We start from the raw sequence: 274,532 nt of genomic DNA, 5'->3' as shown, positions 1-274,532 counted from the left end.
AGCAAAAGAAAAAAGCTACCTGAAACAAGCAGAAATGTAAACCAAAGTCATCGCAGGTGGCAACACTGAGTCTAACATTAGCAACATCAGATATCAGACAGAAACAAAGAATTCTGAGTTTGTCTTGGTAATAGAAATTGTAACATTTGAGAAGACAACTTTCCAGAGTCATTAGCAATGTGAGGGAGAGGAAAAGAAAAGATGAGCTTTCAAAGGCAAATCTCTGAGAGAGGAACAAAAAATAGGGCTTGTACTTAAAAGAACTTCAAAAAGGCTACAAAGAAAGCCAGGGAGTCTTGGGGATGTTTACCTCAAAAGAGTAAACACTATTAAGAGATTCTTTCATGCAAGAGATCCAAGAGTAAATACTTTAATGAGATCGGGGCCATACCAGAAAAAATAACAGCCAGAAGGAAAACCACAACGTGCTTGTGATATGCTATAAAACACTGAACATCTTATGAAAACTGTTAGTCTTAGGAAAATGATTATGCCACCTCACGTGGAATTAAAACAAGGCATATGCCCTGAACATATTTTTTTTTTTCAGTCCAGACCTATCATTGCATTGATATGGGTAATTCCCAGTGTGGAAACTCTCCTCATCAGTCTAGATCAACAAGTCCTCTTTAATTTACACTCTGAAAGAAATGTCTGGAGCACTTAGGTAGGACATACAGCCATGGACACACAGCCAACATAACCCAGATTGTCCTGACTCCTAAACCAGTCCTCTACACACTTTACTTTACACTTACATTGCTTTGCATACAGAAGGAGCTTAATGTTAGGTGAATCAAACAAAAAGGGAATGTGGGCTAACCTAGCTTATTACATCTCAATTTTAAATTATTTCTTCATTATGGATTTATGTTCCTCTCAAGATAATTAACTATAATTCTAAGCTATCAGTGAAGATAATTCATATCTGAAAAGATGTTGGGATCCAATTTCCTTAAAGTTCTTTATGATGAGTTTACAGGCCATTTAAAGGACAGCCTCCTCTCTGTTTCTATAGTGGGGAGCAAGGCCTGTAGACCACTGACCAGAGTGGTCCCAAGTTAGCAGTCCCTACTTCAGTTACCTCTCTCCTATGGTCTACCTGAAGTGAGGCAATGCAATAGGGCACAGCTAAGCCATAGGTAATGGCTTAACCTCTCTGTTCATCCAAGCCCCTAGTCTTCTAGCCCAAGGATTGTCCAAGGAGGACTGAAGGATTGCACATGATACCCCAAGTCATCTAGTCATGATGAACATTTCTGATAAATCTGATGTGACATTCACTATGACAGCTTCTGTAACTCCTCCACTGCCCCTCTGACCAGCTGAAGAAGGGTCTCCAGGATTCCAGCTGTTGGGGATGATGTGTACTACTGAATACACAAGGATGCTCTGAGAAAGTGCTTTGTAAATTGATAAGGGCTATATAAATGTGTGCTATTGTTTCTATGTAAACAGGATAAGAGTCGAGTAAGAAAGTACTTAGAATGAGCCTGAATGCCTCTCTGGAGAAGGCAGGAAGATTGCCAACACTAGCTATTTTACATTTAAATCCTGTCACCAATACCACCCTTTCTAGTTTAGCTTTTCTTTCCATTCCATTTAGCAGTCTCCCAACGGGGAAAAGAAAAGTTTTCATCCTTTACTCCACAAAGCAAATAAATCCATTGTCATGGAAATTATTGCCATTATTATACAATCCAACTCCATTTCAAGAAGCCCAAGTGCCAACTTTACATCTCTAGAAATGGAGGTGGGAAACAAATATTTCACATAAGCACATCATAAGACAGATCTGAGTTGATCATTTTTCAGCCAGGGTTTAGAAATGACAAATGTCAGGACAGGTATGGCAAGCACCATCTCATTGACCCATTTCAGGCCTTATAACAGAGTCCTGACACAATATTTGTAGAGCTGTAGGAATTCCTTTCCCACACAGGTCTCTGTCTCACAGAAACTGATTGGATGTAGTTATTTTCATTCATATGCTAATTCAAGATATCTATCCGTATTTTAAAATTGTCTCACTAGACATCATTGTCACTAAAATAATTCAGTATCCTGCTGACTATCCATAATACTTTGAGATAAAAGTTTTCAAATATTTTTAAATATACAATTCAAATGGATTTAGAGTAGCTATGCTAATTGAAATGGAAATTTTTTTTTCCCAGAAGAATGTTTACCCATTTTTTTTCAGTTCACACAGAAAGGTTTTCCTAAAAAATCGAAAGGACAGTAAATTAAAATCCTATATATATATTTTTTTTGCTCTAGAAATCAGGTCAGACGAAGTGTTAGTTTTTTTAAAGGCTGACCTTAAAATAGCTTCTTAACCTAAAGTCTGTGAACTTATGTGTGTATGTATATGTGTATATATGTACCTATGTGTACATATATGCATGTATATATACATGTGTGTATGTGTGTATGTATTTATGTATGTATGTTATTTCAATAGAATTGATTTCCTCTGTAACCCTATGTATTTTATTTTATACCTTTAAAAACATTATTGTGAGAAGGCATCCATAGGCTTCACCAGACTGCCAAAGGAGTCCATGACACAAAGAAAGCTTTTTCAAATTTAAATCTTAACTGAAAGGTTTCCCCTCCATTCCAGTTTATTTTTGTATAGTTTTTTTTTTAAATAAAATGTGAAAATCTCATTTTGTTTCTTTAGACTGCATTAAAGCTCAGTTTTAACAACTCAAGGTAGTAGGTGTGTCTTGGCTCCTATATATATGGGTCTAATTTTCAGAAGTACCTTATTATCTTCCCATCTATAATTTGGCATTGACTCTATTAATAGTATTACAACAAAGCTTCCATGTACTTCATTGGGCTTTTTTCTTTTTGCATTCTACACAAAGAGATTCTAAGAACTGTAAGCCTTTATAAAAGGCTAATTTGTTACAAACTGCCCTAATGCCTATCTCCCAGTCAAAGTACTTCCATTAATTCATGAAGCTGCACATATTTCTAACATTTGTCTTTATTAACTTGAATTTTCCCCACAAATCATAAAAAAATTATTTATTCTTCTTTTGTAAAAAATGTGGTTCCAACACCATGCAAAGTTTTTGTAAGTATTCAATTTACAACAAGTAGGATAATTGAGTTAAGCAACATTTTTAAAAGGCTCATCACCTTCCAGGTCAAAGTGGCATTCACATCAGCAGTATGGTGGCACTCATATCAGAGAGAAAGAAAACAAAAACTTCTCTTGAAATGTTCATCTGCACAGGGGACCAGCGTGATTCCGTTTATGCCTTCTCATAGTGACGAACAGCCACCACATCTCCAAAGGTGAGAGTCTAGAATATTAAAATATAAATAAGTCTTTAAATTCAGGAAAAGTCATATCAGTGGTAGCAATTTTTTATATTTTAAATTGTAGCTTAAACTATCTGGAGCCTTAAAACTCATATGCTTGAAAATTTGCCTGAATGTTTAGGGATTGATTCTCCTACTTTTTCTTTTTAAAGATCATATATGGTTCTAAATATTTTATTAATGTACATATTGTGAATCTCTATGGATAAAGTGAACTGATAAATCTTGGCAGGGGAACTAGGTCAAACCAGAAAACTTAATTATACTTTAAATGATCAAAGTAATTATAATAGCTTGTACTAAACATTACCACTAGAAAGTGTCTGAGGCAGGATTTGAAATTAGGTCATCCTGGTGATGACTGTTGTTCTGTCCCTTTTATCATACTGTCTAACTGAGGGAACCTAAATTTTGAGTCTGATATATAGAGATGATTTTTGCAGCTGTCTGCAAGGAAATTTAATGGTAGTTCAGGTGTCATTTTTTCATAAAAGAAAAAAGTCTGAATATAGAACTCTCTTGTACTGGTTTGCAAAGCACAGTTTCCTAAGTTTAGTTATCACTGAATTTTTGGCAGATTTTGAACATAGCCCATCAAAAATTATCTGAACAGATATATAATCTTTAGAATAGCACTAGGTGAATACGTGTTCCTTTGTGTTTGATGGTGGAATCCAGGGGTAGGTCTACAAATATGGTAAAAGTAGTCCAAATAATTGACCTGTATTTTCTAGCATATGGATGTCAAATAAAAAAATGGTATTTATATGCTTTGCCAAACTCAGTTTCCTTTAGAATTTATCATTTCACATACAAATACAAATGTATGTGACATTATCTTCATGAGTTGTGTGCCATTGTCTTCCATCAATTTTTCTTTGATTAGTTTTCTTGAAATTTGGTTTACAATTCATCACTGACCACAGTTGAACCTTTATTTAAAACAGGCATGAGGGAAAAATACATTAGAATTAGAGTCAAAAGAGCCAACATTTACTACTTGAGTCATATTGGAAAAGTTACAGAATCAGTTCAAGAAACCACTTCAATTTCCTCATGGGCCTGATGATATTGCATTGCCTGCCAATTGTATGTAAAAGTGTTTTCCACTTTGCATAAATAGCATCATATAAATTGAGGGTACCATAGTGGAATGTGGGGAGGTGGGATCTCAAATATGTTATCTTTCTATGATTAATGTTTTCTAGGTAAATGCGCTGTTAGGTAAAGAAAGAAAATCTAATTCTAACTTTTTCTTCCTTTTCCCTTTCCCTTACCTTCTACACTCAGCAATTCAATGGGCTTTTGCATTTCATTGCAAAATAATGATTTGAGTGTTCAAAACCTGTTATTCAAAAAGAACAAACCTTTGTGTAATTAACTCTTTTCTGATTCTTTTTTTTTAAATATGCTTGAAAAAACTGCAAAGAATGAATGAGTTCCCATACATGTATCCTCAAAATGTTATTGGCCAATATTATACAATAAGTTGTCCAAAGTACACAGTAGGTCAAATATTGTATCATTTTTTACACTCATAAAGTCACTTCTGTTCAACATAATTAGTTGAGGAAATTAAGATCAAAAATTAGTTTTCATTTATTTTGCTAGCATACACTTTTATCTTTTTTATTACTGAAAATATTGAAAATTGATACTTTAAAATCATACCAATATTTTAAATATATATATTAGTGATAACATTTTTTGCTGCTCTTCAGTTAGATATGTAACTTTAATTTTTTGAAACTTAACTACCTTATTATTCTTCCAATTGTAAAATGATTACTGATTTCTTTTATATTTCCATAGTTCATTATTTATATGCAGAATTTTATTTCATTTGAGTTTTAGACATCACTTTCTGTGAAAGTCCTTTTTCTTACTCACTGTAACAATTACTGAAAGAGTAAATTTGTTATACTTAATATACAACTGGACTGATTTTTCAAATACTACCCTATCTCCTGCATTTCAACCAATGGAGTTATGGGAAAAATTCTTTTTACACACACTAATATGTTTTTGCTACTCATGTTGCACATTGTAAACCAAATAAATTCTAGGTAGAATGCGTTGTTCTTACTCACCATGACCATTTTGCCATCCTTAATTTCTCTTACAAAGTTTGTCTCTTTGCCATCCCATTTCTGAACGTGAACTAGCTTGTCACCATCCAGACTCACAACAGACTGTGGAGAACAAAGCACAATAGAACTAGGGCAACAATAAAATGGTTAAGATTTAAGCCTAGAAAGAAACAACACAGTTCTTAAATTCTCTTTAAAGGAAGTCTATTGTGAAAGCAGCTTCAACAACTGACTGGCATTATGGTAAGAGCCCATTCTGTGGCTGGCATCACCATTGCTACACTGTAATTAACTATAACAATTTTATCATTAAAATATGAATTATACAAACTCTCTATTATTAATCATTTTATTAGAGTGCATATCTTCAAAATCCTATGCCTTCATGTATCTGAAATTAAAATTCTACACCAAAACAAATGATCATTCATCACCATACTATCTGTACTTAAATAAAGTCTTGAAATGAAACAAATTTTATAATATTGCTTACTAATCTTCGCAAAGAGGTTAGGAGGAATGCATGTTCCCTTCTTTTGAGTGTACACTTCAGAGTTTGCACTATTGGAGGAATATAGTTCAAGTAGAAATTAAGGGGAAAGAGCAGAATATAGTTTCAGTGGAATAGGAAAATTTGAACTAGAGACAGAACTCAAAAGAGATTATGGATTAAGGAGGTTGATCTAACACCCCAAGCTCCAGCAGTAGGATGGAAGTTTTCCCAATAGAAGATGATTTCTTTCAGGGCTTCTCATCACTGAATTGAAATCCCCCACGGAAAGAAATAGGTGAGGAGTCTTTAAACAGAAATTCCTAATTTTAAATTAAACACAAATTTAAACACAAATTTTGAAGTTGAGAGTTCAATGGGAATCTATTTCAACACACACCTGGAAAAGAATTTCAGATAAATGGGAGAGAGAGAGAGAGAGAGAAAGAGATAACGTGGATGACCAGTGGTACTCCAACCTCTTCTGGAAGACTTCCATAATGGGGAAACACCCACTTTCAAGGCTGCCCATTCTATTTTGGATAGCTCTCCTTTTGATAAAATTATTTTCCTGGCATCCTAAAGCTTGAATTTTCCTTTTAACAACCTCACTCTCATTCTTCCCTTTCTAGAAAGAAGTTGAATTACTTACTTTGCAGTTCCTGTCGTCTGGAGTTGTTTCATCAAATTCTTCTCCCAAGTGGAAGCTGATTTCTGTATTCTTGAAGGTGCTCTGAGTCCTTATTACCACTTTGTCCCCTTCTTGACTGATTATCACTGTTGGTTTAGTCACATTCCCCACCTGCCTAGTGGCAAAACCCACTCCTACAGCACCAAGGAGAAACAATACTAGTCACTCTCAAACTAAAAACCACTGGACTTGCAATGAGAGCTTGCACCAATAGACAACTTTCAAAACGTTTCCTTGTTTTTCCAATTTCCTCCCACTCCCAGCCCCCACCTCACTCCCTTATCTTGGAAATCGAGGCACCCTAAGGCACAATCAGTTATTTAGTCACCTAACGTGATTTTGTCTGCCAAAATAACTGAAATTGATGAAAAGAAGATCAAATCAAAACATCTGCAAGCTCTTTTTAGTCTCAAGTGGTAAACACAACCCAATCAGAAGAGTCCAGGCTTAGGAGGAGAGAGGACAGATAATAAAGGCTGTATTTGCATCATCTCAATCCTTTAATCTACTGGAAAAAAACATAGTCTCAGAATTGGGGACCTGGGTTCTGCTTTCTTGAAAAAAAAATTTCTGCACATAACAGCTGAAAAGGGGATCAATAAACAATACACATGCATACTATGGTTTTCAGAAAGAGTTAGTCTTGTCTTTTACCTACCTAGCGCCTTCATGTATTCATCAAAGTTATGGCTGTCGGTCAGCTTCCAGGTAGCACAGAAAGCCTCTACCATTCTCTTTTTTTTTATCCTCTCTAGCTTCAGACAACTGAGAAGATCTGCCTGATTTTCCTGGCCCTGTGGTTTAGAAAATCCCCTAGCACTTCAGTTCCAGCTTCTTATTTGAAGAAGAGGCGGGCAAAGAGCAAGGATTAGAGCTGAAATCCCCACCCCTCCTCTGTCCCTCTTTCTAGGAGCCTGGAGATGGGGAGGGGGAATGGAATCGAGGAGCAAGGGGCCCAATCCTCTTTGTGATTGGCTCAGGCCACTAGGTCAGCAGAGTAGGGCAGGCACCACCCACCCAGCACACTGCAGCCCTTATTCCTGATGGGGCTAGGAAGGGGAGGACTCCTTAGAAGTCCTGGGGGGAAGGAGAAGGAAGCAAAAAATGAGAAGGGGTCTTTCAGGTTTAGCTTGAAATTTTGGCAATAGTAACACAAGGCTGTGAAAAGCAAAAAGAAAAACTCACAATAGGATATTCAGATTTATTTCCGTTGAACATGAAAATGGTGACAAATGAAAGCCCCATGAAAGAAATTGCAGTAATGCCAAGTTTTTTTTTAAGCTAAAGGATGTTAGACTCTCTCTCCTTCTCCCTCTCTCTCTCTCCCTCTCCCTCTTCCCCCCCCCCCCTCTCTCTCTCTCTCTCTCTCTCTCTCTCTCTCTCTCGCTCTCGCTCTCGCTCTCCCTCTCCCTCTCCCTCTCCCTCTCCCTCTCCCTTTCTCTCTCTCTCTCCCTCCCTCTATCTCTCTCAACATATTGGGGGAAAAGACCTTTAGCTGTTCCTGGTTTAATTTTATGTCATATTTGACAGGGGAAGAGAGAGGGGAGAGAGAGACAGAGAGAGAGAGAGAGAGAGAGAGAGAGAGAGAGAGAGAGAGAATATGAGATAAAATAAAGTTAAATCAGGAGGGAGTAAAGGCCTTTCCCCCTCTATGATGCATGTTTCCCTGCCTAGGCATCAATAAACTAAAACTATTTTGACGCCTTCCCAACAAAAAACAAGCAGATTTTAGAGCTCTCATTGTCCCTAGCAAGAATAGGAGACCTACATTGCAATAAGAAAGCAGTCAAGAAAGGGTAAGATGAGGATGCATTACCAGGGGAAAAATGAAAAAAGAACTGTCTGGGTAGAGAAAGTGTTCTACTTCTCCTTCTTTCCCCAGATTATATAGTCGAAACTGTCTAGAAATAGCAGGGGAGGATATCTGAATGATTAGCATTTTTAAAGATAGCCCTCACATGCCTGCACTATAGCACCCGGTGGTTTCTCCAGGGCTCCCAATCCAAGCCAGCACAGGGAAGAGAGCAGAAGTTAAAGAAACTAACTAGTGCAGGGGTGTCTGCTTCCAACTGTAGCTTTCCTCATGCCTTTACTCACGTAAAGTGCAGCTGAAATGAATGTATGCTTATAAGTGATGCTGACATGTTAAAAACAAAATATTTCTTAGACTACTTGAGAGTTTTGAGCAGCTATTAATATTCCCTGGGAGGCCCAAAATCACCATGAATGAATAGAAAAGTATTTATTAAGTCCTTACTGTGTTTGAAGCATTACGCTAAGAAGTAGGGGTACAAATACAAAAAAAAGCCGCTGTTCTCTAAGAATTTACTTATTAATAGGAGGAAGCAACACGTAGGAAAGTGATAGATGGCCAGAAAAAGTAAACTCACAGGGAGAGTGGCAAAGGAATGATTCCTTCTTTTCGGAAGCAATGATATTTATTTGGTTTTTGCACTGAAGGAAAGATGGAAAATAAGGACAGGAGAGACAGGGTGCCATAAGAGGAAGATTTTATGTGACTTTCCTTCAGTAACCAAGATGAGCCAAAAGTATGAATTATCCATCAGCAGAGGCCCAAGGAGGATTGTGATACACAGTGAGTCTCACAGATCTTCAGGATTGGTCCAGCGAGAGAGCTGACTCTCTGACTTGTCTGGAGACTAGCACAACCACCTTAGAACAAAACCTAAATGTAGGGTCCTTAACCTTTTGGATCCCTTTGACAGGCTGGTGAAGTCTATGAAGGCTTTCTCACTATTATGTTTTTAGATGCATAAAATAAATAGAATTACAAAGGAAATCAATTATACAGAAAGTGTTGCTAAAATATATTTTTTTAAAAGTTCACAGACCCCAAATTAAGAACCTTGGCTTAGATCTACTGGTTAGTTCCAGAAACCCTGGGGACAGCTAGAGGTGGAGGGTTTGGACCTTCCATGGTTAGGTCTGTCCCTCTTATGATGGACAGTTTTGTCTTAGTGCAGTTACTCTACAAAGAGGTACTTAATAAATGTTTACTGTTGCTGTTAATGTCGATGCTACTTTCTAAATCACTTCATAGAACTGATCCACGTAATCCTTTGTCATTTTAGCGACTGTCCCATTTGCTTAACTTGACCTCTCTTGCTTTCAGCAGCTGAGACTTCACCCTCACATGTCTGTGATGCTTTTTGCTCAGAATTGATCTATGTTGTTCAGCATTCATTCACTCATTCATTATTCATTATTAAGGGCCTACTACGCTGCAAGTTACTTAACTTCCCTGAACTGCAGTTCTCACGTGTAAGATGAGAGGATGAGTTAGGTGCCCTCTAAGGTCCCTTTCCGTTCTAACTCTATGTTCTTTGGCTAATATGTAAATTTGTTTTCCTTGGCTATATAAGTTTGCATATAAAATAAAAGTGAATTCAAAAATAAACATTAAAAAATATATGTTCCTCTATATAAGGAAATGCCAGAAACTATATTGTAACACTTGAAACCATGTTCTGAAGTGAACTGCTTCTTCTGCCATCCTGTCAATAGTTGCCCCACTCAAGTTCTTTATATTAATGGCAGTAAGGCCATCTGGGCAAATCACCAAACTCAGTTTCTTCATCTGTAAAATAGGGATAATAACAGCAGCCACCTCACAGAGTTGCTATCAGGATCAAATAAAATAGCATAGGCCAAACACCTGGCAAACTTTAAAACACCACATAAATAGCGCAATCATCACCATCATACGATCAGACCAAAAAAACACTGTGGATTTAATGGTAGCAAATAACCTGCAATTTTGCACCCTTTTCACAAATAATTGCTGATCACCCACTATGTGCTAAACAGTAAGCTAATACAGTTCAGATATGGGCAGCTGTAGAATGCCAGGCTTCAGTCTGAAATACTCCTCTTCCTGAGCTCAGATCTGGTCCTTAGACACTTACTAGCTGTGTGATCCTGGGCAAGGACTTAACCTTGTTTGCCTCAGCTCCTCATCTGCAAAATGAGCCAGAGAAGGAAATGGCAAACCATGCCAGTATCTTTGCCAAGAAAATCCCAAATGGGGTCACAAAGAGTCAGACAGGACTGAAAGGAGTAAACGACAACAGTACAGTTTAAATATTTCATAAGATTCCTGATATCAGTGTAGGCTCTCCATTAATCATAGAAATTCCTCTGCCTTAATAAGCAGTCATCATGAGGTGGTCTCACACACAAACACAAAATCAGGTCACCAATTTTCTGGTAGTGAACTTCTTTGAACTTCCACAGACCAATTCTCAAGAAACAGTACACAACTGAAAATGATTGAATAACAAAGTAGCCCCATTCTGGGGATTCTACTTGTCACTGGATTTGGGTTCGAGTAGCTCTTGAGTATGTGTTGCATTTGTATTCATTTTGTATTCTCCATAATGCTTGGCATAATGTATCCTCAAATTATCATGTATTTATCTATCTTTAAATGTTGTATTGCATTAAACTTCGATTTATTGAGAGCATAGCCTGCACCTAGCACAAACCTGTAAGTGTTTAATAAATACTTTTCAAATAAATCAATGAATTGCTTAACTCATAGTTCAATAAATTTTTATAGAATGGAATGAAATTGGAGATAGTTTCTTTAAAGTAAGCCAAAATTTACCTCCCTGTAATAACCACCTAATTCTGCCCCATGGAACTATGAAAAATATTTAATTATTCTTTAATATGAAAGTCCTTCAAATATATTAAAATAACCATATCTTCTACCTCTATCACATTTTCTTCTTCAGACTAAACATTCCCAGTTACTTCAATATTTTCAGACCACTTGGTATTCTAGATTTTTCTCAGGACACTGGGGGTGGGGGTGGGGGGAACAATGTCCTTTGTGAAAATGTCCTTCTTCAAATGTAGCATACAAAACTAAACATAACACAACACTCCACGTGTGATCTAACTAGTGCAGAGTATAGTAGGAATTATTGCCTCCCTTTTCCTGAACCCTAGATATCTTTTCATGTCCTACAATTACGTTAACATTTTTTCAGATGCCTCACCACACTGCCATGTTGAGTTATATTCAACTAAACCCCTCACTTTTTTTCAGCCAACCACTGAGTCATATCTTCCATATTCTAGAAGTTTATAATTATTTTTTAATCCTGGTCAAGAGAACTTTGTATTGATCTCTATTAATGGACAATAGATTTAGTCTATTGTTCCAACCTTTTGTGATCTTCAAATTTAGATTCTGATGCCATTCAAATGATTAACTATCTTTCTCAGCTCCATGTAAACAACAATGTGTGAAAAATTTTCTGTGCCTTTAAACATCATATTTAAAAACAGGAATATTGAAAATATAGATCAGGACAGGATTGAGATTGGAGCCCTGTGACACACCGTGAATATACTCGAAATCAATCATAATACTTTCTGGGTGTGGTTATTCAATACATATCAATCCACCAGACTATCTTACTTTCATCCTGACTAGAAGGACATAAAAGCAATATCACAGGCCTTACTGAAATCCAGATATGTTATATCTACTGTAAGATATTGAATACTATCTTAATGGATTACATTTTCCATTCTTTGTCTACGAAGATGTGTGAGGGTGATATCTTTCTGCAGCCTAAGAATATCTTGCTACAGCCTAAGAAAGCACAAATTGTTACAGAACAATTCTTTAGGTAAGCTGTTCTCAAATATCTGACACTAGTAGATTTAAATACTTTTCATGTTCTATTCCACAATAACACAGGACAGAAGTGATAAAATGTGATCTAGGAGGATTATTTTAAAAGGCACTATTTCCTTTTCACACATTAGGATTTAATTGTTATCCCTTTTGTAAGTCTTCTCCTTTAGCACAGGATTTGCCATAGATAAAAGAAATGTGAAAAGATGATTCACTAATAGTAAAATAACGATCAATGAACTCTCAATGAACGTCCTTCCCCCTACCCCTTAGGGGTAGAAGTTTGTCATTGCTTGAATGACTGTCTAAAACTTTAGGGGTAGATGAAGAATATTGATTTGTACATGAAACTTACAGGAGAATTACAAGGAAAAGACAATAGAACATACCCTTTGATGTGTTGTTAAAATTCTTCAACCAAAGAGTTGTATTAACTGAATGAAATTAACTTCTAAAAATGAAAATCATTTCATTTGACAGTTTCAACTAAATGTCTGTCAAATTTACTTAGAAATTTAACAGATGAGAAGGTGGGTGAAACCATGGGGAAGATGGGAATAATGAAGACTAATTATATGAAGATAAATTATTCTAAGGATTTTGGAACAATTTGTTGATTATACTATAATATCGTGCAACTATGCACAGAGTCCTGGGATAGGCGCATCTTTTTATTTAGTGTTCATTGGAAAAGCAGCACAGTATAGTTGAAACAGCCCTGAACTAAGGTTTAGAAGACATGAATTTAGTTGCCAATTCCACCATAAATTAGCAATGTGACCTTAAGCAAGTCATTAAGACTCTTGGGGTCTCAGTTCCTTTATCTATAAAAAGAAGATATTGAATTAGAAAATCTCTGTGGTCCTTTTCAGTTCTAATGTTCTGTAATTCTATTAATAATGATCATAAATTACTTTCATGAATTAGTAGTATACACAAAAATATTTATTTTTAATTGAAAAATGGTAAGCCCCCAGGAAGAAAAGCATTTTTTTTTGTCCCATTAGTGAATATCATATATCAGTTCCATTTAAACACTAAACATCAATTCACTTTTACAAAGGGATATTTACTTCAAGATGTAACAAAAACAAAAGTACAAAGATCTCTTCTCAGGGGGCACACACTTCCTTATCCCATCTCAGTCTCTTGAGAGAGTGGGTTCAACTTTGCTTGGGTTGTTTTTTAACATTTTTCTATACATCTTTTAATTTTTTATTTTATTTTTTCAATTAAAATTTTATTTTCTCACTCTCTTGCCCCACCTCATTCATTAGAAAAAGAAAATTCTTGTAATAAATATGTAGTCAAGCAAAATATATTCCTGAATTGACCATGTCCAAAAAGTTTATGTCTTAATTTGTACCCGGAGTCCAAGAGGTGGGTATTTCATTATGGGTCCTGTAGAGATCAGAGCTCTTAAGTCTTTCAAAGTTATTTGGTTTTACAATGTCATTTTATGACTTCTGATGTTGTTGTTGCTCTTTTCACTCTAGATCGTGTTATACAAGCTTTCCCAGGTTGCTGTGAAACCACTCCCTTCAAAATTCCCTACACCACCGTAGCATTCTATAACATTCATATGCCATAATTTGTCCAGCCATTTCTCAACTGATGAGTAGTTAATAAACATGTATTAACCACTTACTATGTGTCAGGCACTGTACTAAGCTTTGGGCATACAAAAGATAGGCAAAAAATAATCCTCGCCCTCAAAGGGTTTACAATATAATGGGGGGAAACAACACACAAAGAAACACACACACACACACACACAAAACAAGCTATGTAGAAGATAAATAGAAAATAATTAACAGAGAAAAGCCATTAGAATTAAGAGAGTTTGGGAAAGGTTTCTTCTCTAAAAGATGGAATTTTAGTTAGGACTTTAAGGAAGCCAGGAAAGTCAGTAGGTGAAGTTGAGGAGGGAGAGCATTCCAGGCATAAGGACAACCAGAAAAAATGCTTAAAGCCCAAAGATGGAGTATCTTTTTGGTGGAACAATCAAGAGGCCAGTGTCACTGGATAGAAGAGCACATGACTCGGAGTAAGGCATAAGAAGACTGGAAAGGTAGGAGAGCAATAGGTTATAAGGGGCTTTGAAGGCCAGAGTATTTTGTTTGATCCTGAAGGTGATAGGGATCCACTAGAGTGGAATAAGAGTACTGTTTAGGCTAAGCTCTTAATTTTCTATGCAAGTCTTTCCTTCATAACTCATTTCTGTTCTATTTCTTCCCTCTAGTGCTTTCATTTCAGTTATAGATTCATTTTTAAACTCTTGCTTCACTTTATCCAGGAATTATAGCTGAATTTGCATTCAAATTGTGTTTTTCCATGAGTCCTTAGTTATAGATGTTATAGAGTCATTCTCTTCTGAGTCTGTGTCTTTCATCTCCCTGTCAATATAATTGTTCTTAATGACGAGTTTCTTTTTTTCTTTTTTATTCATTTTTTCAGCCTTAATTTCTGACTTTGGAGTTTACATTAGGGGAAAGTTTTGTGCACTTCTGAAGAGAATATCTGGGCTTTGCTTGGTACTATTTTTTTATTCTCTTAGGTTTTACTCCCTTCATTTGGCATTGAGTCCTGTGTTCTTTAAGTATCTTAGGAGCGGCTCCATCTAGAGATATGAAAGTTTTCTGTATACCCTAAGAGGTCTTATTCAGGGAAAATTTTGGATATTGCCCTCTTGATCTGAGTTTCGCAAAATCCTGACCTGGGTTTGGATCTGAACATCACAACTCTAGGTTTGCCCCAGTTAAAGTTCTGGTACACTGCTACTGAATCCAAGTGCCATCACCTAGTTGGAAGATTCTGAAGGTTAAGATTAACAAAACTTCAAACTCCCCCTCAGTAGATGCAACTTGTACTAGTTACTCTGCTTTAGAATTCAGACCAAGCCAGAGGCTGGATCTAAGACTTCTACTTCTGGGGTCAGAGTTACAGTTACTGGTTACTGCTGTTTCTGATCCTTGCCCAGTATACAGCCTTAAGCCTGTGACCTCTTGCTTTGTCTAACATCTTTAAGCCCTGTGATGCAAGCAGCAGAGCTGTCAGTTGACACCTGTTTCTTCAACCTTCACAGTGTCATACTCCTCTGTGCTGGATCCCAGACCTCTTCATGTCCTGGTACATAGCCCCAAGCCCTAGTTCAGATTCTGAGACAGAAGGTTCCTTACCACACTCTTCTCATTTGACCCTGTCCCATGTATGCCAACCTGTGTCTCCATATGCAAACATGAGTTGAAAAATGACTCAAAATTTTTTCTTGGATTTCCTGATCAAGACATAGTCTGGTATATTTTTTAAATCTTTGAATCCTTGCCATCTAGTTCAATGCCTAGCACATAACAAGTGCTTAATAAGTACTTATTAAATTGAATTAATTCATATCCATATTACCTTGATTATAGTACCCAGGCCTCTCCTTCCCTAGATTGTAGGGGAAGTTAGACTTTTCTCAAAAATCATTCTTGATTTTCTATTAAAATAAAAGCAAAGAAGGGACACTTTGATGTCAATTCAAATATGAGGGTTTTATTAAGGAATATGACAGATTCTTACTATACCATCTGGAGGAATGTTTCTACTGCCAGAATGAGTTCATAGAAATTTTCTTCCCAATGAGACTGCTGGTTTGCTTACAGTAGTTAATTAGCATTTACGAATTGGAAAGGACAGATTTGTTTGTTATCCCAGTCTCTGCAGAACTATGCCATTTGTTCTGCAAACTAAAGACAAAAGTCAGCTTTGAATAATGATTATCAACTAAGTAATTATAGGAAGCTAAGAGGCAGTGGGTAGACATATTTGGAAGAGAACATGTAAAATATCTTCATCAGGTTTGGGTAGATTGCATACATAATTTTGGAAACTTTATGAGAAATTTTTTAACCTTTCTTCTGAGTGAAAACTAATTGGTTATAAAACAAAAGACCTAGAATAAAGTCCTACGTATCTAGAATCATTTTAATGTTTTCTCTTAATTGAACAATTGATAAATGCCATATACTTGCCTTCTAGAAGAATTCTTCTCTGTAAGAGCCTATTAAGTCTCAGGAGAGGAAAGTAGACAATTCTATAACCCACTGAGAAAGATGAAGTATTTTACATTACTGTCCATTCCCTAGTTCCTGACTCTGTCAATCAAAAAGATAATTGTATAATAGCACTTCAATATTTCCAATGTGTTTTACCTCAGTTGAAAAGGATTCGATTCTAGTAAAGGAATATGATTTCACAAGCATATATTTTCATATCAAATTACATTGTGTTCATCAACAGGGGATGTATTTGTGGAGCTTGATGATGAAATGTATTACACAGAAGTTAAAGTTTTTGTTTTCTAGGGTGAAGGCGAGATCATTCTAGATCACAATACTGACTCCAGCATTCAAAAACCTGATCGTGTCTCTTATTGACCAAATGAAAACAGATTCTTGCATACCCTACATTCTTCCCCACAAATATTAAAAAGCTTCTGCAGGTTTATTGTCCTCCATTATATTTGTAACAATGTGAGGGGTGAGTGCGTGTTGCAGGGTGAGAGTAGTGCTTCTCAAATTCTCAGGGCTTCACCCCAGGACTGTATTTTATTTTGCCTTCATTCTGCCATCTGTATTTGGATCAAAAATAAATTCAAACCAGCCATCCAATCCAGTTTATGAATTGGAGTTGATGAGTGTTTGGGGAGGGTAGAAGTGTACTGAAGAGGAATAGGGAAAGTGGGAGAAAGAATTTGAAAAACCAGTTAATGTGCACTTACTGTGTACAAAGCACTGTGCTAGGGGTATCAGTACAAAAGTGAGATAGGCCCTGCTCTCAAACAGCTCACATTCTATCTGGATAAGATAATACGAAAAGGAAATTTCAGCTAAGGGCAGATGGAAAGGCCCCACAGTGCCTAGGATACAACAGCAAAGCAGATGGTAATATGCACCAAAGAGACATAAACTGAAAGTCACATTCTAAAAACTCTTACCAAAAGCAACACTTTTATAAATGTCATCTCTACAAGGCGTCCAGCTGCCTTCAAAAAATCCCTCTGAAAGCAGTCTTCACAGGAGAAACCATCTGTAATAAACACATTGGTGACTTTCATCTAAGTAAACACAAACTTCTAAAGTTCTCATTTTGTTGTAAGTTCAATTTTTCTAATTTTATTTAAATTGGATTTAATTAAACAAATTAAATAAAAATTGAAAAGTGTTTTATTTTAGCAAATATCTTCCCTTATTTCCCATTTTATCTGAATGTGGCTGCTTATATTACCAAAAACAAGTGAGGCAATCAAAACAGAAAATACTGGTTTAGGGCCATGTACTTATTGAACTGTTAACATTTAACAAACGTTCATTGAAGTGAAATGACTTACTCCATCATCAAACTAATTTTTTTTCTTCTTGATGCTATTTATTACTTCTTCAAATTGACTGCAGTCATATTAATGCCTCTAGAATAGGAATGGTCTGATCTCACATTGTCAGCTACGATTTAGAGACTATGTTTAACTCTTAAAGCAAAAAACAAACAAATAAACAAACCAGCATGGTTTTGAGTCTGTGAAAGGGTTAGAAAAGAGTGCTTAAAAGAAAGGCTACACAGAGAAGAAAGGGGATGTGATGCTCCTTCTAGTGGCCCAGGGTCGTAACTGAATGGCAGAGGCTCTGAAGAAGGGATTTGGAGCTGACAGGACAATTTGAGCCAGAGATAAGGGTGTTGTGTTGTTTTTTTTTTAATTTTTGCTTTTTTTTTTTTTTTTCAAAAAAAGGGAAAGGGGGGAGGGAGAAGAAGAGGTGAAATGATGAAGCAGGTACTGATTGCTCTGATCAATGATGACCAAGTGCAAACTGAATTATTTTCATTCCCATACTAGAATAGGCTGTCCTTTTTCTCCTTCTGTTTTCCTTTCCTGGTGCCTGGGAAGAGAAAAAACCCATTTTTTATGATGTTCAAATGCTATACCAGCTCTTGCTCCGTAGGGTGTGTGGGCTACTGCCCTCAATCATAGTCTGATCAGTTTCTACCTCTGCTGCTCTTCTGTACCCCTGGGCTACTAGGAGAAGTGCCTCTCCTCTCCTGTCCTCTCCTTTCTTCTCCTCTCCTCTCCTCTCCTCCTGTTATTTTTCCTCCTTTGGAGGATTCTTTCCTGGGGGGGCTCAATTTTAAACAATGCTGTATTTCCTTTCCTTTTCTTCTCTAGTAGAGATACTAAATATAAATCAGACTATAATGGTATGAGAGCATGGTATATAGAATGAAAAGAACATAAAATAATTGAATCAGTGTTGAGAAGGATCCATAGAAGTCATCTAGCTTAGTAGTGTCAAACTCAAATAGAAACAGATTTCAGGAGCCAGAGTTTGATACTTCTGATCTAGCATATTCTCTGCCTAAACCCTGACTTCTCCCTAAGAAACCCTACCATTACTTGGTTTTCGAATTAAATATTTATACTATATTATTCCACTTGATCAATATCAGCAGAATGTGGAATCACTAGATTCTACTCTATCATAATAAGTCTATTAGGAATATTCTATAAAGTTAAGAGTACAAACTAAGGTGAGAAATACTATCTATTTGTCAAAAATTGTTTGTAAACCTGGAAAGCAGTAAGTCAAAGTAAAGGTTTCATATACACCAAAATATTGACTTTTATTGTTCAATCATGTCTGATTCTTTGTGACATGGCAGTCCAGAGGGCACAGAGTGATTAGTTATAACTTTGTGGTGGGAGACTTGAGGAATATGGAAATAAGGGCTGTGGGACAACTATTTTGCCTAGTTATGGAATGCTAATGGCCCCACATTGGTGGGCGCCAAGTTGCTATTGTGACGGCATAGCTTACCGAAAGGAGCAAGTCTTATGCCTGACCAGCAGGCTGCTTGTCCTCCTGTGGAGCTCCCGAGTAAAAGAATGAGGCGGGAGAGCGGGTCATGAAGCAACTCTGATTTATTCAAGCAAGCACTCTAATTATATAGTCTCTGCCAGCTAGCCCAGTGAACCATGGTAACACACACAAACAAACCCGGAGCTATAGTAATGAACACAAGCTGGAACTATAGTGACAAAAACAAACCAGGGGTGGGGCCGTCCCTTCCAGCACCATCTTGTTCACCCTTCCCTGCACTGGACTCAGTTTACCTGATGTCCCTCAGTGTGGCGTCCCAGATGGTGTGGCAGTCAGTGCCCCTTACAACTCCCCCTTTTTGTTTTAGACCTGATGACCTTCACGGGTTTGTACATCTCTCAACTTGAATTGATTTTCAGTAAGCATTCTCATTGTATCTATTACAGTTCGTAGGGCATATTTGAGACATGCTGGTATAAGACATATAACAATCAAGATAACAATACCTCCTGACAACAGTGGACCTAGCCAATTAAACAATGAGGTGGAATGACCAAAAAGTTGCATCATGTCTGAAACAAAATTTTCAGGTATTAACCTTTTTGTCCCTTGAGTATTTATATCCAATGCCAATTTTTCCAACAGTTTCATTTCACTAGAAACGTTGGTGAGTGTTAAACCATGTAACTGAGCTCTTATTTCTTCCCAATTAAATTCAGTATCATTGTACAATTTGTTCATCATGCAAAAATGATGATATCTGTAATCACATCTTAAAGCCAATTGTGTATCTATGGCCTGCAGTTCATCCCCAATTGCTATTACATCATTTCTTAACATTAGAATGGCCTGGTAGAATTCATGATCCATCCTCAATTGTTCCCTAAATCCCACTGATACATTATTTGTACAAACACCAAGGATAGCCCTTCACCAGTCCTGTAAAATTGAAATGTCTACTAATGTCCAAAGGTCAAATACTGGTTCTCGGCCTGGCTCACTGTTAGAAGTAGTGAGATGTAGCTGACTAATTTCATGGCTCAGGCATTGTAGTTTCTTCTTCTTTCTCTGGCAGAATCCCTGTGATTTCTTCCTGGTGCTGTATGACCCGTAGTCTTTTCACTAGTACCCAGATCTCCTTGTCTCCTGTAAAGATACAAGCATAACCCTTGCCCCAAGTTAGTATGGTATGTGTTCTAGCAGTCAGTCTGAGCTGACCATGTATTTCATGGCAGACGTAAGACCGTACTCATTGAACTTTAAAAACTGATTGTGTAAAGTGCCAACTTTAATTGATCATGTGCCATGGACCTGGGTCCCGAAGCTCCCCCTTTTTGTTTTTGGACATATTGTTTTATGGTGCAGTTCGCATGTTCTACTATGGCTTGTCCTGCGGGGTTATAGGGGATCCCAGTCACATGAGAGATTCCGAATTCTGAGAGAAATATTTGGAAGGCCGAAGCAGTGTATGCTGGGCCATAATCAGTCTTTAATAGTCGTGGGACGTCATGGGCGGCAAAACATTGAAGCATATGACTACACACGTCCTTAACTGCCTCTCCGGTGCGTAGAGTAGCCATGATGAAACCGGAGGAAGTGTCTATAGACACATGGACATATTTAAGCCTCCTGAATGAAGCTATGTGAGTCACATCCATTTGGCAGATATCATTAGGATGTGATCCCTTAGGATTGTACACTCTGCATGGCATCGGTGGCTGGAAAGGAATGCATGCTGTGCATGATTTTACAATCTTTTGGGCCTCTTTCTTAGTAAGTTTATATAAATGTCTTAATGATTTTGCTGATATATGAAACTTATTGTGAGCCTGCTGAGTTTCTTCAGTGGTTTCTAGGTATACACCTCCTGACACTACTCGATCCACAACCTCATTTCCTTCTGCTAGAGGCCCTGGTAGATTGGAGTGTGATCTTGCATGTAAAATGTGGAATGGGAACATACATCCTCTTATGGTGTTTTGGACTTCTGCTAGCAACTGTCCAATTTCTAATTGAGTTGATATGCAGAGAGTCTCTAGGTCTGGTATAAGTGTGGCTACATATCTACTGTCAGTAATGACATTGATACGCTCATCAATTTCTAAAGCCTTCCAGACTGCAAATAGTTCATTCTTTTGGGTGGATAAGAACAGAGTATCATATACCTGCAACCAGAAGTATGATTTTGGCTTACCACGAGGTAGAGTTCACACACTTTGTAAAAATATTTTCTGTTTTCCCTGAAAACAATATATAGTTTAAGACACCGAGTTGATTTCCCCAAATTCAATATCCTTCACAGGGATAGTTGGCTGGCAAAGCAGCACATATTATTTTTCAATGAAACTCATTTTTATACTAACACTAATAATAACTTACATTTGCACCTCATTTTATAGTTTGCAAAGCACTTTCATATACATGATCTCATTTGGTGTTGACAATGACACTAGGGGGTAGGCAAGATTAGGTATATTATCCCTATTTTATAGTGGAAAAATTGAGGCTGGAATAGGTTCCATGGATACCTATACAATGCATCAAGACCTGTAATTTAATTAATGTGGCAGTTCCTTCTGCTGATATAGCCATTTATAAGTTACAGTCTTGTAGAGTTGTAATGACTTCCCCATGATTAACTACATAGCTCATCTCAGAGGATAGATTTGAGCTCAGGTTTTTCTGACTCCCAAGTCCAGTATCCTATTCATTCCTTATGGTATCCATTATTGAAGACTTGATTGAGAATCATTTTGTATCACCTGTTTCATTTTGATTTTGAAGCAAGTAGTGCAATGAGAAAGCAACACATCCAATCCTGGTTTGGCTGCTTGCTATTTGTGCCATCTGTAAAATAAAAGGGATTTGAACGCAGATGTTCTTTTCATTGTACCACATTACCCCTTGTATTTTTCAAGAACAAAACCAGATGAATGTTTTGTTTTTCATTTTCTCTGTTTTGTTTTTCATCATGTCTCTGATGAGAACCATACTTTGACATTTTAACAATATTTTAATAAAACACTCACAAAATAAATAGTATGACAAATGAAAAGCATATTTCAATCATGAGAAACATAGAAGCTAGGAAAAGTCCAAGGCAGTTTGGTAGTCAAGGTACTCAATGTTAGGGGGATTAGGAAAGACTTTAAGTAGAAAATGTTTTTTAAGCTACATTTTAGAAGAAAAGAGGGACTCCGTGAAGCAGAATTAGAATAAGTTTTACTACCTTAATAAAATAGTAGGCATAAGGTTGTCAACTTAGTATAAGCAATTCCATTTTGTCTTAAGCCTCCATTTTGTGAGTTGTTTTAAGTAAGGTTTTTTGATAATAAATTACTTTTATGATATGACCTAGTAAATAACATCTGAGTTCTTCAACAACTGATAAGCATATGTGGACCCTCTGTTTGGACAGACCACCAAAGGAAAAATTCTATCAAGAGTCCTATTAATAACATGTTTAAAAAAAACCCTACAAATCAAATTACGTGTTGAGAAGTATAGGTCTAATTGGTGTTTCCAGTGTATGGTTAGTGTATGTAATGGTATGTCAGTTATAAGAGTGGATAGTATGTCATGGAGACAACCAACACATAGGCACAGAGAAAGGAGATAGAGCATCCTGTGGAAGGAACAGAGAGAGATCAGATTGGCTGGATAATGCCTCATTCCACTTTGCATCTACTGCTCCATACAATGAGATGCTTCTCCCAGGATAAGTTCATCCCTTGTAAACTCACCACCATGCTGCAAACTCAAGTCTTGATTGACACCACCTCCCTCAGCTTCTTTTCCCATCTGATTGGAGAGGTAAAAGGAAGAATACCTAACTCCTCCCTATGCCTTCCATTATATTGGGAAAAAACTGGACTCAAGTCGCATTACTGTGTACCATGTACTCTTTCTATTTTCAGCTCCACAGAACAAGACATCCTCATGTCATATATCTTCCCCCCACCCTTTCCTGCTTCCTTTTGTGTGTTGCCTCCCCCTTTAGATTATAAACTCCTTGAGGGCAGGGACTATCTTTTTTTTAAATTGCATCCCCAACATTTAGTTGTTGTTTGCCTTCATTCTCGAAGAGGACCATGACATCAAGAAGGTGATGCCATGACTTCCAAGTGAATTGGATTTAAGGGAAGAAGGGCTGGGCAAAGCCACCAACCTCACTTTCTCCTCTGGTCAGCACTTAGTATAACGCCTGGCACATAGTAGGTACTTAATAAATGCTTATTGGATAAGAGGTGAAAGGGAATTAGCGAGGCTAAAGAGATAGGCTGTAGTTAGGTTTACAAAGATTTAAAAGCTATGCAAAAGAGTTTACATTTGGTCCTAGAAACATTAGGAAGGCACTAGAGTTGGTTTATTCCCTCATTAGTCTAATGCAAGGGTGGGGAACCTGTGACCTCAAGGCTATATGTGGCCTTCTAGGTCCTCAGGTGCTACTTTTTGACTGAGTCCAAGTTTTACAGAACAATCCCTTTATTAAGGCTTAGGGGATAGATTGCTATACTATGAGAGAGGAAATACTGAGTTCAAATTCCATTTCTAATGATTACTAGCTGTACAATCTTGGATTAGTAACTCAGTCTCTCAGATTCTCAGAAAGAGAGAAAGAAGGAAGGAAAGAAAGAGAGAGAAAGAAAGGAAGAAAAAGAAAGAAAGAAGGAAAGAAAGAAAGAAGGAAAGAAGGAAGGAAGGAAGAAGGAAGGAAGGAAGGAAGGAAGGAAGGAAGGAAGGAAGGAAGGAAGGAAGGAAGGAAGGGAGGAAGGAAGGAAGGAAGGAAGGAAGGAAGGAGGGAAGGAAGGAAGGAAAGAAGGAAGGAAGGAAGGAAGGAAGGAAGAAAAAGAAAGGAATCTGGCCCATAAACCCCGATTAACTGGAGGTCCTCTGGTCATCCAACTTTATCTTCCTTTGGAGAGAAGAAGGGGGAGGGACAGAAAGGAGTGGATGAGCTGAGTTACTCAGCTAGCTGGATTCTCATTCAGGCAGCTTGGTCTATGTTCATCCTTCATTTTCAAAGAAGACCATGACATCAGAGAAATGATGACATGACTTGCACTTGACTTGTTTGGAGGAAGGGAGGGCTGTGCAGGTCACCAGCCTCACTTTCCCCTCCTGAGCCATCTGGTTCCAGTGACCAGATGGTAAGGGATATGGATAGAGACTAGATTTGTGATTTTATTGATGTAGGCAACTCCCTGGTCAGAAAACTTCCTCTACCAATGCAGGTTGGTACCTTCTCTGCAACTTATAGCTTTAGAGAGCTATTTAGAGCAGAGAGGATGAGTCATTTGTCCAGGGTCAAGCAGTCAGGATGTGTCAGAAGTGCTACTTGAACCCAAGGTTCTGAGGCCTGAGACCAATTTTCTATTCACCATGGCAAGTAACTGCATCTTTTGATATTTCCAGTGCTTTCCACAGTATCTGGCTTAATAGTAGGTGCTTAATAAATTTATACTGACTGACTAAATGCAAAATATATACAAAATAAGTGCAAGGTGATTGGCAGAAGGGACAATTATAACTGGGGATCACTCTTGTAGGAAGTGGGACTCAACTGAGTCTTAAACAAAGTTCAAGATTCTACGAGATAAAGGTGAGGAGAGAGTACATTCTAAGCATGAGGGATAATCTAAGAAGAACAACACGTAAGTCAGGTTGATGTGAACAAAGACTTCACGTAAGAAAATAATGTATAATATGCTTAGAGAGGTTTGCTGAATCCAGATTGTTAAAAAGCTAAACATAAGAGTTTTTATTCAATCATAGAAGTAATTGGAGCCACTAGAGTGTCTTGAGCCAGGGAGTAACTGACTGATGGTTTAGGAATATTAATTTGTTAGCTGTGTAGAGAATGGATCATAAAAAGGGAAAAGTTGGAAGTGGAAAGGTTATTGCAGAAGTCCAGGTGAGAGGAATGAAATTGAGAGGTGGCCTATGTGAGTGAACGTTGGAGATGCTTATGGAGATTGAATATACAACTGATTGAATATGAGGACTGAGGGAGAGGGAGGAATTAAAGACAATTTTGAGGTTATGAACCTAGCAGATTGGAATGATCATGGTGTCTTTGACAGAAATAAGAAAATTAGGGAGAGATAAAGATTTGGGGCAAAAGATAATATGAATACATGGAAAATATTTGAGATCATAGCTACATTCCCTACAAAACTGAGTTTGGGTGTTGCCAGAAAAGAACAATTATGACATTTATTGCCTATTTGATATTTGTTGAATATATAAAGAATGAAAGAAAAGGAAAGTGCTCTAGGGGACTATGAAAATACACCCAAGTTGGGAAAAATTAGTGCCTCTCCTTCGGCACAATTAAGGTTAATATAAGGCAAGCAGAGAGTGTCATATGATATATAGTCATCAGGATTTGCTTCCCTAGGCAACTTTAGGGATTTGACCTCTCATAACACTTTATTTTGCAATTCTCTAATACATATAAATAATGCTGTACTATATATCCTTTATTCCAACTGACACCTATTAAAAACCTACTGTGTACAAAGCATAATGCTCTATGCTGGAGGAAAATATAGGTAGTTATCTGTGCTTATGTCTCATCTTCGACCTGATGGTTAGATGTGTGGAGTATTAGATTCTGTTTTATCTAAACCCTGTATTTCTCATGGTCCCTAGCACTGTGCTATACACAGAGAAAAATGCTTCATAAATGCTTTGTGAATAAATTAACAAATTTCTAGGGAGGCAGACATAGTGTAAGGGAAGTGACATTGATTCTGAAGTCAGAAGACCTGAGTTCAAACAATGGTTTGTTTTGTAGTATTATATTGACCACAGAGTGATGAGTGGGCACCCTAAAGTAACTTAGAAGAGTCAGAAATGTCATGGTTGGCAACATGTGGATTGATGACAGCCTCCTGACTCCATTGGAGCCAGGAGCCCCTTTTGATAAAGCTGGAGCAAGAGCAAGTTGACACAATTGTGACCTAAAGAAACAGTCACCAAGGCTGTTCTTGTTGCATCCACCATATGTGTTTACTACAAATGGAAACTCAGTCTCTGAAACAAATGCAGCAGAGCTCATGTTACTGGTAGGTTGGAATTAAAGACAATCCCAGGAAATGAATGCTCAGAGTTGAAGGATGTTCAATCATCACCCTTCCACCTTGTCCCAGTACCTAAGAGATTTTAGAGCCTGGCCATGCATGTGACCATTTTCTCATTATTTCCTGGGACAGTATCCTTGAGACTCTGCATTACTAATTACTTATTAGTTACCATTAACTTAATCAAATATGCATTTTCATAACCATGAATTACTACATGATGGAATCATATGATTTAGAACTAAATCTTAGTCTCTAGTCCGCTGTTTGTTCAGTCATTTCAACTGTGTCCAGATCGTTGTTCCCTCATTTGGCAAAGGTACTGATTTGCCATTTCCTTCTCCAGCTCATTTTCCAGATGAAGAAACTGAGGCAAAGAAGGTTAAGCAAGTTGCCCAGGGTCACACAGCTAGTAAATGTCTGTGTAAATGTCCTCAGGAAGAGGAACTTTCCTGAGTCCTGGCCTGGCATTCTACCCACTGTGCCACCTAGCTGCCCATTATCTAACTAAGCCTCTTCTTTTCATACTGGTGAAGTGACTTGTCCATGGCTCTCATCTGAAAGATCCTTCTAATTATATAGGATGCTACTATGTATTTAGTATTAAAAATAAAAATCAGAATTTATACATCATTAACAATAAAAATCTAATTTAATACAGGTGGCTAGGCGGCACAGTAGGGAACTAGATCTGGAGTCAGAAAGTCTTCAGGCAAATCACTTAACCTCTGTTTGCCTCAATTTTGTTATCTTCAAATTGGGGATAATAACTTCCCAGGGTTGTTATGAGGATAAAATGAGATAATATTTGAAAGCATTTTGTAAAAACCTGAAAACATAATATAGGTGTTAGTTATTATTATAGCTTTTATTAATATTGAATTTTCAGGTTTACAAAATACTTTATACTCATTTTCTTATACTATGCATCTTGCAGAGATATTATGAGGGAAGTGATTTGTAAACCTTAAAATGTTATCAAATATGTCAGAAGGTAGGATGGTATAATGGCTAGAAAGCTGACCTTGGAATCAGCAGACTTGGGTTTGTCTTGACTCTAATCCATACTGGGTGTATAATCCCACACAAGTCATTTATCCTCTAAGTTCCCCAGGTAATTTGCTAAAAATGTAAATTATCAAGAAGGTACCCATCTGCATTGGAGGAGGATATTCTTCACAAGGGACTTCTTACAAGTATAAATCCCACATATGGTAAAACTAAGGTGTTATCCTCATTACTGGATTATCTCTATTACTGGATGTTCACAAAACACAGACAATGCCTCTGATTTATATAGCACTTCAAATTTAACAAATTCTTACAACAACCCCTTGAAGTAGATACCACTGTTATTATTAATCTCATTTTATAGATAAGGATATTCAGCCACAGAAGTTAAACGATTTGCTAATGGTCAGACAAACTAGTCTATGGCAGGTCTTCAAAATCCAAATTTCATGTTTTTTCTACTAGCTATGATTGCCATATAGCCAAAAGAGTTTGTAACTCAGAAAACTCTTGCAGGATTATGTTCTTTTTATGGTAATTTTATATTACCTACTAGATCATGGCTCCAACTGAATTTTAAAGACATTTTACGTACATGGAATGGCACTGACAAATCATGAAGACAATTAAACAACTTCAGAGCCAAAGTCCTGGACTAGATTAGGTGCTACTGCTTTTACTTGCTATAAAATAATATTTAATACCTTAGTGCAAGAATCAGGATCTAAAAACCAGGAAGCATGTCACTGGAGGAGAATACCAGGCAAAACAAGGCTCAATAACATGGCACTCCTCTGGTTGGCTGCATCACACAAATTTACATTTGTCTGAGTGCTATTATTTTGCATCCTTGAAGGAAGTTAAGTATTTCATTGGGAGATACCTACTATCGCCTTTCCCCTTTCTCCACTCTACCCCCCTATGTCTATACACACAACCTCCCCCTGTCCCCACACACACCTTCCTCCAAAGGGGGTAAAATCAGTTTGGTAGTTTTGCAGTGCATTGAAAATATTTGCAGTGAACCTAGTCAGATCTTAACTCTCCTGTTGCCTGTTTAATAGTTGTGAATTTGATATCAAGTAAAGACACATTACCTTAGTATACAAAATAGGGAAGACCATGATAAAATCATGAGCAGACATTCTCATTTGTAGAACAGTCTACATTTTAATACTCTGTTCTGACTACATGAAATTGCCAGAAGGGTCTCTGACATCATTGAATAATCTTTAGTAGATAAAGTCCTACATTGTTGGTTCCTACTGTACTACAATATTGAACTGGAGCACAATGACTATAGATCATGCTAATCCAATTAGTTTATTATTAAATTTTTCATTTTGTGAATCAGGAATTTATGACTACAGATAGAAAATTATGTAAACAACCAAAACTAATCAAAACAATATGAAATGAGAAAAAATGAATTGGGGCTTACCACTATTTACATGGATTATATGCTCAGAATGAACCATACAGTGAGTTAAACGTTGCCTGATCTTCAGTCCTACATTGAATTAAACATTGCCTAAAACAAAACCTGATCCTAGTATAGAGTTAAATAAGATAATTATCACTAATGACCTATAGGTCAATCTTATCTAAGCTTTTTTCTATAATGGAAATACTGAGTTTATAGATCCCAATGTTATATACATAGAGGGCCAGCCTCACAGTCAGAAAGAACTGAGTTCAAATCTAGCCTTCAACACATACTGGCTGCATGACCTGGGTAAGTCATATATCTCAGACTCCAGAGAAACTCAGTAAGAACAGACTAAAATTGTAGAACACTTGTCATTCCATATTGGTAAGGGAGCTTCACCAGAAAGGATCTGCACCAATAAAATCACCAATCCTAAAAACCAACAAAATTTAATTACCTTAGGATAACTATACTTCACTTATGACAATATTCACAGATTTTTGAAAGATTTGTGTGGTCAACTGGGTCAAACAATTAAAAATATAAAAAAAGCTTAGGAGGCAGCTAGGTGGTGCAGTGGATAGAGTACCAGTGCAGGAGTCAGGAGGACCTGAGTTCAAATCTCACCTCAGACACTTGACACTCACTAGCTGTGTGACCTTGGGCAAGTCACTTAACCCCAACTGCTTCATCCTGGGTCATCTGCAGTTATCCTAATGAATGTCTGGTCACTGGATTCAGATGGCTCTGGAAGAGAAATGAGGCTGGTGACCTGCACAGCCCTCCCTCACTCAAAACAAAGTCAAGAGCAAGTCATGTCATTATTTCTCTATGGCATGGTCTCCTTCAGCAACAAAGGACAAATACACTATAAAAAAAAAGCTTAAACTTAGTAGGTTTGATGCAATGTTTTATGTGCTGTCAAAATTAAAGTTATGTGATATATCAATGTGTTATATGAGTGTTATTCCTAGCTCTAGGAAGATTTTCTCTAATGTCATGTATTTAATTTGACAGCAAACAATTCATCAAGTCAAAAGTATATTTTTCTCAGTTTTAATGTGATTCATGTGTAGGAGTTCTTCACTTTTTGAAGATTAGGAAGTCTTGTTATATGTTTACACAAAGCTAAAATACGCAACAATTAATTTATAGATATAATGGGCATGATCAAAGAGTAAAGCCTTAGGAATTTTATTTCCCATGATCTCAGAGGCCAAGAATACTACTCACTGGGAGAAATTTCCTGGATTAAATTTCCCAGGAAGTCATATATCTGGTTACAAAATAGTGGTAGCTCAAGACAAGAATTCTGATAGACAGAGAACCTTCTGAAATGTGGGAAATTTTAGAAGTACAAAAAAAATTGGCACAAATATTTTCAAAAGGACCAATACAAATTTTTGATTTTAGTTTTCATCTTTATAACATTGCTACCTTTAAAGTCAAATGGTTATAACTCATAATATATACACACATATGTATATACACGCATATGTATATATAATTATATAGAGGGAAAATAAGAGAAGCCCAGGGCTAATCACACAGTAGTCATAGTGAAGACTCACACACTAAGCAGCATTTCTTTTAGAAAGATAATAGTGAATATTGTGAAATAATGGTATATAATTTTCCCCTCTTCAACTTGATAACCCAGTTCAAGAATGCCATAAGAGAAAACTTTCATTGACTGATTTATATTTTGGACTGTCTAAATGGAAATCTAGTGCTAAATTGGGGTAGATTTACAGTGCTTTTTAAAAAATTATGGGTCTTTGTTTTTCATGAGTAGTTGAGTAAAAGGAAAGCAGTAGGGGATGTATGCTGAATGGTTCCTTGGAGGATAAAGGTCTGCTTTGTGATTTAATGTAAGTCTTTTTCCCCTAACTTTTTTTCCCCATGGCCTCAAGTGTCCTTTCAAGCTCTTTCTTTATGTGAAAAAATGTTTTTTCAACAGAAACTTTGGCAAATATCCACTCCACACTGCCCAAAGTCCCCTGGCTTCTTTTTAATTTTTTTGTTTAATTCTTCAGGGTTTTATTATTTAATGCTACTCATGCTAATGTGGTTCCCCAGATTGCTCTGATTTTTCTTTCTTAGCTCACCCTGTTTCTACAGTGATACTTTACCTCCAGGATTGGTAATTTCTTTCATGTTTATTTCCCAACACTTCTGTCTGACTACTGCTGCTGGTGCCAGAAACAAAATGGCTTGGGGAGGTACATGAGAGACAGTGAGGCTCTTACAACTGATATGCCCCCAAAATAACCTTATTCTTCAGTTGACATTGCCAAGTCCAAGAAAGTTGGAAATACAATGAGTCCTTTAGCAATGACTCAGAGACCCAGTGCTAGGATGCTGTTTCCTTGGAAATGGCACTCATTGGATACTCTGATCGACAGAGGCAAAAAGAAGGGAAAGCCAGCTGCCTTTCTATGGCTTAGTTTCCCCATTTCCGATTTTTCTATTATCATCTTACTACTATGTGCTAAGGAAAGGTCTCTTTTTTCATTTTTTTCCATTCTTTCCCCCCTTTGTGACCTTACTTCATGTTCTTATTTTATCTCTGTTCTCCACTTTCTCTTTACTTGTTCCTTTATTCTCTGCCTCTTCCCTCTGCCTCTGTTATTTCTTCCCTCCCTTCTTTCTTTTAATAAAGGACTAAAACCAAAATTTTATCTTTCAGAATAAATCTTTTCATTCCAATCTCACTATTTTTCTATTTTTTCCCTGGTAAACTAACAGTAGATCTTCATGTTATGTCAGAGCTCTTGTTTCTGGCACTTCTGAATCTTTTTTCTGGACATATTAGATACCAAAGATCTCCATGGTAAAGGAGAAAATGGTGGGAAAATCCAATTTGCACTGTTATCTACTTTCTCAGGAAGGAATTTGAAATTGCGTTCCTTGAACATTCATTAGGAAGAAGTAGACATTAAAAAAACATTCCAATCAAGCAAGAATTTATTAAGTGCCAAATTCTCTGCTAAACTCTGAGGATACAAAACCAAAATAGTTCTTGTTCCCAAGGAGCCTGCAATCTACTGTGTGAGGAAAGAGGATGTTTATATAAAGCTAAAAACAAGATGTATAAAAAGTGAATGTAAAGTTGTTTGGGGGCACAATTAACAACTGGTAACACCAGGAAAGACCACACATATGGGATAGCATTAACCTGAGCCTTGGCAGGAAATAGGGATTGTAAGGCATGAAAAAGGTGAATGAGTAACCCAGGCATGGGAGAGAACCCATACAAAAGGCACAATTTTGAAAGGTGGCATCTCCAGTATTGCGAACAGCAAGTAAGGCAGTTTGTCTGGAATATCTGATAGGAAATAATGTGAAATCATTCTGGGAAGATGTGTGGCAGCTAAATTGTAAAAGCCAATCAGAGGTGTTTGTGTCATATCCTAGAAGAAAAGAAGGTCACAAACTTACTAAGCAAGAAAATGATATGGCCAAATATGCTTAAGAAATATCATCTCAGTAGCTGTGCGATACTACTACTACCGTAGGTAGAAGTTCTATAGTTCTTTAAGGTTTTCAAAGTGCTTTAAAAACATGACCTCATTTGATCCTCACAACAGCTGTGAGGGACAGGTGCTATTATTATCCCCATTTTTATAGATGAAAAAATTGAAAGTGGGAGAGGTTAATGGATTTATGTAAGGTCACATAGCTAATAAATGTTTAAAGTAAGATTTGAACTGAGATCTTCCTGACTCCAAATCCAGAACTTTATTCACTGTACCACCTGCCTGCCACCAGAAGGGTAAACTACAGAAAAGAGAGACTGGAGGCAGGGGAGAACAATTAGGGGTTCCATGTGAATGGAGGGATGAGAATGGATGTGGAGAGCTGTTCTAAGGGGAAACTAGGAAGGATTTGCCAATTGATTAGCTAATGATCAATTAATGAAAAACATTTTTACTCAGCACTGTGGTAAAGAGATGAGGGTTTAATTTCAACAAGTAAAAAGAAAACATATTCCAAAAGGATAGACCTAAAACAGAGTTTTAGTCTAGAGAAGTAGTGATTGCTTATTTGTTTGTCTGTCTTCCAGAAAATGCCAAATGTAATATTTGTTTTAATTGATCACTAAGTAATTATTAAGCAATTATTGTACACCAGACACTGTGTTAAGCCCTAAGGATACAAAGATAGATGAAAAACAATCCCTTTCTTCAAGATTACATTCTAACAGGGAAAACAACAGATGCATATAAAGGTATATAATCCAGTGGAGGGGAACCTGTGACCTCAAGGCCACATGTGGCCCTCTAGGTCCTCAAGTGTGGCCTTTTGACTGAATCCAAACTTCACGAAATCAAAGCACCACACTTGAGATCCTAGAGTGCTACATGTGGCCTGGAGGCTGCAGGTTCCCCACCTCTGATATATAAAAATTATATAACAAAGTTAATACAAGATAACTTTGAGATAAGAAAGATAACCGTGTAAGGGAACGGATAGAATATTTGCATGTGGGGAGTAGCCTCAGGCAGAAGAGAGGACTTCAGCTAAGTCTTGAAGTAGAACAAGAATTCCAAGAACCAGATGAGGGGACAGAACATTCCAGCTGTAGGGGACAGCCAGATGAAAGGCATGGAGGCAGGAGATATGTGAGAAATGGGGGAAAGACTGTGTAGAGAGGAACAACATATAATAAGACAAGAAAGATAAGCAGGAACAATGTTGTTAAGAGAACTACTTGTCAAATAGAGGAGTTTATATTTGCACATAGAGTTATTAATGAGTTACCAGTTTATTGAGAAGGTTGACACGGGTAGGCCTGCATTTTGGGGAAGTCACTGTGGCAGCTGCGTGGAAGATGCATCAGAGCAGGCTGTCAATTAAGAGGCAGCAAACAATGTATTGACACCATGTGAATGCTTAATGATGATTCTTGTTCTGTTTCATAAAATCACAAAATATCAGTGTCAGAAGGGACCTCAGCAGCCATCTAGTTCAACCAATGCATGAAAAAGAATCCCCACTATTATCCATCCAACAAGTGGTCATTAAACCTTCGCTCAAACATTTCCAATGTGAAGGAACACATCATCTCTTGAGGTAGCCTATTCCATTCTATTTCTAATTGTTAGGACATTTTTCCTGACATCAAATCCAAGTCTGCCTCATTATTGCAATGGTCCCAAGAGGCAACGAAGATCTGAATTTAGGAGGCACTCATGTTAATGAAAATGGGAAATAGTATGGTCTTACACTTACTTTCTTTGAACCTTCTGAAATCTATTTTTAGAATATGAGATGTATGGCATACTATGCCTGACTTCGAGCCTACAGTTCCTTCTCTGTATATAGAATATATGGAAGAGTTATATCTCTTGGCAATGTAGCACCTAGCTAAGTTAATTGATGTAGATTGATAATTGATAGAGAAATCATACTGGTGAGAGCTCGGGAACTAAATCACTAGAAAAAAAAAAAACAATACCCTCCAGCTTTTCTTGATTACCCCAGAACCTGAGAGAAAGTTGCAACCATTTATCCTCTGGGGATCTGAAATGCCAGTGCAAATAGGGTTTGGGATGGTAGTCCCAGAGTTTTTGCTATTAAAATCAACCTAGGAAAAGAAGATGCTACCAATTGGGGCAATCAGGAGATGTCTCATACAGGAAGTAACCTTAGAGCTCATTTTTTTCTGGGAACTAGAGATTTTGAGAAACATATTAGGAGGGAAATACATTCTAAGCATGGGGAAAGAGCCTGTGGGAAGGCATTAAGGCAGGAGATAGAATGTTTTATATCAGGAGAAGCAAAGTCCAGTTTGGCTAAACCATAGGGTGTTTAAACAGTAATAATATAAAATTACCCTGGAAATATCAGAGCCAGACTGTAAACTGTTTTAAAAGCTGAACAGAGAAGTTTCTATTTGAATGTAAAGGTAATTAAGAGTCACCACAGCTTACTGAGCAGTGGAATGACATGAGGCCTCACCTTCAGGAAAATAACTTTGATGGTTGAATAGAGGAGAGATTCTAAAGGTGAGATATCTGAGGCCGGGAGATTTATTTGGGAGATTATTGCAATAACCCAAATGTCAGAGGTGATAAAGGCCAGGATGATAGCATTGGAACTGGAAAGAGAAAGATTGATGTGACAAAAAGAGAGGTCAATTGAATAAGACTTGGCTTGGATATATGGGGATAAGGGAGCTCTGTTTTTTTCTTCTTTTTTAAGATCACAAACCTTTCTTCAATTAATATTTTTAAATAATAATGACAATGGTGTATTATTAGCTACACATGTGATTATTTCCCAAAACACCACAAGAAAGATAATTCTGTGTACATTTTTGTGGAGTCCCTTTTTTTCTTATGTTAAAATGGTAACAAATAATGGAATTAAATACTTATGAACACAGAAAAATAATTAAATTGTAGTAAATGTGTTCAAAGATTAAAAGGAACAAAACACTCCCAAATAGTTATAATCTGAAAATTGCAACGAGCGGTACTTTTTGTACTGAATGATCAGCTTTGTGCTTAATGCTGTCATACTCCATGAGCAGAGTCCTTCATTTCTTTCTTGTTTAGACAATAATAATTTTCCAGCCTCTGCTCTATTCTTTTCTAATCCTTTCATTATCCACAATGCTGCCCAGGTAATCTTCCTAACGCACTAATATTATGATGTCCTTTTTTCTACTCAAAACTCTTTGACATCCTTCATTTGAAGCATAAATACCTAACAATAGCATTCATGGTCAGCCAAAATCTGGTTCCAGCCTATCTGTCCATATGTATACCATTATTCCTTACAAACTTTATATGGACATCATGTCCTCTCCTGTCTCAGAACTTTGCTCTCAATAGTCCCCATGAATCTCTGTCCTGTTCTTTAACTCTTGAAGTCTTTTCCATTGGTCAAGGTCTAATTATAATTTCATAAAATCTTTACTGGGACAGCTAGATGTCACAGTGCATAGAGCACTGGGCCTAGAGTCAGAAAAACAAGAAATACCAGTCTCTCTTGAGATACTTATTAGCTGTGTGACTGTGGGCAAGTCACTTAATCCCTGTCTAAAACTGAAGAAGGAAATGACAAACCATTCCAGTATCTTTGTTAAGAAAATCCCATGGACAGTTGGTCCACAAGGTCACAAAGACTTGGACTCAATTGAATGAGTGAACAGCAACAAAGCCTTCACTGGACTGAGCTCCTTTCCCAGGTGGAAATGATCCTTCCATTTTTAGATTCCTCATAATACTTTGCCTGCACATTTCTTTCATATTTATATCATGCTCTTGCATCATATTTGTGCACTTTTCCTTCCATCAATCAATAACCATTTATTAAACATTTTCAAATGTTTTTCAAAGATGAAAAATGAAATTGTCCCTACTTTCAGGAAACTGACATTTTGCTAGGGTGGTACATGTTCACAAATATGTAAATGCAAAACAATTTGAGGAAGGGCTATTGATACCTAGGAAAATCAGTAAAGCTGATTCTTGAAAGAAATTAAATGTTCTATGAAGTAGAGGGGAGGAGCAAGTAGATATTTAAGACATACTGTGGACAGGCATGTAGAAGATGGAATAGTAAATTTGGAAAGCAGTCAGTAGGTCAACTTAATTAGAATCTGGAATTCAGATGGCAAGAAATGTGAGGTAAGTTTGATAAGTAGGTGAAGCCATAGAATAGATGGCTTTAAATGCCAATCTGAGGAATTTGCATTCTTCCTAGAGCAGTAAGGAGTGCCTGAAGCAGGGGAATGGCACAGTTATATTTTTGCTAGGATAGTGGCAGCTATGTGAGGATGTGTTAGAGAGAGGAAAGCCTGGAAGGTGGGTGAACAAAGAGAAGGCTACTGCAATCATTTAGATGAGAGGTGATGAAGGCCTGAACTAGGGTAGAGTGGAGACAAGGGAAGAAGGGGAGATATGTGTGTAGATGGAACTGACAATATTTGTTAATCAGTTAGTTAAGGAAGCACAGGAAAGAGTCAAAGATGATTCTAAGGTTGTGTGCCTGAGTGGATTGAAAGATAGTGCTAACTTCAAGAGATAAAGTAGTTTGGAGGGGGGTAGGTTAAAAAAACAAACAATTCTATTTAAGATATGTTGAGTTTAACATGGTTATTGGGCGTATAGGGGAGAGGGAGCAGGGTAGGTAATATAAATACCATAAATACAACTAAAGCTTAGGATACATATTTGTAAAAAAGAAGGGGGGGAGGAGCTAATGTAATAAAATGCTATATTAAAGCTATTCCCTCAGTCCGTCCCCATTAAGGCTACATCTTCAAGGCTTTTGGACATAAGTCAGCATCAAATGATTGTCTCACAAGTACCAGGGGAGAAAACGGGAGACCTAGTCAGTGTCTGGGTCCATAAACACCTGATGATTGTCTACACAAGCTCATGATTAAACTCGCACTGGGCTTCTTCTTTTGTATTACATGAAGATGACTGCAAGTGATAGAGTGAGAAGATTTTCCATACATGGAATAAGTACTTATCTCCTGTTTGGGCTTGATGATCTTGATGACGTAGCCTGGGGTCTGGGTGTTCAATGTTTAGGGGAAGCTGAGACACTTTTCAAATGCAGTTATAAGTTACATATCCCACATTTACCCCATATTCATGCCAAATTTCATCTTCTACCTGAATCTCTAACTTCTAACTGAATGTTCTAACTTCTGCCAAGACCCTGTAGCAGGTAAGAAGTCTCCAGGTATCTTCATGCATACCTTGTCCACTCCCTGAAGTTTTCTACCTCTTACTCTGAGTTCAGTAATCAAACCAACACTATCATTCCTGGAAAAGACATGCCAATGAATTGCCCTCTGGCTCTATTCACTATCCCTTTGACTTCACAATCTCAAACATCCGCTTTGGCCACCACTGCCCTATATGTTTTGTCTTCTTCTATTAGAACATAACCTCCTTTCTCTGATGTCATGGTCCTCTTTGCAAATGAAGGACGAACACCACCTGTGAGTAGATTGAGCTGTCTAAATGGGAACTCAGCTAGTCACTAGATCCCAGCCCTCTTCCTTTCCTTCTCCTCTCCAAAAGAAAGTAAATTTTGATGGCCAGACCCTTCCCTTCTTCTCCCCTCCCCTCCTCTCCCCTCTCCTCCCTTCCTTTTCTTTCCTTTCCTTTCTCCCCTAAAACCTTAGACCCATTCACTCTTGAACTCCAAGGATTGAACAAGGAAAGATCCCTACCCAAGCTCCTCTTGCTGATTACTTTTGGACCCTCCTGACTTAGAGTGAATGTCAATAGTAACAGTTTCTCTTAGAAACAACATCCTGAGGCTCCTGCCCCTCCCAGCATGATTTATCTATTTTTTTCTTTTCTATTAAAGGGGCCATCTCCTAACTACCTTTTAAAGAGGCCTATTCACTGAATGGGCATTAATTACCTCACTTTAAGTGAGTACCTGAAAAGGTCTTAGCCTAAAAGACCAAAGTCTCCCATTGCACCCTTGGCCATCTCCAGTCATCCTGATGAATATCTGGTCACTGGACCCAGATGGCTCAGGAGGAGAAAGTGAGGCTGGTGACCTGCACAGCCCTCCCTCACTCAAAACAAGGTCAAGTGCAAGTCATGTCTTCATTTCCCCGATGTCATGGTCCTCTTCAAAGACAAAGGATGAACACAACAACAACAAATTCCTTGAGGATGGGTTCTGTTCCTTTTTGTATTTGTATCCCAGTGTTTGGCACTTAATAAATGTTTATTTGTTTTTTATTCGCTCAGTGCCCTGGACTCCCCCATTAAATGGCAAGCTTCTTAAAAGCAAGGTTTGCATTGTGCCTGTTTGTGTCTCCAGTGCTTTGCGCATAGTAGTTGCATTATATATGTTTGTTGAATTGAATCACATCTTCAGCCTGCCTGGGATGGGTTTCAGTGTCTTATCAGAGTGCCAAGATGGGACAAGATAAAGCTCCCTATCCTTTGTGCCTTCCTCTTTGATTTTCTGCCATAAGTGACAAATAGTTCTTGTACTTCCAGATGCAAAACATTATTTACAGGCTGATAAAGTCTTCACTACTCCCTAAACCTACCCTTCCATCTTCTCATATACATTCACCAATATTGTAAATGGAAAATTGTCTTCAGGGAAACCAGAGAATACATGCCAAATACAAAAAAACAAACAAACAAAAAATCATTCTCACTAGCTTATACCCAGATGTGTTCCATTACAGTACCCTATTGGTGGACTTCCTCATGGGCACAGTGGCCATTCCTCACTCCATACTGCCTGCAATATAATGTATGAAAAGGGTCTTTTTTCATTCCCCTCCCTTCCCTTAAAAAATCCAAGGACAGTCCCTAAAGGTAACCCTCTATCTAATTTTCTAAAAACTTTTTTTTTAACATAGGGAATGATTGTTAAATGCATAGAAAATAATGAAGGATGTTTTTGAAATAAAAGCCACACCTACACCACAGGCTTATTCAGAGGAGGGCAAACAGGTGTAAGAAAATTTGAAACAGACCACATCAAAGTACCATTAGAATCTGAGATCTTACAGTAGATCTTAGCTTTCAGAAAATCTTTGATCTGAGTGAATAGATTGTTTGTGAACCTCCTAAAATTTAAAAGTTCACCAGGATCCCTTAAGGTATGAATCTGGAGCCATGACTGTTCTGAATGTACTTGAGATGTGCTCTGGCCCCCTCTGCTGGCTATTAAACAATATAACCTCATCCAAAAAGCTCTAAAGAACATGCAGATTTGACTCTTCCAAAACATAAGATGATAGATTTAGAGCTACATGTTTTCCATTCTACTCTATTTCTGGACAATTCTTTACATTAAAGACTGTTTAGATATTTGTAATAATTTTGAAAGTCCCAGATCTGGACAAATTAAGCAAAGTAGCCACCACATTTCAAGTTTGCAAGCTTTGTAGGAAGTGAGTGGGCAGCACCATCTAGTGTCTTAACTTATGAAGGCAGTTAAAACAACTACTCAATTTGTAATGATGATGTCCAAATATGCTGGGAAAATTAATTAAAACAAATTCTTCCACTACTGGAAAACATCCATGTCATGTGAAGGCTGTGATAAATCAATACATTTTAAAAATTCCTACTAGGTGCAAGGCACTGGAGTGTTTGTTAGTTATGGTCATCAAAATTAAAGACGGATTGATCAGGTGGGAAAAAAGGGCTACTCTACTAGAACTTATGAAGTTTTTAATAGAGGCTGAGTAGGTTGAACTTTTCAGATAGCACATATCCCAACTATCCTTGGCCATTTTTTATCTCATTTAATAATGCCTCTACATAGAATACAAGAAATGGATCAATGAAAAAAGCCAACTTGGATAGCTTTATTTTTAGGTCAGCAAGTACAGTCCACTGATTTAAGTATGCCATTTCTCCTTTGTTTCCATTATGGGAGTGGTGATCATGGAATTTATCAGTCAAGCAGCAACCAAAGCTTAGGAAAAGTGTAATTGGGTATTGTACCTCCAGCTCCCTTTCAGCACTCATTCGTACACCTCTGTCCATAACCCATTAGTTTCATATTTCTGTCCAGGTGTCCCAAAGCCCAGCTGCATAAACCTTTTATTTGTCTACTAGAAGACTGGATAACTAATCTCTGTAAAACTAATCATATGAAGATATGGTAATCCTTTTAGATAACATGTTTGCATTTTAATGAATACTCTGATTCTTTAAAACCAAATGAATACCTAATATAGGAATTTCAGGCACAAGTAAGGGAATTATTTGAGGATAGAGGGAAGGACTTTTTTGATGCTCTCTCTTTTTACAATACATTTATCTATAACTACATCTCTCCTCCTCCCAGCAAACCTTCCCAGAAACAATGATTTTTTTAAAATGATAATATCCCAGAAAAAATAGCTGACACATCAACCACATCTGATAAAATTTATGACACTCCACACCAACAGTACCCTACCTGTTGAACAAAATGAGGGAAGTGCCATCTCTTAACATTTACCCAACTAGATGAAACTGGGGCCAGGCTTGGTTACAGCAATTCAATAGCCTCCATTTTTGTTTTATTGTACATTCTTTTGTATTATTGTCTTAGTCATTGTTAATGTTATCTTCTTGGTTTTGCTTATTTCACCATGTATCAGTTCCTATGTCTTCCCATGCTTCTCTGAATAGTCCACAGTTATAAATTCTTAAAGTGAAATATTTCATTACGTTCTTGTGCTATGGTTTGTTCAGTCATTCCTTAATCCTTAAATACCAGTTCTTTGCCATCATGCAAAATGTTACTATGAATTTTCATTCTACAGAATATGTATGTAGGTAGGTGTAGGAGTCCTTTTTTGGTTCTTGACCCCCATCCCTACTGCCTGACCTCTTTGGAATAATGATAACCTGACTGAACTAATTTCCCAATGATTAGCATATTCCTTCATTGGCATACCCTTTCCAGCTCAGTGATTCTGAACCTGAGCTGTCATTGTACAAACCCTAATCTTTATCCCCCACTCCCTTTATTCCCATCCTCCTCAGTCTTAAAAGTACTTAAATAAAATCTATCTTCAATGGATTTTGTTTTGCAAAAGTATCTGCGAGAGAAATATTGAGACTCAAAGTAAAGTCAAATAGATTACAGCTAAGCTGAAGTATTCATCACTTAAGGTTTCTTAACATGAATTAATTCATGTAGTACAGCTCACCCACCACCTGCCACAACTGCTTTCTCTAGCACAAGTGGTGCTATTGGGGTAGGGAAAGGGAGCAGCCTGGAGGAGCACCTGTCTCCACCGCTTGCCAAAGGCAATGACCCATCCTTTTGAGAGGCTATTATTCTGGGTAAACAGCCAGTGCCTTCTGTTATCACAAGTGTTGGATTCCCTTCCTCCTTTGAAGCATGCTGCTTTATGGCATGGTTTGTCATTATAGCGTTCTGGAAAAAAAGCTGGTCTTGGAGTTCCAAGGTGTGGGTTATAATCCCAGTTCTGTCCCTTACTATTTGATCTTTATCACACCTCTGAACCTCAGTTTTCCCAAATGCAAAATGAGAAAATGGTCTCCAGACAGACTCAACTGTCTCTTCCAACTCTGAATCTGCATCCTACGATGTGTTTAGTTCATGGCTACAACTGCTCTACATGCTTAGAACAGGCTATTCTGTATAAGATTTGCAAAGCACTTGATAGATGTTAACTCATTTGATCCTTCAACCACCCTATGAATAAGGTATCACTCATTTCATTTTAATTTTTTATTTTTATTTTATTTATTTTATTTTACTTATATTGTACTCATTTTACAGATGAAGAAGCTGAGACTGAAATAGTTTACCTGACTTGTCCAGGGTCACACAGCTAGTGTCTGAAGCAGGATTCAAACTCAGGGTTTCTGACCCCAAGTCCAGTGATCTACACACTATGCTACCTCATTGCCACTAACAGAGAGTACCTCATGCATTCAGTAGACACACAGTGCATTTACTGACTGGGAAAAAGTATGGAAATAATGATTGCATTATTTGTGCAAATGAAATAGACTTACAAAAGACATACTTTTTAATGAAATTCAGGGATTTTTCCTTGTTCTAAATTTCTTCCATCAAAATTTTAATACCTTCATAAAAAATATGGGAAAGAGTGCATTTTGTTATTTTTGTAGAAAATCATTCACCAAAAATCTAAGGGCCTAGTACTATGCTATCAACCATATATAGTTTAGGACATAGATAGAAGATCTCATAATTTAGATGGTAAACAAGATAAACAGCAAACTAGGGAACAAGACAAAACTCAAGGTGATAAGAGTATAGTATAAACAGTGGAGATCTAAAGAAACATTATTCTGAGATGGGTATCGGGAAAGAAAGACACTGAGGAGGTGAGTCTTGAACTGAGTCTCCAGGGCCTTGGATCTATGAGTAGAGATTATATTGAAGGAAGATTAAATGGCATGAATAAAAGACTCAAAAGTGGGAGTTAGCATGGTGGGTGGAAATGACAGTGAAGAGATAAAGGATATGCAGAAAGAAGATGAAGGCATCTAGAGTGACTGATTGAACATCAAATATGTAGCCCATAACACCAAAGACACTCTACTGATGGTTTAGATTCATCTAAAGACTTTTAGAATGGAGAGATTTAGCTCCCTTTGTCAACCTCAGTATAAAACCACACACCCTCTCTCATCTGTGGCCTAGGAAGAAGTTGGGCCATTATATTATTGGTGGAACAGAACAAAGACTTTTGGGAGCATTTTTTTTTGTGTAGCTATTTGTATACCCTTTAATGCAGAGTAACCAAAAACGTAATCCTAGGTGAGCAGCGATGAGATAAACCAAAAAATATTTTCTTTTAACTTATCTCTCTGTGCGCATACATGTCTGTCAGATTCTCTGTTGGTGGTTTGAATATTCCAATAAGCCCTGTAGTTACTTTTAGGTGCATGTGGCTATACCTCCAGTATAAATAACACAAATGGACAGATGGCATAAATGTGGAGAAACTACTTATAACTTTTTTTTTAATCTACTTAGAGGTTATGTTCTGGTGTAAACTTGCATTTGTCTTGGAGAAGATGCAGGAATGAAGTTTCTGCAGTACACACACACACACACAGACACACAGACACACACACACACATACACACTTCATGTAGAAAGATAGCATCACACCTCTGTGGAGTTACCTGTGCCCTTTGGACAGTCATGGGACTGGAACGGTAGGAAAAATTATGAGTAGGTCACTAGAGAGGAACTGCTACCTTTCTCTTTAGTTTTGGCAGATTCTCCTTTAAACTAGTTGGGAGAGGAAAAGGAGGGTATAAGAAAGCAAAAACTTACCTCCTAAAGTTGAAAGCAGGCAAATAAATATGTCTTTACTAGAGAAAAAAAACTAAGCCTTATGATGATAAACTGAAGACTGAAAACATCATGGCCATGAATTCAAACTGGAATGGCTTTTTTATTAAAAGCAAGTTTATTTCTAATTAATTATACTTCATTATTTTTAACTTAATAGTATTATAATTTTTTCCAATTAGGTGTAATTTCAATATTCACTTTTATAAGATTTTGATTTCCAAATTTTTCTCTCTTCCTCCCCAACTCCTTCCCCAAGAGAGCAAGCAATCTGATGTAGGTTATACAGGTACAGTCATATTAAATATATTTCCACATTAGTCATGCTGTGAAAGAACAAAAGGGAAAAATCACAAGAAAGAAAAAAAAAACGAAAAAGGGAATATAGTATGTTTCAATCTGCATTTAGACTCCACAGTCCTTTCTCTGCATGTGGATAGCATTTTCCATCATGAATCTTTGGGAATTGTCTTGGATCACCGTATTGTTGAGAAGAGCTAAGTTTATCATAGTTGAGCATCCCATAGTGTTACTTTTACTGTGTACAGTGTTCTCCTAGATCTGCTCACTTCATTCAGCATCAGTTCACGTAAGTCTTTTCAGGTTTTTCTAAAATCTACCTGCTCATCATTTCTTACAGAACAATAGTATTCCATTACATTCATATAACACAACTTGTTTAACCATTCCCCAATTGATGAGCATCCATCAATTTCCAATTCTTTGCCACCACAAAAAGAGCTGCTATAATTATTTTTGTACATGTGGGTTCTTTTCTCTTTTTTTATGATCTCTTTGGGATACAGACCCAGCAATGGTATTGTTGGATCAAAAGGTATGCACAGCTTTATACAGCCCTTTGGGCATAGTTCCAAGCTGCTCTCCAGAATGATTGGATCAGTTCATAACTCCAACAATGCATTGGTGTTCCAGTTTTCCCACATCTTCTCTGACATTTATCATTTTCCTTTTCTGACATATTAGCCAATCTTATAGGCTTAAGATGATGCCTCAGAGTTGTTTTAATTTGCATTTCTCTAATCAATAAAGATTTAGAACATTTTTTCATATGACTATAGATAGCTTTAATTTCTTCATCTGAAAAATGTCTGTTCATATCCTTTGACTTTATCAGTTGGGGAATGAATTGTATTCTTATAAATTTGACTCACCTCCCTATATATTTTAGAAATGAGTCATTTTTCAGAAACACTGGCTATAAAAAATTGTTTCCTCTTTCTGCTTTCCTCTTAATCTTGGTTGCATTGACTTTGTTTATGCAAAAACTTTCAATTTAATGCAACCATTTTGCATTTCATAATATCCATTTTGCATTTCATAATATTCTCTACCTCTTGTTTGGTCATAAATTCTTCCCTTCTCCATGGATATGACAGGTAAACTATTTCTTGCTCTCCAATTTGCTTATGGAATCATCCTTTATGTCTAAATCATGTACGCATTTTGACTTTATTTTGGCATATGATATAAGATGCTGATCTATGCTTAGTTTCTGACATACTGTTTTCCAGTTTTCCCACTTTTTGTCAAATAGAGAGTTCTTATCCCAGAATCTAGAGTCTTTGAGTTTATCAAATAGTAGAGTAATATAGTCATTAATTACTGTCTTGTATACCTAGTCTATTCCACCAATCCACCACTCTGTTTCTTAGCTACTACCAAATAGTTTTGATGGTTACCACTTTATAATATAGTTTTAGATCTGGCATGGCTAGGCCACCTTCCTTAGCATTTTTTTCATTAATCCCCCTGATATTATGGATATTTTATTCTTCCAGATGAATTTTATTTTTGATAGCTCAATAAAATAATTTTGATGGTTTGATTGGTATGGCATTGAATAAGTAAATTAATTTAGATAGAATTATTGTTTTAATATATTAGCTCAGTTTACCCATGAGCAACTGATATTTTTGCAGTTGTTCAAATCTGACTGTGTGTGGAAAGTGTTTTGTAATTCTGTTCATTTAGTTCCTGGGTTTGTCTTGGCAGATAGACTACCAAATATTTTGTATTATCTACAGCTATTTTAAATGGAATTTCTCTTTCTATCTCTTGCTGCTGGGATTTGTTGGAAATATATAAAAATGCTGATGATTCATGTAGGATTATTTCATATCCTGCAATGTTGGCTGAGGTTGTTAACTATTTCAAGTAAGCTTTTTGGTTGATTCTCTAGCATTCTCTAAGTATACCATTATATCATCTGCAGAGAGTGATGGTTTTGTTTTCTCATTGCCTACTGTAATTCTTTTAATTTCTTTTGCTTATCTTATTGCTAAAGCTAATATTTCTACTACAATATTGGATAATAATGGTGATAATGGGCATCCTTGTTTCACTCCTGATCTTACTGGGAAAACTTCTAGCTTATCCCCATTATATAGGAGGCTTGATGATGGTTTTTGATAGACACTGCTTATCATTTTAAGAAAAACTCCATTTATTACTATGCTTCTCAGTGTTTATAATAGGAAAGGGTGCTATATTTTGTCAAAAGCTTTTCCTGTATCTATTGAGACATTCAAATAATTTCTGTTAGTTTTGTTATTGATATGGTCAGTTATGCTGGTATGTTTCCTAATATTGAATCAGCCCTGCATTCCTGGTATAAATCTCACCTAATCATAGTGTATTAGCCTCATGATAAAGTACTATAATTTCTTTGCTAATATTGTATTTAAAAATTTTGCATCAATGTTTATTAGTGAAATTGGTTTATAATTTTCTTTCTCTGTTTATATCTGAAAAATAATATAGTAAGACTCCTTCACCTATTTTTCCAAATAGTTTATATAGTATTGTAATTAATTGTTCTTTAAATGTTTGGTAGAATTCACTTGTAAATACACCTGGCCCTCAAGATTTTATAAGAAGTTCATTGATGACTTGTTTGATTTCTTTTTCTAAAATGAGGTTATTTAAGTATTTTATTTCCTCTTTTGTTAATCTGGGCCATTTATACTTTCATAAATATTCATTTCACTAAGATTGTCAGATTTATTGGCCTACAGTTAAGCAAAATAGTTCCTAATTATTGCTTTAATTTCCTCTTCACTGGTGGTGAATTCTTCCTTTTCATTTTTGATACTCGCAATTTGCTTTTCTTCTTTTTTCTTAATCAAACTAACCAAAGGTTTATTTGTTTTTATTGTCTTTAATAATACCAACTTTTAGCTTTATTTATTAGTTCAACAGTTCTCTTACTTTCAATTTTATCAATTTCTCCTTTGATTTCCAGAATTTCTAATTTGTATTTAATTCGGGATTTTTATTTTGTTATTTTTTCTAGCATTTTAGTTGCATGCTCAATTCATTGATCTCCTCTTTCTCTTTTTATTAATTTAAACATTTAGAGATACAACATTTCCCCTAAGTACTGTTTTTTCTGTAGCCATAAATTTTCATATGCTCTTATTATTGTCATTCTCTTTGATGAAATTATTGTTTGTATAATTTGTTGTTTGACCCACTCATTAATTAGGATTAGATTATTTAGTTTCCAATTAATTTTTAATCTATATTTCCATGGTCCTTTATTACACATAATTTTCATTGCATCATGATCTGAGGAGGATGCATTTGGTGTTTCTGTCCTTCTGCATTTGATTATGAGGTTTTTATGCCCTAGTATATGGTCAGTTTTTGTGTAGGTGCTATGTATTGCTGAGAAAAGGTATGTACCTTTCTATCCCCATTCAATTTTCTTCAAATGTCTACCATATCTAACTTTTCCAACATTCTGTTCACCTCTTTTAATTTCTTTCTTAAGGTTAGATTTCTCTAGTTCTGAGAGGGGAAGTTGAGGTCCCCCCCACTATAGTTTTGCTGTCTATTTTTTTCTGAAACTTACTTAATTTCTCCTCTAAGAATGTAGATGCTATACCACTTAGTACACATATATTTAGTATTGTATTGATACTACTTCATTATCTATAGTACTTTTAGCTTTCTGCCTTAGCTCTTTTAATTAGATCTATTTTTGCTTTTGCTTTGTCTGAGATCACAACCACTACCCTTGCTTTTTTGTTTTTAATTCAGTGGAAGCATAATATACTCTGCTGCAGTCTTTCACCTTTACTCTGTGTGTATTTCTCTGCTTCAAATGTGTTTCTTGTAAAAAATATATGGTAGGATTATGGGTTTTAATCCACTCTGCTAACCACTTCCATTTTATGGGAGAGTTCATCCCACCCACATTCACAGTTATGATTATGATGTATTTCCCTCCATCCTATTACACCCCCCCCACTTATACTTTTCTCTCTCCTTTTATCCTGCCCCTCTGCTCACCAGTGTTTTGCTTCTGCCTACCACATCCCTCAATCTGCCCTCCCATCAGCCCCCTCCCATTTCTTTTGCCTTTCCCTTCCTATTTCTGTCCTCCCTTTTATCCATCCCTCTCCATTTCCTTTCCCTTCCTACTTCCCTATAGGGTAAGATAAAATTTCTACATGCATCTGAGTGTGTGTGCTATTTCTTCTTTGAGCCAAAACTGATGAGAGTAAGCTTCAAACAATGCTCACCTACCCCATTCTTTCCCTATACTGTAATAGATCTTTTGTGCCTCTTCATGTGATATAATTTACCCTGCTCTACCTCCCCTTTTCCTCCTCTCACAGCACAATACTTTTTTCATCCCTTAATTTTTTTATATCATCAAAGTCAACTTGTACCCACACCATGCATATATATGCATATATATATATATATATATGCATATATATCCTTTCTAAGTGTCCCAATAAAGATACAGTTCTCAAGGATTACAAGTATCACCTTCCCATATAGGGATGGGGTTTTTTTTTTTCTTTCCTGTTTATCCTCTTATGCTTCTCTTGAATCTTGTATATGAAGATTGAATTATCTGTTCAACTCTGATCTTTTCATCAGGAAAGTTGGAAAGTTCTCTGTTTCATTGAATGTCCACATTTTCCCCTGAAAAAGTATGCTCAGTTTTGCTGGGTAGTTAATTTTTGGCTGTAATACAAGCTCCTTTGCCTTCTGGAATATCATATTCCAAGCCCTCTGATCCTTTAATGAAGAAGCTGCTATGTCTTATGTAATCCTGACTGTGACTCCTTGAGATTAAATTGTTTCTTTCTGGGTGCTTACAGTATTTTCTCCTTGACCTGATAATTCTGGAATTTAATTACAATATTCCTAGGAATTTTCATTTTGGATCCTCTTTCAGAAGGTGATAGGTAGATTCTTTCAATGACTATTTTACCCTCTGATTCTAGGATATTAGGGCAGTTTTCCTTGATAATTTCTTGCAATATGCTGTCCAGATTCCTTTATTAATCATAGTTTTCAGGTAATCCAATTATTCTTATATTATCTCTCTTAAATCTATTTTTCAGACTAGTTGCTTTTTTAATGAGGTATTTTACATTTTTTTCTATTTTTTTTTCATTCTTTTGATATTGTTGGAAAATTCTTGATGTCCCATAGAGTCATTAGCTTCCACTTGCTCAATTCTAATTTTTAAGGAATTATTTTCTTCAGTTAGCTTGTGTACCTCCTTTTCCATTTGGCCAATTCTAATTTTTAAGGAATTGTTTTTTTCGGTGGATTTTTTTTCCATTTGGTCAATTGCATTTTTTAAGGAATTGTTTTCTTCAGTCAGCTTTTGCCCTTCCTTTTCCAGGTTGTTGATTCTCTCTTGTATACCTCTCATTTATTTTCCCAATTTTTCTTCTACCTCTCTTATTTGATTTTTAAAATCCTTTTTGAGCTCTTTCAAGAAAGCCTTTTGGATTTGAGACCAATTCACATTCTCCTTTAAGGTTTCACATGTAAGCATTTTCACATTGTTGTCCTCTTCTGAGTTTCTGTCTTGATCTTCCCTGTCACCACAGTAGCTTTCTATGGTCAGGGCTCTTTTATGTTATTTGCATTTTTAGACTATCTTGTGACTTTTAAAGTTGAGCTCTGCTCCTCAGGCACAAGGGGGCACTCTCCTAAGCTTCTTGTGCAGGGGGCCAGGGACCTAGTCACTAACTTTCTAGTCCATGGCCTCAGGTGCTGGCAGTTTGGCCACTACCCTGGGGTGACCCAGCTTAATTGTGCCTGTTGTGCCCTGGGTTCTGGGGCACGCAATTTGTTTTTTGTAATAGGGCTGGAGACCTCACAGATGGCATGCTGTGCCACTGGCCTGCTGAGTCAAAACTATGGAGCCTTGATTGCTGATTTGTTCTCTGGCTAAGAATCTCCCACTGGCTTACCCAGATACCATCTGCACTGGGCTGTGGTCCCCTTTTACCTAAATGAGACAGACTTTTCATGACATCCCTCCAAGTTACATTAAGCTGGAAAATTGTTTCACTTCATCTTTTTGTAGGTTCTGTTGCTCCAGATTCCATTTAGAGGCATGATTTAATATTGTTTTCAAGGGAAACTGAGGAGAGCTCGGGCAACTTCTTGGCTTTTCTCTTTTCTCACTTATTATATATTTTTTTATTAAGAGTCAAAAGAAAATTATATATCATATTTGAATCTGGGGATCAAAGAACAGTCAGATCAAAACCAGTATTAGACCAAGCAATGAAGGAAAACAACTATTAGTGAAACAGTGAAAAAGGTTAGGTGTTGGTTTCCATAATAAATTACATTTTAGGATTATGTACTTCAAGCTTTATGTTTATGATTAGTGATTTTAATTAAATTTTAGTTAAATCTCTATCTTCATTTTTGAAAGCATAATTGCATGGAAAAGCATGTTAGTACTTCTCCCATAGTCATATTAATAACTTCAGTGTTATGACTTTCCATTGCTTACCATTCTTAAATATTCCAATGAAATGGCTCCAACCAAAATCCTACTACTGTCATAATGTCAGTTTAGCTTAATTCCAGGCAAAACACTTAGAAAGAAATAAATGGTCCCATGAGTCCCATGAGTACCAGGAGTATCAAATGTGTATGCCCTGGGATATCAAAGAGACATAGAAAATACAGAACTAGACAAAGGAGTTACAATTATTTTAATTTGCATGTTCCAATGAAATGAGTCATTGCTTACAAATTTTGACTTTCAAGGGATACATGAAAAAAAACCTAGAAACAGTGCACAGAATAATATTAAGCAGAAAATGATGTAAAATAGAATTCAGAGATAAGCAAATTGTTGAAATGTTTACAACTTTTCAAAACATTTTCACAGTTAAAGAAGAAAATTTGGTACATTCTTGGGGGAAATTTTTCTGTCTTGTAAATTTATGCTTTCTTCCTCCCATTCTTTTTATATAGCTCTCTCTTTGGGGTGAAAAGAGGGAGGGCAGGCTTTTAACCATTGGTTTCATTGATATAGAGAAACTCCTGGTGTGGAAACTACCTTAACCAGTGCTTTTGGAAAACTCATCTATAATCTGAGAGAGTTGCCTGGTGGTACTGAGAGGTTAAATAATTTTACCAAGGTCTCATAGTCAGTGCATTGCAGAGGCAGAATAGAACCTAAGTCATGCTAACTCCCAGGCTGGTGAGATCTCTAGCCATTATGCCATGCCATCAGAGAGAGGTATAGGGTGTTAAATTGTTGATGTTTGGATAGTGTTTCCAGAGATGGGATTCCATATACAGTGGTCCTAATAACCTGATAACCTGTCTCCCTTTCCACTCCATGCTCATTCACTGTTTTCTTGCTTCAATAAAAAATTAAATAAAAAAGAAATTAGTCATTTTAGCACAATTTTTTCATTATTTTAGAACATCAAAGTCAATTTAATTGGGTACATCTCAGGGATCATACCTAATGACAGATGTTAAAAACTTCATATTCTCCCCCCTGCAAATTGAAGATCACTTGCTTTTTAAATGACCTACAGTAGAAATTGGTGCAGAAAACTAAGTAAGTAAATTCACATCAAAGTTTTCCAAACATAGATATGTTGCACAGACCTGTAGCTGTCACTATAGTTACTACCAGATCATGGGATTTAGGAAAAGCAGAACCATAAGGCCATTAGTATCTCCTTCTGCATACATAAATCTAGCATTTCCTAGTGTTTACGAGCTTCCTTTTGTCATCTCTGGCTTCTTTTCCACATTGTTATTGCCCGGTCGCGTTTCTTCACTGTTTGTTGGATCATCTGAAAGAAAAAATATACATATAACAGATCATTCCCTCATCTCTCTAATTAGTAGCTCTTGATCAGATGCGTTTAACTATTTCCTGTTCAATAGATACAAATATGTAGTCTCTTTAGTTTCCCTCAGTATTTCCCTACTGGTTGTTTTTTTTTTTCTTTTCCTCTTTTCTACTGAACTATAATAAATTGTATTTTCATGAACATGAAGAAACCACATGAAAAAGAGTAAGCCATTAAACTTATGGAATCTACTCCACAAGATAGATTCTGAGTATAAGTGGTCAACAGTGCCTTTGCAGACTAATGTTCTACCGCTATATCAGCATTTAAGTGAGAATATTTTTCTTTTTTCAGTGCAAAAATCTAGAAACCAATGGGTAACAGATTCATAATAGCTAGAATCTGGCAGTGACAACTTAGCAGAGCCATTACTAGGATTTGGAAACTAGGGCTTTGCACCAGGGTGATGAATTTAGAGGGTGTGAATGGCACTTGCAATCTTTACAACGTATAAAAAAACAGTTTAGCATCTAGTCAGCATCTTCCTCCATCTTCTCAAAACCTGCCCCTGCCTAACTCAAGTGAGTTGCTGTCTCCTATCTGCCCCACCTCTACTTCACCACACCGACATGGGGAAGCCTACTGAGTCTCTCAGTCACACAACTTTGCTAATTATAGCTCTGTAGCCTAGCAAAAAAAAAAAACTGCACCTAAAAATCTGAATCTAAATTCTGAGTCTCTTCATACTGTCTTAAGTCAGAATTCATGTTCATAATCTAGGATATTGTTTTAGTCTTCCCTTTGGTGAATTAAAATGGGGCACAATAAAGGTCTATAAACATAAGCTTTACTGGCCTGTCTGACTCCTTTGGAAAAAAACCCTCAAACTACAGAAATGGTCTGGCATACTACAGTGCCACACAATGGCATTGTCACCTGCATGTAGGATGCTATGCCTCTTTTAATGCAGCTTGGTATAGGACGCACATTTTTGGCTTACTACATTGTTGATTGTTTTTCATTGATTTATAAAGGGTCCCAGAGAGATCTTTTGCTGTTGATTAACTAAAGTCAGCATTGCCATGCCAACGTTGAGGTAAAAGGGCGTCTTCTCTGCTACATTATGGCCCTTAAGCTGAAGCTGCTTACTTTGATTACAGTGCATTCTTTATAAATCTCTTGTCAATTATTGCTATTGCTTTCTGTCACTGTACATACTTCTTTGATTCTCAATATTCATTTCTCTACTCTTGCCACATGAAAGTCTTCCTTGACATCGCTCTCTTTCACTTCTGATTTAATTATACTTTCTTGTATGTCTATCTCATTTTTCTCATACTAAATAATAGCTAGTATTTCCGTATTATTTTAAGATTTGCAAAGTTCTTTACATATTGTATCTCATTGCGTCCTCACCACAGCCCTGGGAGGTAGGGGCTATTATTATTACTACCATTTTACAGATGAGGAAACTGAGGCTGAGATAAGTAACTTGTCCAGGGTCACACAGATGGTAAATGTCTGAGGCCAGATTCTAACTTGCTTCTTTAGACCTACTTTTATTGAAATACGGTTAATAGAATAGTTTTAAGTAAAATCACAGATGCCATGTACTGCCCTAGGTACCTGGAGGTTGAGCCCTGAGATGCCTTAGCATCTCTTGAGGAGGAAGTCTTAAACTACTCCGAGTGCTTAGAAATTGAGGCTTTGAGTGGATATGAAATTACTTCAGAGCTACTTTCTCTATGTCCTCTGGCTCCTAAAGAGCAGAAATGTTTGTAATTCTGAGACCCCCCACTGAGAAGGAATGATGAAATGATTAGGTTTGGGGGGTTGGTTTTCAGTTCTGAGAGCCTCACAGGAAAATGTTAGGGCAGAAAGCACACCCAGAAGCTGATTTTTTTTTTTTTTATACAGCTCAATCACTTATGTCTTGATCCCTGATCCTCTGAAAGTGAACACCCCTTTCTACTCCCTTCTGATCCTGTGATATCTTCTACCCACTCCCAGTATCTGTGGAATACTAATAGTTCAGCATCTGTCTACTGAGCAGGCTACCTAGAACTTGGAGGCTTTTCAGGGGAAGTTATATTGTTCCAGATACCTGAAGGCTAAGTCCTGAGATAGGTGAGATAGGTTTTTGGTCACAGTTTTCTGTTTTAACTTCTCTTTATCCAGGAGGCCTTCTGCAGTACTGGGTACCTAGACATTGAAATCTAAAACAGATCTGACATCTCTTGGAATCTGCTCCTCATCAGCTAATACTTGCTAATATCAACCTACCCAGCTCCCTGATCTTCAATACTCAGGCACTAGACCAAAATTTTAGCCTCTTTTTTGAATATCCATTTATAATATCTTCCAGACTGACCCTTTCCCATACCTGGCATGGGGAGTAGTAATCATGAACACCACCACTGGATTTTAGGGATTCTTTGTCCTCTCACTTTACTTTGTTTTGTAGATGAGAACAATGGAAGCCTAGAGAACTGAAGTAATTTTCCCAAGTCCACACAGCTAATGATGGCAGAATTAAAACTATTCCTGAGATACACTCTACTTAATCCTAGCCAGAATTGGTCCATCCTAAGATCTATCCTCTCTCCCCATAGTTGTGATTCTTTGTTTCCCTTCTTTGTCCAATCCCTTAATTTTATTATTAATTATTTTTCAATTAAATTTAAATTAAATTTCAATTTTCCAATTTCCAAGTTGATCATTTCTCTTTCTTTTTTACTTATTTGTCCACTTTTCTCCATCTTGTGAATTTCTGCTTTCTCTACTTAGCTAATTATGTTGTTCAAAATCTTTTCTACCTGCTTCTCCCACCCACCACTTCTGAGTTTAACATTCTTTTGGAACATCCTTTTGCCAGAACTTTTCCTTTACTTTGTCCTCATTATTTCTCTCCCATTCCAGTCTGTTCTAATTTTGTTCCTCCATATTTTCTTGTAATGGGCATCTGGGTAGTACAAAGGATGGAAGAATGCTAGTGTCTAAAGTTAAGAAGACTCATCTTCCTGACATTTTCAAATCAGCCACTAGTTATGTGACACTGAGCAAGTCAGTTAATTGTGTTTGCCTCCATTTCCTCATCTGTAAAATGAGGTGGAGAAGGAAATGGCAAATCACTCTACTATCTTTGCCAAGAAAATTGCAGATGGGGTCATGAAGAGCAAAATACAACTGAAAAATGACTTAAACAAATGAATTTTCTTAGATAAATTGCTCTTATTTATGGACAAGATTTATTAAAAAATCTTTGAAACAATATTCATTAATGATATTGGTATAATGTTTTTATTCTTTGCTTTATCTTTTCTTGGTTTAAATATTGGACTTTTTTGTTCTAATTCATGTCCAGGCATTAATACAATATGGTCTGAGTCCCTAGTCAGTATAGAAGGAGACTCTCCTCCCCAGTCCCAGTGCAATCTTCCTTAATGCAAGCCATTAGGTTTTTTGGTTGCTACATCAAACAGTTTCATTATGCATTATGGACAGAGAGGGTATCTGTCATCAGGGGATCAGATTATCTAAGTCTAAAAAGATGCAAACAAGTTGTATCTTAGCTGATTTCATTTTTAGCTGTAACAACTCTTGAAGGTCTTCTACTAAATCATGCAAGGGAGGAGGGAGTATACTGTTGATATAATCACAGATCATGGAAGTACAAGTCACACTTTTGGCTCATGTTAATTTACAATTTACTCACACACTTAGATCTTTTTCAGACAAACTACTTAGTCATGCCTTCCTCCATCCTACATTTAAGAAGTTGATTTTTTTTAACCCTATGAAATTTTATCTTCCTCTTTTTCTTTCCACTCTTTCTTTGTCTTTTAACTTTCATTCTCTCCCTCTTTTCATCCCTCCCATTCCTTCTTCATTCTTCGCACTTCTCTTTTCTTCCCCCTTTCCTCCTCTCTCATTTTTTCTTCTCTTTTCTGCTTCTTCTCCTTCCCTTCCTTCTTTGCTCTCTCTTTAGTCTCTCTCTGTCTCTTTCTCTCTTTCTATGTGTGTGTGTGCGTGTGTGTGTGTGTGTCTGTCTGTCTGTCTGTCTGTCTGTCTCTCTCTGTCTCTGCCTAGGGGATGCTGTTGGAACATTAGGTAGGGGATGCAATATAAGCCAGGTGTATTTGGCACTTGGGTCAAGAAAAGAAGTGCATGTCCTTTTCTGTGTTCCTTACAAGGAACAGATTGACTCTGATTCACCAGTCTCTATTCTGACTGCTCCCAAAAATCATACTACTGGCTCACTTGAAATAATGTAGAGAGTGATTCCAAGGGGTTCAAGCTAAGGTTCTGTGTGCCAAAAGTAGTTGTTAGCCACACTCCTGAATATCCATTTACTTACAATACCTCCAGTCCTGATTTTGTTCTCCCACCCACCCTACTCATACATAAAAGAATATGAATCTTAGAATCACAGAATTAGGAACTGAAAAAAACCTTAAGGATTATCTAATACAAGGGTTCGTTACTTTTTTATGTGTCATAGACCTCTGGGAAAGCTAATGAAGCCCTTCTCAGAGTAATGTTTGTAAATTTATAAAAGATATGGGATTAAAAATAAACCAATGAAATTTAGGTACGGTTGACATATTTTTTTAAAAAATTAGAGATCTCCAGAAATCTGTAGCCACAGACTCCTTGGCAGCCTTAGACCCCAGGTTAAAAATCCCTTATTTAGTATTTTTAAAAAAGCCTCTAATTTTGAAGAAAGGGAAATGCATCAAGAAATGCCTTAGAATTTGCTCCACTATAACTTTGTTTAAAATGGAAATATCTCTTTTGAAATTTTGTTGAAATTATCAGTATATTTATTTTAGAATAGTGAAATTCTTTTGGAAAAAACCTTACAGTTTCATAAAAATGAAAGAGGGATCAGAAATATCTGCATTTTTCCCTTTGATATTTGACAATCCTTTCTTTTCCTACTTTGAGGTTGTTTACAGGTTGATGATGCTTATGCAATGAAACATTTTATCTTTAGCATCTTCATTGAATAATCAATGTCAATCTCTGCAGGTACAGACACAAAGTCTGTATAAACAGAGTCTTTCTAGAAATCATTGTTAATGGGTGACTGTTTGGAGAATTAATTTCAAAACCTCATGTGATCCTAGATTTAGAGAGCAAAAGTCCCCTGGAGATCATCAAATCTAAACCACTCTCCCACCTCACCTTCATCTTTACAGATGACGAAAAAGAGGCCTGGTGACTTTCCCCAGGTCACAGAGCTCACCAGTCAGAGCCAGGCTTACACTTAGATCCCCTGACTGCTAAGTCAGAGTTCCTTCCAGATTACCATTCCTCTTAAAAATCCAGACCCACAAATGTGCTGCTGTTATTGCTCAGTCATTTTCAAATTGTAGCCAACTGTTCACAACCCCATTTGGGGTTTCCATGGCAAAAATACTGGAATGTTGCCCATAGTCACACCACCAGTAAATATCTGAGACCCATTTTGAACTCAGGTCTTCCTGATTCCAGGCCCAGGACTTTACTTACTGCACCACCTACCTGCCCACAAACATACAATTTATGAACATATGCAAGAAGATACAGCCCATTAAAGTGAAAAAAAATAGTATTTTGTTTTGTTTTGTTTTCTGAAGGGAAAATTTTGAATTAAGTCTAGAATAAAACATTTTACCCAGTTTAGATAGAGCACTGGGCTTGGAATCAGGAAAAATCACCTTCCTGAGTTGAAATCTGGCCTTAGATACTTACTAGCTTTATGACCCAGAGCAAGTCAATTAACCCTGCTTGACTCACTTTCCTCATCTGTAAAATGCGCTAGAGAAGAAAATAGCAAACCATTTCAGTATCTCTGCCAAGAACACCCTAAATGGGGTCATGAAGACTTGGAAAATACTGAAAACAATTGAAAAACAATACAAAATGTAATTGTCACATGGTGTAGAGCTGAAAGATATCTTAAAGGTCATCTAGTCCAAACCCAATATTTAACAAATGAGGAAACTGAAGTCCAGAAAGTTTGTCCAAGGCAGAATAGGCAAGTATAGAACCAGGAAGGTTGTCTATGACTTCAAATCCAGTGTACTCTTTCTACTACATAGAGTATACTACACACCATCAAAAAGATAAACTTCTGAGCTACAGAGGAAAGTACCCCAGGTAAATGAAACTAGGTAATCATGGAGGAAATGAGCATCAAAGACAATAAAGCAGGAGATTAGCTTAAGGTCAACAGTATCTTCAGCCTTACCTTGTGACAAACTAAGGTTTTCTAGCTTTTTAGGCAGTTCTGATGATCCGGGACTACCAGGAGAACCCCGGATGTCCGGTATGGCATTCCGACGGCCTGTCCTTCCTGAAGATGAAAAATCTGTGACCACAGGCTGTACATCAGTCATTTCTGATACCTTTCCTCAGCAACATCTGCAAATAGAATACCCAAGTAAGGTAGAGAATAGCTCAATTAAAAAAAAGTTAAAGGTCTAGCAAATCCTAGTTCAATAAAAGAAATATTGGAAAAACAACCTACCAAGGGCTGCTGAGTTCTAGCATTATGATACTAACACATCCTTCTCATGTGTGCCTAGCATTTGATTCCCTTCGTTTCTATTTGCACACTGGCTGACAATCCTGACAGTGGTGGGGACTCCTCAGTAGTGTTCACTAAAGTTCTCTAAATAGAATCTGCCTCACACCTCCTATGAACCACTTCCATGCTTTGAGGGGAACAGATCCCTTTCGTTTTGTTCTCCTTTTCTGAAGATTGCTCCACTGGAATGAGAATTGAAAGGGAAATGAAAATGAATTTGTTTGGCTATTCAAAGACCCAGTCTGTCTGCTCATATTTAGTGAAATCCGTGGCCAAAACCCTATCATAATTTGAGAATGTTAGATGAAATATTTTGTACCTAAGTTTTAGCAAAGCCAAGTTAAAATTCTAATTTCCGGTTTTGTTTGTTTTTACTCAGTGAGAGTTGAGTGTTTTATTTAAATCTGTTCTACAAACAGTGATGTCAAGATGAAGGCACACAATTTGTGTTTTTCTCTAAATACCTTTAACAACTATTTCCCTTTGTGCTTGCTTCCCTTGGCATTTCTGAATAACCTATCAACTGTCTGTGCCTAAGAAGGAAGTCTAAAGAAATTATCTTTACAATACATGGAGGTCAGCAGAAGATCACTTTTTGCTGATCACTCTCCTTTGCTTTCTGCCAGTTTATTCTTTTAATAAGGCCAGAATCAAAAGCCAGACTATCATCAAAAAATTAAAAATGAAAATGAAAAAAAACCCAAGTATATTCATATCTAAAATTTTGCCAAGCTTTGTCTGATTCCTTCTAGTTCAGCTTTGGACAAAGTCAGCATTGAATATTATATTATCATCATGCTAATTATCAAAATATTAAGAACAAGTCTTTTTAAAATACTTAGGAATAAATGTAATATTATATCCAAGAAAAAGGGTAAGTAAAAAGGTAGTGAAGGTCAAAGGAAAAATGAATTGGGAGGTATACTTTGGAGAGAATCAATAATATGCACATAGCACAAGATGACTTGTTGAAAAGGCTCATCTAGCTCTTGGCATAGTGCCTAGCACAAAGTGGACACTTAATAAAGGCTTGTAGCCTGACTTGACTTATTTAGATAATTGACATCCTTTCCAAAATCTCCTCTCTTCTAGGTTTCTTTGATCCTACTTCTTCTCCCTGTCCTTTCTCCTGGGTCTCCCTATATTGCCTAGCAGGACTTATTGCAAACACCCAGTTGGCATTAGCCCTGCTGAAGTATATAATCTCAGAACTCAAGGGGTCCATGCACCTTAGCTTCCCCCAGTAACGGAACTACAAGTATGCATTACCATACCCAGCTTCTGACTACTCTTGAAGTTCATGATGTTGCCTTTGTTAAATTGATATTTTAAGCATAGTCTTTCTAAAGCAGTTTTATCTTCCTCAATTCATCTTCCTGCTATGTAGGTACTATCTAAGACACTGTCTTCAGCCCTCTTTTCTTCTCTCCATGTAACTGCTTTCTTGGTAATCTGATCTAAAATCATAACCTTAATGATCACTTCTGTGCAAATAGCTCCCAAAACTGTATATATCTCCCCAATCTCTTCCCTGAACTCCATTCAGAAATCTTCAGCTATCTGCTCAACATTTTCACTTAAATAATCCACTGGGACCTCAAAAATTCAACATATTCAAAACAATATATCATCTGCATCCTCGAGGTCACATTTTGTTGATTTCCTGATAAAATGATCTCTCCTTTGACCCAATTTCATTCTACTTTGTATCATGTTTAATTGTATACATATCATCTTGTCTCTGTTAAACTCTGAGCTCCTTAGGGGTACCTTTGTATTTTAGGGGTAGCTTTGTATCTCCAGCATATTACCTTGGACATTGTATGTGATTAAGAAATATTTATCTAATTGCTTAATTTAAATTTTGAAACTTGATATTTGGAAACAAAACTACCATAAAAGTATCTTAGAACTTAATCCTAAAACAAAGGTGTTAATCAGTTAGCACTGAATGAAGGTAGAAAACAAATATTATAGCTTCTTTTGTAGTTAATTCGATATATTACAAACCTAGGACCATTATATTATCACAATCAAGGGCCTTTACTACACATAATGTGTGTGTGTGTATGTGTGTGTGTGTGTGTGTGTGTGTGTGTTTGCAAGAGAAATATTTTTTTTAAAAAAGATTGTTCTCATCCCCAAGGAGTATATAATGAAAAGGTCAGAATGGTGAAAAGACAAAAGTACTTCAGTTAGAAAAATGAAAGACATCTTATTTTAAGATGTGTCTGTTTTTCATTTTACTGTCTTATAAAAGATGATTAAGTCTAATGGTGTCAACCAAAATCGTCACTGATCAGCAGCTTTTCCTCTTTTCTCCTCTGGGGAGCTGACTCATTTCTGCTTTGTCTACTGCCGTGGTTAATTAACTAGTTTGTGTCTTGGACCTTTTAGGCAACTTGATGATGTCAACAGACTCCTTTCTCAAAAAACTGTTTGATGCTTATATTTATAATTAAAGGAAATGCTAATGAAAATAAAGAAAATGCACATGAAAATAAAGATGAACTCCCCCCACCCAAGTTCACGGACTTCCTGAAATCCATCTTTGTGCCACTTGGGTGTCCATGGACCCCAGGTTATAAACTCCTGGTCCATTATGACCTTCTATGACAATTAACAAAGATCCTGCCATTACTACAGGCAAGACAATGTCATTTCACGTCACCTAGGGCACATTTGTGTTTGTGTTTGTTGTAAGTAAATTGATAACAAACTGTTTTACCAAAAAACCCTATATCGTCTTTGCCACCCCAAATACATCCACATATGCTGGTCACTGGAGCAGCAGAAATATTACAAACGCAAAATCATCACAACCAGTTTGGAAAAGCAGAATGGTCCATTGGAAGCATATGACAAATTTCTCTGGTCAGTTCACAGGATAAAAATAGCCAACATCCTATATAAAGTCATCATCTAACTGTACTTTCTTGTTCACTCTCCCTAGTCCCTCCACCTTCTTTGCCTGTTTGTTCACCTTCCCTATCTATCACAGCATTCACCTTTGAAGAATGTCAAGACTCCCAAAGAGTCTTTTGACTTTTAATATTATCTCTTTTGGAAGTCTGGCAACTTACAATTCTTTCCCTACAAAGCCAAGGTAAAAGGAATAACCTTTCTGAAACCACTACCAAGTTTTCATTAAACTGAGAATGAGTTGTACGCCCACTAAGACAACCTTTTGAAGCAATGAGTCAAGAAAATCTGATCATTTATTTAAAGAAACAAAGGGGAAAAATCCAAATATGTTTTTTGGAAAATTGATGTCATGGTTATCACCACCACCCCAGATGAAAAGGTATTTCTTTAATTGGGGTAGGAGGCTAGGAGGAGATGTTGGGGAAGAATTTCAGGCTAATTGCATATTAAATGTCAAGTTTGTCTCTCACAACCACAGTATCAAAAGCTAGATGAATGAATGACTTAGGGCAGAATTCTTAATTATCCCCTCTGCTTTAAATATTATTTTGAGCTGTGAAGGTTCTTGTTTGGAAGGGCACTGTATACCTCCAGATAATAATACTTAATCCACTGCCAATCTTGTTGCCCAGGTTGCCAGACAAAGGAAAGCAAGGCATACTTCAGCATTCTTAGTAGTTGTTTCTTCCCTTCACAAATCTTGAATACCAATAAAAGGTACCATAATGATATTTTCATTTTATTCTTATCATGACAATCCTCTATCCATGTGTTAAGAAGTCTTCTTAGGGTAAATATAGTTGTCAGTAACACATACATACACACATTTAAAAAGCTTTTATTTACTTAACATCAACCCAAAATGTTGTTATATACATCTGTTCACAAGTTTACTTTTTAAAAAAAAAATTAGTCCTATCCTCTTTTTAAAACAATCTAAACCATGGTACTCATTAGATAAAATGTTAAATATAATTAAGAGAGAAAATCACCTTCAGTTTGAGCAAACATGTGCCCTTATCATTTTACTTCTCAAAGTCCGTAAAATCAACATTGCCAGACCATATTCAGCAGACACACTAAAGCTATTTTCAGCCAAGACAATATCTCCAGAAGGTCAAAATGATATTCAAAATGCAAAGTCACAAACTTATCTTGTGCTTGTCATCTTCTTGATAACAGTCATACAGCAATAATGAGTGGCATTACAGCCACCCATGAAAGGTGCTACTTATCAACTGTGTACTCAATTGATTACCATTGACTAATGTGGATGATGTGCAAGATCTACTATGAGAGACTATATAAACTCCTTAAATTCAGAGATGATCTTTGTTTAACAATGCCTCACATAGCATCTCTCTACATCATAAATTCAATAAATATTTGGTTAAGCAATTTTATTTTTTGTTTTCAGGTTATTGACATCTGAGGAAAAGAGTCTTCTGCTATATATAAAGCACTCATCAGAATCACCAAATTTTGATAAGACCTTTTAGTATCTTAGTATTTTGAGGAGCACAGTGGATAGAGTGCTTGGCCTGGAGACAGGAAGACTCATATTCCTGAGTTCAAATCTAGCCTGAGACACTTACTAGCTGTGTGATCCTGGGCAAGTCAATTAACCTTGTTTGCCTTAGTTTCCTCATCTGTAAAATGAGCTGGAGAAGGAAATGGCAAACCATTTCAGTATCTTTGCCAAGAAGACCCCAAATGGAGCCAGGAAGAGTCAGACACAACTGAGATGACTAAGAACTTAATATGTCCCAAACTCCTTGTGAAAATCCCTGGAGCAATAGCAGACGGAACCATACAGATATCACACTGTCTTCTTTTCACCCCCTCCCTCTACACACACACATATATATATATATATATATATATATATCTCACTCCTCTCCCCTCTAGGACCTTGTGTCATGGATATCTTTTCCTCTCTCATGTTCCATCCTCAGTCTTTACTGCTCTCATGGCTCTTTCCCAACTGTCAGCACACATACGCATATCTCCATGAGTAGAAGGACATTTTGTTTTTATTCTGGAAGCTCTTCAAACTCTCATCTTATAACTTTTCCTCTTTATTGAGCAACTTTCTGGTTAAAGAAATCTACCCTCCTAGGCTGCATGTCCTCACTCACTCTTCAGTCCTAGCCTTGTTAAATTGGGCATCCAACTCTAATGTTCTATTCAAAGAGCTCTCCTCAGAGCAACCCATGGTTCTTTAAATATTCAACCTGATAGCCTTTTCTTAGTCCTTGTCCTCCTTGATCTTTCTGCAGAATTCAGTCCTGATGGACACTCTCTTTTATTGTCATCTGTGTCACTTCTTTCAACTGATTGTCTTCCTACCCATATGCCAGCTGTTTTTGGCTTTCCTTCTCCAGATTATCCTCCTCCTGCTTCCTCTAAGGGTGAACCCCCCCCCCCCAAAGTGGGTACTCAGCCTTGTCCTTTTCCCTCCCTTTCTCTCCCTTCTCTTTGTTCCCCTTCTCTCCCCTCCTTTCTCCTCTCCTCTCTTCTCCCCTTCCCTTGCCCTCTCTTCTGCTCTCCTCTCCTTCTCTCTTCTTTCTTTCCTCTGCTATCATTTTAAATATTGATAATCTGATTAAATCCAATGGCATCACCTCCCAGCTGCTAAAACCATTCCTTCCCAAATTATTTTATATCTACTTTGAATATGCTTTGTATTTTATTTCCTTGCACATATTATATCCCCTGATAGAATGTAAGCTCCTTGAGGGAAGTGACTTTTTTTTGTCTTTGAATGCCTGGTATGGAGAAACGAGGCTGGTGACCTTGCCCAGCCTTCCCTCACTCAAAACAAAGTCATAAGTCATGTCATCATTTCTCTGATAGCATGGTCTTCTTCTTCAACGAAGGATGAACACAACAACCTGTGAGCAGATGTAGCTGCCTGAATGGGGACCCAGCTACCTGGGAAGCTCAACTCCTCCTCTCCTGTCTGTCTCCCTCTCCCCTTCCTTCTCCTCTCCAAAGGAAGGTAAATTTGGATGACCAGAAGATGCCCAGTTGACTTGAGTTTTACTCCTCCCCTTCCTTCTGCTCCCCTCTCTTCTCCTCTCCTCTCCTCTCTTCTCTTCTTCCTTCCTTTCCTCTCCTCTCCTCTCCCAAAATCTTCAATCTACTATACTCTGAAGCTCAGACAACACTGGGCCCCTGCCTAAGAGCTCTTTTCTGGACCCTCCTGGCTTAAGAGTGATTATCAATAGTAACTGTTGCTGTTTCCCTCCCAGCCTGTTATCTTTCCTTTTCTTTGCCTCATTAAAGGCCCATGTCCTGGCTACTTCTTAAACAGGCCGATTCAACAAATGGGCTTTACCTCACCCTAAGTATGTACCTGCATAGACCTTGGTGTAAAGGGTCCAAGGTCTTCCAGTGCATCCTGGGCCATTACCAATCATCCTGATGAATATCTCATCACTGGACCCAGATGGTTCTGGAGGAGAAGTGAGGCTGGTGACCTGCACAGCCCTCCCTCACTCAAAACAAAGTCAAGTGCAAGTCATGTCATTATTTCTCTCCTGGCACAGTCCTCTTTAGCAACAAAGGGACACAACCTAGCATAGTGCTTAGCACATAGTAGGTACTTCATCAATGCTTATTACTGTTGTTGTAGCTAGATCTCACTCCAAGGGACCTTAGATATTCCTAGTCTAACCTCTTCATTTTCCCAATGAGGAAGTTGAGATTCAGACAGGAGTGACTTGCTTAAGATTGCACAATAATTTACTAACAAGTTGGGACCAAAACTCCACTTGTCTGACTAATAGTCCGCTGGTTTTTCTATATTACTCTGCCTTTCAATTCTAGTCTTGAAGACAATTCCTATCCAGAGAGTAAGAACAAATTCTCCTCACTAAAAAGATCCAAGACAATTCTGAAGGACTATAATGAAAAATATTATCAAGCTCCAGAGAAAGAACTGATGTAATCTAAATGCAGATCAAAATCTATTTTTAAAATTTAATTTTCTTGAGTTTTTTTGTCTGTGTTTTCATTCACAACATGACTAATATGGAAATATGTTTTACGTGACTGAACATGTAGTACCTTCATCAAATTGCTTGTCTTCTCAAGGAATCTAAGGGGAGGAAGGGTAGAAGATAATTTGGAACTCAAGACAGTAAAAAACAAAGATTAATTTTTTTTTACATATAATTGGGAAAAAATAAAATATTAAAATTCAAAAAAATAAATTGAAAAAACTCAGCCTTAACACATTGCCTATATGACTTTGGGCAAATCACTTAACCTCCTTAGGATTTACTTTCTTCATCTATAAAATGAGAAAGCTGATCTTGGTGACTTCTAAGGTCCCTTATAGCTCAAAAGCTAAGATCCTCAGATTTAATCTAATCAATCTTGACTATTTCTCCCTTTTTTACTCATGATTTCAAAAGAAATTAAGTTTTCCTGTATAGTTAAGGAAAACTTTTTTAGAGGCATTTGAGAAGAACTTTGAATTCAGCTAGCCTGATTCTTACTTTTTGCCTTTTGCCAACTGCTACTATATTCAAAATCTTCAAAGATCTCAAAAAGACCACAAAGAAACCCTGAGCAGAGAACGTCCAGTGATCTGGTTTTAGAAGCACTTGGTTTAGAGCACTATCTGACCTCAGACACTTGTTAGCTGTGTGACACCTTGGGTAAGTCGGTTAAATTCTATTTGCCTCAGTTTCCTCAGCTGTAAAATGAGAATCACAAAAGTACCTACCTTGTAGGGTTGCTATAAGGATCAAATGAGATATTTGCAAAAAAAAAAAAAAAAGGGAAAAAAGTCCTTAGCATACTGCTTGCCCAATAGCAGGTGTTGTATAAATACTTATTTTCTTCCCCTCCTTCCCACCTGATAAGAAAATAACAGTTCTATAAGACACATTGTCTAGGCACCTCTGGTTAATTTACAAAGTGAATTGAAAAATGAATGTAAATTATATAGTAAAAACAGTCTAACAAAGTAGCTGGTTTGCTCTCAGCAAGTCATTTGCCAGTTCCCCTTTTAATAAAAAAGGGGATGTTAGATAGATGTCAAATGACATACGATGATGTAAGCAAGAAGGAGAAGTGGAAGCTTTTTTGCACAATGTGGTTACAACCTGGAATGTAAATCAGGTCTTCATTTCATCACAGTGACAGTAGGTCTATATATACTGAGGTTAGCTGTCCAAAATGTAACTTAAATCAGGAGAGGTTCTATAATGCGCTCTGGGTTAGGAACTAGAAGACATTGGCCCTTGTCTTGGTGCCGCTTCTTTCTAATTGTGCTATGTAATCTTGTGCACATCATAATTTCTGAGAGACTCTGTTTCCCCCCTTATAAATCAGGCTAAAAATACCTGCATATCTCACAGGGTTGGTGTAAGGATCAAATGAAGAAAATATGCATTAAAGCATTGATAAACTGTAAGATGATATACTAACAAAAGCTATCACTGAGATGAAATATGTGGAAAAACTATAGGATGAGGAAATAGGACACCAGGATTCAAATCTCAGCTCTGCCAGGAAGTAGTTATGTGACCTTGGGAACTCTGCGTGACTTCTCAGTGAAGTGAGGAAGTTATACTAGATGTTCTCCAAGGTCTGTTTCATCCTAAAACTCATAATATTGTAAAATATACTGCAGAAAGCCCAATCCATGACTCTTCATATAAATTTAGCTGAATTCACATTAAAAAAAATAATTTGGGGGCTGGCCAGGCTGCAAAATCTAAAGAAATAAAATGTCCTACCAGTGTATACAATACATAGAATGGGTATGTCTTAATGTCTTAAAATGTCTTAATGTCTTAAAACCCCAGTAATTCCACTCTGCTCAATGAATCTGGGAATCCTTACTCTCTAGGCCAACTCCCTCTTTGGAAGACATCCACAAACATTAAACAATGAATAATCACTACCTAGAAAGTTTGTCCTTGGAGGTTTTGTGGTCACCAGCAATGAAGTTTTGTTAAGTTGATTAAAAAGCAGAGAAAAGATGCCACAGAGGGGGGTGAACCAAGGCAGATATGTAGGGGAAAAAAGAGAACTTTTGAGCATGTGTGAGGTGTTTCCTAGCCTTGGCCACATCCTCTTTGGGAACAGATGTGTTGAAGTATATAAATGAAGGGGGAAGGAAAAGGGGAATAAGCATTTTTATAGCACCTACTAAATACCAAGCAAGATACTAAGCACCTTAAAAAAATATTATCTCATTTGATCCTCACTTCAACCCTGAAAGGAAAGTGCTATCACTTTACAGTTGAGGAAACTGAAGCAAATGGAGGTTAATTGATTTGCCCAGAGTCACAGAGCTAATAAATGTGTGTAAAGCTAAATTTGAACTCAGGTCTTCCTGACTCCAGGTATAGTGCTCTATCCACTGAGCCATCAGCTGGCCCCATAGCCAGAACAAGAATCCACATCTAATTCCCAGTCTAGTGGACTAGGTCATTAGAGGTGTTTAAGCAGGGATTAGATTGGCCACATGCTGTGGGGGTGTCTTAAGGAGGATTAAAAATTTTGGACAGGATAGGACTAATGATTTCTCTTGAGACCCTTTGATTCTACCCCACAGTACCTTGGTTTCCTCTTGGTGATTTTCTCTTCTAACCCCTCCTACCTCTACCTGTTTCATCTCTTGTATTCAACCATCCCCACTTGTCCATTCTTGACCTAAACAAGATATCAGGTTTGTTTTTCAAAAGGTATTTCCTTGACTTTTCAATTTTTAGCAAAGTCCAAGTCTAGAACTTTATGTTTACCCTTAAGAAATTTCATCTTATTAGACTTGGTTCATCATCATTTAACCTGCTAAGATTGTTTTGATTGTTTTTTTAAATCCTGCATCCATATATATATATATATATATGTATGTATGTATGTATGTATATAGTGCTTATTTTCAATCTATGCCATTGAAAAAAAGTAGGGTCAAGGACATAGCTCTAGGGCACTCTACTAGGGACCTCTCACAAAATTCATATGCAGTCGGTCAATCTCATCAGTCAACTGGCATTTATTAAGTGCCTAATAGGGCAATCAGGTGGTCCAGTGGATAAAGTGCTGGGCCTGAAGTCAGGAAGACTCATCTTTGTGAGTTCAAATCTAACTTTAGACACTTAATAGCTGCGTGACTCTAACCTTATTTGTGTTAGTTTCTCATCTGTAAAATGAGGTGGAGAAGGAAATGGCAAAGTACTCCAGTACCCTTGCCAAGAAAACCCCAAACAGGTTCACAAAGTCAGACACAGCTAAATAATAATAATAATAAAAAGTGCCTGTGTATCAAGCACTACAGTAAATGTTGGAGATATAAAGAAAGGCCATATAAACAAACAAAAACCAGTGCCAACTCTCAAGGAGCTCATAGTCCTTTTCACCTATGTACTTTTTTGTTGAAATCTCTATATCCCTCTGTAAGTTTCTTGAATGCCACATTTCTTTTATATCTGTCCCTGTATTTCCTCTGTGTGTTAACCTATTGGAAACTGAACCAGTTTATGAAGTCAGAGATGGGTGTCAGAGATATATTGGTTCCTGGTTAGTTAACCTGCTTCTGATGTCTCAAGAGAGGTAGTGTGGGTTTCAGATTGGTTCTCTACCTTTGTCAAAAGTCCCATACTAGAAGGGAGTGCTGAACTGCTCTGCTTGGGAGGGCAATAGAACCCAAATGTTTCACATATTAACTAGGAGAAAGAATGTAGAGCTTGCAGGAACTGATTTTGCCAAGTCTGTGGGAAGCCCCTCAGAAGATCCATTACTGACTCCCATGTCTCCTTCTCCTGGACTAGGCCTAAAGATCTAGCCCAGAAGGCTCCATAGCATTGGGAGCTCTGGTCTCTGACCCTGTTGATGACTGAAAGCTAGTTGTAACCTTCTTCCTTTTTTTTGCTTCTGTTACTTAAATAAGTCTCTTCCATATACTCTCTTCTCCCCACTTATTGACATGTGGTTCGTTGTCCTGCCCGTTGCAAGATTCTGCCCACTGCAGGGTCTGGGCAATCCTGGGAGACCAGGATTCCCTCCTCCACACTGCTATTTTCTGCCTCATTGTTCTTTCCTTGGCAGGTCTCCCATGACCATTGCAACCCATGTTGGTTTTCACTACTTCACTGTTTGTTGTTCTTTCCTCCACTCTAAACAAGTGTCAAATGGGTCTCTTCCCAGTGATTTCACAAAATGCCAAGATACACTGGGGGAACATCTCACTTCTCTGGATTGGTTTCTCCCTCCTAGTGTCTGTCACTGTATAAATACAATTCTTCTATGTTGTACAATATAAAACAAAATAAAAATAGAAATTTCAAAATATGAAATTAAACTATGAAATACTAAATTAATATTTGATATTAGTCAATAGGGAAACATTGGAATTTATTTCTGATTCCCCACAATTAGAAGAGATACCTCCCTCATTAAAATCTCTGTTTGACCTATGTTACTTTTCTCACTTGATTGAGTGGTGAGAAAATGGCAGCATCTAGTTCTTACTACTTTTTCAAGAAGTTTCACCATGAAGTAGAGAAAAGGTGATAGCTTAGCGAAACTGAAAAATGGATGGAGGGGCTTTTTAGTAGTAAAGAAACCTTAGCACTTGTTTATGAGATGAGAAAGAGCCTATGAAAAAAGAAGAGACTAAAGATGTATGAAAGATGCAGGATGGCAGAGCAAGTTCTTGGAGAAGGTGGGTAAAACTGAGAGGTCCAAGACCCAGGTGGAAGCATAAGCCTTAGTAACAATCACAGACCTCCTCTGAAACAGGAGGAAAGAAGAGGAGAATGGGTGATGATGTTGATAAGTTCAGAAATGAGAAGAAGAAAGTTGAGGGATAGTCATGCTCAAAGTCATCCTTGGTTATTTCCTGATTTATGGCTATTCCAAACAACCAAGGCTGACGAACTCAGAGCTTCAGTCAGGTGAGATGGAACAATACATTTGCCAGGGCTTTGTTAGGTTTTGATTTGCCCATTTAATAATTTTAATTAAGAAGTTGTGAGAAATTTCTCCCAACTCTGGATGACTCATATGAAGCTTATTTTCAGATTTAATTATTAGGCTAAGTAACCTTGGAGGTGTTCCTTTATTAGTATTTTTAGACTGAATGATATTAGGAATCTGTGTCTAACAGCTGTACTTTTAAAATATTTCAGGTGAAGAAAAAAGATAGCATATGCTATTGAAATTGAATCTTCAATGAATATTAATCATTTGATTTCAGATAATATGCTGGCTTTCTATCCTGAGGTTGAACGCTTGTATCTTAAGGTAATACTTTTGACGTTTATGGATGGCATTCTATAAGAAGTCCATAGGAAATCTAAATGCTAAAAAGCTTCATTGTGGACACTTTTACCTCTTTCTAATATTTCCCTTAACTGTTTCACATTGGGAAGAATATACTTTTCTTACCTCATCCAAATGTTAACCATTTTCTTTATGTATTTCACTGTTTACAAGAAAATGATTTCTTTCACTTTGTAACAATTGCTCTGTCTTTTAATTAATAAAATGTCAGTGTTGAAAGAACTATGGATGTCCTTTAATGCCCTTGTTTTACATATAACAATACCAGCTTTGATAACCTATAATAAACCCTGTTGCATATAGATAAATACACTGAAACCTGTCCAAGTTCATGCAGAACATTAGTAGCAAAAGCAGACCTAGAACCCCAAATATCTGCCTCCTCTCTGAGGTTCTTTACTCTCATTCTGGTATCTCTCTAAGGTCTTCAATCCTTCATTGGCCATGTAGAAAGTACTCAGGAACTAATAAATGAATGAATGATCACTTGATTCTTCAGTTCATGAAGTTAAGAGCAGTATAATGAAAAAGATATTAGACCTGAAGTCAGGACACCTGAATCCTGGCTCTGGTTCACTACTTTTATGGGCCTTTTAAAAAAATTAAGACAATATAGGTTTTCAACCTATCCCTCTTCTCTATAACTCTTCAAAGATCATTCTCAACCATTCAGTAAGTCAGGAGTTCTTAACCTTTTTGTGTGTGTCATGGACTCATTGGCAATCTGCCAAAGCCCATAGAACCTTTCTCAGAATAATGTTTTTCAGAAAATTGATAATTAAAAGAAATGCCAAATTTCATTTCAGGGTTCATGAAAACAAAATGTTTTTTATTCTTCCATATTAAGTTCACAGACACTCTGAAATCATCTATGGATCCCCCATTAAGAATCTCTGTTGTAAGTGATCACATCTGCAAATTCTTTTAATACTGTCATGTTATTCATCTGATGCTAGGTATTTAAAACAATAAATTGACACCTTTCTCTTATCCTTTGGCTAGGGCAGTGTTTGTTATATCACAGAATCACAAAATTTCTTCATTGAAAGAGACCTTTCAGGGCAGCTAGGTGGTGCAGTGAATAGAGCAGACATCCCTGGAGTCTGGAGGACCTGAGTTCAAATCTACCTCAGACACTTGACATTTACTAGTTGTGGTCAAGTCACTTAAACCCAATTTCAGAAGGAAAGAGAAAGCTTTTTGTCAATTTAAAATTCCCTTTACAACACACAAGAGTTCCTTGGAGGGGGACTCCACTAACTTCCAAGGGAATCAATCTGATTTTTCAGATAGCTCTAATCCTTAGGAAGTTTTTATGCTCTACCACAGGTTGGGTACCTTTTCCAGCAACTTCTTCACACCAGGAGGTAAGCAGGATGGTCTGACCCCCAGGGAGCTGCCAAATCCCACTGCTGCTTCAGTCCACTGAGAAGATGATCCAGTGTCCCAGGCTGCCTGTGTGAAGGGTGGTAGCTACAGTTCCCAAAGTATCCACACCTGTTACTTTGTCACTCACCTGTCTTCTAGATGGGTAAAATAGTGGATAATGGGTAATGTCTTGACTGGTGTGGCAGTTAGATTTAAGTGAGGCAGAGTTGCTCAAAGTCCACTGTTCCCACTCTCTCTTTCAGAGTCATTAGATTCTAGTAGTGGTATCGCTGGGTCAAAACAGCAAGCTTTCCTTAAATCAGTTTCACACCCTCCTCCCCGCCACTACTTGTCTCTGTTTTGTGAAGCAGCGCTGCTCATAATGTTCCAACATATTTCCTCCTAAGGCTTTACAAACAAGTTTATATTTTAAACTGGTGTCGCTATCTCTCAGCTTGGCAAGTAAGTTAAATGTTTGCTAACTAAGGAAATTTTTAGGATCTTTTGGTCTCCTTGTTATGGCAACTGATTTACACCATTTAAACTCATTTGAAATTATTATATTTGGTGTCTGTTCTTTTTCCATCCAAATCCCATTTTTATTATCGATAACTTATTTAAACAGGTTAGGTTATAATTTTAAATATATATCATATCTTTTTCTCATTTTTAAATTTTTTTATGTAATTTTTGTACTAATTTTAATCTTTCCTCTAACAAGTAAATATTATGACTGTAATACAAACAAATGATTTGGTAATAACTCTTAGGTCAATAATGAGTTGCTTCATTACCTGCTAAAATATAATCAACTTCATTTTTGTGATTTTATCAGGTACTAATCATCTCTAGCACCTTCCAATTATTTTTCTCAAAGAAAATGTTCAGGATGTATAGATGTGAAGCTTCTGTCTATAAGTCTTTGATTTCTCTAATTTCTTATTCCAGATCCACATATTTTCCAACACATGTTTTGCCATCCTCACCTATCCCCACCTTTGTGCTAAAGTCACCAAGCAATAAAGGACACCAGTTAAATTGAATTTTTCAAGGTTATTTAGGCTTTTTTTTTTTTAACTAACCCCTTATATATTTTAGGAATCAACTCCATGTTAACCATTTTCATTCTCTGCTTTCCAATGAAAAGGTCATTCACCTATACAGAGAAAATAGCTCTGCCTTCTTTCTCTTGTCATTTATCATCATTTTATCCAGTTCTATGAGTGTTTTCATCCTCTTTTTATTTCTTCTCTTTCCCTCTATATAGCTCAGGTAAAGGGGGAAGGGCTGCCACCTTTGGTTTTCTTTACTGTCTTCAGCTCTTTTTGCCCTTGAGTATTACTGATACTATTCTCAACAAGATCTTGCCACTCTCAAACATCTGGTTACTTGTCTTTGCTTCCATTTACTCTACCTCTAAAAATCTAAGCTGCTTGGGGAGTTCTGTATGCATCCAAATCTGTCTCTTTGGATAGCTTCCATATTTCCTTCTCATCAGAATTGCTTCCTTTAATATATTCAGAATTGTCATTGTTGAGAGTTCCTCTTCCTTCCTGAACTTATAGTACACATAGGTTTGACCTCAGAGTAAAAATGACCAGGAATATAAATTGAACTAAATAACCTCTGGGGTCCCTTTTAACTAAAATTCTGTCAGTTATTTTGGATACTCCCTCCATAATTTGGCATGTTTTACTAATAATCACAAAAATCATATTGAAATTTCCATGAAAAATCCACAAGGAGGCAACTGAGGGTTGAATGCATGTGATTCCACAATTTCAGAACATTAATCCATTAAATAGTTTGAACCAGTCCCATTGTTGTCTGAGGAAGACAGATATACATGACAAGTCAGGACTTTGATATAAAATTCTCAGCTCTGCCTTTGATAAGATCCAATGAGATTCACCAGGTTGAATCAGTTGTATGTACTGGGGATGCCTAGGTTAATGTTTCCTCTTAGCTTAGTAACTGCTGAATGATTGAGACCCATTTTTCTTTCCATCTGTTGCAGCTGTGACCTCTTCCAATTTTTTATGAGCTCTGGGTATTTTCTTTTTTTAGCTTCGTCGGCATAATCATATTACATCCTGACACCAGACAGTGTGAATTAATTCCTTTTCTCTTATGCACAACTCCACACAGATGGACCCAGATTTTTCTTTTTATAAGGTTATTAACTTGGAGAATGAAAAGAAAGAAAAATGCCTCCCCCTTAAGGGACAAAATATGTTTCACTCCTAACTGTCTAAAAACAGATAAGACTAGCTTTAGAGCAGATTATTTCTTTACAAAGATTAGGGTGGTGTTTTTTTAACTGCTTCTCAAAAAAGAAAATGTTTCCTATAAGCCTTTTAGTTAATTTATGATTTATGCTCCACAGATTTCCAAAGAGATTTGCCAGTTCCTTTAGGGTAAAGGATCAGGTTATACGATTCAATAACCCAACCCAATATACAACCAGACAACGTACTGGAATTATTTTTCTCTTGTTTAAACTCCACAGATACAGACCTACTGACATCTCCCAACCTGGGATACAAACCCAATTTCATTAAACAAGCATTTTATTTTTTTAAAAATTAATTTATTTATTTAACTTTTCAACATTCATTTCCACAAAATTTTGGGTTCCAAATTTTCTCCCCATTTCTCCCTCTCCACCCCAAAACGCTGAGAATTCTAATTTGCCCCTATCACCAATCTGCCCTCTCTTCTAACATCCGTCCCTTCCCTTATCCCCATCTTCTCTTTTGTCCTGTAGGGCAAGATAGCTTTCTATACCCCATTATCTGTATTTCTATTTCCTAGTTGCAAGAACAATACTCAACAGTTGCTCCTAAAACTTTGAATTCTGACTTCTCCCCATCCTTCCCTCCCCACCCATTCCCTTTGGGAAGGCAGGTAATCAATATAGGCCATATGTGTGTAGTTTTGCAAATGACTTCCATAATAGTCGTGTTGGTATATGACTAACTACAATTCCCTCCATCCTATCCTGCCCCCCATTGCTTCTATTCTCTATTTTGATCCTGTCCTTCCCCAAGAGTGTTGACTTCAAATTGCTCTCTCCTTCCAGTGCCCTCCCTTCTGTCATCCCCCCAACCCTGCTGATGCCCTTCTCCCCCACTTTCCTGTATTGTAAGATAGGTTTTCATACCAAAATGAGTGTGCATTTTATTCCTTCCTTAGTCGAATGTGATGAGTAAGCGTCATGTTTTTTCTCTCACCTCCCTCTTTTTCCCTCCACTGAAAAGTCTTTTACTTGCCTCTTTTATAAGAGATAACTTGCCCCATTCCATTTTTCCCTTTCTTCTCCCAATATATTTCTCTCTCACCACTTAATTTCATTTTTTTAAGATATGATCCCATCCTATTCAATTCACCCTGTGCTGTCTCTCTGCTTCTGTGTGTGTGTGTGTGTGTGTGTGTGTATGTGTGTAATCCCACCAACTACCCAGATACTGAAAAAAGTTTCAAGAGTTACAAATATTGTCTTTCCATATAGGAATGTAAACAGTTCAACTTTAGTAAGTCCCTTATGATTTCTCTTTGCTGTTTACCCTTTCATGCTTCTCTTGATTCTTGTGTTTGAAGGTCAAATTTTCTTTTCAGCTCTGGTCTTTTCATCAAGAATGCATTGAAAGACCAATTTTTCCCCTGAAGTATTATATTCAGTTTTGCTGGGTAGGTGATTCTTGGTTTTAGTCCTAGTTCCTTTGACTTCTGGAATATCATATTCCACACCCTTCGATCCCTTAATGTAGAAGCTGCTAAATCTTGTGTTATCCTGATTGTATTTCCACAATACTTGAACTGTTTCTTTCTAGATGCTTGCAATATTTTCTCCTTGATCTGGGAACTCTGGAATTTGGCCACAATGTTCCTAGCAGTTTCTCTTTTTGGATCTCTTTCAGGCGGTGATTGGTGGATTCCTTGCATACTTATTTTGCCCTCTGATTCTAGAATATCAGGGCAGTTTTCCTTGATAATTTCATGAAAGATGATGTCTAGGCTCTTTTTTTGATCATGGCTTTCAGGTAGTCCCATAATTTTTAAATTGTCTCTCCTGGATCTATTTTCCAGGTCAGTTGTTTTTCCAATGAGATATTTCACATTATCTTCCATTTTTTCATTCTTTTGGTTTTGTTTTGTGATTTCTTGGTTTCTCATAAAGTCATTAGCCTCCATCTGTTCCATTCTAATTTTTAAAGAACTATTTTCTTCAGTGAGCTTTTGAACTTCTTTTTCCATTTGGCTAATTCTGCTTTTTAAAGCATTCTTCTCCTCATTGGCTTTTTGAACCTCTTTTGTCAATTGAGTTAGCCTATTTTTAAAGGTGTCATTTTCTTCAGCATTTTTTGGGGGTCTCCTTTAGCAAGGTGTTGACCTGCTTTTCATGCTTTTCTTGCATCTCTCTCATTTCTCTTCCCAGTTTTTCCTCCACCTCTCTAACTTGATTTTCAAAATCCATTTTGAGCTCTTCCATGGCCTGAGCCTATTGAATATTTATTTTGGATGTTTGGGATACAGAAACCTTGACTTTTATGTCTTTCCCTGATGATAAGCATTGTTCTTCCTCATCTGAAAGGATGGGAGGAGATATCTATTCACCAAGAAAGTAACCTTCTATAGTCTTATTTTTTTCCCTTTTTTGGGCACTTTCCCAACCAATTACTTGACTTTTGGGTCCTTTGTCAAGAGTAGGGTATACTCTGGGGACCTGTAAGATATCAGTTCCTCCAAGGTGGCAAAATCAAGAATCTTAGCAGTGTTTCTTCTCCACAGGCACCTGACCTCCAGTTCCACCAAGCTACCACTGGGGGGAGGGGGGGAATTCAGTCAAGCTGCAGGGGCAGGGCCTCCATTCAGTGCAAGACAAAGACCAGCTGCCTCAGGGTGTCTACACAGGGCTGAGGTAAGACTCAGCTCTTCAGTGCCCCCAGGGGTTTTTATGATCCAGCTATGGCCTCAGGCTGCTGTAGGAGCTGCCCTGAGAACTCCTGCTGCCTGCCCAATGTGAAGGCCCTTCTCCCTTCCTGGCCAGCTGAATAAACCCTGTCACTGACCTTTGGCGCCTGTGGGTTGAGGGATCTGCAGACCCTCTGCTGCTGCCACTGGGGATTCTGCCCCAGAGGGCAGTTCATGAGCCGTGTGCCACACGGCTAAGGCTGGGCTGGGTTCCTCGCCCCGCTCTGCGTCCAGTGCAACTGATGTTTCCTGTGGGTCTTTTAGGTCACCCTGGGCTTGAAATCTCCTCCACTCTGTTGTTCTCCACTTCTGCTGCTCCAAAATTTGTTGAGAGTCCCTCTCTACAGGTGTTTTATGGGCTGTGTGGGGGCAGCCTCCATATGTGTAAACAAACATTTTATTAAGAACCTGCTACATTTAAGAAAACCCTCAACTCTCTCAACCTTACCTAGTCCTCCAAAACGAATTTTTCAAAACATATTGACTTAGTATTTTACTTTTATTATTCTTCTATAACACATATATTACTGTATTGTTCTCCAAGTGTTTCTTGAGTGTCTTCTTTCTCCCTCTCCCACAAAGATTTTAAGAACTTGCCAGATACTTTTTCTGAATAGCAACTAGTACAGTGTTAGACACGTTATAAAAACACAATCAATTCTCATTTGAATTGTCTGTTTATTAGTGATATGGTTCAGTCCAGATTCCCCATATCTACCTGAATGCGAACTCTAAATCCATAAAGCCAATAACGCAGCTCCATATTCACTCAGCAGAAATTAAACTTACATCAGAGATTAGCATAACATGGTTTGATCCTGCCTTGTAGGTAGTTTCTCCAGTGGTGCAGACTGAAGATGAGAGGCAGAGGAGGGATGATTTAAAAGTTAAGCTCTAAAAGGAAACAGGAATGGACAGGTATAGGGGTTGGCTTTGACAAAGATAAGTCACCTCTATTTCAAAGAATGTTTCACAAAGAAGGGAGTTAAAAGAGAGGGAACAGAGAAGAAGAGGGCATTAGAAATGGATGGCCTCTATTTTCTCGGCTGAACCACATGGAGGTATTGTTAGCCTTTGACCTGATCCAATTTACCAATAAGGACAAGACCTTGGGAAATCCCATGCTTACCTTCATGAGCTTATGCACTGTACACTGCTAAAATTAAGTGGGGTAAGTTAAAAGCTTTCCAGTTTTCAGACAAGATATGATCTTCTAACCTTTACAGCTCTACCTCTCTCTGGGTGACCTCACCCAGAGGTCGTGAGCCTGCATCTACTTAGAAATCTTACCCTCCCCTTGCATCTAGTCAGTCCCAGATATAAAGGTAGACCATGTTTGGTTGTAGAAAGAATTTTTAATCTTTACATAAAACCAATAAAAGGAATATATCAACATATAATAGAATATCTACCATACAGCTGTATGCCCTCCCCAAGGCCATCCAAAAACTCCTATTTCTGTCGTAGAGAGCAACTTCCAATCCTCTCTATAGTTGTTTCCAACTTTACTTTTCATAGTCTAGGCCAGGGGTGGGGAACCTGCAGCCTCAAGGTCATATGTGGCCTGCTAGGTTCTCAAGTGCAGCCCTTTGACTGAATCCAAACTTCACAAAACAAATACCCCTGGTAGATTAACTCTGACCATTCTTCCTGGCTTATTCATTGTCAGTATGGTGAAAGGGTTTGGGCAGGGACAAATTACGTTAGAAAGGAGACTTTCTCCACCCTGTTCACAATCTTGCTTCATCCCTATTGATCTATGTTTTTGAACTTTCCTTCTTTCTCCTTCTACCTGGCCAATATATATTTCACTTCCCTCAAAGTCTCTTCTAATCAGTACCCAAAATTGGTCATTTCCAATTAAATTGAAACAGCCAAAAAGAAAAATCAGTGCATCATTTACATCAGTAAACTAGGAGGTATAGTCCTTGATAAGAAGCACAAACAAGATAGAGAGAAGAGATTCTTTGAAAAAGCTGTTTTGGGGAGTACATAAGTGAATCAACCAGAAAAGATTATAAGGATTTCCATGAAGCAGTCAGGACCAAGGTGAAATCAGATAAAATAAATATATTAGACAACAGTTGTGAGACTTCCTCTAGCAGTGTTCAATAGCACTGAGTACAGGAACAGAAAAGGCAGATGATGGGGGTTAAGGTTATTAAGGTTTTAAGATTTAAGTATTTTTTAAAATACCCTCTTTTAATAGATGAGGAAATGAGTCTCAGAGAGATTATATCACTTGCTCAAGATGAAAGAAGTTATAAGAAGGCAAAAGATTCAAGGATAGAAAATATTATTACGAATGTAAAAGAAGGGATACAAAGCCAGAGCAGTGGCCAAATCCAGACTTAGGGAACAAGGAGGGATGAATCAGAGAAAAGACAAAGAATAGGTTTTAGTGGAATGAGTCAGAGGGAGAGGTCCTGGGAGTACAGGAGGTTGTGATCAGGGAGAAGATTTCAATGATAGTCATGTGACAAGGGTGTAACCATGCTTATCAGGAACTAAGGTGGTGAGACTAACCTAGAAGGTTGAATGTTTGAGGGGAACAGTATTATGCATGTTGAAAATCCCAACTATAAGGGCAAAGATTGGGGCAGAGAATAAGATTATAGAATAGATACTGGCTTGGAGAATGATCCAGGGGTTGCATATGATTAGAACCAATATTCACAAAGGGTGATATAAACAGAGTCAGTTCTAGGAAAGACATAGTTTCATTATTTTAGCCCCGCCATCACCTTTACTCCTGGAAATGGACAAAGAAATAAAGGAATGATACAGTATAGTTCCAAAATGTTCTTCAACTCATATCCTTCTGAGTAGTCAATATCCATATTAGTCAAGGGTAAGAATGAGAATATGGTGAGAAAGGAGTAGAGAGAGGGGAACTTCTCAAAGGTGGAAAGGGTGAGTGATGGATAAAAATGGATGGTCTAGAAGCTGCCTTGTCTTATGTTAAGGAACATGAGAAAAACTACATTCAATACTAGCCAATGTCTGTATTTCTGAGGGAAGCCAGGTTTCGGCATGTGCAAGAATAATCCAGGTTCAAATTAACTCAACTGTGTACTTATCTTTTCATTCTTATTCTTTCTAATAATTTGGGCAAATTTTGGTCTTTTCTCTAAAAAGCTGATAGTCTAAATATAGACTGACTTTGATTCAGAAATGACTTCTCTAACACTAACCAGTCAGGAAGCTAAGTGGTGCAGTGAATAGAGATCAAAGCTTGGGGTCAAAAAGAAGACTTCAGTTCTGGCCTCAGATGCTGAACTAGCTTGGTAATCCTGGGAAAGTCACGTGAAACACTTCTGCCTCAGTAACTTCAACTGCAAAATGAAAATATTAACATCACCTACCTCCCGAGGTTGATCTGATGGTCAAATGAGATACTTGAAAAGTGCTCAGCAAAATTCCTGGCACACAGCAGGCACTTCATAATTGCTCATTTCCTCCTTTTCAATCATTTATTATTAAAATATTATCAGTTTTTATGGGCTTCGTCATTGCTTACCAAATCTATTACCTATTCTCTAATTCCTTGAAAAAAATACAGATGATATACAGGCATGAGACTTTTGCCTTTCTCATTTCCTACTCCTGAGCCAGATTTTAAATTATACACACACACACACACACACACACACACATACATATATATATGTATGTGTGTGTGTATATATATAAATATATATACATACATACATATATATGTACATATATGTGTGTGTATGTGTATGCATACACACACACACACACACACACACACACACACACACACACATATATATATCACTTTTCTCCCCTTTGCCTACTTTGGCATTGAAGTCACTGAGCATTAAAATAAAAGTTTAAACGGAAAGGTCTTATCAAGTTTTTTGCACAGTTTCTCATCTTCAGCAACATCTGTTGGCATATAAGCTGTAACTATCTTCACAGTGGTCTTTTAAAGGAAATGTTTATCTAGAACTGACATATGAGATGACCAAATATCTCATGAAATTATACTTCATGCTGCCTTTGGACAGACAATAAAGTCCAACTCTTTTTTTTTTTTTGTATTCACTAGGCAAGGATGAACATTTTGCATAATAAAAGTTATATACTAGTATTAAAACAGTATGGTTCTTAACACCTTCTAAACATTCTTAACACCTTTAAAAAAATTTTTCCATTTTGCCATCACCATGGAAGAAATGAGTTTTATATCATTATCCTTTGACATTTAGTTAATAACAATGAATTTTTAATTAACAAAACACTATCTGCAATATTCAGACTATAACAGGAGAGCCAAATTTACTTATTAGGTTTGCAATAATCTGAAAATTACTTTAACTACAGTCAGTTCTTAATTATGCGTATAAGCAGAGGGAAATGAGGAAGGCATAGATAATTAAAAATAGCAGATGATAATAGCTGACACTCTATATTACTTTACAAAGTAGTTTACATACACTGGAACTAACCCAGGTATCAAAGTCTAGGACATTTTGCTTGCTGCTGCTTAGATGTGACAGGCAAAGTATCATGACATAATTCTGGATGCCTGAGGGAAGGGCAGAGTTGGTTTGAGAGCTAGGGAAAGGAGAAATATTCTTTCTTTGAGAGAGACCATACAGGCATATCTTGTTTTATTGCACTTTGAAAACACTGTGTTTTGTTTGTTTTTATTTACAAATTGAAGGGCTGTGGCAACTTTCCAACAGCATGTATTAACATCGTGTCTCTGTGTCACATTTTGGTAATTCTCACAAAATTTCAAACTTTTTCATTATTATTATATATATCATGGTGATCTGTGATCACTAATCTTTGATGTTACTAATATAATTGTTTTGGGGCACTACAAATTGTGCCCATATAAGATGATGAACTTAATCAATAGATGTCATATGTCTGACTGCTCCACCAATAAGCCATTTCCCATTTCTCTCCCTCTCTTCAGGCCTCCCTATTCCCTGAGACACAACTGTATTGAAACTAGGCCAGTTAATAACACTAAGATGACCTTTAATTGTCTTCCTTTAAAAAACGGCCAAAGCTGCTCCAGTCTTCAGCAACCACCACTCTGATCGATCAGCAGCCATCAACATGGAGGCAAGACCTTGCACCAGCAAAACTACAACTTCCTGAAGGCTCAGATGGTGAATTTACTTGTTATTTACCAATAATGATGGTCTTTTAAAGCAGGACCATCTTTGAGTAGGAAGGAGTGTTTTGTGGTATAACCCTATCCACCTTAAGAATGATCAGAAAGAGAATTATTTTTAATCACAATCACATTCCTGGTCCAGTAATATTTAGGGGGCAGAAAGATATAATTCTAGTACCCCTCTCAAAAACTGAAGAACAAAGTGGTCAACTTGAGGTCCTTAGGAAGGAATTACAGTGTCCCTTGGGGAAAAGTGGGCAAAAGTTCAGAGATTTCTTTCAGTGCCTCCTGTGAGACTCATTTGAACAATCCATGTGAACATATATCTCTTACCTGGACAACACACATATTCACACAACACATTATTCTCATTGGATGTCACAAAAATCCTTTGAGATAATTACTACTGCTACTATTCTCATCTTAGCAGTTAAGTAATGAGAAACTCAAACTTGGAAGACAATATGTGAGCGACCCAGGATCAGAGAGCAAATAAGTTGCAGAGACAACATTTTAAGCCAAATTTAAACTTGCAGAGTCTTTTGTATATAAAATGGAGCTGGTGAGATAACACTTCCTTCACAGAGTTTTGGGAAGGCTTCAATGTATATGAATATAAATTATTAAGATGGAGGTGCTATTTTGGTGGGAGTAGGGGCCTTCTTGGTCCCCTGTATCCTCTGCCTAAGACTAGCCCTGAATATAACACTACCCAAGTGTTATCCTCAAGTCCTCAAGTCCCAGCAGGCAGCTAATATAATGCTTTGTTATCACAAGTTCAATACAATTTTGTCTGACAGATACTTTCCTTGGTCTTTGTTAAATAACAGTCAAATTTTTCCCTGTTTATTTGCAATTTGCTTTATAAGGTCAATTCTTGATAGTTTTCTGGCTCATTAAGTAGCAATTACATTCATCTTCCTCACCTTTCTCACCTAAAACATTCCATCTACTTAAATAAAACACAGCAGAACTACTAAATCAATAAATCTGTGATCATATCATGTGAATACATTCCTTCTAGGAGTGCCACTCACAATCCTTCTATGCTATCTTCTCTCTAATTCTTGTTCATGAAGCTTGTGTATAGTACAATGGGAAAGGGTCTTACCCCTAGTCAGATAATCTAGGTTCGTTCAAATTCTGACTCCAGTGCTTACTACGTTTGTAACTTCAGGCAAATTGCTTAACTTTCCTGTGTCACTTTACTAGATGGACCCTTCCTACTCTAGATCTATGATTGAGAAAGCCTTCATAGATTTACCTAATGATCTAGAGGCCTTCCTCTAGGTCTTTATTTTTTTTTTTACATCCAAAGGTGTCACATTTAGCATTTAGACTAGCTGGCTATTATCCCTTCCTCTCTTACATAGTGGAGTCATTTCCTTTTCTGGTCATTCTTTTCTTGGCCTCAGGTCATCAAAAATAATATGTCATTATCTACCATACATCCATTATCCCTTTAGGTCATTCTGATTCTTCAAAACTTGCAGTGTTCTTTCCAGAGATGATCAGTCCCAGAACGATGGCTATATCTATTCCCTTACAAAATGTGTTGACATCAATAGCAAGAATATTGTCATTATCCATGGTAACAATTAATACATCAATCATTACAGGTATTACATGTATCAGTATTCATGCCTATCAATTTCCTTCCAAAAAAAAAAAAAACTTTATTGTGACACCTCCCAATTGTGTGCCTTTTCATTGGCTATCCCTTGTGCCTGGAATACTCTCCCTCTTCCCTTCCACTCTCTGGCTTCCTTCAAGATTCATTGCTAATCCCACCTTCTATAAGAGGCTGCTTCGTAGCCTTAGTCTCTCCAGTAGTAGGAAGCTGAGTTGATTTTGGAGTACCAAATCTGAATAAGTAAGATACTAGATCCTAGAATACAAAGGTAACAGCAGAACTTAAGACCCTATCCCTAAACAGCTTATTGCTATCCCAAACCACATTTACCAGCAAAGTTTCCAGAAAAAAAAAAGACTTAGTGTAGGAATTCTTTACCTTTTTTGTGTCATAGACCCCTTTAGGAATCTTTTGTTTTTGTGGTGGTATTCATACATAAAATAAAATGCACAGGACTACAAAGAAAATCACTATACTGAAATGGAGTTATCAAAAATGTTTTTTAAAAAACAAGTTCACAGGCTTCAGTTAAGAACCTCTGCCAAAGTTTTCTTGTCCTCCAAGATGCAAAGTACATAAAGTACACAACTCAATTTCTTCTTTAATTATTTTAAAGTATCCTTAAATACTCCTATATACTACTCAATTCAAAACTCAAATACTCATTTGGATTTAACTAATCCATATGTATGTGTCTTATCTAAATATATATGATATGATGGGATTTATGATATGATTTATAGATATGATATTTGTACTTGTCCTCTTTAGAATGTAAGCTCATTGCAAGTAGGGAGTGTTTTATCCTTTGTACTGTTATCACCAGTGCCTGGCACATAGTATGTTCTTAATATACCAACCAACTCTTTATTTCTCACCAGCTGTTCTGCTTGGTCTTGACTCCACCATTCTCATGCTCATCATTCCACCACCCCCCCCTCCCCGACCCCCATCCCCACCCAGGATAAGCTTGTCACTAAGAAACTTAGCATCATGCAGATTGCTTTAGCTTTGGTAATCCTGTCTCATAGGCACCCTAAGTTGGCTCTGTCCACCCTGATTGTTGGGCCCGGAGGGAAGAACAAACAATTCCTCCCAGAGACTCCCTTACAGAGAGCCCAGAGGCTCAGCCAACTCTCCATTTCCCTCCAACTACTCTGATTGGTTTCTCCTCCACAGTCACCTTGCCCTAGGAGCGTACTCTCCTCTCCTCTTTTTAGGTATCCTCCCCTCTCTTTCCAGCTTTCTTTTGTGCATTGTCTTCCAGTCATTAGACTTGAAGCTATGTTTTTCTTACTTGTATCCCCAGCACTTAGCAAGATACCTGGCACATTGTTGTTCAGTCATTTTCAGTTATGTCTGACTCTTCATGACCCCATTTGGGATTTTCTTAGCAAAAGTACTATAGTGGTTTGCCATTTCCTTCTCCCACTCATTTTACAGATGAGGAAAGTGAGGCAAACAGGGTTAAGTGACTTACCCAGGGTCACATAGCTAGCAAGTGTCTGAGGCCAGACTTGAACTCACAAAGATGAGTCTTCCTGACTTCAGATATGGCCCTTTATCCACTGTGCCACCTAGCTGTTGGGCACATGGTATGTGCTTAAGAAACCTTTATGATATCATATTTTCATTGATTGAATTATCTGCGATCTCATCAATGTAAATACTTCCTTTAATAAGGCAGAGACATAAATTTGAACATTAATCTCAGATTTTGGTCCCTAATTTCTTTCTACCATCTACTAACCTTTAGGATCTTTTTACTTAAAAGTACCTTTTGCCAAGAACAAAAATTCAAAACCAGTTTAACCAGTAATTTCTAAATTAAGAGCCTTTAGCTAAGCTAAAAATTCATGCTTTAATTTGTCTCTTTCAGTCAGGGAAGGCTAAGTCAGGCACAGCAATACTTTTTCACCTAAATAATAAATGGCATTTATATAGTATTTTAAAATGTGCAAAGCATTTTACCAATATTCTCCCATTTTATTATCATAACAGCTTCATGTTGTGGGTAATGCAAGGTCCTATTATCTCCATTTTGCAAATAAGAAAGTAATCTCAGAAAATTTGAGGGATTTTTCCCAGAGTTATACAACTGGTAAGAGTTTGAACCCAATGTCTGCATGCAGTATCTTGGAGATTCATAGGCAAACAGGGGTAAGTGACTTGCTTAGGATCACACAGCTAGTAAGTGTCTGAGGCTGAACTTGAACTCAGGTTTTCCTTACTCCAGGTCTGTCACTGTATCCACTTCAACACTGCCCCCCCGCCCACACCATAAGATCTCTACCTGTACTAAATGTATAATTCTACAAGCAGAAAGTAAAAATTGTTCATCTCTAAAGCTAAAGTAACCATAAGTCTCTTAGGGACTTCTACATTATTATACCATCTGTTTGCTCTCTGGCACAATTCCCCTTAATTTCATTCCTCTCAGTGGTAACTCCCATTTCTCTATTCACCAAAATTCATCATGATGGACAAATGGGATTCAACTTCTTAATTATGCAACCGACTCAGAGTGACCTGAGGCAAGTTGTTAACTTATTCTCGTCTCAGAACTTTAATAAACTGTCAATTCCCTCATCAAGGTGTCATGAGGATTAAGGAATTAGAGTTCATGTTGATCTCAAAAAGATCTGGAATATGCAGGAATGTTTTAAGCAGTTGATCTTCTTTGTTTATTTTTTCTTAAATAAATGGGTTAATTTGTACAATTACTACTCAAAATGCCCTCCAAGACACTTAGGTCTTTATGGTACAACTGACCTGGCTAGACCTTGGTACTACTAGTACTGTTATTTTTATGTTCTCCTTGCCTAAAGCCTCTCATCACTCCAGTTCATTCTCTATGCAAGTACCCAAGTAATCCTCATAAAGCACAAGTTTGATCGTGTCACCCCCTCCCCCATTCAATAAATTCCATTGGCCCTCTACTACCTACAGGATTGAATATAAACTCCTCCATTTGGCTCTAGGGACAGCTAAGTAGCACAGTGAATAAAGTGCCAGGCCTGAAGTCAGGAAGACATATGTTTATGAGTTCAAATCTAACCTCAGATACACACTAGCTATGTGACCCTGGGCAACTCATCTCACCCTGTTTGCCTCCATTCCCTCTTCTGTAAAATGAGCTGGGGAGGGAAATGGCAAATCACTCTGGTATCTTCTCCAAGAAAACCCCAAATGGGGTCATGAGTCAGACACAACTGAAAATGACTGAACAACATAAAATTTGACTCTGAATGTCCTTTACCACCAGTCATTTTCTACCTTTCCAGACTTCTCACACTTTACTGCCCTCCACATACTATACAATTCAGTGACACTAGTCTTTTTTGTTGTCCCTCCTACACAGCATTCTGTGTCTTTTCAAAGGTTGTCCTCCATACCTAGAATGGTCTCCCCCACCTCACTTCCACCTCTTAGCTGCATTGACTTCCTTCAAAACCCAGATCAAAACCCACCTTCTGCAGAAGATCTCTCCCATTCCCAGTCTTCCCTATGCACTCCAACCTATGCACACTACTAGTATTTTCCTTCTGAGATTAGCTTCCTTTTGTATATATCTTGAATATACAATTTTGGTATATTGTCTCTTCCACTAGAATGTGAACTACTGCTTTTGGAGGGCAGGGGCAGTGTGTTTTTGACTTTCTATTCCTTAGTACATACTAAGTGCTTAACAATAAAAATTAAAATGATAATAATAATTGTTGACTGACTGTGCCCAAATTGATAACAACAGACTAGTCAGATAAATGGTAAAGTAATAAAGCCAAATTCCTAGGGCATAATGGAAAATGGACTATAGAGAAAATGTAGCATAAGGGAAATCCCTGCATTCAAGGTTTTAATTCTACTTCTGACAAGCTACATGACCTTAGACAAGTCAATTAATCTCTCTGGATCTTGATTTGTTTATTTGTGAAATGACCTCTCAGATCCCTTCAAGTTATAAATCTTCAGTTCTTTAATTTAACTAAAATTTTCAGAATATCAAAAGGCTGACCAGTAAGCAGTTATCAGTTTGACCTTACAACCCTAAATGCATTTGTGAGGAGGGGAAAAAAATATCAGGATATACAGTACCAAGGTCTGTCTAGGTCACATATGCAATAAGAAACTCAGCCTTATGGAGGAAATTTTGAGTAGCATTTGCAGAAAGTGTTAAAATGCTGAGCTCAAAAAATGAGCTTTCTGAAACAGTCCTAAATACCCCAAGTTTCCTTTTATACATCCACTGTAAGTCTTATTCCTGTTTTCACTGAGCCATGATTTGTTACTATCCTCTCTCTTTAATTCTCCTAAACTCTGAAGGCTTCTTGGTGATCCTAGTAAGAGGTCTATAGAATTGAATCAGATGATGTCAAACACATCTAAGTCTGTTCTGTAATCTGATCAACTTTTCAATCTACGGACCCAGAAGTTGACACTAACCAGGAGCCAAGGCAGTCGGTGCCCTCCACTCCTGTGGCATCATGTGACTAAGGGAGCTGGAAAAGAGAAGAATCATTTCTGAGGCCTATGAATCTCCAAGGTGCTGTATACAGACATTGAAGGGGATACAGCCTATTATAATAACAAAAGAGAGTGACATCTGACTCTTCTGAATAGTGTTTGAGGAAAGAAAAAGTCTTGTGCAAGTAGCAGCTGCAATAAAGATATGACATTTAAAAACAAATTATGCCACATTGTCGTCAGTCTTTAGCAAAGCACAAAATGAATTATTATCCTTTTATGCTTGTCATTTCAAAGAAGTTTTTTTTAATTGCTTTGCCTTTATAGGTTTAATCCAAAAAAAAAAAAAATTCAGTGCAGTAACTACCTTATCCTACAAGCTGCTAGGAAGGGCTTCACTTATTTTTCATATGAAACAGAAAGAAGAAACCAATTAAAATATAACACTGGGGGGAAAATCCAATCAAGTGGGTATTCAAAAGCACAATTTTACAGAAGACTGGTTTGCATAACAGGGGTAGTAGAAAGTGAAAATTTTAGTTTTCCAGTTTCGAGCCCTAGGAAACCAAACAAACATTTAATGAACCATCTCCCATATGGATAAGCAAATATAAACAATCTAATTCAGTCTCCAGCAAAAACTACCCATATGTGTTTTTTGTAATTAGTTAATATTTGTCTTATGCAATAAAATGCACAAATTTTCTATTTCATGAACTATTATGTTGCTTTAAGATAGACATCTGACCTCTTTTCACTGAATCTCAGAACTTGGTACATAAGTCCTCTAAGAGTTCAAGTGACTTGCTCTAGGTCAGACAAAGAAAGGATCAAAGATAGAATTCAAGCACACATCTTCCTGATTGAATTTCTAGTGCTCTATCCACCATATCACACTGCCTCTTACCTTGCAAATAATAAGTGATTAATAAGTTCATCACTTTTTTGGCCCATCTGTTAAAGAGTGTCATCCAATTTAGCAAGTTGGATCTCAGATGACAGATATTTTCTGTCACCAGGTCCATATTTGAAGCTTTTACCACTTGATAGGCCCTTCTAGAGCTTGAACTCTGCTAGTATAGCCTTCCAGAAATTAGAATCAGTACCACACCATAAAAAAGGCAACCCAAGAAGACATTAGTGGAACACTCTGGTTGGAATGACCAATAAGGACTTGAATAGAATTTGATTGACATAAAAAATGCTAAAGATGTACAACCATCTTATGATATCTTTATAAATGCAAACCCTCAAGGATTCTTGGAAGGGAGCACATAATAGGACCACATCATCAGAGATATAGGTTGATTCTGGAACATATGCTTTTATTTTTGTCTTGATCCTGACCAATCCATCTTTCCCTTCATCAGGACTGGTCCAAGAAAAAATTGTGAAGTCAGTAGTATTACCCCTGGCATGCCTTCCCTGCTTGTACTGATGATGCAAATAATTAGTAAAGATATATAGACTTAGAGTAATAATACATTTTATCCACTAAAAATACATTTTTTTTGGAATGAGTTGACTTTCAGGAGAAGAAAGTGAGGAAATGAAAACAGTGAGGTTGGTAACCTTACACAGCCCTCCCTCACTCAAATCAAAGTCAACTACAAATCATGTCATCATCTTGACATCATGGTCTTTTTTGAGAATGAAAGACAAACACAGCACAATGCTTTGTAATAAAATGAATGAATGAAGCATTTATTAAAGGCTTACTATGTACCAGGCACTGTGCCAATTGCCAGAAATGCAAATCTAAAAGTAAGGTAGTGTCTGCCCTGATGCAGCTTACATGGTAATAGTAGGAGACAACACATCAAAATGAAGTGCTGTCCAGATGGAATTTCTGGGCAGTTACATGAGACAGTGAGTTGATCATTCTACTACATATCCCAAGTCTTCATTCTTAGTAACAGATTTCTGGGAACTTAGAATGAAACCTTTTTAGAAAAAGATGTTCGCATTGGCAGAACAATCTAAGGAACTGCTTTTCAAAGAAAAAATTGATAATATCAAGAAAATCCAAGAGAGGGGAAGGATTAGTAATAACTAACACAATTTCTTCACTACCTAGAAGAGACCTTATAGCTCTTCCATGTATTTTCATCTCCTCCAAATCAGACACCACCAATGAAACTCTGGTTACATTGTGTAATGCTATCAAGTGCTTTACTAAAGGAACCCTTTTCTGTTGAGAGATCAATACTCAATAATCAAAATAACTGAGGAAGAAGAAAAAGTAAATCACACTTACAGGTCACCTGATTAGGATCTACAGGTACTCCTGAAGATAGGTTCTGCTGGACCAGGCCTTTTCTGCAAGTGAAAACAGTAGTGATGAACCAAAAGGAATTCTGCTCCCCAGTTCTAATAAAAGAAATTTGATCATCCTGACTGGATTATCTAGCCACTTAAACACTGTTTCTATGACTAGTACAAGCTTCTTAACCTGCCTAGGTCAAGGTTCAACGTGTAGGTAAAAATGGAAATTCTTCCATTAAAAGTTAATGCACCTTCACTTCCAATATCACCTATCAGTCTCTCTGGAAAAAACTGACTAAATCTATCAACTAAATCCAAAGGGTGGGTAATTACATAACACAGCAGTGCTCATGTCAACATGAGGAAATTTGAGCAAAACCTGAAAATGACTTTGAAATCACAGCATGCATTTATTTGCTGGATGAGACAAAGTATGATGCAGGGAGGGGAGGAAGGGTAAGGAGCACAAAGAATGGTAAGAATGAGAGAAATTTCAGAGGGATTCTTATGTAATGGTAGACTGGGAATCCAGCTTGAGAGAACACTGAATCTTTGACAGGAATCTTGCAATATGGCATCCCTTATTTCTAGCACCCCCATCTTAACAATGGAGAAAAATCTAACCATGAATCTTGCTCTCAAAAGTCACCATCAGACTGGGACTATAAATAATAATTCCTTTATACCATTTTATAGTTTATCAAGCACCTTCTTCACAACAGCTCTCTGAAGGGAATACCACAAGTATTATTTCCATTTATGGATGAAGAAAGGCTCAGATAAATTATGCAGTTAATGACTGCTGGAGCTGGGATTTGAACCCTAGGTTTTCTGATTGTCAAATCCAGGGTCCTCTCTACTATGCTGTATTGCCTGTCATCATTTGTGGTCCTTTGCCACTTTAAAATACTCAATCTCAGTCAGAATGCTATAATATTATAATAAATATTATAATAATATAATAAAATTTAATTTTTTATTTTATTATTACAATATAATTAATAAATGTAATTATATATAATTATTTAATAACATTTAATTATTAATAATAAATAATATAAATATTGTATATTATGTTATTATTATATATTATTGTATAAAAATGTGATATAATATTATAACCAATAAAAAAAAAAATAGTCAAAACCAAAAAAATTGTAGGCAGCTAGGTGACTTAGTGGACAGAGTGCTAGACGTGGGGTAAAAAAATGAGTTCAAATTTTGTTTCAGGATCTGAAACCCATGTGATCCCTGAGCATATCACTTAATATCTCTCCTCCTTAAGACAATGGGTCTACTCACTGCTGAGGGTCTTTGAACCCCTTTTTTTACAACTACATGACTTGCTAATAAATCACATAGATCAAACTTTGTTTCCTTAGTTTACCTGAATTCAATCACAACACTGGCTAACTAGATTTGAATAAAAGATCAAATCAAGGCCCAGGCCTCTTTACTGCTCTGGTGTTCCTTCAATTGTACCATGATTTGGAAGCAGAACCAGTTCTCAACGAGTCATTTAATTCTATCTGTTTGCTTCTCTGAAGATGGTCCAGCACCACTAACGATATTAGGAAACATCAAATTCATTATATGTTAAGTCCTAGGAAGATGTGATGTTTTCAGAACCCAGCCTACTCAAAACCTATATTAATATTTCCTCCCCCAGACTTATACTAGCATTTTTCCTTCTTAAGCACTGGGATGCTTTATCATCCTAATTCTTGAGTGGCCACGCCCCACCCCAACCCGTTGCTCCACCCAGAACTGTCTTGCCAGGAACTAACTCCCTATTCCCTAGGCACCTTCATTAAAATGTAATGGTCCAGCTGATGACTTTGCACAGCCCTGCCTCACTTAAATCCAATTCACTTGCCAATCAAGACATCACCCTCCTATGTCACTGGTCCTCTTCAAGAAGGAAGGAGGAACCACTATCCAAAACCACAAAGGTTCAGCTGGATTCTGCCAGCAAGTTGATCTTATAGATTAATATCAAAGAGTGTTGTTGACAATGGCTACAGGATTCTCCCCTCCAACCCCTGCCCCACCTCACTCCAGCCCCAGGTAACAGTATTTTAATAAGACATTTTGACTTAACTAAAAGGAATTATTTTAATTATGGTAATTCTAAGCATTTTAATGGACCTATGGGGAAAGATATTTTGATCAGGGGAGATTTTCAGAACCCGAGACTAACACTTCATAATTAGCTGCCTTCTTCCATCCCCACTATTATTTATTATCTATTATAGCTGGAATTTGAATAATCTCTACAATTTCTCTATTGCTGTTATTATTCATGAACTAATCTATATTTTTAATGGATCTGTGATTTCATGGGTACAGGGAGCTCTCAGTTTTCCACATTTTCTTATCCATAACTTAAGTCTTAGAGTTGTTTGGGGGCACTGAGAGGATGTGATTTAACCAAGGTCACTGTAACGCCGATCACAGCAGCACACCTGAGGACTGCTGCTATGAGTAATTTTAAGGGTCTAATCGCATAGTATAATGAACTCTTTATTCAGCAATAAACTAAACATTGTTCACTAAGGTAAAGCATAACATTCATAGCAACATACTTTAGCAAAATATATAATCTAATACGTATATGTATCTCATAACACTCAGTATGTCATATAGCATATATCATTGTATTCCCAAAGTCAGGGGATTCCAGGCTGGGGTCTTCCTTAGCATGATGCATCCTTAAGGGGTAGCAGAGAATACCACCCTATCCATCCCTAGGTCACTGTAAGAACAGTCTCCTTAATCAATACACAATGTCCAAGTAAAGTCCTCTCTCATCTTGACCTGAGGCAGACTTCCAAACTCCATAACTCCATGGGTCAACCACTCCCAGCTCTTGAGTGGTTTCACATGCAGATAGCTCTCTGTTCCTGCTCCTTGTCTCAATCCCTAGGACGGTTCCACTCCAAACTCTCCCTGCTTCTGCCTGACAGCAGTCTCCAGGGGCTCCTGCCCACAGCTTCTGTTTCTAGGAAAACAAAGCTTAACAGGGCTATCATAACATATATGCACATCACCAGAGCCATCATCTCAGTCCACTTTAACACCTCTTAAAAGGGGCTTAAGCTAAGCCTCCTTTCTGTAGGTGGATCTCTACTTTTCAACTTAATTCACTCATAAAAACCAACAGACAGGGCTTCTGTCTGAGAAATTAACATAGACCAACAGAAAGGATTTCTTTCTGAGAAATCAACAGAAGGAGAGCCAACATCACAAACATTCTTTTTCTTAGGGCTCCCCACAAGCAAGTTCCTGTTTCCAATCAAAGACTCTCAATTCACTCAGAGGCAAGACTCAAAGGCACTTGATTGGCTAAAACTCAATCCAGAAAAACAGCAAAAAATCCTGCTTTGCTTGCCATTATAGCACACAAGCCAGTATGTATCTGAGACAAGATTTGAACTAAGATCTTACTGACTATAAGCTAATCAACGTTTAGTCTTCTATATTTCTACAAAAATGATGGAGCAAAACAAAAAGTAGATGAATCATGTCAAATTTAAGACCACAATTGCATGTCCCTCTGGAGTCTAAAAGTAAATTCTAGACAATTATAATTACTTTCCTAAATAGATCAGTATAGAAGTTAATAGAAACCATCAGTAGAAATGCTGCACATGATGCAATAGTAATTTTTCATTCATTGGAAAGAAGCAAATTTTTTGTGTAATGATTATATAAGGACTATACCTTAAGAAAAGAATAGGTTCATTCAAGTGAATGGGGACATGATGCTTCAGATGGTTCCAGTGGTGTTACTCTGTCTACCTTCCTCTTCCCATCATTCTTCCATCTGGAAGCTGCTGTGTCCAATCAACTCTAGCCAGGTACTTGTTGGTAAGGGAGGAGGAAGAGATGATCTTTTCCATAGAACACATCGATTTATCAACATTCCAGATGGACTTTGGGGGTTGGTTTGTTCTACAAACTTCTATTATGACTACTCAGACTACTTAGCAACTCCCACACATACATAGCACACTGGTTCCTCAGTTGCTAACATCAACAGCGGAACTACTTCACAACGTCAAGTTTGACCCTTTTTGCCCCATTAACCACCTCCACCCACACGTACTAAATCATAACCTTTGTTATCTTATTCCATGATCTCAGCCCTATCCAGCTCACCCCTAATCATTCTCAAGCTCCCTCCACTTATTTTTTGCCCCCAATGATTTTCACCATGCCATATAAAATCTTTGTTCTACCATGATAAAAGTCCCTTAAACTTCTCTACCAGGGCCCCATTTACCTCTATCTTGTTGTTTAGTCATTTTCAGTCATATTCCATTCTTTGTGACCCCTTTCAGGGTTTTCTTGGCAAAGGAACTGGAGTGGTTTGCCATTTCCTTCTCCAGATCATGTTACAGATGAGGAAACTGAGGCAAATAGAGTTAAGTGACTTGACCAGGGTCACATAGCTGGTAAGTATCTGAGGCTGGATTTGAATTCAGGTCTTCCTGACTCCAGGTCCAGCACTTTATCCACTGTACCACCTAGCTGCCCTATCTCTAATAACAAACTCTAACATTTATAAGCTGCATGTGACAAAAAGCATAATCAAACATGTAGTATTTAGGATACATGTCTGTGTTGGGTGAGAATCCCAAGACTATGAGATGGCCTTCAAATGTGAAAAGGATTTGGATTTTAGAGCTAGAGAAAAATGTCCAATGTCTGTCAGTCCTAGGATGTTTCTGTCAGTACAACTGAGCCAATGAGTGGGAGTTTGAGTGGGGGCAGGGGGGCACTAAAAGGTCCACAATAATAGTTTACATTTGAACCAGAGGCCAGATTGTGCACATCTGAGAGAAGGCCCAGAGTAGCCTGGCTAGTATGGGCCAGACCAGACTGGGTGAAGATAGACAAAAGAATTGTTTTTGTCATCAAGGTCCAAGTAAGCTAGGAAGACCCAGCAAGTAAAATCTGTTTCACATAGACTAGTCAGAATACAGGGAGGCTCCAAAGCTTTAATGTGTGTAGAAGATTAGAAAAAGGGTGATATGCTCAAGGCCTGAAGTCTGGAGGGAAGAGAGATCTATGGAGACTTATCAACAGTCAGAGTTGGGTCTGATAGGGTCTTTCTCCTAGGCCGGTGCAGTAGCCTAAGCTTAGGAACTATGTAGAAGAAAAAAAATTAGATTGTAAAGACTGTAGGAGAAATTCAAAAATTGCTTCCACTATCTATCTACATCAAAAAAGCAAATTTCTTCAAGTGAGAGTTCCTTATGCCAATGAAACACATCCCTATTTTCTACCTGTCATGTTATACTCTCTCCCCCCAGATATGCTGCTTTCTATCTTTTCTCCATAGTGTTTATAATAAATTTAATTTGAGAGAAAAAAAGAAGGTAGTATGCTTTAAGCAGGGTATATGATATAATAGTAACCTCTGTAGATTTCCTGGGTTTTAGGGTAACTGAGAATAATAAGCAACATTTATATAGGCTTTAAGGCTTACAAAAGACTTTGCGTGTGTAGATCCTCCCAACTCTATGAGATAGGTGCTATTACTATTCCATTTTAGAGATGAGGAAACTATAGGAGAGATAAGTTAAGTGATTTGGCCAGGGCCACACGGCTAATAGTGTTTGAGGCCAAATTTGAACTCAGGTCTTCCAAACTCTAGACCCAGAGTTCTACTCATTGAACTACCTATCTATTCAAGCATCAATTTAAAATGAAGGAGAAACAACAAGAAAAACAAAATCTAGCACCATAAACGCATAATGATTAAGCTTTATCCCTAACAAGACACATGAGAAGGCATTTTCCTGTTTTATTCTGTTTTGTTTTTTACAGAGATGGGGGACTAAGAATATGGAATATAGCATATATCACACCTTTTGAATATTTTGGTTAGTTTTACTGATCTATCATTTTTGTCCTCTTTTTTATGCTGCATTATAAGGCATTGATCTCTGAGAAGGAGAAGAAGATGCTGGGAAATATGAATGATGTGAAAACAAAAGATATTAACAAAAATTTACTTGAAAATGGTAATAACTGTACTATTTAGAATTATAGTATTTTGTAAGAAAATGCTGTAAATTTGAAAGTACTCTGTAAATGGGAACTGAATAAACTGCTTACTCAAAGGCCACTGACAATCCCCAGTTGACAAATTCAAATCCTTTTCTTAGTTCTTCACCCAGTCAACTAGTATTTGCCTCCCTGCAGTACTCAAAATTACTGACCACTCTTTTTTATTGCTACTCTTTCTTCCCTTGACTTATATGAAATTACTTTCATGGTTGCTTTCCGATTCTCTGACTACTTTTTGTCTCCTTCCCTAACACTTCCTCTTCTTCTGCCCTTATGTGTGTTCCCCAACACTGTTCTCTCTATACTATCACCCACTTCTGCAGTTATTACTTCTATGAATGTTTACTTTTGGTATCATATTTTTTTTGTTTTCTTTTTGTTAATTTGTTTTGTTAATTTTTATTTTCAGTTTCAAATTATCTCCCTCCTTCTGTCCTCTCCCTCCATTGAGAAGGCAAAGGATACCCATTATACATATGAAGTCACACAGAACATATTTCTACTTTATCTACTATTCTGTATCTCCAGCCTGAAGTTGTTTCATGAATTTCAAGCTTCCATCTGCTTCAGGTTCATATCTCTTATTTGGATGTCCTGTTGACATCTCAGCCTCAGCTTATCAAAATATTTTTTCATCTTCCAAAACATTTGTTCCTCCTCTGAGCTTCCCTATTTCAATTTACAATACCACCATCTTCCTGGTTACCCAGACTCAAAACCTCAAGATCATTTTTTATTCTCTTTACTTCTTTATCTTGTACATACAAGAGTAACTAAGTCTTTATTAGCCATACAAATTAAGACAAGTCATTTCAGGTCCCTCGTTTTCAGTTTCCTCATTTCTACAATAAGACAAGCTGGACTACATGTCATAGAATTAGAACCATAGGCTCAACCACATTAATCTTCTCATTTAGTCTAACCTCTTCCCTAATGTTATGGTTGAGGAAAATAAGTCTTAAGTTAACTGACTTTCCCAAGGTCATACAGGTATTAAGTAGTAGATGGTGATTTGAACCAATGTTCTCTGATTTCAAATCTAGCACTCATTCTACTGTATCCCAATAAAGGATATTGTATGTGTAGGGTAAGGGAAAGGAAAGAGCATAGATGACTCAAATGTTATGAACCTGGGTGGCTGGGACAATAGTGGTGACAGAAAGAAAAAGAAGTCTGGAAGAAGGACAGACTTAATAGGAAAGATGATGTACTCCATTTTTGACATCTATCTGAGGTACTGATAGAATGTCCAATTGGAAATTGCAAGAAGGCAACTGGAGATGTAGGACAGGAGTCCAGAAGTCATATCTAGATATACAGAGTTGGGAGTCATCTGCTTCAATATGATTACTGATTGAACTTATTTATGCTAGAAGATGAGATCACTAAGACAGATAGTGCAGAAAGAAGAAAAAAGAGAAGAGGACCCTGGGCAGAGCTTTGGGGGCTATGTGTTTAGAGGACCAGAATGAATGATGATCTAGCAAAAGAGACTGAGAAATAGCCAGATTGTGAAAGAACAGGTTACAGAAAAGCACTATAATGGGACAGAATGAGGACTGGACTTGTAGTCAAGAGGACCTGAATTTGAATCCCTTCTCTAACACTCTTAACACTGTTCGATGACCCTGGAAAAGTCAGTTATCATTCTAAGTTTCAGTTTCCTCATTTACAAAATGGAATAGTAATTATCATAGCTCATCCCTCACGGGGTTGTTGTGAGGGTCAAATGAGACCTTTTCCTATGACATAAACTACTTTTCAAATCATAAATTGTTATATAACTATTAGTAATTATAAGAAAAGAAGCAGAAAGAAATAATGCCAAGAGTATGGAAAGAGTGCCTAGGGATAAAAGGGTAAGTCAAAAGTTGTAGACAGTTCAAGGAAGATGAGGACTGATAAAAGACCATTGTATTTAGTGTATTTAGCAGTTAGAAAATCACTAGAAACCTTAGAGAAACTGGCTTCTGCACAGGAAGAGTTAGAAGCCTGACTATAAGATGATGAGAAGCAAGAATATAGTTAAAAAGCAGAAACAGGAAATATAAACAATTCTTGTCAAGAATTTAGCAAGAGAAAAGAGTTTGAGGACATGACAGAATCAAAAGAAGGGCTGCTTTTCTTTTTTGAGTTGCTTTCCTGCCCCACTCCCCCCAAGAAAAGAGGAGACCCCATAGCATGAAAAGGTAGAAGCAAATGATCCTGTAGATAGTCAGGAATGCAATAGCTTGATTGATTTGTTATAGTATTAAGACTGAAATAGGAAGAAAAGTGAGGCCAGAACTGATCTACTGATGTGAGAGATGTGGAGAGAAGGGATAGAGGAAGAAATGAAGGGACTGAAGATTGAACTGATGACAGAGTAGGTTTAAGAGGAGTAAAGATGAGGGAGAGATGGAAGAGCAAAAGATTGTGGTTAGAGAATGGATTTTCAGAGTTTAAATCATGGAGGTGGTACTGTCTGTCATGATGTTGAGGTCTAGGATCTGATCCTTCCGATAAGTGACAGCAGGTATCACTAAATTATCGTATGATAGTCAGGATGCAAAAAAGACACCAGAAAGTTAGTAATATTGGAATGAACTAATAAGAAGAAACCTGGTGGGGGGTGAGTCTGTATGCAGGTCCAAAAAAATCAATTTCACAAATACAAAACACCAATTTGTCTGAAAAAGACCTTGGAATTTTAGTGGAATATATTATTTCAATAGCCATGAACAGTTTGCTATTGTAAGCCCCTACTATCACCACCAAAAAAAAGCTAATATGGTCTTAAAGTACATTGAGGAAACTCATACAGGACTAGGGAGATGATAAACTCACTGTACTGTATTCTTGCTAGACCGCTTCACCAATTATAAGCCTATGACACCATGTTCCTAAGAGTACTGTGTTTGTTCTGGGTGCTATTTTTAACAAGAGGTCATCCAAAGGAGGGTAAAAAGCAGGGTGGTGAAAGGCTGTAAAATCATCTATAAGAAAATAAATTGAAAGATCTGTGGATCAGAAGACTAAAGGGAAGCTATATAACTGTCTTTGAGTATATCAAAGGCTAGCATTTGGAATAGGGAGTACACATGGGCCCAGGGGACAGAACCAGAAACAGTAGAAACTGCAAAGTTCAGGTTTAGGTTTGATGTCAGCTTCCTAACAATCATAGCTATAGAAGAGTAGAATGAACTATCTTGGGGGGTTTTTCCCTTACTTGTTGTTCAGTTACATCCAACTCTTGATGATCCCATGGATCATACTGTCCACGGTATTTTCTTGACAAAGATATCATTTCTTTTTCCAGTAGATTAAGGTAAATGGAGGTTACGTGACTTGCCTAAGGTTACACAACTAGTATGTGTCTGAGGCCAGATTTGAACCCAGGCTGACTTCAGGCCCAGTTCTATCCACTGAGGTATCTAACTGCTCCTTTTCCCTCAGTCAAGGTACTTAAAAGTTAGATAATAACTTATTGAATATGTTGTAAAGGAAATTTTTGTTCAGGTATGAGTTGGGCTAGATGGCCTCTGAGGTGACCTCTGAAATTCTGTAATTCTGAGAGGGTGAATGAATTGGAGGCCACTAGAGCACAACAATAAGGATAACACTATTACTGCTCCTACTAACATATTATTTATATAGCACTTCCTATGTGCCAGGCACTTTGATAAACACTTGATGATTACTATCTCATTTTACCCTCACAAAAAGTAGCTATTATTATTATCCCCATAATTTTGTGGGCATTTTATGGATGGAGAAACCAAGACAAACAGACATTAAGAGACTTAAGGGTCTCACAGCTAATAAGTTATACAGCTAATAAGTATCTGAGGTCACATTTGAACTCACTCAAGTCTTCCTGACTCCAGGTATGGTGCTCTGTTTTCCTGTCTCACTACCTTAAAAAAAACAAACAAACAAACAAAAAAAACCTGCCTCATGCTAATTTCTTTGTGTTGAAGGCACCACCATTGTTTCTATCACCCCAGCTTAAAACTTTAGAAATTACTTTGATTATTCCCTTTCCCTCACCCTATTTATCCAATCTGTTGTCAGGTCCCATGAATTCTACTTCTATAATAAATCTAATTAGCCCCTTATCTACTGCCCACATCTGAATGTACTGAGTTGACTCTATCACCATTCTACTAAAAAAAAAAAAACTTCCAATGGCTACTTCCCTTCACATAATCTACTTCCAGCAAAAATGCATCATTTTCCATGCTCATTCTGCCCTCTCTTGGCTCCACACCTACCTTTGCCTGTTATGCTATTAGCCTTTGCTCATGCCATATTATTATCCAAGGTGAAGACAGATGTACCCTTTCCTCTCTCCCCAACCTTTATATGTTAAAGTCCCTTTCTTCCTTCAAGACCCAAATCAGGAACCAAATCTTCCTTCATAATAACAAAACATATTTAAATAGAATTTTAAGGTTTATAAAGTACCTTATAAATGTTGTATCTTATTGCTTACTGTCTGAGGGAGGCCAGAGGGGAGAGGAGAGAGAAAATTTGGAGCTCAATTTTTTTAAAAAATTATCTTTACATGTAACTGGGGGAAAATGTTACTTTTTTGAAAATATATTGTTTGATCCTCACCACTACCCTGAAGGATAGGTGCTATTATTATCCTCATTTTACAGATGAGGAAACCAAGGATGGGAGATGAATTGACTTATCCAGAGTCACAAAGCTAGTAATTATTTGAAGTTAGATTTGAGCTTAGTTCTTCCTGCCTTCAAATCTGGTGATCTATCTACTAAAGTTGCCAACTAGCTGTCTCACTTGAAAACCTTCTATGAAATTTCTCTGACCTCACTCCTCATCCCAGCTGAAAGTAATTTTTCCCATTATTGAATTTTTCATAGCACTTATCAGAAACTTTATACATGTATTCAGTCTTCCTAGAATCCTGATTTTTATGTAAATGTCTTTTCCCCACACCTAGTTTATAATAGGATAAGAAAGCTCCTTATAAGTTTGATATGCATATCTTATCTTTTTATCCCCAGCAGAAAGCATCATAATGTCTTATATGTAAGAGGTGCTGAACAAATACTTTACATTTAACATAGTTCAAGTCAATCCAATCTAGTTGTAAGTTTGTCTGTCATCCCATTTAATAATTTTGAATCCTAATTTTGTAACCTAATTTCTTAGTTGTCAATTCTATGTCATATGCAGATTTTAAGTATGTTTCCTATCTCTTCATTAAAGTGATTGATAATATATCAAATAAGACCATAGAAAAGACAGAGTTCTGTGACACACAACTAAAGAATTTTTCCATCTGACATTAATTGGATAGGAGATTAGTCTGAATATGTACTGACATCAGAGCATATTTTGGAAGTGGTTTCTCATTTTAAAACATGCTTCTGATCACTAATTTTGATTGTGATTTTTCTCTTTCCAACAAATCTGTAATAGAAGAGAGGGAGAAACTAGTTAACTTAGGCTTTCTATCAAGCTATTTATCCAACTGAAAAGATTTTTTTTTTTTACTGACTCCCCTATGAAGTGTCCTTGAATTCATACTATTTCTTCACTATCTTTCTATGGTAAACAGAGTCAAATTTTTGTGAGTGTGATTAATTTACTTAATTGTAAATGAAATGAGCTGTATTATGTAGTAAGCATGTTTCTCTGTGCCCATGTTTGAACCTCATGCTAGATTACAAGCACCTGGAAAGAAGAAACAATGTCTAATTAATACCTCTCCATCTCTATGAATTAGGGGCAGGGGAGGTACTTAATATCTGCTTGTTGAATGAAAGAATGACTGAATGATGAGGTAGTCATATTAATTTGTTACTGATCATTAGAATCTCCTTTTCTGCTTAAGACTTCTCAGCTGTATAATCATAACCTTGAAGACACCAACTATTTATCTAATGAAGCCTTATTTGCCTTTGGTCACTGAATAATAGATTAAAAAGAAAATGGACACTAAACATTGCCTTCTTTAATTCTCAATAAGCATTATGCATAATGAAAGAGGAACATTTTGTCCTAAGGGTGTCTCTTTTTTAATCTAGCTTACCATGTGATCCCTTAATTCTAAAGTCTTCATTTCACTTTTACACTATTTGCAGCAATGGTCATTATAAGTAATGAATCCTAGGGCTCTGGCAAAGAAACAGGGACAATTCCTTTATATCAATTTCTCTGATAACTAAAAGACTAGGTATGTTTAACTTGGAGAAAAGAAGAAAAGGAAAGAGGAGGAAGCAGGATAGCAGTGTTCAAGTATTTGAAGGACTATTATATGGAAGACAGGTTAGATAACTGGTTAGGAAACCAGATTAGGTTTGCTGTTAGTCTAACGATTTGAGCTGTCTGAAGGAAAATGGATTGCTTCAAGATGGGGGAGCTTATCCCTCTTTGGAAGGGATTGGATGACCCCTTCAAGAAGAGGTTGAATGACCACTTGTGGAGAATTCCTTTAGGGTATAGGTTGGATTAGATGAAAACTGATATTCCTTCCAACTCTCAATTTCCATGATTCTATTAGGATAGAATCAGGGAAATATCAAACTGCAAAGTCTCATATCCACTTTAAAGAGCGAATGGGAATCTCCTAGAGGTATTTAAGTAGTATAGTTGATAGAATTCCAGACTTAGCATCAGAAAGACCTCTCTTTAAATCCTGTTTGTGACACTTACTACTTAGGAACAAATCACCTAACTTCTATCAGCCTTAGTGTCTCATCTGGAAAATTAGGATGCTCATAACACCTACCTGAGAGAATCAGATGAGAACATATGTTAAGGGCTTTGCAAAATTCAATGTTCTATGTACATGTTAGCTGTTATTATTGCTGTTATTGTTGAGTGGAAGCTGGATGCTCACTTTTGAAAGATATTATAGCAAGGAATCATGCTTTAGGCAGAGGCTAGACTAAATGACTTTTTTTTTCAACTTGAAGGTTCTCTGATTGCTCCAGTCTAGCTTGTTCATTTTACAGATGAAAAGGCTAAGAGGTTTAGTGTGTTCAGGGTCACCTAACCAGATAGCGGGAGAACTGGCATGAGAGCCCCTGCTCTTCTGATTTCCAGTGTTCTACCTTATCACCCTGCCTCTACTGTTATTAGGAGGTACAGAACCCTTTGTTTCCATCAGTCAATAACTGGGTCATTGTCATCAACAGAAAAGAAAAAGCAGCAGATGTATGACTGCTTGGCAAAAATTATGTGTAGAGGTTTTCTTACTCAAATCAAAAACCTGGTCCCATTATGGTCTGACTACACATGCCAGTGGCTCAGTAGTGTTCATTCTCTCATCCATCCAGACATTTGTTTAGCATGTCTGTTCCATTTGTCAAGGAAAATCAAAGATTTTCTGGCTCTGTCAAGTATATTCCTGTATCAGTCTGCAGAGAATCAGTGTTTTCATGTGCCTTTTTTCTTGTGTGAAGTTCATTCTCTTGTTGACTTTCATGCTCATTTTCTGTCCATACAAAAGCTTTTTCTATATTTTCCTGCTTTGATGTTGTTTTCCTTAATTTGTGTTCCCTAAGACGGCCTTACTGTGTCTTATTGGCTCCACTAACAGGCTAACAGTCTGCTTCCATTTTTTGCTCATCAGCCTCCTTCAGAGCTCACAAAGCTTTAGAAGCACTCCATCACAAAGGCAGACAATTTACTAGGGAACATTTAAGCTTGGCAGTATACTGAAATCATTCCTTAAATGCTCAAAGACAGGAAAATATATATTTGCTTTCAGAAAGTGAATTTCTTGTTTTAGGGCTTGAGGGTGAGAGGGAATTGCTATGCTACTTAGCAATATCAAAAAAGACAGATTTTCTTTGCCATCAGCATGCTAATTAACGTCTAAAAGCCAATGTAGGACACTAGAGGAGACATCATGTAAGCACAGCCTGATAGACTGGTGCACTTAGCTGAATAATGCATCCATTATTTTTACCATCTTTTCCATCTTTTTAAGTGCCACTGCATTTTGTTGTACTGCCTGAAAAAGCAGTCGCCATGGCAAGTGTTGAATCACATGGGACAATGCGCCTGATGCCAACCAATACTGAAAATACCGTTCTAAAGAAATATGCTCAGCAGGCATCTATTGACATTCATTGGGTAGGGAACAACCTATTTACAGTAAGCAGGAAGTCTTCCTGTTCTTACACTGGCATTTTACAAGCCTATTATATTTCATAGTAATCATTTTACTTTAATTCTCCTCCTTTTCTTTCCCTAACCCCAAGAGATAGAAGCACACCCACACACTGAATCCAGACATAAACAAGTATGCGTGTGCACACCTGCACTTGCATACATACAGGTTTTTTCATCCAGCAATTTTAAAATATTTTACCACTATTTATTTTCCAATCAAATTTAACAGAGTCCACTAATTTTCATAATCTATCATTTGGATGGGATCCTAGACTGAAGATTACCTTTGTGCTGTTAATTAACAAATACTTTGCTAAGTAAATTAATATGGTAAAGAAAGTTTGGGGATGAAAGGAGTAAGTATAACCTACTTTAAAAAACAAAGTATTTGGAAGCATTTAGTTTGTTTTAAGTAGGTTTCCACTGATTTGGATGGCTTTCCTTCCCCTCCAGTTATTCCCAGTTAAATGTTAGGCTGGGTGTCTCATAACCTAACTTACAGAAGAAGAAACCAAAACACCTGATTCTTAAAACAAGAACTGAGAAAAAGAAAAGAAGATCTTTCATTTAGCCTCTGTCCCTAATTATCATGTAAATCAGTAAATCAGTTAGTCAACAAATCTTTAATAAGCACTTACTATGTACCAGTCTTTGTGCTAAGAGTAGTAAATATAAAGAAAGGAAAAAATACCCTCTGTCTTCAAGGTGCTTTTAGTCTAAATGGTAGAGAAAACATACAATATCCAGGTGCATACAAGATACATGCAGAGTAGAAGGGTATCTAAAAGGGCATGGAATTAGCAGCTGGGGGACATACGAAGAAGCCTCCTACACAAAGTGAGATTTGAGCTGAGTCTTCAAGGAAGCTGGGGAAACCAGAAGGCAGAGATGAGAGATCAGAGCCTTGTTAATCCTCGTCAAATTAGAGAACTATAAGGTTGCTGTTGACTACACCATGTAATACGGTCCGCCATTGAGACCGAGGTTTGCACATACAAAAATTAAAGTGAATAAATGTTTCCCTTATCCCTCAGAACTACAGCAGCACTGCCTAGCTAGACCCTTCGAAGAATGTCATTTAGAATAACGGAACTGGAGAGTCTTGGGCATATAATAATGATGATGATATTTATAGAGCACCTAGAGATTTGAAAAATAATATATGCATATATAAATGTATGTATGTGTGTATATATGTATGTATATATACACATATAAAACCTCATTTGATCCTTAGCATTCTGCAAATTAAGTATTTGAGCTATTATTGACTTCTGTTTGTCTCAGTTTCCTCATCTGTAAAATTAGGACAATAATAGCACCTACGTCCCAGCATTGTTATGAAGATTAAATGAGATAATAATTAAATGTGCTTAGCACAGTGCCTAGTACATAGCAGGCATTATATAAATGTCCGTTACTATTATTATTATTAAACCCCTCTTACAAAGGAGAAAGCTGAGACTCAGGTTCAGTGATTTAAAAACTGAACATGGTCCTAAGGCAGGTTTTGAACCCAGATCTCCCTGATTCCAAGTGTAGTACTCTTCCAACTGTTCTTTCACCACTTCTCTCATTTGTTCATATTTTTCATTTTCCATGGCCAAGGTTTGCCCTAGAATTCTTTCTTAAAACCTTCCCCATAATCTCTAATTAGATGAACTAACCTTATTCTATCATGTGCTCTAGAAGAGGGTCCACCTTTGACTGATTCCACCAAAATTGGGGTTTTCAGGCATATAAAATCTGTGATATTTTGCATGGGGGCAGAAATTAACTTCAGTTGACTGGAAGATTGTTTGTCCTGGTCAGAAAGACTATAGGCAGTTAATTTTATTGCATTTTCACTCTTTATTCCTATGGAATCTAAAGTGTTACACCTGCTTTTAGTGATTGAACTGTCTTGATGTCTGTGGGGCTGCATTTCAAAATTTTTCATAGAATCTCATAATTTCAGAATTGGAAAGACCCTCCAGGGTCATCTAGTTCAACTTATACCTACAAAGGAATCCTCTTTACAACTTCCCTGAACAATTTAATCTATGCTTGAAAAACTCCAGTAATGGGGAACCACACCATTTTGAGAACTCTAAAGGGAAGCACTAACTCATTCATTCTCACAACTTCTCTAAGATTGTGAGTAGACTAGGTTTTTGGGTTTTTTTGCTTTTTTTTTTTTTTTTTGCTCATCTACTGATAATACTCCAAAATGAGACAGTAAAAAAAAAATGAAATAAAAATCTGGACTGCACAGTCTTACATACTTAAGTTTACATAAATCATCACTTGTTGAGGATATTGTTGATAGGATTCATGCTTTAGGTAGAGCTCCAAGTTCATTCCAACTCTGAGTCTAAGAATTTATTAAGAATATAATATAATGGTAATAATCATCATTTCTATAGAACTTTGAAATTCACAAGGTACTTTACTCATATCACCTTGGATGATCCTACCTCGGGTGAGCGAGGTGCTCATATTATCCTATTTCAGAAATGAGGAAACTGAGGTTGAAAGAGGTTAAGAGACAGTGTCTTACAGTCATCAATGTCTGAGGTAGAAATTGAGCTCTCTTCTTCCTGACTTCCAGTCCAATGGTCAATCCACAGCACTGCCTAGCTACTTATAGATAAAAGAGCAATAGACTCACAGTCAACTGAGACTGGGTTCAGATCTTCATGACTTCTCTCTCTGTCTCTGTCTCTCTGTCTCTTGTTGGATGGCTTCTTCAGTAGAGTAGGCCAATACTACATATATTGACTATGTATTTAGCACCAATTTACTGTTTAGAAAAACTCTGAAACAACTCAATCTCACTACACTACATGAATGTACTTCTGGATGGTCCCTAAACTAAAGCCCAGTGAGAGTGTTACTGGCAGATATATTTGCGTCATGTCCAACACTTCATGATCCTATTTGGAGTTTTCTTGGCAAGGATACTAGAGTGGTTTCCCATTTCCTTCTCCAGCTCATTTTCCGGATGAGGAAACTGAGTTAAACAGGGATAAGTGACTTGCCTGGGGTCAGACAGTTAGTAAGTATCTGAGGCTGGATTTGAACTCAGGACCTCCTGACCCCAGGGCTGGCAATCTATCCACTGTACCATCTAGCTTCCCTTTATGACCACTTAGGAAGATTCATTATTTGCCCTAATCAGGACTTAGCTGTGTTAAGCCTGAAGGTTTTGTAGACTAAATATAAAAGATTATACAGATAAGAAAACAAACAAAAAATGTAGTTAGAATTAAGGATCAGATTGCATTTAAGGAAAAAATACATAGTATTGCTCTCATATACACACTTATAAGATAAATAAGGTAGCTTATCTTTCTGCTGACAAAACAGAGTTTACATTTTTAAAGCTCTACAACTAGATGAAATGTCAGAAAAAATAGATAGATCTGAACAAAAGTGGGATTGGGCTGTCTTAGGTGGTAGTAAATAAAAGAACAGAGGTCATCAAGTGGAAGATGGATGCTCATTGGTTTGACATGTTTTAGGAGAAATTCATGGTTGAACTAGATGACTTTACAACTTAGATTCTGCAGATCTGTATTTGCTTCTTCAAACAGTCAGTGACCATTTATTAAGTACCTACTAGGTACTAGGCAATAGAAAGTCAATAGACTTGAATGAGTAGGGGAGATAAGTCTGTACTTAATTTAAAACTATATCGGTAGCAGTATGTAATATGAATTAGACTAGTGTAAAACTTGAGTCAGACAGACCATTTAGGAAATTACACTAATCTAGGCAAGAAGTGATGAGGGTCTTAATACTTTTCTAACACAATTATAATCACCTCTGACTGGTATTTCTCAATTATTGCCATCTATCATCCCTCCCAATTGTTTTCACCTAGTTTGAGCACAGAGAAGGGGTCAGGTGAAAGAAAGGTTCTCTCTTCATAAGCCATTACATGTTGTCAGTTTAGGTAAATAAATAAACAAAATGAAATTCATTTATTGTGTAGCTCCCTCCAAGGACCTAGATGTTTATAAATTGCCTACATGAAACATGATGACCCAGAAGAATACAGGTAGAAGGCACTGATTCACTCAATAGAAATGGTACAAAGCTGATCATCAATCAATCAATAAACATTTATCAAACACTTCACTATGCACTAAACCCTGGACATACAAAGAAAAGCAAAACCAGTCCCTGTCCTCAAGGACTTTACATTCTAATGAGAGAAACAATAAGTATATTCATTGGTGCACACAAGATCGGGAGAAAGAAGTGGCAAACTACTTAGGATCTTTGCAAAGAAAATTCCAAATGGAGTCTTGAAAAGCTGGACACAACTGAAAAAATGGAACAACAAACATACACAATAAATATACAATATTTACAGAAGGTAAGCTTAGATGGGGAGGCTCTAGCAGCTGGGGTTCCATGAAAGACCTCTTGCAGAAGGTGGTATTTGAGCTGTGTTGTGAAGAAAGGCATCTAAGTGATGAAGATGAGGAGGCAGACCATTCTGGGCACAAGGAAAAGCCACTGCAAAGGCAAAGATGGGAGACAGAATGCTGTACATCAGGGACATTGAGAAGGTCAGTTGGCTAGATGTAGAGGGGAGAGGGGGAAGGTTGTGAAGTTTTAAATGTCAAATCTATGACTTTATAACCTGGAGATAACAAGCCACTGGAGTTTATTGAGTAGGAGGAATGACATAGGCAGATCCATGCTTTTGGAATATCAATTTGGATGCCATGTGGAGGGTAGATTACAGGGGGGAGGAACTTGAGGCAGAGAGATGAACCAATCTGAGAAGTGTTGCAATAGGATGGGTAATATGGGATAACGGTCTAAATTAGGATATTGACTGTGTGATTAGAGAGAAAGGGATCTATGTGAGAGATGCTGTGAAAGTCAAAATGACAAGATTTGTTATATGTAGGTTGAGTGAATGTGAGAAATCAAAAATAACCCTGAGATTGTGAATTTGAGTGATTGAAAGGATGGTAGTACCTTCAATAGTGGTAGGTAGTTCAGAATGGGGTTGCTTGGGGATAAAGATGAGTCCCATTTTGAAAATTCTGAATTTGAGTTGGCTTTTGGAACATTCACTTCAAAATATCCAACAGACAAGTTATAGTACAGAACCAGAGTTCAGGACAGAGAATAGGACTGGATATATAGATCTGGGAATCATCTTCATAGCTGATAATTAAAGCCATGGAAGTTGATGAGACCAACTTGTGAGAGAGTATAGAAACAATAAAAGAGGGCCCAAGAAAGAGCCCTGGATGGAGGTACACCTGTAGTTAATGGATATAACACTAATGAAGATTCTACAAAGAACTGAAATGGTCAGACAGGTAAGAAGAGAAACAGGAGAAAACAATGTCACAAAAGTTCAGGGAGGATGGGATTTAGAATTCAAGTTGCCTAAGGAAAATGATAAGCTACTGGTCTTCACGGAATTTTTTTTTTTTGCTTTAGCTTGTCAATAAGCTGTTCTTTTCAAATATACTCAAGTCAAAGCCTTAACTAGTAGAGTCCAGACATTTGGAGGAGAACAGCTTCCTCTGCAAAGCAACTGGTATCTCCATTCCTCCATTCCTATGACCTACGGTGCCCTTCCTTCAGGAAAGTCTTGAGAGACAGCTTGGTATAGAATCAGAACATGGGTTCAAATTCTTTAGACAATAGCTATGTGATTCTAAGTAAATCACTTAGCCTTTTTGTGCCTCAGTTTCTTCATCTTCAAAATGGAAGGAGTGTGGACTTGAGGGTCACTAAATTCCTTTCCAGATCTAAATCTATGATACTACAAACCTTTGTGGGTTTGATATTTTATTCAACTATTATCATCGCTGATTGCTCTTCTTCAATGATTCCAGTCTATCATCCTTCCTAATTGTTTTTGCCTAAATCAGAAATCCTGCCATTTAGGGTTCTCCCTCAATATGAGACAAACTGAATTTAGTTGAAGTTGCCTAGAAGTTCTCTAGGGGCCTTAATCTTTCTTTTCCTCTAAGGTTACCCTCCATCTACTTTGATGTATCTCATATGTCGCTATTTATGTATATATTCTCTCTCCATTAGATCATCAATTCCTCGAGGACACAGACTATTTTTGCCTTTCTTTGTACCCTCAGCAATTAGGACAGAGCTTGGCACAGAGCAGCCATTTAATAAAATCTTGTTCATAGATTGATTGACTTTAAGTCCAGCATTCTGTTTACTGTGTTTTCCTCCCCAAGAGGGTTAGAAACACATCAATGTTTACAACCAGCCTGAAGCTACTTCAACATGAACAGAATTTCTGCAGCTTGGCTGAAAAGATGAAATGTCATCTGCCAAATACTGCCTGTTTTTACCTCCTTATGCCATGTGCCCCCTTCCCCAAGCTGCACACAAAACACAGAAGACTGGTGAAAATACAGATGAAGAATGAGATTTGTGTTTCTGTGTGGCTGTGATAAAGAATGCTTCCTGAAATCTACTTTTTCTTGCCTTTCTGACAAAGCTTAACTGTTTCACTTCCCATAGGAAAGAAGCAAAATATGAATGGGCAAGAAATACAGAATGCATAAGTAAAGATTTCTTTTTATAGACTAACTTTTAAAATAGAATTTAAACGTTCCAAAAACAAATACAGTAGGAAGGTGTCATGTCATTTTCCCACTTAAATGTGTAATTTAAAAGCCAAATTCTTTCTGTAGAGGTCTTGTTGAGTTAAATCAATGAAATGCATTTAGATATAAATCTAAGGCAATTCAATTTCATTAAATCTCTTGGGCTTGCATCACTTTCATTTTTCAACAAATTTCACAGGTAATACGCATTATCCAAAGCTGACTAAATCCACGTTGAACTTCCTAACTTATTCATACTAGAATACCTTACTCTTCTACAAACAAATGTAATCAGGGGAGAGCAGGGGGGCATTTTTTCTTTTATTCATAGCTATTATTCTTTTTAATCTGATTTGAACTGTTGTATAATTTTGGTGGTGGGGGGAGGGGTTTAACCTCATCTCATATTCTAAGTTAAGTCCCTCTAAAACAAACTGAGAAAACAAAAAGATAAATAATCTTCATCTACCTTTCTTTTCCACTTATGAAATTTTTTATCATGGCTTTAGAGCTTTGATTTTTCTTTCATTTTGAAAAGCATATTTAAAATGAGAAAAGATCCTTTTATAGGTGTTTATGCCAGCAGGTCATAGCTTTTAGCAATCAGCATTTCACCAGCAAGAATCATGCCACAATTCTGTGTGAAAAGAAAAACGTGATTTCAGTAATCTTACAATTTGTTTTTTCAAGCTATTCAGAAACTGATATAGCTCCCTCCCCCCCAACCCAATTTCTTCTACCACCTAGAGGTTGTCTTCTTTCTCTTCCTTAAAGTATACCCTTCAGTGAAAAAGCTTTTCTTTCTCCAGCTAGTCTATTTATAACACCTTCCTGTAAAAATATTTCTATGTCCCAGAAATTCTAATTTCACCAGAAATTCTGGCAATGGTTTATTCTTTAAAAGGTTAGGACCTAATTTTTAAATTCTCATACTTAAATTGAAAGAAGTGTTGCATAGTGATTAATGTGTGTGCTCATCCTTCGTTGCCGAAGAAGACCATGCCATCAGAGAAATTATGGCATGCTTGCACTTGACTTTGTTTTGAATGAGGGCTGTGCAGATCACCAGCCTCACTTCTCCTCCAGAGCCATCTGAATCCAGTGACCAGAGGGATAACTGGAAATGACCCAGGATGAGGCAATTAAGGTTAAGTGACTTGCCCAAGGTCACACAGCTAGTGAGCATCAAGTGTCTGAGGTGACATTTGAACTCAGGTCCTCCTGACTCCTGCTCTGGTGCTGTATCCACTGCACCCCCTAGCTGCCCCAATGATTAATGAGCTGTAGAGTCAATATGCCTTGATATATATGGTAATGACTGGTTGAGTGATCCTAGGGCAAGTCATGTAACTTCACAGTCTTCTAAGCTACCCTCCAAAATTAAAATTTGCAGAACAGTTGCTGATCTGCATTAGGGGAGATAGCTTCCTCATCTATATCAGTGAAATCACAGGTCTAGATAAAAAAAAAGTTCTTAGAGTATTAGGGAGTTTCATTCTCTTTGGAAATACAAGAAGAATGGTTTGTCATCTGCCTGTACAAAACCAATCATGCCATTTAACTCCCAGATTCTATATACACCCCCCTCTCAAAAATATAATCACTTAAAAATGAGAAATTTGTTCAAAAGTCTGAATAGTAGTATTATTTGCAATAATAAAAGACCAAAAATGTCCAACAGTTGGTGAATAAATTCTGATGTATTTTAAATACTATAATGGAATTTTAAAAGAAAAATATAAAGAACATAAACAAATAGATCTGTTAAAACTTACATAATAACATGAAGTGAAGAGAGCAAAGACAAGATTGAATAAATACTTTGATTACAGCTATATAAAAAGAAAACTGTATACACAAAAGATAGGATCCTATTAACTAACATTCTATAGGCACTCTAGGAAAGAAAGACAGCCATCAAGAATGAAATTGTTAGCACACAGACATGCACATGTATGCATGTGCACACATGCACACACACATGCGTGTGCACACTCACACACTCATCATCCTAAGGAGAAAAGGGGGATGTTATGGATGTACAGGGAACTCACTAACCAACTTAGACTTTAAAAGTCATCCCCAGAAGATAGCAGCAAAGGCAAGTGACAGAAGATGAACACAGAAGTATGTACAAAAATAAAACTCAGAAAAAGCTAATCATAGCAGGGAAAAATTAAATACAATTTTAACAGGCTTTGAAACAGATTTGGGTAGAAAGAAGAGGGTCAAAGAAGAGATAGAATCACAGCTCCATATAGACGGCACTGTAATAACTCGCTTCAGAGATAAGGCAGATCCACTCAGTTCAATTATCCTTCCTTTTTTTTTCAGTGGCTAGAATAAAGGCATGAATAACTTGCTTCTCCAAATGGCAAAAGATACAAAGCTTGGAAAGAGATCTAATAAACTGGATGACAAGAGCTGGGATTTAAAAAGATTGGTATAGGCTAGAACATTAGGCCAGGGCTATAGTAATAAAATTGAATAGGGAAAGCCTTACGCTTAGAACAAAAGGCTGAAATCTGGCTATAAGCAAATGTATACAACTACAGACTTTGACTGTACTGACCTTCTGTAGCCAGATGAGTTATTGGTTTACTGAGTAAAGGATCAATAAGTTTTTTTATCCTTAATAGGAGCTATTATCACATCAAAATGTGATAAATTTAGCTTAGCTTATTGTTTGGTTAAACTGTTTTTGCTTTTGTTTTTGTTTAAAAAAAAATAACACCCACTCTTGGGTGAATCTTTCAATCTTTTAATTAATATATTTTAATTAATTTTTTAATACTTTCTAGTGAAACTTGCTAATCTTCATTTAATAAATTATTAGATTGTGAGCAAAAATGTACTCAGAGCTGGAACAATGACTCTTTCATGTTGCTATTTGGTCCCAATAAATACATTATTATTATGTGTATTTCATGTTCCTTCCACCATGTCATAATTCCTTTATCACCACCTTTACCCATTCCTTTTTCCCCCTCTGTTCCTTTATCTTAAAAAATATAGCAGAAATAACTCTTTTCAGTGACTTTCTGATCACTAATATCAAATGAGGCACAAAACAGAGACAGGCTTGCCAAAAGAGTTTGCCATTATCATGGAATATGTCCAGAACAAAGGCTAACTCAAATTTGGGATAGCGAAGTTTGCTAGATAGAGGTTTCTGCTTGTAGATGAAATTATGCTGATTGAATCAAGCCTCAGAACATTATGAAGTATCCTGGATGAAATCTATATCACTCACACACTATGGCCTATAAAAAAAAGAGAAAAAAATGGATCAAGAGAACCTATTAATCTAAGACTAGGAAACACTTCTGAGTGGATGATCCAGAGAGCCAGTTCTATCAATGGTTCTCAAAGTATGTTCACGTGACCTAGAGTTCCCCCAAAGATGTTTGCAGGGTGGCCATAAAATCAAAACTACTTTCATAAATACACAGGGAAATTCTCATTTCTAATCGGGCAAATGTGATTACATATCACCTACACAAACAAAAGTTCTTTGGGGGTCCTCAAGTATGTAGAGAAGTCCTGAGACCAAAAATTTGGAAATCCTTGTCTTAAACAGACACTGTAGATGGACGGTGAACTATGCTTGGAATTGAATAGGGTGAGAAAAAATATCCTATATTCCATTTGCAGTGTTTTTGAATGAAAACCAAGCTTCTTCCTAAAGAAAGAACCATCATTTTAATGTCAGTCTTCTTCTGGTGATGCTATATTCATGTCAGCCATGAAACACTACAGTCTCCAAAGGATTAAAACACCCAGAGGACAAGTGAGAGGCTAATAATGGGTATGATTATGTTGTAACATCATATGAACTAAGAATTGTGCAAGAGAAGTGGTATAAAGGATTGTATCAGAGACAATCAAAACAGGAGGTTGGCCCATCATAGGAGTGAGTATTGATAAATAATGGATAACATCCCAAGTGCTGTTTAGATGTTATTTTAGAGTTTCTTGTTTTTACAACACCTTCATTTCCAAATATATCCCTCCTAGCATCCTACCCAGAGAACCATTTCTTGTTACAAAAAATAAAGAGGAATTAAAAGTCACCCAACAAAATGAACCAACATGTCAACTGAGTCTGACAGTATATGCAATGTTCCACATCCGTGGTCCCCAGTCTCTGTGAAGTAACAATGAGGTTGAGACTTTCTCATTTCCTCAGGGTCGAACTTGGCTATTATAATTCTATAGCATTCTATTCTATTCAGGATGTTATATTGTAACTTCCATTTATACTAATGCAGTCTTTGTCTATACTATTCTTCTGGTTCTGCTCATTTTGCTTTGTATCAGTTCATGTAAGCCATGCCATGGAGACTGAACCAGATGGCAGAGCAGAAGGAAGTCGTTTAGCCAACTCCCACCATAATTACTCCAACAATGATCCAGAAAGAATGCCAGAAAGCAAAGGAGAAATTGGGTCATCATAGACTGGTTCATCTTTCTAGCCCAAGATCACAAATTTGACCTATAGGCAAGTGACTAGGGCAGGAACTGTGGAACAAAGGCAGGCCAGGAAAACAGACTCAGTGCCTAGTAAGGCACTGAGGCAGCCTGAGTTGATCACAGTGTCAGCCTTGGCCCAGGCCAGCAACCCAGGGGCCTGAGAGTACAGACAGTGCCCAGAGTCCCAAACTAGGACTGATTATCTAGAAAAGATCGTGGGCTCAGTCTCCTACCCTGTATAGATAGCATACAAGGGAAAGGAATTATTCCAAAATGGCCAAAAGTTACAGATTCAGCCCCCAGATCTTCCAACTAGGCCAGCAACAAGAGATTACTGAAAGAATGATTTTTTTAAAAAAAGATTAAAAGCTATGATGATGCCAGAGAAGCCCATGACTCAAAACCAGTAGAGAATAAGTCCAAAAAACCTGCAAGCAAGCTTCCAAGAAAAACTCAGCTTGCTCCTAAGACCAACTAAAATTCTTAGAAGAAACAATACAAAAAATTTTAAAGAGCTTAAATAATATGAAAATGAAATGAGAACAATAAAGGAAAAAAATTAGAAAACTAATAAAAGCTACAGAGGAAGACTTGGAAATAGAAATAACAGCTCAGCATAATAAGTATACAATTTATTCAATAAACAGACTCTGACAATTAGAATGGGCCAATTAGAAGTTAATGATTCTGTGAAATGACAAAAAATACTAAAGCAAAATTGAAAAGCTGAAAATGTAAGATATTTTACATAAAAAGGCAACTGACAGGGAAAATAGATCAAATAGAGCTAATTTAAGAATCACTGGACATGACCAACTAAAAGAGACTGGACATCATATTTTAAGAAATCATAAAAGGACACTGCTCAGGTTTCTTAGAACCAGAGAGCAAAGTGAAAATAGAAAGTAACCATTGGTTGCCTCCTGAAAGACACCCCCAAATGAAAAATCCCAGGACCATCATAGAAAAAAATCAGAGCTTCCATGTCAAATAAAAAATGCTATGAACATTCAAAAAGGAAGAGGACAAATACCAAGAGGTCAAAGTCAGGATCACACAAGTTTTAGAAGCTGCAACTATAAAGAAGCAGAGAGCCTGGAATATGATACTATAAAAGGTAAAAAAATGTATAAGCTTTCAACCATGAATAACTTACCCAGGAAATTGAGTATAATCCTGTAGAAGAAGAAAAAATTGACCTGTTGCAAAATGGAGGATTTCCAAGAATTCTTAATTAAAGGACAAAGATGAGTAGATACTTTGAAATACAAACATGAGGATAAAGAGAAACATGGAAAAGGTAAATACAAGGAGCCAAGAGGGAGAGGGAAAGTGACAGGGAAAGGCATTCACTGTTTCTAGTATGATACATGATATCAAGTCAGATATAGTAAAGAACTGTAGCCTATTCAATAGTGAACATACAGCACAACAAAGCTCAGTCTATATTACAAACCATTAAATAATACTGATTCTAATCTTCCTTTAGTACAAACCTGCCTTTGTTTCATAGACCTTTTTGTTCGTTCTTTGAACCCATTCTCAGAATAAAGTTTATAACTGCACAAAGTAAAATGCACAGGCTTAAAAAGGAAACCAATTATATTCATATACTGTAATCAAAATATTGAAAGAGAAAAGTTCATAGTTAAGAACTTTTCTCTAGTAGAAAGACAAAGAAGCACAAAAACATGTACTGCAAAATCTGAAGAAGAAAATGGACACCTGTACATGACTAAAAAGAGTTTAAAAACATGTTGATGGGAAAGTGCAATATTTATTATGTCCCCTGAATGCTATCAAAGCTCAGAAAGGCAAGCCATTGAAATTCCTTTACAGATTTTTCAATAGATTAAAACCAGAAAAAGTGACATAGAAAATACCCCCTTCCAATTTAGAGCACTTAGATTATATATCTTCAGTGAAAATATCTGAGAGTACTGTATTTGTGATTCAATTGAAAAAAAAAAGAGGAATTTCATTTTAAAAAATAGTTGACTGTTTCATGTATATTTTCAGAAGAGTGGTTCTAGCATTTCCAACTAAGATAAAAGATTCGGAAGTCTCTCTGGGACTGTTGAAAAATTCAGAATAATGCCACAAAAGAATTTTGTCACTTTTTCCAGACAGATAGTGTCTAGGAAAAGTCTATCACCTGAGCAGTTTTATAATAGTGATGGAACTGTTTGACATCTTCTGTCCTAGCAAATGTCAGTAAAAGATCATTTCAGAACCATAGCCTGCTTAAAGATCTCAAAGTTAAACTACTGCTAGACTGTTATAGAGTACATATTCAGGAAGCAGGATGTGAATCTGGGACATTTTACCATCTTATTTAACCATTGACCAAAGAGCTACTCAAAATGTAAAATGACATTACACAAATGAATTCATAAGAAAGTTTACCCTATTCAGGACCAAATATTAAGATCTTAAAGAAAACTCTGAGTGAACTGAAAAGAAAGAGAGTCATTGCAGTAGAGTTTCAAGCTTCCACTTATGTGTGATTGTCTATGTGACTGGCACATGTTGATGAGGTTAATGAGGTATATGCCAGCTTAAGGGTAAGCCTTTACCCAAATCTATTTGCACAAATCTAAAAAACAACAAATGATTTTCCTTGTTCCTCCCCTCTCCATCCAGTCTTGTGAGTGCCTCACATGATCCATGCTATCTAGGCCAGCTTCAGTCATGCTTCACTTTATTTTCTGGCCATCTTCTTGCCAACCACCATGCTACTTGGACCATGTCCTTTCTAATAGCAATGGTAATATTGATATAATTATGGTTCAAGAACTAGAAATGGAGGAGAGGAGGAGAGAAGCTAAGTCTTTCCTCTTCTTGCCAGTTATGTTGTAAACTGGGTCATTGACCAAGACCTGGCAGATTTAGTTCCTACCTTCTTCCCCATCTCTTTCCATTGGGAAATCCACAATTATATTAGTACTTAACATTACTACTAATCTTCTATGACTCCATTCACATTCCTTAAAGCTCTCAAATCTCCCTTGGTTATTGTTTGGACTCTGATGGCTCAGAGTGAGCATAAATAGCAATTGTTTCTGTTTTGGACAGAAACCCTGAGGGTCTTCCCTGCCCAGATTGATTTTTTTTTTTTTTACTGGATAAAAGAGGTCATTCTTTGCCTGATTTCTTACCTAGCCTTAATTCCTGAATGAGTATTTCTTCAGACAAACTGTGATCTGCTTAGCTTAAAAAGGCCAAGGTCTCCCACTGCATCTGGGGCCAACTCCAGTCATCCTGATCTATATCTTGCTACAGGACCCAGATGGCTCCCAGGAGAAAGTGAGATTGGTGACTTTGTACATCCCTCCCTCACTGTAGTGCCAATGCGATATTCACAGTGCTTATGGCAGCCATGAATATCCCCATACAATTCTGAATCATAAAATACAACAGACTCTCCACATGGAAGACAGAATCAACACATTTATTCAGACCCCAGAAAACCAAATCCATCATAGTAACAAAAGTCCATATACACAATAACAACGCAGAAGACAACATCAGTCCCAAGCCTTCCCCAAGCGAGGGCCTTCCCACAAACAAACACTCATGAGCTTAGCTGTCTGCCTCCCCTCCCCCTCATTTATGACTGCTTTGACCAATTTCCTCTCAGCTCTGCTCCACCCTTCCTGCTCCACCCTTTCAGCAAACTCCTCCCACCATAGGTTCCATGTGACCCAGGCAGGTCACATGGGCCTATTAATGAATGGGATCTTCCCATTTAAATTACCATTACATTCACTTGCAAGTCCTGACATCACCTTTCTGATGTCAGAGCCCTCTTCTAGAAGGATGGACAAAGAACAACAACACCTCCCTGGCCACCACTCTCTTATATGTGTTGTCTCCCCCACTAGAATATCCACTCCTTAAGGGCAGACACTGTCTTCACTTTTGTGTTTATTTCCCACCCAACACCACTCCCTCCCTGCCCCGCCCAATTTGGCATGGTTCTTGGCACATAGTAAGTACTTAATAAATGTTTTTTCATTCATTCTTTCATATTCAAAAGATAAAATAAAAGAGTGTGTATGAACTATACTTGTGGTTCTGTGGCAACTAGGAAACAAAGTAGGTAGGGTGCTGGACCTTGAATCAGGAAGAACTGAGTTCAGATCTAATCTCTGACACTTACTAGCTGTGTGACCCTGAGCAAGTCACTTAAATTCTGTCTGCCCCAGTTTCCTCAATTGTAAAATGGGGATGATAATATTATCTGCTTCCCAGAGAGAGTTGTGAGAACCAAATGAGAAACTAGAAATCATCTATAAAGTACCACCTGGAATATAATAGGCATTTAATAAATGCTCATTTTCTTCTTTCTTTCCTTCCTTCCTGTGATCCACTGAATTAATAATACAAGAATTAAACAAAACATTTTAAATAGTTCTTCTAAATCAAAAGACATTGAGCTTAGAGCAACAGTAAAGAAAATGATTTTCAGTAGAATAAGAAAACCACCTGGGAAAAGGATGTCACTTCAGCCTTTGGTTTGCTAATTAATTCTGAAAAGAGACAACCATGTGACACTACTCGGAGATTATTCATTTGCATATGTTTCATTCCACTCATATGGGGGAATAGGCAGATGGCCAAAAGGCAAGGTGATACGAGGGACTTTTACAAAAAAGCAAATCCCAAGACCACTACTGTTGTCAGGACTCATTTAGCCCACTGTATTACACTGCTGCATCCATATCCACTGCCTTATCTACAGCACAGTACAATAACTGAGTGACACATTTCACAACCATTATTAGCCTGACCCTAATATCAAATTCAATAAGTACAAAGCGTTAGTGTTCAAAGTGATGAGCCTGTGTCATCACAACAAAGGCTAAATTATATTCTGAATACTGAATTCTCTACTAAAGTCTTACTTTGATGTGTCATCATGGCCTAGAGATGGCCCTGGTTTTTGAAGGTTATGCCAGTGGACAATAGCTATAAATATTTTTGGAAGACAGATCAAGATGGCAGAGTAGTAGTAAGCAATGAACAAAGTTCCCCACCCTAAACTTCTCCAAATAGCTCTCTAGAAAACACAACAAACCTAACTTAGATGAGGAAATTCGAGAAAAACTAAGAGTGAACTATTTTTCCAGCCTTGGTTGCCATAGGGAGACAGGAAGAGAGGTATGCAGAGTCCAACACCCAGAGAGAGGTTATGCACAAGAGCTAGAGGAGGTCCCAGACCCATACTGGAGTACTATAGGGCATAGGAATAGGTGTCAACTGGCAGCTTTTTCACCCAATACCCAGACCCAGGTCACAGATCCATGAAGGACTATGGAAGCAGACCTTTGCCTAGGGGTGGTTTTCTTACGCAGGGAGCAGCCACAGAACTTAGGCTGAGAGGAGCAAGTTCAGAACCACAAGGCAGTGATACTATTCTGATCCTTAGGAACATAGCAGAGTCTCAGTTCCAGCTTCCAGTCTAATCTGAAACCTACAGAGGAACAACCAGGGCAAAAATCCCAGACCAAAAACCTGAAGTTATATCACTCTGAACCAGCAGAGATTCCCAACTGGCTAATAGCAGTTGAGTCTAGCAACAATTCTGCTGCGGCTCAAACCCAATCCCAGGTCAGGAACTTGAAGATCTCAGGTGGGGTAAGCGTTTGGAGTTGGGGGTGGGTAATAATTAGACTTTGCCTCGTACCAGAACACTTTGGGAGCACTGCAAACTTTTAAGTCTGAGCTGTCCCTCAGGTCCTGGAATAACACAGAACTCAAAACCCCAAGAAAGGAATGACAGCATTAGCCCAGATTTTCCCTACAGAAATTCATGGAGCCTGACCCTAATCTTAAATTCAAAGCCAGGAAGCAGCCTGGAAAAATGACCGTAACAGTGACAGGAATGCACAAGTCCACAAGTCGGAAAAAAATAATTCCAGAACACTGACAAGGAAATTATCAGAGAAAAGCACAGCTTAGGTACAAATTAAACTAGAATTTCTTGAAGAACTGCAACAAGAGTTGTTGGGAGTGGGTTTTTTTTGTTATGTTTAGGCTAAGTTTTTTTAATTTAAAATGTCTTTATTGATAAAATGAGAACTCTGCGGAAAAACTGAAAAAGAAATGAGAGCTGTGGAAGAAAGAATTTGAAAGGGAATTAACAGCCTGGCACAAAAAAAATAAAACCTTAGCCAAGCAATAAGCTCTCTGAAAATTAGAATGGACCAAACAGAAAAGAATGAATCTATGAGAAACATTAAAACAAAGTCAAAATACTGAAACAATTAAAATAAAATGTAAGAGTACTCAGAGCAAAAACAACTAACCTGGAAAGTAGATCAAGGAAAAAGAAATTAAGATAATTGAACTAATATGAACACTAACATCATAAAGAGAGCTTAAACATTGTATTTCAAAAACTCTTAAAAGAAAACTACCCAAATCTCTTAGAACCAAAAGGGAGATTTCCTTTTGTTTTTGTTTTTGCTTATTTATACATATTTGTAAGAGAAGTTTTACTTTTCCTTTCTTCTCAATGGAAAATGAGAGCTGAGGAGAAAAGGCAGATTTTTTCCAATTGAAAAAAAAATTAAGAAAAAGAGAAGTTTGCAGACCAAGTTTGGATCATGTTTCTGTCTATGTCTCTCTATGTCTGTTATCTGAGAACCAACCTAATTAAAATGTCTGAGAGACATCATCAGAAGTTTAGCCATAATGTGATTAATTACTTTGGCCACAGAACCTTGTGAAACCAATTACTAAGGCAGCAATTATTAAATTGGAATTCAGTGAATTTTTTAAATATTTTGACAACTATATTTCAATATGATTGGTTTCCTTTGTAACTCTATGTATTTTACTTTATGAACTTAAAAACAATATTCAAAGAAAGGATATAAATGCTTCACCTTTGTAAAAGGTGCCAAAGATGCCAAATGCGCCCATGACACACAAAAAAAGGCTTAGTTAAGAACTCCTAGACTAAGAGTTGGAAGAATTTTGATCTGTGTCAGTGGGGAGAGTACCTATACTTATGAAATCACTCATTTTTAGAAACAATAGAATATTCTCTTTTTAAGAAAGATCAATTTTAGGTAGTCAATTTCTTAAAAGTTTCCATTAAAAAAAATAAATTCTGTGGCAGATGAAAGATGAAATGACTAGGGAAACAAAGCTTTGAGTTTCTGAGCATTCCAATTTATTAAACAAGCATGCCAATTGCTCAAAAAACCAAGACCAGGCCCTTCAGCTTTGGTGTTGGACCCCAAACACAGGGGAAGACAGATTTTTATACAATAAAAATCATTAATCAAATAAAAGCAATTAATTCAAAGAAAACAATTAATCAGGATACAAAATTAGGTAATCTGACTCCTAATTGGAGGAAAGATTAGGGACTTTCCAAGTTGGGAGGGGAAGAATGAAAAGGTGCAATTCCCTGAAATCAGAATAAAGGTGTCCCACTCCCCACCAAGTGTCTGCATACAATCAAAGGAACATGGAAACAGTAGCTGATTGATCAGTATGAGACCAGTTTTCAGATAAGATATATGGGTTGCTTCAGATGTATAACTGTGAGAAAACTCATTGTATCAGTCTTTAGATCTGGCCAGGTTTCTAGTCAGCATAACCTAGGTCCTTAGTTAAGGGTCTCTAAGTAGCAGGTAGAGGTCCACCTTTCCAACCAAGCAGAGCTAGGTTGAAACAAAGTCCTCTCATAATTCCCACAACTGAATAAAGTTTTCTTACAGGATAAAATTTGGACTAGATCCAAAACTGGATAGAAAGGGAACTGGCTAGCTCCAAAACTGAGTCACAAGACGTAGTCAGTGTGGTTCACTCAATTTCCACTACCCTTTTCTGTTTTAAACTTCTCAATTCCCTCATACTCCCAGCATTTAAAGTGCTAACCTTCAGCTAAAAAGAAAAATTGGGTATCCATAAATGACATATTTGAAGGGATCCCTGAGGTTCTACCACACCATTAACCTTCCAATATGCCTTGAAGAAAGATAAGAATAGGGGAAAGAAATTGAGACCTAGTGTGGTGAATAATTTGCCCAATATCACATAGAAGTTCAGTAGTGGATTGAGTATCAGAATCTAGACCTGATGACAGGTCTAGCTGAGCTAAATCATTTATATCAACTAATATCCAGTGTTTTCAAGCTGCTGACTGTGCTGCAAAAGCCTGTCTTTTTATGTACTGTTATTCTCCAGTTCACACAGTATGTCTAGAAATCATTAAACACTCTGTCCTCTAAAGAAACAAAATTGCAGGTAACTCAAAGGAGAATGTATGATAATAAATGGAATGCAACATATTGTCAACAATTACTTGTACATGAAAAGTAAAATAGAAAGCATTATCAACAGCATGTATAAACAAGAAAGAAGTGGGCTGGTCATGTATCAAGAACAAAGGTTAACAGCCAGATGCTACCATGATATCCAAAACACCAGGTCAGATCACATTGGAGATCCTGCATTGTCTTTAGTGCTGGATGGCACATTTGGGGGAAGGGGGAGAGAGGGTGTTCAAAAACTGGAGTCCATCAAAAGAAGGTAAACCAGGATGGGGCAGAGCCTTGAGATTATGCCATACAGCTAATGGCTAAAAGAAATAGAGATTTTAGCCTGGAAAAGAAAAACAGACTTGGGGGTGCATGATAATTCTCTTTAAGTAGTGTGGCTCAATTGAAAAACCACTGGATCTGGAATCAGAGAACCTGGGTTCAAATTCTGCCATTTGCTACCTATGTAGCCATAGACAATTAACTCACTTAACCCCTCTGGGATTCAGTTTCATTTGTAAAATGAGAGGATTGGACACATAGGTCCTGAGGTCCCATCCAGTTATTAACATATGATTCTATGTCAAGAATTTAAAGGGCTGTCATGAAGAAGGTGCACAGGACATGTTCTGTTTGGTTCCAGCAAGCAAAGCTAGAAGCAAGTGATAGAACTGCAAGAAGGCAGATTTAGACTAGGGCACTGTAAGGTTAATGTAAGCTTGATGGTGGATGAGGTGAAGAATTAAAGATCTTCATCACCCATTAACAGGTCTCAGACACCTTTTGTTCATTTCTAATGAGGCACAGGGTCACCTTGCCTGAAAAGAGTATATATACTCTGAGATGAGGTTTTGCTTTGGGGCTTACTTTTTGGAAAAAGTTTCGTGTGCCAGATGAGACTCTGGGCAGTCGTTTAAAGAAGTCCCCAGCTTTGAAAACCCAGATGCCGGTGTTTCCCTCTCTGGTAATGATGTATGTATTGTCTACCGTCAGATAGCTGGAAGCCCTGTCTGTTGGTCTTTCTGTTTGTAATTTCTGCTTGTAATTTGTTTGTATTTTCTCTGAAGTTCAGGGTGCTGACTTTTTCCCTTGAACTAAGTGAATGATATATGTGTTTGATTAAAGTGATTACTGACCCCTCAAAATTTGCTTTCCTTTTAGAAAAGCAGATCTAAGAACCTGTACAGCAGGCCTTCCTGTGTATACCAGGGTCCTTGCTAATACAGGTACCTAGGTGGTGCAGTGGAGAGTACCCAGCCTGGAGTCAGGAAGACTGATCTTTCTAAGTTCAAATCTGGCTTCAGATACTTACTATCTGTGTAACCCTAGGCAAGTTACTTAACTTTGTTTGCCTCAGTTTCTTCATTAGTAAAAACTAAAGAAGAAAATAGCAAACCACCCCAGTATCCTTGCCAAGAAAACCTCAGATGGGTTCAATAAGACACAGACATGACTGAAAATGACTAAACAAAAAGATTTAGCCTTGATGGAAGAAAAAACTTCCTAACAGTTTTACCTAACCAAAAATAGAATGGGCTGCCTTGAGTTACTGCCCTTTTTTTCTAGTGGATTCCACTTGGAAGCATTCTCAAGAAGCAACTGGACGACTACTTCTCATCAATGTTGCTGAGAGTATTTTTGGTTAGATATAGGTTGGAATCAGTGACCCCCGAGGTGCTTTCACAATGAAATTCTGTGATTCTAAGAATCACAAAAGGTATTACTCGTGTTGTTGCTTTTTAATAGTTACAGATTTTACCAAAAAAATTATAAGAAAAAAATCAAAATTAGCTCTTCAAACACATGCACACAAACACAAAAAGAAATACTTGAGAATTGAGGTATGGTAAGCTGAAATGGAAACACAAGCAAGGGAGGGAGTCAGAAAAATCATGTGATAAGAGGGTATATAGAAAGACAGCCTCAAGCAATTGCAAGAAAGCCACAGAATGATTCACTTTGAGGAAACACTGCAGCCAGCTCACAAAGCTAAAAGACAGAGCAGGAAGAGGGACAGGTTTCACTAATAGTACCTCTCACTACACATCAGATCACAGCCACTCAAAGAACAGCCTTCATGTGAGGTGTGGGAATGACGGATTCACACATGGATCTTGGCAGACACACTATTCCCCTCAGTAATAACATCAGTATCGGCTTCTTCAAACACAAGTAAACGTCATGCCCTGAAGACTCGAATCATTGGCAGTTCTGATTTTCATCTTCACCTATGGAGATCTGAAGAGCTACTGAATGTCACAAAGGAAAAAAATGCCCTTTCTGTTATAAGCTTCTCCAAAATGACTCCCTGAATATTAGAGAGTCATCTGAATGTTAGGGAATCATCACCTTTCCAAAGCAACTGTGAACTTCTGGACGTCCACAGGAACAGAATTTGTACTTGGGTTTATCTTTTTGAGAAGTGATCTCATTGCAAGTGACAACCTTGAGCACTAACCCCAGATATTTGAACATGTAAGCATGTACAACTCTGCTCTCTTAGCTTGGATTTCACAGGATATACTCAGTTTCATGCCAGCCAGCCTGTGAATAAGCATTTATTAAGTACTTACTATGTGCCAGGCATTGTGCTAAGTACTAGGGGGCACAAAGAAGGCAAACGACAGTCCCTGATCTCAACAAGCTCATAATATAATGGAGGAGACAACAAGCAAACAAATATTTGGAAGCAAACTATGTACAAGATAAATAAGAAATAATTAATGGAAGGCACTAACATTAAGAGGTATTAGGAGGAGTTTACTGTAGAACATGGGATTTTAGTTGTGACTTGAAGGAAGCCAGGAAAGCTAAGTGGCAGAGATGAGGAACATTCCACGCATAGGGAACAGCCATTAAAAATGTGCGGATCCAAGAGAGATAGTGTCTTGCTTGTGGAACTGCAAGAGGCCAGTGTCACTGGATCAAAAAGCGTAAGGGTGGAGGAGAGGGCATAAGATGTTAAAAAAAGAAAAAAAACTTGAAAAGATAAGGAAGGGCTAAGATATGAAGGGCGTTGACTGTCAAACAAGGGAAAACAATGCATGTTAGCCACATTTAACAACAGATAGCTAATAATTAACTGAAATTTGAAGAAACTCCACTTAGCATCATGAAATTTAGATCTAGAAAAGACCTTAGATTTTATCTAGTCAAAACTACTCAATTTAAAAAAAAAATTAAATTTTTTAATTAACAAAAATCCACTTTTCTCCTTCCTATCTTTCTCCAGTATATATAGGGATTGCGGGAGATAGGTAGATGGAAAAATAAAACCCTTGCAACAAACATGCTTAGTCAAGCAACATAAATTCATGTATTGGCCAGGTGCATAAAAAAATGTGGCTTATTTTCTGCTGAGTCCATCAACATCTCCATCATCATCAGTGCTCTGGAATTGTGGTTGACCATTGGATTGACCAGAGTTTTTCAAAGTTTTTTTGTCTTTACAATGTTCTTGTTATTGTATAAGTTGTCCTCCTGGTTCTACTCACTTCACTCAATTTCAGCTCATATAAGTCTTTCCCTAACTCTTTCATTTGACCAGTTAGGAAACTGAGACTCAGGGAGATTTAAGTGATTTGCCTACAAATCACAAAGATTTGTGCCAGGATTTGAACTCAGATCCTCTTACAACAAATACAATACCCTTCCTACCATATTACAATGCCTTCATCTCATGATTATTTAACATGTCTCTAGGACTTGATATTTGCAAAATATCATTAAGACTATTTTCACGCAAAGCAATACAGAATACTGATAGCTTTTATTTTATTATGTCTATAACACTTGCAGGAAAGACAAGATGATAAAGAATAAAATGATGGATGGCTAAATTTTCATACTCATATCAAACTCTATTGTTTTTAACTATTTCAAAATTAAAACAAAATGGGAAATACATTGTTCCCAAATTATGTTTACATAAAAAAATTAAAAGACATGCCTTTACAATAAGGGAAAACTGTGATTTAAAGGAGCTAGTTCCTTGTTCATGGCTGCCATGTTCAAGATTAGATTAAAAAGTCTCTAGATTTTTGGTCTCTGGTTTATCTATTGAACTAAAACCTGTATCTAGCACAATCCTGATACATAAACCCTTCCAGAATTATGCAAATGTATTATGTCAACTTTTTGTATTACAGCAAAGCAAAACTGCAAAACAGAAATCCACAGACAAAGAAATGACTGAGAAAAAACCATCTTCCAGTCATTAGAAGAGCCTTGGCCAATCACCAGTCCAGGAGGTTAGAGGGCTAGTGCATTGGCCAAGTTTCTGGCTGTGTGCATTTGGCCAAGTACAGTCCTAAATGGAAGAAATCTAGCTCTCCCTCCTCAAATCTTTCATAGCCCTTTGGACTTGTTTGCATTTTTTATTTCTGTACATGTCTAATCCTATTAGACTATAAACATTGAGAGGTGGAAGAAATCTCAGAGATCATCTAATTTAGTCCTTCCTTTTAGAGAAAAGAGAACAGGCCTAGAGATTTGCCCAAGTGAGTTATAGACAAGATTGGAAACCATGTCCCTGGACTCCAACTCCAGGGCTCTTTTCCCTGGTATAATTCAGCAAACACTTAATAAATGATTTGTTGAATTGAATTGAAGACATTTATCTGGAGATGCGTAAAATGAGAGGATTGAGCTAAATTTTTTCTAACTCACCCTGTAGTTTTATGACTGGATGGTTAACTCGCCTCTTTTTTTATGATCTTATAAAGACAAGTATGAATAAAAATGGGGATATGGGAAGCAGGTGGTCCTTAACATGGAGAGAAAAAATGGTCCAATTAAACATTTACTTATTAATGAGGAGAATGAAATTTAGAGATCTAAATGAGTTGTTTTATTTAAGTCAGGCCTTCACAACCTGAGCCCTCGGGCCACTTGCAGCACATCAGTGGAATTCAGCGGGACCACAAAAAAATGCAGAAGAAAATATCCTGTGTATGTAAAGGAAATCCTTTGGTGGGCCACAGATCATGCAGGCCTTATTCAAGTTATATTCAACCATTCTACCACCTTTTTTCAACCATTACTACCATCACCTCAAATCATTTATGGAAATATGGAGGATGATAGAATCCTAGACTTAGAGCTACTCTTTACCCTTCTTTATCTGCCTCACCCTATTGATATCATCATGAGAATTTATGGTAATCTGAGAGATCATAGAATCACAGAATTAGAGCTCAAAGGGAATTTAAAAATCTTCTAGTCCACCTCCTTTTTTACATATGAGAAAACTGAGGTCTAGTGAGGTCAAGTGACATAGGTAAAAGGTGTATGAGATAAGATATGAGTCTTGTCCTCTGACTTAAGTTGAGAGTACTTTCCATTGCAATATAATGAGACATTCATGAACTTTCATGGAAACTCAAGATTGCCTTCTATAATATCTCAATACTTTAGGGATATAATAACAACTAGTATTTATATAGGACTTTAAGGTTTACAAAGCACTTTATAAAAATTAGCTCGTTTTATGCACACAACTCTAGGAGGTAAGTGCTATTATTACCCCCCTTTTAAAGAAGCTAAGTGACTTGCCCAGGATCACACAGCTAGTATATGTCTTGAGGCTGGATTTGGAGTGGGATCCTCTGTACTCCAGGTCCAGCACTTGTAATGTTAATGAAATTTATATAAAAATGGGAGTTAAAGATCTTCCCTTCCCATTGATGGGCCTTAGGTACAGCCCATTAATGGAAGCTTGATTAGGAGAGGCTTGTTTTGTAGAAGGCCCACACCTTTTGTTAATTTCTAATGAGGCACTGGGTCAAGAGGGTGGTGCCCTCTGTCTCTGAAAAGTATTTATATCCTCTGAGGTGAGGTTTTGCTTTGGGGGCTTACTCTTTGGAAGAAGATTTGTGTGCTAGATGGGATTCTGAGTAGCCATTAAAGAACTCCTCATCCCCGCCCGGCTTTGAAAACTCAGAGGTTGGTGCTTCTCTCTCTGGTAATTAGGTATGTATATATGTATGTATGTGATGGTCAGACAGTTGGATGTATCTGTTGATCTGTGGTGTATGTATTGCTTATGGTCAGTTAGAAGCCCTGTCTGTTGGTCTTTATTTCTCTGCTTGTATTTTTTCTCTTGGTATATGTAATTTAAAAAGACTGGCAACCCCTCAAAAGTTGCTTTCCTTTTAGTAAACCAGATTTAAGAACCTGTGCTAGCAGGTCATCCTGGATGTGTCAGGGTGCTTGCTGCTACAGCACTCTGTTAGCTGCCTTTGTGCAACTGACCATACAGGATGGTCAGTGTCAATACAAATATGACTGTGAGGATGTCATCCATGAAGGGATTTTTTTATTTCACCCTTGGATCTTGGCTGTTTCATATGAAAGTAACCACTTTCAGTTACAATCAACAAACCCAAAGGCAGCCTGTGTCACGGTTTGATGAAGTGACGTCCACTTGCATACAACTCATTGATAAGTGGATGGATGAATAAGGGAGTGGGGAGGAGAGAAGAAAGGAGATAGAATGATTACACAAGATTTTTTTTTTTGCATCTTTGATTTTTGCTGTTCACCAAGGCAGCCTTCAAATGTCAACATTACCTTAAAATGAAGGGCATATTTTCTATTTTTTTATAACCTTAAGAACTTCATTTTAGCACAATTAGATTTTATACTGTATCACTGAGTACAATAAACCCATTCAACCATATTCTCCCAGTATACACGCTACTCCTTTGGAGCTGGTTAGAAATTTGGGGAAAGCAAATTAACTCTGCAAGGTCTCTGGAGTACCATTGAGAAAATTACACACTATTGAGCTCATTTCCTTATACTCTTTTATTTCAACCAAGTTAACACAACCTCACTGTTATCTGAGGTCATTCTCTTGATTTTTCTTTGTTTTTATTTTTCCTCTGGGGATGGTGTAGGGATGCAAGTGGAGAAAACAGCAATATTAATTGACTACAAAATGTTACTTGGACACAAAGTTTCAAAACCTTCCAAACAGGAACAATCTAATCTAATATATAGCAGCAGATCCTTTTTAAAGTCACAACATATTGTCGAAAATACTTTTAATGCAACAGATTTTGCTTTACAGCAAATTCAACATTATTCAATCATTCAATATAATCCAGAATGATAAACTAAAAATTCAACTGAAAGACAAAACCCTTTCAGCATCTAGGAACAGCTAGCTAAATCAACTCTTTATAATAAAAATAAAATTATCTTTTGGATAACTAAATAAGCTTCTGGATAATTAAAAGGCAGCTGAACCAAGAGTACAAGCTTCCTAAAGTTCAACAAACAGAAAAGATATCTTGTGAATGACTACTGTTTTCACAGTCTTTATATTGGGTAAGAATATCTTTGATTTTACAGCTATATGGAAAGCCCCAGAGGAGGGTGGGAGAAACTTTTAATTTTACATAATATTGTTTTAACTGTTTGTGTTTTAAGTTACTTTTTGTCAAGTTGACATTTCCCAAGGGAAATGTCAAAAAAAAACCCAACATGGTTATTACAAATGCAATCATCTTTGCTGTTTCTCAACTGTATCTCAACCCTAATTTTCAGTTTATATGTTTTTTTTTAAATTTCTGGTCAAGACTTGTGATTTAACTGGTACAGTCAGCTCCTATGTATGTAGATATCTACTATTCAGAAACCTATAGTCTCAGAGTTTCCTGGGGCACTGAGGTTGAATGATTTGCCCATGGTGACAGTCAGTATTTCTCAGAAGTGGAATCTGAATCCATGTCCTCCTGGCTATGGGTCCTTGATCTGTTGTATCAAACTGCTCTTCTTGCCCCTCTTTCTACTCTACTTATCAAGCTTCTCCTTCCCATTAACAATATGCTCTTCTATCTAATACTAGCTTGCTATCATAAGTCATACATGAAATGACACCTATTCATTTTTTTTGAGAGTGAAACAAAGGAAAGTTCGTCCAACTCATAAAAATCCTTTGTTCTACATTTTGTTTGAGATGCGATGTCCATAAATTTCCTAAAGAGTGTACATGAAGATAAAAAGATTTGAGAAGCATTGTTCTACTGTCCTAAAAAGACCAAGTTTCTGCATTTAAAATGTGAAGCCAATTTTTTTGCTGCTGTACTGATTTGTGACACTTCTAAATTATATAGATTCTTCAAGCTTTTTTTCCTTGCTAGTCTAAAGGATTAAAAGATAGTTGTGCTGAAATGTAGCAAAGAGACCTCCTTTAAGATTCCTAAATAATCAAATGTATATTATTTATTTGAAAACTCCTTTCAAGGATACAGAACATAACTCATAAGTACTTGTCTATTTTTTGCAACTTTTATCCATGTCCTCACATTAGTTTGATAAAAAGAGTCCACTGCACACACTAGAAAACTTACTCAATTTCTCATGACATTAACAAGGGTACCAGTGGAGCACCACATCTGTCCATCTCTCATTCTTCACCTTCTGCATGTGACTGGCCAGCCTTCTCTTCCTCTCATACAATTCTTTCAGCTTTTACTCCTTCTTTGGAGTTAGATATTGTACCTTACTGATGCCATGCATCTTTCTTCTGACATCTGTTTGATATCCATTTTCAATTTTTCATAGACTATTATATTCTATATTTCACTGCTATGACATCAATAATATGTTAATACTAAAAAAAATGAAGCTTTGTTAATTGAGAAATGGCTGAGATGTGGTTCATTGCTGAACATCACTTCTTGTTCCATATTAAAGCCCTCGTTGAGAATTTCCTCAATTTATATGTATATTATTTTCATAAAGGTTTTGTGGAAGTAAACTTATAGGTCGGTCATTCCTGATTTTCTCAAGGTCACCTTTTTGAAATATTAAAAAGGTCTGAGATTTTTCCATTCTTTTGGTGTCTTCCCTTCCATTAGACATTGATTTCTCAATATCCTCACAATTGTGTTGCTTCCAGAATGGATCTCTCCTCTGCGTACTTGGTGTCATTTCAACTTTCACTATAAGTACTGCTGAAACTGTGATGTTCAGGTCTATGTGTGGTTCTACTGTTCTTGATGGAGGAAACAACTATAATTATTTTTAGAAACTTTTCCCATTTTCCTTCCATTTGTTGTTCTGTGGTGTTTCTTTCCTTGAAGCCCCTTGGGATAGCGCTGTTTAGTTGGATATCTTGCCAAACTTTCTTTAAATTGATTTTTACTATTTACTGTTCCTCTCGACTTTCTGAAATAATACTGCTCATAATTGTCCATCATTCTTCTGCATAAAATCTGACATAATCTAATTCTAATCTATTGTTACTTTGGCAGCTATCTCTCTCCACTTGACAAGTAAGGTAGGTGTTTGCTGACCAAGGCTCTTTCTGGGTTCTTTTGGTTTCTATTGCAATTTAATTTGCATTAATTAAGATTTTGGATTAACATTATCGTTGACATCGATATTATTTCTGTTTTCCATTTCCCATTTTTTGTTGTTTTCAATTATTTGTTAAAATGGTTTAGGGTTAAGTTGTTTCAATGGTGTGTCATCTTTTTTTATTATTATTCCTTTTTTTGTTTTTGTTTCACTTTATTTTTTGCAAATTCTGATCTTAATTCTGGTGAATTAATGGTCTGACATGAACAACTGACTCAGGGATAAGAGCTACATCAAAAACAAATATTTTCTGCCAAAATACAATGCATCTCATTTTTATGATGCTATTTGGTGGTCACCACATCCAGTGAACAGCTACTGATCTGGTGAAAGCAAGGTCCCATATAGACTTGGTGTGAGCATCAACTAACTTTTTTCCAGAGATTCAAGATATAAAGGTATGAAGCTTCTGTATAAATTATTAGTCTTTGTCTTCTCTCATTCTTTTATTCTTTAACCAAACTTTACCACATATTCTCCCCATTCTCATTTTTCCCCACATTTGCAATGAAGTCACCAAATTTCAAAATATATCTAATTTAGAGAGTTTTGTCAAGTTCTTTGTAGCATTTGTCAATTTATTGCTGCATCCTCAATAAATGATAGTGATACATAAAGAGCAACTATTTTCATAGTAGTCTCTACAAGTTCTCATTAGTTCTGCAATGCATGATGACCACGTCCCTTGTGAAATAATGTTTCATCTTTACGTTGGGCATAGAATGATACCCATTCTTGTCAACTCTTTTTTTGGCCTTCCCAAGGAGTACTTGTGATGCATCCTGTCAATAAACTGAATATTCCTACTTTCTTCTAGTTTCACTTATGGCAAAAATATCAATTTTTATATGATTCACTTCCTCCAGAAACATATTCATTCTATTACTGTATAAGAAGGAATATACACTCACACACACACGCACATGCACACACACATACACACACTAGTTATACTCCAGGCCACTTTTCCCAGAGGACTAGTGAACAACTAGACACAAATATAAGAGGGCAAGAAAAGTACCTAGAAATCCCAGACCTTGCTACTATATAGTTTCCATGAGTCTCACCTAGGTTCCTTCTCTTGTATTCTATGCGCTCTTTCCCCCTAATAATAATAATATACTAAGCACTTGCTCTGTCTATATACTCTGCTCACTGTAGACCCAGTATACAGGAAGAAGAAAGTATTTCTAGCCATTTCCAGCAGGTACTCTCACCTGTGCTCTCCCAACTCCCACTCCCATTATTCTGTATTCATTGCTACACTAATACCCACTACAATTTTTTAAAAAATCTAGAGGGAGCTGAAGGGAAATATATTCTCTTGTCCGCTCCCTGTTTTACTCCCTCATTGTTCCTCCTCATCCCCACACCACCCCACTCCCGTGACATACATAAACTCACTAAGTTCTTCCTTACAAATTTTCCTTCCAATAGTTCACTCTTCGCCCAGAGGAAGGAAAATTGACTTATTTTAGAGATGTGTAAAATGTTAAAATGAGAATTAGGCAGAGGTGTTAGGAGGCTCAAATGAGATACTAGACATAAAACATTTTTCAAATCTTCAAGTGATCTTATAATGCCAGTTTTTATTATTTATATTATCATAATTCTCATCATCATCATTATTGCTATTACTGGCCTCTAGTTGCTAGGCTCCAGGTGGGTGATGACTTCATTCTTCGAGTCTCCTGCTAAACTCAAATAATGTTTAAACAGAAATATAGTGGTTTGTTGGCTCTGGGTTTAGGATTAATCTGCATTATTACCACATTCTTAAGCCTAGACAATCAATCAAACAACAATACAAGCCCTGATATGTAGCCATTGATGATTTCTGATGTATAAATGCTCACACTTAAAATTTAACAATATCTTTCGGTTAAAGCTGACCCCAGCCCACCCCTGAATTAGGAGGCTGGAGAAATACACTATTGTAATCCACTACAGGCTATTTTTCCAAAAGTAAAGTCATCTGAAATGATACCAGGGTACCAGGAAACACCATTTCCTTAAAGTACTTGATGAATGCATGGAGAAATATACCCTATGTCAAGATAGCCTATGTAAACTCCACATTTATTTTTGGCTCTTCTACCAGGAACACAACACAAAACATTTCCATGATGCTGTACCTTGAAGAGCATTATTGTTGTTCAGTTGTTTTGTAGTCATGTCTGACTTTTTATGACCTCATTTGGGTTGATTTGTTTGTTTGGCAAAGATTTTAGAGTGGTTTGCCATTTCCTTTTCCAGCTTATTTTACAGATGAGGAAAATGAGGCAAACAGTGACACACCTAGAAAGTGTCTGAGGCCAGATTTGAGTCAGTACTCTATCCACTGTACCTAGTAGCTGTCCTGAAGGTCATTAACAATATTTAATTCATTTTTTTGCATATCTAAAGCAAGGTATTCAGTACTTCATTCACAGTTTTAAGTTTTTCAATAGCAGTAGATTGATATGTTGACCAGAATTGACCAGAATTTGCATCAGAGTTCTGTTCCAATACATTTTATAGGGACAGTTTGCAAATATATTATTGTGAATATATATCTTGCTGACTGAGACCCTGTGAAGGGGAGAATGTGCTTTCCTTATATACAGCAGGGAAAAGTTCCTTCTCCACATTTATTCCATATCTTCTTTTTAACCCAATCCAACAAACAATCATTAAGCATCTGCCAAGTGCAAGGCACTGTGCTAGGTCTTGGACAAAATAATAGACAAGTTCTGCCCTCAAGATGCTTATGGTCAATTAGAAAAATTAAACAAATAAGTCTGTATATGATTGTTTGAAGGATCAGAGATTCCCATATAAGGAGTCAAATGAGCTAAGCCTTAAAAGAGGCCAAGAATTTTAAGATATAAAGGTGAGGGAGGACTACATTCTGGGTATTGGGTACAATCTAGGCAAAAGATGAGATGCCAAGTTCAGGAAATAGCAAATAAATCAATCTGACTAGAATGTATAGTGTTGGAAAGGAGGTAATACGTAATAAGCCTGGAAAGGCAGGCTGGAGCCAGATTGTGAAATATTTTAAATGCCAAGGGAAGGAGTAGATATTTTACCTTGGAAGAAATAGGAAGTCATAACACAGAAATATGTTTTCCATGATTACACATGCATAACCTATAACAAATGGCTTACCATCTCAGGGAAGGGGGAGAGGAGGAAGGAAGGGAAAGAATTTAGAACTCAAAATTTTTAAATGAATGGTAAAAATTGCTTTTACATGTAATTGAGAAAATATTTTTTAAAAAAATAAAAGAGAATCATTAAAGGTTTTTGAGAGGGGCCTGACATGGTCAGAACTGTGCTTCAGGAAAAATTGTTTCAACAGCCATGTGGAAGATAGGTTGGAGAAAAGAGAGAGAGTAAAAGCAGAGAGACCAATTAGGAGGCAGTTGTAATATTCCCAGTGAGAGGTCGTGAGAGCTACTTAAGGTGGTAATCAATCAATCAGTAAACATTTACTAATGCCTACTATGTGCCTAGCATTGTGCTAAACTCTAGGCATACACAAAGAGGCAAAAGACTGCCTGCCTTCAAGAAGTACACAATCTGAAAAACAAGTAAAAGAGAGAAGGCACTGAGAGCAAGTGAGGTTGGGGAAGGGCTCCTACGGAAGGTGGAATTTTAGCTGAGACTTAAAGGAAGTCAGAGAGGTCAGTAGTCAGAGAGGTGGAGAGAAACCATTCCAAGCACAGAAGACAAGCAGAGAAAATGCCCAGAGTAGAGAAATGGAAGGTCTTGTTCACAGTATAGTCAAGAAGCCGATGTCACAGTATTAAAGAGTTTGTTTCAGGGAGTAAAGTGTAAAAAGACTGGAAAGACAGGAGAGGGCTAGATTATGAAGATCTTGTATTTGATACTAGGGATAACGGGAAGCCCCTGGAGTTTGTTGAGTGTTTGGGAGGAGTGAGGTATATTTGACATGATTGGACCTGTGCTTTAGGAAAATCACATTAGTGGCTGAATGCAAGATGGATTGGAGTGGGGATAGATTTCAGAGAGACAGACCCACCAGGCTATCACAGTGGATGACTCCTAGGTTGTGAGCCTGAGGAACTGGGAAGATGGTATTGTCCTTGACAGTAATAGGGAAGACAAGAGTGGGCTTAGAGTTTAGGATCAGAGATAATGAGTTCCATTTTGGACATAATGCATTTAAGATGTCTACTGTACATCCAGTTCAAGATGTCTGAAAGGCAGCTGGAGATGAAAGATTAAAGGTGAGGAGAGAGATTGGGGCCAGACAGGTAAATTTGACACTCATCAGCAGAGATGATAATTAAATCCATGGAAGTTGATAAGATTACCAAGTGAAGTAGTATAGAATTACTATTAAAGAAAGTGAAAGAGAAGGCTGAAGCAAAGGAGACAGAGGAGTGGTCAGATGAGCAGGAAGGGAACCAGGAGAAAGCAGTGTCTTGAAAACTTATGAGAAAAGAGATTATCAAGGAAGAAAGAGTGATCAACAGTGTCACAAGTTTCAGAGAGGTCAAGAAGAAAGGACTGAAGAAAAGCCATTGGGTTTAGCAACTAAGAGATCATTAGTAATTGGGGGAGGGCAGTTTCAATGGAATGATAATCCTGGAAGTCAGATTGTAAAGGGTCAAGAAGAAAGTGAAAGAAAATGGAGGCACCTTTTGTAGATGACCCTTTCGAGGAAATTAGCTACAAAAGGCAAAAGAGATATAGGATGATAGATAATGGGGATGAAAGTATCAAGTGAGGGTTTTTTCAGGATAAGAGTGATAAGGGAATGTTTGTAGGCAGCAAGCAATGAGCCTGAAGAGAGGGAAAGATTGAAAATAAGTGAAAGAAGCTAATACATACAAAGAAAAAGACAAATGTTCTAGACATTGTGGTGGGATGGATTACTTTGGGTGGGCTAAAGATAATGAAGCATTTGAGATTATTCAGTGGTTGTGAACAAAGGTGACAGGAAGGATGGTAACTTTTTAAGCAGGGAAGTTGGAAGTTAAGATCCAAAAGGGGAGGTAATTCATTCTGTTTTGGACATTTTGAGTTTGAGATGTCTCAGAATATCAAGTTGACTAAAGGGGATCATAGATCTTATGCTAGAATGAATCTCAGAGGCCATCTGGTCCAATACATTCATTTTACAGATAAGGAAACTGAGGCCCAGGGACATTAAGTGCTTTGCCTGAGGTCACACAGGTGTTTAGTTCCACAGGCAGGATTCAAACCCTTGTCCTCTCACTCTAGAGCTTCATGAAATGAGAAAAGGAAGTAAGGCTCAATTTGTAAATATGAGGAGACATAATAATCCAAGCCAAGGGAACAGATCAGGTGTCTGAAAGAGAGGATGACCAACTCTCTGTAGCTAATGGTTTCTACGTAACTACTTGCTTCAAAACATCATTGACATGTGATAAGTTATTTAGGGATTATCACTATCATCCTTTCCCACCCCATGCCACCTACTTTCAGGACCCCAGGGAGAATGTGGGTACCACAGGCCCTCTTACCACTCAAGAGAGGGAAAGAATCGCTATACAAGCTGCACTAATACTTTCTCCTTCAGAAATGTAAAGCGATTTTCCTTTTTCAATTTTATGCAAAGCCATTCCCACCTCTGGCACATAATGCTCTAAATCCAGGTCAGAGAATACTGTGGTGGTGGTAGAAGTTACCATTAAATGGACAAAAGTCCTTTTTTTTTTTTCATTAGAAAGTTCAATTCTGGAATACATCCAAAATATTATCTGGGAAAATAGCACATTTTAACCATCTCCACAGTAGTATTTAGTTCTTCCATTAGGATATAAGTGCCTTAAGAACAGAGATTTTGTGTGTGGGGGTGTGTGGGGGTGGGTGGGTGGGTAGGTGGGTGTGTGTAGGTGTGTGGGTGTGTGGGTGTGGGTGTGTGGGTGTGGGTGTGGGTGTGTATGTGTGTGGGGGTGTGTGGGGGTGGGTGGGTGGGTAGGTGGGTGTGTGTAGGTGTGTGGGTGTGTGGGTGTGGGTGTGTGGGTGTGGGTGTGGGTGTGTATGTGTGTGGGTGTGGGTGTGGGGGTATGTGTGCACTCACGCACTTGTGTTTGCCCTCCTTTGTATCCCCAGGATTTAGGTATTGGAATGGTCTGCTATCTCTTCCTCCAGCTCATATTATAGATGAGGAAGTGAGGCAAACAGGGTTAAATGACTGCTTGTAAGTGCCAGAGCTAGATTTGATTGCACTAAAATGAGTCTTCCTGACCCAGTACTGTAGCCACTACACTACCTAGCTGCCCTAGATTCAAATTGACATTTAAAATATTACTTGTCATTCTCACTCAGCATGAGGTTTTTAGTCATAGAATTTGTTGAAATATAAATGTTTTTGTTCAAAGTATGAAATCAATTTACATTTCAAGAAGTTAAGATTGTGTCTCTGGGCAGCTATGTTGTACAGTGGATCGTACACCAGCCATGAATGGAGTCAGGAGGACCTGAGTTCAAATCCAGCCTCAGACACTTAATACGAGCTTGTGTGATCCTAGGCTAGTCATGTAACTCCAATTGCCTCACAAAAAAACCAAAATTGCGTCTCTCTCATGATTGCCTGTCTCCACTGTGATAAAGACCTAGTAGTAAAATAACTCATTAACAGATTGTCCACAAGTGGCACAATGTCAGACTTTTGCAGTAAGTCCATTATGTAGACCTTTTATATCCCTAAGGAAAGGGGGGAAAGGGGATGGTAGAACTATGTCACTATATCTGTACTGTGGAAATAAACAGCTCCCAACATGTAAAAGAAATAAAGCTGGCTTAAAAAGAGACGGGCTTCAGTGAAAATTGGGCAGTGAACCTAAAGCTAATTTTGTGGACTACATTCTTGTTTTCTACGCTCTTTGTGCTTAAATTTTACAGAGGAATCTGAGTATGGGAGAGAAATGTGAGAATGCTTTATGCACAATAGATAAAAAGTTTTAAATGTTAGTCTGGATACCAGTGGGTTCTGACAGGCTGCTGATCTGGTAAGCAAAAGATAAAAGTGGGGATAACTTCTAGGGTCAGACCCAGCTCTAACAAATCTTGGCAAGACCAGTGTAAATTAAACAAATAAGAACCCTTATGGTACCCATTTTTGCAAACTACTTCCAAAATCATCCTATCTACTTATTAAGCATACAGAAACCTATCCCACCTTCAAAACTAATACTTTGAAGTTAATCACTGACCAACCAGATGGTTTTCAGTATCATAGAGTTAGTATTTCAAGAGACTTTAGAGATGTGGAAACTGAGGGGGAAAGGGAGAAAAGAAGAATTTATTGAGCATTTCTATGAGCCAAGCACTCTATCAAGTGCTTTACAAATATTATCTCACTCAATCCTCACAAAAACCTTGGGAGTTTATTGTTCTTGTTAAGTTATTTCCATCATGTCCTACTCTTCATGACCCTAATTGAAGTTTTCTTCCAGAGATTGCAGTAGTTTGCCTTCTCAAACTCATTTACAGATGAGGAAACTGAGACAAACCTTTACATCTTTGCCCAGGGACACACTACCAGTAAGTGCCTGAGGCCAGATTTGAACTTATGAAGAGGAGTCTGCCTGATTACAAGCCCAGTGCTCTCTCCACTGCACCATTTAGCTGGGACTACTATTATCTCCATTTTACAACTGATGAAATTGGAGCAGCCAGAGGTTAAATTATTTCCCCAGTTACAAAGCTATTGTCTGGGGTTGGATTTGAATTCAGGGCTTTCTGAGTCTGGCCCCAGCACTCTATACACTATGCCACCTAGCTCAGAAAGTGTAAGTGACGGGCATAGTCAGATAACCAATAAATATCTGAAGTGAGATTTGAACCCAGATCTTATAGACTCCAAGGTCAGCATGTTATCCATTGCTGCATCTTCTGGCTAATGATTAGCATCAGAGTGATGGAAGTAGTGGGTATTGTCCTTCATGTTTAAAGAGGACTACAATGATATCACTATGTTGGAGTCAAGGTACAGTGCATCTGACTGTGGCTGATAAGACCAATATGTATTTGGAAGGCTCTACTATAGGTCAGGCACAAATAGGCCATCTGAACATCTAGAGTGGAGTTGTCTCTAAATTTGCACATATCACCTTTCTTTTGATCTACTGAAATTCTGCTTTGCTCATCAAGCACAGCTTTTCCTTTGTTGTGGGCACATCATGCTAGGCGGTCCTGTGCCAGTCACATAATCAATTTCAAAGTTTTTCAGAGACCTTGAGAGTGTCTTTGTAAAGCTTCTTCTGACCTCCATGTAAACATTTGCTTTGTATGAATTCTCTGTAAAATAGTCTTGGTTATCTCATAGGAATTACGATCTCTGAAGTAGTTTGAATGCTTGGCAGTTCAACTCGAGAAAGGACCTCAGGGTCCAGTACCATATCTCACCAGGTGATCTTTAGAATCTTCCTAAGACAATTCAAATGGAAAAAATTCAGTTTACTGGCATGGTGCTAATAGACTATCCTTGTTTCACAGGCATAAAATGAGTACAATGGATCTGTAGACCTCCAGTTTGATAGGCAGTCTAATACCACTTCTCTCCCATACTTTCCTTTGGAATCTCCCAAACACTGAGCTAGCTCTGGCAATTTGTGCATCAACCTCATCATTTACGCATACATCCTTAGAAAGTATACTGCCAAGGTAAAAGAACTTATCCACAGCATTCAAAATTTCTCCATTTGCTGTAAGCAAATTTGCTGTAAACAATGGTTCCACATATGGATGGTGTAGGGTGGGTTAGTGGAGAACCTGTTCTCTTGGTGTTCACTCTTAGGCCAAGCAGAGAATTTATCCATACTTTGTTGAATCTCAATCTCAGAAGCTGCACTGAATACACAATCATCTGCAAACAAAAATTCATACACAACTCTCCCTTCACTTTAGTAGTCAGCACCCATTTTTAGGTAAGATGGGGTTTGGCATATTGGTGTGCATTGAAAATAAAGATCATATATACATATGAGCTACCACAAAAAGTTCTAAATGGCCTTCAGAACATCAATAATCCACACATTCATACACTGAGTATGTGTGCTGAGACTTCTACTTTCATCTTAGTGCTTTATTTAATTGGTGAATTTTATGAGACCTGGGAAAAGTGAGAAGAAAAAGAAGACTTTGTGCTAATTCTTGATTCTGTGGATACAGTGCTCAGCTAGAAGTCAGGAAGACCTAAGTTTAAATGTAGCCTCACACACTCAGTTAGCTATGTGAGCCTCGCAAGTCATCTAATATGATTGACTCAGTTTCCTCATCTATAAAAAGGGGATAATAATAGTACCTACTTCCTAGAGTTGTTCTAAGGATAACATAATATTCATAACATGCTTTGCAAAACTTAAAGCACAATGCAAATGGTAGTTATCATCATTTTTATTATTTTCATTATTATTATTATTACAAGTTCAATTTCCTGAATTTTGTTTTGTTTTGGACATTTTTGTGGTTGATCACTCTAAATCCAACCAAGGGAAGTTTAAATAAGGAAACCATTGGATTGAGAAGGAAGTCATAATCTAAAAAACTAATTTAAAAACCATTGATGGACACTAGCTCAAACATGACATAATTATCTCAAATTAACTTGCTTAGGTCTTTTGGGGAGGCAGCAAACTTGAACTTGTGATTTTATCGATGTAAGGGAATTCCTGGTGCTGATGCAGATCAGCAATTTCTCGACATTTACAGAGCTCAAGATTTGTGTTTGGGCACTTAAAATGTTAAGTAATTTACCAATAATCACCTCACTAGTACAATCGGAGGTAGGACTTGAGCCCAAGTGTTCCTGACTCCAAGGATGGTCTCACATCCACGATCTTGGGCTCTCACCTTGATCTTAATCCCTGCAAAACTCACAATTAAGTCACTTTCTATGGAAGTATGAATTAATCCACTTTAGATAATTTTCTAAAAAACAAAAGAAGATTTTACTATTACTTGACAATTTCTTTCATGTTCCATCTCCATGGACATTAAATAAGTTATTTATTAATCAATCAACAAGAATTTATTCAGTGTCTGCTCTGAGCCATGCACTGTGTTAGGCACTGGGGTTACAGATAACAATGAACAAAACCATCCCTCAGTACCAAGATCAAGAAAGTAAAAGTATATATTTATATGTATGTGTGTGTGTGTATATATATACATACATATACATATATACATTTATTAGCCTTTTCTTTCTTCTGAGAACCTTTTTGCCTTATTAAATTGCTAGTTTTCCAGCTTTCCCTTGACTGGATGCTTTTTCAGGATACCATAACCCCTGGGGGAGAAAAAAAGACATAAAGGTGACCATTCATCCCTGGCTTGCTCTCTGTCTTCCTCAACAAAAGGATAGATGGTTCCTTACAAAATGGCTCTTAATTTAGTGATCAATTGCTTCACCATCTATAAAAGATAATTTTCGTTACTATTTCCTCGCCCCCTTTGTTTTTCTTTTCTTTTTGGCCTCTAATTTATAGCAAGCTCAAGATCGGTTTCTTTGAGTAAGCAGATGCAATGGCCCTTATAAAACACTAGGTTTTTATTGCTTTGTTCAGGATTCAAATGCATCAATTGTGCTCTGAGAACTGTATAAGTCACCTAAACAGTTTTAGCTAAAAGGGCATCATTTGAGCTGTCAGAGATTTTTTTTTTTATTCATAGTTAAAACTAACAATTTGGCACTATATGTATTTTTCTACCAGCTAAATTTTATTGAAAATATGTTCACCTGCTGAGTGACAGACTTGTGATATATAATTACAAAAGCGACATTTAATCCACCCCAACAGTATTTCCTCTGTTTGCAAGCAATAAACAGAAGGATGTTCATGTTTTTCCCAACTTTATCATAAGGTAACTGCTCTGCTCCCCAACCTTTCCTAAATATATGGAGTTCCAGAAGAGAAAATGATCAACATAGGATCTCATTATCAAGAGAGGTAAACTGAACATTTCCTCTGCACAAGCATCTGACAATCCGATGATTTTCCCAGCATCACCCCATATCAGTCTAGAAGTATTTTAATGAGGAAACAAAAAACAATAAATCTTTTATTTCAAAGAAAATATAACTCAGCTGTATTCCTTTTCAAAGTAAACTTGCTACTTCCTAAAAGCATACTTTTATACATTTCTATAATAAACTTTCAAAGTTTATCATAGTCTAACTCAAGCCTCACTTTCAGATACAACTTCGGGAGTTTTCATATTAATAAACACATCATTTTATGGTAAGAAAATGGTGTCTTTGGTTTTCTAGAAGCACTGTTCTCTTTATAAATATGCCAAGGAAAAAAAGTAAGAAAAACTCTTCATGTTATACAAACTTGCTTTGTTTTAGTTAATAAAGTTAATAAATAATAGGTCAGGGAGATATAGGATATAACTTTATATGTCATAATCAACCCTTACTTATATGTTAAGGAAGCCTCAAATTGAAAAATGTCTTGCATTTATCAGACTTGTTAAATACAAATTACATTGAAATTGAATATGGCTAAGCACAAACGTGAGAAACGTTCAGAACCATTCACAAGTATTAGGATGGTTGGTTCTGACTTCAAATCAGCATGAACAATTCCCTCCAAAAACAGAGAGCAATTCTATCTCCCCAGCTAGATTTCAAGCTTCCTGAAGGTCAAGGATAATGTCTTAAACTTCTGTGTGTCTCATAGTGCCTAGCATAATGCGTTGCACATAGTAGGCACCCATTCTATATTTATTTGATAATTAATTCTGGTGTCTTTCTCTGACTTGCTAATTCATCAAAATTAAGTTTTCAAAGTCAGAATGTAGCCCAAATCCTTTCAAAGTCAAAAGTGGAAAGGAAGATTTTTTTCTATGAAGAAATAAAAATCAATTGAAAAATTTAAGAGTTTTTATTTGAGAGAAAAAAAGTTAACTCTACAGATATTTACTGAATGCCCACTATGTACATAATGTATATGTATGTAGGCAATGCATGTCTTCTACATGCATAACGCATTTGGGATAAGAATTCATTATTTGGTAAAAATTGTTGGGGAAGCTGGAAAACAGTATGGCAGAAACTGGGCATAGATCAATATCTCACCCCACTTACCAAAATAAGATCAAAATGAACATGGAACACATTATTTACCAGTCTTATGGATAGATGAATAATTTATGAATAAACAAGAGATAAAGAGCAAAGTTAGGTATAAAATGGATCATTTCAATTATATTAAATTGAAAAGGTTTTGTACACATAAAATAAATACAAACAAGATAAAAAGAAAAGCAGAAAATTGGGGGAAAGAATTTGCAGACAGTTTATCAGATAAAGATCTCATATCTAAAATACATAAAGCACTTTGCCAAATATATAAGAATATGAGTTATTTCCCAATTGATGAACGGTCAAAGAATATGAATAGGCAGTTTTCCAGTGAAGAAATTAAAACAATTTATAGTCATATAAAAATGTTTTAAATCATTATTGATTAGAGAAGTACATTTTAAAACAACCTTGAGATATCATTTTATACTTGGTAGAAAGGGAAAGTGACAAATGCTGGAAAGAATGTGAAAAAATTGAGACACTAGTTCATTGTCAATGGAATTGTGAAATGATCCAACCATTTTTGAGAGCAATATGAACTAATGCCCAAAGAGTTATTAAACTGCCTATCCCCTTTGACCCAGCAATACCACTACTAAGTCCATTTCCAAAGTTGACTAGGGAAAAAAGAAAAGAACCTATAAATGTTTACACCAGCTCTCTTTGTTGTGGCAAAGGACTGGAAATTACAGGGATTCCCATTAATTGGGGAATGGCTGAACAAGTTATGGTATATGATTGTGCTGAAATACTACTGTTCTACAATAAATGATGAGCTCAACAATTTTTTTAAAATGTGGAAAGACTTGCACAAAATAATTAAAGGTAAAATGAGCAGAACCAAAAAACGTTGTATACAGTAACCACAATATTGTTTTAAGAACGACTTAGACTGTGTAAGTTATTTTGCCTATTATATGTACTCTAACTATAAAGAACACATGAAGAAAGATGCTATTTGCATCTAGAGAAGGGACTGATAAGTAGAAGTATGTATCAAATAATTTTACATACATATAACTATTTGTGTCTAATGGTAGCCATCTCTAGAGCAAGGGGATGAAGGGGAGAAAAAGAAATGAAGATAATTTTGTTGCATATTTGAAAGGAATAGCAAGGAGTAGATAGAAGATTTGCAGTTTCGTATTCAATCATCTTTCTTATTGTACTATTTTGTGGAAATACTTGTATATTCTATAAGTTAAAAGTGAAATAAAATTTTAAATTAAGCATAAATAATAAAATTAAAATATAAATAAGTACATAATATTACATATACTATAAATCAGTTCTTCTATTCTACAGCTAATAAAGAGACTCTTTTGTCAAAAAAAAAAAAAGACACCATGGTAGTTGTGAAGATACAAGGCTGAATGAAAGTGTTATACTCAAGGAGCCTAAAGTCAAATGGAGAGACAAAACTAATATTCAATTCATCATTTTTAGGAAATTATTAATAATGAACAAAAACTTATTTATTACTTAGAACCATGGAAATTTTGAGCTGAAAGAAGTCTTAGAGATAATTAAAGTAGGTTCAACCCTCTCAATTTAAACATGAGGTTATAATTACTCAAGGAAAACACTGATAATAGCTACAAGATCAAGATCCTGGGTCTTCTCATTTCCAATCCTCCCCAAGTGCAATAAATTCAAATAAACTGTTTTCTTATTCCAGTCAATTCAAGAGCAAAGAAAGAAAAAGATGGGGAGAAAGAAAAAAAATGAATATCTTTCTATCAAAAAAAGAGATGAAAAGAGACCTGGGACTGAGAAAAAAGGAAAAAGGAAGGCAAAAGCATCAGTCAGAGTAAAGATGGAAGAGAGATATTAGGCTCCATAGTATACTGACTTAAGTATACACAATGGTGTTTGTAAATTGTAATAAATGGAAAAGAAGCACCAAAACAAATTACTTAATCTTAGAATTAAATGGGGCTCCTGAATAGGCATTTTCCCACTTGGTTATAAATGGTTTCACACTATTTTACTTAACAAAAATCCAGGTAATTTGATATTTCTGTAGCTAATACACCTCCTCTTTCAAAGGGTGTTGATATTCTCATTGGTTTTAAATGACTCTTAATGTTTTTTAACATTTGTATAAGTGATCAATGGACAAACCTTTATTTAAATAGGCTAGTTTCTCATATGACTAGTATTGCCAACCAGAATTTTATCCAGTAGCTTCATAATGATGATACCTAGCATTTATATAGTGCTTCTGGTGGCAAAGCACTTTACAAATATTTACTAATGTTATCCTCACAAATGGGAGGTAGGCACTATTATGATCCTCATTTTACAGATGATGAAACTAAGGCTAAGAGAGTTTAAGTGAATTGTCCAATGTCAAAAAGGCAGTAAGTGTCTGAGGCTGGATTTGAACTCAAGTCCGGTTCGCTAGCTACTGTACCACCTAGCTGCCTGTAGTGTTTTTGCTTGTTTGTTTTTTACTTTGTTACTGTTTATTTTGTTTTGTCTCTTTTTAATTTTCATTTTTATAATGTTTAAGGTATATACCACATAAATATAAATATTGTATAAATGTTTATAATTGAAAAAGATCCTAAAGGCCTACTAGCCCAACCCCCACATCACAGCAGTAATGAACTTCAAAAGTCATTTATTCTAATTCCATTTATTCGTTTGAGAAAACTATGCTTCAGGAACACTGTAAACTCTTCTACTTTTGAGGGGTCACTTTCCACATGGATTCACAACATTTAAGTTCCTCTTTTCGACTAGTTATCCAAAAATTCTTTTGTATATTACCAGTAATGGTGATCTGCTGAACATTTGAATTAATGAATTGTAATTGAACAATGCTAGTGATGAGATTCAAGATACTGGTAGGAAAATAGATTAGTCAGATACTTATTTCACCATAATTCAATATCAAAGCATTTAAATTCCAGAATATGGCCATCATGCCAACACTTCATTCTAAATGTTTTTTTTTTATATTTTCTCCAATTAACTGACTGTTCTCTTTTTCCCCCCAAAATAAATCTTTCTACAGTACCTTCTATGCTTCAGTCTTCTCTAGTGAAATAATAATGCAATATTCAGAGTAGCCTTTGATCAATTTGGTGAGTTCCCATCCAACCAATTTCATGAGATTATAGGGTGTGGCTCTCCATTCTGGTATTAAGCAACATCTTCCATTAGGGTGGCCATGTTCTTCTCAGGCTTTGGAGACTGGAGCTATCTCCTCAATGAGAGATTGACTGAAGTCTGTTCCAGAGAACAAATTCTTGCTGAAGAAGCCATCTCCTCTATAGTCTATAACAGCAAGATGTGAGATAGTTCATCTTTTTCCTTTTTCTTTTTCCTGTACCTTTTATCCCTTGGATTTCCAGAATGGAGGAGAGGGAGAGGATTTTTTCTCCACTACCCTCAATGGGTAGAAAACGACTTGAAGCGTGTGGCAAACAATCTACCAAATAAATCTGAGGAGGAAGTTTTTTTATTGCCTTCTTTGCCTTCCTGTTTCCTTTTCTGAGCACAGATCTAAAGCTAGAAATTCTGAGAATGAACATTTCCAGGCTTGAAAGTTAATTTGTGGGTAATACTGAGATCAAGTTCCCAAGACATCAAAAGTTCCCAAGCTGAAGAGTCAAGCAACATCATCCTGAATGAAGAGTATCCTCCATAGAGAATCAACCTATAGCTCAAGGACTAAAGCCAATACTGGTTATGCTGCTATGCATTGCTTATATGACACAGGTCCTGGGTGAATCAGGAATATTTATTCAGCAGTCTCACAATGTGTCTTTACCTTTTTTTGGGGGGGTGGGGGGGGGAGTAGGCAATGTATAGGTATGAAGTACAATGAGCTATTTAAGTATTTTATGCATCTGTTCTTGTACATGGATTCTTGCACATCCTTTACATCTGAGATAGGTGAAATAAAGGCTGTTTTATACCTGTTATCCACATTGTTCACTAAATACCTGCGTAGTAATTGAATGTATTCCTTAAGAAATTCAGGTGACAGGGAGCATCACAAGCCAAAGAGAAAACCTGACACCCCCAAGGGTCAGACTTCTGATATCTAATCTAGTCCATATGAACCTAGAACCTTGGGAGGGCTCTGTACCATGAGTTAAAATGACATATTATTTATTTAAATAACAATATTTAAATAACAATGACTTACAAGTATTGTCTGACAAAAAGTCAGACAGATAATGTCATCCTGTGCTCTAAAACTGTGCCTTTAAAAATACCAGAATTAGTCAACCTATAAAATAAGGATTTTTTAATTATAAAGACCATACTTTAATTTGGATCCAAAATGCCATAACCGTCCTGCCAAGTTTTCTCAAGTTCCCTTTGAGATTGTTACATCTTATAGAATTTTGCAGCATGCTTTCAAAGAAGGAAAATCCCAGTGGAACTATACAAGATCATATTTGGATGTGAGACAGACTTAATCCAAAAGTTAAAAAAGAAAAAAAAGCTGCAGGACAGCTATACAACCTTTCAAAGAATTTTAATTGCCTATGCCTGTCACATAATGACAACAGCCCAGCTGTTTTTTGTCCTGCCTGTGTTATTACATTCTACAGGGTGAGCAGCTAATAATCCCAAATGTTACTAGACACTTTCTGAGAGGACCTATCTCCCTAGAGCATGCTGTGGGAATGAAGGTCATTCCTCCTCTATTGCTATCCTGGAATTCCTCTATCTCCTTTTGACACTGTAAGAGAAATTTTGGAGTGTTTTCCCCCTCTTTCAAAAAAGAACTGAAACAATTAGAAGCCAAAGAACATGTATTTAGTTACCATTGTGAGGATCAAGTGATTTTTAATTTTAAGCTCCCCAAATACTGCCAGGTCAGATTTTCCCTCCACTTCTGGTCCCCACCTCTAGCTGCTCCTGACTATGTTACTTGGAGAAACTTAATTATATTCTGATATGTAACTTTTGTATTAAACTTTTCAGACGACTTTTGGGGATAATGCTCACTAGAATCATGGAGTCTTTCACTACTTTAGCTTTTTTTCTGCTGGTCTTCATCATTGCTTTAACTTGGTCTGTGCTGACACCTTGGCCACTACATAACAGGGCAGGATATAAGAGGAATAAGGACATCCATTCTTAATGTGGAATTTAATGTCTACATTCAGAGAAACACAAAACCTACTAACACTGTAGTTCTGTCCTCAAACATTCATTGGTCTGTGCCTATCTGGGAGACAGACTTCTAGTTGGATTCTGATAAGAAGAATATTGGTCTGCCAAGTCTCACACCTAGCACACAATCCCAGATATGTTGTGCAGCTCCTTCAATAAATACTTACTGAACAGTCTACTAGGAGCACTATGTCAGGTGCTGAAGAGGATGACAATACTTAGAAAAAAGTCACTGCTTTTAAAGAGCTTTGCATTTAGTAGGTGACATGTCTGCTAGTAGCTACAAGATGGTATGTGAATCGGAGAGGCTATGCAGCAAGGTAGAAACTGGGAAATATGAGACCTAGGTTTTTATTCTAGCTTTCTCACTTTAGGCAATGGTTCCTGATTATAATCAACATTCCTTATGGGAATGAATTTCTAGCATATGTTAAAGATGCTCTGATTGAGTACTTTCATTTTAGTAAAGGAGCATGTTGATTCAGATAAATGTTTTTTAATCATATTTGGCTTTGAAGATGTTTTGCTACTTAAAATGTTAAAGACATCTGAATGTGGATGTGGTTGATGTTCTAGGAAATGAAAGAATTCCTAGAATCAGAGCTGGAATGGGTCTTAGAAATCACCAGTTCCAGAATAGTTCCTATCCTCAGCTCCATAAATCCATAAAATGAAAAGGTGAGACAAGGTGATCCTCAAATACACTTCTGGCTCTAACCATTTATGTACACCTTTCTTTCACCAAGAAGTGACTTCATTGAGTGATTTGCCCAAGCTCTCATGGCAGTAAGAGAACTAGACCATGAGTCTTCTGATTGAGAGTGACAATTCCAGAGGACTGAAATGGATGTTCAGCAATAAATAAGCCAACAAACATTTATTAAGCACCAACTATGTGCCAGGCACTGTGTTAAATGCGGGGGATTCAAGGACAAAATGAGATAGTGCCTGACTTCTAGATTTTTATATTCAATACAGAGAACCAAGCATGGTTGAAATAAATATAAGGTTGGTTTGGAGGGAAGGTATTAGTAGCTGGGAGATCAGATAAAGCTTAAAGAGGAGATACTAGAAAGCAGAGATTAGGAAAAAATACATTCTTTACTTTGCATTTTCTTTACCATCATTTTAGTCTAAAATTGCTTTTCAACACCTCCTGCCAAGTCTTTCATCTTTTGCCAAGTTCTCCAATCTCTTCACTACAATCTCAGCCTCCTGATCCTCAATGGATTAAATCAGAGACTCCTGGCAGTCAGTAACTAGTCTTTCACTCACAAGGTAAAACTTAACCATATTACTCCCTTTGAAATAAAGAGTTCTTATTTAATTAATAATCCCTGGGTCTCCAAATAGTCATATGAGATTTCATTTTTTTATTTTTAAAAATGTATATTTTATTTTGTTTTATCACAGTTGTTTGAAGAAATCAGTAGCAGAAGTAGTTAACTAAGAAGAAGGCTTTGGCTGCTACTCCTGGTTGGATGAATAAAGACAAGAGCTCTTACTTTTAGTATTTCAGTCTTTTAGTGTTCCCTAGAGTTTAAGAAAGGCAAAGCCTCTCAGAAGTGCCTGTTGCTCTTTGCTACCCACTCTGGTTTGAGAGGGTAAAGGAAAAAGGAGATAGATTTGCAATTTCCATATAGGGAGAGAAGTTTCGATCTAATTAGGATGGCAGGACCCTGTTGAGTGAAAATTTGGCTGAACTGGTTTGCCTTGCACAGCGAGGTAACCTGAGTTGTTTTACTGTGATTTCTGCTTGATATAGTCTGGTTTCATGATAAGGCATCTTCATGAGTGAATAGCTAGCTGAGCTGTGGAGCCCAGAGAGAGAAGGTCTAATGAATTTTTACGGTTCTTTGGTTTAGAGGGAATTGATAGACATTTCAATAGTATAAAATTTTAAAAAGCACTTTTAAGAATGATTGTAAGTTGAAAGAGCTTGTAAATTCTTTATCAATTTGAGGGGAAAAGAATTTGCCCAGTTAGAGTCCACTAAGGACCAGCACACAGTTAATAGAAATGTGGCTTCATGTGATATAGATGTCCCTAAATGTACCAATTCCATCAAAACCTGAAGTCCTGAATTTTCCTAAGTATATAAAAGATACACACACACACACACACACACACACACACACACACACACACACACACACTCTCACAGGTTTTCTGTGTGCCCTTTCACTCCCACAGATTCCACGTGCACTGCTGTGTTATACTACCTTCCCTATTGATTATTTCCAGTTTACCCTATATGATAGCTTATTTGTATGTAGTTGCTTACATGTTGTCTCCTTCATTAGAATATGAATTCCTTAAGAATAAGGACCGTCTTTTACCCTTCTTTTTATCCTCAGTACTCAACATAGTGCCTGGTACATGGTAGACATGTAATAAACGTTTACTGACTGACCCATCATTTACTGACTGTATAAACTGTGATGTATTTATCATTCTTGCATTTCTTTACTGTACGAGTTCTTATGTTTATATTTCTTTTACCTTATTGTTAAAGAATGGATTATGTTTAAGGTCTAAAAGTATCATCGTTGTAAGTAGCTAGTACAGGTAAACAGAAGTGCACTGGTAGGGGCTTGAGAGTAAATGTGGCAAGAGTAGGGAGAGCATATTCCCCTACAACATGGTCACTGAGGACTCTGAGAAAATTTGATTGCAACCCCATGGTGGTGATCCGTCCTTGGGAATTTACACCAGCTATTTTGAGAACATGTTGGAGCAAGTGAGCTGGCCCCAAGAATTACAATAGGTGGCTACATATCCTATATAAGAGATGCAAAGTGCTACAATGTGGGTGGCCACCACCCCCACCTATTATATAATTACAGAGGGTCAAGACCAAGCTATCAATTTTCTTATTTTAGTCATTCCAAGCAGCATCTCATATCAAACCCTAGACTAGGATCCAGAATCTGTTTAGAGAGGGTTTCTTTCTTGCCCTACCATTTGAAACAGACATTAGATGGGGTAGGACACTCATACATGCATAAGAGACAGGAGTGTCTGTCTGCACATGCACCAGAAATGCAGTGATGAGACCACCAGGCTGGGCCCTTACATATAGCACCATCTATTTGATAAAATATATCTTATATTTTCTGATTAATTAATAAAATGACACCCTTTTGGTAAGGTTATAGAAGGCAAAATACCAACCAGAATGGCCTGCTTGCAATACTACAATGTCCCAGTTATGTGGGTTACTGTCCAAGTACATACACAGTATATGTCAGCATCTTAACAATTATCTATATCTATTCCCCTGTGAGCTTCTAAGCTCCACGAGAACAGGAATTCTGCCTTATCTAAACTGATTTTCCTCAGCACATGACCAAGTGCTCTGTGTGTAGCAACTACTTTTAAATGTCTATTAAATGTTTACATTTTCATGCTTCATTTTCATGTTCTTTTTCTCATGCTAATACTCCCCAATGAATTCCCTCCCTATTCCAAAACATATTATTTCTACTCTTCTTTAAGGCCCAACTCAAGTCTTCCCTCCTCAGATGATTGTCTTTCCATATTTATTTGTCCTTGGTGAGTCACTCCACTCTGTGCTGGATGTGTTTTCTCTAGTTGTTCCAATGTCTCTGAAGCCATGGTGGATAGAGAAGGGATGGGAGCAGAGATGGAGAAACCCTTCCCTCTTGTAACAGTTATTTCCTCTCAAAGGCCTTGCTCCTACTCTGGAGTCCTCAACCTTAGGACCTGGAGCCCACTACTGCCGGACTGTCTACCACTTGACTGACCGCTGCATGTTTACATGAGCCCAGAGGTTTATCAGATTCTTTCAACCAATCACAAAATAGCACCTGTGTGGTATCATCTGCTTTTATCAGCCAATCAATCAACAAGTACTTATTACATGTCTATTATGTAATGGGCACTATGCTAGATACTGAGGATACCAGAGAATAAAACAATCCCTACTCAAAATGAACTTATATTCTAATAGGAGAGAAAACAAATACATACAAGAATAAAAAGAATATAACTGTAAAGCTAATAGATACAACCTAGTAATAGAGGAGCTAACTACAAGGTAGTTTGGGAGAGCAGGCACTCACAGTTAAGAGGAACAGGAAAGGATTCACACAAAAGACAATGAATGAGCTCCATCTTAAAGAGAGGGATTTTATGAGGCAGAGGTAAGAAGGAAGGACATTACAGATATGGGAGATGCTAAGTGCAAAGACAGCAAGATGGAAGGATGGAATGTCCTGTGTGAGGAAGGAAGGAGGCCACTTTGGCTAGATCTCAGACTACAAAATGGTAAGTAAAGTCCAGTGGAGTTGGAAAGGTAGTTTGGGCCCAGTTTGTACAGGGTTTTAAAAGCTAAACAAAGGAAATAATATTTTATCCCAGAGGCATTATGAAGCCACTGGTTCCTCTAAAAGCCAAAACCCTAGAATCCTTTCTAATTGATTACAATTTATACTTATATAGTGTGGTAAACTTTGTAAGAAAATTCCAAAACACTTAGTTTACTCTGTTGATTGATTTAATTAAATGTAACTGGTCTTCTGTGACCTGCTGTATGAGTGTTTTAGTTCTTTCTAGTCTTCATAGAACCCATTATAGTATTAGATACCGAGGACACTGAAGTAACCCCACTTACTGGCTAAAGGAGTCGCTCAGCAGGTGCCTAGAGGGTTACACTTTTTCTTTATCTTTTCCTTTTCATTAATGCTTTATCATCAACAGAAGATGATTTTTCATATGAGTACTATAAAACAGTTTAAAATCTGCCTTAAGACATTTATTTCTTTGGCACTGCTTCCTAAGGCTAAGCTTTTTTTTCCTCTAAACAAATCTCCCACTGGATTGTAGACTAGAGATGTAAAAGTATATAAGCATCAGTTGACTGTGTTGTTAAATGATCTTATCATCTTTCCTGGAACTAGAGACAGCCTTTCACACTTTCACAGAAGTTCAGAATAAACTTGCTTAATATTGACCTATTCACGTCACTTTTCTGTTGAAAAATCTTAGGTGGTTTCCAGTTGTCCCTTGAGAAAAGTTCAGACTACTTTACCTAACTTTCAAAATCCTCCACAACAGAACTTTAAACAAGATTTACCCTGAATAAAGATAAAGTTGACCTAAATAAAAGTTATTTTAACATAATAGAGATATTGAATGAGAGAATATTTGTGCCAAAATATAGCCAGTAGAAAGTTTTTTAAAAAATCATTTTTATAGCATTAAGTTGCGTAGCAAAATCAAAATATCTTTAAAAAGTTAACTGTGCTGAAATCCACTAATACAATATCTCAATAGCATTAAAAAGAATGATGACATATTAGCAAAAAGCATTAAAAAGACTTTTATACCTGAGCTTTACAGAAAAGCAGGGGACAGCACCCAAATACCAGAAAGAAGCATTTCTATCAGAACTTCTGAATCCCAAGAAGAATCAGTTTACATTCCCAAAAGACAAATGGCCACAGCTAAAGGTAAAAAGTATTATGAGGAAGCTTATGTGAAAGGCAAATAGGAAAGATAAGTAGGGGTTTTTTTCACTGGTAAAATTAAATTCCTCCACAAAGCTGAGGTATACACAATTCATTACTTCATACTGTGGCTTCTGGATGACACTCTTATTCTGCAACTCTGAAAACTCTAATCCCTTAGCATTTAGAAAGTGCAGCAGGATTAAGACAAGACACAGGCAATCAGCCTATGCGCACAAGGAGCTTTAAATCTGATCTGAAACACAGTCAAAGTTTCTACTCTGGAGGCTTCATTAAAAATGAACTTTCAAAATTATCCCCAGTTCTCCTGAGGACTCATTTGTGATCTGTGGCAAAACTAAAGTACATGAAAGGTGATGCTGCAGAATTATAAATGTGTATTCCTTCTAGAAAGAGGAGAAATGGGCCAGTATTGAAACCTCCTGTCACAGGTCCCTTCTTTGATCCTAAGGGAAACATAATCAGGGCTAATCCAAGTCTCCTTGATGAGAAGAGTTAACTTTCTGCCTTGTTTTATTTTTTCATGTAAATATTTGATTTACATGTAACCTTTGCATATTCCAACCAGCTTATGAAAATAATCTTTCCCACACTAAGAAAATATACCTTGTATGCTTTTAATATCTGGAGAGGAAAGGAGCCACTCCCCAAGAGCCATTTCCTAACGTAGGGAATTAGATCTAGCTTAGTAAGGGATCTATTAGGCCACTTAGTCCAATCCCTTCATTTTACAAATAAATAAACTGAGGCTCAAAGTCACAAAATGATTTGTCTAATCCCATAGGTGATCAGCAGATCCTACCTTTGAACCCTGGACCTCTAGCTCTATGAACCTCATGCTTTTTTCACCCGCTCCCCAATAATATTTGCCCTACCAGTTTCAAGGGATTGTCTTAAGGAAAGTGCATTACAAATCTTAACAATGTGAACTATTATTGCTACTTCCATATTATTAGAAACTAAGTTACTTTCCTCAAATGTAAATTTAGCCACTCATGGCTAACAATTACCAGGACTTTGCAAAAGGCTAAATTAAAAACTCTGCTAGACTCCTCCTCCTCTAAGGATAGAGCCCATCACCTACTGCAAAGCTCTATAATAGGTCATGAGCCATGGAGATCTCTTTGCACCAGCAGCCAAATCCCTCTATGACTCATCATCATGGATTACTCAGCAATAACATTTCAGTGTCTCACAAGGCTACAGCCCTGAGACCAGGGAGCCCACAGAATCCTCAAGGGGACACGTTAATTCTTATGGTCAAGGACCATAAGGGGCTAATTGTTCCTACAATAAACACATTTCTTTGGCTGTTTTAAAACTGGCTTTAAAACTAGATCAGAGAAACATATTAACACAACATTTTAAGGTTTATAAATATTTTCCTTAGAACCACTCTGAAGAGAAGCTATGCAAATATTATTTTTATTTTATAGAGGAGGAAAGGTGCAGTTACTTGCCCAGGATGATCCAAGACAAATGTTAGAACCCAAACTACATTTAGATTTTAATCCCTATCCCTCTCACCTCTCAAGTGATGTAACAGAATGGCAAGGATGGAGCAGAGGTAACACATGACTAAGGTTAAAAAACTCAGTACCAAAACACAAGGGAGTCACTTTCTTTTCACTAACAGCTTTTACCAAACTTTCAAAGCTACTTGGCATGTCAAAGATTTCCAAAATGTTTCCAAAATTCTTAGGAACCTATGTCACAGGACCATAATCTATAGGATTATAGATCCTCTACAGTTCAGATCTTTTTTAAAAGTTTTATTGATATGTTTTGTTTTTATATTACAAACATTTATAGACTATCCTCACTCTTTGAGAGGCCTCCTGTAACAAAGTAAAACAATTTAAAAAATCAGCAATACAACAATCTCATCTGAAAGTACATGCAACATTTCACATTTGGCGACCTTTGGAGACCTGATTATTAGACATTTTCTAGCACATTCCTGGTTATAGTACACACAAAAAAGGGAGACAACTTGGTGAGTGAGACAGAGGCTTGCAGCTGGGGCCTGAACATCCTTCCATGTCTCAATGTAGTTAAAACCCTGTTTCTATAACTAAAAAGAAATTATTTTTGCCTAGTACCCTTCCCAGCAACAGAAGTTTGACTAGGCGTAGTCTTATCGCCACAAGATTGGCCTCTTGGTGATGAATTCGCTGGGCACTGCAACCCATGAAACAAAACGAAACAAAACAAAATTGCCTCGGTCCTGTGTGGTCCCCTTAGGATTCTTCAGTGACAGTCGATGAGAGGCAGAAAAGGGGATAGAAGGGACTAAGAAACATTACTTTTATTATTTATAACAACAATAATAATAGCATTTGTATAGTACTTAAAGGTTTGCAAAGAACTTTATAAATATCATCCTTCTTTATCCTCAAAACAACCCAGGGAAATAGGTGCTACTATTATCCCAGTTTTATAGATAAGAAAACTGAGGTAGACAGAGGTTAAATGAGTTGCCCACACAGTTAGGTTTCTGAGGCCAAATCTTCCTGACTCCAAGTTCAGTATCAAATCCCCTGGGGCACCTAGCAACCAGATGTATACATTTAACTATTAGTACCCTAAACATAAGATCTTTTTTCCAATGATCAATGAATGCTCATGCTACAAGAATTAAATGAGATCAATCTTGACATTCTGTACCATTTGAGTTGTTTTCCCTCTCCACCCAGTGGATCTATGATGAAATCTATGTGAATATATCTGCCAAGGGATAAATCAAAATCTATCCACATTTTATTCTACACATTTTTTATCCATGTGCTCCCATATGGTATAATTGTAATATTACCTATATAGCAACTCAGACATAGCATTTGAAATGTTTACCTTATTTGGTCCTCGTAAGAGTTCTTTGAAGCAGACAGACCTGATATCAAGAGCTTCACAAAGAAACATGCAAATGTTTATTCCAGGTTCTATATAAATAAAACAAAACTTTTTTTGGACAGAGAAGGGAATGATGAAAAAAGAACTAACCAGAGAAAAACTGATATATCATTAATGACAATCATATCTGTTTCTCCTTTTCTCTCATGTTTTTTTCATTACAGTAGTCAGCTGATAAACATTTATTAAGCACCCACTGTGTACCAGGTACTATGTCAAGTTCTGGGGATACAAAAAAAGGACCAAAAAAACCAGTCTGCTTTCAAGGAACTCACGGTCTAATCAAGGAGGCAACATGCAAAGAACTGTGTACAAAAAAAGCCAAACTGGAAATTGTCAACAGAAAGACAAAATAATATAGTGGATCTGAGTTCAAATCTCAGTTCTGCCACTTACTACCTTTATGACCCTGGGCAATTCAACTTAACAAGCATTTACTGAGTGCCTACTGTGGACTAGGCTCTGGAGATACAAAAACAAAAATGAAACAGTACCTGGCCTCAAGAAGCCTTCATCCTACTGAGAGGAAACACATGCACACAGATAAGTATACACAGAATAAACACAAAGTGATTTGGGAGTGGGGAAGAAAACTAATGGAGAGATAAAAGCTTCCTTCGGGAGGGGACTCCTCAAGTATTCTTGGAAGGAATCAAGGTCTGCTACCAGAAAAAGTGAGGTGGCTTAGATTCCAGGAATGGGAGATAGCCTTTGCAAACCACAAATAGGCTTATTTGACTGGAATGCAGAGTGTATAAGGAAGTATGATGGGAGATTAGTCTGGAAATTAGAATAAGGAAGCAGTTGCTGAGGAGAGATTACAGTTCAAATGATAGAAAAAGGCAAGTCTTTATCTTTTCAGGGTCTCAATTTCCTCATCTAGAAAATGAGGGGGTTAAATTATAAGCCTTCTGAGTGTCTTCGGGCTCCAAATCTATGAAGCTGATGATATAGAAATGACAAAAGTCTTTCCTATAGGAATAATTCCCCCAAACAGCTACAACTACATTCTCGGCTTCAGGATATTTAGGTAGAATTTTCCTCAACCTCTCATCCTGTGAGTGAAGGGCTATGAAAGGAGAGAAGTCCGAGAATGAAACAGAGAACCCAAGGGAGGCACTTGGATAATACATGTTTGCTGATTGATTGACTGGATGATGAATTACCAGGTCACTATAATATACAGTGAAGAATGCCCATGACTACAGAATGTATAATTTCTCATTCAAATTAATCACTGATGAAATAATCTGTCCTTGGTTGAATGTCTATAATGCCACTAATACAAGGAAGGAAAAAACTAAAACCTACAAAAATGAATTTTTGGAGCAAGGAAATTTTAACTTTTAAGATTAGTAACTACCCTGTATCCCCCCAACAAAACTCACAAAATTAGTAGGTGTCAGATTTACTAAATGCCTCCTGAATTAAGATTCAATTCAATCCCTAAAATATTTATAGACCACCTACTATATGCAAGTCATTACACTAGACTCTGTGGAGGATGCAGAGATAAATAAGACATAGTTCCTGTCATTGTGGAAGTTACAGGTAGAGAATATAAGATACATATACAATTAACTATAACATATGGTGCTATGGAAAGAGTGCTAGACTTGGAATAAGAAGAGTCTTATATTCAAATTCCACTTACAAGTTTCCTAAAATGCACAACCATATAGCAGACATTGCCTAAGGCAGAAAGGGCAGGAAGGAACTGAGAAAAAACAATTCATAGTGCTTGGAGGTTTGCAAAATACTTTGCATATATCATCCCATTTGGCCCTCATAACAGGAAGGAACTGCAGGATTATCGTACCGCATCATCTGTTTTGTAGATGAAGAAACTGAGATTCAAAGATTAAGTGATCTGCCCAGGTTGACCCAGCCAGAAAGCATCACAGTAAAGGTCTCTAGTGAGGTCTTTGGGAGTGGGGAAGGTGACCTGACTCCCAGGTCACCAATCTTTCCACAATCCAGAGTAACTAGCTGCATAGCTGTTCTAGAAACCTTGGGTCACAGGAGCTGGCCTTCCTACACACTGACTCATTCAGTTTACCAAGCAGCTGGTCAGATAGATAATGGACCGGCAGTGCCCTCCCTGGCACTACCCTAGCTGGCACTGTTCTCCAAATGGAGAAAATTGGGTATAATTCACGTATAATACTTTAGAACTGGCTTCAGGTTTTTAAAACTATCAAATATTGTTTGAATGCTCTTAGTTTACCTTTTAGCACAGCTTGTATTCATAGTAGGTGCTTAAAAAACACTTGTTGACTTGACTTCTAATGCAGCTTTAGCAGATTTTATTTTTACCTACATGTCTATGCTAGGTAAATACATTAAATTATGCCTCTTCAGATTATATTTTTGAAGAAGAAATAACAGCCCAAAATAAAGGAAGATTTTTCACTATATACTAATCTTTTGAGACAAAATATTGCCATAAAGTTGAAGCATAATAGAAATAATAAGGAGACTTGGGTACTAGTGTAGTCCTAGGTGTGCTACCCATTAGTTGTCATTTTTTCTGGATCTTCGGTGCAAAAATGGGTCTATAGTAGCAATAACTTAAAAAAAACAAAAAGGAGTTAAGTGAGGGTCTCAGAATATCTGACATCTTCCAGTGTCTACAGTGACCACAAAAAATATTTTTTCATTCAGGTAGATGTCAGACATGGGCCTTGAACCCAGAGTGCTCCTGATTCTTAGGCTGGTTCTCTAAATCTATATACAATGCTCCTTCTATTATTATTTTGGAGTGAGTTTCCACCTGTGCTTTTAGCAGTATGAGAAACTCTTAGTGTGGAAATATTGTCCCCCAGTGCATATCAGTAGCTAAAAAACTTTTAGGGCACTGAGAGACTGAGTGGAAACCCAGGTCTTCCTGATTCCAGATCTAGAGCCAGCAGGATCTGATGGCTGTCAGAGAGAAAAAGAAAGGGAGGGAGGGAAGGGAGAGGGGGGACAGAGAGGGAGAGACAGAGAGAGAGAGAGACGGAGAGATGGAAGGAAGGAGGGAGGAAGGAAGGAAAGAAGGAAAGAAGGAAGGGAAGAAGGAAGGAAGGAAGGAAGGAAGGAAGGAAGGAAGGAAGGAAGGAAGGAAGGAAGGAAGGAAGGAAGGAAGGAAGGAAGGAAGGAAGGAAGGAAGGAAGGAAGGAAGGAAGGAAAGGACATACAACATCAGAATTCAAAATACTCAGCGGTCTGAGGTTATTCAATGTAGAGTTGAACAGACCCATACTTTCAATTCCTCTGAGGGCACCACAACTGATAAACCTGAGTAATCAAGATAAATTAAATTATATTCAGTAACCTTTGTTAAAAAAGAGAGAGAAGAGTGAAACACATTTGTATAGATGTCCATCAAAAATTATTAAAATAATAAAATTGTTCCTTAAAGGAATAAGTTCTAATTGTCTTGGAAAATTCCCTTATTTGGGATATTTCATTCTTCCAACAGTGCTGGATAAGTGAGGTATTTGTATACAAAAAAGCTTGAGGATTTGGAAGAAAAAAATATTTAACTACTTTAACACTACTGTCCCAACATTCCTTAAGTTTCACCCTACCAGCAAGCACAAATAAGCAACCCATCTTTGGAAAATGCAAATTCATAAATATGAATAAATTTTTAAATATTTCTAATTAAAAAAAAACAATTACCAGCCTGGGATGTGGCAGTGGAGTTGTGTTTTCAGGGGTATTTTTTCTCCCCTGCTCCTTGATGCATACAGGAAACCAAGAAAATTATTGTTGAATGAACAAATGTCAACAATAATTTCAGATTACACCTAGAGCAAATAAAACATGCTGTTCCTTAGCAGTAACCTTATCAACAGTTCCCAGGCTATGACTCCTAAAAGGGTTAGAATGGACTGTGTGCAAGCAGATACTGACAAACTGAAGAAAGAAATCAAATGGTTGTTTGAGATAGCAGATTGAAAAAGTACAAAAAGTTTTGAAAATCATTAGGAAATTTTTTTTAATGGTGAAATCACAAATATTATAATTTTTCCCTTTTCCTTCCCAAGGCAATAAAATAGCAAAGATGAGGGAAGTATCTATTTTTCTGTCAAAACCTGGAATCCACATTTACATTTAGAGACAAATTAACTTAGATAGAGGGGTGGTTAGGGTGGCACAATGGATACAAGGCTGGGCCTGCAGTCAGGAAGGCTCATCTTCCTGACTTCAAGTCCAGCCTTAGACATTTACTAGCTGCGTGACCCTAGATAAGTCATTTGACCCTGTTTGCCTCAGTTTCCTCATCTGTAAAATGAGCCAGAGAAGGAAATGATAAACTACTACAGTATCTTTGCCAAAAAAAACCCAAATGGGATCACAGAGAGTCAGAAATGACTGAAACAAGTGAATAAAAACAACAGAGGTCCACACAAACATCCAACACAGTCCTGAGTCTGTTTCATGAAGGATAGCCCATCTCTTTAGAAAATCTCCTCCCAGAATCCCTCTCTTGGGCAGGTGATGATACCCTGCTAAGATATAATCATAAAGGTCAAGCCAAAAGATACCTTGGAGGTCCCCAGTCATAGGACTGTAGCTAGAAAGCTGGACTACATGTTAGTCAAACCCCCAGTTTTACAGATGAAAACTCTCAGGCCCAAGGATGTTAAGTTACTTGCCTAAAGTCAGTACCAAACGAGGAATTTGAATCCAGAGATTTAGGTACTATTACTATCTCCATTTTACAGGTGAAGAAACTGAGGCAGGTAGAGGTTAAATGATTTGTCCGGAGCCACACAGCCAGTACATGTGTGAGAACAGATTTGAATTTGGGTATCCCTGACTTCAGGCATAGTGCTAAGCAACTTATCAACCCCTGGAGGTGTAAGGGGTGTTACAGGAGGACTAGAATCTTTGGTGTGAGGGTTTCCTAAGTCCTTTTCAGGGCTGCTCATTAACGTTTGGTGTCCACCTAACTCTCACCTGTGGCTCCAAGAAGCTGTAGCATGTGTAGCAGTCGTACCACAGTAATTCGTCTAAGGAGACAGGCTAAACCAAGTTGAAAGTGACCAAGAGAACTCAAACCTGTCAGTAAGTTAGGGGAATGTCTACATCAAGCATGTGAAAACTTCCTTTAGAGGAATGGGCAGATGAGAACTATTTGTTGCAATGGCCAAGGAAGTAGCAAAAGCAGGTACTATGAAGTGCTGAGAGCTTGGTCAGATATCACAGACACAAAGGTCTTCTGCTGCATCCCAGACCATCACCAAGTCATCCTAGACTTGGTCCTGCAACTGGACTTGGGTAACTCTGGAAGAAAGAGTGAAGCTGATGACTTTGTGCAAGTCTGTCTCACTTAAATCCAGTTCACACACTAATCAAGACATCACCTGTGATGTCACTGGTCCTCTTCAAAAAACAACACAAACAACAACACCAAGGAGGGCAAGGCCAGAGAGAAGAGAAGGAAAGGTGTCCTATCCTCTTCTCTCCTCCTCTAGAGCTTTGTTTTCTGAGATCTGTGCTTTCTTCAGTCATCTGAATCTGTCGTCAGATGTTGATCGGAAGATCCTTTTTGAGTTGCTTGCCTGAGGGACCAGATGTGGCCCTACACCTGACAATCATAGAACTATAGATTTAATCTACAACTACAGTCATCCTGATCTCTATCTGGCCACTGCACCCAGATGACTCCAGAGGAGAAAGTGAGGCTGGTGACTTTGCACAGCCCTCCCTCACTTAAATCCAATTCACCTGCATGTCATGGCATCACCTCCATGATGTCACAGTCCTTTTCAAGAACAAGGACAAACGAAAACAATACGGCACCTCAGGTGTTAGGCAGTCTAGTGTCCTCATCTTACAAGTAAGGAAACTGAGGCCCAGAAATGTGAAGTGATTTTCCAAAAGTCATACAAGCAGTCAAGCAGCAGAGCTGGAAAGAAAACCCAGATATTCTGACCATCAATCAAGCACTCATTTTCCAGTTTTTAGACTGATGACTCCGTGTGTTTGCTATTATTGAGTTGACCCTTGATATTACAATCTGTTCTTTTTAGATGATCCCTGCACATGAATTTATGCAATGATTACTAAGAAGGCTGGACAAAATAAATCAATTACACTCTGTCTTATTCTTTCCCCAAGGGTAGACATAGACAAAAAATGGAATTTAAAAAAACAAAGAAAGGCACTTCCCACATCTATAAAGGTGGCAAGAGGATGAAACTGAAACTATTTGCTACTGAGGTCATGTTTTAGGCCAAGCTACAGGATCACTGAACTGTGTAAGTCTCTGATATATAGGCTTATTAACAGCTCAGTTGTTATCACCCCAATGCAGCAGAATCCTGTTGTTATAAAACAGCTCATTACACATGGAAGCAGATTTATTATAGGTCAAAACATTCCCTGACATCACTACATAAAGTGAAATTCAGTTTTAGAAAATGGAAAAGAAAACCCTAACATTAATTCAGAGCCCCTTAGATGTGCTAGGTTTTGTGCTAGACTTTCAGGAGACAGGTACAAAAACAATAAATAGTCCCTGTTCTCAAGAAGTTCACATTCTATCCAGATTATTTAAACACTAAAAGATTAATGAAAGATAGTGTCAGCTTTACTTTCAATAACACATTAGAAAATAGTTTCTCTATGACTGAATATAATTAAAGTTTAGGATGGGAAAAATATAACTCATTTTAAACCTTTCATCCCTACAACCTTAAAAGCACTCATAGAGACTGATTCTGTATATTGTCACATAATCACAAGCACTTTGTCTCTTCAGTGATGTAAATGTGAGATAATAAGAGCCAGGGCAGGGCTTCTTCATCTAGGGCCTACTCCCATCATGTACATAGATTGGGGGATGGGTCATACCTGTGAACTTGATGGAAAAAAATACCTTTATTTCATTAACCTCAAGCTAAAATTTAATATTTCTTTCCACTTATTTTTCCAAAAAATAATATTCTGGGAAGATGTTCCTCTCTTACCAGACTGCCAAAGGAATTCATGATACAGAAAAGGTTAAAAACCCCTGATGTTGGGTTTAAGGTTTAAAACTTCCTCTTCTAGTCCCATAGCCATTGCTCATAGACTTTCAGAGTGTGGCAAAATAAGGCATACGCTGAGTTTGGCTTTTCATTAGATCTAAAAGCCTCTTTGGAAAAGAAAGGCAGATGCATGGGGCTAATTTAAGTGTTTTGATTTTTTCATGTTATATCTGGCTCTTGAGGCTTTGCATGGGAGTATTCTAATTCTCAAAATAAACATATATGCTAGACTAGTTATTTCTATTGTATACAGAAAAAAATCCTAATTTCAGTAAAATAGATTAGTATTTTTAACTCCTGAAATATCTATATTGTCTATAAACAGCAGACAAGAAACATTCCATTTTGTGGTTAAAATAGAAACACAATTGAGTAAATTATCTTACTCTTTCCTCTACACCTCTTGATTTTCAAATGTTTTTAGATTTGAAGCCCCTATTCTCCATCTCAGGCTTCCACTCTCTATCAAAAAAAGAAAGTTCACAGTTAACTTTGCAGGTACCTACACCATTCCTTTTCAACATCATAGCAGATGCTAAGGCTTGGGAAGGGGGTGAGGAAAGAATTTGGGGAAAGACCAGGAAGTGAAGAAGATCTCTTCATGTAGTCTGCTGTTGGCCACCAGCTGTATACCACTGTCACCAACAAATAGCTATCCAGAACTCCAAAACGCTAGTTTATGTGGATCTTCACCCTATCTCCCCTTGTTCCATTTTCAGAAGCAGGGTTCTAATATTCCTCAGCCTAGGTGAGATAACCCTGTCCTGTTCAGTTACCATCTGTTTCATGCATCTCCTGAATTTTTTATGGTCTCATTAATACTCCCACTGAATTCCTCTCTGCAGGCACACAATGTACTCACTAAAGTACGAGGTTCTTAAATTACTGGGGTTTTGTTTTTGTTGTCCAAGTAAATAAAATGTTTAGTGCAAAGGCCCACATCATCATTTCCTTTCTCAGAACATATGCTGCTGGAAGAGAGTAAAGAGTTTGTTTAAACTGCTGTTTCAGGTGCCCAATCAACAGGAATAAAACAGAGAATGCTCATGTCTCATTGTCATCATCTTTCAGAATCTGAGCTGTTTGAGGGTAGTCTAACTTCCTTTGTAGAGCCTAATCACAGCACCAGATAAGGGCAGGTGCTTGTTCAGTCTGCCTTCTTCATGACCCCATTTGGGGTTTTCCTAGTGAGTGTACTAGAGTGGTTTGCCATTTCCTTCTCCAGCTCATTTTACAGATGAGGAAACTGAGGCAAACAGGTTTTAAGTGACTTGTTCAGGGTTACACAGTAAGTGCTTGAAGCCAAATTTGAACTCAGGAAGATGTCTTCCTGACTCCAGGCCTGGCACTCTCTTCACTTCACCACCTCAATGCCTAAGAAATTCTACAGTTGAAAGTAAGAATTATAGTCACATACATTTCTCTACAGTGAATTCTTAGATCAAGAAGTTTCGAAAGAAACAATGTTCTGTAGGGGAAAGAACAATTTATCTGGATTTATAGGACCTGTATTCAAAGCCTAGATCCGCTATGCAAAGGCAGATCAAATCCCAATCTGAGTTTGTTTCTTCATTTTTAAAATAAAAGAATTGGAATAGACAAGTTCTAAATCTAATATTTCGTATTAATGGAAAAGGTTGATGAAATGACAATTAGTAGATCTACTTAGCTAGCAAATTTCCCTGATTAGGAATATCATTTCATACATGCAAACCATGTGATTTTTTCCCCTTAGTTCTTCACTCTGAAGGGGGTTAATGATGCTTTGTTTGTTGCGACTTTTTTTCACAACAGTAAATGTGACTTCAAAGACATTCTTGCTTACTTTTTCTCATCCTAGAGTTTTAGTTTGCTCTGTCATTGAGAGAAGATGTGTAAAACTGTTGCACCAGAGAAAAAAGGTTACTGAATTTATTTGTAAATTATTCATTGCAATAGTGCAAGTTCCTTGGCCATCTTAAAATACAAATTATCAAGCACATTTCCTCTCTATTTAGTTATTTGTCGGAAAAATGTCATTTGATTACATTCATGATTACATGATGGTGATTCACTTCACAGCAGAAAACTTTAAGTAAAAGATATTTTATTCAAAGAACACTACCAGCCCTTTCCAAAATCCCATGCTCTATCAGAATTCTAATACTGTACACACAGCAAAATCTGATCCCTCCCCCACCCCGTACTCTTCACCCCTATATAGCAACACTTATGATGGACTAAGTCTAGGATTATATTTCTTTAACAGCTTTCACTTTTAATAATTTATAATTTTTTAAAAGTGTATTCTACAACAAAAGACAGCAGGTTTAAATAACCACATGTGAATGCTTACAGAAAATGATCTTAAATCACTAATTTAAGGATGTTTTTAATATCTTGACTAAATAGAAGAGAAAAAGATTCCTATTCCCAAAAGGCAGTCTGACATCTTTGAGTGTACTGCATATTGCCAAATAAGAGAGGAGACCACATAATCTCTGAGATCCCTGCCAGTTCTAACATTAAGGATTTTAACAGTAGTTGAAGGTTGTCCTTTAACAGTTGTTAAAGGTGTCCTTTGACAATTTTGCTAAGTAATGTCTATCACTGAATGTTTACTGAGGCACATTTCTTTAGAAGGAATGAAAGCATTCAGCTAACAGAAGTCATTAGGAAGGAAATGCATGGGATGACAGACTTAGGGCTGGAAGGGACCTTGAAAGGCCATCTAGTTGAACCTCAATTTTACAAATGAAAAAAAATGGATTCAGAGATGTTAAATGATTTTCCCAAAGTCACATAGCTTGAAAGCATCTGAAGCAGAATTCAGACTCAGGTCTTCCCTGACAATTCAGCACTCTATCCACTACATACATCATGTTGAATAAAAAGTACAATACAACTCTTACTCTAGGGCAGTGTCTGAGAACTTTGTTTTTAATGTTTAGATAACTATTTCAATGTAATTACTTTTCTTTATAATCTTATCTATTTTATTTTATGCATTTAAAAACATTCTGAGTAGGGGTCCTAGCCCTCTCTAGACTGCCAAAAAGGTCTATGACACACAAACAGGTTTTAAGAACACTGGCCTCAGGGGGATATTAATAAATGTTGTTCAATCGTTTTTCAGTCTGTCTCACTCTTCGTGACCCCATTTGTAATTTTCTTGGCAAAGATACTGGAGCAGTTGGCCATTTCCTTCTCCAGATCATTTTACAGATGAGGAAACTGAGGCAAACAGTTACGTGCCGTGCCCTGGGTCAAACATTTGAACTCAGGAGGTAGAGACTTCCAGACTCCAAACTCTCTCCATTTCGCCACCTAGCTGCGAATGAGAATGAGAGGGGGCTAAAGGGATTGCCTTAACTCCATTTTTTTAAATGTTCTCCCAATAACAATACTGGCCCGCTTAGAACTTTTTTCATCCTAACCTCGAAAACTAACTAGTGCACGTGTTAATAATCCTACTTCACAGACGAGAACCCTAAAAACAGTTTACAATAAGGAACTTGGGAGTGAGAAGCGGGCGGTTTGTAAATACCCTCAGCCTGAAGTCCCATTAGCTATATGTCTGTTATCTGTGATCTCAGAGAGTTGCCAGTAGCAATGAAGAACGGTTAAATGATTTGCCCAAAATCTTTTGACTAGTTAGAGACAAAAAGGATTTCCACTTATATTTTTTGACTCCAAGTCTAACCCCAAGACCACTGTTCCACCCTTTCTCTGGAAAAAGCCTCATATCCCTAAAGTTCTAATTTGCACTTTATTTGAAGTCCACTTAATAACTCTCCTTTTCTAACGAAGGTTGAGAATATCTATTTTAGGACTGCCAGCGATTTCTTTTAATACGCATTATCCGTTATTTTAATAAAGGATATGACTGGATTTTTTGGACATTGTATTACTCCTATCGGGAAAGCGAAGGAAACGAGAGGTTACAGCAGTGTGGAGAGGGGCCAACGGTCAGCATTAAATTGGAGTAGCCAGGTAGGTAGTCGTTGTTAACTGAGTTGCCCAGCAGCAGAGAGTAGAGGAAGGTTTTCCCAGACCTCTCTCCTCACCACTGTACCTAGTCAAAAAGCCATGCTCCAGGTGAGGCTCGAACTCACAACCTCGGCATCGCTCCGCTCGCACTGTCTTATAAGTACCGCGCGCTAACCGATTGCGCCACTGGAGCCCTGGCAAAGGGATCTGAACTCTCTAAATCTCGGTTTAGCCAGTTCCACAATAGGGCCAATAATCTGTGGGGTTCTTTACAGGATGACTAGGGAGGGAAAGTTCTTTGTGAACCTTAAATGCTATATAAATGCCAGCTATTATTTTATGACAATATAGGGAGGGGAAAACCTTAGATGTAAACCCCTTGGTCGCAATTTCACAAAGGATTTTGGATTCAAAACCATTTCTGTCATCGTTGTCCAAAGAGTTGATGTAAAGGTGACGTGGTTCCCCCCCTCACCCCACAAAAAGGGTTTAATTTGTCAAAAATACTGTCTCGGTTCTCCACTCAGACACAGGTCTTTAAGACAGGTTAAAAGAGCAGAGGGTCCCGCAGCTACGTGGCAAGGGTTTGATGCCGCTCCACCCGAAGCAGGGGTCGTCACCACACCACCCCCCAACCCCACGGGCACCAACCGGGGTAACCACCAGGATAGTACCAGCTGCAGCAGCCCGGCACCAGCTCCTTCGGCCCGCCTGCCAGGTGCAGCATTGTCGCGGGAGATGTCCCGGGCCAGCTCGGATGCCCGCTCTCTCCTTGCTCCATCTCTAGCCCTCGGCCGCCGCTGTTCCCTCCTCTCGGACTGAGTCAGGCACCCCGAACCCCAGAACGCGCCTGTCTGAGTCTTGGGCCCCCTGTTCTCCCAGCTCCGCAGGACTTGCGGAGCCAGGAGGCAGAAGGAAACATCTGGGACCCCCACGCTGGAGCCGGGGCCACTGCTAGACCCAGGCCCCGGGAACACCGTAGGGAGGGAGAGGAGTCAGTTATGGAGAGAGGGAAGGGGATGAGGAGGACAAAAAAAAAAAAAAAAAGACAAGGAGTTTCATTTCTCCTCTGAAGCAAGTTTTAAACTGCCAGACCAGAAAAATGGGAAAGTTTTCTTTACCACACCTTCACTTCTCCAATCTCCTCCAGTCCTGTCTCAGAGGGCATTTCTGCCCTGGGGGTCACCTGTTCCTTGAACCCTCAATCCAATCCAAATACTTACGGGCTGTGCGCAGTGTCTCCCGGAGCTACCACGGCTAGCTCCGGCTAGCCTGGTACTAGTTCCGTTAGTGTCCCTTGCGCTGCTCACTGAGCTCTCCAGCTCGTCCCCTTGGTACGGTTTGGAGGGATGCAGTTAGCAGTCAGGGAAGAGGCTGGGCGGGAGGGCGGTGGTGGCGAGAGAAGCAGGAGAGGCGGAGAGCTGGAGGGAGGGAAGACGGAGAAGGGGAGGAGGAAGAGGAAGAGAGGGAGGGAAGGAGTTGGACCACTCCCCCTCCCTCTTCTGCCCTGGCTTCCTTGGAGAGCCACCCACTACCTCGGCCATCCCTGGTGGAGGTCCAGATGGGAGGGACAAGCTTGATTTAACTTTCATGTAACAGTGTTGCAGCTTAATGCATTAGAAACCATCTTTAATTACAGGTGGTCAATCGAAAGACCTATCCCCGCTGTTTTTCTGAGTATTCCGATCTACGTGACTTAAAGGACAGCTTGAAGGTGTCTTTCCCCCAGACGCTGGCCTATGGGAAAGGCAGAGAGAGAGAGAAAGAGACAGAGACGGAGACAGACAGAGCCAGATAGAATCAGGTCCCCTGAGTGTGTGTGTGTGTGTGTGTGTGTGTGTGTGTGTGTGTGTGTGTGTGTGTGATATGTGTGATATGTGTGTATATTAGATAGATGATTAGATAGTCATATAAAGATAAATGCACACATAGCAGTAGCTAATAACAACCTGCATCAATTTGCTTGGGGAAGCTGAGGCATCGAAAGAGCTGTCTTTCAGTCTAACCTGGTTCTCTGAGAGATATTCACATTACAGGGCAGTTCTCTCATATATACACAGAATCAGGATGATCTTGTTTTATTTGCAAATTATGTTTATCTCGCAGTTAAAGTTTGACTAAAGGTTTTGTACAATGGAATTCAATATTACTTCAGTCCTCTTGAGAAAGATGCCCCACCACCTACGCACCCATCTGTGTAGGTAAGGTCAGCCAGAACTGGGTTGTTAGGAGGGAGGAGGGGATTTGACGTTTGCTGCTCCTAGAGGGACAGGGTGTGATTGTCCGCTCCTCCTTGACAAGCTCGATATTCAAATGAGACAATATTTGTAAAGCATTTGGCCCACTGCCTGGCACATAGTTTTGTTGTTGTTTGATCGTTCTTTTTCGGTCATGTAGGCTCTTCCTGACACGTTTTGGGGTTTTCTTGGCAGAGATACTGGAGTGTTTTGCCATTTTCTTCTCCAGCTCCTTTTACAGATGAGGAAATTGAGGCAAACAGAGTTAGGTGCCAGGATCACACAGCTAGGATCTGAGGACAAATTTGAACTCAGGAGTTTTCCTGACTCCAGGCTCAGCTCTCTATCCACTGTGCCACCTAGCTGCACATAGTAAGCAGCTTAATAAACACTTGTTCCTTTGCTCTCTAGAGATTTCAAGTAATTTCATTGAATAGAAGTTATCAAGACTCAAGTTCCTCCTCACCTTTTTGGGAGATAGTCTCTGGGAGCTCTGGACTTGAAATCAGAAGCCCTTGAGCTTCCTGGTACAGACATTTATTAGACGTGTGATTGTGAATAAGTCATTTAGCTGTTCTGAGCCTCAGTTTTCTCATCTGTAAAATAACTTGTGTTACCAACCTCATATGGTTGAGAGAGAAGCACTTTGTAAACCATAAAATAGTTGAGAAATTAAGGACTCCTTAATTAGGTGCCCTCCCTATGTGGTTCTCCCTACCCCTCCTCCTATCCTCAGCCCTCACAGTATTAGGAAATCTCAGAGAGAAAAAGGACCTCAGAGCCCATTTAATTCAAAGCATATCTGAACATGAAGATTCCAAGAATCCTTTGTTTGAAGATTTCCAGTGTTGGGGGAAGCCAGTACTTCCCTAAGGATTCCATTCTACTTTGGGGTATATCTAATTGTTGGTCTTTTCTCATAGCAATTGTTAAAAAGTTTTTCTTTAGAAAAATCTACTATTGGCATTCAAGGTTAAAGAGTTTATTATTATCAGTGCCAAGCACAAATGATGAAAGTAACAGATTTTTCTGTTTTTCCAGGTATACCACTAATTCAAACCTTATGCTCCTGTGCAAATTTTATGGAAAATAGATTGCCATCTGTTGCTTTCTCCATGGGTTAGGACTGAGCTGGAGGATGGTAGGGGGTGGGGGGCCTAAAGAGGTAGAGAGAATAAACAGCCTTAAAACTGATTTTGTCTCTGTTAAATATCAAAGGTCACACTCAAGGAAGACCCCCTTATCTGGCAGGGTACAAGCATAATGTGAAAGTAGGAGTAGCTTGGTTGGATCTAAGGCATCTCTACTATCCATCTAGCAATTCATGGGTACATGGACCCAATTTGAGTTAACTGTGTACTTGGAGAACTATTTTATTACAAGAAAGTAAACACCTTTTGCATTTCAAATGTATGAGTTAATTGTCCAGGACCAAAGTAATAATAAACTAGACTACCAAACACATATGTGTGAAATAGTTGGAAGAGCACTGAGTTTGAAGTCAGAAGCCCTGGCTTGGGATCTGAGCTCTAACAATATGTACCAGATCTGTGAGTTCTTGGACAAGGTATTTTAACTTTCTGGGCCTCTGATCATAATAATGTTTACCTTCCCTCCCTTCACAAGAGTGCTGAGAGAAAGGGCTTTGTAAACTATAATCTCTCTCTAAATGGGAGCTATCATTCTTTTTGAGGATCGAAGTGTGAAAGCTGAAAATGTTGCCCAGCAAGTACTTTTGGTAACAATAGCTGCTAAAGACTGTGCCTTTCACAAATAGTTCGTTTTCCTAAAGCCTCAAAAGGCATTTTGTTTTTCAAGAACATGACCCCTTTCTCCAGTGTTTTCTTGTGTGTTGATCCAAGTTCATTGAACTGATATTTATTTTGGACAAATCACTGCTGGGTGCTAGAGAAATGCATGAATTAAATATTTTTAAATGATAGATCCACTTCCTTCCTTGGGTGTGAGGGAGGGGAAGAAGAGGCTGAGAATTAATTTTTTTTAAGACTGGGTCTCCCTATCAGTCCCAGGCTAGAAATTCATGGGCTACACCCAGGCTAGTCCCACTCTGATCTGCCAGGAATTTTGACCACCTCTGATTCCAGCCTTGGTCCCCACACTCCCTATTCTCCATATTAAAGCCAAACAGTGTGGACACAATCAGGAGAATAATAGATCCACAGCCATACCAGGGAAAAAGAGAAAATGGGAAGTAGCAGAATTGTTTGGTGTTTGAGCAGCAGGTGGGGCTTTGCCCATCACAGTTTATTTCCTCATTACCCTCCCTTCCCTAGCCCATTTGATGAAATTACATAAAGGAACAGGGAGCAGTGACAACAAAGCATTGACCTAAAGAAAGTATAAAGAAAGGTTTTTTCAGCCATTTATAAGGTAAAAAAGGAATTGTCTTTTATGGAGTTAGAAATAACTGACAAAAGATATAAGCCTCACCTCTCCTGATCAATAAAAAAAAAAAAAAAAAGAGAGAGACACTCCCTAGAGAAAGACAGTCTAGGCAAGAAGGGGTTTCAAGCTGTGGACCATTGGCAGTAGAGAAGAGAGTTATCTACGGATAACAAACCCGGATCTTGAGATGTGTTTGTGTTTCCCTTTATGGACTCATGACGAAAAATACTATCCACATCCAGAAAAAAGAACTGATGGAGTCTGAATACGGATCAAAGCACACTATTTTTCATTTTGTGTGGGTGTTTTTTCTTTTCTTCTGTCTTCTTTCACAAAATAATTAATATAGACATATATTTTGCATGATTGCACATATACAACCTGTATAAATTGTATACTTTCTCAGAGAGGGGAAAGGGAGAAAATTTGGAACACAGTTTTCTTTCTAAAAAATGATTGCTTAAAACTATCTTTACATGTAATTGGGAAAGTTATTATTTAAAAATGATATGTGTTTCTTCTTAGGCCTCAAAGAAAGGGCAGTGTCAGGGGGGATGAGGAGAGAATTTCTTTCTCCTCCCCCTCTCCTCATCAATTATGGTGTCTTACAATGGAGTTACTCTCCCAGAAGGAGACACTGCACCTTGCAGGAAGCAGAGAAAATCAGTGGAAATAACTTGAAAAAGCATTACCCTTGGAAGGAGGAAAGAGAGAAACAGGGAGAGAGAGTCATTTATGAATTCAAGTAATAATTTTATCCCTGGCAGCTGAGGCTCCAGGTGCAGAGAAAAGCCATCACAAAAAGATAAAACACATCAGGCCTCTGCGGTACCAGTGAAAAGTGCTTTGGCCACTACAGGTTACCTAATTGAGTTCCTCACTACTGGTGACCTCTCACTGATACTGTATTTGTGGGAGAAATCCCATATGTATGGGAGGGAAAGCTTTTTTGTAGCTACCGTTTTTATTATGCCATCTTAGTTAACATCTTTACTTTGAGTAACTTACATCTAATAACTATCAAAAATAAGTACACCTGTAGGAGCCCATGAACTGTAGGTTAGGAGTTTAGACCCACAGAGTACTTTAGAATCTGGGATAGAGGTTGCACCCTGGTAATCCCTCCTATAAACAAAGAATACTGAATTGGGAAAAAATACCTAGAGGTATGTTTCTCTACTTGATCCTATCATCTCTTCAATCTGCTATCCTAAATTTCTCTTCCCTTTCACAGCTAAACTATTAGAAAATCTGTCTAAACTGGTTTCTTCCATTTTCCAGCCTTTTGGTTACTTTTTTAACCTTTGTAATCTGACTTCCAACCTCATCTTTTAATTGAAGCTTTTCTTTCCAAAGTTACCTATGTTCTCTTAATTGCCAAATCCCATAGACTTTTCTCATTCTTCACTCATCTTTGCTGACATTCCAGAAGCATTCAATATGGTTGACTTGACCTTTGTCCTACACACTTGGGGAACACACCTTCTATTCCATAATTTTGAGGATAGGGAGCTCTCTTTGTTCTCTAACCCATGTGACTGCTTCTTCTCAGCCTGTAAAAGCAGGATCATTATGGTTGTCCCACTGCCACGTCAAAAGTCTCTCCTAAGCCCCTTTCTCTTTACTCTTTGTGCTCTCTGGCTTTTTTCCACAGTTCTCATGCATCTGGCTAGTCTCTATATAACTAGCCACAATCTTTCCTCTGATCCCAGATCACCTAATCACCTGCTGCCTGTTGGGACATCTCCATCTGGAGATCTGGTAAACATCTCCAACAGAATATGTCTGTATTCATTGCCTCCATTTCTTCTCTGATTTTCTTGTAAATCCTCTGAAATCTGACTTCCAATCTCATCTCTTTTCAATTGCTAAATCTAATGATTCTTAATCCTTATTTTTCTTGATGATAGTTTGATTGATGTCTGAAACAAAATTGATTACCTTTCCCTCTTCCTATGTCTCTATTTCTGTAGAGGATGTCATTATCCTGCAGTTATCCAGTTTGCTACCTGGGAGTAATCCTCAACTTTTCACTTTCACACACTCCTCACAACCAGTTGCCAAGTCTTATCTATTCTACCTCCAAAATCACATTTCACATCTTGTCTTCTTGATTCCACTCAAACTACCCCAATTCTGGCCTTATTTATCTCCAGCCTAGATTATTACAATAGCGTCCTAATAGGTCTAATCTATCTTCTACACAGCTAGGAAATTGATATTTCTAAAGCCGAGGTCTAGACATGTCATTTCTCTTCTCAAATAGTTCTAATAGTCCCCTTTTCCTCTGGGGTAAAAGAAAAACTCCTTTATTTGAATTTTAAAGTCCTTCACAGTATGACTTCAGCCTACCTTTTCTGCCTTATTGTGATTCTTCTTCACTCACCCCAAGCTACAGTCAAACTGGGCTGTTTGCTTTGCAATTTGTATAACCCCTAATCTCCTGCTTTACTGCTATTAAACATGCCGTCCCCCATATCTCAAATATATTATCTCCTCACTTCAATCTCACAGAATCCCTAGCTTCCCCAGGCCAAACTCAAGTGTTATTTTTTATAGGAAGGCTACACTGATCCTTCCAGTTACTAATAAGCCCTCCCGCCCAAAATAATTATCAGTGTTTTGTATTTTGTATTTAGTTTTCTCTGTTTCCCCCAGCAGAAAACAAGTCTCTCAATAGCAATGATTTCTTTGCTTTTTATCTTTGTGTTCTCAGTATATGGCACATAGTAGATATTTATTAAATTCTTGCTGAATTATATTGAATTGAAGCTATTAAGAAGGAACTTGCTATATATTACTACCATTTCTGACAACTCTATGCTTCATTTATTTCAATCATTATCTCTATAACCTTTACACAGCACCAAATCTCATTAAAATGAATTAAAAATTAAATATTTTAATATTTTAAAACTGCTATCTCCCTCCTTTTTATGTCAAGATGATGAACTAAACTGCAAATTTAACCTCAAGTACATTGTGGTCCATTTTAGTTTTGGCTAAATTTAATTAAAATCAATATTTTAACATTACAATAGAATAAGCAGTGTGAAAGCAAATTCAAGGACAAATAATTAAATAGAAATGGAGATCTTATCTGGATTGGTCAACAATCAGAAGCATAAGCTTTTATTAAGCCACAATAGTTATTCTTAGTTTATTAAAATAAGAAGTATTGTAAAAGAAATCAGACTACTGACAAAATTCCTTTAAAAAAGTATAGACAAAGACAAAACCCATTCTTTAATAACTGTGAAAGACATGAAGAAACAGTTTTCAAAAGACAAATTGTAAATTGTCAACAATTATACAACAGATTGTTCCAATCACTATTATAACATCAATAAAGTGTTATTTAACTGAGGCTTCACCTCATGTTCATCAAAGTGACAATGATGACAAGATATGGAAATAATTACAGTTGAAAAGGGCAATGGGAAAACATTCATGCTAATGTACTGTTTATAGAATTATGGATTGATCCAGTCTTTTTGAAAAATAACCGCAATTATGCAAGGTGTGTCCCTATGCTATTCATGCCTTTTATTTGACCCACCAGTCCTGTTCCTAGACATTTACCCCAAGAAGTCTAAAGACAGAAAAACGCTATATATCCCCCCAAAATGTTCAAAGAAGCTCTTTGAAAAAAAACAACAGGTACCCATTAATTGGAGATTGGCTGGTCATACTGTGGTATGTAAGTGAATGGAATATCATGGCACTGTAAAAAACAAACAAACATTAAACAAATAGGAGTACTTCATGGGAAGATTCATATGAACTGATGCAGAATAAAGTAAGGAGAATGAGGTGATCATTGTACACAGTGTATACAATGACAGACATAAATTTGGAAATTTGATGGCTAACATTTATATAGCACTTAGAGTTTTACAAAACACTTTTAGAAATGTTATCTCATTTTGTCCTCACAACATCACATTTTGTCCTGCCCCTGTGGGACAGGTGCTGTTATTATTCCCATTTTACATATGAGAAAACAGGTGGGGGGGGGGGGCTGAGGGAGGTGGTGAAATGACTTGTTCAGTTGTGTCTGACTCTTTGTGACCCCATTTAGGATTTTCTTGGCAAAGACATTGGAGTGATTTTCCATTTCCTTCTCCAGCTCATTTTACAGATGAGGAAACTGAGACAACCAGGGTGAAGTGACTTGCCCAGGGTCACACAGCTAGTAAGTGTTTGAGACTAGATTTGAACTCATGAAGGTGAGTCTTCTTGACTCCAGACCTGGAACTCTGTCCACTGCACCACCTAGTTAACTTGCCTAAAGTCAAATGACTATAAATGTCCGAAGCTGGATTTGAACTTAAATCTTCCTGATGCTTTTACAGCACTCTACTTACTGTACCACCTCAGTCCTACAGAAAATAATGATGAAATATCCGTTCTTCCTTTCAATAAAGAGGATGGGAACCAAGAATGAAGAATGCAGTGCACACTAGGTTAGATTTCTGTTTGGGGGGTTTAACTATTCTTCTGTGTTACAAAGGAGTTTAAAGGAGAGAATGTACCTTAAAGAGAAATAACACATAGATATAAAAAAATACATCAATAAAATTTTTTAAAATACATGGAAAATAATCTCTGTACTAAAGAGCTATTGCTATAAATAGTGGTTTTAATCTTTCTCTTTAATACCGGCACTTCATTGTCCTTTGCTTCACAGATACTAACTTGTTTTTTTTAAATTGACCCTGCAACCCTGCATCAAACAAGTCTATTGGAACATTTTTCTAACATCATGAGCTTACAGCATGTCTTTATGTCACAATATCTCAAACTATTTCATTATTGTCATATCTGTTATAATGATCTATGATCAATGATGTTACTATTATAATTGTTTTGGGGCATCACAAACTGTGCCCATATGTGATGGCTACTTAATTAATAAATGTTGTGTGTGTTCTGACTTCTCCACCAACTGGCTGGAAGCCCTGTCTGTCTCCCTGTCCTGAGGCATCCCTCTTCCCTAAAACACAACAATAATGAAATTAGGTCAATTAATAACCCTGCAATGGACTCTAAGTGTTCAAGTGAAAGATTCAGTCAATGGGCCAAACTTCATTGTTCTCTTATTTTAAGAAATTGCCATAAGCCACCTCAGTCTTCAGCAAACACCACTGAGATCAGTCATCACCCATTAACAGTGACACAAGATCCTTCACCAGAGAAAAGATGATGACTTGCTGAAGGCTTAAATGATGGTTAGCCATGTTTTTTAGCAAGAAAGAATTTTTAATTAAGGGATGTACATTTTTTTGGACATAATACTGTTGCATAATTAATAGACTACAGTACAGTATAAACAAAACTTTTATATGTACTGGAAAACGACAACAACAACAACAAAAAACAATCCATGTGATTCACTTTACTATGATACTTGCTTTATCGTGGTGTTCTAGAACCAAACTGGCAATATCTCTGAGGTATGCCTATATATTGAATCTAGTTCTATTTCCCTTTCATCTCTTTTTTTTTTCACAATTGTGCCTTGAATGATGATCAAATTCTATGATAAAGCTACCAGAGATATATTTGTAAATCTATTAAATTCTTGGTCCAAATCTAGTTTTTAAAATGTGTAAAGAATATGTTTTGAGGTATACATTCACATCTTGAAATATTTATTTGTGGAAGTTGCCTTTTGCTCTGTAAATTCTCATATCTGTGCTAGTGAGTTAAAAATAAAATAAGTTAAAAGCTCAGAGTTTTGTCCAATAAGAAATAATCAAACAAATGATTGTCCTAGTGAAGTAGCTCATAATATACTGGATCACTGGGTGAATTTAAAAGAAGAAAAAAGGGATCTTGCTAACTCTTTTTAAAATTAAGTGAGATAGTTTTTTTCATTTAAGTGTAGAAAAAGATTATTCCTTTCCTTTAAATAAAATATGTACATTCTTAATTGGGATTATCCTGACAATCTCCATATATCCCTTTGAAACATTTCAATCTTCGTGAATTCTAAGCTGTTCAGAATTATTCATTGCCAATAAGGAAATCTAGTCAGTTACGTGGGTTCCTAAAAATAACCGGTAGTGAGAATAAATAACTGCTTTGAAAATACTGAAACTGTGCCTGAAGGAGATACACAAACAAAATGCATGTTTCAGGTGAGAAGATCACAGTGGTTGTTTTTGTTCAGTCATGGCCATGACCCTATTTGGGTTGCCATTTCCTTCTCCAGCTCATTTTATAGTTGAGGAAAATGAGACAAACAGGATTAAAGTGACCAGCTAGTGTCTAAGGCCAGAATTGAACTTATGAAGATGAGTCTTCCTGACTCCAGGTCTGGCACTTGATCCACTGCAACACCTAGTTGTCCTGAGGATTATGGATCAGGAGCTAAAAGGGACCTTGGAAACCATCAAGTCCAAGCCTATCATTAACGGAGGAAGAAACTGAAGAACAGGGAAAGAATGACTTATCTAAGATTACAGACTAAGCATCAGAGGCTGAATTGGACCCAGGTCATCTGACCCAAGAGTTAGTCCTCATTGTATTGTATTGTGCCATATCTTCTGAGCATAAGACCCCTATTGAGGTAAAATCATACTTTCTAAAAGGTTCATTCATTTTGTTTGTGAGATAACTACATTGGTTCAAAACTGCTTGGTGACACTTTGAGGAAATTACTTGGGGCTACAAATAAGAGGTGGTGTAGATTCCTATAACTGTGCTTAGACACAATTCATTGGAAAATTCTATAGCTTCCTAGTAAATGTACGTCCTTATATTGGCATGAGATCATGATAACTTTAATGACCCTGGTGGGGGGGCAAGATGGTGGAGTGGAAGTAGAGACCTGCTTGAGCTCTCCCTCCCAAACTCCTGAAAAGACTTGTAAAAATGACTCTAAACAAATTCTAGAGCAGCAGAAGCCACAAAATGACAGAGTGAAACAGATTTCCAACCCAAGACAATCTGGAAGGCCAACATGAAAGGTCTTTTGCACTGAGCTTGGAGTGAATCAGTACAGAAAAGACTGGAGCAGGTTTCAAAGCACTGAATCACTGGCAGCTGCTATGGTTTCTAGACTTCTCAACCCACAAACTCCAAAGACAGCTTCAAACGTCAATGAGAAAGATCTTTCACCTAGGTGAGAGGAACGTGTGATCTGGCCCCAGCCTCAGCCTCCACCCAAGAAAGCAGCAGCCATTGCCTTAGTGGCAGCTGCATCTACAATTCCTGGCCTACAGATGGTGGGGGAATAAAGTGGCTGATCTAGGTCTCAGCCCTGAGTGGCAGTCCTGGGGTGAGGAGGAGCACTGGCATGGTGAAGCTGGTGGCAGTTGTGGAGAGGGAATCCTACTTGTAGTTCCAGGATAGAAAAGAGTGCTTGAAGTGCTCACTGAACAGAGTACAGGACAGGAGAGAAGTAAATACCTCTCCCTTGATTATAGCACATTGGAGGAACTGAAAACTTACAGGTCCCTAGAGATATCTCTGAAAACAGCTGCACAAAATCTCTGAAACTTGGGGTAGTACATCCTCCACTTAACAAAAAGCTCAAAAGTCAAGCAGTTGGGGAAAATGTCTGAAAAAGGGGGAAAAATAAGACTATAGAATGTTGCTTTCTTGGTGAAAAAATATTTTCTTCCATCCTTGTGGATGAAGAAGATCAAAGCATACAACCAGAAGAAGATAGCAAGGTTAAGGGTCCTACATCCAAAGCTTCAAAAAAAAATATGCAATGGTCTCAGGCCATGGAAGAGCTCAAAAAAGATTTTGAAAAGCAAGTAAGAGAAGTAGAGGAAAAATTGGGAAGAGAAATGAGAGTGATGCAAGAAAATCATGAAAAATGAACCAATAGCTTGCTAAGGGAGACCCAAAAAAAAAAATGCTGTTGAGAATAACACCCTTAAAAATAGAATAACACAAGTGGCAAAAGAGGTCCAAAAAAGTCAATGATGAGAAGAATGCCTTAAAAAGCAGAACTGGCCAAATAGAAAAGGAGTTTCCAAAGCTCACTGAAGAAAATAATATCTTAAAAATTAGAATGGAGTCAATGGAAGCTAATGACTTTAGAAAAAATCAAGAAATTATAGAACAAAACCAAAGTAATGAAAAAAATAGAAGACAATGTGAACTATCTCATTAGAAAAACAACTGACCTAGAAAATAAGTCGAGAGATAAATTAAAAATTATTGGCCTACCTGAAAATCATGATCACAAACAGAACCTAGACATCATCTTTCAAGAAAAAATCAAGCAAAACTGCCCTGATATTCTAGAACCAGAGGGTAAAATAGAATTGGAAAAAACCACCAATCACCTCCTGAAAGAGACCCCAAAAGAAAAACTCCTAGGAATATTGTAGCCAAATTCCAGAGTTCCTGGGGCAAGGAGAAAATATTGCAAGCAGTCAGAAAGAAACAATTCAAGAATTGTGAAAATAAAATCAGGATAACACAGGATTTAGCAGCTTCTAATCTAAGGGATCAAAGGGCTTGGAATATGATATTCCAGAGGTCAAAGGAAATAGGATTAAAACCAAGAATCACCTACCCAGCAAAACTGAGTATAATACTTCAGGGGAAAATATGGAATTTCAATGAAATAGAGGACTTCCAACCATTCTTGTTGAAAAGACCAGTGCTGAATAGAAAATTTGACTTTTAATAGAAACAGGAAAAGGTAAACAGGAAAGAGAAGCCATAAGGGAGTCACTAAAGTTGAACTATTTACATTCCTACATGGAAAGATGATATTTGTAACTCATGAGACCTTTCTCAGTATTAGGGTAGTTAGAGGGTAGATATGTGTGTGTGTGTGTGTGTGTGTGTGTGTGTATGCATGTGTGTGTGTGTGTGTGTGTGTGTGTGTGTGTGTGTGTGTGTGTGTGAATAGAGGGCACAGGGTGACCTGGACATGAAGGGAGAATACCTAAAAATAAAATTAAATTGAGAGGAGTATACTAGGAGAGAGAGAAAGGGAGAGGTAGAATGTAGCAAATCATCTCACACAAAAGAGGCAAGAAAGAATTTTTACAATGGAGGGGAAGAGGGAATAGGTAAAAGGGTATAAGAGAGCCTTATTCTAATCAGATTTGGCTTAATGAAGGAATGACACACACTCAATTGGCTATGGAAATCTATTGTACCCTACAGGAAGGCAGAGGGGAAGGGGATAGGAGAGGGAGCATAATAGAAGGGACAGCAGATTAGGGTAAGGGGTAATCAGAAAAAAACACTATTGTGGAGGACAGATCAAGGGAGAATGGAATAAATGGAGGGCAGGACAGGATAGCGGGAAATGTGGTTAGTCTTTCACAACATGACTGTTATGGAAGTGTTTTGCATAGCTATGTAGGTATAACCTACATTGAATTGCTTGCTTTCTCAATCAGGGTGGGTGGGGAGAGAGGAAGGGAGAGAATGTGGAACTCAAAGCTTTAAAAATGAAGGTTAAAAATTGTTTTTGCATGCAACTGAGAAATAAGATGTACAGGGGTAGAGAAATCTATCTTGCCCTACAGGAAAATAGAAGGTAGGGGAATGGGAGAAGGGAGGGATGATAGAAGGCAGGACAGATTGAGGGAAGGATTGGATGGGGTGCATGCTGAACTGTGGTGAGGGGTGGGGAGAGATGGGGTGAAAATTTGGAGTTCAAAATCTTGTGGAAGTGAATGTTGTAAATTGAAAATAAATATATTATATATATTCTTAAAAACACTGTGTCACTGTGATAGGAAGATAAGTTTCATTCAAGTGAACAAATTACCACACCAAACAGATTAGATTCTATTTATAAAGAAAGACCCAGTACAGTGTACCACTAAGGCCGCCATGTAGTGGCTAGAATAGATTAATGGGGAAAGTCAATTCTAAGACAAGCCCAATTTCATAGAAAATGCCCTACCTAGCCCCCTGGGAATTCCAGATAATGAAGAGCAGTTTGATCTGATCTCAACTGCTAGCTGATGCAGCTTATTAAAGATCCGTGATTCAGTGGTTAAATAAAGAAGTTTTCTTTGCATAAACTGTACATCCCTCACTGTAAAGAAAAGGATGCCTACTGTCACTATACTATGGTTAATTAACATTTAGTTTAATCCAGTGTCCACAATGACAAATGCAACATTGAGCAGAGTTTCAATTTGGAATATCACAGAAGCAAAGCATTCATATGTAGCTGTTCCTAAGGCAACTATCATTCTTCTCTAGAAAAAAATAACCCAAATTGCAAGACCCAGAAATGGTACCATTTGACTAGAGAAAATTTAATTATTTCTTCATAATTCAAATCATGGATTTATTCTCCAGAACTACTCAACTTCCTATTTTAAAATATAGTTTTCTTTTTAGTTAATACAATGACTGAATGTATCTTATTTATATCCTCACAATCTTATTCATAAATTCAGAATTTTGAAGAAAGGAAAGAAGGAAATAAGCATTTATTGGATGAATTATTTGTCCTTGGTCCTACACTATCAAGCATTTCCTTCATTTACTTGAATAAAAAACAGATGGCATTCTTCTCAAATTTTGGGATAGCACAAGTGATGACCATGTATATGAAGACTTACATAAACTGATGCAAAATGAAATTAAGAAGAACCAAGCAGACAATATGAATTATTATTAAAACAATGTAAACAGAAATAATAAGAAAACTCAATGCTGTGTGATTAAAATGAATAGCCTTGACCCTGAAGAAAAGCTGGGAAAACCCAGTATTTATTAAGCACCTATAATGTGCCACACATTGTGCTAAGTGTTAGAGGTACAATTAATAAAAAGAAAGTCTGCCCATGAGGAGCTTAAAATCTAGAGGAGGAGACAACACATCGAAGAAGGCAGGAGCATGGAGGGGTAAAGGGGTAGAGCAGATAGACACCAAGGGGTATCCTATTTCACAGAGTTGAAACCAGGCAAAGCATAGCAAAGTCAACTTCCCTCTTTATAGATATGGGAAGATATAAATATAGAATATTGCATATGCTATCAGATATGATTGATTATGTTAGCTGTTTTTGCTGAACTACTCATTTTTCTTTCTTTTAAAATTCTTTGCTCTAAGGGATGGCTCACTGGGCATAGGGTTATCCCATGATCAAAGTGACCATAGGAGAATTTTCCTACCTGTTCTACTTGGACCAGGTAGGCAAAACTTGTAGCAATGAATGCAGGTTGCAGAGAGGCATTATTAAATCTCTTAATGAGAAATCTTCTTATAGTTAAAGCTGTCCTGTAATGGGAGGACTGACTTGGGACAAAATGAGTTCTTCATCACTTGAGATCTTCCAAAATAAGCTGGATGCTCACACCTAAGAGAAGTTGAAGAGAGGTCTCCTCCATAGATGGGACTTAAATTAGACCCCCATCTTTGGTTCCTTCCAATGCTGTGCTTCTGTGACAGCCATAAGTCCCCCTTTGAAAGTTGGGGGTGCAATCTGGAGGAAAAGAGACCTCTTAGAAATATTTTTCATTCTGCAGCAGATGCTAGAGTAAGAGTTCTTAACCTTTTTTTGGTTCATGGTCCTCTTGTCAGTCTGGTGAAGACTATAAACATTTTCTGAGAGTGATGGTTTTAAAGAATTAAAGGAAATGCTAAATTTCAGTTAGATGTTATTAAAAATTACAATATAATTTTCTTCTCATCAAATTCATGGATTCTACCCTAAAATATGTCCCTGATGAACATCTTGAGGGTCTATGGGTCCTCTGGCTAAGAATTCCTGCCCTAGAAGAAATTGGATTGTTAAGTTCCCTCACTTCAAGTCCATACTGATTGAAGGTAAATTGCCACATCTAGCTATGTAGCCCATCCTCTTCTGGTGCCATGGGGAGAGTCTAGCTGGAGAGTGATGAAATTATGATTCTCAGAGTAGCCCACCTCCTGTGCATGCTCTTAGTGATTTTGAAGAATAAATGTAGGATTAAAAGAGATAGAATGGGTTCCACTCCTGGAGCTTGTCACTAGGGTTCTAGGTCATTTATAATTTGCTTCCTCTAGTTTCCACTAGTTCCTCTAGTGTTTTTTGGACTGAATTTTGAACTATGATATCACTGATACAGAAAACTCTGAGATGAGGAAATTTCCTTTGCCAATGTGGACTAAAAACTGCTCTGCAACTTACAGTCTTAGAGAATTCCTTGGGATGCTAAGAGGTTAAATGATTGGCTAGGGATCAACATACTGTGGGTGGAGAGGGGTGAGAAATACATTAGGGCTTGTTCTCCTTTCTTACACTAATATATGTTGTGAGTAAGACTTAAACCCATTTCTTAGTGATTTCAACACCAGTTTTCTGTTCATTATATATCATACTGCCTCCCACCTCTGGTATTAGGCCATGAATTCATTTTTTAAGTATTTAATTTCAAGAGTGTCTAAGAAATTCTTTTTTAAATCAAGAGTTCCTTCAATGTGATAAATTGGAGATCTACTAAACCAACTCAATCCCTTCATTTTATAGATGAGGAAAAGCTAAAAAACTTGTGGTATATGAATATGATAAATACAATTATGCTATAAGAAATGAGGAAATAAATTATTTCAGAGACATAGAAAAACTTATATGAACTAATGCAGAGTGATGTAAACAAAATCAGAAGAATAATTTTTATCATAACATCAATACTGCAAAAAAACCAATTTTAAAAACATTTATAAATCGATGAAGAATAAAATGAATAGAAGTAGGGGGAAATACAATAACACTGTAAAGGCAAATTTTAAATGCTATAATAACCATGATCAATACAATGATTATCCATGCGTTTAGAGGACCAATGATCAAACATACTATTTCCCTCTGACAAAGACAATTTAGGGTGCAGAATAAGATATACATATTTTTGTATACTATCAGTGAGGGCATTTGTCTTACTTGACTAACCCTAAATGTGCTCTCTTTTTTCTCTCTCTCTCTCTTTTTCTCTCTGTCTGTCTCTTTGAGGTTAGGTGGGAAAGAAAATAGCATTTTTTCAATTCCAATTTTTTAAAAGCCAGAGGTGGGAGTAGGATGCTACCGATATGTAATGTTGCAGGCGTTTTCAGATGAGATTGCTTATAGTTTTTGCTTAATTGTTTTACTTTAGTGTAAGAGATTTCCCAAGGAGTGGGTGGTAAAGGAGGAGAGGTAAATGTTTGTAATGTAAATAAAACTTCAAAAAAAGAAAGAAAATGAACGGGCACAAGGAGATCAAATAACTTAGCCAAAGTCCTAGAACTATTTGGAGGTAGGACTGAAATGAGAACCCTTTTTCTAACATCTAACCAATTATACTTTTTAATTAAGAAGTGATCATTTGTGACCATTGTTCCTTTCAGAACAAATATTTCGCACATAATCAATTTCAGCCAAGTTTCTATTAGAAATATGATGTTTCTACACAAATAACTTTAGCATACAGTGATGATAATGAACTGACCATAATGAAGTCTCTCAGCACAAGTAAAATTCCAATGAGGTAAGAGGAGCAGTGACTTAAAATCAGTTTACTAGTTTAGGAGGAAGATATACTTCGGGGAAAAGTCTTGATCATATAGTTATTTGGCGTTTCTAGAGCTATCTAGCTAGTCAAACATCTGTTGATGGGCTTCCTGAAAACAATCCTCATTTTATGGAGTAGCTGGTGTTTTTAACCCAGTTCTCATTTTCAAGCCTTCCTGAAGTGAAAAGATTTTTAGACAAATTTCTCATGTACCTTGGTAAGGACTTTCTAAAACAGTACATAGGATTAGCATCCAACAGGGGTGGCAATGAGCCCAGAAAGGGAGTGCTGGTTTCCCTACTTGAAGTCCTATATTTCATAATTCAATCATTGATCCTAAAAATAAACTCCTGCCCCTGAAAGGTGAGGAAAGAGGTTAGTGACCAGATGTTTTCCACCTCTAATGAATGAACTGGAGGAGATCTGTTTTATGTTAGGTCAGACTTTAAAATGAGATAAAAGGTTGATTTGATGTTTGCTGTAAATGGCATCTCCTCTCTCAGCTTTAGAGCACATTGGTCTCTCTGCGTGGAATCCTTTCCATCCTCATTTCCACTTGGATTTCCTAGTCCTCTTCCATATTCAGGTCCAGTGCCATCTCCTGTAAGAATTCTCTGATTTCCAGTTGTTAGCGCTTCTTTTCTCCCTCACCCCCACCCTGAAATTATTTTGTATTTATAATTTATTTACCTGTGTATATGTTGTCTTCCTCTGCCTGTAAGGAGAAGGGCTGCAGGAACACTTCTGTTTTTGCCTTGTGTCTCCATTGCCTCTCAAACTGCGTGACACGTTGTAGATACCTAGTAAGGGCATGTGAAATTGAAGTAAATTGATTTCACTAATCTACTATCTCTTTAAAAACACCAAAGTTGTAAATAAATGAAATCATCATGAGTTAAATTCTCTAGATCATTTGACTTCCATTTTCTAAAGAAAGTGGGCTCAGAGTGGGGAGAGGGTGTTTATTGGTAAGAATGACTTGGAATCAAAGATTCCATTTTATTTGTCTTCTTTTACTGGACCTGTGCCTACAACTGTACAGGGAACTCCTTCTACCAGTGTAGATCAATACCTTCTCTGCAATTTCTAGTCTTAGTTGTTGTTGTTTGCTCAGTCGTTTCAGTCATGTCTGACTCTACATGACCCCATTTTGGGGTTTTCTTGGCAAAGATACTGGAGTGATTTGCCATTTCCTCCTCCAGCTCATTTTATAGATAAGGAAACTGAAGCAGACAGTAATTAACTTGCCCAAGATCACACAGCTAGTATCTGAGACTGGATATGAATTCAGGTCTTCCTGGCACTCTATCCACTGCAACACTCAGTGGCTCCTCTAGTTTTTAGAAGGACTCTTTAAAATCAGGATAAATACTATGGCCTAGAAAGATTAGATAAGTTTTTCAAAGTGAAATCCTATACACCTCACACCTTCTAATGGTCAGGAAGAAGTTGTAAGGGTATTGTTATGTAATTATATGTAAGCCCACAATCATGGAACAGCTATTTGGAGATGACAGCAAATGTGCTTAGAAAAGCTTCCTCCTTCCACATAATATTTGTGTCTAATGGTAGCCAGCACCACAGGGCTGGGACGGGGAAGAGAGGGAGAAGAAAAAAAGTTTAAAAAGAAATTTATATCACTTCATTATATATTTTAAAAAATCATCTTTTTTGCTATTCTAGTACATTATGGAAATGCTTGTTTTATTTCTTAAGTTCAGAATAAAATAAATAAAATTTTTTAAATGATCATCTCCATAGCTTTTCTCTTTTCCTGTTCATCCTCTCTTCTCCACCAATAAACCCTTCCCTCTTTCAAATTCAGTTAAACTTCTGTTTAAAAAATTGATACCCTCTGTATAGTAGTAGTAGTACCGGGCACTTATTTCCCTATAATGAATCAGTAGAAAGCATTTAGCAAATTGCTATTATGTGCCACATACTATATTAAGTGATAGAGATATGAAGAAAAGAAATAAATGTCTCTGCCTTCAAGGAGTTTATCCTTTATTGATGAACACAATCCATACGCATAAACAAATATGGAGTATATACAAAGTAAACATAAGGTAATTTGTGTTTTGTGTTACTGGGAAACATAGGCAGCTGGAGGCATCAAGAAGGGTATTCTGTAGGAGAAGGAAACTGGGCTTTCAAAGGAAAATGTTAGGATTATTCTTTTCTCCAAATACTGAAAAGTACACATTGAGGATAGAATTATCATATCTTTGGCTTTCTAGCTTCATCAAATTAACCAGATAATTTTCTAATCTCCAATTTCAATGGATTATAGCATCTCTAATATCAACAGTTTCTAAGTGAGTTGTACCTGGTATCAGAAAACCTGGATTCTTATTCCAGTTCTACTACTAATTGGGAACTGAAAACTGTGCAATTTCAAGGTAAGCCTTTTTCTTCCCTAGGCCTCAGTTTTCACATCTATAAAATGAGAGGGTTGAGCTAGAGGGTCTCCAAGGTCCTCCTGTCTAAAAAGGAAAATTCTAGAATTGAGTTTTGAAAAATACAAGTTAAGGACAGAATTATCATATCTTCAATTTTCTTTCTTCATTAAGTAAGAGGTATAATCTCCATTTAATTCTGTATTGTACAGGTGTACATGGTGCTATTGTTTTAGCTTAGCTTTTTAGCCTCTTCCATGGTCTGTTAAGGTCGGGATTGGGAGGGTGAGGAGTGTACTGTTAGGGTGAGGGGAGAGTGATTCTCAAGAACTTCAAAACCATATAATCTTTTGCCCTGTCACAACATCGTGAAAATTCGTAAGCTGAAATATTTCTCAGAAAGAATGGCTGTGAATAAGACTTTGTTTAAAATAGCTATTCATGGAACTCTTCCTGAATGTGATTTTGAATATAAGATGACATCATGTTTGCTAGCAGCAGGCTCAGCAACAGAATTATTTTAACCAGTTTCTACCCTTCCCTAACAACAGTTTAAGCATTTTTATGCCATTTCCCACTGAACACCTGCTTATGCTTTCCCTTTGTTTCAAATATTCGTTTTATTTGATTTCTTTTGATTTTCCTTTGAAATGCCAAAATATACACATTGACTAATGAAAGAAATTTTTAAAAAAAGGCAAAGCAACCTAGGACTATCAAAAGACTATCAAAGAGAGGCTTCCTCAGTAACACAATTCATCCAGAATTTGAAGGGTGCTTATTTGGAATTGACTAAATTTATGTACTTGTTTATAAATTGCAATGACCCTTTTGATACCTTTAATTTCATCATTGCTTGCCATTTTTACAGATCACTATTTTCACTGTTTATTGTAGTGAGGAAGCTAGGTGTGGCAGGTCCTACATACAGCACTGGTCTGGGAGTCAAGAAGACCTGAGTTTGCATTTGCTTCAGACAGGATTTCTAGATATGTAATAGTTACTACTTGTGTGACCCTGGGCAAGTCATATAACCTCTCTGAGTTTTAGTTTCCTCATCTGTAAAATGGGGAAAGTAATAGCCCCTACCTCATCAGGTTGCTGATCACATGAGATAACACGAGTAAAATGCTTCACAAATCTCAAAGTGCTATGCACATTCTATCTATTATTAATGTAGTTGAGTGAACAGAGTCATGACTTTGGATTTAGAAATCACCTAAGTTTAAATTCTGGTTTAGACACTTACTAGTTTGTTACTGTGGATGAGTTATTTAACCTCTTAGAACCTCAGTTTCCTCCTTGGCAAAAAGAGGATGAGAATTCCAAAAGACTCATGATGGAAAATAGAAAAAAACAGGAAAAAAAACCCTAACCCTAACATCCAGAGAAAGAATTTTGGAAGCATACTATTTGCTCTCCATTTCTTTTGTTATTTTGTTTTGTTTCTTCTTTCTCATGGTTCTTGCCTTTGGTTCTACTTCTTCTTTACGAAATGACTAATGTGAAAATATGTTTAATATGAATGTATATGTAGAGCCTATATCAGATTGCACGCTGTCTTGGGGAGGGGGGAGGGGAAGGAGAGAGAAAATTAAAAACTCAAAATCTTATGGAAGTGAAAGTTGAAAATTAAAAATAAATGAATTAATTTTTTTTTTAAAAAAGCACAGGGTTGATGATAATACTTGTAGTACCAGACCAGTAATAGTGTTACAAGGTAAACAAGAGTTGTCGCAATTTGCCTATTGGCCCTGTAGGTCCATGAAGCATCCATTATTCACCCAGCCAGTTGCCTACTGCTAACCCTCCAGTCTCACTTTGTTTTGTTTTGTTTCCTGAAGTTCTTTTAGTTGGACAGCTGCTGCCACTGTCATTACTCTCCATGGCAAATTATTGGAAATTCAGGTTGGGGTTCATGTCTAGGTGTCCCCGAAAAAGAGAGTAAAAAAAAGATACTCATTGTATGATACAAATCAGTTGTGGGCCAGGTTTATTTCTTACACATAAAAGAAATTATAAAAAAAGAAACCCCACCAAAAAAAGTGTGTTGACAGAAGGTTTAAAATAAGATTCAGTAACTTAACTATTGTTACAGTTTCTCAGGAGACGGCTAACTTAAATTTCATTAGAACAGAGCAATTTGTAGGGGTGTTGATTAGGTAATTTACATTCCACCTCAACTTTTCAGTAACTCCCTCAAAGTCCATATCTTCTTTAAGCCAGATGAGGATTTGGGCATATTTTCTTGTTGGTGGTCAGCTTTTCTCAGACTGATGGAGTAGTTGCTAAGGACTTCCCAGGAGGCTACAAGTTGGTGATGACCAAAACCATCCAAAACCTCCAGACTTCTTGAATTCAAATGGTCTTATTTACCTGAAATTAGGAAAGAATAAACACAAAAGAAGAAACCCAAACCTAGGTTCAGGCTTGCCAAGACAGGGCTTGTGCTTTCTCTCATGTGCTGAGACACAAAGAGGCTGGGTCAGAGGGTAGGGCAAAGCCCAACTCCACCTCTTTCAGGAAGTAGTGCAGCCATAATCTGAAGTTAGAAGGGTAGAGAGCACTGAGGATGGAGTGCTCCCTTTTAAATATTCACTAAATCTTCAGCTCTTTCCACTCAGCGGCCAATAAGGGGACTATTTTATCATCTCAAAGCACCAAGCCACCTCAGCGCTGAGTCTGGCACATGCAGTCAGCCATAAACAGGCAGAGAAGCTCTGTTATCCTCTACATAACTCTCATTGGTTCAATGACAAAAGTTTCTACTTAATCAATTTATCTTCACCAGAATATTATCTGTTGTTCTTTCTTTCTCTGGTTCTTGTTTTTCCTTTCAAATCTCAATAATATCTTTGAGTTCAAATATGTATTCATGCCAGCCTTGGCACAGAGGTATGATATTCTAGTGATAAAGAACTTCAATTATCTAGATATCTGCTGGAATTCTCTTTACCAAAAGAAGAGCGACTGAAAATTTGTCTGTAACTTGTCTTAATGATAAATTCATCCTTCAAAATGTGAGGAAGAGACAGGAGAATTATGGTTCTGGACCAGTTTCTTACTAAACAAGAAGGAAGAAGAAATCATGGAAACCTTGGAGCAAAGGATTACTTCATCATAAAGGATTTGTTAAGGAAGGAGAGGAAAACTGGGCATAGTCTGTTGTTAGAACAAAAGGTTCAGAGAAAGTATATATAGAATCAATAACCTAATATTTCCTTAGATGTAAGAGAACATCTGAAGAATAAAAATCTGAAGACACAATAGAAATTATTTTATTACTCTTTTTAACAAGATGGAAAGTTGTCAGGTAGATGATCATATATATATCTGGGACTTGTTTGGTGACTGGATCGAAAGATTAATTATTATTGTTTTAGTTCTAGTATATTTTATTATTACTAGTTATTTGATTAGTTATAAATGGGCCAAAGTTCATGTGGAAGGAGTGTCCTAGTGATTTTTATTTGGTCCTATTCTGTTAAAATATTTAGACTTAGATGAAGCCAAAGCAGACATGCTTGTCAAATTTGCACATGACAGGAAGCCAGAAAACAAGAGTCAACGTGTTGGATGAGAAAATCATCAGCCGAAACACTTTTGATAGATTAGGATGAGTAGAATAGGATAAGCTGAAATTTCAAAGGGTTAAGTATAAAATTCTACATTGAGTTCAAAAATTTAACTTCATTAAGTACAGGATGGTAGAATTGAGCTAAGGTTTTAGTGAACTGCAAGCTCAATATGACTCAACAGTATGACATGGCAAACAAAATAACCTGTACTATCCTAGGCTATTTTAAGAGGATATTAATATCCAGATAAAGGTAATTAATAGTTCAGTTATATTCTATCCTGGACAGACCACATCTGAAGTACTGCAAGTTTTCAAGGAGGACATAAGCAAGCTAGAAATATGCCCAGAAGATATTAAAAGGATGCCATTCAATGAGCAATTGAAGGAACTGTAGATGTAACCCTAAGAAGAGAGGACATTGATGGGGATGTGATACCTGTTTTCAGATATTGCAAGAGTTGTTACAGGGAGGACAGCTGTTTAGGTCCTAGAAGACAAAAATAGGAGAAATGGGTGGAAGTGACAGAGAAGCAAACTTAGATATCATACATTAGGAAAAACATCATTAACAGCTAGAGCTGTACAAAAGTGTCATGAACTACTCAGGATATAATGATTCACTATGACTGGAGGTCTTCAAATAGAGTCTGAATGACCACTAGTCAGTAATTATAAAGGAGATTTCTTGTTCAGATGTGAATTAGACTAGTTATCCTCTGAGATTTGTTCTAATCTTGAAATTTTATGATTCAGTAATTAATGTACTATCAACTCTTAAACCCCACCCCCACCCCACCTACGTATCTCTCTCCCCCCCCCTCGCTATATATATAGTCAGACTAGACACACACACACACACACACACACACACACACACACACTATATGTATATATATATGGTTGGACTAGACACAAAATAGGAGTCTTAGCCAGGGATTCTCAAACTTTTTTGAGTCTTATATACCTTTGGTAGTTTACTCAAAAATATGGACCCCTTCTCAGAATAATGCTTTAAATGCTTAAAATAATATGCATAGAATTACAAAAGAAATCAATTATGTTGAAATACAGTCATCAAAATACTTTTCAAAAATAAGTTCACAAACCCCAGGTTAAGAACACCTGTCCTAATAACTATGAACAGCTAAGTTATTCTGAGTATTATGAATATTCAAATCCACTACAAAGGACCTATGAGGGAAGATGCTATCCACCTCCAGAGAAAGAATTGATATATAGAAATATACTTGGTATAGTTTTACATGTCTATCTATTTATCTATGTCAAATGTTGACCTTATGTAATGTGAGGTGGGGAAGGAGAGAGACAGTTTGGAACCTAAAAGTAACAAAAAACAATTTCTTTAAGTTGAAAAAAACAGTCCCTGTTCTATGACCAATGACCAAATGAAAGCTAAGGATGGTATTCAGAAATTCAGTTCTATTCAACCAAACTGTTATTGGGTTCACTATGTAAAAGGCTTGAGTCTCTCCTCTTTCTGTTCCTTTCTGGGTATATCTCACTGCCATTTTCAGTTTCTAAATGATATTTACTATGTACTGAAGGATGGATTCTACAGATTGTCCATCCATCTGTGTGGATAGCAAGAATTCTTCATCCAATTAGCTTTTCCTGTGCAGATGATTAAGCAAAATCTTTTGGATTCTATATGGATTCCATTCAGGAAAGTGCAGTGTTCAATAATATTTTATATAATCAGTGCATATGAACTGGTCATGTGCACATATCAGGTCATATGCAAACAGAAACACCTAGAAGTCTTCTCCATTTACAGAGAATTCTTCTGACGTACTCTGATTTAGATCACTTTTGTGACACTGTTGGACACTTTTGGCTTAATCATTTGAAGCCTCAGTTGATATTAACGATCAGAGAATCAGATCAAAGGAAGTTATCTCTATTGTAATGTTTTTTAAAGAATTTTTAATGTTTTTTGAAATGCATGGGAGACAAAATGTCAGAAAAGGAGTGTTTTGCTCTTCCAAATAAAATGTGTGTGTTTTTTTTTAATAGCTAACATAATATAAACCCAATGAGATCTTGAATTCTCTATGTCATTCAGTAAATTGTTTGATGGTAATATGTCTATTTTGGCACATCACTTTGGAAAAGCCTATGATTCTTTTTTAACTGCTTCATCAAAGATGCCTTTACTATACATATAGATTATTCTCACAAAACTTTTTATAGAGTTAGGAAAGTTGCCATATGACTCTTCTATGCTTTCTTGGTTTGGGGGTTTGTTTTTTAATGACGAGATTTTTTTCCTCAACACTTTTGGTATCTTCAGCTACTTTGAAACTCTATCCCACAAAGCCCTCCAGTACTGACTTCTGTGTGTAGTTGGTCAAATCCAACAGCTTTTCCCTTAGTTGTTTTCTTCAACTTTCCTTTATAAGTACCTCTAGGACTATGGTGATAGAATAATCTAAACATGGAGATTTTGTGGCCCTGGTGGTGAATAGTTTGTTTTAAAATTTTTCTCTGGAACTTTTTCACTTTTCTTACTTGTTCTCATTCCTTTTCATTCTCAAAGGTCATCAGGATGATGCTGCTAGTTGGGTCTCTCTCTAAGCTTTCCTAAAACTAATATTTCCCTCTGCTGCTTTTTGTTCTTTTATGAGATAATACTTCTTTCTGTAAAAATTCTTTCTGTAAAAAATTCTACAAATGGATTTATGATCTAAACCAATAGTCCCCTCACCTTCCATATCTGCCACCTGACACTTAGGCCAAGTGTTTGCTGAGTAGGCAGTTTTTTGGTCTTTTCACAAAGGTAATTGATTTTCATCGTTTAAACTTGTGTGTGAAATTGTTATATTATGTTTCAGCTTTTTTTCTTCACTTCTTTCCTCCTTTTTGGCATCAGTAACTATTTTAAATAGTTCAAATTGGAGTTGTCTGAATAGTTTGCCATTTTCTTTCAGGCATCATGGCAGTCTCTAGCTGCCAAGTATCAATGCTCTAGGTAGCTCTCTATAAATACAAGTGTAAGGGAAGGTATCTTGAGAATTTCCTCACCCCACAAGTCCAGTCTGTATGTATCTCTGTCTCTATTTTTTCATTTTTACTCATTCTTCTAATTTTGTATTAATTTTGAACTTTATTGTAACAAATCAATGGTCTCACTATCTGCAGACAACTGATTCAGGAATGACTCCCCACATCAGCAATAAGTTATTTCTAGTATTTTGAAATGTAATTAGGTTCATTTTGGGGGGTGTTAATCAGTTCTCACCATATCCAGCACTTTCTGATTCTTCTGTCAGAGCTAGTATATAAGCATGAGTTTTTGACCTATCTCATTCCTTATCCTTTGTCCTGGCTGTGGTTCCAGATTTGGTGCAGTAGGTAACTCAGAACCTAAAAGGTCAAATAAATAAATCCTTTAAGAAAAATATAGTCAAATATACCCCAGTAAAAGCAATCCATAGAAAAGTAAAAACAGATAAAGGCTACCCATGTGGAAACAGAGGCAACAAGGAAGTCTGGGTTTTAGGAGCTTCCCATCAAAGACATAAAGCTATTTTATATACACTTTAGTAAAGGTGCCACAGCTGGGTCCAGAATTAATCTACCTTCAGAAAAAGTTAATTTAGACTATCCCAGGTTTGCTCCACCAAGTCTTAGTTTACAATAGAATTGGTTGTTGGTGAGAAAGTATAGAGGTCAAGCCATTCCAATTCCATTAATGTCCTGGTCCGCAATACCCCTAAAACATATTTTCCAAAATTTTTCCTCTGTTTCCTCATATATCCACTTTTCCATGAAATTACCAAGTAACAAACTATAAGAGGGTCTCATTATCCAAAGATTATTGATATTAGAAAAAGGTCACTGTAGTGAATCCACTTAATATGGGAACCAACATCTCTTAGTATGTATTGGGGGGAGGGGGGAAAGGAAATCTTGAGACCGTCTTGAAAACAAAATCTAAAATTTTGAAAATAAATTTCATTTATTTTATATTTAACAAAATATGTTATAATTACAACTATGCTCTTATTCTTACAATGAACAAATAATTAATCAAGTTGATTTTCTTATGGCATAATTTTCCTAACAAAATTCTGATAGTACAAAATGACAACTTCAACTTGAACTTTTGAAGTAGAGTCATAAAAAGAGTTATTGTTAAAGAAATATTTGAAAGCTTCAGAAAATTTCTCAAGGGCTTCTTAATTCTTTGACATTCAAATTATTCTCTTTATAAACACTTACCAAGACTCAGTAGGAGATTCCCATCCTCATCTCCATGTGGTAGGATGGAGGGATACATGGTGATGCTAAGTAGAGATAGATGTTTGAATAAGAACTGGTCAATTTCAGTTCCCTCAGTAACATGTTAACCTTTTTGTCACTGGAGAAAGATCTTGCCTTTAGAATACAACTGAGTGTTTATATGTAGTCTAAAAACTGTGAATTGAAGCACTTCCCACCTCATTTTTACTACTTTGACATCAGCATTGTAGAAATGAAATGGTTTGTGCTAATCTGGAGACCATCTTGTACATTTCTTTCTTATATAGGTTGCCATGGCCAAAGAATTCATCACTAAGTGTCTAACCTATTGGTGAAGTGTAGCCTCTCCAAACTGAGCTATGCTGATCCATGTGAAACATAGTCAGTCTGTTACAGGAATCATTCCTGAAACCTTTACCACATGGTAGAAAATGGCAGAGCTTTTATAGTTTTTGAGAATTCTAGGTCACCTCTATTCCTCAGTTATTGGAGTAGGGCTCTCTGGAGGTTGTGTACAAAGGTCCATTTTTCAACACCAATATTACTCCAGGATGCTTATTATTTGATTGTGAGTTGTGGAATACCATAATCTCCAAAGAACTGAACCATAGGCTTAACCAAAAGATAAAGGAAAAGTATATATATCAGACATGAATAGGCTGAACACATTATCAACAGGGAACTGCAAGGGGGACGTGGTGTAAATGTTGTTATGAAAGAAATACATGATCCAAAAAGAAGATAGACTGGTCACATGACGAAAACAAAGGATAACCAATGTGTTTCTCATGTGCTCCCTTGATATCCCTGTGATGGCAAGACGGTTCCCTGCATCACAATGGACAAAAGTGGATCAAAATGAGAGCATATGGATAGGTTTTGATCTTTATGACTGACAGAATACTTAGATCCATGAGATCATGGATCCACTGGAGTATTAGAATATGTGGCAGATACTGCTCTATACACTGGGAATATAAAGAAATAAAATTGTTCCCTGCCTTAGAGGAACTGACATTCTATTTGGGGGAAGGGGGCGTAAGGGGATTTGAGGGAGAGGAGGGCAGAATACAACAGGTTTATAAGGGAATACAAAGTAATTTCAAGAGAGAGAAGGTATCACATAGTAGATGTGCAGAATCTAAAAAGATGGCATACCATGGTTGGTTTATGCCAACTGGAACCCTAAAATAGAATCAAGTCTATAGAGTACAACTGACTATGAGGTGACTGTAGCTGACCTTTCCCTCTTGCCTGACTCATGAATTGCCTGAGGCTGACCAGATGTTACCAACCCCCTTAGCCTCTGGCTATTTTGTAAAAGAAAATCAACTCTCTCCTTCAGAAAGTCCAAAGCTTTCTCTTTGCTCTTTTGGTTGATATGCAAAACAATTTACCTTGTAAAAACTATAGGATAGCCCAATCTCCTTGCACCTACTGCTGGTCCATTCTAAGAACTGTACTCCTTTCCCTCCACCTTGGTAATCTATAAGAACCAGCACTCAATTCCCTACTCGAGTACCCCAGCACTTGCTACTATGCCTTTCCTGAGTAGCTGCTCCCTTGTCTCAACTAACAATCATAACTTTTGCTGCATTGGCAGTCTTCTCTTTAAGTCAGGTTGACAACTTCATTCACTCCAGCATGTTTTCAGCAAAGATCCACATCAAGGGAGCAGAAGCATTGGGTTCATCACTTCAAAATTGTTCAAAAATCCTTTTGCACGCCTGGCTGAGAGAATATTTCAGTTTCTGTTCAATTTTCTCAGTAGGATAAAAGATCACCATTTCCTGGAAATCTTGGCACTTTGGTCTTCCAAAGAACACAGTGTGTCTGAGGCAGAAAAGTGATTTAATGATGATGTAAAGTAATAGTATTTAAATTTGAGCAGCTCCAAAATATGTTCTCCATCAGGTATAAGGTTTAATTATTTAGGTCATACCAGCCTAGTAGAAAAAAATGCCATAAAGTATTCTCTTACCCATTTCTAGTAGTTAAACAAATATATATCCATACCTTATGTAAAATAAGGCCTACTTAAGTAGTTGAAAGAAGAAAAGGCTTCAGATGAAACAATTGTTTTTCTCTCAAATTTACTCTTTCTTCTTAAACCTCAACTAGCAATTTGGATGATTTTTCTCATCTAATTAAGGCATTTGAGAATAGTTTTGGGTTTCCAGTAGGAGGCAAATTGAATGATTATTGTTTATATAATGAGTTTTGTTCAAATAAATTCAATAGCTTTAGATAAAGTCTTTAGGCATTTCTATGGCTCAAAATGTTTTATTTATGTACAATCTCCACTTAAATATTTACTGCTCAGAGAACCTTTCCATTACTGAAGGATGGGAGATAGAGTTTACAAAACTCACTGATGTCCTCTCTGCAATGTTTGTTGGAGGTTCAGAGAGAGACCCAGGAAAAATTGTTATTCGAGCTCTCCAATCTCTTTTGGTTTTTATTCTCAGGGCGTTTGCATTTCAGTAGAAGGCATTTATAAATCCAAAAGCTTTCCAGATCTCCCAGTCATGTATCAGCCAATAAGCATTTACTATGTGGTTATTATATTCCAGGTAATTATGTTAGATCCTACAGAAATAGACATAAAAAAATTGTCCAGCCCTAAATGAACTTTCATTCTAGAGTGGGAGACAGCTTGTATATACATAAGTTTAACCCTGGTAGGTTGTGTGGATAGGCCTTCTCTAGGACTCACTCCTTTCTAGGAATATAACTTTCTTCCTAACCATTCATTTGGCTCACTCCCTTATGAATGTTGTTTCCTTTCAAACCCAGAGCATGGAAAGAGAAATTACTGGTGCATTTCTGAATTATTACTGTTAAGGTCTAGGGGTACAAGGAACCCAGAAATTCAAGGGTAAATGATGCAGGTTCTGCCTCTAATGAATTCGACCCAAGACTTCTTTCAGCTTGTAAGACAGATAACACCAGCACACAAGAGGGCTGCTAGCAGAGGTTCACTCTTGATCTGGTCAGACAGGAAGATAGCTTTGCAGAGATTAATAATCTTACTTTATTTTAGTCTGATCTTCTCACAAAAGTTGCTGACAATGGGAGTACCAACTCCAACAGCATTCCCTAATCAGCAAGATGGGGGGACAATTACATCTCAATGGGGTCAGTGGAGACAGGTACAACTTGTGCTTCCCCTAAATCCCCCCACACATCAATGGGGGCTGGTTGAGGCAAACACAGATTTCCCCCAAGCCTTGATGGGGGCCAATCAAGACACATGCAGCATTCCAGCTTGTGCATTCAACCCTAAGTGTTTCCCACTCACTGACCAGTGCCCACTGCTTTATAGGGCAACAGACAAAGAAGACAAATTGCCAGTCATAGTCTCCTCCCTGTATCTCACTCCACAGGCACAGTGGATAGTTACATGTTAAACAAATGTTTGTATTATTTATTATTATATAATGCTGCCCAGGTGTGATGGAGCTGTTTTGAACCATAATCATGAGAACTCATATATAATACCTAGGAACAAGAGATTATTATGGCTATGGATCCTGGGAACTAAATTATAACAAATAATAGCAAAAATCCACCAAAGACAAGGTTTATTAGAACACCTGTTAGGATGGGCAAGATTTTAAGAATCCACACTACTGTGACAAGCCAACCAGACTAAATCTGAGTCATTGGCCAAACTCTAGGAATTTGAGCATTTGTATCTCTAATGCAAACAAGGCAGATTCTTTAGGAATCTGAATATTTTAATGGATGGGTGGATCTTTTGTACAGAAAACTGTGGGAACAGAGAGGGAATCTCGAGGGAATTAAGAAGTGGCAATCTAGGGTGGGGTCAAGTGCAGACAATGAGTCCCATGATGAAAGATAGTTAATTAACTGGGAAGGGTCGGTTTCCCCAGGAAAGGACCAGGGGCCTGGGCTACTTGGGAAAGTCCAGGGCTTTTCCTTTTGAGGGCCCAGATCCCAAAGACATGGTCTTTTCCTTTTAGAAGTTCAGATTTCATCCCCATCACTACCAATCAGCTTTGGCACTGGTTTTGACCTAAAGGTCACCTGGGTAAAAGCACTCTCTCTTCTTGGAAATTATTAAAAATCAATCAAAACATTCTCTGTTTTCTTTGAATATGAGCCCCCAGGCAGCATTCATGGCAACAGAGCACTGTAGATCTCCCTCTTTTCTGGATTTTTCCCCCTGTTTTCTCCTTACTGGCATATCTAAGCACTAGAATACATTATTTAACCATTGACTATGAATTTAATAGCATAAAAATTAAGTCAAGCTTGAGGGGAAGGAGGAAAAGGTATTTCTATAGTGCCTACTGAGAGAAATAATTATTAATAAACAATTATGGAGGGGATCCAGGCTTTTTTTCCCCTGTGCTATTTCCTTGTTCAAAGCCCAGCCTCTGAAGGACATTACAGACCTCCGCCAAAAATTTACCACCTAGACCGACTTATGTAAGGTGATTTCCTACCCTTTACATTCCACTCAAGCAAATTTGGGTGGAGATAGATTCTTTGTACAGATTGCCCAAGACTGCATGGTCAGATATGAAGATAGTCTCTTTGTCCAGGAGTACCAAGATATCATTCTCTCAGCCCCTCATGGGAGTGAGCCCCCTTCTCATTAATTATTCTCTCATTAATTGTTAACCAATCAGAGATGATTGCCACCCTTGGGAACATCCACTCTTCCCAGAGCATATAAACTGTGAGCCCACTGCCATGAGGGGTCTTTGGCATTCAAGAGTGCCACTGACTTATTTTTTTAAAGAAGGGCTAGCATTATTAATAAAATTATTAATTACCAAGAAATTATGTCTCTCAACTTTTAAAATATCATACTACTGATGAGAGCTTGGAAGGGTGGGGTGAGACCCCCACAAAGACCAGGGTACCAGGGGCAGGTCATCTGGAGAAGAATTCATGGACTCAAGCATTGTTGAAATCAAGGTAAAGATTTACCACACTTTTCAGCAGGCAAGAGTTCTTAGGGAACCTGCAACCTTAAAGGGGTACAGGGAAAGTTTATATAGGATATTCTATAGTATCACTTGGACCAAATATGCTACTGGGGTGTTTTGGGACTGGATTAGGGAATGGTTAAGGAGTGGTCAGTTCTTAAAGGAACATGCATTTTTGGTATCTACTGCACAGGTATTTTATCCAGAATTCATCGGGAAATAGCCCAAGAAGGGGTTACCTGGAGGTGTGGTTTTAGGCCTGAAATATCACTAAGTCAAGCAGCAGTCAGGGATGGCTCAGAAAAACCAGGTTGTTCTCATCAATGTCTTGTTAGACAAGACAAATGTGAAGGAGTATAGGTATGTCCAAGTCTAGGATACATATGGTTGGTCAGTGAGTAGTAAATGTTATGACTCAGTGCACAGCTGATTAAGCCAGTACACAGCTGGTTAAGCCTAATGAGTTCTATAGGTGCAACTGGCTACTATAGCAGGAAGGGAGATAATGGTTGTTGCTGGGGCGGGCTGTATCCTTGAGGGAGAAACTGCCCAAGATAGTATTTTGAGGCTAGGGAGAAATGTCATTTTAGAACTGGGATCCAAGTACATGCAACCAAGCCCCCTATCACTACTATATACCACGTACTATACTAGCTCATTTAATCCTCACAAAAACCTTTCAAAGTAGGTGTTGTCCTCATTTTACAGCCAAGGAAACTGAGGCAAACAAATGTTAAGTGACTGGCCCAGGGTCACTCAGCTAGTAAGTATTTGAACCTGGATTTTAATTCAAGACTTCTTGACTTTGGATCCAGCACTTTATCCACTGCCACACTAGTTGCTAATAACAACAAAAAAAAATGGTTAAAAAAAATTTCCCAACCCAGCAAAGTCAGCCAATGAGAGAAATGATGTCTTCCTTCTTTTTCTGGAAGTTGCAGAAAGTAGAAGGGAAGGGGAATAGGGCAAGGTAGACACTATGGACTCTGAAAAGGCCCTTCACCACTGACACCTGTCCTCTTTGTTCAAATCATTGCTTGCTTCCCAGTCTTGTTGCAGACCTGCACAGCTGTGATGAGAATCACAAGGTTGTCTGCTCAGTCTCACCATGTACTTGTGTAACCTCTTCTGTCAAGGACTCAAAAGCTGCCTTTTAATTAGTCAATAAGCATTTTTAAGTGCCTGCTATACTCTAGACGCCGTGCTAAACACCACGGATACAAAGAAAGGCAAAACAAAAAAAACCAAAAACTGAGAGTTCCTAGTCTAATGGAGGAGACAATGTGCAAACAAGTGTGTACAAATAAGACATAGATAGGATACATTGAAGATAAGCAATATGGGGAAGTAGTATGGGAATTTAAAAAATTTTTCCTTTCCATTATTTGAGATTTGGGGACATTCCTCTTGCAATCACTGGTTATGTTGAATGCAGCTGACTATGAGCTGACCCAGTTACCACTCCAGAGCCTCCCCAGCCTTCTCTATGGATTTTCAATTGTTACGCAAAATAACTTATATAACAGCTTCAGGAAGCTGTGCCTTCCATGAGACTCCTTCCCTGCTGAAATGTAAACCACCCCACCATCCCTTGCACCTTGGTGCTGTGTGGTGACCCCGGATTCCAATTCTCTCATCCCTATTGAAAGATATTTTACTGCCGTTGTTTTGGTAGTACTTTTTAATTCAAGCAGACAGTTATCTCAAAGTTTATCTTAATATTAAGTTCACCTGACCAAAACCTGTCCCAGGGGATGTTAAAATTTACTCAGGGGCCTTAAATATTCCTTAGATAAAAAGAAAAAGGAAAAATCTGAACTGTCCCTAACTCCTTGGAGACATGTAAAATCTTCCTCCTCAGTCAGCCTATTGTGTATCCTTTAAATGTAATTTGATCTGTAACTTGATATAGTTTACCTATAAAGTTTGTTTGACAAAGTTTGTTTCCCTAGAGGATATATGAGATCATGACTGCTTATATTTGTTCAACTTTTACAGCATGGAAGGAAGTATGGGATTATGGATCCATCCTCTCTTTAACTTTTGCGGCCTGCACAAGGGTAGTTGGCAGTATTAAAGAAGAAAAGAGGGTGTTTTTGAGAGATGTTATGAAGGTAGAATTGACATATTGAATATGGGGTATGAGAGAAAGTAAGGAGTCAAGATGACACCAATGAAATGAGTCTATCTGGCTAGGAGTACATCACCTCTATAGGAGGATGTTAATAGGAATAGGGAATTTACCAAGAGCAGAGGGTTTTAGGGGAAAGACAGTGAGTGTAGTTTTCAGCATGATGATTTTAAGATGTGTGTGTATATATATGTATATACACACACATATATATATGTGTGTGTGTGTATGTGTGTGTATAGATGTATATATATATATAATGATGTATATATATATATACATATATATATAATTCAATATGTCTAATAGGTGGTTAGAGATATGAAACTGGAGGTCAGCAGAAAGATTAAGGCTAGATTAATAGACCTGAGAACTGTGAGCAAAGAGATGATAACTGAATCCATGGGAGCTGATGTCATCCCCAAGTGAAATAGTATATAGGGGGAAGAAAAGGGATACAAAATAAGACTTTAGTGTTCACCCACAGTTAGTAGGTACAAAATTATTATTATTATTATTATCATAGCTAGCATTTATGTAGTGTTTAAGGTTTCATTTTATCCTCACATCATCTGGAAGTTAGGTATAACTATTGATCCAGTTTCACAGATGAAGAAGCTGAGGCAGACTTGATTAGTGTCACATAGCTAGTAAGTGTATGAAGCCAAACCTGAACTTAGGTCTTCCTGTACAGTTAGGTGGTACGGTGGATAGAGTGCCAGACCTGGAGTCAGAAAGACTCATTTTCCCGAGTTCAAATCTGGTCTCAGATACTTACTAGCTGTGTGATTGTAGGCAAGTCACTTTACTATGTTTGCCTCCATTCCTCATCTATAAAATGAACTGGAAAGAAAAAATGGCAAACCATTCCAGTATCTTTGCCAAGAAAACTCCAAATGGGGTGGTGAAGAGTCAGATATGACTAAAAAATGACTGAATAACCACAACTTCCTGACTCTAGGTCTAGTGCACCATCCACTGCACCGTGGTGCATCCACTGCACCATCTAACTGCTCCTAAAGATCCTAAGAAGGACCTGTCAAAAAGTACAAGGTGAACTAAGAGAGTGAGCAGTGTCCTGAAAACCTAGAGAGGAGAGTGTCAAAGAGAGTGACAAAAACACTCTCAGTGTCAAAAGCTGCAGAGTTCAATAGGGATGAGGACTGAGAAAAAGTCATTAGATTTGTCATTTAGGAGATCATGTTAGAGACCAGTCTTACTTGAATGATGAGTTTGGAAGTGCAGAGAATTCAAAAGAGAGGAAAGGAAGTAAAGGCCCTAATTGTAAATGCTTTTCTCAAGGAGCTTAGCCATGAAAGTGAGGAGAGATATATGACCATAGCTAGTAGAGATCAATGGATAAAGTGAGGGGTTTGGGAAAGCCTTCACAAAAAACACTCAAATGATAGAGGGTGGTGCTTCTTCCACCTATAACATGCTAGAGTGCAAAGAGCCCTGATCTGAGAGTAAGAAAACATGACTTCTGTTCTCATTTCTCTAATTATCTTGGGCAAATAATTTTGTACCTTAGTTGTCCCATCTGTAAAATAAAGGGATGGAACTGGAGGATTTATGCATTTTACTCTAATATTCTATATTAGAATCTAATATTCCATGACTCTCATTTTAAAAACCAGTCTTCTTTGCCCTCAGTTAAGTCAATAGTACAATATGATCATTTAAAAAGCTCATTTGCTATCAGGATGCATTAAGAAAGTTCTAGTGTACAGGGGTAGGTAGGTGATAGTTCTGCTATACTGTGCTTTGGGCAGATCACATTTGAGTTCTATCTTCAATTCTGAACAAATTTTAGATCCTATGTTCATAAGCTTGAGACTGTACAGAAAACAACCAAAAAAAACCCACCTACAATGGTGAAGGGTCTGTATGAGGATTTATTGAAGGACTTGGGAATGTTTAGAATGAAGAGGAGAACATGAGAGCTATACTCAAATATTTTAGGGGATTCCATGTGAAAGAGGGATTAAATTTGTAGGAACAATGAGGAACCACAAAGTGAAATGAGCTCCTTTAGGAGCTTCCCTTTCACTTGGGGTCATCAAGTAAAAAATAGATGACCACCTGGATATATTTGTAGAGGGAATTCTTGTTTAGTTAAAGCTTAGATTAGACAGCCTCTAAGCTTTCTTCAGACTCTGAGATTGTGTGATTCTCTGGTAATTTGAATTATATGTGTGTATTAGTCCTTTGTTGAAGAAGAAGGCCATGCCATCAGAGAAATGATGACATGACTTGCACTTGACTTTGTTCTGAGTGAGGGAGGGCTGTGTAGGTCACCAGCCTCACTTCTCCTCCACAGCCATCTGAATCCAGTAACCAGATATTCATCAGGATGACTTGGGATGACCCAGGATGAGGCCATTGGGGTTAAGTGACTTGCCCAAGGTCACACAGCTAGTGAATGTCAAGTGTCTGAGGTAAGATTTGAACTCATTAGGTCTTCCTGACTCCTGCACTGGTGCTCTATCTACTGCACCACCTAGCTGCCCCAACTTTGAATTATAAAAAAACCAATGAAGTTGACACTGATAATGACTATGTCTTATTGAAAAGAACACCATGCTGGGAGTAGGTGTGTATTCTAGGTGTGATTCTGTCACTCATGTGACCTTTGATTAGTTCCTTCATCTCTCTGTGCCTCTGTGCCACTACAAAACCAGAATGTTGGAAGTAGAGCTAGGACCAAGGGAAAATAAAAAAGGCAGCCATTTAGGTTATAAAATACAGGCAGAACAACAAAAGACACTTTAAAATATCATTTTTCATCAATGCACATATTTTTAAAGACAGAAAATTCTCTCCACGGCAAGTAAATTTTTATTTTGTGCAAGTCAAATAGACATGTTACAATGAAGTTTCAAAATCAGGGATGAACAGTAATACCCGAGGTTTTGATTTTTGTGCCCTTGCCCTTATTTAGGGCTAGATAATCTGGTAATCTTCTAGATCTCCTTGTTTAATTCATTCATTTATTTAACAAGTATTTCTTCAACTTTTTTGTCATAAAAATACTAAATACTTCAGAGGAAAAGAAGCTGCTACAAGAGAAGTGGGGGTTTCCCAAGAACTAGCAATCTAATTGGGAAAAGTGAGGACCTAACTTAAGATGACCTTTCTGCCTGAAACATTGGTTGGAACGGATTATCTGGAGTTGTCTCTGAGATGTAAATGAATCTCCCAGAGTCCTCTATGAAGTGGTGACCCACCATTAGGGCCTAGGTCACCAATTTCTTTTTTTGTGTGTTTTCTACAAAATGGAGATTAAAGATTCACAGAGAGTGAGAAAGGAATTCAATCATGCTTGCTTTTGAATAGAAAGGGCAGAAACTCAGGAGAACTCCCAGCTCAAAGGAAGAAAAAAGGGCAAGGAAAGCTTTGAGCAGTATACATTCCTTGGAGACAAAAATAAAAGAAAGGGAATCAGCCAATGAATAAGAGGGAACTAAAAATAAAAAGTCAGGGCCTAGCTGTTTCTGAGTTTTGATATATAATGAAAGGTCATGACCTTACAGTCCCACTTAGATAGTTAAATCCTTAAAAGTTTTTGGCTTCTTTTGTATCAATCTCTTTCCCTTTGTAAAGTACTTGATGATGAAAGAATTGTTAGCAACAGACTCAAATAAGAAGCCAAACAGAATGAGATAAAATTTAATAAGGAAAAATGAAAAGTGGTCCAATAAAGCATCTTCACAAATATAGGCTAGGGATTGTGTTACTAGAGATGAATTTTTGTGAAAAGAATCTGGAAGATTTAAAAGCTGCAAATTCAATATAGGTCGACTGTGTGACATAACAGCCAAAATAAGCTAATGTTATCCCAAGTTACACTGAGAAGCATATTGACACTAATCTGCCCTGATCAGGTTACATTTGGTTTAAATAGAGGCTCACCTGATTATTTAAAACTAGCCAGGAACCACCATATTACCAGAAGTCCCAGTCAGTCACACTGCCCACATGCTTTCCTGCTCACCCTCTAGTCTGTTCCACCTCCACAACAGTTGCTTTGCCCCTAAAGAATGACTCCCCTCTAAAGCTGTTTGGTGGGTCCTTGTCCGGAACTGCCATATGAACAGAAGTCCCTGTCAGGCTGCCCACTTTCCTTCTGACTCTGGCTCTGGTCTGCTCCACCTCCACACCAACTGCTTTGCTCTAACCCAAGAATTCCCTCCCCCTTCCCCACCTCCTTTTTATGTATTGTCTTCTCCCATTAGAATGTACATTCTTTTAGTCTTGTTTATCTGTTCCCAGCAGTTAGCCATAGTACCTGACATTTGGTAAGCCTTAACAAATGCTCTATTTATCTATCATTTAACTGTCATTTACCTATGTCTATTATTTATCAATCATCTATCAATCAGCCAATTATCAATCAATCAATCTATCTATTTATCTCTATATATGTTATGTATTTCTCATTTCTGGGCACAGCAGAATTTCAGATTTGAAAAGGTTTTCAAGCCATTTTATTCAACTGAGACTTGAAGAAAAATCACCTCTCCAGCACCACCCTATGATTTCCCATTCATCTGCTCCTTAATCTCTGTAGGGTGGGAAACTACTCTATCCTGGATAGTCTATTATACTTTTGCAGACCTCTAAATAAGACATCCCTCTTCACATTAAGCCTAACCTGGTCTCTCAGCATCTTCTTTCCATTGTACCCAGTTTTGTCGGGTCAAACAAAATGATTCTCATCCTTTTCCCCCCAAATGACAGCCCTCCACATACTTTCAGCTGAATTCAACAAGTATTTATTAAGCACAATGATCTTACTATGTGTCTATTATGTTCCAGGCACTGCTAGGTATTAAAGATGCAAAGACAAGATCATACATTCTCCATCCTTCCCTACAACATGGAATTGAATTTTACTGGAAGAAAGAGATAATAGACTGGGCACAGCAGATAGAAGTCTCTGAAAACTCAGCTGAAAAGATAAAATGAGAGTGTGTCACCATTTTTAAAGATGCAGGCAGACAATCAAAGGAGGCTACCCTATCCATGTGATAAGGAACACCTGGCTCCCTGCTAGGCAAAGTGAGCATGCTTAGGCCTGGGCTACATAATCAAAAGTCTGCTTTTCACCTTTTGGTTAGTAGAACAGAAAAAAAAAATCTGTCCATGCTCCAAAATCCATGTAATCTTCTATGGGGACTGGATTCTCCTTGGCCAATCCCAGTCTCCCATTACATTAATAAGCACTTGTTGAATCAGAATGCTGCATTATATTGTGTCTTACCTCTGCACTCTAGCACATATTCCATACAAATGTTAGATTAATAATAGCTAGCATTTATATAGTACTTAAGGTTTGCAAAGTAGTTTATAAGATTTGATGCTCACAACAACCTTGTCAGGTAGGTGCTATTATTATCCTTATTTTACAAATGAAGAAACTAAGGTCAAAAGAGGTGAAGTGATTTGTCTTAGCTAGTGTCTGAGGCAGGATTCAGACTCAGGCCTTCCTGACTCCAAATCAAATACTTTATCCACTGCAACCACCTAGATGCCTGACTTGAGTTGCACAAGCATGATATACAGAAAGCAAGAGTGGTTCTAGAATGTAATTGTCTTCTCACATCAGTAAAAGCACACTCAGGCAACAAACATTAATTCATCAGTCAGAGGTATGTATCCATACAGTTAAAGATTGACTCCAGTTGCAATCCTTTTCAAAGAGTCTTATCATCTAGAGAGGAAAGAAGTTAAGATGGCACAAATATCCTTCATAAATTGGAATTTTAAGAGCAAGACTACATACACTAAGGCTGAGCAGGAAAGGGATTAACTAGGCAGTCATGTTGGAAAGTTGAAGAATAAATGAGTTCATTTACTTTAACAGTGCTTTTTTCCAGTTTTCAAGCGTTGGTGATCCCCGCCCCCCACCAATGTTTATATTAACAGTTGCTTTGATATCTTCTTGAGGCCTTCCCTATGCAAATCCTTTAAAGTCCTTTCTGAGCCTTCTAACTAATTTGCATAGCTCCTCTTTTCTCATTTGGCTTTTATTGCTCAGTTCTGTCTGGTCAGGATAATTATGAGCAGTCATAAATCAAGATGAAAATAGCAGACAGACAGAGAGAAACGTTATGTCCAAAACAACCCAACAATCCAACTGGGGAGTGGAGACAAGAGGATTCAGCACACAGAAGCCAGCATGTTCCCTGAGATCTAAAGTTCAGCTGCAAACCACTCCCCATCCAAAAGACATAGGAGTCTTTTCCATCATCTTTAGAACATTTATGATGAAATGATAAAGGCTTAGATGGTTCTAAATCACAGTATAATGTGATCATTACATTTTGATTTCCTCAAATTATGAGGACTGTTAGAAGGGTGAGATAGTATCATTATAGTGCCATCATCCAAAGATGCTGGGCTCCCTTGTCACCCAAGGCACGTTTTGGGCCTATGATGGATAGACTCCGTCAGACATTTGGCAAAGACTAAAGTCCTTAATATAGTACCAGTACCATACACCCAGCAGGCTGTTCCGTAAATATGAATTGAGTATAAGGATTGTTATCAATAGTAGCAGCTGCAATCCAGGCTATTTTCTAAGGGAAGGGAAAAATAGCTCTCCTAGGGATAGTGTCTTTCAAGGTACTATCAAAGAATAAATAACCTCACTTCCTCCAAAAACTTTTTTCTTTTGAGCCTACAAAAGATGTGTCAACTTGGGGGTGGGAAGAGACAGTGGGTGTGTTGGGGCATTGATAAAATTGAGAGAACACCAGATCAATTAATATCCTCTTTTGTTTGCAGTGTAAGACTTCTACAGGACCATGCAAGAAAAGGCCAGCAAAAACATTGTGGCAGTCTGCTAAGTGATTTAAGAGGATTCAAGGTTGGACATTAAGCCTGGCCACACTAAGCCAAACTCTCCCAAATTAAGTAGGCAGCCAAGACACTTAGGGGTTCTATATCAATGAATGAATCAAATCAGCAAGTGCGTGTTGATCTTCTATGTGTTAAGCACCATTGCTAGGTGTGGGGGATACAGTGACAGCAAAAACTTCCTGGCCTCAAGTTGCTTACAGGAGAAGTAGCCTTCAAGAAGGTTCTATCAGAGAAATGATGTATATAATATGAAATATGTGCAAAACAAATATGTGACAATTCTGGGGGACACCAGCCGCCTGGAAACGTATGACATACAGCATGACACTTGATGGGCGCTAGGGATTCTAAGAGGCAATAGTGAGGAAAGAGTGCATTTCAAGCAAAGTGCTTTACAAATAACATCTCATTTAATCCTCATAACAATTCTGAAGGGTAGGAACTATTATTATTCCCATTTTACAAATGAGGAAACTGAGGTTAAGTGACTTGTCCAAGTTCACACAGGTATCTAAGGCAGGACTTAAACTCTGGTCTTTCTAACTTCCTATACACTGTGCCACCTCATTGCTAAGCTTGGACAGTCAAGGAGATGGGAGGTGGAATGTCGTCTGCTGTGTCAGGAATAATGCAAAAACCAGAGTAGATGTAGGAGAGCAATGTATAATAAACCTAGAAAGATAAATTGGTTCCAAGTTTTGAAAGACCTTAAATGCCAAACAAGGTAGTTTGTGTTTGGTCCTAGAAGCAACAGATCTGCCTTAGACCCTCTTCTTTTTTTCTACTATCCCAAGCAGAAAAGAACACCCCAGACAGAGCCTTGGGAGGCATTCAGAATTAGGGAGTGGGATATAGATGATGATTCAGTAAAGAAGATGCAGAAGGAGCAGTCATACAGTTGTAGTAAAATAAGAAAGAATAAACAGTCTCTTGAAAACCCAGCAAATGTACAGAAAAGGAGGATGGTCAAGATTGGTCAAGTAAGATGAGGATTGAGAAATTGAGATTGAGGAAAGGGCACTGGATTTGGCAATTAAAAGATCATTGGTAACTGGTGAAATCAGCTGAGTCTTGAAGTTCAAATTGTACAAATTGTACAAAAAAATTGTAAAGGTTTGATAAGTGAGTGAAAGGAAATGAGGTGGAAGCAGTGAGTGCAGAAAATTTTTTCCAGAAGTTTGGCTATGAAAGAGAGGGGAGACATAGGATGATAGCTTGAGGGGGTGGTATGATTGATGGAAGGTTTTTTTTAATTAAATTTTAAGTTAATGGAAATCTGTTTTCTCTCCTTTCCTCCCCCTACCCTTTGAAAAAGGAAAAAAGAAAAATGAAATTTTTGTAACAAATATATAACAGTCAAGCCAAACAAATTCCTGTCTTATTCTCTGCCTTAAATCTGTTACCTCTGCATCATGATTCATTATCAGTCCTTTAGAATCACAGTTGGTCATTGTGTTAATCAGAATTCTTAAGTCTTTCAAAGTTTCTGGTCTTTAGAATATTGTTGTTTTTATATAAATCATTCTCCTGATTCTGCCCACGTCACTCTATCAGTTCATACAAGTCTTCCCCGGTTTCTCTGAAATGTTCCCTTTCCTAACTTCTTATAACACAATAGTATACAACATAACTTGTTTAGCCACTTGAAGAAGGATATTTAAGGATGATGGAGAATTGGATATGTTTGCAGGTAGTGGATAAAAAGAGTATAAAAAGATTAGAGAGAAAGAAGCAATAACCATGGAAGCAACTTGCCAATAGACACAGGAAGGGGTGGGATTAAAGATCCAACTACAAAACTAGAGTAAAGAATGTTGTCAGAGAAATGTATGATCAGGAAGAAAAAAAAATGGGATCTTCACTTGGTGAGAGCAAAAGATACCTGTGGAGATAACCTGTGGAGAGCAATTGTGCTTTTCTGGCATCCTATTGAGGCTGGGAGAAATCAAGGAAGTCAGCCAGCATCCTGAGTGGACTTCCTCTCAAATATCTCCAAAACATGTGTTATTCATGAGAGATAAAGCAATTTTACCTGTCTCCATGGTCTAAGATACCAGGGACATTAACCAGATAAAAACCTAATAAAATAACAGCAAAAAAATTGAATCCCTAATCTCTACTGCGCTCACATAGCACCTCCTTCCCCACCTGCCACTGGGCTCTGGCAAAGCTACGTTAGCCAATCCATAGGCTTGAGACAGAATTCATATCTGCTCCACCACCCTCTCTGTGCTGTGGAAAACTTAAAAAAAAATTATACATGCTATTCTCAAAAATAGAAAAAGAATGCACCTTGTCACATTCCCTTTATAACCCAAGTATAGTCCTAATAGCCAAAACAGGGAAAGATAAAATATGGAAAGAGAATTGTAGACCAATGTCATTAATGCATATCAATTCAAAATTTTAAACAAAAGCCTATCCAATAGATTGTAGCAAAAATCCACAAAATAAGTCATCATGACCTAATTGAATTTCTTCTAGGGATACAAGGCTAGTTCAGCATCAGGAAAACAATCAGCATAATTAATCATATCAAAACAAACAAAAAAGATTCCAAACCACTTCATCATCTCAATAGATGCAGAAAAAGCCTTTGACAACATATAATACCAATTTATACTAAAAAAAAGTCTTACAAAGTATAGGTATGGAGCCTAGTTTCAATGTTTTGAGTTCAAGTAGATTGAAATTCAACATTTTCCCCCTTACAATAAGGATTGTTGTTTAAAATGGCTCCACATATTGACATACTAAGATATGTGAAATCTGCGTTAAAAAATTAATGCTAAATGAGTTCATGATGACATAGTCAACAAATCCAAAACGTATTTTGTAGGTAATACAAAGGGAAGGTGAACTATATTGAGAGAAAGTGTATCTTAAATCAACAGAATTTGTTGAAGAAAGAAAAAATTTTTTTGAAATGTTTGACAAAGAAAAAAAGACATCTTTTATCTATCTACATTCCCATTGCTTCTCTTTGAGTGATCACTGTTGAAACAAAACGTCTCTAAATGAGCAGCAGTTGGCTATACTTAGCAGTCTCCGTTTGCTGGAGAGCTGCTAGGATAAGAGCCATCCAGATGTTCCCAAGGTGACCCCTCAGAGATTTTTGTTTTATTTTTAGTAAGCCTTTCCTGAGATATGACAGAGTAGGGAAAGTCCTGTAGGATGACTTATCTTTGGTTGAAACTTTGATAAGGGACATGCCATTCTTTTGTCAATCACATGGAAAAAAAAGTTTATAGCATCATAAACTAAGAGTTTGAAGGGAACTGAGAGGTTATTTAGTGTAACCCCATCATTTTTCATGTGAGAATACTAAGGCCCAGTGTCTGTCTTATCCAAGGTCACATAGGTGACAGAGGGAGGACTTGAACTCAGCTCTACTGATTTCCGTCAGTACTCTTTCAACTATACTATGAAAATTGTTTATGCTGACCCTTCTGAAGCAAAAATAAATTTGCCTAACCACTCATTGTTTCCTGGATCTAGCCTCTAAAACTCTCCAATCCATAGCTGAATCCTCTATGAAACTCTGCAGCTCCATCTGTCAGCAACAAACAAGCATTTGTTAAAGGCAGGATATTGTGTTAGGGATACAAAAACAAAAGTGATTAAGAGATCCCACCCTCAGGAGCTCACGTTCTACTGGGGAAACAACTTGGACACAGATAAGAAAATATAAAAATATTTCTAGGGTAATAATAATAATAACTAGTATTTATGTAGCACTTAAGGAATTTCAAAGCACTTTATCAACCTTATGTTACTTAATCCTGGGAACAGCCCTTTAAAGAAGATGTTGTTATTATTATTATCCCCATTTTACAGAAGAAGAAACTGAGACTGAGAGAGGTTAAGAGACTTGTACAGAATCCTGTAGCTAATAGTTCAGAGGGAGGATTGGAACTCAGGTTCAAAAAGTTAGTAAGCCTATTATCAAATATAACATTCTACCGTACCACCTAGCTCCCTATGTAAAGGCAAAGTATTTTCTCCCATATAGAAATATCCTATTTAAAAATGAAATAAAGCTCTCTATTCATGCTTTCCACAACTTAGTTTTTCTCTTCATCCCAGAGAATACTCTCTTGCTGCTTATCAATCAAACATCAAAGCATAGTGCCTGGTCCAAAGAAGAAATTTAATAAATGTTTATAAACCCAATCTCTGTACCATATTAAAAAAATGATGAATTCTCCATTTTTTCAGTTCATCTTCTCCTTAATTACATTAAATATCCTTACCCTCATTTTCTCACTAAAACGGGCCTTGTCCTCCGCTCTCTCTAGTTTAATAATAAATAAAGAAAAATCTACCATCACTTCCTCACTGAAAACAAAATCAGGCACTGCAGCTTTCCCTTCAGGGCTAGTCTCTGCATTTTCTCCTCATTGACATTTGAAAGTGACTGAATCTTGTTTATGGGGCAGGTATATTGGTCAGCTCACAAACCTGAGACCATATTTGTCTTCATTGCCCTTCATACAGTCAAATCCCAGGACTGAATCCCTACTCATATATTCCTAACAGATTAGATAACTGACTGGCCTGATGAATTTTCATTGAAAGCCAATAAAATTACTCATGCAAAAATTTCAGGCTTATTGAAAAAAGCTTCTCTAGTGTCCACAGGGCCTTTTAGAAACTTTTGGCAACATTCCTTTCTTATTTTCCATCCCCAATCCTGAACAAACTACTACATATTGTACTACAGATTACTTAGTTAAAAATGCACATGGTAGTATGGACCAGATTTTTAATCTCATCTTTCCCCTGTACAATTTTTCATCTTTGAATTTAGTGAATATATTAATTACACATTATGATGATTAATAAGGAAAAAGCCCAAGAGCTCCCAATATTAAATTAACCTAGGGTTCCTCTGTAAGTATACCTCATTTTGAATTACAGGTCAATTTCCTCTGCAATTTTACCTCCCCTTCAGTTTTTATTTCATTTAATAGCATCTCTAGCCAAGGAAGTTTGAATAGATCTTCAGAAATTCATGAGGCACAATGTCAAATATTTTTTTTAAAGGAAGATGTAGTATGTTAATGACTATATACTTTTCTGGAAATTAATTTTGACTTTAATCATTTTTAAATTTTGGATCCACTTGTATTCTTTTGCCTAATATTCTAAATTTAGCACATAACATTTATTATCAGCATTCATTTTAATACTTTCCTGGAAATATAACATCTACTAATGGATAAGTATCAAACAATCTTCCTCTTTTCCCAGGTGCTACAGATTTCCATTTTCTAGATTTTCACAAAAGCATAGACTCTCATAATTGGGAGGGACCTCAGTGTCTAACCCTTATCTGAATGAGAATTCCTTTTATAATATATTCATTGAATAATGCACTTTTTCCAAATAAATTATTTGACTTTTTTTTTTTTTGAGACTGGTATCTCTATCTTGCCCAGTCTAGAAATTCAACAATTCCATGATAACACTAATCTTAGTACAAATGGTCATGGAAGCTCTAACCCACTCTGTTTTTTCAACCTGGGCTAGTTCACCCATCCTTAGGCCAGTGGTGGTCTTCTGCTCCTGGGGATTCACCATATTAGTGCTGTTGAGGTACAGGGTGCTCGGGACCCCAAAATAGTGACATGCCAGGTCCTACTTTAATGAATTCAAACCAAGTCTTCTTTCAGTCACAGTAAAACAAAGTTTATTAAATATTCACCATATTGGGTTGACTCTTAAGAAGTCTTGCCATTTGTGATACTTGTATTAATAAGCAGGCCAGATAGAATCTGAACTAGATTGAATCTAAGAGCCTTAATGGAGACAGAAAGACTGTGGGAGGGGTCTGGGGGTGGTCTAGTAGTCTGGGGGTCCTAGGGATGGTCTTGATGGAAAGGACCAGTACCCTGGGTTGAATAAAGATTGAATCTAGGGAGACTCTTGATGGGAGTGGCCAATAGCCTGGGGAATGGGATTTTGATCAAGGGTGGGAAGTATAACAGAGATTTGGGCACAGTTATAATGAAAAGCTTATGGGCCTCAAGAGAATGCCAGATCAAGTGGGGAAATCCAAGGAGCTTTCAAGGTAAGGTTTTCCAGGGCCCTTTAGACAAAGGGGACTCAAAACTCTTTTGGGATAAGAGATAAAGGTCTCAGCTTGTGCTCATACACTATCAGTACCAGACTTAGTGAGGATACCTAAATTTTAGCATAGAACTCTCAAGCTCAACAATTCACCATACTCAGCCTCCCTAGCAGCAGGGACTCTATGGGAGACCTGGCATGTCTGACTTTTAATAAGCGTTTTGGCAAATTCCCCTCCAGCCCTTCTGTGACATGGAATACAACATTTCTATAAGATTAAGACTGGTCCTATTATAGGCAAGTAGAATGAATGTTTTGAGTATTCTGAAGACTGTTCTGGTTCTGCAGTCCCTGAAGGAGATTTTCTGCCTCAAATTAGTTCTCTAGTGAATCTCTATTAGCTATGTATCCACCTAATTGGTGCAGATGAGAGGAAGAGTGATGAGAAGTTGTAGCACTACACCTCTAAGGTATTTACATTTCATACCATTATTGGTATGGTATAAAGCCTCCAAAGACATTCTCTTCCCTTGGACTTCATAACTGCAAAGATCTAGATTGAAAAACATAAGTATCTTTAGCAAGGAACATATTTCTTCAGAATTGATAATACAATTTATTAAAAGTAATTGTGTGGTTCATTTATTTCTTTTCTGCTATAGGAGAAATTTCATTAACATCATTGATTTGCAGACATTTAGATACCCAAGAACTGTTGTGTTTTTTCTGTCTATTGGGGAGAATTATGGTCCCACATTTGCGTAGTCTGCACTGTTACAGTCTGCAAACCACCTTACATATACATTATCTCACTTGAGACTCACTATAACCCTGTGAGTTTTGTCTTATTATTATCCCTCCTTTGTAGGGAGGGAAATGATATTCAAAGAAATTCCATCATTTACCTGAAGTCACATCTGAAAGTGTCTGAGGCAGAATTCAAGCCCAGGTTTTCCTAGTTCCAGGTATGGGACTATATTGATCGCATTGTATGTTTTCAGAGGCTTCCTACTCACCTTCTGTCTTTATTTGATTATTCAGTGGACGTCAAAGTAAAGGAATGTTGCCTGTGATTTAGTGGCTTTTCATTTCCATCTATAGTCCACCACTTGCTATTTTTATCTCATATCCTTAACAAGGGCATGGCCGTCTTGGGCTTTCTGTCAAAGATTTCACCTTCATCTGCTATATGTAGTTATAACAAATGCATTTCAAAAGCTTCCTTCCCTGATTTGTATGCTGCTGCCACCACCAGAATGCAAGGCACATTCGCAACATCTTTTCTATTGCTCAATCTTTTGTTCTTTCAAGAAAATAAAACCTGTTATCATAGTACCAAGTACTTTCATTTTTATTCATTATTTTTAAGTATTCAGTTTCCTTAAAAAAAGAAAAAAACATTTGTCATTGGAGTATAAAGGGAGAGTCTTTAAGACAGGCAACATTTAATAGATTGTACCAAATTCTGACAATGACATGGAAGCCAAGCTAACTAACAATCATTTTAGCCACAGGAAAATTTAATGTCAATAGTTTTATTAGTCAATGGATCAATCTACTAGCATTTAGTAAGCACCTATTATGTTCCAGATACTATGTGAAGCTCCGGGAAATGAGAAATTGTTAAAACAGTTCCTGCCCTCAATGAGTTCACAGTCTAATGCAGGAAGCAATGTGTAAAAAATTATGTAAAAATAAGATAAATGCAGAATAAATTGGAAATAGCCTTAGAGAAGTGCATTAAGATTAAGGAAGACTTAGAAAAATTTTTTTGCTGAAGGTGAAATATTAGCTGAGACTTGAAGGGAACCAGGGAAGATATAACAATAAAGAGGGAGAATGTTCCAAGCATGGGGGATGACAAGTGAAAATGCTTGTCAGGAGCCAGAGGGTCATGTTCAAGGAATTGTAAAGAAGCCAATGTCACTGGATCACAGAATATTTGGAGGAGAGTAGGGTGTACGAAGGGGTCAGGTTAAGAAAGGCTTTAAGAACCAGGGTATATTATCCTGGAAGAGGGAACAACTAGAATTTGTTGAGTGATATGTCAGTGATACAGTCAGACCTGTGCTTTAGGAAGATTAACTTGACTGCTGAGTAGAGAATGGATTGGAAAGTGGAGAGACTTGAGGCAGGGAGATCAACCAACCAATAGACAGTTGAAATAATCTAGGTGTGAGGTAATGAATGCATGCAACAGGTTGGTGGTGGCATCAGAGGATGGAAGGGGGCATATAAAGGGGATACTATGAATGTAAAATTGACTTGACAATTGATAAATATAGAACTGGCAATGAAGAGTCACAGATGGCACTAAGGTGACTGGGAGGATGATATAACCTCAACACTAATAAAGAAGTAGGATAAAGGGAAAGCTTGGAGGGGGGAAGATAAGTTTAATTTTGGACATGATGAGTTTAAGATGTCTATGAGATATTCAGCTCAAGATGACTAAAAGGCATTTGGAGGTCAACAGAGAGGTTAAGGCTAGAAAAAGAGTTTCTAAAAGTTTTAGAAAAAGAGGTTAAGGCTAGAAAAAGAGAATTATCAGTGTAGAAATAATTGATAGTTTTGTTTTATGATTTCTCCCATTCATTTTAATTCTTCTATGCAATATGACTAAGGTGAAAATACATTTAATAGGAATGTATGTGTAGAACCTATATAAAATTGTATGCCCTCTCAGGGAAGGAGTGAGGAAGTAGGGGGAGGGAGGGGAAAAAATCTAAGATATATTATGGAAATGATTGTATAACACTGAAAACAAATAAAATAATTTAATTAAAAAAATAACAACTGATAATACCATTAGAGGTTTTGACCTGGATGAATATACAGAAAAGGAGCAGTCAGAAAAGATGGGAACAAAGAGAGAGCAGTGTCAGAAAAACCTAGAGAGAAAAGAATATCAAAAAGAGGTGATCAATAATGTCAAAGATTTCACAGAGGTCTAGAAGAATGAGAATTTAGGAGTAATTAATTTGGCAATTACATGATTAATCAAGACATCTGGGCCATGTGACCAACAAGATGGAGGACTTGACATTTTTTAAAATCTTCTAAACCTCTCTAAAACAAAGGATAATCTGTCTCCATGGTCTATGACACTAAGAACCCAAAGAAGATAATAATTACATGAACTAATGTCTAACTTGAGCAACACCACTAGTTGATCAAATCCATGGGCTTATAACTGGATGCAACTACATACCCTGCCCCTCCATACACACACACACACACACACACACACACACACATGCACAAACATGCACACACATGCACACACATGCACACACGCACACACACACACACACACACATACACACACACACACTTTCTTTTCAGTGCTTGAAAATTCAAACTCCAGGGGGCTTACTGACTGGAAGTGTTTGTTTTGCCAGCGAGGACTCTGGGAAGTCACTAGGGAGACCCCTGGCTTTGAAGGCCCAGATGTCAGTGCTTCCCTGTCTGATTACTATGGTCAGATAATTGGATCTATCTGTTGAATTGTAATGTGTGTATTGATTATGTTCGGACAGGGGAAGCCATGTCTGTTGATCTTTGATTTCTCTGTATTTTTTCTGAGAGTCAGGGTGCTGACTTTTTCCCCTGAACTAACTGAATGATACATGTGCTTGATTGAAGTGATTGTTAACCCCTCAAAAAAAAAAACAAAGAAAATTCAAACTCCAAACTGAAGAAATTTGCTGAGTCCTTAAAAACCAACGCCAATAGCATTCTGTGCTACAACAGAACTTTACAGGAGAGTGAAGGAACAGAGGGAACCTGACAGGAACATAGCTGCATTTATAATAGAACCCAACACTCCACTCTGACCCCCATTTCCTCCCAGTACCACAGAGCTCCAAACTCCAAAAGGCAGAAATTTGACCAGGCTGCAATTTCAGCAGCATGGCAGTGCTCTATATTGCTGAGCCAGAGAACTGAGGGAATGAGGCAGGACACCTTGTGTGATGGGCTTTGTGGCATTCTACTATATTTGAGGCAAAGGGCCCAGCAGCTACCTAGAGTTGTATCTGTTCCCCAAAAAGTCACTTAAAATAGACATCTAGTCTGGTGAACCATGAATTACCTAGTTCAGGAAGAGGTTGAAGTACTTTACCATCCAGTCCCCAGGACAGCCACTTATACAGGTGAGGGAGTCAGAAAGTGAGCAATAGGGGAAAATAAGGGAAAAAATGACTGAAAACACTAAAGATCTCAAGAGGAAAAACTGAAAGTCCTTGCACGTAAGCAGATAAACCAACAAAGAAGGTGTAATAGTAGAAGCAAATATAGTTTCCAGATACAAAAAAGGAGTTCAGTATGCCCAAAGGACTATAAAACTGTGCCTACCCTTTTAACCCAGCAATACCACAACTAGATTTATATTCCAAAGAGATCAAAAAGAAAGGAAAATGACTTATATGTACAAAAATATTTATAGCAACTCTTTTTGCAGTGGCAAAGAATTGGAAATTGAGGAAATGTCCATCAATTGGGGAATGGCTAAACAAGTTGTGGTATATGATTATGATGAATATTATTGAAATATAAGAAATGATGAAGGTGATGGTTTCAGAAAAGCCTGGGAAGACTTATAGAACTGATGCAAATTGAAGTAAGTAAAACTAGGAGAGTGTTGTACATGAAGCAACAGCAGTATTGTAAGGATGATCAAATGTGAAAGACTTAGCTACTGTGAGCAACAATGATCCAAGACAATTCCAAAGGACCCATGATGAAAAATGCTACCCACCTCCAGAAAGAGAGAATTGTTGAGCTCTGAGTATAGACTGAAGCATATTTTTTTCATTTTTTGTTTCTTCCTTATTATTATTATTTTTTGCAACATGGCTTATATGGAAATATGTTTTGCATGACTTCACATGCATAATCTATATGAAATTGCTTGCCTTCTCAAGAAAGGGGGGGGTGGAACAAAAATTTTTTACATGTAATTGAGAAAAATATAATAAAAATATAGAAAAGGAGTTCAAGCATTCACGAATAAATCCTACAAAACAAAGAAAATGATTCAACATCGACTGAGGCAGAGAACCTTGGGGATTGTGAGGAAAGCATGGAACCATAATACAGTTCTCCTGAGTGTTTTAATAGACAAATAAGAATTGTTGAAGAAAAACTTTGGTCTGCACAGCAAGAAAAATCAACAGAATAAAAAAACTTGAATCTGCAGAGGAAATCTCACCAAAGAAATTAAAGAGAGGACAAGTGATTGAGACTGCAAATACAAAGAGTGAAAGGTGCTGCAGTGGATAAAGCACCAGTGCATGAGTAAGGAGGACCTGAGTTCAAATCTCACCTCAGACACTGGACATTCACTAGCTGTGTGACCTTGGGCAATGGCCAACCCCAATGGCCTCATCCTGGGTCATCTCCAATCATCCTGATGAATATCTGGTCACTGGATTCAGATGGCTCTGGAGGAGAAGTGAGGCTGGTGACCTGCACAGCCCTCTCTCACTCAAAGCAAAGTCAAGGGCAAGTCATGTCATTATTTCTCTGATAGCATGGTCTTCTTTGGCAACAAAGGGCAAACACACATACAGAATGAAAGATAAACTGGCAGAAGATAAAGAAAAAGTAATAACACTAAAAGAAAACATTCTGTTCATACAAATAAAACATTGATCTCAATGGCAAGATGTGTAGAGACAACTTAGAATCATAGACAACACAGAAAAATATAAGTCAAAAGACCTGAACATCATAATGCAATAAATACTACAAGAAAACTACCCAGAACTTCTGATCACAGAAAACAAAACCTGGTGATACCCTGCATACAGGTGAATCATGATTTTTGCAGGATAAAATGGGAGGGCACTTAGAAAGGGAGAGAGGAAGAGGAGAATAGAGGGGAGTGTGCCTTGATTAAGGTGAGTACGAGCAATGAGGTAAAGGTAACTCCTATGGTCTCTGAGGAAGAGAGCAAAAGTGACCATGGTACTAATCAAAAATGGTACTAATGAAATAAATAAATGGTGCTAATAAAATAAAAAAAATGGTACTAATCAATTTGGAGGGTTTGTGAGATGATAAGCACATTAATGCATTACTGGTGAGGCTATGAATTGGTATAGCCACATGGAAAGTAATTTGGAATTATACAAATAAAGTGACTAAACTATCTACACTGTTTGACCCAGAGGTTCCCTTATTGGGCTTATAACCAAAGAAAGCCATTGATAAGAAGAAAGTCTCCATTTACACCAAAATATTTATGGTGGCATTTTTTTTGTGACAGCAAAAAAAATTGTAACCAAAGTGGATGCCCATCAGTTGGAGAATGGCTCAATAAATTGTAGTGTAGGAATATGGAACATGGAATAAAATCTTACTGTGCTGTAAGAAATGATGAAATGTGATGAATACAGAAAAGCATAGCAGGACCTACATAAACTTTTGCATAGTAAAGTAAGTAAAAAGAAAATTCTACATGACTACAACAATGTAAATGGAAAGAACATCCATAAACGAACAAAAAAAATCATAGGTGAATGTAGCAAAATTATAAAGACCAAGCACAACTTTAAAGAGACATAAAAGGTCACTCCCATCTATGCCTTCATGGAGATCAAAAGTCCACAAGTGTGGCACATTGCACTTGTTTTCAGATTTTTTTTGAATATATTGTGTTGATTATTTTCCTCTTCTTTTTTTATGTCATTAAAATTACTACTTGTTATGTATAATGGTTCTCTGGGAGATGGAGAAGAAGGGATAAATTGGAAAATTATTATAATTTTAAAAACAAAAGACATTAATAAAAAATTTAAAAAAAAAAAAGCAACATACATTAGAAAGATCATTACTGACTCTGGAGAGCAGTTTTCATTAACGATGAAGTTGGAAGCCAGATTGCAAACAGTTAAGATGACAGTAAGAGGAAAAGGCATGGAAGCAGTTATTGTAGATAGCCTTCTCAAGTCGCCATGAAAGAGAGGAGAGAGAGAGGATGATAGCTAGTGGTCATACAATAGATCAAGTGAAGATTTTCTGAGGATAGAGGAGATATAGGCATGTTTGTAGATAGTAGGGGAGCAGCCAGTAGACAAAGAGTGATTAAAGACTAGGCTTCCCTTGCCTGTGCCATTTCATCACAATTAAGGCACCCTCTCCCACCATCTATAGGTCTTTCCTTGGCACCTCCACCACTACTCCATACCTTTTCTAGCCTGATATTCTGAAACAATTCCAAGCTAGAAAGAATCCCTAGGGACTACGATAACTTACCTGAATCCATTGCTCTGTGACTTATATACCTATCATACCCATCCCATCCCCATGATTCTAAACACCTCTTTGCCTTTGTTCAAATACCACTCTCCACCCCCATCCCCACTGATTGCTCCTCTTTCCCCCCCACCGCAAGTCATCCACACTACCTCCCATTTTAAAGTCTCCCAAATTTTCCACTATTGTTAATGGAATGCCTGCTTCATAGATTAGTAAACTAGCTTTCATCTTAAACCTTTTCCTTTAGTACTCCCTTCATCTTGATGCGCTCACTGCAACCTGGCTCCCTCTCTATGACAGTTTACAGTGAGGTCTAGCAATGGGGTAAAGGTAACTCCTACGGTCTCTCAGAACCTCCCTATGACACAGTTAACCCTTTTAAGCATAGATTGCATTTTCACTTATAACCCCCAACCTACTGGTCATCTTGGGGGCGTTGGATTACTCCTTGCTTCTCCATTGCCACTTCCAGCTCTCCTACCAATATCACTCAATGACCTCTGCTCCACTGAGGTTCATTCAAACCTCACTTATCATTTAATCAAGAGTCAAACTTATTACCCAATCACAGATCTTCAGGATACTCTTCTTGTTTCCTCCCAGTTTTTCTCTCCTCCTCAACTCCTGTACTAGGGACTTCAGAATACATACGGACACTCACTCAGTCACCCAAATCTCTCAATTACTCAATACTCATTTCTTATAACCTACTCCTCTACCCTACCACAGCTATACACAAAGACGCTTATACCCTTCATCTTGCCATCTGCCATCAACCACAGGTATTCCACCTCCCTGTTCTTAAACTCTGAAATTCCTTTTTGTGATCACAGTGTTGTCATTTTGTCTCTCTCTCTCTTCTTTCCAACTCCAAAACCTTGTCATTCATCCTCACTGTAATCTCAAATCCTTCAACCCCTTCGTTCTTTCCCAGTCTCTGATCCTAGCAGTGGCTTCCCCAACTTCACCAACTTGGTGAACCAGTTCAACTCTTATCGTCCTCTTTTTTGAGTCCTTTGTCCCTTTACTATATCACCAATCTTGCCTGTCGACTCCCAGCCTTGTATTATTCCTACCATCTGCTGCCTTGCCTCCCACTCACATACCATAGGACAAAGCTGGAGAAAATCACAAAACCGTATTGACTGAGTCTACTAAAAATTGTTATATAATTTCTATTGGACCTTTGTTTCTGCAAGGCAATTCTTTTAAACCTCCCTAATTGAGTCACTATCTCACTCAGCACAGAAACTTTTCCAAACCTCTTCCTCTCTCCTCAAGCCTCCCATGGCTCCTCCTTCCACCACTCTCTCAGCTGAGAACCTTGCCTCCCACATTACTGAAAACACTGGCCCTTGCCAAGAGATTTCTCTCTCTTCCCTTCTTCCTTATCTTATCACCCAGAGGCCTTCTGCCTCTACAGCCAACTTTACTCATCTCACACAAAAAGTCAGCACTTCTCCTCATCAAAGCAAAGCCCTCTAAATGCACAACTGGTCCCATTTCATTCCATCTTCTCAAGCAGATTGTGCCCCCTCTATAATCCCTATTCTCTCACTAATCTTGTACACACACAAACACACATACACACACACATACACACTCAAGTACATGGCATTAGAAAGCTATGATTTGGGTGCTTGTTAGATGATTCTTTCTCTCAAAGACATTTTAATACACAAATCCACAATTTTAATTCGAAGGAATTTCAGTGACCATAGACACCAATCAATATGATAACATGTTTGATAGGTGGTCATCTAGCTTCTGCTTGAGGAGGAAGCCACCATCTCCAGGACCAGTCCCTTCCTCTTTTGCATGACTCTAATAATTAAGAAGTTTTTGCCTTCTATCAAAACTAAATTTTCCTTTTGCTTGTTTTTAAACACTCACACATGGTTCCTAGTTTTGCCCTCTGGGCCATGCAAATCAAGGCTTATCCCTCTTCTACTTCAAATATTTGAAAATTGTGGGGGTTTTTCCTAGATAAGATTTCTCCAACAAGAGAGGGTAAATCAGAGACTGTTGAGTGCATTTCTTCTCGGTAGAGAGGCCAGCTTGGATCCTGCACAACCAAATGATGAGGGGCAGGATGCGAATTCTGAATCATCTTTCCCTGAGAAGGGGCCTTCCAGCCTCTTGGGGCATCTGAGTATAGGGACTTGGCAGCTCTGGAGAATTAATGAACTAGGAAATTGTCCCTCTAATTATACTCTTACTTTCTCTTCTCTCATTCCCCCCACTTCTAAAATTTGTAATAATTCCTAGTTAAAGCTGTGTATGGGAGGAAGGTTTAGTGTGGGTGGACCTGGCCTCTCCTCAATACCAGCTGTCAGAGTCAAAAATGGGGGTTGGGAGCAACAGTGAAATTGAGCCCAGTGGGCACTTCTGATGAGTTGATAATAGATTGTGTAGAAGAAGACATTAGTGAGAGTAGGAAGGAGCTAGCAATCCCTGGTATTGAGTACTCAGCATGCAAAGGCTGGATACAAAAAGATGGGGATGGATGGTGGGAGGTACCCGGGGAATGCCTAAGTACCAATTTGGCAAATAATGTAAATGGATGGGGACACAGGAAGAATACAGAATGTGAGAGATCCAGGCACTGGAAAGGCAGCTAAAACTAGGATTTCATGATAACAGGATGAATTGAGGCAGAGAGAAACAGTCAGAGATAGAATGGAAAAGATATCCCTGGGGAAGATTCTAAGTAGCTGGCAGCAGGAAGAGAAGAGGGAAGCAAAACATTTGTATCAAAGAAATTTACAGCTCTATCCAATAGCTTACTCAAAACTCATGTCTATCTATCTGAAAAATGATTTCCCTTCTCTAAGACCTATCTCTCTGTTCTTTCTTTTCATGGGAAAATTAGTGAAATCACAGGTACAGAAAATCATTCATTTCAGTCTGATTCCAACTCACTGTACCCCAACATTAGAAGCTGAGATGGAGTCTCAATTCCATGGATGCTCGGACTCATATGTGTAAAATAACAGATTGATGGGAGTTTAAAGGGAAAGGATAACATAAGGAACTGAATGGGAGTCTGTGTGTATGTGAAGATTGGGAATGGGACAGAGAGGGGCTAGGTGGAGCATGAGTCCATGGAGATCCAAGTAGCATGGGATAGTGAAAAGAAGACAGGGCTTAGAACCAGGGCATATAAATTTAAATCCTAACTCCAAATCAAAACAGCTGTGTGGTAGACCAGTCAATGTGGTTTCATCATTTTCTTCAGATTCATTCAGTAGTACATGTATGGGAGTGTGGACAGCAAATAGGGGGAGTGATGTAAGGCTGAGGGGTGGCCAGGCAAGATCAGTGATAGAATAAGAGGGCAAAGCTCCTCAAGAGGACAGTATAAAGTTGAACTGATTCACCAAAGGACCAAAATGGCGGAAGGAGGAGAGTGATAGCTTATCAGTTGTAAAATGTAGATGATACTTGTGTTAACTAACCTAAAGGGGACATATGAGGAAAACATTTTATCAGATCTCAAAGCACTATAAAGATGTTATCTTCATCATTATTTTTACCTCCCTATGCCACCCAGGCTCATTTCTACAGAGAGGTTGACATTGATGGGAATGGCTACCCTTTGATTCAACTGCTTATCAGATGAGAGACCTTCAGGTCTATAGTAGGGGAATGCGCAAGTTTTGAGGAAGGGTTAAGAGAAGAAGAAAGACAATGTTATAGTTGTGAAGACTGCAATATCTATATCTATATCTATAATATTTCTTCTTTTTTATTTTAAATTTTTTTACTTTCAATTTTGATTGGCCATGAATATAATGGATACATGATTGGTTGGTTGACAGTTGTCCTTCATTCTAAGAGGACCAAAATGACAAAACTATATTGGGGTAAAGGTTCAGTATGTCTGATTGTGGCTGATCCAGGCCAACATGAACTCAGAGAGGTCTACCAGAAGTTAAGCACAAAGAGTCCATATAAATTTTTGGAGTAGAGATGTCTTAATTTCTGCATCTTACGTATCCTTTGAGCTACTGCAGTTCTGCTTTACTCATCTTCTTTGATGCCAGCACACCACATTAGGTAGTCCTGTGCTAGTGTCTCCCATGTCTCATAATCAGTTCTAAAGTTCTTCAGAGGAACCTTGAGAGTGTCCTTGTATTGCTTCTTCTGACCTCCATACACACACTTGCCTTGTCTGAGTTCTCTGTAAAAAAGTATTTTAGGCAAACACATATTTGACATTTGAACAATGTGGCCAGCCCATCAGAGTGGCACTCTCTGTAGTAGAGTTTGAATGCTTGGCAGTTCAGCTTGAGAAAGGACCTTGGTGTCCAGTTCCTTATCTTGTCAGGTGCTACTCAGAATCAATGCAAATGGAAGCCACCCAGTTTTCTGGCATGCTGTTGATATACTATTCAGGTTTCCCAGGCATATAACAATGAGCTCAGCACAATGGTTCTGTAAATCTTCAGTTTGGTAAGCCACACTTGCCTTCAGAGCCTCCCAAACACTGAACTAGCTCTGACAATGCTTGCTGTGGGTATATCTGGAAAGTATATTGCCAAGGTAAGTGAACTCATCCACAGCATTCAAAATTTCTCTTTTGCTATAACTGATGGTTCTACCTATGGATAGTGAAGTGTTGGCTGTTGACTCTGCTTTCTTGGTGTTGTCAAGCCCAAATTAGCACAAGTGGCAGAGAATTGATTCATACTCTGTTATATCTCAGCCTCTGAGAATGCACAACCATCTGTGAACAAAAAGTCACACATCAATTCTTCCTTCTCTTTGGTCTTCACTTGCAACCCTTCGGGATAAATAATTTTCTGTCAGTGAAGTAGCTGCCATTTTCATCATCAGTGAAGGTGTCTGACAACATGACTGAAAACATCTTGCTAAAAAGCATGGGAGTAAACACAGAGTCCCGCTTCACTCCATTGGCAACCGAAAGTATGAGAGCATTGTCCATTATCCAGAGTCCATACAGGAATGCCATCATGGATCTGACATACAATACTGATGAACTTTTCTAGGCAACCAAATTTTGCCATGATCTTGCACAAGCCCTCACAACTGACAGTATCAAAGGCCTTGGTCATATTAACAAATGTATACAGATCTCTGTTCTGCTCCTGGCATTTCTCCTGGAGCTGCTGAGCAGCAAACCCTGTATCAACCTTTCCTTGGCCCCTTCTGAAACCACACTGGCTCTCAGATAGATAACCAGCCTGTTAAGGAGGACTCTGGCAAGAATCTTGCCATCAATGGCTAAGACAGACCCTGACTGTGATTGTCATAGGACAACCTATTTCCTTTTCCTTTATAGAGATGGACAGGGGAGGTGTACTTGAACTTCTGCAGAATAATTTCCTCTTACCATATAACCCAAAAGATTTTAGTTGACTTTTTTTATGAGCAGTGGATGGCCTGCCTTGTAAATTTTAGCTGGGATAAAATCAGCACCAGGCACTTTGCCACAGAAGAGGAACCTAATGGCATTCAAAACCTCTTCTTCTGTTGGAAGTTCAGCTAGCAACAGATAGACTTTAACCTGAGGTATATGGTCAATGGCTTCAGCATTGGTTAATGACAGTCTGTTGAGAATGCTATGAAAATGTTCAGCTCATCTCTCCAGGATCATGTATTTATCATTAATCTGTTTAAAGCCTTGAACCCCATGTACTCTAAAGCCCATGGATTGAACAGGGAAGGGTCCCTGCTCAACCCCTACTCAATGACTGGTTTTGGACTGCCCTATCTTAGAGTGTCTCTTCCAAATAACAACCTTGAGGCTCCTGCCCCTCCCATAGTGATTTATCTATTTATTTTCATTTCTATTAAAGGGGTCATCCCCCTGACTACCTTTCAAAGAGGACTATTCACTGAATAGGCATTACCTCACTTTAAGTGAGTACCTGAAAAGGCCTTAGTTTGAAAGACCAAAGTCTCCCATTGCATCCTGGACTGTCTCCAGTCATCCTGATGAATATCTGGTCATTGCACCCAGATGGCTCAGGAGGAAAAAGTGAGGCTGGTGACTTTGCACAGCCCTCCCTCCCTCAAAACAAAGTCAAGTGCAAGTGATGTCATCATTTGTCTGATATCATGGTCCTCTTCAAAGACGTAAAATGAACCTAGCAACTATAACAACAACATCAGCACTGAGTAGTTGAGATACTCCATAGTGCTTTGGCCCCATAAATAGCCTTCAGGACATCATAAAAGTGCTTTGGATTATTGCTATCAGCTTAAAACTGAATTTCATCAGCCTTCTTACTGAGCCAAGAATCTTGCATCTCTCTAAGCTTCACTTACACTTTACTTTTGTTGGAGTTAAATGATGCCTTCTTAGAAACAGACAAACTATCCTGCTAGCAAACACTGTGGAGTTCTCCTTTTTCATCTAGCAGCTTCTGAATTTCCCCATCGCAACAGTGTTGTGACCTAGATAAACAAATGAAGTGCTGTACACCAAATCTCTGAAAGCTGCCCACTCCTTTTCTGCTCCACTGTTGCCAGCTATGTGTGGGCTCAGCTTTCCCTCCAAGTTAGCAATAAACTGTTCACAGTTGGAGAAGTATTGTAATCTGTTGACATTAAGTCTTCTGGTAATCATCTTGCCTTAGGGCTGCCACTTTTGTTGAATGCAAGTGTTTAGGCTGGAGAACATAAATCTAACTTCAGCACTCTGTGCCACACATTGCCTTAGTCACTCTTACATCCTGTCTGTCTCAGTTTGTTAAATACTAATGTCTGCTGCAAGGGTGCATCCATGAAGTTTTATCAGATTTAGGTAAATGCAAGACAGTGTTGTTGATGAGAAAATCATAAGACCCTGGATTCTTCAGTAGTAAGTGGCCATTTTTGTCACTGTTTCTGACTCCATTCTGTTGTGAAAGTCACCCAGAATTATAAGTTTGTCCTCTTTTGGCTCACTAATGACAGGATCTTCAGGTCTTCATAGATTTTTCTTTGACCTTATCAGGTTTTGTCATGGTGGAAGCTTATGCCCTGATGTTCTTGCAGGTGACACACTGTCTTGAACCTGTCACTCCTTTTGGGAGGCTTTCAAACTTGTTAACTGGATCACTTTTGATTGAGAAACTTATGCCAGTTTTACTAAGCTCCCTATCACTGAAGTCACTCCAGAAAAGTATATGTCCAGCTCCAATTTCCATAAGATGACCTTCATTTGCCAGCCTTGTTTCACTCATGGCCATTATGAGCATGTGTTATCTGCAGTTCTCTCATAAAAAGAGCTGTTTGTCTTTTAGATCTGCTTGATTTCTTATTTTCCATAAGCATGTGCACATTCTATGTACCAAAGGTAACGGAAATCATCTTTGCAAAACTTTTTATATGTGTGTGTTCATGTGTGTGTGTGCGTTTCGTGTGTGTGTGTGTGTGTGTGTGTTGAACATAAGGTAGGATCCCCATCTGCCACTGTAAGCATGCCAGGTGAAGCAGACAATTTTTAGGATGCCTTTTCTAACCCCTTCCTCATGCCAAGAGGTGAACTGTGTGGTCCTTAAAAAAGGCTGCTCAGACACTCGTAGGGCTGCTAAATCCCTCTGTTGTTTCAGTCCTGTGAGAAGATGACCCTGTGACCTGGACAACCTGCATGCAGGTTTGTGACTATACCTCCCACTCTATCCACATTTGCTTCTTCATCACTTTTCTGTTGGTACAGGACTTTGAGATCGGCAAAAATGGTAAAATGGTATGGGTGATATCTTTTGACTCACACATAAATTGGACTTCAGACAGAATTATGTGAAGTTGCTGGTCTCACTCTTTCTTCCAGAGTAATCAAAGTCCAGCCATAAGGCAAAAGTCAAGATGACTAGTGATGTCTTGAGGTGCAATGAATGACCTTGGATGTCTAACCAAGGTCTAAGCACTCCACAGTGCCTGCTACAGCTGCCTTCATGTCCAATGAAAAAAAAGTCATATTCATCTATCCATTCTGCCAGGGGTCAACCTCACATGCATGGGGTAGACACGCCCTTAATTTACCAAAGGGTCTGAAGGCCCTCAGTTACCCTCAACCTGGCTTAGCATGTCTGCCCAAACAATTTGCCAGGGTGTGGCCACAGTGTATGCTCAGCTTCTTGGAGTCACAGGTGGGAGTTGAGTGAACTAGGAGGATACCAAAGGTAGCAAACAGCCCTGAAAAGAACTCAGCATACCTCCCACCAGAGGTACTAATATACCATAAACGTGTGTACAGCCCAACATAATAGGTAAATATGTGTGTATAAACAAGTATAGACATATAGACATCAACATACATATATAATATACAGAGAGAAATACAGTGAGCTAAAAAAATTATGCTCACGTATTTTAAATACATTCAATACAGATGTATTTAGGGCACTAAACTAGTCCCTGGAAACATGAGAACAAGGCACAACAAAACAAAAACAGTCTTTGTCCTCAGGTAACTTTTATTTTGCAGGGGGAGATAAAAATGTACACGATAAATCAAGATAATTAGATTCATTTACATATACTGTATTGCTGATGAATAGTAGGCTTCCCCTTTAATATGGTTCTATTTAAAGTGGTTTTAAGGTCTGGCAGGTAAAAATTATTGAGTAGGATTTGCCTGTTCCATTCTGTAAACCTTGTCGTCTTAACTTCTCAGGCAGCAGACAGAGCCATGATTAGGAATGCTTGTTCTGGGTCAAGAGGCACGAAAGGCACCCTGGAATAAGTTAAGGAAGGGAAGGTCTTCACACTCATCTACTGGGGGAAAGACAGAGACCGAGGATAGTAGCATATCCTGCTGGATGACGTCAGCCATTAGAGAGGAGGATAGGCAATGGTGGATACAGATTCGAAAAGATTTATTCTTACTTACTAGATGGTAAATTATATTTCTTTTGTCTCTGTGTTGCTGAAGGATGGCAAATGCTGTCAATGCCCTCTAAAGTTGGTGTCCTGGGACAAAGCCTGGTCACCTCACCCTAATTCTGTTGTGGCAGCAAAACAGAGATAATTAGTCATACAAAGCAGTCACATTTAGATGAAGATAAATAAATTCTCTGGGGCTCTTTTACATTGCTAATCTGGTCCTTCAAAGAGTAATTAATCTTTACTTTTAACACCACTGTAGTAAACTGAGTTTCTTCAAGGTTAACAATGACTTTATTATTATTAAATCCAGTAAACTTTTCTCAGTCTTTTTCATTCTTAATTTCTCTTCAGCCTGTGACACTATTGAAGACCTCTTCCTCCTTGATATTCTCTCCTTTCAATACTTCTCCCAGTTCTGCTACTTTCTGTCTTTCCAGTCTTTCTCAGTCTCCTTTGCTGGACCATCATCAATGATTGCCTCCGAATAAAATAAATGTAACAAAATACAGGACACAGCATAAATAAAACACAGCTCTTCTCCTGCCCCCACCGCCACACTTCAAGCTTTTAACACTCTGGCTTAATCTAGCATTTCAAATTTATTTCACATTACTCCCCTTTACACAACCTACATATTCCAGCCAAACTGGCTTACTTGAGGCTCTCTTCATCTCTCCATCTTCCATCTCCCATCTCCCATCCCTATGCATAAGTTACCCCCAATTCTTTTTCACCTTAGCATTTTCCAATCCTTAGTTTCTTTTTAAGGATTGGACCATGGGCCACCTCCTATGAGAACACCTTCCTGATCCCCCAAGCTTTTAGTGTCCTCTCCTCAAATTATTTTGTACTTAATGGATATGCTGATTTTTTTTTCCAGTAGGATGTAACCTCCTTGAGGACAGGTACTATTTTTCATTTTGACTTCGTATTTCTGACAAATAATGACTGTGTGACCCAAGGTAAGTCACATAATTTCTCAGTGCTTCTCTTTAAGGCTACAAATTGCAGAGAAGGCATTACATGACCTTAGCAGAAGGAGCTTCCTCACCTGGCAGTTCACCATAGCTATGAAGTCACAGACCCATTTCCCATCCATATACTATTTCTACCACCTAGTATAGTACTTCGTACATAATAGACCCTTAAAAATACTTGGTGAATTATAAAGAAATAATAAAAACGATTGCATATGTTTATGATTTTGTACCATTTGTTTAAAAATGTATTTATATGTGTCTCCCTTCCCCTTTAAACTCCTCAAGGATCATGTTTCTCACACAAAATTCTGTGTTCAATGTTCCCTTATATGTTTCCACTTTGCTGAGCTGTATTAAAATGATGAAATTAAAATAATTTTTTTCGTGCATCTCTTGTGGTTTTCTCAGCTTAGTGTGTGAAAATGTCTTTAGGAAACCAAACTTACATGTTTCCATGGAGACTCCTTACATCCCTGCTAGATTGTGCTTGCACTGTAGAGATGCTGTCTGAATCTATGATAGAGCCTAAGAAGCAGGAACCTCAGATAATTCCATGGGATGCACTTTTGTATAGTGCTTGTGTGTTTTTCTAGTACTATTCAGTAAAACCCAGTCTCATTTACATGGTCTTCCCCCATCTTGCTTTCTAACGTATCCCAAACTTTTTCTGTTTGCATGAAGGAATGTCTCCAAACCCACTAGTGAGGTCAAGGTAACCCAGTTTCAGAGTACTCTCCTTCAAGGAAAAGGGCTTCAAAACCTTTGTCCATATACTGTTACTGTTTTATTATACATGGGTTATACTTACTTATGACTGATCCAGATATTTCTTACATTTTGTTCTAAAAAAAAAACTATGAATTGGTATAGAGAAGATACCATCATTTTACAAATGAAGAAACTCTGAGACTATAACATTGCATAATTTGCTAAAATCATATAAAACCAACCAATTATAGAGCCAGAGATTAAGCATCCGTCTAGTGTCCTTTTCATTAAACCAAATATTGTCTTTCAGAATCCAAGGTCATCTCCATGCCATAATGAGGATGCAGAAGATGTTTGTAGAGGGAAGCACCATAAAATGTCAGCTCTTATTATATCATGTCCTATTAATTAATATAATTCACTGATGGCCACCCCCCTTTGCATCTCTTATGATAATTTTCTCTCTCCTCCTAACCCAACTTGATCATCTTTTGTTGAAATTAAAGAGGTTAAGAGAGTAAATCTAGACCAAATGCCTGGATCTTACATTATCTTATGTTACACATTATCTTACAGAGTATATGTATAATTTGAGTTCTATTCATTTGTTGCTTTAACCCTTTACAATAGAAGCAAGTTTGATATCTGAGGAAAATAACTAACCTCATGAAAAATCATCCTGGCATCCTAGGAAGCCAAAGACAGAAGTCAAAGACTGAAGCATATGAGATGCATCAACCAAACAACAGGTAGTTATTAGGCACTAATTTGCTTTATGTAATAGTAGGTACAATAGAAGTTGTTTTTTTGGCAGAAGAGACCATATGAGGAAATAACAACAAACAATACACACTAGCGTATAAACTTAGGGGCATGACTCTGAGTGCCATAGGATTTCACAAGAGAGAGAGTTCTATGAGAGTGAGGGTGCATAGCTAAACTGGGGGATTGTATGATCAAGTACCCAACACACCCAGAATGGTCTGCTAGCACAGGTTCTTCGATCTGCTTTCTAAAGGAAAGACAGCTTCAAAGGGGATAACAATCCTTCTTTAATCAAACATATATGTCATTCAACACCTCAGAAGAAAGGTTAACACCCTGATCGTGGATAAAACACAAACAGAGAAAGTACAAGTGGAGAAATTAGCACACAAATGAACAGATAGGGTTCCAACGGTCTGACAAAGTAATACAACTACCTACATACACCACCGGATGGGGGAACATCAACAAAGCCTGAGTATCTGGTGGGGTGGAGGTGTGTTAACAAACAGCTACTTGGAACCCCATTTAGAAAACCAAAATGTCTTTCTCATAAGCGAAACCCCCAAAGCAAAATACCAGTCTCCTAGTACATATAGTTTTCAACTAATAGGCTCAGAGCCAGAAGACATCATAAACCACATGACTCAGCACAGTATGAACTACTGGGATTCAAAGGAGATTGAACCTTCAGATGTTTTCAATGAGCTTGGGAAACTGAACTCCAAAAAGAAAACAACAAAAATCCCATTTTGCTTAGGCTTCTAAGGATTAAGTGGAAATTTAAACTGAGTCCTGAAGAATGGGTCACGTCTGAATAAGAGAAGGGGAGAATAGAAGGTATTTTAAGTAAGAGAAAAATATGCTGTGGCAGGGAGCATTGTATGCTGGAGGAATAGTGAGGAAAACAGTCCAATTAGAATGGAGGTTATGTGTTGAGAAGTAAAAGGAAATAAGGTTAGACTGATAGAGTGGAGACAGATTCTATAAAACCTTAAAAGTCTGGCACGAAAATTTTTACTTAATAAGATAGCAAATGGGAAAAATTCTGAAGAGACATGACTGGATGAAAGCAATATGACTTAAAGTTTTCGTATACTAAGATATGTTATAACACCTCTATAACTTGAACGTTAGATTCTAATATACAAGAGATGGTGGTACCTATCTCTAGTAAAAATTCCCATAACTCGTTTTGTACTAACCCAAGATTTCCTCCTAAATGAATAAATGAATGAAGCATTTACTAAACCTTTGCTATGTGTAAAGCATTGGGCTGAGTTCTGGGGATACAAAAAGAAAAGTAAAACTGTTCCTGCTTTCAAAGAGTTCCCAGTCTAATGTGGAAGATAGCACGTATTCAAGGTTTTAGGAGCAAGTCAGATGGAAAAGTCCCCTGGTCCTTACAATGCAGTGCCAAAGCAGATTTTAATGTTCCTGCTTCAATGTTATTTCACTGATAGAGGGACATCAGTTTCTGATGTTGAATTATTTGACAGTGCAAGAATTTTGGTGCCAACAACTTTCTTTCCTGGGTTTTTGGTGACTATGGTATTGCAGGAGCAGTTTCTAGACTACATTTTCACAGAGGCTGATTCTTGGGATCATGGCTGAGGGCACTGGATTGGAAGCATTGCTCTTAAAAAGTTCCTAGGTTCAGGTTCCTGGACTGTCCCCATCAAGTTCTAGGAAGGGATAGTGATGGAGGTGATCATGGTGGTTTGATTTGCTTGGTTTATGCTACTTCCTGTGTCTACTTCCAAGTGCCTTGCTGCTTCAACTAAACTGCCTGCCTTGGGTGTGACAGTTAGTTGGCATTTGGTGAGAATGGCTGACCCTCTCTTCACAAGAATTGCTTAGAACTTAAAAATCTACTTCTCAGAAAGTTTGCAATCCCTCTGCACAGACACTAACCAAAAGAATTAACTACTTACTACAGGATTTTCCAGATCTCCCCAATTATTACTTCACTTTCCTTCTTAATATTATTTTATATTTACCTATCTATGGACATGCTGCATTGTAAGCAGCTGAAAGGCCGGGACTCTTACATCTCCACTGCTAAACAATGTGGAGATATAAAATATATAGAGTAGGTGATGAATGTGTTTACCGTTGAATTTAATTCCGCTGAACCACTGACTTTTTTAAGGCAATAAGTTATAGAGAATGGTTTCTGAGGTCACTTATCAAAGAATGAAATATATCCTCCCTCATAATTCATTTTCCTCCTCTGAGGTTCAGTCCAAGACCTTTCAAACCCAAAATACCAACTAGCTAAGTCTTTGCTTTGTATACTGCAGTTCAGTGTTAGCTGATTTCACTTTCCCTCTGAAATATGTCTACTCTCTAGCTTTGAAGGCTGCTATCACTCCTACACTCTCTTGTCTGAATTCTGAGAATTCTGAGTCATAAACCTTCATCTCCTATGACACTCTGGTGCTACAACCATTTGTTGCCCTAGGAGCTTTTCAGTGTTCTTAAGACAGTATGATCATTTCCTCTGCTGGCTCCAGATTTCTTATTGTCAGTCTGCTCTGAAATTACATCTTCCCTTTATAATTGCCTATATGTGCCTCTAACTTTATTCCATTCTACACAAGATAGGGAAAGAAGCTACTCAAGTCCCTATGGAGCTCCTGTCTTCCCTTCTGTATAAGTCATTTAGGTGTACTCCCACCACAACACCAATGCTAAACAGAAAATTCTGTTGTATCTATTCAAGATGGAATTATCACAATGAAAAAGTCCACCCTGAAAACAAAATTGTTTGAAAAATAAGTGTTCCAATGGTCTAAATTATTTGCATTCAAACAGTGTTTTATATTCAGAGGATTTTAAAATTCTTTTATAAATATGAACCCAAATCATACCTGATATTCTTCTCATAGGGATAAATTAACCACTTGAGGAGGTTCATTTAGTTATTCTTTCAGTCACAGTGTACCATTTATTTCAAATGAAGTTGGACTTTATTGAATAGCCCCCAAGGGACTCCATGTAAAAAGCTACCTTCATTTTATAACTGGAGAAAACTCAAGTATAGAATGGTAGTTCATAAAAAATAAAAAAGTTTCAACAATTTCTTGAAACAGATCGAAAGGACCACCTAATGCTTTCCCAGTTCACTGCTACTTCAATGTTTTCAAATGTTCTTTGCACTAATTGTAAGGAGTATTCAGGCAACTACTGTCTTCTGTTGGCATTATTTGGATTGTTTCCTTTTTTAAGACTTTGATTTATAATATTGTGAAGTTCCTCAGGGGAAAAATACAATTTATTTATCTCCTCACCTAGGGAGCTGATGTCTAAATAAGATCAGAATTTCAGAGAAAATCACACCTTGTTTTAGAAAATATCTGTAATACATAAAACTTTGCTTTTCTGAGGGTGTTTTTTTCTCTTTGCATATCTATCATCAAAGATGTAGTCTTCAAAAGTTTCTTCATTAATTAAGGAAAAGGAGATGAGTACAAACAGAAATTTTCATTCAGAAATCCAGCAACCTTATAATGGAAAACAGAAGCCTGAGATAACAGATAGAATACACAGCAAAATAGGTCTTAATGTCAATTTTACAAATGGAGAGCTGGATTGATGCTGGAACAGCAAGGAGTCTGGTTTAGATGTAACATAGAATGTGTGAGATTCAGTAAGATGAAATAAGACTGTAGAGGTAAGTGGGAACTTGATTGTGGGAAACTTTAAAGAGAAGATTAATGAGTTTTTAGCCTATTCCATAGGCATTAAGATGTTATTGAAGGATTTTTTGAGTAGAGAAGGGTCATGGTCAGATCCATGGCTTAAAAAAGATTATTGGGGAAGTTTGTGAAAGATTAACTAGAAAGAAGGGAGTCTGGAAGCAGGGAAACAACTTAGAAGGTGATAATGACCTGAACTAGGGTGGTGTCCATGTAAATGGAGAGAAAGGGATTGACAAGAGATGCATTAGGAGAAGAATCAATTAAACTTGGCCAATGCCTAAAGATGGGGAGCGGAAGAAAAGAAGAATCAAAGATCATTCTAAGGATATGAAGATGGGTGACTGAGAGTACTGTGCTTCTCTCATCAGTCATTCAGTTGACTGGGGTTTATAGTAAGTGCTTACTATAAGCTTGGCACTGTGCTAAACACTGGGAGAAACAAAAGCAGCTTCTGAACTCAAACAGCCCATTTTATGTTATTAATATAAGTCCATTACGGACAACTAGGTAGTGCAATGGTTAGAGCATAGTGATTAGAATCAGTAAGACCTGAGTTAAAATCCTGTCTCAGACACTAATTAGCTGTGCGACCCTGGGCAAGTCATTTAATTTCTGTTTTCCTTAGTTTCTTCACCTATAAAATGATCTTAACAAAACATGAAAGACTTGCACAAAATAATGAAATGCAAAGTGAGCAGGACCAAGACAACATTCTATATAGTAACAGCAATATTGTTTTAAGAGCAACTTTAAGCACATAAGTCATTTAACTATTATAAATACCCAAATTAACTACAAAGGATATATGGAGAAAGACATTATCTGCATCCAGAGAAAGAACTGATAAATAGAAGTGTCTACAGAATAATTCTACATACATGTGTGTGCATTTGTTTCTAAAGATAGTCATTTCTAGGGCATAGATGGGGGGAGGGAAGAAAAAAGGAGAAAAAAAATTTTATATACATAAATGAAATGACAAGTTAAACATAATAAAAGATTAAATTAAATTTTTAAAAAAGATAATAGTAGCATCTACCTCCCCATGTTATTGTGAGGATGGGATAATATTCGTAAAGTATTTTTGCAAATCTTAAACTACCTCATAAATGCTATTATTTTTATAAGGGAGACATGCAAATCATGAGATACATATAAGATATGGAAAGAACTTATGGAGGGTAATCTCGTAGGGGAAGGCACTGGAACTTATGGAGGGTAATCTCGTAGGGGAAGGCACTGGCAGCTAGGGAGATCAGGAAAGGTCTCCTGTAGAAAGTAAGATTTTTGCTGAGTCTGAACCAGTGATTCTTACTTCACTGGGGTCCATGAATGTCCCACGGGATCCAAGAATATCCAAGTACAGGGGATATGTGAACACATCTGTGAAAAACAAAAGCATAACTTTATTTCAATATAATTGATTTCTTTTGTAAGTTTATGTATTTATCTTATGCATCTAAAGACATTATTCTAAGATGAGGTCCGTAGATATTATCAGACTATGAAAGGTGTCCCTGACTCAAAAAAGATCATGAACCTCTGGCTCAAACTAAAAGGTACAAGAGGGAAAAGAAGCACTTGTGTTATCGTTTAGGGCCCTCTACAGTTTAAGAAAGGGAGAAGGAGGAAGGGATCAAGGGACTTTGCAACTGTTTTGGTGGGAGCTATACATATATATTGTTGTTCACTGTAATATTTCCTTAGAACCTTGCCAAGGATGATTGTGTGTTAGATTACTTCAGTGACCTGAGGGTAGCAGAGAAGGAGTCTTGCCCAACAAGAGAATTATGAGGACCAGAAAGGGATCATTTAGCAGAAACAAAATTTATCAGCTAGTGATATGCAGTGCAAATTGTTCTCTTTAAAAAAAAAAAAAAACTACAGATATGAAGAGCTGCCATCTAGAGTCTTGAGTTGCCTTGAGTACATGGGTTTTCCTACCCATATTCCTTTCTTCCAGGCTTCTGCAAGGCTGTACCCACTGTTCCCAGTAAATAATGGATGTAATGGTGGGAGAATGTGACCCAAGTTTATGAATGAAAAATTATATTTTGGCTATTCTTTCTTTTGTCTTCTATTAAGGAAATATTATGATTGTCTGCAATGTTAATCAGAGAGTTAAAGATCTTCTTGATTAGGGAAGGTCCACACCTTTTGTTAACTTTTTAATGAGGCACTGGTTGTCAAGGGTCGTGATGCCCTCAGGGTCTGAAAAGTGTTTATATACTCTGAGGTGAGGTTTTACTTTGAGACTTACTCATTGTAAATGTTTGGCCAGATGAGACTCTGGGCAGCCGCCAAGGAGCCCCCCAGCTTTGGAAACCCAGATGTTGGTGCTTCTCTCTCTGGTAACTATGTATGTATGGTCAGACAGTTGGATCTGTCTGTTGATCTGTGATGCATGTATTACTTATGGTCAGACAGTTGAAAGCCCTGTCTGTTGATTTCTATTTCTCTGTATTTTCTCTGAAGTTCAAGGTGCTGAACTATGTGACTAATACATATATGATTGATTAAAGTGATTTTTGACCCCTCAAAAGTTGCCTTTCCTTTAGAAAAGGAGATCAAAGAACCCGTATACCAGGCCCTCCTGTGTATGTCAGTGTCCTTGCTGATACATTGTTCCTAATCTTGCCTCCTGTTGAGTAAATGTTATCATTATTCTTATTTTTGCTTTCTTGTTTGGTAAATGTTTCATGCTTAATGTAAAAGAGTCAATGGTTAAGGAAGACTCTGGGAAGATGGAGGAATATGGCAGGAAATTATGTGACTTTCCCAAGTTCCCCCACAAATAACTTAAACTAATGCCTCAGTGAACTTTAGCATGGCAGAAATAATTAAAAGTTGAGGTAAAGCAGTTGTCTAGCCCAAGAGAACTTGGGAGGATGCTAGGAAAGACTTGCTGTCAGTGCAACCTCAGCTTCAGAAATAGACTGCAGGGATCAAACCACTGATCAGGGGAAAATTGTAAGACTCTTCAGTGATGCTGGAATCAGGGTCCCAGGCTGTGGCTGTGAGCAAGGAGTAGTAAATACACACCAGTGATTGGAGTCTCTGGTTTTGATTCCAGGACAGAGGGGTGATGTGAGGCTTGCAGCCACCAGAGGGAACTCAGAGAATAAGTGTGTTTATAGCGACAGCACTGTTGGAGACCCTGGTGAGAGTTCAGGGCTTGAGATTAGGCTCCCAGATAGAGCTCAGAAAACAATAGCATACAAAAACCTGAAGCCTGAGACATTATCCCCCACATCTCAGGACTAGAGCCTGACTCTAACATAAAGTTAATGTCTAGAAACAAGCTGCTAAAAGAAATAAGTAAGCAAAAGAGAAAGAACTCAACCACAAAGATCAATAGAAGATCAACCATAGAAGAAGACAATGAAGTCAAAGGAACTACTTCTGAAGCTTCAAAGAAAAATTCAAAATGGTCACAATTCCAAAAAGAGTTCTTGGAAGAGCTTTAAAAATCAAATAAGAGAGGTTGAGGAAATAATTATGAAACTTCTCATTACAAAAATGACTGACCTGAAAAAAACAGATCAAGGAGAGACAATATAAGAATTGTTGAACTACCTAAAAGTTACAATAAAAAAGAATCTAGACACTATACTTCAAGAAATTATTAAAGAAAATTGCCCTGAAGTTTTAGAACCAGAGGGTAAAATAGAAATTTTAAAAATCCACCAATCACCACCTGAAAGAGATTCTAAGATGAAAACTCACAGAAACAACCTAGCTACTTTTTGAAGGTCCCAGGTTGAGAAAATATTATAAGCAACTGTTGTTGTTCACATGTATTTAACTCTTCATAATCTCATTTGCAGTTTTCTTAGTGGCCTTCTACTTCTTTCTCCAACTCATTTTACAAATGAAGAACTAAGGCAAACAGGTTTAAATTACTAGCCCAGGGTCAAATAGCCAGTAAGTGCCTGAGGCTGGATTTGAACTCACAAAGATGACTCCAGCTCTCTCTATCCACTATACCACCTAGCCACCCCACTACAGAAAATGAAAAAGAAACAATTTAAATATTATGAAGCTACAGTCAGGATAAGATGGGATTAGCAGCTTCTACATTAAAAGACTGAAGGACATGGAACAAGATGTTCTAAAGAGCAAAGGAGCTGGATTTGCAACCAAGAATAACTGAATGTAATCCTGCAAGGAACAAAATGAATATTTAGCTAATTAAAAGATTTTCAGGTATTCTTAAGGAAAAGACCAGAACTGAACCAAAAATTTAGTGCACAAGAATCAGGAGAAACATAAGAAGGTAAATATGAAAGACCACTTAAAAGGGATTTAATAAGGTCAATCTGTTTACTTCTTATATGGGAAAATGGTGATAAATAGCTTTCATTTTCCCACAAGTTATACTATATAAAAGTTGCATTTTACTCATCTTCTTTGTAAGGTCAATAGTTGAATTGTGAAATAAATCATTAAACATTTTCATCCAAAGTACCACAGCTATCTTATACACAAAGTGAAAATGAAAATACTTTGAGCAAAAAACCCTACTACCCTTCCCTCTCATCATCACAGCATTCCATCCTCCCATATAGACACCAATAAGCCCCAAAGTAGCTCTATCAATATTGTGAAGTCATTAACTAAATATTCTGTTACTCTATCCTCCCCCCAATTACCCCCACTACCACGCAAACTTAGAGTAAACTGGGATCTAGCATTCAGTTGGCTGATACTGAGGTATATCCCATCCTTATATGGCTGTATTCATTATGGTACATTTTTTTTAAAAAAGATTTTTATTGATGTTTTCTGTTTCTTACATCACCACAATATCCCATATCTCCTTCGTTTTCTTTCTTCCTCCTTGAAAATATTTGAAAAATAGTATATTTTTTAGAAGGGGTGGGGGAAAGTATAATTGATCAAAACATTGAGAAAGTCCAAAAACATGTGTGGTGTGTAACACCTGTGGACCTCTGGCATCCATGAAGGGTAGGTTGGTCAAGTCTTCTCCTATTTCTTCATTCAAGTCCCACTTGATTTTTATAATTTTGTTACGTTTACTTTTGATTTTTGGCGTGCCATTATTATTTTCATTTACACTGTTGTAGTTGCTGTTTATATTGTTTTGTTTTATTTTGTTTTTTTGACTCTACTTACTTCACTCTGCCTCACTTCATATAGATCTCTCTACACTTCTCTGTGTTTGTCACATGCATAATTTCTTACAGTACAGTAACATTCCACTATATTTCTGTATATGGTGCACTTTCAAAAACAAACAAGTAGAAAAATCTTTGAGGATATTGTCAGTTTCCTTCAGACATCTTGTTGGATTTAGGTGTACCTGAGCTTTGAATAAATTTCAGCACACTGGTCACTCCAGAAATAACCAATGAAGCATAGTGTGTATTTCTTTTTTTTTTCTCATGGTGTATATTTCAAAGAATCTGAGCTAGCTTCATCTTCTAAGTAAAAGTGTGAACACTTGCTATAGTCTTCATTTTCATGAGCTAGTAAGCCCTGTCAAATAGAAATTGTTTGTCCCTGAGTTCTGGTCCAATTCCAGAGCAACACCCTTATTGGCATTTTCTTTACTTACTGTTGCTTGGGAAGATTGATGACTTATGCTACATAACAGCTCTTTCTGACTACTCACAAACAATAGATTATGAACTCCTTGAAAGAAGAGACTGTCTTTTGCCTTTCATAATACAGTTCCTGGAACAGAGTAGGCACTTAATAAATGTTTATTTATTGACAGCTGATTGGACTTTAGGTGTTTTAGGAATATCTGCATTATTTGCAGATACGTAAAAATTACAGTAAAACTTCACTTAATGAAACTAACTTGAGGATGCGGTGGGAAGCAGTCTGCATTATGGAATATTGGTAAAAGTAACATAGTTCATTATTTTTAGTACATTCTGACTAGGCTAGTATAAAGTTCATTATCCTCTATTATTCAAATTTTGGCTCAAAGAGATCCTTAGAGATATTTTAATGAATATATAAAAAAGTTTGTAACTATTATCTCAATCATATATAAATGGAATTAGCAAATTGTAAGATATATGTTGTATTGTGCTATAACAAATGATGAGCTGATTGATTTTAGAAAAATATGGAATGACTTGAATGAAATAGGAGTGAAATGGATAGAACCAAGTGAACACTGTACACAGTAACAACAGTATTGTACTAAAAACAACTTTGAATGAGTAAGTCATTTTGAGTATTATAAATATGCAAGTCAACTACAAATGACCTATAAGGAAGATACTATCCATATCCAGAGAAAGTATTGATAAATAGAAGTGTGTATAGTATGGTTTTACATACATACAGACATGTACACATACATATTTTTGTCTAATAGTAGCCTTCTCGAGGGCAGAATAGGGAGGGAGAGAGAAAAAAAGTGCACAGAGGACAAAAGACAACTTGGAAGCACAAAAAAGTAGGGTAACTTTGAAAATGATGATTAATATTTATTACATAGTTTTTCCAAAAAAACCAAACAGTATGAAATGGAAATTATGGTTTTATATTGAATCTTTATGCTGTGCCATGTACATGGAAATGGTTTTTTTTGTCTTTTTGTATTTAAGTTCAAAATGAATAAAAACTATATATAATGTGTATATATATATATATATATATCAGCAATTTAATGATTCTAGTACAAATATGAGCATGAGGGAAAATGGTTTAAAATATTTGAAAATATGGTTTAGAATTTAAGGAATAAAAAAAGTTTGTTCTCTCTCAGACAGAACACTCAGGATTACTATTAAGGGGCTCCACAACTTTAAATCATCAATGATTTTTTTTGTTACCCCAAGAAGAGATTTGGAAGGCAAGGGAGATTGTAAGCACCAAGAAACATCACAAAAAATGAAAAATAACTATATTAACAGGCAGGGAACAACTGGTTCCTAAGGTGAAAATAGTTTCTGAATCAGTTCTCTGCGTGCAGTCAGACTAGTGACGTTTCTTTATGTCACTTTACAATTCCTCGTCAGTAATGTGATACAACCTACTCTTACCCATCATGTATGTATCTGTCCATTATTCTTTAGGTACTCCTCGATTTTAATTCTTTATTTAAATAAAAAGTTTTACTGAGGTATATTATTTTTACATCACAAGCATTTACAGATTGTGAGAGGTCTTGTAACAAAGTACAACAGTTAAGTAAAACTAATGATATGAAGACCTCAACTGAAAGTGCACGTAATAGGGCAGCTAGTTGGTGCTGTGGATGGAGGACTGGCCCCAGAACCAAGAGGTACTGAGTTCAAATTTGACCTTAGATACTTAACTGGCTATGTAACCCTGGGCAAATCACTTAACCCAGATTGCCTCCAAAAATAGAAAATATATGCTACATTCCACAGTTGTAGGCCCCCTCATGTCTCTATTTAAAAAAGATAATAACAAATCTATTTTCTCTGCCTCCCAGTTCCAACCCCACTGATAAAGAAATGAAAATAAAAATAAATTTCTTGTAATAAATATGAATATTCCAGTAAAAAAAAGTTTCCTTAATGATTTTATGCAGTATACATCAATATACATCAATCTATCTATATCCATATCAATGTCTCATTCTGTACCCTAAATCTACAACCTCTGTGTTATAGATAGCATATTTCATTACCAGTTCTCTTAAATCATGAATAGTCATTGTATTAATCACAGTTCTTTCAGCTTTCAAAGACATTTGTACTTTACAGGTTTTTGTTGTTGTTGTACAAATTGTTCCAATGGTTCTGTCCATTTTACTCATCAGTTCATAAAAGTCCTCAAAACTGTTCATTTTTATAACATTGATGTGTTAGTATAAATTATTCTCTTGGTTCTGCTTCAATTCTGCAGGAACCAGGTTGACCCGTCATTCATAGTCTTATAGCATCCCTGGAAGAATATTATGTTAAAAAAAGTTATGATCCTAGTTTCAGGGAGAAACTTGTGATTAAAAAAAAAAAAACTAAACCATTTATCAAAAGCAATCCAGCTTATTGTCCTTCTACTAAATTCTGCACCCCATCATTATCCATGCCCACTGTCTGTCAAGATAATGGATTATTAATAGATCACTATTATGGACTGTCTATTTAAATACAGTACAATAATCATTCTTCATCCACTTGTTTTTCCTTATGTAGATCATAAGACTGAAATTTTTCGGGTGGTTATGGATCTCATTTAGCAGGCTCAGAAATATCTTGGACCTTGTTATAATCAGTATAATGCTATCTACCAACAGGAACAGTTATTGTCTATTGAGAATACATCTCCAATTTGAACTCTGTCCTAGACCTATACTATCATAGTAAAAACCACTTTTTTTGGAGTGGGATGGGGGGAATATGTTTTCCTGTTTTATGTCTCACTTTATTTTGGATAGTTACTGAACAATTTTCTCTTTGTTATTTCATCTTTTACACAATTTTTACAAATTTTACATAATTTTTACAAATACATAGAAGACATCTATTAGAAGAGAGCCTTTAAGGAGGCATCTTTTTGTACTGAAAGGCTTTTCTTTCTATAGTTAGCAAATAAAAAGCATGGTAGAACCCTGTATTCTCTATATCTCTCACTCAATAGTGTGAGTGAAAAGATGAGGTATGCTAGGGAAAGCCATTTGATGTGTTCATATAGGAAGGAAGGAAGAAGAGAAGGAAGGAAGAAAAGAAGGAAGGAAGGAAGGAAGGAAGGAAGGAAGGAAGGAAGGAAGGAAGGAAGGAAGGAAGGAAGGAAGGAAAGAAACTTTTATTGAGCTCATTGTACACCTTCAGTACACTGAACACTTTTTGATACCTCATTTGATCTTCACAATAACCCTTGGAGGTAGGTGTTGTTATCATGATCCCCATTTCACACTTGTGAAAACTGAAGTAGACAGAGATTAAGTGATTTGCCCAGGATGACATAGATAGTAAGTGCCTGAGGCTGGATTTGAACTCAGGTCTTCTTGACTGGGTCAAGTGTATCATGAATATATAGATGAAATGTATGAAAAGCCTGCCTAATCCTCGCTCTCATTTTCATTCAGAGTATCTTAAATATATATGTAGATTTTTCTCATAGAAGTTTTAGAGAGATGGGAAAGTAGGCACATGGGCCAGTAGTTATTTGTGTTTTCTTGGTCTTTCTTAGCAAAATAATAGTAATAAATAAGGTCTGTGATTTTTCCCATGTATTCAAAAAGGAATATTTTCCTTTCCTTGAAATATCTTAGGAACTATTCCCTCAGTTGGAATAGGAACCAGATCTGTGATTTCATGAGTAAAGGGAGCTCCTAGGTGAAAAAACTCCTTTTATGTAGGTTGACATGTTCTCCACAACTTTTGGAGCAAGGGTTCTTAATCTTTTTTGGCTCATGTACCCTTTTGGCAGTATGGTAAAAGCCTATGGACTCCTCAGAAGAATTTTTTAAATATGTGAAATAACATATATATGGCATATAGTAGATGCTTGATAAATCTTTATTGATTAATTGATTATTGATTGAAAATATTTTTAAAGGACAAATTCACAAACCCCAATTTAAGAAACTTTGTTTTATAGAGTTGCCTAGAGCACTGAGAACTTAAATGACTTGCCCAAGGACACACACACACACACACACACACACACACACACACACACAGAGGCAGAATGTGACTTCCTGGCTTAGAAGCTAACTTATCAGCAAATTTTATATAGTACTGCTTATCAAAACAAAAACAAACCCAAAACCAGTGTTTTTTTCTGCCCTTGAAGAGTGCTGAGGATCATAATTTAGAGCTAGAATGGATCCCCCATTTTACAGATGAGGAAGCTAAGGTCCGGAAAAATTAAGAGACATTCATGGTTATCTAGTCACCAAGTCAGGTCTGGGTTTTGAGTCAGGATCTTTGGACTGTCAGTCTAGCAGTCTCCCTTTCATTGCATTCTCTTAATACCCCTCCAAACTGTATTGCCTCCAGCACAGTTCTCCTCTGTGTGAATATTGCCCAGTCTAGAGGCTATTCTTAATTTTGTCCTTCCATTTCTTCTTCCTTATGCAGAACATTAGGACATGGATTAGGGAGGGGGTGTTTCCTCACAAGGAGTTCCCTTTTCTGATGACATCACAGGTCAGGTTTTTTAAAAAAAATCTTTAAGAAACAGTCATTATCTGTTTTTATATCTGTTCTCAAATCTATTTCCCATTTAGTCCTCAATTGTAAACTATGTCTTCTTATTTTTATTCTCCTAATTTGATATTAATTGTGAGAAGTCCATAGTATAACTATATATAGATTTGATTTGAAAATGTCTCTCACGTTGATATCAATGTATTTCACATCTGTCAAAGTCAATTTCTGTGTGTGTGTGTATGTGCATGTATGTGTGTGGTGCTATTTGGTACACATCAGATTCTGTGCTTTGTAACTCTTTGCTTGAAAAAAGTATCCATAACATATAGGTAAGGGACTTCTGTATTGTCTACATAGGGTCATCACTAAATCTCTTTACCTTATCATCTTCCGCAACAGTTGTTGGCACATAGGTTTCAATAATCTTCATGGTGATTTTTCCACAAATTCCTCATGAAGATGGCAAGACAAAATGGTCAAATGTCCTCTGATATTGTGCTTGTTGTGCCTTTTGGAGGCATGATGAAACCTACTGTGTCAATTTTCTCCAAGGAGAATATGTACATCAGCCATCTATTTAGCTACAATGTCCTTTTGTCTTCAGATTTGTGCATGATAAAAATGCCTCTGTGGATATGATTCAGTTCTGACAATATTATGTATACTTGTGTATGTACGTACAGCATGATCACTGACTATCAATTTCACATTGAGAGTACAGATAGCTAAAGTAACGTTTATAAGTTGTCCAAAAACTGTGTGATGTTTAACACCTATTGCCCTTTGTTCAATAGCTCTGTCTTCATCACTTGCAGGAGGCTTCACAAAACCAATGCTGGGCATAATATTCAAGCTAAATTGTACTTATGTTACCAGGAGATATCTAAGAGAACTCAGCTGCCTCCTAAGCTGCCAGTTAGCCTTGACTATAAGCTTTCAAATGAAGGCCATTTTGCATTTTAATTTTTTTTCACAAGTTGATGTTTAATCATAAATTCTTTGGCCACTGCAATCCCAGTAGTAAAGCAGAAAGACATATGCCTATTAAATGTGTTTGCCTCTGTTATGATGTCCTGCAATGAATCCAAATGGTAGAATGATTATTGATGATCTGCCACATGCTCATGTTTGTGAATGGCATTAGGCTGATTGCATGAAGGCTTTGCAAAAGAAAATTCCTAATCATTCAAAACATCAACCTAATGATCCATACTGGCAGAAGAAAAAAACAAATGGATGTTCGATGCCTATTGTCCAGCCTATGATATGCAGTTAAATGGGCATGCCATTGAGTTACTCAATCGATAGAAATTAGACCAATGCAGCAAATAGAGAGTGAGGCCCGCCGCTGAATAGAAGAAAGAAGATTAGATTACACTTGTAAATTACTCATCACTTTTCGTTATCTCAAGTGGAACCCCAACACTAAAACCTCTGCATTCACACTGGTAGTCTTCTGTTAATGCTATCTGACTACTGATCATGGAACACCACAATCTCAAAAGAGATCTAAACTACGGAGCACCCAAAGGGCAGCAGAGAGATGCATGGTGCATATAAAGTCTGCAGCATGTTATAAACAATGACTTACACACAAAAAGTGATTTAAGAGACATAATCCAGGAAATGTATGATCAGAAAAGGAAGCAAGTGAGTCATGCAGGGAAGGAAAAGAACAATCACTTATTATGTACCAAGCACTTTACAAATATCTCATTTGATCCTCTCAACAGTCTATGAAGTAGGTGATGTTATTATCCTCATTTTACAATTGAAGAAACCGGGGTGGATAGAGGTTTAAGCAACTTGTCCAAGGGTCACACAGCTAGTAAATGCCTGGGACTGTATTTGAAGTTAGGTCTTCTTGACTCGAGGCAGAGCATTCCATTCATGTACCACCTTGCTGCTGACCAAAGCATCGTATAACAGACTGAAAGTCTGAGTATTTCACTGGTACTTACATCTATACTAGTCTCCACAGAATATTAAAGACCTATGTAAAAGAAATCTCCAGTTGTGGGTAGGTTGATGATGGAATATTTATGGTAGGACAAGGACAAGAATGACACAGGATTAGAAGGCAGATAGGTGATGAGTCACACTGAGGGTGGGAGTACTCAGATTAGTGAAAACATAATTCTGTTGAAATATGGGGCATATATTTATGAAGAACAACTTTTCTATGCAGTGATAAATTCCCATATATTAATTGTTTATTCCTTTTCTGAATTTTCTCCTCTAGTCTCCCTTTCAAAGTAGAGTCAGCAGTCTCTGTGGCTGGGACGGCAAGCAAATTCCTTGTGTTGCTTGAAGAATAAATTCACTGGCAAACTCTTATAGACTATAAAGAGAACATGGGCAATCCTTCCTCCATCTTAATGGTAATACCAACACATATTTAAGTGAGCAGGATCTCTTTCATGCTTGCTGGGAAAGAAAGAATCTGAATCATTGTTTGTTATCAAACCTTTCAAGCATAAAGTGGAATAGAGAGAATGATGAGTTGATTACCATATTCCCAGAGGATGAAAAAGTGTGACTGAGCTTGCATTACAGAACAAGGGAAGCACTGAGTCTCCTAGGGAATAGACTGAAGGAAGAATTTTCTGACAGTGTTCATAACAATTATAACCAGTAAGTGAGACAGTTACTGAAGCACTTTTGTTAGAGTTTTTAAAAATAAATTCTCTTCTGCCTGAGATGACTGAGGTATGATTGAAAGCAAAGAAATGGAAAAGATGCCCCTTTTTTTCTTCCATCAGATTGCATTACTCTGAGATTTTCTGATGAATGAGATCTAAAAGGGCAAAGTATGGGAGTCTAAACTTCAAGAAATGTATTGCATAGCATCTCTTGTTTAAAAGACATATGTTATGCTTAGAGACTGAGCTCGTCATATTTGCATTTTACAAGTATTGTGTTTTATATTAGAGCACCTGATTTTTATTTATTTGTGGTGCTAAATAAACCAGAAGCCCTTGCTTAGGCAAAGAAATAATATGACATTTATATAGTAGAGACAGTCTGGCAAGTAGTGAGCCAGCCTTGGGGTTAAGAAGACTTGGATTCAGGTCTTGGATCTGAATCCTACTGGCTCTGTGACCTTAGGCAAATCACTTAACCTCTCAGTTTCCCAGGCAGTTCCAAGACTATCAATTTTAAAGAATATGTCCATCTGCTTTTATGAAATTAGTTTCTCCTTAGGGGTTCCTCACCCCTTCCCCATGCCAATGAAATCATGGGTCTAGTCCCCTCGAAACATTTCTATAATGCTCTATGGTTTACAAGATTAAAGCTTTCGAAATAGAAACACAGCTAGGAATTTACTAATTGTTTTTCACTTTTTCTGAACAACAGTTCAGAAATTTATTTTAGAAGTTTTAGAAAATTTAGAAATAGTTCAGCGTTTAACACCTACCCCAATCCTTAGTATCAATGGCTATTAAATGGATCTCTCCTGTAAAATGAGGGGATTAGGAGAGATGACCTCTAACCTTGCTTCCAGCTCTAATACTCTATATGAGTTTAGATTGCATCTAGATAAAGTCTTCACAATTCTAAAAAAGCCTTCCCTTGATCCTCAAGAAAGATCATCAAATGAGATAATATGTAGAAAATGCTTCACAAACTTTAAGACACTATATGGTCAGTTATTATTATCTCATTCATCATCCCCCTTCATTTGCCATGAAAATATATGTAACTAATATTTTTACTTCCTTGCTTCCAAAATTGTCTCTATCTCCTTGCAATCAGATTTCCCCATCCACCAGTTTATAGAAACTACTCATTCTAAGTTCTTCAGTGACCTCTAATAATCTCTTCTTCATTTCTCCTCCTTCTTGGCTTCTTTTTAGATTTGACACCATTCGTTACTCTGACTAATGGATATTCTCTCCACCCTAGGCTTCAAAGATGCCACACTCTTCCAGTTCTCCTTGTAATTGTAATTAATGCTTATTTAACTCCTTCTCTGAACCCTCATCTTCTTCCAAACTCCTTGATGTAGATGTTCTATAAAGGTCTGCTCTTGGCCCTCTTGTCTTCTCTCGTTTGACAATGTCATTCATTGATAGTTTCAATCACCTTCTCTAGGCAGATGACTCCAAAATCTATATTTTTAGTCTTGACTTCTCTTGTGACCTTCAGAACCACATCTCCAACTGCACGTAAACAACTTCACCCAGACTTTACAACCACATATTAAATGGAACATGTTCCAAACTAAGTTATCTTTCCTCTAAACCTGTTGCCTAATCATTTCTCTCAGTGGCATCATTATTCCCAGTCTCCAAAATTGGTGTTATTTTTTACTGTTCTTTCTCATTACTTAGATGCCAATTATCAGCATGAGAAAATATCTCACAACTATCCTTCTCTGAGAGGCATATGATGATGTAGTGGACAGAGACTGGGCCTAGAGTCAAGAAGATCCAAATTCAAATCTAGCCTCAAACACTCAATAGCTATATGACCTTGGCAAATCACTTAACTACAGTCTGCCTCAGTTTCTTCAACTGTAAAATAGGAAACTAATAGTACCTGCACTGCCTAGTTATCATGAGTATCAAATGAGCTAATATTTGTGAAAAGATCTTAGCCCAGTGCCTGCACAAAGTAGGCAAAATAAAGGCTATTTTGTTCCCCTGTTTCTATTTTCATTATTATATTTCTACTACAAGCCATTATTGCCACACATCTTGATAATTAAAATTTAGCCCTAAGAGGTCTTCCTACTTTTATTTTTTTAAGGAAGTTTTATTGATGTTCTTTAAAAACTTTTTTCTATTATTTCACAACAAATACAATCCTTTCTTGTAACAAAAAAAAAAAAGGTGAATGAAAGTAAATCAACACATTAGCCATGTTTGACAACATGTACCTTATTCCAGACCTATAGTTACCACCTTTTTGCCAACAAGAGGGAGGTCACTTCATACTCGGTCCTCTGAATTCACACGTGACAGCTTCACCAACCAGATCTTTGATGTCATTAAATGTTTCCTTTGCATTATTGCTACATTCTCTCTTCAATCTGTTCTCCATGTCAAAATCAGAATAATCTTTGTTTTGTGTGGACATAACCATTTTATCCTTCTGCCCTCCCAAAAATCTTAAGGGGTTCCTGAATACCTATAAAGTAAAATTCAAATTCATTTGTACAGCATTCAAGGCCCTCCATAATTTGACCCCTTTCTGGCCTTATATCACATTTTTCTCTTATATAGACATCATGCTCCAGTCTCCTAAACATGCTCTCTCCTACCTCAGTTCATGCTGTTTCCTGTGACTGGAATGTCCTTCATTCCCTTGTTCATTTTTTGAGTTCCTACTCATCCTTTACATTGCAGTTCAAATTCTACTGTACCCTCAAAGCCTTTCTTAATTCTGACAGTTGGTAATGAACTCTCCCCCTTAGATTGTAGTTGGCATTTTCTTTTGGAAATCTCTAATGCACTTGTACAATATGATATATTATAGTTATCTGTGAATCTGCCATACTACCAGACTGTAAACTTTGTGAGGACAGACAGTATGTAAATTTTGGACTCTGTGTAGAACCTAGGACGTTGGAATCCAAAGCCAGTATTTTTTTTTTCAAGTGTGCTCTGCTCACAGTAGGTCCTAAAAACATCCTTATTATAAATATTTGTCAAGTGAATATGCTAATTTTTTCCATATCTGAAATGTGTAACAGCGAGCACTCTGACACTATCCAAGATGACCTGCTGGCTTTTCTAAGAAAAGCAACTTAAAAGGGGGTCAACAATCTACTTTAATTACATTTGCCAACAGAGAAAATACAAGCAGGGAAATAAAGACCAACAGACAAGGCTTCTAACTGTCTGACCATAAGCAATACATACATCACAGATTAATAGACAGATCCAACTCTCTGACCATACATACATAATTACCAGAGAGAAAACATCAACATCTGGGCTTTCAAAGTTGAGTCTCATCTGGCACATAAACCTTCTTCCAAAGAGTAAGCCCCAAAGCAAAACCTCATCTCAAAGTATATATACACTTTTCAGAGCCAGAGGGCATTATGAACCTCATGACCCAGTACCACATCAGAAATTAATAAAAGGTATGGGCCTCCCCTAATCAAGTTTCCCTTAATGGCAATGGGCATGGAAGATCTTTAACTCTCATTACAAAATGGTCCCCTCTTTACCTCTGGCTCCTTTGCTTTCCTGGCTTCCTTCAAAAATCAGCTGAAATTCCACCTTCTATAGGAGGCTTTTCCCTGTTCACTCCTTTTATTAGCGCTTTCCTCTCACAAGTAACATTCCATTTCCACAAGCTATAATTTGAACGTATGTAAGGTGAGGTACGTAGGGTGTATGAGGGTAAAGACCATGTTTTTGTCTTCTTTGTACTCCCAAGAGTAACACATAATAAATGCTGGTTGACTAACTGAATAAATGAATATGAAGGAGTCATAGGAGGGGAAATATTCTAAATTTAAGAGAGGATAATTGATGCAACAAGACCTTGGGACTGTCAGGTAGGATAAGCCTTGGCTTATTTTCCTCTGTAATGAGAGGAAAATAGAGAAGATGAGTGAAGGAGAAATATTAAAGGTATGGAGGATCAGAGCTTAGATAATATGTAAAATGGTTTCAATATTCTCAGGAAAGTAGATGCTGAAAGTGGTAGTGCTAAGATAGGCATAGGGGGTTGAGGAAAGAGAATAAGATTTAAAATGGCTGCTTTAGGAAATGTAATGAAAAGACAAAAACCTTTTATTAAAGGCTTGTTGAGAAGCAGGTAGCATCTGGCTGATGTTAAATACTTCGATGAATCTGTGATTTCATGAATATGGGTGGTCCCTCCACTTGCACTGATTGCAACCCACTCAATCCTTCTCATTCTTTGAACATTTGGTGAGAACATTGGGTCAATCCATAACTAGCACAAATGTTATCCCTTGACACAAAGGGTAACAACCAACCAACCAACAAAGGGATAGAGATAGGAAATGGACCTATGATTTTGATGGTACAGGAAGCTTTCAGATAAGGAAACTACTTCTATCAATGCAAATTGACACCTCTGCAACTTAAAAAACTGACTAGAACACTGAGAGGTTAAGTGATTTTTCACAGGTCATAGAGCATGTGTCTTTCATAACTTGAACCTACCTTTTCCTGGCTCTGAGCCTGGCTATTTAGTCATTATACCAGTATACATTCACAAAACAACCAAAATATATTTATCAATTAATTCCAGCTTTTGTGACTGCTTCACTACTGGTAAAAATAACCTTTTAATCTTTAGTACAAAGCCTGAATATTCATATCCTGAGTTTAGCTGGTGAGTGTTTTTAATTTTTTTTTTTGGTAGCAAATCAAATCTGTATACCTGTGTAGTAATGGACTCTACCTCTCAGTAAAAGAACAAAAAAGATAGAAACTGAATAATGAAAATGTTAATACAATTTCTAATTAAAATTTGCCATCTAAAAGTTTAAAAAGGCTGAAAGCTAGAATCTTTCTGAATGATGCAAAGGAAACCTTCATGCGGTAAGTGTAGCTATCACAATTCTATAGTGCAGGTTGAAGGGAGATTATTGCTAGATACTATAAATATTTGATGTGCTTCTTTTCCTCTAATATTCTTTAAGTAATATTGCTGCCCTGTCTTAGTCTCAGGTGCCCATTATGAAAAGAGTAGGATGAAGTTTCACTCTGTTATGAGGTTTCCCACTGATCTGAAAAGCCTTTAGAGATACTCTGGAGGCTACAGTTAGCTGTAGAAAGTCTCTTTAATTCATTCCCTGAAGTGAGTTTAGGAGTTCTTTTGGGACATTTCCCACGAGAGAGCTGAGAAATGGGCTATTTTTGTATTTTAAAAGTCACTATTAATCACTCTGAATTTATTTTTTGACCCAAAAAGAAGTAGAATTTGTTTTAAAGCTACTAGAATTCCCAGATTAGCTTCAGGTGAATTTTTATCATGTCAAATCATGTCTGTTAAAAGTTATAAGAAAAAAAATGATTTCCTAGTCTAATCCAGTTTCTAAATTACTGGTCCATGGATCAGCACTAGTCTATAAAACTTTTACTACCAAAGATTTTTACTTCTTAAAATCTATAACCTTAAAACAAATGACTTCTCCTTACATCCTATTCCTTATGAGTTTTGGACTTGTCACCTACTATGTAAGTAGCTAAGTTTTATTGTAGTGATGTTGCATTTTTTAACTTGGTTCTCTAGGACCTAGCACAATGCCTGGCACACAAAAGGCTCTTAATATGAGGTGGTCAACACTATTGTGCTTGGTTGCATTGATATGGTAGTAATATTACCCATCTTCCCCAGATAATGTCTTTACCTTTCCTCTTACATTTGATAAGCAATGACCCCCTTTGCCTAAAAAGCAAAATAGTTATCAGCTGTTTGAGCAAGTGTCCTGAATTTGGTCAATAAACCAAGCAAAGGCTCTGAGTATTCAGAAAGTAATACTACCTTGGCCTCACCCTTCTGTTTGTCCCCGGTGACATGGCACTGACTCCTAAGACTGATTCAAAGGATTCCTGGTATAAGAAATTCAATGATACTACTTGATCTTCACGGTATTGGTTCCTTTTAAGACTAGAAATGTTTCCAAACCAGGGCCAGGGCTGCCCAGAAGGTCCAAGTCTTGCATTAAAAGGCTACATTTCACAAAGAGAGACCATTAGCACAACAAATCTTCCTGAGGGTAGAACACACTTAGCCTTCTTCTGCCTCCCACCTTTGATCTGTTTGATCAAGAACCAGCATGTTACCCACCTTTGATCTGTCTGATCAAGAACCAGCATGTTGCCCATGTCTCTGTTTTCTCCTTCTATCAGTTGCTTGACTTTTCAAAGATATTTCTTTCATAGTTAGACCTGGGCTTTCTTTATGAATCTGGCTCAAAATTGACTTCCAATTAACTTGCCCAAGCCCCGTTAAAATAACTATGTAAATGCTAAAATGTTATGTAATGCTGTCAACATCACCATCTATAAAATAATTCATATAACAACATTTATATAGCACTTACCATGTAACCAGGCAGTGTGCATATTTTACAAATATGATCTTCTTTGATATTCACAACAATTCCAGGAGGTAAGTGCTATCATTATCCCCATTTTACAGATGAGGAACCTGAAGGAAACAGAAGTTAAGTGACTTGCCCAAGGTGACACAGCTAGCCAATGTCTGAGGCTTGATTTGGACTTAGGTCTTTCTGAATCCAGGTTTGGCACTCAATCCACTAGCTGCCCCTATGTGCTCTGTTCTTTAAATGTCACTTGTATTTAACAATGACCATCTAGTGGTCTTACCACATCCTTTCCAACATCAGTCCTAGAAAGAACAAGCAATCTTGGGCAAACTTGGGAGTAGTCATCAATTTATACAAACGCATGCACACACAAAAACATGTTGGAGGAAAATTGATTAGAACTTAAACCCTCTGTTTTTGGATGGTTGCTGATCGAGTAAGATAACATATATAAAACACTTTACAAACCTCAAAGCACTTATATAAAAGCTAGCTAATATTATTATTAATAATAATCTCCTTAATAAAATAAGTATGCTCAGGCATACATTAATCAATCCAACAAACATTTATTAAGCACCTATCCTTATAGGCACTGCATTAAGTGCCAAGGATACAGAAAGAGACAAAAAGTAGTTCCTGATGTTAAGGAGCTTACAGTCTAATAAAGGAGACAACATAAAACAAATATATGCAAACGAGATGTAAGCTACAAGCTACATGGTCAAAAGGTTTTATATCTTAGACAAGTTACTTGACCTCTTTGGGCCTCAGTTACCTAATATTTAAAATGAAGGAGTTGGACTGGATGATTTTTAATATTATTTCTGATTCTAACATTCTATCATCCTATGTTCATTCACTCAACAAGCATTTATTAAGCACTTCTTGTGGGTTGAAACTTGGCTGAGGACAGGGAATACAAAGAAAAAAATGCCAGAGTTTATCTTCCATTGGATGAAAACAATATGAATGCAAATAAATGTAAAGTATCTGCAAAGTAATTTCTGCAAGGGATAGGGGGGCTGGAAGAGCACTGGCAACTAAGGGGGTCAGGAAAGTCCTTATGAAAAAATGGCATTTGAACTGAATTTGAAGGAAGGTAGGCATTCTAGGAGGCAGAAGTGAGGAAGGAGTCCATTCCAGGAAGGAGGGAATGTTGGGGAAGAAATACTTAAGTGGTTATATTGATCTCATCTTATTTTATAAAACCATAATTCTCTTATGTTTGGACTAAAGACAAAATCCAAATTCTGGCCTTCTCTTTCCATTTTTTGGGAATAGTGTTCAGGCGACTGGGGGGGAGGGGATGCATTCTTTAGGAATTGCATTTAGGGATGTATTCTTTTAGGAATTAAAAGAGGAAGCTGCTGGCATTAGGTGATTTCATAAAATAATAGACCTTCAGAGAGAGAAAGAAAGGACTTGAAAAGTGTCTAGTCCAAGTTGTTCATTTTTTAGAAGAGGAAACTGAGGCCCAAAGAAGTTAACGAATTCATCCAAATTAACACAGCTAGTAAGTGGTGGAGCTGGGACTTGAACTCAGGTTTTCTCATTCCAGGTCCAATGCTCTTTCTATTATATTATAAACCCAAGGGAATAATCCCACTCAAATTCAATGGGAAAAAGTGATGTACCTTATCATCCCCTACATCAAAAAAGAACATGTCTCTTGTGAAAAAGATGCTCCCCTATAAAACCAAGAAGTTAGAGCTACCACAGGAATAGAATAATGCTTAAGATACCCTATGTGCAAATAGAATCAATTCTGCTGATTTTGGGGGGAAGACCAGTCATGTAAGGGAGAAGATCTAGACAGGAAGCTCTAACAGCATTTCTTAAACGAAAGATCTAGACAGGAAGCTCTAACAGCATTTCTTAAACTTTTTGGTATCTGGATCCCTTACATTATTAAAAATTACTGGGGATCCCTGCCCCAAGAGATTTTGTTTACATAGTCTATATCTATTGATATTTTTTATTAGTAATTAAAATGTCATGATATTACCATGAAAATCGGACCCCCTAGAAGGGTCTCAAGGATGCCCATGGTCTCCAGATCACATTTTGAGGACCACTGCTCTAATGAATGGAGGAAGCACCAGGGAAAGGAAGATAATAGTATCTCTTGAAGATAGTATGAAAGGCCCTTCTCTGGGTTGAGTCTGTTCAAAGGAATCATGGACAAAAAGGTTTAAGATCATGGATATGGGTAATATTGTAGAGAGAGGTGAAAGGAAATTGTTGGTAGGTTTGGTTTTGTTGATCAGATTAAGATTCTCTTGCAAATATCTCTAGTTCCCAGGAAAAGCTTGGTGTTAAATTTCCGAAAATATAACCTGAACCCTTCATGCTTCAGGGAAACCTTCTATATCAGACATTTAGTGACATGACCAGCTATCTAATAATGAAAAGAATTAGGAGTGCAAAAGTAGAAAGTGGAAAATTGAAACCATTATACAGCTAATTTAGGTTGTTTATATAACCTAAAATAACTAAGGTTATATAGATTAGGTTATCTGAGGTTAGAATATTGATAATAATCTAAAAATAAAGAAAAAGAAAGGTTTGGGACATGAATGGCCCTGGGTAACTATTACAAAATTGATTCAGTTTCATGGATTCTATCATTTTTACTCATTTGAACTACAATAAAAATGTAAATTTAGAGATTAATTTTTATTTTAGTCAAAGATTTGTTCATTACCTCAAAGAATATTCTACTTTAACCTTACCTCATGACTTTCCCTAATGTTATAATTCTGTAAAGTAACCAGTAGTTCATTCTGGGACATTGTTTGTTTGTTGTGGTGAAGTTTGTTTTCTGAGAAATTATTAGTGATATGGTATGATGTGTCCAAAAATAAAAGTCGTACAACTGTCTCTAAGGAGCTTTTTTCCCCCTAAACCTAATTATCACTAATTAGAGGATAATTATAAGACACTGCAGGATCATCCAACAATCCAAATTTTTCTTCCTTAAGAGAGTTAAAGGACACTGAACAGTACTTAAAGGCAGTATTTAAAAATTATTGATTTAATGCTATTTATCCTAAAACCATTTAATTCCACTGTGAAATATATCATATGCCTTGAAATATTTATGTATAGAAAAATTTTCATTGTTGTTGTTGTTTGTTGAGTTGTATCAGTTGTGTCCAGCTCTCTCTGACACCATTTAGGGTTTTCTTGACAAAGATACTGGAGTTGTTTGCTGTTTTCTTTCCAACTCATTTTACAGATAAGGACACTAAGTCAAACACAGTTTGTCCAGGGTCACACAGCTAGTAAGTTTCTAAGGCCAGATTTGAACTCAGGAGATAAACCAATCACCCAGGATTGTCTCTGACCGTTGCTTCTTGGTCTCCTTTGCTGCATCACTATCCATCCACTCACATTTATCTCCTTTACCTCCACCCTGAAGTCCAACCAGTTGCCAAATTTTATAGAGTTAAGTGCTAGATTTGGGGGATGAGGGAACAATGAACTTCCTTTTGGACATGTTGAATTAAATATACTCATAGTATATTCATTTGAAGATCACAGAATTTGAGACTTGAAAGTTACCTTTACAGTTATGTATTCTAACACATACACTAAAGGAACCCCCAGTATAGTATACCAAACAAATGGTCATCTAGCTTATGCCTGAAGACCTCCAAGGAAGGAGAATCCACCACCTCTTGAGGTATGCCATTACATGTTTGGACAGCCATAATTATTTTTAATAGTATTTTATTTTTATAATTACATGTACAGACAATTTTTAACATTCACTTAAAAATTGTTTTTTAGTTCCAAGTTTTCTGCTTCACTAAGATGGTAAACAATTTGATATAGGTTATATATATATATACATATATATATATGCAATCATGTAAAACATTTCAATATTAGTCATGTTGTGAAAGAAGAAATAAACCAAAAGAAAAGGATGAAAAAAGTAAGGAAAATGAAAATAGTATGCTTCTATTTGCATTCAGACTCATCAGTTCTTTCTCTGGATGTGGCTAATATTTTTTATCATAAATCCTTTGGAATTGTCTAGGATCATTGTATTGCTGAGAAGAGCTAAGTTATTCATGCTGATCATCACACAACATTGCTGTTACTGTATACAATGTTCTTTCTCCTGATTCTTCTCACTTCACTTTGCATCAGTTCATACAAGTCTTTCCAGACTTTTCTGAAATCTGCCTCCTCATCATTTCTTATATGGACAGCCATAATATTTGTTCTTTATATCAAACCTCAATTGCCCTCTTTGTGATTTTTACCCATAGTTAGTTGATTATATGCTTCTAGAGTTCAAGAAAGAGATGAAGAGGGGTTACATAAATAGCTGATGAGATCAACAATGGAGAAGGTGTGGAGGAAAAAAAAGACAAGGATCCAGGAAAAAGCAGTGGATCCATGCTCTTGAAGGGGAGAGGAGAGGGTAGGGCAAGGCATGCATAATAAAGTAGCAAAAAAAAATTGAGAATGAATAGTCCTCATAGAAAATCTAAGAGAGAGCAGTGTCATGAAAACCGATGGAGAAGATAGTCTAAAGGAAGAGGGATGATCTTTGGCAACAAATGCTACAGAAAATTTAAGAAGTATTTAGGGCTTTTTTAAAAAGGTATTAAATGTAGCAATTAAAAGAACTTTGATAACCTGGGAGCAAGCAGTTCGAAAATTGAATAGTGATGTCTGAAGTCAGATTGCCTGGAGCTAAATAGTGAGTAAAAGAAGAGAAAGTGGAAACAAGGGATTTTTCTAGGCACCTATGAAAGGGAGGCTTCCTGTTTTAAATATTTCTGACAACTGGGTGCTAGTTAGATCATGGATTGCAAGATGGCAGAGTGAGATGTGGAGCAGTCCAACACCTTTCTTCACCCACCTGCCCATCCCCTCCATGATCACCACCATGATCCAGGTCCAAAAGTAGTTTTCATGGATTGTGGTTCTCTCTCTCTCCTTGCTATAAGTGAGGCAGGTGTTCTCAAAAACCAGTACCACCTGCAGAAGATTGAAGTCTGTGGAAGTAGGAGCTTACCTGAACTTATGGAAGTACCCAATATCCATCAAGGTTTATAACATACTGCCTCTCAACTCATAGGTCAGGCCTTCCTTTTCTCCAGTGATCCCATTGTCCAACCACAACTCTTTCTTCCAACAGTCTCCCATGGCAAAGGGAGGGGCCTTTCTGGTAGAGCAATTCCATGATTCCCATCCTTGCCTGGCCACCCTTGTCATTACTCAAGGCACCCATCCTTCGATGCTAAAACTGGAGTCTACTGTTTTTTCCATCTCCATGTCTCATTTGGGGCCTTGGTTCAAGTAGGATCCCCCGGCAAAGGATATGCCTGGGAGACTTCATCAGATCCTAATGGATTTGGGGAGCTGGTAGATAAACTGAGTTAATCAGAAACCCCTGGATATTTGGCACTCCTTGCCCTCCTAAATCACCCTCTTATATGTTGCCTTTCCCTTAATACCTGCAGCATCTTGTGGTGTACTCTATATTCCACTACACTTGAGTAATGCTTCACTTTCCCTGCCCTGTTAAAGGCTCTACATCTAGCCATAACATTCCATGAGACTCTGAGGCTGACAACTGCAAAGGATTGATTAGATGTGACAGATAGAAAGTGAGAGAAGAAACACAAGTAAGGAGAAAGACAAGATAGGGCATGAAGAGGAAAGGAGATGAGTAAGGATAGGGAGAGGTAGGAAGGAGAGAAATTAAGCAGTAGATGGTTGAGGTATGCAGAATAGAAAAGAGATACAATGGAAGATAGAATGAAAGGAAGGAAAAAGAAATGAAGGGATGATGAGGTAAGAAAAAACCGATACTATTAATTTTTAGTCTATTATGATTAGAAGTTGGTCTTGATACTTGAAAAAGCAAAAGCAAGTCCAAAATATACTCACCTTCAAGACAGTTAATATACTTAAAGGGATTTTAGCAAATGAGCACTGAAATGCTACAAGAAAAGCAGGATATGAAGTCTCATCAGCTCAGGATTAAAAGGAATTGCATTGCAATGTGACAGAGCAAGGACATTGTTTTTAGGTTTCAACAGAACAGATTTTAACGCATTATTTGGACCAAATATATTGATCACTAAAGGAAAAATAAAAAGCTTCTGATGCCTGGATCTCATTTGCTCCAGCTAGGTACTGTGCCAGATTCATCTAGTGCTCAAAAACTCCCTGGGTAGGTGACGCTACTTTAAGAGCTCAATTATCAGCAACTCGGGTCACTAGAGTACCATTCAGTAAATGAGTACAAACCACATTCCCATCCATGGTTGCCTGGGAACTGAGAGAATCTGACTCAAAGGATCATAATACAAGGCTATGTATCCTGCCATCCATCATTCATGAAACTTTATTGCAGCAACTGCTCTGATAACAAAGCTATTAGAAATAGGAAGGTATGAATGTGGGTGCAGCTATTAGAAAGTTAGAGTGAAACTCAATACAGCAATCTGAAATGAGTGAGGAAAAATAGATTTCTTGTACTGGACATACTTAAAAGGATAATATATTTAGCTGTATTTTCTGTAGTGCTGAATTCATTGCTTCTGGACTTTTCCATGAAACTAGTTCCAAGGCAAGTAACCAAAGACCTACCTATGAGAAGGAAAGGGGAAAAAGATGAGACAAAAACGGAGACAAAAATTGTCCAAACAAAAAGTAGGCTGTTTCCCCCTAACTCCACCCCTCCCCACCATGTCTCTCCCATGCCTGGAAAGTTCTACCTCCTCATCTCTACTTCTGAAAATCCCATATTGCCTTTAAAACTGTTCAAGTTCACCTTCTACATGAAACCTTTCCTGATTCCCTTCAGCAGCTAGTAATCTCCGTCCTCAATTTGCTTTGTATTTCTTTTGTATATTTTAAATGTATTTTATATTTATTTTACATAGAAAGATGGGATAATATATATAGTAGCTAGAGAAAACTGACCTTGAAGTCAGGAAGACCTGGGTTTAAACCAGCTTCTGATACATGTTGGCTGTATGACCCTGAAGTAAGTCACTTACTTTCGATGCTTTAGGCAACTTGCTAAGACTCTAAAATTGCAGAGAAAATGCTGCCTTGTATTGATAGAAGGAATTTCCTCAGCAACAAGTTATGTGGCACAATAGAGTGCTGGGCTTAGGATCAGGAAGACGTGAGCTCGTATCCACCCTCAGATACTTACTTAATGCCTCTCTGCCTCAGTTTCCTCAATTGTAAAGTGAGGGGTCATAATAGCACCTATCTCCCAGGGTTTTGTGAAGATCCAATGAGATAATATTTGTAAAGCCCTTAGCCTGGAACATAGGAGCTGCTAAATAAATGCTTCTTTCCTCCCTTCTCCACCCTGGAGTTCATTAGATCACTGAAATCAGAAGTGTAGTCTCTCTCCCTGTATTTTATTTTCACTTATCTAAGTATGTGATATCTCCCTCGATAGACTGTAAACCCCTTGGGGGCGTTGGTCGATTCACTTTTGTCGCTGCACCTACACCGTCTGGCACAGATTGCTAGCGTTCATATAGTGCTTTAAGGCTTGTAAAGCGCTTTACACATATCATCCCTTTCGATGCTTGTTGACTGATAGGTAGGATTTACTCAAATGTCTCAAACTTTTCTTTAACCAGACATTTGATTTCATGGATGTAGAGAACTCTCAGTGAAGAAACCCACTCTGCTCATGCAGGTTGTCACTTGCTCTGCTGCTCAGAGTATTGCCAGGGGTGATGAGAAGTTAAGTGACTCCAGACCCTTATAAGTGAAGGAAAGGAAGGAAGGAAGGAAGGAAGGAAGGAAGGAAGGAAGGAAGGAAGGAAGGAAGGAAGGAAGGAAGGAAGGAAGGAAGGAAGGGAGGGAGGGAGGGAGGGAAAAAGAGGGGAGGGAGAAAAAGGGGGGGAGGGAAGAAAGTAGGGAGGTAGGAAGGAAGGTAGGAAGGAAGGAAGGAAAGGAGGGAGGAAGGAAACAAGTATTCATTAAGTACCTACTATGCGTCAAGTACTATGCTAAGTACTACACAAATATCTCATTTGATCTTCATAATGACTCTGGGAGGTAGGAAGTTTCTGAGGCCGGGTTTGAACTCTGGTCTTCCAGACTCCAGGCTCAGTGCTCTATCTACAGTACAGCCTCACTGCTTCTAGAGAATAAATAAGAGAAAATGTTTATGAAATGTGTGGAAATCATTACTATACTCTCATAGCTCTATATAGCCTCTTTTTTTTTCTACTTGGAAAACAGAAGAGTTAAATACTTAAGTATTTTTCTTCCCTTTTGCATGAGTGGACAGATGCTGTGGACTTCCTTAATATTGCTTTGTATTCTGATTGACAAGTATCTACAGAACTTGAGCAACAGATAATGAAATTGAGGGCCAAAGAGATCCCATGATTTGTCCAAGATCACACTACTAGTTAATGACAAAGTTGAGACTAGAACCCCAGCAAAGTCATAGTTAGGAATTTGTCTCAGAGTACCAAGAGTGGTAGAAATCTCTTCTCCAGCAGTACTCTGCTGGCCCTACTCCCAATCTTATGTCTATCCCTATTCACTTTCCCAGCCCTAGTCCAAGGGCCTGTCTTTGTGACATTCCTTTCCTTGGCCTGCCTGACCCCACTGCCACACACTCTATCTGCCTTCTCCCCCTCTTTACCTTCTCCAAGTTACTTGAATTTGGGATGGGAGGAATTTAAACGCTAGAAGGACCAGGCATGTCAATCAATACAAAAATATGTTTGGTCCTTAAAAGTATTCTGAAATTCTGGTCCTTCTGACTCAGATCTTTCTATTTATGAGACTACACCCAACTTAGCAAACATTACCACCATCAGAACTTGTCCCAGGTGCCAGAATTCCTCCTTACATTCCCAAGTTGGGTTCCTTGACTCCCAGGCCCATGTTCTTTCCATTAATCCATACTACCTTCTATAGTAAATGCTCAATAAATGTTTGTTAAATAAATGATTATGAAAATGATCACTACTCACCCTAGTCTAACTACTCATGGCATACTCCCAGCTTTACAGTTCTGCACATTGAAGGCTACATGCTGCCCATCCCAAAACTTGGGGTCCTTGTTTTCTCATGCCTTGACATCTATAGCAGCAATTTGTAACAAAGATAGTCAATCAATAAGCATTTATTTAGCACCTACTATGTGCCAGGCATTGTGCTAAGCTCTGAGGATACAAATACAAGTTAAAAAAACAGTTCCTACCCTAAAGGAGTTTACATTCTATGGGGGAAGAGGACACCCAAAAGGAAGCTAAAAGTGGGGGAATGGGAAGGAGGAAAAGAAGTATCCAGAGCAGGAGCATGTTATAAAGAAATGTTATAAAGCATAAATTTATAAATGTTATAAAGCAATATAAACCAAAGAAATTCAAAAGCAATGGAATTGATAGAAATTGGGGAAAAGATTGTACTGAGCCCCTCTTTAAATACAAGCCCAGGAACCCATGGCCCTGCTCTCCAGTCAAAGGGCAAAGATGCAAAGATATATGTAAATATTTTAAAACTTTGTATAAAAAGTAAAACCACAGAAGACAGAAAGAAAGACAAAACATCTCTTCCCCTCTTTCTTTAATAATAAAAACAAGAGAATGAAACCAGTTAAAAGGAGTAAGTGAGAAAGGAAATTGAAGTGGAGAACTGATACCAGAGATAGGCAAAACAGATGGCCACATAGGACACAATCCTTTGGGGTGGGAAGGGGGAGTCGTATGAGGGACACGTTAAAATATTGCTTTACAAATGCATGTATTTTAAGACCCTCCAAAATGACATATTCCATAGCATGTATGTATTTTGTGATACATCTAGTCACATGTGTCACAATGATGGCTCCATAAGATATAGCATCATTTTAGGCACACCTCATAATTGGTGCAAAACAATAAAGGAAGCAGATCAAAATTTCAATGTCTATCAGATGCCACCCAATACAAATGAGATGATGCAAATGCTTCTATAAATAAATTTTGCTTCAATATGTTTTGTGTGTGGAAAGGAAAGAGAAATGCAGAGTTCAGTGGTGTGTATTACCTTTATTAACAGAATGAAGTTATTTATATAATTTTCATCTATACAAGCATTGATCTTCAATTTCCCTGTTTATCCAACACTAGCCATCAGTGGATGTAGATAATTAGAAAGGTATCATTTTCAGCATTCAACCACTGATTTAATACCACTGATAGTCTACCACTGTTATCAGTAACATAAGCATGATAGTAAATCAAAGAACTAATTTCTGGTTGCAGTGTGATGAATAGCTTTTTGTTTGAAAACTTTTGTGGGGGCCAAGAGGTTTGATTGTACTTTGTTGTAAACTGGCACCCACTGAATTATGAGTAGATAGTAGGTGATGAGAAAGGAAAGGAAAAGTATTGATCTTTTTTCCTCTTTTATAACCTGTGTAATTGCAGTGTAACCCATGATAGGGCTTTTTCTTCAGACTGCATATTCCACAGGGCTTTGGGGAATAAGAGTCTTAAAGGGTTTTTTTTTTCTTAGGAGACTCACATTTGATATAAGAATGTCCCTGACTATGGAACTTTGGGAAGAAGACTGGAGATAGGGGGATATAGGAATGGCAACCATATTTAGGGTCCCTCCTCATGCTGTGGCCATACTCTATGCCTGGTAAAGAAATTTCCTTTTCATGAATAAAGAAGCCAGTGGGCATGAGAAAAAGATCATCTAGTCCAGCTGACAAAAGAACAGTGCAGAGACATTTTGGAGTGGAATCAAGGGTCTTACCTGAGCAAGAATTGTGGCCCAGCAACCAGCCACAGAGACTGCATGTGAGTCATTCAAAACTCACCCACTGCTTGCCTCAGCAGCAGATGGGAAAGTTGCCTAAGCATCTGAACTATTTCTTCTCTGAAAGGCAGCCAGCTAAAGTGAGTTTCTACATTATGGGGGAGGAGGGTGAAATGAGATGGTTGAAGCAACAAGGCAATTTGAGGAAGAGATAGGAGCCCCGCCCACCCCCACCCCCCCATCAGACTGCTTTCAGACCAGCTCCTGAAACCATCATGAGAGGGCAAATCATTGTAGGGGAAGGGCCCACCTTAATCATCACCAGCAGCAGCAACTGCTCACCATCTGCCACTAATAGTCAAGTAAGCACAAAAACACCTGGGCTTGGCAGCATCACTGGTCCTGCTTCCAGCTCAGCCCTCCCAGTCATCATCTATAGGGAAAGGGTTAGTTATTCTTACCAACTACCAACCAAGTGCCACTCAGAGAACAGGCAAGGCAGTCTATATAAAGCAGCAAAGCCTCTTGAGAAAGTGTTCTAAGGACAGTAAAGCACCTGAGAGAGAGGAGACAACCTGTTCCAAGCAAGTCAAATTGCTAATACCACCTTGACCACCATCTTCTCCCAGACCCTAATAGAGATAGCTCAGGACACTGAGCCAAGAAGCATTGTTCCCAGCGTAGAGCCCTCTGCCATCATCTTGGAAACAACTCCTATCGAGATACAGTCTGGCAACTGCTCCTTCAGGTGCTACAGCCATATCTATTGAAGACCTAGAAAGGAAAATTCTTGGCACCAAAGTTCTTGGCACCTGTCAAATAGGTCTACATCAGAAACTGATATGATTTTATCAGGAGAAAGGTATTAAAGAAGATACATTAGTATCTCCTTTGCTGATGTACCCTAAGGACTGTTTTACTTGCAGCTGAACCTTTCCATATGTGTTGTCTCCTCCATTAGAATGTGAACTCCTTGAGAGTAAGGATTGTCTTGATTCTCTATCTGTATCCCCAGTTCCTAGCACAGTGCTTTGTACATAGTGTGTACTTAGTAAATGCTTTATTCACTCGTGCTTATCATTTAATTCAGTGCTGTGAAAGGAAAGAGAAAGTGGCTAAGTAAGTGGAAATTTTGATTGGTGGACAGAAATACCACCAGGCCTATCTCAGAATTGAAGTTAGTCAAGGTGATAGAAGCAATGGATGAAAGCCAACCAGATACCAAGAGGTATCTGAAATTGAAAGAATATAAGTTTCTTGGTGGCAAGGACTATTTCATTTTGTCTTTGTATCTCCATCAACTAACACAGTATCAGGTCCATACAAAGGCACTGAATAAATGCTTATTGGTTGATTAATTGAGAGGAATAGGCAGTCTGGTTGATCCCTCCAGTACCTCTTGGTGGTCACACTTTCAAATCACTAATATTCATACTGGCTTTAGTGTGGTTTCCAAAGAAGCAAGATGAAAATCCAGGAAGATAATGAAATAGAGGAAAGGCCAAGTGCTGGAGTAGAGAGAAGGCCACGCTTATAGTCAGGAAGCTGTTGTTTAGTTATTTCTCAGTTGTGGCCAACTGTGACTCCATCTGGGGTTTTCTTGGCAAAGATACTGGAGTTGTTTTCCATTTCCTTTTCCAGCTCATTTTACAGATGAGAAAACTGAGGCAAATATAGTTCAGTGATTTGTGCAGTGTCATATGACTAGTAAGTGTCTGAAAGCCAGCTCAAGAAGATGATGGGTCAGTTACAACCTTTCATAAATTTTGACTTGTGTGACCTTGGACCAGAAACTCAGGCAACTCTCTTGAGACTCTAAATTAAGGGCTGGCACTAATGTAAATATATAGAGCTTCCTCACTAGAAATTCTCTATGCTAAAGAAATTACAAGTCAAATCCTAAAAAGAAATTAAAGAGAAAGAGGAATTCATATTGTCATGTCATAAGAATAGTTGGTAAAGGAATGGTAAAGATGATAAAAAATGGAAATTGATACACACAGTTCATAATTAATGAGCATTAACTGACTGACCTGATTAGGTGAGTCTTGCTTTATACGTTTAACACCTAATGGCGTTATGATTGGTGACTTTATATACATGGGAAATATATCAGTTAGGGCTCAGGAGATACACTGGGGAGTAGGAGTGCATTCCATACCATCCCCTACAATAAGATTATGCCTAGAAGCATGATAACATTTCATTCATGGGCTTATGGTGGTGGTCCTTCTCTGGGAAGCCTAGACCTGCTTATATGAGGGTAGGATGTGGTGAACAAGACAACCCACACAGCAAAGGGAAAAGCTACACATATATCCAGTTTACAGTAAAAGAAATGAATGAATGAATAAACAAACAAATTAAATGAATGAATAATATTAACTCACCTGGCTAGCTACATTGATTAAATTAACTAAATAATTAATTACTGACAAAAATCATTATTTATAAATTTGCCCTATTCCTCAGAATATTTATAGTGATTTTCTAAAATAATAGAGTATTTTTAATCACCTGGTCATCTTGGACAGAGAATAGTGCTAGGTTTGGAAGGTGAAAGAGAAAACTTAGTACAAATGAAAGTAAAAAGCTGTAGTGTTCAAATTTTAAAATATTAACAGATTATTTCATCTCCATCTCATCCTTTTAATTTCTATTTTTTGTTTATGTTTTTAACATTGTTAGAATATGATAGGAAATACACAGAATTTTAAAATAACTGTACATTTATTGGTAGTACATTTTAAGTATTGGGGATACAGTACAAAAATTTTGTAGAACATTAGTCTGTGGGGTTAAATGACTTACCACAGTTCATAAAGAAGGGTCTGGACACAGATATTCCTGACTCTGAGATTAGTTCTCAATATACTCAATTACACCACACACACACACACACACACACACACACATACACACACATACACACACACACACACACACACACACACACACATACACACAGCTCCCCCTTCCCACTATACACCATAGAAACTGCATCTCTATCTGCATAAGAAATCACAAGAATGGATCATCAAACATTTTTTTAAACACAAATCAAATATGCAGTTGTGTATAAGTAATTATCACTTTCTTATGCTACCACCAGCATAAAGCTAAATTGAAATAAATAGCCTCTCCCACTATTACTGACATAGCTTTAGCAATGCTAGTGATAACAATTAGAAAAAAGAAATTAAAGGCATAAACAATGGCAAGGATGAAATAATTTCATCTCCATCTGCAGACAACAGAATATTTTACTTTAAAAGCCCCAAGGAATTGACAAAGAAACAGACAAAATACATAGTTTCATTAAAATAGCAGCATATATAATGTATCCACAAAAAATTATTTGCATTTATATATAGCAATAAAAAAGCTCAATAGAAATAATAGGAAAAGAAATCTTTCAAAATAACTGCAAAAAAGAAGAAAATATTTGTTAGCAAACTTACTAAGATACATTCATGACATAAAAAAGCAATTATAAAGCACTATACAGAAATAAATTGAAATAAAATTATGTTCTTGCTTTCAAGGCCTTTGGGAGAAAGATGGTAGGAAATATGATTTCCAAACCTTGCCTAGACTGCACAAATGCCTCATCGCAACTTGAAGGAAAGGGATAATAAACTTTTAAAACACCAAATCCCTTTCCATTTTAGAGACATTAGTTGCAATGTTGTTTGCCCTTGAACATAAATTTCACTTTTCAGTCACAATCAATGCATCATCACAATTTCCTGCAACACTGATTAGGGGCATTGACTGACCTTGGTCTAACAGCTATAACTTTGGAGTCTGCTGATTGCAATTCTGTTTCCAGAGCTGCGACAGGCAATTTAGGTAAAGTGGAGTCATTCCACCTGGACCAATGTGCTTGTTTCATATGTTGCCTGGGAGGACTGTGGTATAAGGAAAGTTCAAAGCCTCAGCTCCTTACCTCTAAAATATGTACAGTAATCAATACTTAATTCTAACCCACAAGATTATTGTAATGGATGTATTTTGAATACATTGAAGTAAAACATAAATATGAGTTATTATAACTGCCATTTTCTAGATATTAACATTGTTGTTACAGTTCTCCACACAGTTTCACAGCACTCCCTGATTTTTTTCTGCAATACTTCTGTCACACATTTCATTTTATTTGG

At 37.4% G+C, this 274,532-nt stretch overlaps 2 protein-coding genes, 1 long non-coding RNA gene and 1 other non-coding gene across 7 annotated transcripts; 1 reads left to right on the top strand and 3 right to left on the bottom strand.

Annotated features, from left to right (window-relative positions):
* Positions 1 to 2,980: 2,980 nt before the first annotated feature.
* On the bottom strand, positions 2,981 to 7,622 carry FABP7 (fatty acid binding protein 7). The gene is made up of 4 exons (XM_072643191.1): positions 7,269 to 7,622; positions 6,572 to 6,744; positions 5,430 to 5,531; positions 2,981 to 3,320 (listed from the first exon to the last, which is right to left on the bottom strand). Exons 1-4 carry the CDS (start codon positions 7,339 to 7,341, stop codon positions 3,270 to 3,272), a joined length of 399 nt encoding a protein of 132 aa, XP_072499292.1. The 5' UTR covers positions 7,342 to 7,622; the 3' UTR covers positions 2,981 to 3,269.
* LOC140526738 (uncharacterized) lies at positions 3,178 to 7,244 on the top strand. The gene is made up of 2 exons (XR_011974505.1): positions 3,178 to 3,312; positions 6,552 to 7,244. It is a non-coding gene; the product is annotated as an uncharacterized lncRNA (long non-coding RNA).
* A 42,844-nt stretch (positions 7,623 to 50,466) lies between the features above and the next one.
* Positions 50,467 to 171,361, bottom strand: PKIB (cAMP-dependent protein kinase inhibitor beta). 4 transcript variants are annotated; one of them, XM_072643186.1, is made up of 4 exons: positions 171,018 to 171,361; positions 90,248 to 90,309; positions 57,821 to 57,993; positions 50,467 to 51,585 (listed from the first exon to the last, which is right to left on the bottom strand). In XM_072643186.1, the coding sequence occupies exons 3-4, from the start codon at positions 57,966 to 57,968 to the stop codon at positions 51,503 to 51,505; spliced, it is 231 nt and encodes a 76-aa protein (XP_072499287.1). In that variant the 5' UTR covers positions 57,969 to 57,993; positions 90,248 to 90,309; positions 171,018 to 171,361; the 3' UTR covers positions 50,467 to 51,502. The 4 variants fall into 4 exon arrangements, with proteins under 4 accessions (XP_072499287.1, XP_072499289.1, XP_072499290.1 ...); XM_072643188.1 differs by lacking the exon at positions 171,018 to 171,361 and adding an exon at positions 93,979 to 94,175; XM_072643189.1 differs by lacking the exon at positions 90,248 to 90,309 and having other exon boundaries at positions 171,018 to 171,262.
* Positions 169,895 to 169,987, bottom strand: TRNAI-UAU (transfer RNA isoleucine (anticodon UAU)). Its single transcript is given in 2 exon segments — positions 169,895 to 169,930; positions 169,950 to 169,987. It is a non-coding gene; the product is annotated as a tRNA-Ile (tRNA).
* Positions 171,362 to 274,532: the final 103,171 nt, after the last annotated feature.

This window comes from Notamacropus eugenii, chromosome 2, assembly GCF_028372415.1.
Source record: "Notamacropus eugenii isolate mMacEug1 chromosome 2, mMacEug1.pri_v2, whole genome shotgun sequence".
NCBI lineage: Eukaryota > Metazoa > Chordata > Mammalia > Diprotodontia > Macropodidae > Notamacropus > Notamacropus eugenii.
The sequence above is the reverse complement of the archived record's forward strand: the minus strand, read 5'-3'. Positions and strand labels throughout refer to the sequence as shown.

Coding starts and splice junctions, on each gene's coding strand:
- PKIB (XM_072643186.1), bottom strand. CDS start 57,968: ATGACTGATGTACAGCCTGTGGTCACAGATTTTTCATCTTCAGGAAGG. Junction 51,586..57,820: donor AAACCTTAGTTTGTCACAAG/GTAAGGCTGAAG, acceptor TTTTTCTTTCAG/ATGATCCAACAAACAGTGAA.
- FABP7 (XM_072643191.1), bottom strand. CDS start 7,341: ATGGTAGAGGCTTTCTGTGCTACCTGGAAGCTGACCGACAGCCATAAC. Junction 5,532..6,571: donor CAGACGACAGGAACTGCAAA/GTAAGTAATTCA, acceptor TGTTCTCCACAG/TCTGTTGTGAGTCTGGATGG. Junction 3,321..5,429: donor AGGATGGCAAAATGGTCATG/GTGAGTAAGAAC, acceptor TTAATATTCTAG/ACTCTCACCTTTGGAGATGT.